The sequence below is a fragment of the Gymnodraco acuticeps genome, unplaced genomic scaffold, assembly GCF_902827175.1.
Source record: "Gymnodraco acuticeps unplaced genomic scaffold, fGymAcu1.1, whole genome shotgun sequence".
Taxonomy (NCBI): domain Eukaryota; kingdom Metazoa; phylum Chordata; class Actinopteri; order Perciformes; family Bathydraconidae; genus Gymnodraco; species Gymnodraco acuticeps.
Window position 1 is genome coordinate 1,400,358 of NW_022991187.1, and position 230,177 is coordinate 1,630,534.

Here is a 230,177-nt window from a genome sequence, read left to right on the forward strand (position 1 = left end):
GGATGGCTTAGAGTAGACGACAGAGTACAGCTACTTGCAATGGGCCTGGTCTACAAGATCCACTACACCTCTATGGTACCCATGTACATGTCAAAATTCTTCCCAAAGGTCAAGGAATACCATGATCATAACACCAGAGGGAGCTCCACAAATCATGTGAAACCCAGATTTGGCACAAAAAAGGGGGAATACACGTTTCGCAATTATGCCACATCAAGGTGGAACGCTCTTCCCACAACTGTAAAGGAAAGTAAAACTATACTTACCTTCAAAACCCTCTCTTAAAGAGCACCTTCGGGGGAGAGCATTGCAAAACTGGCCCCGGTAATGGTACAAATCTCAACCTGTCGTTCAATGGACAGCTTCCCCCCCCCCCCATCTATGTATATACTCGCATTTTAGACTCTGTTACTAACTGTATATCTGTAGACTTGGTATGTCTTAAATGTCCGGTTAGGATGTATTAGAACGAAATCTAAAATGAAAATTGTAAACAAGCAATCTGTATGTAAAAAAACCACCTGTATGTAAATTGTAAATAAGCCATCTGTATGTCAAATATGTCTTATATGTCTATATGTCTTAAATGACATGATGAATTGGAAATGGGAGACCCTGATGTAAACAAGACGAAAGTCTTTCTCTGGTCTGCATCCCCTTAACAATTGTATGTTTTGAGCTGTACTGTACTGTACCCAATATACAAGCTGTTAATAAACTTTTCAATCAATCAATCAATCCGCGGAGGAGCCGTGGAGGAACCATCAGTGTATCCTCGGTTATAGCTCCTCCAGAGAGCCTCCTCGACGCTCGATGCTCGGTCCTCGAAGTGCATTTAGAGAAATTAGATGTCCTTCAACATGGCGCGCTGAAATTCATTTCCGGGTCACTACCGGAGGACCGAGGAGTCGAGGAGGGGGATTTGATGAAATGAGAAAGGGCCAAGGAAACCTGAAACTCTGGATCCACCGGTTCAGCAACAACAAATCTGTTGTTGCTGAACCGGTGGATCCAGTTCCTCTTCTGATTCCTTTTGAACAACCTTCAGATTATTCCACTAGGTCAAAAAAATTCAGGCTACAAGTAATCTGGTTACAGCTACATCTTTTCATGCCTTGTGACCAATTTTGTATTTGATTTGAACACATGTCCTCAAGATTATTATTATTATTATTATGACAACTGGTAGGAAGTGAAATGATCCTTTTTGTACATGTATATTTCATATTTACTTTATATACCAGCACGTATCTCTATATTAATGTTTCACAACAATGAATGTTTGCTGATTGAAGCCAGTTGACTTGTATTTGTGTTTGTGAATCTTCTTTTTGTGAATTAGATTTAACTTAAGTCAGGGGTGTCAAACTCAAATACACAGTGGGCCAACGTTAAAAAATGGGTACTAGTCGAGGGCCGGACTGGTTCAATGTTTATTGCAAAACTTATTGAAATTAATTTATTGCACATATTAAACCTGGAACTAACAAAGCTTAAATGATTGCCTATAAAACAACATTAAACATTAAATAATCAGTTGCATTCATTTCTTATGGCTCTATCTGCAGCTTTTCCGGAGTCATTTCTTATGATCACATTTTTCCACAGGCCAACAACAGCTTCAACAAAACTATTTCCCTCAAAGAAAAAACAAACACTCCCTGTTGTCTCCAGAAACAAAGTGCAGAAGGAAACATCCATTAAACTCAGTTTGCTCTGTGATGCTAGTTCAAGCAGATACTTGGCATCTCATCTTGGGTGCAAGGTCATCAATGTTTGGGCTCAGGCTCTGAGCTGAGGAGACCCTCAGGATGGAGTGAAGGTGTGCGTGCAATATACCGGCGGGCCAGATCTAATAGTAATTAGAAATTATCCTGCGGGCCGAAGTTAAATCCACCAAGGGCCTGATTTCGGTCCACATGGACTAACTACTTGAGTTTGACACATGTATCTTAATGGCTGCATTATTTAGGTTTATTCTAATAGCACCAAAACACCACAAAAGAACAAGTACCTATTCCTAGTTATAAAAGCAGCAATAATTCAACTGATTACAAGGACTTTATTAAGAGATGTTAACTTAATGAAGTTGAACTGTAAGGATATAGTACATTTAATTGGAAGTGGATATATGGCTTAGAAAAACATACATTAGAAATCTGGTATATATATCTTTGATAAAAGAGGGGAAATTATGCAACCCACAACATTACTCATGATTCTCCGTTTGGATATGGCAATTACTTATCCAAATATATATTGATCTAATAATGGTAGTTTTTTTGTTGTGTATGCCCGGTGACAATATCCAAATCCAGATGTAAGATGGCTGATATTTTCCTATTGTATTTACAACCTATTGTGCTGAGTTGACCTGAAGTCATACAGGTAAAGCGAGCACTAATACAGAAATGATTCACTAATGCTCCACCACATAACAGTTGTGTGATTATTGCCACCTCCAGGTTGGTTGCTGATATGATTTTATTTTACTGGTGGTGTCAGTGTTTGACCTGATCAGCAGATGGCAGTATTGATATTCAGTGCAATTGAAGAAAACCTGGCAAAAGCACATCATGAGACCAGACTACTTTATGTGCATGTGATTGTGAGGGGTTTGCAAGAACTATAATCAACCTATTGTACAATTATACAACACGTTTAAGCATATACAACTGCATTTCTTCTCGAGGAAGAAAAAAACCCATTTCCTATTAACATAAAGTCACTCAACTGTACAGACAGGCACCATGAGAATAATGTAGAAATATAATATGGATTACAATTGATGGTATGCTTTAGGGACGAGATAATGATCAACATGTTAATTGGAGGTGTTTTACATCTCAGCTGGGCGTGGAGGACCTGTGGGTTCTTGAAATGAATATGTCTTAATTGTGGCAGGTTGCTTGACATTTGAAAAGTCCGATGATCCCTTTCATTCTTGACAACCATTTGCATTTCCATCTTTAAGGTCAAATGGATATGAATAATACATTAAGGAGGTTCTTAAGCTCACAGCCAGCTATACCTATCCACAAAGGCACCAGCTGAGTGTTGCTAAGCTCAGTGAATGCTACAGAAACAATCAATTAATACCACTTTGGGAAACCACATGTGAAGCAATCAAAGCATCCTGGCATTAATGGCAATATAAGGTCATGATTCAATGGAAGCTATAGGAACAGTCTTTTCTAATTAGTTTGATCAAGTCTATCACTCTCAGCTAGTTTTTATTGTGTGAATCAGACTAAACGGGGCAATCGAGTGTGTGTTTCTAGGTTTTCATTATCAAAAGTGTTCAAAACATTTTGTAGATTTTTCTCAAATGAAAGTTCTCTGTGCAATATTACTACGCATGTGAACTATCAAAGGGTTAACCTGGAATAAATTCAAGATCAAAGGAAGGCCCAAAAAAAGAACCTTGGCAGGAGATTGGAAGAATTTAATGAGCAAAAATTAACATGTATTAAATCTGACCTCGTGCTTACATGGCAGATGTTGAGTGGAGCAGCAACCAGATACGTTAATAGGCGTGTTACATTTTGAGGGGAGCCTGGGAACTGCCTATGCTTTCAACAAAACATATATTACATATTTCATATATCAAATTGTGCTAAGATCATCATGTTTTAACAAATGTCATGATATTTATTTCAATAAAGAAGATTTTAAGGGGAGGGAATTGTATTACATAGAGAAAAGATTCCTCCTATATTCAGCACATTTGAAGTCATTCACTTGGGGGCTGAGTTTCATAATAAGGCTACTGTCTTAGGGGAATAGCATGGGATAGTATAGCCTTGAGGAGACAGATTTGCTGGCTGTTTTGACAACTCATTACCTGTAATTTCAGTGACGGATCGGTGGAGTGGCTCAGACTAGGCATCCGTGGCACCAGAGAAGCTGTGTGGTTTGTGCTTGGAATGATGTAAGATACAACGGCAAATAAGCAAAGATTTATTATGGCTAATGATTGCTTAAAAACAGAGCCGGGGAGACTTGACAGTTTGGTGCCACTTTACCAAGAGTGGTGGAGTTGGGGCAGAAACGGAAACACATCCTTATTTCACCTTTCTGTACTTCCAGAAGAGTGTTTATTAGAGAGATAACTCTGTCTAATGACACTCACGATTCATTCTGACACACAATTTAACAGTACATTGATGATAAATACTATCTAATAAATGCATATCAGTAAAATACTTCATTTAATTTGTCAATACTAAGATAATAACTGTGGCATTTAAGTTTATTAATTAACCCAGAGTGCTCTTTTGGTACAGTTTGCCTCATAGTGCTGTCTAATATCTGGAAATGCATTGTTAAAAAGTAAAGTTTCCCTGTACTGTAGATCTCCCTGTGCGTAAGTTCTTGGTTACGTTTCTAAGTTTGTAGAAAAGGAAAGGTGCGGGGGGTTGTATCAGTTGGGCTTGTCCATGCCTGCCCCCCCCCCCCACGCCATAATTGGTCCATCCCTGGCACTACTCCTCATCTCTAAAGCCACCAAAAACTGTAACCTACCTTGTGTATTTTTCACTAATTGAATCGCCTAATGAGGTCCCCAGGGCTCCATGCCATTACCTCTGAGTTAATTAAAGCCTAAGCAGTATGCCAAACGGTGAATAAAGATGCAGTGAAAGTGCAAGAGGGTTCTCTGGGATGGGATGGGGCTGACCTGCTTTTCTGTCATTGTTGTGGGACGTTATATTCCAAGAAGGAGCAGATGTCTATTATTTTTTTATTTGTATTTATTTTAGGCATCACATTTTGTTACCCTGGTTCAGGCACTTATTTTCCAGTGTGGTTAGCCTAATTCTGCTTTATTAAACATTAAACTCACTGCCACCATCAGCAAGGATTTTATGAAGATGTACAACTAAAGCAGATCGCAGAAGACTACAAAATGGCAGGTGTGTTATGGATTTCTATTCAATTAGGCGTGGCTGTAATACAATTATACTGCTCATTAAATGTACATTTGTAACACCTACAAAACACAGTTATCGACGTGTTATGGACTGTGGTCACTCGTGTGGGAATATTAATCCAAACCACATAACCTTGTTAAATGACAAAAACACGGGCTGATAGAACGTGAAAAGACAAAAAGAGACATTTCATTTAAGAAACAATTTCAAATGTTTATTTAACACATGTCAAAGAAGGGGCACACACTCGTGAATTGAAAAGGGTGGGGGGGGGGGGGGGGGGCTGCAATTATTGGCCAGTACTATGTCTTAAACTCAATACTAACATTAATCAGGTTTTGGCTAAAAAGCAAACATGTTTTTTGTTTCTTTTTTTTGTTTTTATAAAGAAACATTATGTACATTGGTTCTTTTATACAAGAGGTTCATTGGATAAATGCATCAAAAAAGAAACCAGTTCTGCAGTAAACTTTACAAAAAATACATTTCATTTTTCATTGAGAGATGTAGAAAAGGAGCCGGTCAAATATTGACCAATAATATTTCTTCCTTTTCATTATTTAGAAAAAAAGCTGTTCTAATAACTATTTTTTAAAGAAAAGCAATATACAGCACAATAAATGGGGTAAAAATGGCGTTTGTGCAGATTTAATTATTGTGTTTGGTAACCAGGGAGAGGGGCTGCGATTGAAACAAGGCATGATGGGAGTGAAGGGCCGCCTGATGGTAAGGGGAAGGAGGGGAAAGCATGGAGTGGTGCAGGGAGGCGAAGGGGATTGGCCGACTCAGGATGGGTGTCGAATGGCTACCATGGATGGAGAGGTGAGAATGGGAAGAGGAGGAGGAGGAAGAGGAGGAGGAGGAAGAGGAGGAGGAGGAGGAAGAAGATCCAGAAGCTTTCCCGGCGAGAGAGTAGTGGTGGTGCATGCGTCCTTCTGGTTTGGTGGTGAGCGATAGCGGCTGGGCCTGCTCGGAGTGAGTGGCAGCGGGGGCCGCGGGGGAGGCGAGGGACGCGGAGGGCGTGGCGGGGGAGTCCAGCATGCTGCTGTGGGACGAGGCCGGGCTGTCACACATCTTCTCCGACGGCAGGTACTGCACGCACTGCTTCTTGCTTCTAATGGAGAAGTCTGAGGGGGGAAACAAAGGAGGAAGAAGTTGAATTATGGATCTGCTGCTGGCTTCAGAATCTGGTTCATGTCCCTTAATGCCGCCCGTGACAGAAGTGATCATCCAAACAGTGACGACGATGGCAGTGGAAGTTGTGAAACATGGCGAATCAACTCCAAAACACATTGCAACAGGGAGAGTGGAACATGATGTTAAAGATATTCAGATGGTATGCATTAGTTATGCAAAAAAAAAAGAAGGAATGTGACACACAAAATGTGCACCCAAAAGTATAAAGCTTTCTTATTTTGGTTACAGCAGACATACCTGCCGCTACTAGCACTGAACCTCATAAGCTGCTTGTCGAAGTATAGAGGCAGAGAGAGAAGTTAGTAAGTGTTAGTGAAGAAGGAATCCATGCAGAAAAAGGAAGATAATAAATAATATAATATCGTAGTATAGTCGCATGTTGCCCTTGCTGTTTCTACAGTTATTAATACTCATTCCAGATAACTCAAACCAAATAAAGGCAATCAGGAAGAAAGGCCCCTTACCTTCTGGTTTCGAGTCGGGTTTGTTATCTCTCTTCCTCTTTTTCCGCTTTCCCTGCACATATGAAACAATGCCGTTAAAAAGCTGTTTTTCATAGTGAAAGTAAAACCATCTAAACAACATTAATTTATAACATCAAGAGTGTGTAATTAACTAATATAGACAAATGTGACTTTGGAAAATCATGTTTAACAACTTTCTTTACTCATTAATTGAATATCTTGTCATGGAAATATGCTACTCACGTAATTGTCTCGTGCTGACCACCCGGGGTAGAGCTGGGAGTGAAGCTGCCTCTCTTTCCTGGCCAGCTCGTAGTATTTGGCTTGCTCCTCTCTTGACAGGGAATGCCACTGTGGACAAAGAAAAAAGACATCAAAGGACTGCTAAACACCCACACACACTGTTATGAATTCACGTGCACATCTGTGTCCGCGCTACTTACCCGTCTTCCGAGGATCTGGTTGATGGCAGCGCTCTCTTTCAGAGTGCACTCGGCCACCACTTTGGCTCTCATCTCCTTCATATACAGCATGAAAGCATTCAGAGGTTTCTTGATATGAGGCCTCTTGTCCTCTTCTTTCTTGGAAGGAACGGGGGATTTCCTGCTAATACGAAATATAAAAAAAACATGCCGTTAATAAACTGTAAATGATGCAGATGTGCTGGTCAATTAGAGAAGACAGGGGAGGCTAATGTGCTGTAATGAAAGCAAGTTTTAATGCAGTTAAAAGATTATTTTAAGTGTTCTTACGCATGCATCGAGGGACTCATGTCATGGGGCTCCTGTTTGATTCCCGAAGAGACGATGGCCGGATGGGGGATGCCGGTCTGATGGAGGCCGTGTGGAGGCGGAGACACCATGTGAGGCGAGAACCGGCTGGACACCAAGCTGTGAGGGCGACAGGAGGAGACATTTTAACAGTCGAGTTTAACAGCTAACCTCTGTTAACCTGACGGGAAAGGGTAACCCTAACTTGGCACATAACCGCCCTGCTTTACCCTCTGGGGGGAAATTCAACTTCTATGTGTGTCTAGACTAAATCCATACACACAATGAGTTACATGCTTCCTTTTTGTTCAAATAAAGACTTCTTCAAAAGCCCCATTTATTCAGCGATGGCTGGAGAAATGTGGAGTGTGTTGTAACCATGGTGACTGCATGGCCGTGACACCTGAAACCACTTTCCTCTGACAGCCATTCACACAGAACACCTTAACAAAAGTGTCTCTCTTTTATTTCCAATTGTTAATACAATGGAGCATTGTAATGAACAGGGGGGAATTAAGCTCCATATCCTTCTATCACACATTCGAGGTTCTGCAAGATTGTAAAATTCCTCTGTTGTAATTCTTTTAACGTGGCACACAGGCTGTCATGAGAAACAAAGCACAGTGTGGCCTTGTACACGCAGTCCGTCAATTTTTACCTCCTGATACTCTCTGTATGGACTAACCCAGGGATAACTTTTACTCAGAGGTTTTTCTAACCGTCAACAACCGTAAAACAACATTTGAGGCGAGGTTGCTCACACAGAAACATGGTTCAAAGCTTGTTTTGGCTCCTTATTTAATATTTATCTGATCTGACTGAATCTAAAATCTCACCTTAGGTACAAAAAACGTGTGTAAATATATGAAGTCGACTTATATATCAAGAAATTATATTTTGCTTTATTTTCCATCTTTTTAACTGTTTAATAATTGATGTTGTATAAACAAGGAGGGGCCAAATCATTCCCCAGTTAATAAACCAATACCGACTAAATCTGTAAACATCCACTTAGTCCCTGATGAGCTTCTCCATACGGCTCCCAGTGATGGCATGCAGTCAAGATCCACATTTGAACATAATGCTCCTATTAGCATTAATGTACTGCGGTTTGTTGTTGCCAATATTTTATTCTTACTGGCTGTTCTTTTACTCCATAATCACAGTTTAAAGGTGATATCTTCTTGAACAAACAGTGGAAACAGCTTATAGTCCTTCTAGTTATGGCAATAAACCCCTTGGATCTACTGTATCAACAAACTGCTGTATAGATAAAACAGCTTTTAATTACAAATCATGTTAAAAAACATTTGCTTATAGTATTTAAGTGCTATGCTTCAATGTTCATTTACCTTAAAATATATGGAAAATGCATTCTACATTTTATTTTTAGGGCATTCTTAGTGCATTTCTAAATATTTAGTAGGCCTAAACAGCCATTCTTTTGTAAACAGCACAATACTGTTTTAGGCTAAAAGCTTATTATAATTTGATCTACAGTGAACTAGGTTATATATACAGTTCTGTATTGTATCATTGTGTTTCTAATATTAAACAACACGGTAGATAAAATTGAAGAGTTGTTAGAAAAATCTATCAGTCAAATTCAGTTAATAGGCTTTTTTCTAATTGTTCAGAAAATGTGTTTGTAAAATCAACAGTTATCAATTTGACCCTGACAGACATGAATAAGGTATTTCCACCGTAGTGCCAAAAATAAAACCTTTTTGAAATCATGTTTATGTTAACATTTGATGGATTAGTGCAATATTTTGCAGGTACGAAATATTACGCCTAGAGTGGAGTAAAAATTCTTATAACGTGTGTTGTGATTGTTGTGAGTCCGTCTCAGGACGAGCTACACATCCTATTGATCACAGAGACCCTGCTGAATATTTCATCTCATACTCACACCGGAAGGCTCACTACAAATCTTCCCAATTTAAAAAAAGGGTCAGAGAGTGTAGTCTGATTGGACACGTAGGTTCAGATCAGCTTTGATTTGTCGTTATCGATTCTCAGCCCTTTCATCTCGGCAGTGTGTGTGTGTGTGTGTGTGTGTTTTCAGAACATTGGCCTGACCACAGAAGTTTAGCTCGGAGAGAAAAGACAGGAGGAGGAGTGCTGAATGCCAATAGTGCCTTCACACTGTTTAAGAAGCTGTAGTTGACACCACTGCCTGTGCGAAAAAGCCTTTTTCAAAACTATACGCCTGCTTAAAAAAAAGTCTAAAAATGGAAGTATAAAAGTGCACACCAGCCATTTCTTTCACCTAACCTTTGAAATGGCTGCCAGGGTAAATGTGATTACAACATGTCACAGAAGCAGCAGATATTAGATGTCCCCCTTAGGGAGGGTGGGGGTGTTGCCGAACATGATCCGCTCACCTGGACATGGATGCATTCATTGCTAGCGCTGGGTAGGGGTGACGGAATCCCCCCGGAGGGATGGAGTACATGGGCTGGCCCTGCCTGAGAGACAGAGGGAGACAGAGGGAGAGAAAGGTGTGTGGTGGTTCAAACTAAGCAGCACTAATCCTCTACTCATCAACTCAAAGCTCCTGCTTGTGGAACAGCACCGTTGCAATTGATTACGAGAGCCGTGACAAAACCCATACATATTCATAAATTCCTCATGTTGAAAAGTATTATTGTTCTGGTGTGATGCACCTGCACAGGCATAACAACTGGACATCCACTTAAACAAAGATTTCAAGAAATGTTTTAAAACTTTTTTTACTTAACTCCCCACAAGCAGTCAGCCACACAGTGAATTAGCTAACATCAATACTCTATGCCAGGGGTGCCCAACCTGTTTTGAACCGAGAGCTACTTTTAAAGTTGCCAGTCTGCCGAGATCTACCAGTCCAAATAGAGAGGCGTAGCCATTACTGACAACCAGGTAAATACACACTTCTACTTGAATAAAACTGACCTTTGTACGATTAATACTTCATAAAATACTGCAGATCCTTTATCTTACCTCTTTCTAATCTACACACATACAAGTATTTAACTGAAGTTACACAACAGTGTTGTTGATACAGAGTTGGAGTTTATTCACACGTCACTACAGTGGGTAATGTTTTCAAGAAACATTGAACAGTGCTGCCACATATGACACGGGAAAAAAGAAAAGTCTCTGAACCCTTTCTTTGCCATTATATAAAAATAGTGTTGCTACAAAAGTATAAATTAGGCTTACTAATAAGACAACTCAGATCTGAAGCTACACAGGAATCTGCTGCCAAAGTGCAATAAAAAAGACAACATAAATCAAATCAAACCCTTTTTTTGTTGCATTTTAGTAGAGTATACAAATAAATGCCTTTAAAATAGGATGCAAGCAACACTAGTTTCTTAACCTGAATTGATAATAGACTATAATCAATTTAAACAGAACAGATCTTAATGTTTGCATTCTTATACCATTTTGTACAATAATTATAATGAATAAGTTCGAACAAACTAAAACTTACAGCTGATTAATAACGGTATCTAACGTGAGTTTTTATTGTTGAAAAGCTATACTGTTATTTTTACTGTCCCCCAAATAGACTCCTGCATTTACTTGTTTCCTTACAACAATCTCTGCAACATTTAGCTTATTGTATTTATTGAATGACATATATATAGTTTAATTTATCTGCATTACTTGCACATTTCTTCTTGCACTATTTTATTGTTTTTTAAATTGTTTATGGTCTTAAGTATATTTTGTGGCATTGTTGGAGGAGCCTGGGACTAAAACGTTGCATTGCCATGACTACACTGTAGCTACTGTGCTTATGACAATAAAAACCTTATTAAGACCTAATATCTGCTGTGATTTCTAATTAATAAAAAAATAATTTAGCAGAGTGGACGGCTGACAATAATAAAAGTGACTTACTGTGGCATGAGCCAGCCCAGAGGGTGTGCGATGGTCCCCACCGCCCCAGGAGAAAGGGGGTAGTACGGGGAGAGCTCTGACGGGTGAGGTGTCCGAGGAATACCTGCCAAAAACGGAAGAAAGACACTTTTAAAATGTAGCACATACCTGCTGAGATGACATGACATTTACATAAGGCAAGTATGTATAACAAGATTTAACATCTCTGTAATATTTTCTATCTAAATAAACTTGCCTTGCCTATGATTGCCACTAAACTTTTGATACTCCACACAAGATATTCAGAGTACAGTAGCTATGGTCTAATAGTTGCAACATTTCCAAATCGGAAAAAAAGTAATTTCCAGATGTTTCTTTCCCAAAATGTTTCCGTTTTGAAACTTCTTGACCCTGCTGTGTTCATTTAAACACATGAGAATGTCTGCTTCTTGGTTTCTGTGGATGTTGCAATATTTAGTGAAAACTGTCACTTATAATATTGATCATAACTGTCACGGATTGAAACCAACTAAAGCATTTGTTTTACACCCAGCTGTCAAGATCGCTGACCATTTTGTTTAATGTAATATCACTTTTAGATACACGGTGAAGTAAATCAATGCCTATCCTTGAGACCTTACCTGTCTTTGGGTCGAGGATCTCTGGGGAGAGGTGTGAGGGCGGCGTGCCGGGGGAGAAGTGTTCATTGCTGTAGGTGATGAGGGGCGTCAGGGGGTGGACATGGTGGGCGTGCTGCACCACTGGGACTTTATTGGACTGTTGATGGAGAAAGAAAAAACAGACACGTAGAAGTTATAAGCAAGAAGTAGCCAATGTTCAAGTGTCTAACCCAAAACATTCAAATAAAAGCTTCTCTTCTTGTGGCTGTAACAAGCATTCAACTATCCTAAAGTGTGAACCGCACATTATTTCTGTTGCCCATTGTTGGAAGGAAATGCACGGTGAAAATAGGCCATCATGTGTTAATGCCGTCTACGGTAAACATCACATCAGTCTGAGCGTGTGACCAGCCCTGTGATGCAATCTGGACCAGCACCAAGGAACACTAAAAAGCCCTGCAGACGCATGCCAAGACCATTACGGTTGTTTAGCCGAGGAGAGAACTGTTTGTTCAGTCCAACAAGAACAACAACGGTGCTACTGGTTCCAAAAGTCAAAACAGCCACAAACAAAAACAATCAGTGTGAGGCAAACTGAATACCCATAAACAAGTGGGGACATACTCTCTGTCTGACGGATGATGGAAAGAAGCAGACGCCCATGGGTGGGTATAAGAAAAACATTTGAAGTTCTGTAAGATAACTAGCGAAGAACAGAAGGCTTTTCACATGCAGTGTGGAGATATTTCAGCAACACTCTCAGAGATGGGAGCGAAAACAGCTACGACGAGTCTGATGAAGACAATAATAATAACCAGCGTCTCTACTTTCATTAGGCAGCGCGCAGCACCGCAGTCATTTCCCCTGGCTGCCTGGCTGAATAGAACACTTGTTGGCTCAACTTGTCACATGGGAGGGTCAAGGGGTGGAGGGGGGAAAGGGGGGAGAAAGGAGTCTTGTTCCTCCTGGCTAACCTTTCTTCAATATCCCTCCCCACCCCCCTCTCAACCTCTCCAACGTGGTCTGCTGGGGAACAAGGTTTGCATTGAGACTTCTGTACACTCTCTTGCTTCACGCTGCTTAGAATTGTTCCAAATCTTTGCTTTTTTACGGCCACTTTTTTCTAAGTATGGTCCAACCCTTTCCTCCTTTTAAATCTTAAGCAAATTGGTTTCTCCAATGTGTAAAGCAGGCTTTGATTCTGGTAATGCCAGACGGGGTGAGAAAAATATTTACCGGTGTTAAACATGTCTATATCAAGATCAATTTGCTTCTTTTTTTTTGGTTCTTCCAGACTTAAGATAACACAAGGTGAATGCATATGATGATGCGCAGTGAACACAATTGCATAAACACAGTAAAAGGCTTTGATGAAGCTTCATGGCAGAAGTAGCGTTGACCTGCTGGGTTGAAATCCCCGGTCCCACATGTCATGTATATTTGAGTTGTGCTTTGTTGTTCTACTTAATGTACAATACGCCTGCATTTTCCCTATATTGTGAGGGCTGTTTGAGACCTCTAGACCTAGGTGCCAACACATTTTGGGAAGCACTTCAGTGAGAATTTGAAATGATGCATATTAATTATTCATATCCTGGAATACACCAATCGTGTGCTCTACACATCATTTCTAAGTTTGAAGGCAATAGTTTCAACTCCAGGCTGTCTTTCTGTTAAGCACGGCCGACAGAAATGTGGAGACAAATGAAGTATGCAGGTTGCACATATGCAAAACTATTCCGACCCGTATACTACCTGCCAGACTGTCTCTCCAAGGAATAAAGATGGCTACTTCATCCAGCAAATTCCTCTTTTTATATAGGAACATATGTAAATGTGATCAATCAAAATCAGCATCAGTTTTTAAACTGTATTACTTTATCACGTTCTCCAGAGCCCTGAGATGCGTTTTTTTTTAATTGAAAAACAACACTAGTCGTGCAAACATAAATTAAACTAAACACTTAAATATCAATGCCTTCTTTCACTTGCTCTATGTGTAGAGGTTATATTCCTCTAGACCATAAGAGCTTCATATACGTCTGGTTTCATAATCCACGAGCAAAGTGTAATAGGGAAACCACAAGGAACCTGAGCCATGTTTTAAATATAAACAACATCTACGTGATAGGACAGATAAAGGGCAACCTGGAACCAGATGGTATCTACATCAACAGACAGAAATCATGCTCTTTACATAGACGTGCTTGTTACAAACAGGCCTGCAGTGGAGCATACCTCTCAGATAGCAAGTAAAAACACCCCAGACTGGTCTAGGAGCAGATTGGAAATAGTAACAGGGCGGTTTAAAAGGAAAAGAAAACAGCGTAAAGTTGCTGAGAGAAAAGATGTCTGTCTCTTAAGAGGGTTTGAGACTAAAAAGACCGAGGTGGCAGTGCCTCGCCTGGTTGTCCAACTTGGAACGGCGCTAAGAAAAGCACAGTCCTTGGTCAATGTGGGTGGAGGGGTGGATTTCATTCAAGCAAACATGTTTTTGGATTCTGCACATCTGAATTGAATTACTAGGCAAACAGCCGATGGGGAAGAGAGCTTAGAACAAACTGAATAACCCTGCAGCTTTGTGTGTCTTTATGCTCGGTGATTCTGGGTGGGAGGCTCAGAGGCCTTTCAAAACTCCAGGAAAGACAGGGTGAAAAGAATGCCTGGCATGCTGAGAAATCCAAGCCTTGTTTGTCAACGCCAACAGGAAGCGGACGTGAGAGGGGACTGACCGTGTCGTATGTCTTTAAAATCAACCACTCCAAAACTATGCCATTCATCACAGACAACGTGTGCTTTGCGTCTGGTCGTCGCCTCTGAAAGGGTCAATGGGATTTATATTCTTGCTTAAAATAATAGAGGGCGGGGCGGCGTCATGTTACTGCAGGGAATAACCCCAGAGGTAATTAAATTAATTCAGAAGGCTCTTAAAATCAGCACAGACATAATGGACACAAACATGGACCGGGATAAATATTTGTTAACTGACATACAGTACATCAATTTTATCCTCTGGTAAATCTGCCACTAATAAACGGCATCTTGTGAAATGTAATGAATTCACTCTGCGATGCTAAATCTCTCCGCTTTAGAGTTTGACTAGAAATCAAAGCACTGGTTCCTTATTTCATTTCTGAAGAGGATCTCGTCTCTGCAGTGGCCCAGCAGGGCTGCAGACCTCAGATCAGTATTCAGTGCAGTCCTCCCAAAGCCTTTGATTTCATGATGGATCCCGGTTGTTCACTGCCTAATGCAAAACGAGACTCTCACCGGACTCCCAGTCGAAGGTCTGTTGAAGGAATATGGGTCGAAAAGCAAGTGTATGTATCTCTTTGGGGGAGAAAAAACCCCCGGCACATTCCCAGTTAATATCTCTACTTAAAGTGTCACATCGCCCTGAGAGTGTTGGATTGCCGCAGACACATGCAGCAAGACAAAAGGCATCTCAGGAATGCTGTTGCTCGAGACCTTACCACTTCAATTCACTTAAACTATTCGTGGACTAACTAGCTGAAAGGACGTGTCCCTCGATACCTTGATTATGCTAGATGCTAATACCATATTGAGACAAAGAGAGGGATTCTTGTGTCTCTGTCAAGTGAAGATTAGCCCAAATGTGATGCCAGATAACCCTGGTCAGTTCCACCTCATTACAGAGTCACAGCTCCTCCTAACTCAGAATAACAGTACAAGTCAGTGTACTCTGTAATGACACAGAGAATAGGTATTATGGACAAATTACTGCAAGTGACTGGATAACCTCAATGAGAGCAGTATGCAGCCTTGACATCATTATTAGGAGAGTGTTAATGACTCTGAACTGGTGCGTTGTGGAGTATGAGTCACACATGATTCAGACAGCAGCCCCTCCTCCTGCTTCCCCTCCTTTTCCTATTATCTCCTTTCCTTTCCTCTCCTCTTCTTCCCTTTCCTCTTCCTCTCCTCTACTCGGTCACTACTGATGGGCTGACATGTTCCCCATACTGCATCACCTGGCCCTGCAGCGCCTTTGATGTATTATTCATGATGAGGCAGCCCTCTGAACACAGGGGTCTATATGGGGGTTTTGGGGTGCTCATGTGTGTGTGCATGCGTGTGTATGTATGATGGGTGTGGTGCATTCACTTCCCAGTCCTCCCACCCCACCACCACCACCCCTATTACTACCAAAAGCAATACCAACTGAATGCTAAACAAACCTGTCTGTTGAATAATTGAGGATCTCAGGCCAGAGTAGGCTCTGATTAGCATACAGGCCTCATGGACCCAATCTGCACAGTGACAGGATGCTCTTTCCCTGGACTTTGGGATCCAACCGATTTCTATTAATCATCTTCTTATCTCGTTCCAACTTACCAGAATTAGAAGAAAGCGATCCCCATTCACCGAAAACAATGACATTGATCACTGTGAAGACATGTAGGAGTGATGTGATTCAAAAGTCTAAATATCAATATTGTGTTCATGCGTAGGCTTGCCGGTGGATTATTTATTAATCTGCAGAGGCTCTTGACTGAACATGCCTCTCCACTAACACACTGTAGCCTTATCAGTACACCAACATTATGCATATTTGACACGCATATAAGATGTACAAGCAGATTTGGACAGATACTCCAAACTGTGCCAGTCCGTCAAAAAAGCAAAACAACGATGTGAGATTTAACACATGCTTGCAGAATGACTGCAGGAGCACAGGTCTGCTTCAGGAGTCCCTGCTGGTGTCTCCTCTCTCTGGCTCCTCTTGGCCCTGGGCAGTAATCCCTGGCCCCCCGCGAGTGCCCATCCGCTCCCCCTACTCTCATTAGTGCAGTGTTGGGGCCTGGGGAGCCTGCAGGCCTGGGGAGCCAGCCTGCTTCTCCCCTCCCACTCTGCCTCCCTCTCTCCCCCGCTGGAGTAATGAGCACATAATCAGCCTGGCTCCCTGTCAGCAGCAGCGCAGCAGAGGGGCAATGGGCTCCTGGCCCAGAGTGGGGGGCACGGCCACAGCGGGGCGGTTCTCTCTCTGTGCTCTGCGCCCGGAGTACAGCGCGCCCGGTGTTACAGATTCCCACTAATCAAGTGACCCTGGAGTCTCAGGTCAGCAGATCAAGCGACTTCCTCTTTTAGTTCACACACTGAAAGTCGTTACACTTTCAGTGAACTTCCCCACCTTTTATACCCCTTTCAAAATGTCTTATGATTTCTAATACAATAAGGCTATTGATTATTATTTTTCTGCCAATGTAAGTGTTTTATATAAGATGATTGCCCTCGAACGGCCTAGTTATGAGAACTGTGTTCAATTGCACTCAATACTCAAAATAAACAGCATTAAAGTAAAACTAAAATACAAAGCAACCGATAAGCATGCAATGTAGACGTTTTTTGTGCAGCTATAAAAGCATTTAAATAACATTTGATTACAAAGGGTAGATGAACAAACATACCAAGCTTAAGGGAAGTACATATTTAAGCACACTAAAGTTAAGGCTACTTATTATTCTGAAAATGTGAGTAAGATTTCTGCCAGAACACAGTTGGATCCCTCACATTTCTTCTACAATGTTTCTCTCTGTATAGGCTCTTCTGGTTTAATGACGTTCGAAGAGATGAAGGCCAAACAGAATAAGAAAGAGGAAAGAAAAGCACAAACACTGAGCCACATGAAAAGTAGCAGGAACCACCGAAGGACAGAACAGAAACATCCAAGCAGGGAACTCGACCTCTGTCGATCTGCTTTCATTTCCTTTTTTTTCAACTGCTTTTATCCTACTTATTGTTATGACTTTTTCTCTTGTGTTCCTACTTTTTAGATTCAAAGATTTCATTATGATACACATTGTCTTAACTAACTAGAATGAGTGTGCTGCAACAAAACACACAGTTTATTTTCCCACAGAAGAAGCCAAAGGGTCACAGAGAGGTCAGTATTTATTCTAATAAAATATATTTAATTGGTTTCTATTGAGACTCAAGTTAGTCCTGGATTCCCATGAGCAAACTTTGTCCCTTTCACAACAATTTCCCATTGACTGCGCTCAATGAGGACTTTGTCATGTGCATCGCTGCGATTATGGGATCCAGCGAATCAACCACAAACTCAGCAAGCGCGTCTAGCCGGGATATGTCAGGTCAGGAGGCTGAGTCACAACGGCTGTATTTGCTGAAGCTGTGTGACAGCGTGTTCTTGCTCCATGCTCGGATTAACATGACTTCCCGAACCTGAAAAACGCCCCGATACAATCAAGCAGGTGAGATGCCAGATAGATGTCCATGTTATCTAATGTTTTCAATCCCAAACACACATCCCTCAGCGAAGCCACAAACCAAACAGGTCTGCTGAGGCCCCGCATTGTCTAACCCGGGTGAGACACCATGATGACTAGTTCACACCTGAGTGGGAAAGATCAAGAATGGCAAGGAGGTTCGAACTTGAGAGATTTATTGCGGAGACGGAGTTATTGTGGTAAAGACAGACAGGCTGATCAGCAGTTTGCCTGCGGGTACTGTAGGGGCTTTTTTTTTTGGGGGGGGGGGGGGGGGGGGGGAGGCACTGTACATGGATGGATGGGAACCAGTAGATTTACATAACTTAATTATTGGGAATAACCACATTATGGTTATAGATTGATTAAAGCATTTATATGGCTGGCAGTAAACTAGTTCCACACACAAGTTGTTATGATTAGATTAATGTCCTGAAGCCCGGAGGAAACAATTTGTTAGTGCCACAAAACAAGGCAGAGGTCTTGTTGGGAAACTGGTGTTCACACTGTCGTTCGGTGTGTGAATTTGTGATTTGAAATTCCTCTTTTAACCAGCCATGTTGCTCATTTGTCAAATACATGTTTTCACAATTTCAAAACAATCATTTTTTGACTCGATGAAGTCATAATCAAAGTTTAGTTTAGTTTTTAATGGAATTGTAACTACTTACAAGATGCCCTGGTGTTGGAGAACGGGAATCTTTTAGTCCTGAGCCAGGGACGTCCAAAATAGGCCATTTCATCTGCAGGTACTGTGGGCGAGAGAAATAAAGAAGAATTAGGCAACAGAAACTTGACACACTGCAGGTTAAAACAGTCACCAAAATATTAAATACAGAAGATTAAACCAAATGCATTAAAATACACTTGATAAAGAGACCAAGTGAGCAAAATCTAAGGCTCTGTTTTGCACAAAAACAACAACTCTAATATTTACTGTTACTAGACTGTAGGGATTGAAGCGTGCAAAAGTGGGATGAATGATGTGAGATATCCCTCAGACACCTGTAGCAGACCCACATGGTGGCTGGAGTCAGACAGGGAGTTCTGGCACGGGGGAGAGCAGGGAGAGCGATGTGAACACAACGGACTGGTGGAGGACTGTGAAATTGCCGTTTGTCAAGGAAAAACAAGAGGCCAGCTGTGGGCGCCCGTCGCTGAGCGGGTGGGAACAGACAGCTGGAAGGAAGCCCCGTTTACAGAGCAGCAAAGAGGTTGAGCTGCGGACTCGGAGCTAACTCCATTGGTTTGGCCTTTTGACCCCAGACATAGTCCCACCCTCATTATCTTTCACACATGTATCAAAGTTATCATAAAGGGTCCGTGTGTCTTTGCTCTCCCTCGTTTAGTCTCACATGTCTTAAAGATTTCCTGCACTATTTAACCGCTGCCCGTCCCTTCGCCGCTCTGCCACAGAATGCTGTGTGTACTCAGAGAGGTTTGTGTGATTTACGGCTTCATGCAACAAGCTGTACATTTTTTTTGTCCTCCAGCTATGGAGATAGCATGAAGCCAGAGCTCCAAAAGCACGGCTCAAACATCTGGTTTATGGATCAGTTTAAATACCGGACGCAGAGGCTTGTCATGCATGTGGATTTTTCTCTCCGGTACAATTTCAAATTAATTATAATGGTTTTATAGGACAGGTTATGTTTTGCTCGTCCAGGCCCATGTTGTGTGAGACGAATGAATCATAGTTCATTAATCGGGATGGCTAGTAGCATATAATGGTTTATAAACTCTATCATTAAGCGGTGGTTTCACAATAGCCCCATGCAGCTGTTATTCATTTACAATGTATACTGTTGTTTTTATTTACAAAGCGTTGCGCTCATGAATTCCTATGCACAAACAGTTTGACGTCCACCCATAGCAAACATGTGACAAATGGATAAGACAAGAAATAGTGTCTGACACTTTCAAATAATGACTGACAACAGCAGTTCAAGAATATATGCAAAGCTTTGTCCCCGTGCTGCAGGATGAATGATGACAAACAAGCAAACTGGAGGAGTCATGCATTCAGGTTCTGATTTTAAAACTTCATTCATCACTCAGGGTTTGTAAGGAGGAAGGAAGCTTGGATGGCTGTGGGTTAAAAATGGAAAAGACATTATAGCAGGAGGGGGAAAGGGAGAGGAGGGAAAAAAAAAACATTTTCAGGAATGAGTTTGTCGGAGCAGGCAGAGGGTATTGTTTCCTGACAGCTGGGGTCCAACAGAGCACCGAGGCAGGGGGAAGGGGACCCTTTTTCCCTTCCAAAAGGGGGGAAATTCTTGGAGTTGACATCAGCTCTCTTCATTTTCACTATACTGCTCAGGGCTGAATCGTAGGTTCCAACTAATGGGCCCAAGCCCATACAACTGTCAGGAGGCAGTTGCTTTTAGAGGCTGCTAGCTCCCTATTGAAACTTTACTCTGCTGTGTGCATGGCGCCTAATGAATGCTGCTCTCTGGAGAGAAAATCCAAAACAATGCAGTTTTCTCTGTCTAATCTATGTCAATCATGAGTCCTTCCACAAATGAAACGAGCGCTATTGTGAGCGTTTGGTCTTGCCCAGCCGTGCCCACCCCGGCTCTCCCACCCAATCCATCCCTTATTTGACAGCTTCTGCCAGGACTGAGGAACATGCCCCCAGGCACGTTTTTTCCGAGCGCCTACTTTTCTTTTAATTGCCAGCGTGCCCCTATGGAGCAACTGTTCACACAGTCCCTGAAACATCCAGTCAGGTAATGCCAGTCGCACACTGTCACATTAGCTCCAGTCCAGACTACAGCAGCACTCACTAACACATGAGAGGCAGAGAGGAAGAGGAGAGAGGGAGGAGGGAGGGAGGGTGTTTGAGTTGTTTCAGGAAACAAAAGGCGAGGAATTGTGGGTCGTGCTGCTCAGCAAAAACTTTCTCAGTGTTTTAGTGAGAAGAGAAAAAAAAGGGAAGTGTAAGAAAAAAGTTAGGACAGCTGAATGAGAGACAGCACTACAAATTAATGTTTAAAATAGTTATGGCATGTCTTAAGTGGTATTTAATGTTTGAAAAAGTTTGAAAAAGTTAATATCAATGTTACTGCAGGATATTTAGTGACTCTTTATACATGCCCTTATTTTACTAGAAACAAATACAGACATATGGTCGGGGCCCATAGCAATGCCTGTTTCAGCATGGGACCTGGAAGCCTGGTAAATCGACTCGGACAGACTACTGAAGGAAATGTGTATCTAAAGAGAAGTTTAGATGATCCATTTTCATAACTCTCTAATTGTCTTCCAGCCTTCCCTGTTGCCTCCAACACTCAGAATAGACTTCAGTAGAATGTGCTACTTTTACAGGACCCAGATGCGACAAAGGTGGCAGTGATGCCACTGAAATTTTCCAAAAAGCTACAGTGGAGCCCTTTGGTTTTCTGAACAGAGAGAACGCAACATATGCTCAGGGGCATATGGCCTGCCAGAGCTGGGTTCTAATTGTTACATCGCTCTCACAGAGCGAAGGAAAACACAGCCAAGAGTCTTTGTCATCTCTGAAGTGTGTGGTGCCATACTGCAGGCCAACATCAGAGCACGGAGAAGAGACAGATGTCTGGACATTTGCTGTCAAACTAAGTCACACACTTTGCCAAAAACCCTGAAAAAAAATCCCCAACTTTTCTAGCTACTGTCTGGCGACTTCAGGGCCGCATTGAGAAGTCGCCGTGACGGTCAAAAAGTAAAGTACAAAATAATATAAATGAGGACAAAATGTGAAAAATTACACATAAAACATTTATTAAGTGCAAAAACAGCTGATTATATGTGTAATAATTTACTATCTAAAACAGATTATATGTTATTATGTCTAATGCTGAATTACATTAACTCAACAATGCAAGAGCAAACAATTAGAGCAAGTCAAACAACAAACAAAAGAGTAAATATGTATAAAGTGGCAGCTCAGACGCTTGTGAAATGGCTCAGCCTTGTGTTGAATAGCAGAGCAGCAGGAATGCCACCGTGGATCGCTCCAGCAGATAATGTCAATCACCTACTGTGTGGAGAACCCCTCCCCATTGTTTTCTTTTACCCCCCAACAGAAAACAAATGGGCCGCACAGCTTGCTGTTTGGCTGAGGTGTTAATTACCGTCCCCTGCCCATATGAACAGCAACTTCAGACAATGGCCCTGTCAGGCCCCCTACACTCAGGCCCTCCCTGGTTTGCTCTGCTGAGATCACCTGCTCATGCGGGGCCATTGACACCTCAACTTGATCTATGCATGAAACACAATTAAAGCTTTTGCAACAAAGACAATGTGATAAGTAGCCCCGCCTTGTCTCAGAGTTTGCATTAAGGCTCTTTGTTTACCAACATTAGAGGCAATTACAGTGACAATTCTTAAGCAAACCTCGGCAGCCTTTGTGCTAATTACTGTGTAATTGATGGGGAAACGACAAGCAGTTTAGCTGGTCAGACCCACAATGCACTACTGGGCCACTGCAAATTTTTCTGAATGGGGACCATGTCCTATTATCTGGTCCGCTATGAAGTAAGCAGATTAGTCAGGGAGGAAGTTATTAATTAAAGCTATCTCAAAAGAACTTAGCAAGAGACCGAAACAAGAAATATATTTTGGAGATAGTGGAATATGTGAAGAAATGTGTATTTTTCTTAAAAAAAAAACATCTTGCCTCATGCTGCAATTAGAGGCTGTACAAAAACAAAACCTAAGAACCACATTTTGTCCATGTTTCTGCTCACCACTTGAGTTACATATACAGCCAGTCTCTTTACATTATATTAACCGTGAGAAGCCTGCAGTGGAGATAGCACGGCTAATGGCTACCACATTTGAAGTGTCCATTAGCCCTTAGAGGAATGAAGTTAAGTGACTATGACAGGGGCACTCCCTCAGTTTGCCGGGCCTCCATTGTGACCCGGTTGGTCGTCCTGCACTCTTATTCACAGCCAGCAAAAAAAACTGGGTCAAAGGTCAGATGTCCAGAGTGCCGTGGTTTCTATGGCAACGTGGCCTATTAAGGCCAGGCTCATTGGCCTCTTAACATGCTCTTGTACACAAAAGAACTATTAGTGCAAAGAGGGAGAGAGGAGAGGGGAGGCCGCTCAGGGGAGGTCCTGAAAACACGGCCACAAGGTTTTTCCAAGATTTCAAGATGGTTACACTCTGCCTGCCGCTCCGTTTACGTCTATATGTAACACAAATTGAATTTCAGCATGTAATAAGTTTAGAGGACCGTAAGTAATAAATGTTGATGTGGGAAATGTAATCAAAAAAACAAGCTTTAAATAAAGTTGTTTAAATCCGGAAAATAATTCCCAAAATTCAGCATGTATAAAGCCAATGGTGTCACGTGACTTCCCTATGCGTACAAGGCCAAGCTGGCCAGCAAACTTGGTTTATTTGAAAAGTCCTGGGAGTGAATTTACTGCTGTTTCAGTAATAAACCGGCATTAACAAAATACAAGGCCAAGATAAACCCCCTTAAAGAGTGTCTTTAACATTCTGTCCCTGTGAGTGAGCTGCGACTTCAGCAGGACTTTGCATTTTTGCAACTCAAGCAATTATTTCTATCAGGGTTTATTTTGTTCTTCCCTTTGCATGACATGATCCTGAGTTATTGCTTTCTCTATATCCACAGCTTTAGAGCTCATACAGTATGAGTCCGTCAAATAAAGCCGCTGTTGTTCTTATTCTGTCCCATTGACACTCAGGTACGGATGCAGTTCAGTCTGACTCAGGTTACATTTAGGAATAAGTGAGTAATTCTGTTAAAGAGCACTACTGCAGGTCACATAAAACCCACTGTATAATTAGACACACCAGAAAATAATTATGCATCTGGTAAGAGCAAGGCCGTCTCATAAAGACAGAGGAGGGTGCGGGGATATTCAAGTCAATTATGTGCAGTCAGTTATGTGGTTTCCCGTATACCTGGGAGATCTGCTTCCAATTGTCACACACTGCTCCGCTTATAATGTCAGTGTGATCTGGTGTCAGGATGGACTACACCTCAAATTTCATAGATGCCGTCCTTTTCCGTCTCCTGTGGCATTGTTTGTCCAGTCGCACAGGAACACAACTTCTTTTATTGTTTGGGGAGTAGCCTCGTTTCATTGAATTTCACAGCAGTAAACGTCCATATAATTAACTCCAGAACACGAGGTGGTTACTAGTGGTTTGCTGGATGTTTACAGTAAAGCTCGACTTAGAAATCAAATGTGTGTGTGTGTTCGGGTGGAGGTGTGTGTGTGTGTGCATCGAAGTCTACGCCAATGACACACAAGTGAGACCTGAATTTTTCGTTTATGACCGAACACAAATTGACTGGAGACAGCATGGGTTACCAATATAATACAGTGTTTCCTGCCAAGGCATTTAGGAGGCAATAATCCAGCATGTACCCCTCACACTGAACAGGGTAAATACCACAGCGCTATAATCACTCCTAACTCTCTGCTAAGACATAGAAATAATCTTTTTCTCTTCTTTTTCCAGAAACTGCGGATAAATTGCTGTCCTGGCTCCAAGATGGTGGAATGAGCTCCCCATTGACATCAGGACGGCAGATAGCTTGCACATCTTCCGGCGCAAACTGAAAACTCATCTCTTTCGACTCCACTTCGAGCGTTAGAACTATTAACGAAGCACTTTTATACTAATAAAGGACTGGCTTATCTATAGCCAGTTGAGTAGCACTTGAAATGTTTGGCTCTATGAAACCTGATGTACTTATATGATTCTGTTTTCTTCAAGTTTGTGTCTTCCTGGTCGAATGTACTTATTGTAAGTCGCTTTGGATAAAAGCGTCAGCTAAATGCAATGTAATGTAATAAATATTGACACCGTCGAAATAGTAAATATGTGTAAGTCTGCTAAAAGTGTGTCTAGAAGTTTTTTTTTCTTTTAATGACAAGGGTACAGAGGGTGAGTGTTTCTTTTTTTACTCTTAAGAGCAGCGGAGAGAGGCATCTTGAAGGGGAAAAGTCAGTTTTGTAAGACTGAGGTGGGCATAAGTGGGTGTAGTGGAGAAGGCAAGAGGGAGGGAAAAAAGGGCCTAAATTAAACACATTTGTTTCTGCTCTCACATACCACAAGTCTTATGAAAACAGAGGGCTGATTGTGTTCGCTCTGCTAGTCCACCCCCCACCTCCTCCTCTCCCTCTCTCTCTCTTCACCACCACCCAACACCCCTTCCCCTGCAGCAGCCTCCCCTCCCCCCCACACACAGCTGCCTGCAGATGCCTCCTGTGTTTGCTCTCCGAGTGCCGGGCGCGATTCTCCAGACTCCTGGGCCCTGCCTCATCTCACTTTTTACTATCTGACATCCCTATCACCCCACTGCTAACTCCACTCACTCCACTCTCCGTCTCCTCTCCACCCACCCCGACACCAAGCCCCCCCCCCCACCCCCCACCACCAACCCCCGCTCTGTCTTACTCAAACACACACTCACATGCCTCAGGTATGTTTCGACACTCGGCCCTGTCGCAGGGAAACAGAGACTTACTGTTGGGAGTTAAAATTAAATTCCTGTGCATTTTGAAAAATGAACACGTTTAAATTGATTCAACTGGGTTATAAGCTACAAATGTCTCTACTCTGCTATTTCTAAGAGACTAAATACAATTTAAATGTTCTATTTGGGGAATAATAATCTCATATCAAATGTGAGCCATGGTCTGTAACACAGCATCTAATTGAATGAGAAAATATTAGCAAAAGTAGTTTTGAGCTTCCAGTGTGCCACAAATCGCAGAACATACTACCATGACATTCCCCAGGATTAGTTATGCGTATTGTCAGCAGACAGCACGGAGGTCTGGCACGTCGCCAACACATTTTTATACCTTAAAACATTTGTAAAAGTCATTCGTCTGCAATCTACTGGCACACTGAGCGTCGTGATATTAAGTGATAAATCATGATCCAGCCATTTGTTTGGCTGTCCATTTAATTCACATTCAATTTTAGAGATGTTCTTACATGTCTGAAACTTAGCCAATTATATATCTTCTGTATGTATAGGTTTAAGAAAAGCCTTTAGAGGAGTCACAAGGCGGGAAGAGGTTGGGTCATAAGGTCCCCCACCTCTTCAGGGTTCATCAGGTCTCTAGAAAGCAAAACAATGGAGTAGAAACAAGGGAAACCCAAGATATGTAATTTATTTTGGCATTGTCTATGGAATAAATAACTTTTTTACATCCTTGAAGACAGATGTTTTATAGGAGCTAACATTTAAACATGAGCTGTTCCTGTTTTATAAGTTGCAGAAAAATGTCTTCATAACATTAACCAGACTACTGTGAACTCAAGGCTGGACATGCTATTTAAAAACAATATATACAGCTGCTGCTATCTTTCAGTTTCTATAGAATCTAATGAAAACGGCAAGGTGATTACGATCAGGGGCTGCTGTAAATATCAAATTCCCTGGGACAGACTTTAGGAGAGGCCCCTTACAATTACACAGTATTCAGGAATGCAGCGCATGAACCACAGCAACATGGAGCTGAAGACAAAATGCTCACATCCAGATTTGGACGTTGAGCTCACACCACGTGACAGAAGAGGTTTGCGAACGGTGTTAAAAAAAAGTAGTAAAGTTTATCTTTCACGAAGAGCTGTTTCTGCGACCCCCCCATCTATGCCACAATGCAACAAACCTCCACTCAATCCAAACTGCACACTTCTGCAAACAATTAGCGTTAACCCAAGAACTGTAAGCTGCTCAGAGAGGGAAAAAGAGAAAGAGAACGAAGGGGGAGTGACTGGAGAAAGAGGGGTGCTTGTGCACAATTACAGCAGGGATTTATGGCCTGAGAAACAATTTATAAATCACAGCGCCTGAGCTAATGTGCTCCAGATTGTTCTCCATGCAGCTGCAATTTTGGTCTGCGTGAAACGGCATAATAAACCTGGCTGGAGGACATGTTTGGGTGGTGGGGCCGGGAGAAAAGTTGAGTTTGTGGGTGGGGGCTGATGCAGGCGGAGACGTGGGCTTGCAAACTTTCTAAGGTGTTTGGAACAAAGAAACTTTTTTTTCCATGTGAGATTTTGCTGAGGTGCATTTTTGACAGAGAAAGCGTGAATAGAAGCTGGCATCCCAGAAAAATACATTCTCAAGTTGTGCAAAAAATACCAATTTAATGATGGTTATAATGTGCTTACACAGTAGCTGTACACTAAATGGTACACAAGTATTCCAAAAGTGAATAATTACACAAGTTTCCACGAGAAACAATGAAAGTCAAGCCGTACATTTAGGACAGTTTTAAGACTTCATTGTGAAACTGAACTATAACCCTGTAATTAGACTTTCAACATAAGTTAAAATTAATTTTAGGTTATAATAGGAAAAGACAAATGTTGCAAGCTGATCCCTTCATTGTGGCTGTAGGCTGGTGTGGAAGAAGGGATCGGATGTGTGGAGGGGAAACCTGGGCTTTTGTGGCCACTCAGCCAACTGGCCCTGAACCTTGACCTCTAACCCTTCACCCTGGGGGGCAAACAAAGCTCTGAGTGACATCTGAAACTAGACACTCTGTGGGGAGAGAGTGTCTGGACAGGACTCAAATAACCCCATTAACTCCGCAGAAAAGATTTATGGCTTTTTATTCTACCCCTGCAAAGAAATTACGACGAGTTGTGCAGATCCGTCAAAAAGAATCAAGCAATTAGAAGTGTGCACCGAGTCTCGTCTTGTTTACTCGCCAACGTCACCATCTTGCACGAAGATAAGCAGAAAAAGTTCCATAATTAACGAGTGGAGTTGTGATTAGCGGTGATACACACATATGCCAGCAGTTAAGTCTGTATCCAAATAAATTCTGCTTAATACGAACATCATGAGGCTAATCTTCCTGCGGGTTTAAGAGAGTCACTGATGCATATTCCCAGCAGCTCCGATGGATTCCATACAATGGATTACGCAAACAGCTCTGGCATTAGTGTACTGTAAACAAAAACAGAAGAGAGGAAAGTTGATGGTAAAAATGCGCAGAGGTGAATGCGAACCTCCGTCGCCAGAATGCTGAAAGCCACTGTAGTATTTAAATCAGGCGAGGAGGGAGGAAGACTGGGCCAAGCATTCTGTAGCTCAGCTGTGAGGCTCTAAGCCGTTGCCCTAGGGTCTTTGTCCTGCCTTTCAGGGCAAGTCTGAGGTAGTCAAAGACCCTATTCATGGCCGGCGCTCCCCCTGCCAACACACCCATACAGCCCCAGTCAAGTCAGCCGAGAGCTATAGAGCCTTCCCATTTCACACGAGAATCAGACCTGCCCCTAAAGCCTGCTTCAGGGATTTCCAATAGCCAGCCCCTCCAACCCATGTACAAATCAAACAAAAGGGCTCCTTGGCCTACTCCATGTCATATAGGGCTGATTAGATCTTTTTTTCCTAATGTAGCTACTCTACGTTAGAAGCAAATAAGTCCGTCACATTTGTAGGGATTTGGTGCACAGCCATGTTAATGGATGAGGGATTATGTCAGCGGATGCCGTCCAGCGCTTCTACGTCCATCATCCCATCTAGATTCACCTCCTGCTCATACGCATTTTAATGGAAAAACTTGAGTATGTCAAGTGATAAAATCTCAGAACAAAGACATCTAATCATGCTGATCATCTGAAGCAGGGGGAATCCCTCAACTCTACACAGGGTCTTGTGTCTGAGAAGCACAAGGTCCTCGACAACAGCCATTACTCATAACTAATCAACATTTCATTACCTCATAAATTGAAATTGAGCAGATAAGGTCAGGAGAAAGTGCTATTCTGTGGCCAAAGTAAAACATATCAGAAGCTTCTGCTGTTTATTCTAACAGGATCCACAAGTCTGGTTTCAGATAAGGAGGCTACACATTTGAAATGAAAGTGCCTTTGACTTCGGCTTTAATTTAATTTATTGCTCCGCAGAACATTGTGACTTCTTAACAAGTACAATTGGTTTATGAGGGTAACTGGGGGAAGCAAGGGGCACCCGAAGGTCACGTTCTTATCAATAAGGACGAGGAGCAGGCTGATCTAATGGGGAAATTGTGCTTATGATATTTCACAAACAATTACAGGCAATTACCCGTAACCTTAAGTTAACTTAAACGGATAAAAAAACAGACTCATGACTAAATCAAATAGGTCATACAGTAGCAATGCCATAGTTATTTTACGTATAAACAAATTCATCATAATGTTGCCACCAATATGGCTGTTTAGTAGAAAATGTAGTTAAAATCTATACTTTATGTATGCTATTATGCTTTCATGTGGAGAGTAAACATTTACACACTAGACAAAGACAAAATTAGTTATGTACTATAAACATATTTTAGCTATTTAAAAACTAGGTTAATATTTCCCCATTGCATTTAAGACAAAGAAAGCTGAAGTAACTGCATAGTAGCATGTGTCAGGGCATATAAATGTATTAAACATGGAAAAAAATCCCTGTGGCTCTGTTTAAGATTTATGTAGTTAAACATACGATCCATTACATTCTCTGCTTGTGTTTTTAGAGCCGGAGCTAAATTCAAATTACAGATGGCACTTAGGCCTCATCGGTTACATCACCAGTTACAGCTGTGAATTTATAGCATAATGTACGTTTTGATTTTTCCATGGGTATCAAGTATAAGATAGATACTGCCCCATAAAATAAATAAAGGAGGAACGTGTCAGGGAAGTTATCATCTGACTAACTTTGGGGTTTCCCATAATAACCATAAACTGGTTATAGTTAAGTATGTTGCATGTGTACGCAGGTGCAATGGGTTGACATGCGTTCGTCAGGGGATGTGAGCCGCAGCGGTTATCCTAACTCGCTCCACCATTACAGGACAACCTCAGTGGGAAGCAGCCAAACTGATTTATAACTTCAACCAGGAGAACAGCTGCTCAGCTTGCTGTCAACTAACTCAGTCTGGACGGATATCCATCCACTTCTTAATTTAGTATGACCACTGCAACCTCCCAGATACTACGCAAGACATGGCCTTTACCAGGGAGAACATGCTCAATGTGAACTGAAGCAAAGTCTGATACAGATCTTAGTATTACTGATGCAACATGTGCCTGATGTGATACTTCTCCTGCTGTTTGCTGATTGGCCTGTGACTGTAAGTGAAAGGTAGAGCATTGTGGCCCATGGTGAAGAAACTCTGTGGGAGACAGAATCCCTCAGATAAGTGAGTGCCTCTGGGTCTGGAAGCCGGCCCACCTCGGGATAACAGGCAAGAAGAAATGCAGGACCCGTATCTGCCCCAGTTTACGCTCCCACCACCACCACCACCACCACATCTCATCAACAATCTCTCGCTCCCTCTCTCCTGATGCCTGCAGAGCCTAAACTGAAAACAGCTGCTTGGAATACCAGACTGATGAAATCCTGTTTAGGGCTTTTTCTTTCTCTTCCTGCTGTACAATCACGTTTTATTAGAATGGAGTGAAGCGTTTAAGGTACAATTAAAGAGGGAACACATTTCTTTATGTGAGCTAAACAGTCGTGGGGATATATAGGTATGAGAGGGCTACATTTGGGACAGTCCAACAACAGAGGATAGTTTCGTATAAAAACTAAATGGCCTGTTATCACTTCATCTTAAATGGTTTATTATGCACATAAGAGACAAGTTGATTTTTGGTCTAAAACTATTTGCTTATTAATCAATTGTAGCATTATTTTTGACAGAAATGTCCCCAAATCACTACTTTAATCCTCTTTATTTTGAGAATTAGTTTTTTGAATGGCCGTTGTGCAATATTATCTGGAATTTGCAGCTCAAACTATTACATAATTAATCAACTAACAATGTCAAAAAAGAGAAAGAGTAACCATAAAGCAAGAAGAAGCTGCAAAGATCTCATTTATGGATACAAATGACTGATTATCAGAAATAGTTTCAGGACCAACAGGTTCAGGACTGTCAGTCTTTGGGAGTGAGTCTGACTAACCTCCTGGTAAATCCAGCCCCCCCCCTGCTCCAGGTTAAGACCACAGAACAGACATGACTAAGCTGGTATTCACATGACACATGATACGTGTTTCCACCGCCCACACCTCACTCTCGCAGAGCTTCAATTCGTGCCAACAAATATATACCTTTCTGATAATGAGCAGATGTGGAGGACTGGAGATAGCAAGCGTCGTCTTTCCATCGCTTCCACTCATCTGTCATCTCTCATAACGGTTAAACCCTGCAGTGACAGTAAGGGCGGACTGGATAATATCCTGACATTAGAATCCCATACTGAAGAGGCAATATGTTTTCAATCGAGAAATACGTTTTTAATTGAAGATCTGTTTTGAAGCGTATTGAGACCCCGAGAATCTCCATTCAAGGCTTGTCCTACCGAAAGATTTACACCCCTGATGTAGACATGTTTTAGTTTATTGAAAGAAGAGTTTTGTTGTTGTTCGTACAACATATCTTAAACTCCTTCAATGCCAGAGGGAAAAGCAGAGTTTTTGGAGTGAGCTCAGGTGCATTAGTGATCTTCACCTTTGGCCAAATGTATCTCAACTCAAACACAAGTTTGAATTTTCCCAGGCAAAAGCAATGTACCAAACAGCGCAGAAACTCTGGCCAAACACAGCGGATGAGAAAAACACATTAATTGATAAAAACACATTTGCACACATATTCGTCTTGGCACATCAAAGGGATTCATTGATGTCACTGAACATGGGGGAGTCTGCGGCTGGAGAGGGGAGATGTTGGTTATCCTTTCCTCAAAGGGTGCTGAGATGCTCCTGATGGGCCACGCGCGCGAGAAGCCAGAGAGCGCTATAAACAGAATTTCTAATGTCAAGCGGGCGGGTGGGTTTAGGTAGTGAACTAGCAGAGAACGGGGTAAAGGGAGGAATTGACGCCAGCTCAGGCTTTCCACAGAGACCAAAGAGGGAAGGATACAGACCAGGACTGACACCATTTCATACACTTCCACTCAACATAGCCTACAACAGACTATGCAGATTTGTTCTTGGTTGTCCCTTTCGTACACATCACGGCACAATGTATAACCAACTTAAATGGCCTTCTTTAAATGTAAGAAGACACACGCATTGGCTTCAGCTGATATTTAAATGCATTTATCTTAACTATCCCCCTTATTTAAAGCAGTATTTCGTACCCTACTCACCAATTCATCAAGTTAGACATTCTGTTCAGATTTATTTCTCTGTCCCCTCTGCAAAAAAATGTATTGGCAGAAGAGCGTTCATGTTTAAAGCCCCAACAGACTGGAATACTTTACCTGCTGCTATTAGATCTGTTGCATCATTGGGTATATTTAAACATGCATTGTTATCTCACTTTCAACTGGTCTGTACTTGTTATAACTGATATTGATGAAACTGATTTGCTCGACTGTCTCAAATTGTAATGATTGTATGCATTGCTTGAATTGTACTTAACAGACTGTATGTGTCTTGTCTTGTGTGTCATGTTTTGCATTTTGTCTTTTTGTTTATGTATGTCTGTAAGTTGTTGCTATTGTCGGGACCCCCTTGAAAACGTGATGGTGCATCTCAAGGGGTTTATCCCAATGAATAACATTTCTATATATATATGCTAGGAAGTCAACGTGAGCACGCTCTGAAAATGAACTGCATGTTCCTGTAAGACTGCATGAGAAAGTGTATGCGAAGCTACTGAAGCTAATAACATTATATTAGGATGTGACATCCACTGACTTTAATAGTCTTTGGGTGATTTTTACACGTAACGGCAGATAAAGAGGCTCCTTTCTAATCCCCACTTTAAACAGCGTTGCTTTGTGTCGCACTAATTAAACCTGACCTTGATTACCCTTACGTAACATAAAAAGTAATTTGCTGAGACACACAGTTGTGGAAATACGCAACCATTGCAACTGTTATCAATTAAAATGCTTCTATTTTTTTAAAGTGCAAATATCAATCCAAACAACGCCCTTCCTCTCAAACTAAATCATGATTAATATAATATTTCAAAACCGTTTTTTCCCTAATTTAATTTCCTTAACCCCAATACTGAGTTCATCATCGAAATGAATCACTCCAGGCGAGGGCTCTCAGCCAGCGATGGCATTTCTGCGGTTGCTCGGGATCTGTTTTTAATTGAACAGTGCCACTAAATTGATGTAGATGTGTTTGCCTTTGAAGGAAAACTCTTCTAAAAACTATAGACCTAGTCAAAAATGTTTAGCTCTGTTGACACAGTGCTTGGCTGAAAAAATATTTGCGCCCTAACGTTCAGGAATACAACTCTGAGGGTTGTCAGACTGTGAGCCCTGCACACTGTTCCCTCTGTTGCAAAGTATCCACACAGCCTCACCTGCACCCCCCCTCCACCCCCGACACTCAAACTCAAACACACACACACACACACACACACACACACACAGACGGGCAGCACGCATGGTTGCATGTGTGCAGACTCTCACACTCACTCACACACACAAACACATGGTGAGCGAAATGCCAAGTGAGCCACCTGATGAAAAGACACCTCCACACAAACAGCCTTTGCTTATGCAGGGAGAGGCCCTTTATTCAGCGGGACAATGTCTGTGTTGACTTTTCTTTGTCTGCACATTTTTAAGCACCAAAAAGCAGCAGAAAGAATGGAAAAAAAGAAGTCAGAGAGGCATGCAATCGTGGCCAGCGACATGTTCAGACTTATACAAGCTCTCCATTCATATGTCAATCTCAAAACATTTTCTACTCCACAATCATGCTCTGGAGTCCCACTGCGTATATTTGATGAAGATATATTCGAGTGGCTAACCTCGCTCTCGCATACGTGCAAACCTCTCACACACAAGAGGCATTTCACTCTTTAGTGATGATGATGATATACTCGCTGAGTTATCTAAAAGTGCTGATGAAGCGGGCAAGAGGTGGCGTCAAGCCGAGTGTGTGCTCACCAATTAAATCTGGCACTAGTCTGTCACTACGGGAACAATGAGGCGATAATCACATAAATTAATTAACAATACGCTTGATTTGTCAGGGAAGATAAAACTTGGTCTAGCCCCGCACACCACAGCAGGAAGAAGTCTGGAGGAACATCTCTGCAAACATAAAACCTCCTCCTCAGCTCTCAGTGGATTACAGCAGAATGTCAGCTCCGAGCAGGCTTTAAATCAGTTATGTTGGTCCTCAGGGGAACTCTGTGCTGATCCCATGTAGGCCTGTCTCTCATTGCTCATGCTAGGGTTGCCACATCCAAATGTAAAAGCCTGGGCCTCAAATCCTTCATCACGTTGCACATTTCAGGCTGAAATCACAGCATGAGGACTCTTGAGCAACACCTCTTAACTATAATTGAGCCGTGTGTCTTCTAAGTGCTGATATGTGAGGAGTATACATATATGTGGCTTCAGATGGCTTTATTATTACACAAAATTACTAAGATGCCAGACCAGAAAGGGGAATTGTAAATGGATACATGCAGGAAATGTAAAAAAAAAAAGCTAGCCTCTAACAAACGCTTCTATCAGTTATTCCAGAGAATAATTACAAAGCTATGAAACTTGACCCCGGATATGAAAGCAGTGGATTTCATCAGAATGGCATTAATCACATGATCTATTTGAAAGCCATAACTTTATTGTGTCTCGTGCAGCACGACCACATTGCACACTACACTTATAAAACTAATCCATCAGTGCAGGGCTTTCCAAGACACACAAGCTATAATAAACTTGGAATGTTTTTGAGAGGTGACAACAAAAATGTGCTTACACTGCGGGCACAATTTAATCTCACAACCCAATCAGCTCTTTCCCACAGGGTGATGATGCGTGATAAATGTCCAGTTCAGTAGTTAAACTAAGTTATTTGCCAGACATTGCTGCGATCCACAGGTAAATATCATTTGACTGTATTGAACTTCATCCACAGGTGTAAATAAACCAAAACCCAGAATGCGAGCCTAAATAGGTGCTATGTCAAACCCCTCATCCATCAAACTCACTGCGTTCCCACTAAGCCATGAGCAACATGGAGGACCTTAAGACGTCTGCTAAGTATGCCAGCCATTGTCTGCAAGCATGTTTTCTGCCACGCTGATGATTGACACAGTCAGCTCACCCTGTCCCATTGACCTCATTCTATTCTTTTCCTAATATGGGGGATTATACCTCTGCATTTTAAATCGTCTCCAATTATTCGCTACTTTGCCTCAAGTAACAAGAACAACGGTTTTTAATTTTCAACTTTGCTTTGCTGGACAAAAACACAAGGGGGTGAAATGCTTTCATACGAGAGACCCACAAGTGACAAAACAAAGAAGAGGCTAGATAATAGGCTGCTAGAAATTCTGTGAGGCTCTTTCCTTGATTCTATAAAGACATCTAGCAAAGCTTCCTGCTAAGAAAAGGCACTATATATTATAATGTGCTAAATATGATTACATTTACAAAGTCTGGCATCCAAAAGCAACGAGATATGCAATCTCCACAGTGGTATGTATCACCTAGTGTGAGCAGAGTAGCCATTTAGTTAATGAGCCCCAATGGGGACCTCCAATGAAGCCATCAAGACTGCTCAGAATAACAATGGTCAACTAACGCCTTTCTAATTGAATGGAAGGTAGAGGGAGGCGAGGGGAGAGGGCCAAAAACAGTGAAAAGGAGACAGAAAAAAGGGGGGTTGTGGGGTGGGGGTCGTCTTTTCAGTCAGATGCCTGCCAGGCTTTAACGAAAGTACTTGTTTTTTGGGGGGATGTGACATGGATTGGGGGATGGACAAGCTCGGAGGAACACAGCTCTCCAGCAGGGATTATTACAAGGAAGTTTGCATAGTTCAATTGTATTTAGTGCGTTAGCAATCCAAATATTGTTGGTTAAAATGCTTTAAATCATGCATGTTTGTTGGTAATCAGTATTCATTATGAATACTATAACACGCATTTTAATCTAATGCGGGATTTCTTATTATGAACTTTCTAATGTGACTTCATTAATCACATTTGTAGTGTTACCAACTGGTTAAGGCTTATTGTAACGTCATCATGCTTCACTAACCTGTTGTTAAGGCATGTTTAATATGTGATTTTTATGGCTATGCAGAAAAAAACCGATGCAACACTAATCCTTGAAGTGGTTAAAAGCCCCTTTAGAGATTTGTGTACAACTGATGTGATGCAACAAGTGAATCATAGTGCATCAACAACAGGTACTTAAGAAACTGTCAACCTTATCTAGACTTTTAAAAGTCTCCAGACAACTGCTGTCACAGACACTGCACTGACATGTGTGTCAAAGCATAGTATTACACTGTTGTGACAGTAAAATATGTCTCCAGGAACCACTTTTTGTATTCTTGCACAAGAAGGTGTGCAAAAATGTATGGTTAAAAAGGACTATCACTCACTTTCCTGCAAACTTAAGCAACCCTTTCCGTACTAACAGGAAAAAGGCAAAACAATATAGTGGCTAACTTAATAATATCCTGTTATTCTAAAATATAAAAAATATTTTGGCTTTTCACTACAAAATGTAAGAGATGGTAGCACAAAACATAGCTCAAGCAAAGCAAGGTCACTTTTGAGAATATAATCAAGATGCAGCATGGGTGTTTCAGGGTATTTTCGACAATGAGTAGCTATACATTTTATAAAAAGAAAAAAGAATGAGTCATGTGTCTGAACTTTGAGACGAATGAGAAGTTGTCAAATGCGAGGGCTGGGTGGCAGGGAGAAATGTATATCCCCAAAAAAAGAACAAAGAAGTAGTTAGTACTCCTTGAGAGGCCACTCGGAGGGAATATGGCGGTCTGGCAGTGCACAAGGAACTTTTACGCACGGCCAGAAGTTTTAGCAGAGTGCAATTTGAGCGAGGAAAGAGTGAATTATCCACGGGGACACTTACTGTTCTTGCACTCGGAGACAGTGCACCGTTGGATAGGTATGGGTTGGAGAGGTCTGGGATCATGAGAAACGGGTAGCCAGGATAGTGAGGACTCTTAAAAAAGCCACCATCTTGCTGCCTCCTCAGTGCTGCAGGGGGAGAGAAGTGTTAGTTATTAAATAAAACGACCACACAACTGATAAGATATAGCAAAACAATGAGTGTGTTTCATTTTTTACCTTCACTGAAGTAGTCTCTTGCTTTCTCATAACTTTCTAAGTCGGGTCTGGTTTGGGGGCGCCTCTCTGCTTGCTGACAAGGGAAAACAAAAACACACTGAGGGGAAGAAACTATTGAAACTTTCAACAGCATAAACTCTTATTTCTCTTCATGCTGAGCAGATGAGAAGTATTACATGTGCAGTTTCCTTACCTCTGAGTCTGACGAGCTGCTGTTGTTTTCCGACTCGTTCACTAAGGAGGATTTCAGATCATCCAAATCCCTTTCCGCTGACACATTTTCGGATATCTTTTCCTCCTGCTCCCCTTCGTCTTTAAAAGAAATCATCTCATCATTGGCCCCCAAATCATCCCCACCACCTCCGTTTAGCTGTGGCATTTTTGCAGAATAGATTGTATCGAGGATAGGGGGGGGGGAAACAATAACAATTGACTGTTTTTGTGTGTCGGATCAGTCCAAACTGGAGTAGTAAACTAACTACAAGAAACTGTTCATGTTTCAAACGCCCCTTCTCAACCACTGAACGTGCTCCCGTGGTCCATGACGAGCCTGGCGATAATAATCCACAGTAAAAGTTACGACGGGGATGAAACAAATATCGATGCGCGTTTGGCGTCAACGGCCGGATGCGCAGCAACTTGGCAAAGTTTGGTCTCCTTCGCAGCTTGTGGACAACTTGTGGCCCCTGAGTGTCTCCGTGTTGTGCTGCAGAGGAATGGGACTCTCTCCTCCTACAGAGACCGGGGACAACATAAACTACAGTCCGACCGAGAAGGCTTACACAAGAGCAAGAAACACGTCCGATTTCATCTCCTAATATCCATGTGTGAGAAAACAATGGCTGGAGTAAAACAAAAAAAAACAACAGAAAAAACACGAGACCGTCAGGCTGCAGTTTTCTTCACTTCTCTCTCGCTTGTTTCTCTCCACGATTCGCTGGTGTATCTAACAAAGTTGGCAAAAAGAGGAATAAAACCCGATGATAAAAGTGTGTAACGAAAAATGTTCAGCTGGACGTAGTCGCCCTTTCCCTCCACATTGCTGCCGGGGAATGCGCCCTGAAAACTACTTGGTTGTTCAAGTGGAAGAAAAAGCGCAGCCCGTCCGTAGGGGAGGAGTTAGCTCTGAAAACCGACACTTCATTCAGCTCCGTGTGGATCAGCTATTCTTCAGCCTGCACACCAACGCACAGCCGCACACAGCAGGGAAATTAGGGTATTTTAACAGAATAATGGAGGGAAAAAATGTAGAGGAAGCGCAATCAAATAAATGTATGCACGTTTTTTTTAGTTTTTTAAAAAATCATAATAATACAAATTGTTAGGCAACAATAATAATAATAATGATATGATTTGAATAATAATAATACATGAATTAAACATATTATACATAATATTTATTTGAAATACTTTATTATTGTATACGTAATACAATTGAGATTTTCGTTAGAACATATTATTTATTTATTTTATACATTTTTCTTTCAATATAACACAAAAGAGTGGACAGATTTAGATTAAAATCCATTCACATATCCTGTTCTACTGCAGGATTTACAGGTAGAATATGACATGCCCCTTTAAGTTGTCGCATTTTATCAGAGAAGAACAAGACAGTACAGAGCAGCAGGGGATGTGTTTTGTTGTGTTTTATTTTTAATCAGCCATTGTTGTCAGAATAAAAGCCACTATAGTTAAAGTATCTTGAGCGAAGTCTATCACCAGCTGATACCTCCAGTATTGTCAGGCGAGAGACCACACTGCCTCCATCTGTGTGAAAATGACAGACCTGGATTTAGTGAGAAAGTCATAATTACACCCTGCCATGTAAATTGCACGTCTGCATGTCCTGAAACAATAGGCTGGGAATGACAAAGCACAGTAACACCTGGGATAAGCTGGGCGTATTATGGCACAAATGTAGGCATGACAGAGTGAGGCAACATGCAGGCCTCCTGTGACAAGAGTACAAGACCAGCCTCACTTCTCTCTCTCTTTCTCTATACTGAATACATGGCCCCATTGTTGATTTAAGGAAGAGGATTGGAGGCCCGGTGTGCAGGCAGCCGTCCTGGAAGAAGGGGGGAAGTGGTTGCAACTTTTCTTCATTTCAGTGGAGCAACCTACACATAAATGTTAATCACGACTGTTTTCTCGCAAAGTTTTAAAGTTGGGTGTTGGACATACATTAGCAGCAACTTTTGTGTCCCTGAAGCTCTTTTAGAACATTTTCTTACCTCACCTGTCTCAGTCCGAATCCAACAGACCTCAGACTTCTCTTTACTTCTGATGCAATCCGACAGGCTTCCCCCATTTGAGAAAAGAAGTCATTGATGTTGTCGACTGCGTGTCAGCAAGCTGAGGGTTGACTGACAATTCAGCAGTGTCTCCACGGGCCTCATTAGATCCACACTCCTACTGGCTGATGGTGTGTGCGTGCACGTCAGTGTGTGTATTTGTATTCAGTTAAAAGTAGTTGCATGCTGCATCTTCTATGTATTTCATGCGGGGTGGTTATGGATGGTGGGTTTATTGTACACAGTGATAGACAGGTTTGCACTTGCCAGCACACACAGGTGAATATTTGCCCTCAGGGCTACATATCATTGTTTTTCCGGGCTACAGTATGCAGAGAATGTGAGAGAATACATTCTCCAAATGGTGATCAGACAAGATGTTCATCCAAATTCATGATGCAACCCTTTTGTACTGAGCCACAACATATTGTGCATTTTCTCTGCACAAAATAGAGAAAATACTTTTTATTTTCCCCCGAAACGTATCACATGTCAGAGATGTAATGGACTGTGCGTGTCCCAGCAGGTATAATTACATTTATTCAGTTCTCCTGCAGCATAGCCTTATGAATGATTAATATAGAAATCAAATATTAAAACAAGTCAACACAGAAAAAAAAAATAATGACATGCAACAGCAGTCGCTGAACAGAAATATCTCTTAAAAACTGACACTTCTCACACACGCACAAGTTTCAGCAGTGTGCTATTAAGCACCATTGGCATGCAGTAAGTAGACTGTTGTTCTCAGTAAGCTGTAACAGCACACTGAGATATAACACTTCTGTGATAAATGTAAAAAAAAAAATCCAGTGTATCTGAAATGTTTTATTCCAAAGTGAGAAAGCCACCATTTTCAAAAACAAAAGGATGCCTATTGTTACAAAATGGATTCAGGCGTGAAAATAAAGCCCATTAATTATTTGCTTGTAGTTGTGCTTAGAAAACATAATTACATTTGATTGAATTATACGTTCCAGGTGTCTTTCTTGTTGATTTATTCATCAAAGCAGCTTCACTTTTTAGAAATTCTGACAATTAAGTATTTGATGAAAATGAATTTCTTCATACCTGCAACACAGGATGTAATCTCCTCTTTCATCTCCTTTAAATGTTCCTACGTATCGCTCCTTTCTCTCAACGACTGCCTTGTTGAAGAGGGATTAGTTTTAACGGGTAGTTGATGAGGGGTCAGGAGAGATGCGAACAGCCACAATCTTAGCCTGGGGGCAGATCGACTGGTGGCCAGAAAATATATTCAGTGGGTGCTGTCCCTGCATCTGCCTTACTTTGAAGTTGCTCTCTCAACTCTGGCTTGTCGTACGTGACAGTGTGTTCAACCCCCTCCTCACTAAAGAGAGTGCAAAAAAAGCACTCGTGTGTGTGTGTGTCGATACCCATGTATGTGTTTCCACGTGTGGTGTGTGCGTTAGTGTGGTGTTATGTGCATGAATGTGTGTGTTGGAGAGACAGTGAGAGAGGAGAGAGAGATGCTGTGTGCCAATCCATACTCGCTTTGGAGAATTCAAGGTCATTCTTTCATGTGTTGCCAACCATCGGTCAATCAGTTTCCAATCAAATTGGTGCTTAAATCAGCAGTAATTCCCATCTCCTCATCACGTTTTTTTTGCCTCACTTTCCAGAGGCGTTGAAGTATTTCCCTTGTCTTCTCTCTGATCTGCTGCAGTGTGTCCAACATGTCTTCCAGGGCCAAACGCGCCCTGTCAAGCTCTCTAATAATACCAGTTAAAGTGTGCCGCAGACATGTCAGATCACACAATGTGCTACTGCTGCTTCCATCCATCTCACTTCAGGAGGTTTAGGTCTCACTTGATTGTCTTTGAAGCGTACCCAAGTCATGTTCTTTCATTAATCCAAAGAGCCCTCCACAACCTCTCCATTTGTGCTTTTGTACAGCTTGATGAGATGGAGATGGAGTAAAAATTGTCACAATTATACGAGATGTGGCCTCATATCTTTGCATGTATTGTGGTCTATTGATAAGATGCGTCATTTACCACATGTGGTTTTTTTAATGACGGTTTTAATGTTTTCAAACCATTGCCATTGACGTTGTATCATCCCCAAAAAGCTATATATATGTTTTAAACCAGGCCCTATTTTTTGTGTGCATTTAAATGGTCTGTAACATAGTGACATCACTGTAACACTCGGAATTCTATTGGCTAGCGCTCTAACATATTTTACATGGCTAAGGGGCGGGATATCGCTAGGCAGTCACAACACAACACAATTGGCCGGCCAGCTAACCAATCAGAGCAGACTGGGCTCTGGTTTCAGACAGAGGGTGAAAAGAGGTGCTGTATGAGAAAAATAAAGAGCTTTTTGAACATTAAAGCATGGAGACATGTAGCAGAAGAGACACATAATACAAATACGAACATGAAAATTAGCATAATAGAGCCTCCTTAAACAATTCCAAACATTGACCCCCCATCAACTTTGGCCACACTTTCTTTCAGAAATCGCAGAAAGGATCAACAGATTTAAAAGACCAAGAACTGTATTTGCACATGTCTTTTGCATCACCACTGTGCCATATTAGCTCACCTCACAGTCATCACACTAAGTCTGGATGGGAGTGCCTCATGCAATCATGGATCTCACAAAAATAACCTCATATCCGTTTGAATCCACAGGTCTCCCTTCCAGGCTGGTATGGGCGTATATGGCATTTAAGACTGTGTGAGGATATGATTAGATGACAGGTTTTACTGCCTGAAGGGTGTAACTAAAACACTAAACTGTGTCCAGAAGAGAAAATAAAAGACTTTATCGCAAACTTTTATTCCTTGCCTTTCTCATTCTTTCTGGCATTTTGTTGCATCTTTTCCAAAAGGCTCCTGAAAGTGATTGGTTGCAGACTGAATTAACACATTTCTGTCCTAAACCTGAACTTAAGAAAAGAAAATTAATAAGTGAATACATTAATATTACCTTACCAAAACGAATCAATGTGACTGGTGCATGTGCGTCATTATAGAACCTAAAAGACATCAAACAGGTCAGAATCCTACAGCACGGATTTACATGGTTGCTAAGAAGTGCTCACTCATGCCTCGACTGAAATACATGTTCATGTTTTTCTGTATTGCAGAGGATGCTTTTAAGGAGCATTATTTCTGTGAACTTCAAAGCCTGCCAAAAGCACTCTCCTTTTGGAGTGTGCAGCAGCTTGAATATGTACTTATATTTTCCAAATGGACAGGAAGAGGCCCTCACTGGTATTGAGGTAATTCATTGTGGCGCTAGTTTTTCAATGTAACTCGGTTTACAGCCGAAAAATACAGCCCGTATTAAGGTACTATTAGTCTTTTACAAGCGCTAATTTGTTCACACTTTAATTTCCCATCATTTCAGAATACAAGGGGACAAAAATACTCTTGTTTTATATATTTGTCTATATGGAAATCTGTCTTTTATGGTTTAAGGGAAAAAACAAGCATAGCCAACAGGTCCACAGTATTTACTATGCACAGCTCTGTGGTTGCAATAATCATCCATAAAGCCTGAGTCACACTCTATCCAGATGCTGCATTCAGGCTATCTACTATCGCCTGGTTTTATTGATCCTGTTAACGTTATCTCTGGTAGGGTCAGGGTGTTCAACTGTCTGTGTTTTCTCAGCTGAGGACGCATTGCAACGCTCCTCGGAGGATTGGAGATTCTTTCCTGTGATGTAAAACCCTGCACAAGTGAGAGGCTGTTGACTTTATTTAATATGTTCGCCAGATTTTTATTTTATGAGCATTACGCAAATGAAATGGTTTGCATTATGCGTGAACCATACGTTCCGGAGAGGCATGCACGGCTGCAGACAGCTGGAAGTAACTCGAGCCCCTCGGTCACTTATCAGCGCTGGCATCCCTGCCATTTCCCATAGACATCTTCAGGCCAGAAGAATCCAGCCATTGTTTTCATCTCTGTGGGCCCTGTGTTAACTCAGCAGTGCCTCGCTGATTGTTGCAGAGATATTAAAGAAAATGGTAGATTTGTCTTTGTCCATATAACCCTGTCTTGTGACATCCCAGCTTCATGTGTGTGTGAGTGTGTGTGTCGAGGGGGTTCTACTTGATGCCGTTGCAGAGAGCAGCTGCACCTGCCCTGTATGTCAACAACAGGGTCTGGAGCAGACACTCAAGAAGAGAGGTGGCTTTCACACCACTGGCCTCACTGAAGCTGCTTACTTTCCAAAGACAACAATGACCACGCTGCTCTGCTGCGCCACGGAGCTTTTAGGCTCTATAGGCTTGGCGCCTGGTCTGTGTGGCCTCCAGATTATCTCCCGACTGAGCTCTCTACATACAAGCTTATTGGACTTCCTCATGTCCCCTTGTTTTTTTGGCTCTAAAGTTTCCAGGATGCTTTTTGACTGTCTGTTTTACACATAGAGACAGGATCCCCCGTGGGGGTTGTTAGGATGTTACAGGGGGGTAGTAAAGAGGTCAGGGAGAAACTGTCAATCTATTTCCTTTCGCTGGCCTTGGGAAACTGCACCACAAGTCTTCTGCATATTTTTAGCGTCCTTGCATGGTTTTTGTCTGTTTGTCTCCACAGGAGAAGATAAAGTTATTTCCAGTCCATGAGGACTTTTGTTTTTCACATGGAATACTTATTATTAGTGTTGTCTTTGTGGCTTCTTTGTTTTTTACACTCTATCAAGTTAGAGAATGACCATGTCCAGCACACAGTCAGAATAATGCACAGGGTCTAGAAACCCTCAACCTTATGTGTTGGTGCGTAAATCTTTCTTCCATAGTATTCCGGCACAGTCCCTGCTGGATGTTGCCTTATAGTGTAAGTGTACAGTGTATAATCACAAAAGGCGGGGTTGCTGTGGAGTAAAATAAAGCTTATGTGTATTACATTTCTCAAAGCTACCAAACTGTATACAACATTTTCTAAAACAAGAACTAATAAGGACACTGAGATCTGCCGTGTGACACATCTGGGGTGATATGGGTTCAAATATCAGAACAGATAACTTGTAATGTTTGTGTAAATATGGGACACAGATGGGCTCTTGTTTCCAAGCTGTAAGATAGTAAAGGCTTTCTTTAAAAAGTAGAGATATTTCAGAGCGTCAAATATGTGGCGTGGTAAAATGATCTGCTGGGAGTGTACTCTTTACAGGGAACTGAGTCATGTTGATCAGACACATCCAGACTCTAAGCACTGAAATGGAAATGATTGTAGATAACTGTAGAAAATAAATTCAACAGACACGGCACGAGATGGCTCGGATTATGTGCAGCTCATTCTCTTCTTCTCTCCAAGGTTAGGGCAGAGCAGTTGTGCTCATTTACATGCAGACATTATTTACAGAGAAACACATGAACTGTGCCAAAGCCCAGGAAATATTACGCACAGACATGTTTTACCTGCAGCACCACATTTCTTCCAGTCTTATCTCTACGTGCATCAACACCTCTAGTTTTCTTCTCTGTAGCGCATTCGTTCTTGTGGGAATAAGTTGCTGCTCATGTGCGGTTGTTAAAATAGATGTTTGTTTAATAACTGTAGCCTTTTTTTAAACCACTGTACATGTTGTACTGTAGAGTTTACATTGTCTTTTAACCACCTAGTTTATTATCATTCTCCGTGCTCTGGCGACAGTCTCTATTTGTGTTGTCACTTGAGCGCTACGACATCATACAGTAGGCGTTGTGAGTACAGTGCGTCTTTTCAAATAGACTTTGGTGAGAACAGAGAATATACCTCTGAAAAAAAAGAGCTATTGTAAAACAAAATCACCCGAGTGAATAAAACCACCTTGAAGATATTACATGTAAACAGAAAGCGTGTTGGACCACATTAAGATTATCTTAACCAGACTGACACTCTTGCTTTCTAATTCAACAATGCAATTATCGCTTAGTGAATGGAAGATACATGCCAACGAAAATAAGTCATTTCTGTTTTGCTTCGGCCCACCTCTCAGTAATGCTGGACTCTGCAGCTGTGGAAAACAAACAGTACACTGCAGCTGGGCTCCTCTAGACTGAGAAAGGGGAATTTTAATCCCATTTTTTTCCCTCTTTGGCACCAGTTAGATTTATTTGGTCATAAAGAAAAGGAAAGCACCCCGCCATCTGAGAAGCATTGGGAAGTGAGAACGCAAATTATGCCAGAACCCCAGTTGCAGACTTAGAAACACAACAGGCCAGGAAATGAATCCCCAATAGGTCAAAGTGCTCAAAGCGCAGAGGAGTCCAATTAAGTCTGATAGCGACACATTTTCTGAGATAAACCTGGACAGCTTGGATTAGCCAGTTATACTTACATACAGACTAAATATGCTGCAGTGCAGATTGGTGCCGTGATATCATTCATTGTTTAATCACCATGAGGCACATACAGCTAAAGGCTAACCTACACATGTCTCTCATCCATTCCCAGCAGCGTGGTCTGAAAACAAACTATGGGGAAAGCCTCAAATCATTTCCAGCTGTCACGTCCTCTACAGTACGACTCTTAACCTGATATGACAGGGCACGGCGAGGTGAGGGTCAAGCCTCGAGGAAGACTCATAACATGTAACCCAAGCTACGAGCATTATATTCATGATTGCCGTGGTTGAAAAATGAAGATGGCCAAGTGCTGCACCTTTTGCCGCTCATGTTACTTTTATTAACTTCTCATTTTACGTCAGGCACATGTCTTCATACGTACAAGAACAATGAAACAACACAGTCATACAGTGGGGGAGTGTTGACTCAAATACTTTTACAATAGTAGGAACTTTACCAACTTTTTTTGACTAAGTACTGTACTCATTCATTTGACATGTTGTTGACAATTTTAGTTACATATTAGTTTGCTGAATAACATTTTACTTTTCTTTCTGTCCTTTTTATGTTCAAAAACGAATGGGACAGGGCACACGAAAGAATACAATAACACAATAATAATCAAACAAACAGAGAAAAAAATTAAGAAAAGAGTGATCAAATTAACTGATTATATAGATTATAATTGACTGATACATTTAAGTCAGAGGATCAATATATCAATACTTGAACAACGACCACGCACGCACGCACGCACACACACATACACACACACACACACACACACACACACACACACACACACACACACACACACACACACACACACACACACACACACACACACACACACACACACACACACACACACACACATACCATGTATACATCACTCAGGGGACATTACATTGACTTACATGCATTTCCTGGAGATTTATCCTAACCTTATCCATAACCAACACATGCCTAACCCTTAACCTAACCCTAATCCTAAACCTAACCAAGTCTTCACCCTAAAATGAATGATTCCCCTTATGGGGACCTCCAATTTGTCCCCATAAGGGAAGCCAGTCCCCACACGTGACTATGTAAACAGATTTAGGTCCCCACAAGTATAGTAATGCTAGACCACACATACACACACACACACACACACACACACACACACACACACACACACACACACACACACACACACACACACACACACACACACACACACACACACACACACACACACACGCATACACACATACACACATACACACATAGATGAAGCGCTGTGGCCAGACCCAGATAGGTGGATGCAGCCTGAGTATTTTTCTTTACTTGGTAAAGATTACTTACAGTTTTTATCGATTGCTAACACACTAAAATTCTACATAAAGCACAATTATTTTAACTGACACTCAAAGAGCAAAACATCGGCTCAAATCTCAAAAACTCTAAACACGTTTTCAGCTTTTCACACAATTTGCAAATCAACATGGCACTTGTTGCAAACCACTGCACACGTTTCTCCACGTAAAACAAAGGAATCTGACATAAAGTCACATGTTAGCAGGTTTAAAACACTGATATTCAAAATGCCTCACACATTGACCAATGATCAAGAAACACGTTCCACCTGACCAAACACCTGGTAGCATCATTGTTGGCTCATCAATCAGGATGTTGGCACTATAAAAAGACCACAGGTGAGTACTTTCTTACAGCAACAATGGAAGCCAACATGGAAGCATGAGCAAGAGGAAGAGGAGGAGGAAGAGCTGGGCTGAGAGTGAGAGGAGGAAGAATGAGAGGTAGAGCTGGAGGGAGAGGACGTGGACAAAGAAGAATACTCTCATGATATCTCAGTGCTTATATCTGTTGTGTGAAACGTATTTACTTCATTACTGTAATTGAATTGTTAGCATGTTACATACTATAACTGTTAAAACATCCTGCACAATGTACTGTGGTAAACTTACTTTTATGCAACTCAGACACTGACCAAGCACTATGTCTTTGTTGTTTATCTGAAGGACTGAGAAACAAAGAGGTGGAAGGCTAAGGGTTTTCAATGAGGCAGGAAGCAGCAGTTACAAACTGGGTTTTGGCAAACAATGCCATCACACTTAGAGAGATCCGAAGCATAATAACTATGGGCTGAGATCGATGCATGTTGCACAATGTTATTTTTGAATAAAATGTGATTTCTTTCAACAACTCATTTGTATTTCTTCATTTACTGTATTTCTGTAAACTCAAGCAGTCTTTCTCTGCAGAAACCTCTATGTACAGAGCACAGCCCATAACAGATGAAAGTGCTTTAGATGATGCTCAGCAGTGTGCAGCTGGGTGGTCAAACCATCTAGTATTATGAATGAAGTGTGTTATATTTGGTGCAAAAGTTTGCATTTGCTAAGTGTTTATGTAGTTTTGAGGGCAGTTTTTCATTTAGCAGGAGAAATGAGGTGTATTGCACTTTGGGTGTGTGGTTTTGTGAATTGTGTTTAGTGTTCTCAGAAAATGAGCAATTAAAAAAAAAGAAGTGTGTTAGCAATCGAGAGAAACTGTAACAGAGGCGTCATTTTGGTTTACACAACTGTATATGTGTTGGGCATGAATGTAGCACCTTTTTTCTTTTGGAGAAAACTAAAAGTACAACAACAGTATACTTGAGTTTCTGCACATATTTTTGAAGACTTGAACAATCTTTATATGCAGAATTCTCTTACAGTTTTTTTCAGTTGCTAACACACAACACCTCGCATAATTATTTAAACTCACACTCAAAGAACAAAACCTCAGCTCAAATCTCCAAAACTCTAAACACATTTTCAGCTCTGCTCCCAATTTGCAATTCAACTTGGCACTTTTTGCAAAACACTGCACACGGTTCTCTACGTTTTTTTAAATTGCTTAAAAGAAACGTGTTTTAGCAATTGGAAAAAACTGTATTAGATGTAATTAACATATACAACACAAGTTCCCAACACTACATTACAGAAAAGCAAAAGAGTGAATAGATAGATAGACTTCAATAGATATCAAAGTTCTCTCTCTTTAAGCTCTGTTTTCTCTACCAACTCCTGAGGAAAATGCTTTTAGCTACAACATGTTCTAGTACGTTTACCAGGTCATCGCTAACTGCATGTTTCGGCTGTTTGGTGCAGAGAGGTTAATGAACAGTGAGGTTTAAGAGCTTTTTCTCTGAAAACAACTGAGTGCTGTGGCCAGAACCAAACCTAAATGAGAGTGATGACAGTGAACTCAAAGCAGTAATGTTGTTTGCAATAGTTTCTGGAAATAATGAGAAGTTATAACCTTTGAATGGTTGAAACAGTAGAAATGTCAGTATGTTTATCATATCCTTTGATTGCACTATAAATTAAATGTGATATAGTGCATATAAGGGACAAATACAGACAGGAAGAAACACAGCCTTTTTTTAAATGCAAGGCAACAAGCATCTGGAATATTGTTCAAAGATCCAGTTAACTCAGCGTGTCCTCCTGAATGTCCTGAGAAAAGCATGTCTATCATCCCTTTCCTCCGGTACACTGAGGCACAGGACAGCCCGCAGGCCCTAAGCTTTTGGTTTAGGTTCAATAACAAAAATGAGAGTATTGCTCAAAAGCTTTAATTAATTACATTCATGGGGAAACATTGCTTGGATGCAGTTTCACAAAAGAGCACATACAGATACATACCTCAAAGTGTGCTGTCAGTTTGTTTGTATTCTCAAGAGAGGCGCACAAAGTTTCCATTGTGGCAACACTGCTTAACTATCATAATTAGCCACTGTTATGAGGCGACATATTTAATCAGGCTGCAATAACAGCATTTATGTGGCTGTTTACAGGGCGACTGTGGCTGCGAGGGAGTGCGGTCGTCTTTCAACCAGAAGGTTGTGGGTTCGATCCCAGCCCATGCAGTCAACATGTCGATGTATCCTTGGGCAATATACTTAACCCTGAGTTGTTCCCGATGGCCAACGGTGTGTGAATGTGTATGCATGTTAGTTCCTAGAGTAACATACACTGCTCTCTATAAATGGGTGTAAATGGGTGAATGACATGTAGTATGTAAAGCGCTTTGAGGGGTCTTAAAGACTGGATAAAGCGCTATATAAGTACAGTCCATTTATCTGTTTAAAATGTCACAGCAATCAGAAGCATGTATCTGCTCCAGAGTCATTGTTTAAGCTCTGTCTGTGGTTAGAGAATAACATTTGTGTGGTGAAAACGGTACAATACAACCACTCCTTTCTTGGCTGTTTTTTCTTTCTTTAATGATATGCCTTACTCTCTGTTAGCTACTTAGATTGAATTTCCCAATTTTGTGTGGGAAAGCTTGTGGACTCTATGAAAGATTTGCAAAGAGCGCAAGTGACAGAGCTCTATGAAAAACGTACTCAGGATGTTTAAAATGAAATAGTCAGTCCGAGCATTGTCCTGATTCCATTTCCTGAAACTCTTAATAATGACTGGGAGTTCGAATGAAAGACTTTGTGACAAGAGAGGAGAAAAAAGAAGCAATTTTAATGTTTTGTTTTTTAAGGGTTGCGTGCATAGAGAGAGGGGGGGGTGGTTCTTTATCATGCCTCGCTATCCAACCTCTTACCTCCCCTTTTGGGCCTTTAGGAGCATCCTGTGACCCCCCGACCCCCTGGACAATAGAGGCCAGGACGTTTCCCAGTGAGCAGCGATGGAGCCAACAACAGGAACATGAGGGGTGCTCCTGGGAAACAAACTGTTTATTGTGCAGCAGGATGGACAGCCCCCCCATGTCCCAGTCACTTACGTTCACACACAAATACAGACACTTACCACACACCTCTGCACATTAAAACCCCCTCATACAACAGGTGGCTGCTTAAATACCTCAGCAGCAACAGCTTTATTCAAAACTGCTGAAGAGATGGTGTGTGTGTGGTCAGCTGTAACAAAAGTACCAAGATAACGTCACAAATATATTTCCCTTTGACGAAAATATGACTAAAATGTGACCAAAAGGATACTTTACTCTCGTTGTCCCAGGATTCTTTTTTTAAACTCTTGCTTTCTCTTTTCTTGCGGTGCTGGCTCAGGCTGCAGAAGATACGTTTATATTTAGTCTGACTTTCTATTTGATAACAGTCCCAAGCCATTTGTTGGTGCTGCCACTGCCTGTCTGTTTCAGAGGAAATCCCTTCTTTGTCTCTCAAGGAAGCTCAGCAAACTCGGAAAACCTGAATTTGTCATCAGAGCTCAAACAGCTGGAAGACATTTGATTACGGAGAGTCACCGCTAAACGTATTAATCAACACTGCAGACTAGTTATTACCTGTCCTATAGGCTCTGGAGACCTCTCATTGCAGCACAGTAAAACAGTTTCAAGAGCTGTCAATCACCGTGCCAAAACTGTGGTGCAACCCAGAGACACAGGGGACTCTGGGGACGGCGCTTTAAGTGCTTAACCCCAAAGGATTACTGGCGCTTTATGACTATATGTGTGGTTCGCGTCTGTGCTCCACATGATGCACATCTGATAAGGGTGGATCAGAGGTGATGGGGACTGGATCTGATCTCATACTTTCTGCACTCTCTGGAGACACATTATATCCTGATAATCAGAGAAGAATTAAAAAGATAACCCTTAAATCTTTTTAGTAATGATCCAGAGGATGGACCCATAAGTCATGCTTGCTGTTGTAACAAAAACAATGATTCATTTAATTCGATTTTTCAATCCAAATTTGGAAAATAAAGATTATTTTTACATAAAATGCAGTTTGAAGTTGTGGATTTTCCATTTTGTGATACCTTTTTTGTTATTGTTGTTATTTAAGAAGAAAATCTAACACATTTTACTTTATATTTCTACAATGGCTGAATTTACTTTCCAAATTAAGATGTTACATGTCAAATCTAAATCGAATTAATTGGTTTTCTGAAAAGGACCTCTCGTACGTCGATATTACTTTTTATTTGTTGTTAGTCCAAAAACTGTTATTCAGAAAACAACTCAGCCTGTCACTTTTAACAGGTCTGGCCAGTGTGAGAACACTAAAATGAAGTATTATTTTTATGCTCGGACCTCTGCTTGTAAATAAAACATCCTGTAACCACTATGCAATTAGGCCAATAAAACCTGCGGAGAACTCTACAGCCACAGTTAAAGCACATAATACCATTTAATAAGCACATCCTTGAAGCTATAAATGTTTATATGATTGCATCATTTAAACATTTTAAGCCAATAAAAACATAGCAGTCATGTATAAGCTTGTTTTAAAGTCCACAAAACAAAAAGAAGACGAGGGAAAGCTAAAACTCTAATATTGATACACATAAATGCAAAAGTAAGATTTGAGGGGAAAGCCAGAGATTTGTTTTAGGTCAAAGGCCACCTTAACACTGACAAGCGGAATCAAATCACAACGAAGGAAATGAGCCATGAAACAGTGATTGCTCCACACATAATGACCCTTTTTTCCAGTTACCCAGCTCAAGAATTATTTGATTGTGCAGAGTGCTGACTTCACTGCAAACATGAGCACTGCTTGCATATTGCCTGAGTGTATAATCAAATCAAGACCCTTGATACAAGGAGTGAACAAATATCTCTTAGTTTGTGGGAACAATGGATCTTTGTTCCATAAGAGAGCCCTCAGAAAGCTAATACACTGACCGAAGGTAGAACACCTCTGGGGGACTGAGCCCAGCTTGTGCTCGGCATTAATTGGTTGTGCTTTTATTGGATAATTCAGACATTAGCGAGATTCATTTAAGCTAATTTTGAAAATGACAGTGAGCATATGTGCTTTGTCATCCCAACCATGGGAAAAATGCCATGGAGAGGAATATACTCGAGCTCAGAGGCAGCTTTAGCATAATTGGCTAAATAAGTGGAATGCTTTCTGTTATACAATGGAACTAATGATGATTCATGTGACCAAAAAGACAGATCACTGGAGTCTGTTGAGTCCATGGTTTCAAATAACAGCACTAAAGGCTATATTCCTCATGAGACAGGTCAACTAAGCTCCAACCCCCACCCATATCATCTCAGCCCTGACACGCTCACACCTTGGCTCATACATCAATCTGGAACATGGGGCACTAGTCCTGTAACTAAAAACTCATCTTATAGGTGGGAAATTCCCCATACAGATCAGTGATATGTTGCCTTATAGAAACCACAAGATGTCTTGCTTATTGCTGTGAAGGAACAGAGGTGGGAAGTAACTAAGTACATTTACTAAAGTACTGTCATTTAGTGAAAGTTAGAGTTACTAGTACTTGAATTTTGTATTTCCATTTTATGCTACTCTATACTTCTACTCCATTACATTTAAAAGGGTAATAATATAATTGTTCTCCACTTCATTTACAACTTTAGCTACTTTTAACAAAACGCAACTCTAAAAATCTGACTAAAGGACTTACTCCTTAAGTCACAAAAGAGTCAAATTATTTAAATATTTGACAAAAAGTTATTCAGAACTTTGTTTGTCTACAGTCAAATGCTACATGGTGCAAGAAGAATATCTAGAAATGTCACATTTATAAATATAATTATATACACACACAAAGACAATTTTTTCTGCACATGATTACTTTTTATACGTTATGTACATTTTTGCTGAGAGTATTTTTACTTAAGTAAGAGTTTGAATGCTGGACTTTAACTTGTAATGAAGTATTTTGACATAAATGTATTGGTACTTTTACCAAAGTAAAGCATCTGAATACTTCTTCCCCCTCTGTGAACGATTAAAGGTAGCATCACCCGTTACTGTGGAGGTCTCACAATTTGTCCACTATAAAATCCTTGTAGGTTTTAAAGTACACAGTAGCAAGCAAACCAATGTGATTTGAGATTTCAGAGGAAGCTACAGTAGGATGACTGTGGGAGGCTTTGTGAACCGAGGCTTCAAGCCAACAAAGTGTGGGCTTGACTGTGTCTGAAAACCTCATGCTGATAAATGGCCTCTCCAAGTAGACAAACTCCGAACACAAGGCCCCTGCTGCACAAGAACCAAACTGCTACCTCTGCTGCTGAATCTGATTACAGGCAGGCCCCGAGGACAGGCAGGTCATTGAGAGCACAGAGATGAGCAAACAATAAGATATTATCTGAAGGAATCTTCAGCTTTCCAAAGGAAAATGGTCCCTCTCAGTGTCACATTGACGATAGGATCCTCAACCTGACACTGAATCAGCCATTTAAGAAGAATGAACACTGCGGTCCATTCATACATACTCACTAAAATAATGAGAGCTCTTTTTTCACTCTTGTTTAAGACATATAAAGGGAAGCTCATGAGGCTTTGCAAGACAAGGCTGTGCAGAAACCGGAGCACGCAGCTGACTCAGATGAATATGCCTTTACAATGATTGGGTATTGAATGAACAATTCTATAGTCTTGTTTTTCTTTATTCCTATGTACTCGTAAATAATACATCTGTTTGGCTGTATTGTACTTTGCAGCTCCATTGTCCTGCACTTTTGCACTTGAGCAAATTAATTTACAGACACACTTTTTAAATGAATTAATTTATTCTGAGCCTGCAGCATTTATTTTGATAAATGACACTATAGATCTTGCTAACGCGTTTTCAGGTCAAAGCTGTATATAATCCATTTAATTCTGCCCCTTTCTTTCTTGTGTGTTTTTGCTCTTTTCAAATAGTGACATCTTGTGGACACCTGGCCTCAGTTATTGTGTCTTACACAAAGTCATACATTGTAGTAGGCTATTTGTTTGAAACAATGTATGACCCTGTTGTTACAACACCGAATTCATTTATTTAGTATTAGTGCCGTGATGTTGATGATACAGATAGTGATTACATTAGTGATTTTTGAATGTATTTATAATGAATAACTTTTGATATAAGAAAGCACGTTATAAAGTGGCAAACAGAAAGCATCTAATTGGTGGACACAGCCAAAACATAGGAAGAAATCTGAAAACATATGGAGAACTCTGGAGTTTTGTTTCATAGCATTAGTAATGCTAAACAGTCATTTTAATCAAAAAGTGGTCACATGCAGTTGTTTTGTAAAAAGATTGATCATTGTAATGATCTGCCCTAATCATTAAAAGTGATATATATTTGATTTTGAGAAGTGGACCGTGTCCAAGCTGTCATCAATTTAAATTAAATTGTATTTCGACGAACAGAACAGAAGTGTCAATTCAGGATTTGTACGACAAGTCTCGCGATATTACAAAAAAACGGTTTGCCATGCACCGGGAGGAGCAACGAGATCAGAGAAGAGACAGCTAAATATCTCGGTTGCTCTGTGGCAAGCGAACGAAAGATCAATATTTAACCCACAATTTGTCGCTTTGGTTGAACTGCAAACCCCAAACCCCAAACCTGCTTTAAATAAGACGTGATTTCCTGATAAACATTAAGTGAGATTGGGAAGTACGCGGCCACGGAAGCCAAATTGTATGTGTGAAGTGCTAGCTGTTAGCTGACAGGCTACAAAGCTTTAGCCATTGATTCAATGGCGTTGAAACGAATTCAGAAGGTGAGTGTATTTTTTTGAAAATGCTAACAGTACTTTACATTATTTTCTGACCGTGTGACCCTTTGTTCCTATCGTAGCAGTGTACAGCATTATATTTAATATATCCTTAGCATGACTCGCTTGTTTTTGTGCTCCATGTTAAAATAATGTACGGACAAAGACTAACCACTGGTGGCCCTGTTGGTGCATTGCTACGTTACCGTTAGCTATCGATAACAACCCAAACAGCGTCATTATTCTGACAGCTACGTCGTGTTTGTGTTTATTTGTAATTCATTCCTTGGAACATTATTAATACTTCAGTATATGTATTATACAGAATAGGTTGTAAGCGTTATCTGATACGCCAAACAAGTTGTTTCGCAATGCAGATTTAGGCTAGCAGCAAGCTAACTGTTCTCTGGTTTGATTGATTGATTGAGGTGTAACGTTACAGGGTTTGGTTTTAAATTATTAACCTGACAGTGTCTTTATCTTTGTGGTTGCTCACTAATGGTACGGCTAGTGGTGTGTTTAGTAGCTTTATGACAGATGCGTTCATGTTGCCAAAATTGAACCCTAGTGTCACTGTTTCCATATATGGAGTGGCAAATGGGCCATTGGAGCAGGCCGCGGTGTGTATTTATATAACTGAATAGATAGGGTTCATTTTAAGAGATACACAAAGCCCGTTAAATAACAGGCTTAATTTATGTTTAACCATCTGTTGTTTTTCTCCCCGTGCTGTCGTTTGGTGAATAGTATGATGTGGCGTTTGGCAAAAGAGCTCGTTGTTGATATAATAAGTGGAATTTAACATACACGTGTATGCCTTAGCCTTGTTTATTTTATTAGGAACATTTTTGTTTCGTTTCTATTGTTACTTTTGTATATAACCTTCCGGTGTAAATGTAACTGATGTTTATACTTTATGTCATCTGTACTTAAACCACATGGCAACAGCCCAAATACTAGTTTTTCCAGTAATACAACATGTCTAGAAATTGGGTTCCAACACCAGAAAGGTTAAGTTGGCTTTCCAGTTTCCACAGACATGAGTCTCCCAGCATACATAAATGTAAAGCAACCACTCCATGCAACCACCATTTTAAGATGTATGTGATTTCTTTGCAAAAAGCATAGTTGTTGTACCAGACTGCAAATGAACAGTAAATTCACAATTGTATTATATGTGATTGTGTTGCCTTCAGGAGCTGTCTGACCTGCAGAGGGACCCGCCTGCACAATGCTCCGCTGGACCAGTTGGAGAGGATTGTAAGTAGTTAGGAGATTGCTGCATCAGTATGATCCTGAACATAATATGACCTCATTGTTGGAGAATGTGATTCTGTGTCAGGAATTTGCTTACAGATGTATGTTCTAAGTGCTTTATCTATTTTTTCTCCAGTATTTCATTGGCAGGCAACAATAATGGGTCCCGTAAGTGAAACCGATTCTTGACCAAATTCTAATTTGATTGAAATATCAAAAACATTGTTGTCAACTTACTTGATTTGTTTCTATTTTTACTTCTATAGAGTGACAGTCCATATCAAAGCGGAGTGTTTTTCCTCACCATTCACTTCCCAACAGATTACCCCTTCAAACCACCCAAAGTGAGTCGTGAAAAAAAAAAATGAACTCACTTATTATTCATTAATATTACTGTGGTAAAGGTTATGGGCTTAACTGGAAAATAACATTATTTTTCCATTTTCTCCTAGGTTGCATTCACAACTAAAATTTACCATCCCAATATCAACAGCAATGGAAGTATTTGTCTGGATATACTGAGATCACAATGGTCACCTGCACTTACAGTTTCAAAAGGTACGTGATATGTATTAGAACAGTGGTTCTCAAATGGGGGTACGCGGACCCCTAGGGGTACGTTGGAGTACTGCAGGGGGTACGGGAGATTTATTTTATGTGAATGAAAAAATAAAACATAACTAATGCATTTACACAAACTACTAATAGTAGATTAACTACTTTATTCAAAAGTGTACAGTAATTCTGGATAATAAAATGGGAAAAGTAAACGGGGTGCTCTCTTTTCCTCTTCCTCTCCTGACAGCCCGTCAGTCTCGTGCAGCTCGTTGAACCTGTAATAAGTGACCCGACAGTAAATAATAAACATATTTATAAATAGTTTAGCTAGTTCCAGAGTAGATAAACTAGCTAAGTGCTCGGCTCAACGGTCCGTCACAGCGGACGGAGCTGTGATCATGCAGAGCTGCGTGTTCTCCGTCAGCAGCAGCTGATCTGATATCTGATCTCTCTCTCGCGTCCGGTTAGACTTCACTCGCGTTTATGTCCAAATCTATCAGATCTAGCTAGTTCTAGTTAATTATGACTGCCTGCTTATCAAAGGACCTAAACAATAAGCGTTGCTTGGCAACGGCGTGTGGCCGCAAAGTATAGGCAGCATTATGCATAATGTTTTTATGAGGAGTCAAAATCCCATGCTCATAAAATGCTCATATATTTTTCTCTTCATTCCCCACGCCCCAAAATAAATAGATATACCAATTTTTGAAAAAGTAAGGAAGTTTGAGCAGTGTGGGTTTTATATTAACAGAGTTGCACATATTTCAAAACGCGAAGTGTAATAACTGCAGGTGCCTCCCTGTCAGAATGACAAAGATCCTCAGTGAAGCACGAGCCCATGTTTCACTACATTGTAAGTACAACTTATTAAAAAGATCAGTTCAATGCAACTAATGTCGTCTCATGATGTTAAAATTGGTTTGCCATGAATTTAGTGATGGATTGTAAACATTTGAAATGTAGCATTTAAGTGTTTCTCAGTTACAATGTTGTTTTAATAAATCAGACACTGATGGTGCAGCGCTGTACTGTACCTCTTTATATAGGCATGTTTTCCTTAACAAATAGTTTTTGCGCTGATCAGGGGGTACTTGGCTGAATTTCTTTTTCAAAGGGGGTACATTATTGAAAAAAGTTTGAGAACCACTGTCTTAGAACATTGTTAAATGCAGCTTAAAAGTGGGGTAGGTAAGTTTCAGAAACCGGCTCGAGATACACTTTTTGTTATATTCCATGGAATGCTCTTAACATCCCGATAGCAATGAATATCTTAAGTGCTTCGACAAAAAATCCATAAAAAAATGTCATCTGTGGAAGCAGTAATTGGATTGTCGCCCTGTCTGTCAGCCTTCCATCTCGTGCACGCACAAATATATCTCGTGCCCTCATTGGGCGTGCCGTCATTGGGCGTGCATTGCAGCAGTACTTCAATGACTCGCCAGCAACAGGCGGCCACTTTCACCAGTCTGCTGACGTCATGTGCGCGTCCATGTGTGTTGGAGGAGGTGCTCTGTAAGGAAGTCTGAAGGAAGGGGCGGATTCTTTTCGGCTGTGGACTTTCAAATTTTAGTGCACTCGAGCCGGTTTCTGAAACTTACCTACCCCACCTTTAATATGATGCAAACTGTATATGATGTTAATAGCCAATCCTGGGTTTTTCAAGTCAAAATGTCCATTTGAAGAAGGGTCTATAGAGGATGTTGAAGTTTCCACATCATTAAGCCAAGAGGCAATAATTGGCAAACATATAGCCTTTTAATTTAAAGAAATACAAAAACACACATTTGAGTTCTTACACAGATTCAGGGAGAATAGCTGCAAATACACCACTGCAATGTCATGAGACAAGTGGAATCCTAATGATGAAACTTGAATAACAAGATGTCATTTTTTCAAATTGTATTTCTAGGTACAATCATACCCTAGGTAGATCCTCTTCTAGACTTCCAAGTGTCACTAACTTTGATTAACTTTCTTTATACTCTGACTGTGTTTTCTCTTATGCCCCAGTGCCAAAATGCTGTTCATGTATATTTCCAAAAATGTAATTTGTTGCAACATCCCTAAGAGCACTGACTTTTAATAACATTCTTTACTCTGTTTGCTGCTTTTCCTATTCATCATAACAGGTTTTTATCATGTGCATCTGGGGATTTGGATACATCTTATTTGAAAATGTTCAAGGCCAGTCTATAACCGTGAAGCTCAAGTTTCACAAGTGTTTAAAATGTCAAATCGGGTCAATGACTATAAGTGGCAATTTATAAATGTAACATGAGACCGTCAGGGCAAATAAAGCCATGTCTAAAATGAGGTTCTGCTATTTGGTCATGTATATATTAATATATAGGCTCGACTGTGGGGATTATGTAAAGAAACACTGCTCAACTACTTAGTGCCTTAGCCAATAAATCCCCAGTTTTTGTTAGTCATCTAATTTCTCCCTTATCCATTCTTCCACAGTATTATTGTCTATCTGCTCTCTTCTCTGTGATCCAAACCCTGACGACCCACTGGTGCCAGAGATCGCCCATACATACAAGGCTGACAGGGAAAAGTGAGTGTAAAACATTGATCAGATTTACTCAGTCGTACTACTGTTTGGAGATAAATCCTTCAGTTTTTATGTTCACCTGAAACCTCTTACAAACGTTGCCTTTGTCTTACAGGTACAACAAATCAGCGAGAGAATGGACACATAAGTACGCAATGTGAGAAGGCCAGGGAGATCAAAATACAAATGAGAACAAAATAAACACGTTTGATTTGTAACTTGAGGCAAATGAGCGACAGAGGGGGAAAAAAACTAAACTAGACAACATCTTTTGGAGGAGGAAGCGATACAATGAGGTACAGTGCCACCTGGCTTTCCATGTGCTGAGCTGCTACCATGTGCTGTCCTTCATGACTTGTATGGATCTGCTGAGCAGGACCTGACAGGCTCCTTAAAGCACTCCCATATGGAATACCGGAAATACTCTTCACAGTCCATACCGCCACACTCAGACTTTAAACTGTTACTCCTGCTTTTGTGATTATCACCTTCATCTTTGCTATTCATTCGCATCATTTTCACCCTCAATGAGTCATATCATTATGCTACTCGGAAAGCAAACGTTTATTTCGGAGATTGGCTCTCCCTTTATTTCAGAGGTACTTGTCTATGTCCCACTGGATGTCTTGTTATTACTGTGTTTCCGTGTATTTAGTGGCCTTTCTGTGTTTTTATTTTCGGTTTATGTGCAATTGAGGCAGAATGTTCCCTGTTCAACACGAAGTGGTGCAGTGCCATTACCAGCAGTCGATCTGTTGGCACATGCTGTCTCTACCCCCAAACAATGTGAAAGGTGTAAAGAAGGATCAGTCTCTTATCACTCACTGCATTTAAATAGCGACAGTACTTAAGTGCGTTTGAGGACATTGGAGAGCTGCTGTTAACAGCCAGCTGGCCCTTGCCTCACTTCAGTGGTGCTCCATAGGGCAAATGTCTACCTCCATTTTTCTCACACATGCTGTCATTGCACTTATATTCCATATAAGTAACCACCCATGGCTGGTGTCCATAGTGCAGAAAATACTACTGTTTGACTTATTACTTGTTGTGTAGCTATGAACATGGCTACTCTTTGGCATCTAGCTGAATGTGTGCCACCACCTCAGTGCAGTTACTCAGGTATCTAATCAAAACATCAGCCTTCACATGCAGTGACCCATGGTGAGAAAAATGAGCAGGCTTCTTAAAAATTGTACTGACATTAGTTCAATGTTTTGTTCACAAAAAAGGAAAACATACACACTTCCTAAAGAGGCAACATGATCAAAGACAGATCAGCACTCCTGAAGTTCTTCATAGTGTGTACACACAAATAAGCTGTCCTCGAAGTACTGTCATTTAGTCACAGAGCGATTTTTATTTTATCATCTCTCAAGTTCTTTGCATTACCATCTCCATTTATTTTTGAATAACACTCGGATGTGAAGAGCTTTTACATGCTACTGTTCTTCTAAAATGAAATGGCCTTTTGCTACAGCCTGTGTCACTCATTCAAAATGGGAACTCAAACAGACTTGACATTTTCAAAACATGGTAATATCGAGTCATGTGAATCGTGTTACTTGAGGGGAATTAATACAGTTGCCATGAGAATTTCATCTGCTTTACATATCAAGTGATGTGAAGTTTGTCATCATTTCTTTATGTTCATATTCGGGTCTGCAAAGGTTTGTTTTGGGATTAATCATCCACACTGACAGTAAAACAGTTTGTCTCTGTGATACATTTGTGACCTCTTTTATTGTATTGAAAGCTTTAGTGAAAGGCATTTTATTTTTCATTCATGTCACCAGAATTTAACAAGATCGTGATGTGTCATTATGTAATATTGGTTTAAATATAATCCATTGTAACTGTTGGATAAAGTAGTAAAGAAATGCTATGATATTTTTCTTTCTTTTCAACATGGCTCATAATGTGCTGATGCTGCCAACATAAAGGGAATTATTTGACATAACGGGGAATAAATTTAGCTTTTTAGGCATTATCGAGTGTGTTTATCCAGAAAGGCCAATACTAAAGCATGGACATTTGAAAGGCTTTGATTGTAGAATTACCCCATGGTTTAGGCGCCAAATATAGATTTTCATGAATGTTTGCTGATGTTGAGAAAATGGTCAAAACAAGTTGTCCTTAAATACAGTAAACACTAATATGTTTTGAAAACCCTCTGATGCAGTGATAGTCTTTTGCTGTCAGTCCACAATTGAAAATGACTTGATTATAGTACTACTTTGTCTGTGTTGTTTGTTCATTTGGCTATTTATTTATTTGAAAGCAGAGTATCTTCCAACTTTATGATTGAATGCAGCTTCAATTCATCCTGTGAGTGGCGTGACATTAACTCCTTCTGTCCAGTGTGCTCAATAGAGTTTATATAGGCAGCTTGGCATGCTTTGCACTCTGGAGAACCTTCTCACAGCCATTTGCCAGATATCAGGGATTTCGTTACGATTCATCTGCCTAACACCTCTGACTAAAATTTTAGCCTTAACACTCATTTTGTAGATATATAGAGAGAACATTGTCATAATCTGTACATTTGCTATCAGGGCTCTTTTCCCCCAAATGGGCGATGCGGTTCATCAGTAGACATGGAAACTTGCTTGAACACTACCAATGTTTTTGTTTTTGAAATTTCATCCTGGCTTTTTCTGAATGCAGGACCAGTCTTCATGCATCTTAAAATTTGGAATATGTGTGCTTGAAATGCCACCATGATTGTCCACTTGCCCTCACATAGCCTACACAAGATAACTATTGATCTTGTCATAACATATGAATAAAGCTCATCTTGGTTTACCGTTGTCTGCAGTAACTTTTTTGTCTTCACGATGTCTAACAAAGCAGTATGCCATGAGCCAGAACCCTGTGTCCATTGATGGTATGAAATGAGGAGCAAATGCTTCTAAATAAACCGAATTACTGTTTATACATTATAAGCAGAGAAAGTTGTGTAAAGGTTGTATTTGTATTATTAGTTTATTGAACAGGGACAGTCCACATACATATAAACTGCTGTTGATGCACCGTGGACAGGTGTTGCAAAGTCACCATGAAAATAAATGATTATATTTAAAAAAATAACAAATTAATAAAATAAATTGAAACATGCAAAGATAGAGATTCAATACAGGACATGCCAATTAAAACAGTATATAGCGAGCCATGGCGTCACTTTGTTAGAAAAAGTGGCATAATTTTATCAGCATAGCATAAAACAAAATATGTACCTTTATGCACAGAACGAGCACACAGGGATGGAGGTCAGAACATGACATAAGTAAAAAAACAAAAAATGCTTAAATACAGGAATAAATAAAGGAATTCATACAATAAAAAATAAATGTATAACTAAAAAGATTAAAGTTCAGAATAAAACAGAACACGCATTATTACATGTCTTTAATGTATTTCTACATTTATTTTCATTTTAATGTATATATTTATTTATTTCTGTATCTGTGTAAACCTTTATATATACAGTCTATGGTGTAAACCCATAATATACGTAGAACCCCAGGCGGTAAAATGATCGCGAGAGATGTCCAGGATGCAAAGGGTAAGTGGATGATTAGAGTCAGAGGGTTGGTGGTTTGATTCCCAGCATGGCAAAGGGACTTTTGCTATGCTGGAAGAAAATGTCTCCCTTTCTTAAAGCAGCGTCCGCAGCGCAATGACAGTTGAGAGCAACTCTTTACCTAACTTACAAAAAATGCTGTAAACGCCGTTTACCTGTGAAACTAGGTCTAGGGTGCATTTCATTCATAAAAACCTCATGCGAGGTTAGTGCGGTGCTTACAACACAATCTCTGCGCAGGACTATTTTGTATTCGATCAAACATCCTGAATTAGGGAATTTTCTAAATTTCAATAACTATTGGCAATTTGAATTAAATATATTTAAACCCAATATTAGAATAATAAAAAACGCAAACTATCTCCGCCTTTTCGGTGTGTCACGCTATTTAAATGCAGTGCACCGTGGCTGTGGTTAGCTGCTATCTGACCTAGCTTCCTGCCCAGCTGAAAGTCAGCATCACGCCGCTCCTCCCAATAGGAAGGGCGCATCCCGGATAGATAGCTAGCTGGCTAGCTGTACTAAACACAACGATGGCAGTTAACCTCAGCAAAAACGGCACTGCATTAACAGCTGCATTTAAGGAAGTGGTGGACGAAAAATCCAGTACGAACTGGTAAGTAGCAGCATTAAAAAAACAAAACTACAACATTTGCACATTGTAGGAGGCATTTTGTTAGCTTCAGTTTTGGCTAGCATTGTCGTCAAGTAAGTTAAGGTATCCTTACGTTGGATAAACTTAATACGGGACTAAATGTTACTTTGTTAATAACAGGAGGCTTCTACGTATTACATTTAGCGATAAAGTTGAATTAAGTAAGATTTTATTTTCTCACATTTGCCATTACGACGTATGTTAACGTAGCTAACTGAATAGCTAGTAACATTGTTAATAAGCTTGGTACACTGAAAACCGACAGGCTAAACACTACATTATTTGCATGTGATTTATTATCATACTTTGATACAATTGGATCGTACAATTAAATGAACAGGTTGATAGCTATCTCGCCCACTTCCTGGTGAGATATCAGAAGTTAAATCCAGGAACTTCCTCTTTGATGCAGTAAATGTATTTGCCTTTAGGCTGAGTTTAACCTGTTGATGACAGCTTCTGTGTTTAATGATGACCTGAATTAATTAATCTCGCGGAGAAATTGCCCAGGGATCCCGGCAGGCTCCATATTTAGTCAAAAACGTGTCTGTTAAATGTGTGCCACTTTTCACTCAGCCACCGCCTAACACCACAACTTGCTTTGGGGGTTTTCTGAAATGATGCTGACAGGAAAAGCAGCCATCAATCATCGAGTAGTTTCAGTGTGAGCCACTTCCACTTACCTAGCTCTATGTTTGCGTTATACTCTTCTGATCTGAAATACAAACACTTGCAAGGCCACTGAACATGAATGAACATGCATTGGTTCTGGTTTGCATTGTTATTACAAGAACTCTGGGGATAATCATGTTGAACACAATAAAGCACATGGCTAATAAAAGCGAATATCATGAGTGGAGTTTGTGTATAAGAACAAGCCAAATGATGATTTGTCTGTGAGCATCAATGGTTTTCTATTAAATGGCTTAACATCTTCACTGCAGTACCAAGTCATATCTGTGTGACATCAGATAGCAGCTGTAACCAATGATAAAATGCATCATTGATACATAATGGGTTAAACTTCTGATAGTAAATGATCATGAATAAACATATCCCAAGGCTCGTTATTTAATGACTTGCTTTGTTCAGCCAACAATCCAACACATATTTAGTTTAGCATCATTTACAACACAGGAAAGCATTGCCACAAGTCACTCTGGTAAGTGTTTGTCTCCTTAATATTTAGATGAATATGATTTATGTAGCATTTCCCTAATATTAACTCCAATACAGAAATGAAATGGTTGATATTCTGGGCTCCCTCAATAAAAACATCCTCCCCTCTGAACCTTGGAGTGACCTTCAATATCGCTTTTAAATGTGATAAGCAGGTCAGCACCGTAGTCAAATCCTGCTTTTTTTAAATGAGACTATTGGCCAAAACCAAGTCGTTTTTATCTTTTAAAGACCTAGAAAGGGTTATTAATGCCTTTGTTACCTCAAGACTGGATTATTGCAACGCCCTATACGTGGGTATGGACCAGGCGTTAATTAGACGCCTGCAGCTAGTCCAAAACGCAGCTGCGTGTCTTCTCACTGGCCACAAAAAGCGTCACCGCATCACCCCAATTCTGGCTTCCAATTCGGTTCCGAATTGATTTTAAAATCCTTTTATTTGTTTTTAAAGCACTAAATGGGCTGGCTCCTGCCTATATAGCCAAACTCCTCCATCGCTACACCCCAGCCAGAGCTTTAAGGTCTGCTGACCAGCTATTGCTGATCGTGCCCAAGACCAGGCTCAAAACCCGAGGGCACCGAGCCTTCGCAGCAGCTGGCCCCAGGCTCTGGAACACTCTGCCCCTCCATGCGAGGTCGGCCCAGACCCTAGGGGTTTTTAAATCCTCACTATAGACTCACTTATTCTCCCTGGCCTTCTAGTCAGAGCTGAGCACGACTCATGACATTTCCCTGTGTTTGATTTTTATATTTGCTGTTGTAATTTATTGTCTTCTGTTTGCGATTGTAGTAATGTTATTTATTTTATTTGCATGGACAGCACTTTGGCTCGACCACAAATCGTTTTAAAAATGTGCTATATAAATAAAACCTGATTTGATTTGATTAAACATGGGAAATGTTCTTTTAGAAAAAGGGCTCAGTATAAACTAGGTATCCATTTGTGAAGTGCTGCTGATCCTTTTTGTTTCACATTTAGTATCGAGGAAACGTCAGTGAAATCTTATCTGGTGCCGGAACACACATCCTGTCAGGATTACTGACATGGCTGATGTTAAATGGGATTTAAACGGCAGCTACATAGTATTTACACGAACACCCTACTTCTGTAAATGTACCCTGTTGGAAAGAGGCTTAAGAGTGATCAAAACAATCCAGTGTTTTGAATGAAATGGTGCACAACATCAGCCTGTGGAACAAACTGTGTTCTGCCTGCCTGTGTGATCTGTTCATCTGGTATTTTAATATCCTTAATCCGGTGTTTTCCACAGGGCCTTGTTCACCTACGAGGGAAACAGTAATGATATCCGCCTGGCAGAGAAAGGAGGTGAGTAACCGAGCTGAAATAGTTATCACGGTTTTATTATCTCAACATGGTAATATGTGTGCCGGAATTTCGTTGTCAGCGTACAGCTGGAATATCTGCACAAAAGGAGTGCTTGCCTCTGCTTTCTCACCCAGACATTTGTAAGAGGAAAAATGTCCACAGTTACAAAACCAACCACAGTAACCACAATGTTTATGCTTCAGATGGAGGACTGGAGGAGTTGGTTGAGGAGTTGAACAGTGGAAAAATTATGTACGCTTTCTGCCGGGTCCAGGATCCAAATTCTGGCCTCCCTAAATATGTCCTCATCAACTGGGGTGTGTGTTACACTTAACTATCCTGTATTTGTTTGTCCTCCTTTTTAAGTGGCCATCCCTTAACTTGTAGAGTATCTCTTTATGTTTCAGACTGGGGAAGGAGTAAAGGACGCCAGGAAAGGGCAATGTGCACATCATGTCAGCTCCATGGCTACTTTCCTCAGGGTAAAACTCTACACATTTGACTCAAATCTAGTTTTAATATGCATTTGAATGTCTACTTCTGTCTGTTTATGTTTGCGGAGGTTATTTTTTATTCTAAATGGCATGTTGTTGATGCGTTTTAAGCTGGACTTTAAAACAGAAACGCTATGAGAATGTTGCACAGCTTACTGTAAAAATAAACAGCTTTTCTGTGAGTTATATCAAACCAGCATACAGTGCATGTAAACAAACCATTGTGTGGTGCATGCATAGACCAAGATAACAATTGTAGGTGTTTCCCCCGTGAATTTAACTTGTATTCCCTGCTGCTTCAGGGAGCCCATGTAACTATAAATGCCAGAGCAGAGGATGACGTGGAGCCCGAGGTGATCATGGAAAAGGTGGCCAAAGCTTCAGGAGCGAACTACAGCTTCCACAAAGAAGCCCCCAGCCGCTTCCAGGACAGCGGTCCTCAGGGTCCCGTGGTATGCAGCGCATGCATTTCCTGCCTTGTGCCCTTCGGTTTGCTTTTGTTCCACGCTAGAAAGATAAGCAAAGGGCTAGATCTTAACTAGGCTTCATCATCTAAAAGAAAGGGTTACTCTTTGTTTTGCCATTCATACATGCTTCAAAATAAAACATTTGGAAATGGCTGGCCAATAAGGAAGGCCACAATACAATGAATGTAGTGTATCATGCTTTGGTTCAGAGCAAGCAACCATTGGTTTGTATTTGATAGTCATTAAAAGATCAAAATATTAGATAGTTACAAAATGATAATGAAATGTATTTTCCTTCTTGTAGGGCTCAGTGTACCAGAAGACCAACGCCATGTCTGAAATTAAAAGGACCAACAAAGACAACTTCTGGGCTCAGACAGAGGTAAGCTGCTGCTGCTGCTTCTGACTAAAACATCATGAGTGTCAGAGTACCTCAATCATCTTTAAAAAATGACTCTCGAAGAAATGTGTTCTTTTAATGTAAGATGCTTTGGATTCATTGACTCCAAAACCACTCTTGAAATTGCAGAATCTGCAAAAGTGCAGGAGTTTTTAAGACATTTGACACATATTTTCATTTTTCTTAAAAGCCTTCAAAAAATACAAGGCATGCATCGTATTCTTAGTCAGCGAAGGCATTGTTGTAACCTTTTCCTTTGTCTGCAGTTTTGGCTCATCCCCTTACCTGTCACAGATAGAAAGTGGTGCTCATTGCCTTGCACTTTCACTTGGATAAACTATTCTGAAATCAAGCTTTTCAGTGGCTGTAAGGCAAATGACCGAGTTCATCGCTGACCTTGTTGGTCCGTTTGGTTTTTAGAAAGACGAGGAGAAACGACGCAAGGAGGAGCGAGCCAAAGCAGACGATGAGCGCCAGCACCTGGAGAAAGAGAGGAAGGACCGAGAGGCCAAAGAGGCAGGGCAGAGGGAGAAGAGGGACAAGGAGAAGGCGTCTCAAATCGACGAACAAAAGTAGGTATCAGCCGATGGAAATACACAAGGCCAGTTTAATGTAGCACATATTGAAGGGTTGGCATTACCAGTGGTCGACAAAGTAAAAGTACCAATACCACAATGTAGAAATACTTACAATTTAAAGTCCTTCTTTCAAAATGTTGCTTGCGTTAAAGAATAAAAGTTAGCATCAACATGTACTTGTGGTACAAAGAGTATGGTTACTCATTCAGCACTGGCTTATGTCAAAAAGATATATATTATAGTACTGTAATATTTTTGTTGATGTGTTCAACACTTTCCTGTTGCAGCAAAACAAATGTATCTTAACCTCTTAATAGTAGTACATAATACATGTAAATAACTATTTATCTCTGAATTATAAGTAGCAGGAAATGGGCTTGCTCAGGTGAATTAAAAGTACTTCAACATTGTACTTAGCTAGAGCACATTTAAGTTCATGTTCTTAGTTACTGTCCACCACTGCAAATGGCGTGTATATATATTTAATATTTGTTCTTATTTGTTCGACAGGAAGTACCAGCAGAAGCAGGATTCAACCACTAAAGAGCAGGAGAAACAACGCTATGTGAGTGAAGGACAAAATGTCGCTCTGAGTTAATGTGTTTCAACTGCAAGGAAGTGTCAATGTGGACTGGTGTGAAATGAACTTTCCTATATAGCGTTTCTATGATCATGCATGTAGTTAGAACCGTTTTGGTCGTGCACACATTTCATTTAGTTAGAAAGGTAGATGATGTCAGCAGTGTCAACATTGGTATCGACATCATCAGGAGGAGGAGAACCAGGCAGCCCAGACGAAGGGAATCAAGAGAGGTGAATCTGTGGAAAAGGCCAACGTGAGTTCCCCTTCCTGAAAGTGCTCTCTTCTGGCCAAACTACTTCCTGTTCTCTCGCTTATCTCAAAACAAGTTCTAGTGTCTTCGAAGCTCAACGTAACACACCTTCCATTTTCCAGCCTTTACTGCATGGTGTCTCCTTTCTCTGTGATCACTAACGGAAAAAGACATCTGTCTGTTGTGTCCTTTTTTTCTCGGCAACACTTCCCACTACATTATTAATAACCCGAGGCTCTCTAATTCTTATTGTTCCTATTGTGGCTTCTTTTTTTCCCAGGAGGCGGCTTCTCTCATCTCTCAGCGCGCTTCAAACCCAAGAGAGATGTTCAAGCAGAGAGAGAGAGGAATAACTCCCAGTGACTCTGACGTCCCCTCTGTTCCCCCCGTCAGCCCCCAGCCAGGTACCAACCTCTACATATAATCTGTTAGCTTTAAATGTCTCAGCCCTTCCTGCCATGAACAGGGTTTCTGCTAGAGGAGATTTCCGCCCCATGCTGTCTTTTTCATAGCTCTAACTTTCCTTCAGACTTCTTTTTTGTGTCATACTTAACGCAGTGCCTCCATCATGTGGCGTCTTCTCTTCCTCTGCTTAACCGGTCTGCACTTTTTCCCTCTCGTCCATTTCTTTTTGGACTTTTTGGTGGCTCCGTATGTGTCTCTGCTTAGGGCGTCTGCAAAGCCCTTTCCTGGCTAAGCCGGGGTATGAAGCTGAACGAGCCGAATCCCCTCAGCGCCAAGCTTCTCCTCTGCCAGCCGGCTCCGCCTCTCCTGTCCGTGCCACAGGTGTGAGCTTAGACACACACACACACACACACACACACACACACACACACACACACACACACACACACACACACACACACACACACACACACACACACACCAGGGTTTTTGCTAGGATTTTTTTTCTCGCCGGTCAAATGTCCGGACAGAATTTATTTTACCGGACAAATTTGAAAGTTACCGGTCATGTTTTAATAATAAGAATTGTGTCGCAGAGTTTCCGTCAGCAGGTAATTACAGGACTCTGAGCGGATATGCTGATTTTTAAAACTCAGTTCATGGGGCTCATTTTTATATTGCTTCAGTTTATAATCGTAACAGATCGAAAGTTCAGATTAATTTTTCAATAAATGATTCCACAAACAACACAATTATTACATTCAAACAAACTACTTGTAGTAGATGAAGTACATTATTCAAAAGTTTACATTAACTTTGGATAATAACACGGGAGAAACGGAGCCTCTCTTTTTCCTCTCTCCTGACAGCCCGTCAGTTTCTCATGCAGCGCGCTAAACAGTGGGCGGGGCTTCAGGTGATCATGCAGAGCTGCGTGTCTCCATCAGACTCAGCAGCTGATCTGATCTCTCTCTCGGGTCCGGTTACACTTCACTCGCGTTTATGTCCATATCGATCAGATCCAGCTCTCCTGATCGGCCTTTATAGAGAGCACCGATCAATCTGAGCATCCCTAATTATTACCAGACATTTTGACCGGCAGGTTTTGAATTTACCGGTTTTTATTAAATTGTACCAGCTAAGAACCAGTAATTACCGGCTAACGGAAACCCTGACACACACACCTACACGCAGTTATACAAGTGGAAAGAATGCATACACAACATATTGGGTGGCATTCTCATACTTCACTAAATGCCTCATTTCTCATCGTTTCTGTGTCTGATCATCTTCATAATCCTTGTAATCACAAACATCATGAGTCATGCTTCCATTCAACACACTTTGTTTCCCTAAGATATCAGATTATGTGTTACTCCTCAAGTCTCTCTGTGAGTTGGGCGGGGCTCTCCTGCCTGTGTGGACCTGTGAGTGTGTTCCCTGTGTACATGCATGTCTGTGCTTGTGTTTTGGGTGATAAGAGCCTGATGTGGATGACGGACAGTCCAGGTGTGAGTATGAGGAGCATGTGGAACAGCAGGAGGAGCAGGAGGAGGCCCCTCTGCCGCAGGAGCAGGTTGAAGGTGGGGCTCATTTCACATCACACCACCCTCACTGTTAAGCATCAGCATTGCAACCCTCCCATCTGCATCGCATGAAACATTTTGTATGTTATACACATAATGTTCCCTTCACCTGACCTGTCAGGATCAGCTGCTGCTGCTGCCCCCTGCTGGTTATTAGACAGCACTGACCGTAATGTCTCTTTTCAGAGGAGGCACCAGCTGCCCACATCCAGGTGGCTCCTAAAGAGCCTGCTCAGGTGATTGTTTACTCACCTTTTAACAGGAAATGCAATGTTTTCTTCCTTCATATCAATAATTCTGAAATGCATCTTTATTCCAGCCCGAGGTGGAGGAGAACAACGTCGAGGAGTTGACTCCTGATGAGACGCCGGACAAAGGCGCCTGTGCCAGAGCCCTGTATGATTACCAGGCTGGTGAGCTTTCTTTGTATACTACCCCGTAACAACAATCAATCAACATTGTTTTGGCAGTTAACCTTTTTAGAAATAAATGTTGTGGTCAAAAGACTCTCGCTTGCTGCCCACAAAGGGAGGCTGGCACCTGTGTTATGGCTGCGGCCTAACAGCTGATTTACATAACCACAATAACACAAAATAAAATTCAGATCTCACTCTATTATTGTGACCTACTTGAATACATTTAAGTCTGGTGATGATGAAGATGATACCAGAGAAAAATGCGGCAGCCGAATTAAGGCTTTTTTTCCCCCAGAAGATTTTTATTTTGAGGCTGATGATAACATCTGACGACAACCATAAAAAAGAGAAATCACCTTTTGGCATAGCCGTTAATAAAATGCCACATTTCTGTACATTTTCTTTGGACTTCAAGACGACAGAATAGCTTATTTTAAACGTTTAAAATTAAGCTGGTGAAAACTATCGATTGGGACCGAAATGATAGTGTATTCCAGTGACTGCTATATATGTCAACTATTATTACGTTTGCATTGTGGGAATGATAGTCTAATAATCGTTAAAATGTGAATATCATGAAGTATCTTTCCTGCCATTGATGAGAATCTGCTCTTCTCCTCCAGCTGACGACACAGAGATCTCGTTCGATCCCGACGATATCCTCACCGGCATCGAGATGATAGACGAGGGCTGGTGGCGGGGCTACAGCCCAAACGGCCATTTTGGAATGTTCCCAGCCAATTATGTGGAGATGATGTAGCCCCGCCCCCAACCCCACCTCAGCATCATCGCACTGGCAGCTCCCGGAGAACCTCTGCAGGAAAACAACACGCTGCACACTCTCCTCCCATTGAGCTGATCAGGATGAAAACGGAGCGTCGTGGACCAATGAAACGTGATCGTGGGCCAGAAGCTTTCTAAATCCCTCCTCTTTTCAAGAAAGCAATTCCATTTAATTGTTGATGTTGTGAGCGACTGATGGCATAGTTTAGGGATTTGCGAAGACCAATACTCCCTCCCTATCCACCCTAAATTCCATTTCCTTTCCTTTAAATGTGATGCAGTACATTAACAGCCTTTTGTTAAGTCTTAAATTTAGCACTTGTCGTTCACATTCCTTACAAAGTGACTTCAGTTTCTTTTCAGGTATACTTTTTTCGTTACTTGTAGCAAATGCTTCTGTGCATTTCAAGAAAAATAAAGATGGCGGTACCAGCTGCAGTGTAATTTTTTGCCTTGTTTTTTGCCTTTCTTTACCAGCAGACTGAACTTTTTTTTTTCGTGATTTATCCTGTGTGAATTTCAAACCATGTTTTAGTACTGGTCTCACTGTGTTTGAAGTGAATATTTAAAAATAGAACAAAAAGAAATCCCGATGTTTGCTGTGCTCTGGATGGATTTAGTTGGGAATGCATAAAACGGTTCAGTTCCCTTTAACTGTGAGTGTATAACGGTTGTTTCCATTTCATGTCCGTCTTCATCTGAACCAGAGTATTTCAACATATTTAACGTTTCAGGGACAAGCTGAAGAGAAGAGATCATGCGTCACCATTATTTTACTTTGTTTAGATCTCGCTGGTCTGAGGTTGAGTGCATAACAGAGATATTGTTATGGTGCCATAATGACGGGAAAGTAACATTTTAATTGAAATCGTGCGAGTTCCCTGTTTTGTCATGGAATACACAAGTGGCCCTTTGAAACTTTGAGGGAAAACAATTATTGATAAACAAAAGGGCATCATGTATCCATTATTGTTTCAGAGTATATTGTAATGCAAAGACATTCTTCATAATAAAATAAATAATCAAAACCACGATTTTGTTTTTTCTCAGATCATTGCAGTGCATACATTTCATCAAACCTTGACAGAACAGCAGGGATTTTCTTAGGTTTAACAGGAACTCAGATGTATACACAGATTCACTATGAGCTCTTCAATCAGTTTCCTGGAATTAAACAGCTGGGGAATTCACCGCTAATGCATAGGTTTCATTTTCACACCATCATCTGATTTCACCTCACCCACGTCCTGCAGGTTCATCTCTGTTCGCTTGAATTACGAGAGATGTGTCCTACTCATTTAAAGTGATTAAATATATGACAAACCTGCATTTTTAATACTTTGTTTTGAAATGTTCTTTTAGTTACAATAAAGCAAAGACATACACAATATACAGTAAGTGTGTCCCCGAAACCTTTACATGGCGTACAAGAGAAAAAAAAGAAGAAAACAATAGTTAATTTTAATATATCTTTAAACAATTTGGAGATCTGTTACTCGCTTGCTTTGTTACATTATTACATTACATGTTACTTGTTAGACGCTTTTATCCAAAGCGACTTACATACTCAATACAGTAAAGTACAGGAGTAATTTGGGGTGAAGTGTCTTGCCCAGGGACACAACGACATGCTGACTGCAGTGGGGTTTGAACCTGTGACCTGTGATCCGAACACCTACGCACAAGCCACTGCGCCACACGCCTCCACCTTTTTCCCATCACAAATATATTTTCTGGGGTTTTTGTTTACTTACACATTTTGAATGTGCAAATCAAACATGCCTGCAGAATAAAGCTCCCTAAGAAACACACTTTGAAGTCGTAGGCATTCAGTAAAGTTTCTGTAAAGCCTTGTATTAAATTGTCATCTTTACATAATTTATTATAGTGCACTTTCAATACTTCCAGAATATTAGTTTCAGCTTGTATGAAATTGTGTTTTTAAATGTAATTTAATATTAGCTTGTCACTAAATGAATCAACTTATTATCTGTATTTAGTTTCAGAGTAATTTCCTTTTCCACCTACACTATCTAGAAACGGGTATTACATAGCTTTCCCTTTTTAACACCTTTAACGCTCAATCAAATGGTTGCAGATGTACTTCTGTTAGTGTATTTGTATCCCTAAAACAAAAACAACTCTGGAATTCTGGAAAACTTTGTTCAAGTTATGACAGTCTCTCACCATGACTTCAATCTGACTCCAGTTACAGATTGTTCCCAGGATAGTGACTGAAAATTCACAATATTTTCTATAATCTACATCGCACTGCCCTCATCTCAACCTTATGTCGGTGAAAGTCTGAAATGAATAGCTGGGGATTTCTCGATCTCACAACTGATGTTTTTGCTCAACGGCTCTCCACATTTGTTATCGCTTGCAGGGGATAGAAGAGATCAAAGCTCGGCAAAATATATTGTCACAATTAAGTGGAATCAAAAGGAATTTCCTATTTAGCTCATTGTACAACTATGAATATATGTAATTCAACAAGTTCAAATAGAACAAGGCAAGGCAAGTTTATTTATATAGCACATTTCAACACAAGGCAATTCAAAGTGCTTTACAGAAGTGAAAGACATTAAGAGCATTAAGAAACATATCATGAAATGACATTTAAAAACACTAATTTCAAAGAAAAGATACATGAATTAAAGTTACAGTGCAGTGTGAGATACACACATCTGAAATCTTTAGCTCTGACACAATCATTGCTAACTTTTTAGCAGAAATAGTTTTCTATCACCTCCCTTTCGTTCTACTTTCTTGTTTAACTTGTCCTTTAGTTATTTTAAATGTGTCATGCTAAATGAACCCCCCTTTGGAAAATTCAAATCTGACCCCATGGTATATCTTTTAGTTTTCGCCGAAACTATTCCTCAGAACACACACATTATCTTTGCAAGTTTGTCTGCATTCCTCATGAAGTTCACTGTTTTCACATTTAAGAAATGAATCCGAAGTGTTAGATTAGATTAACATATTGTGTTACCTAGATTAGATGATTCATTTCTATATTTTACATATATAATTGTGTTTATATGCTGTTTGAACACAACAGTTTTGCAGAGATTCTTGTTACTCATCTCAAAAAGGAAAAACATAACTTTTTTCGTATCAATCAAAACAAAAAAAATCCCTCCTGAGGTTTGAACATTTTGTAGATATTCGGTTATTTTGACATTTAAATGTTAATCATTTTTTAAATGTCATAGTCTATCCGCAACAGATGGGGGAATAGGGCATCCCCCTTTTAGTTCAAAAACAAGGGGAGGAAATGGGGATAGTGTCGAGCGCAGCTTTATCAACCGTCTGTGTTTTTATCACCGGAGATCTGGGTCATTTCACTGTAAAAGGAAGATAAGGGGAGAATACAGATAGGGTTAAGTGTGACTGCACGAGAACATAAAAGGATGTGAAATGATAGATCTAATATCTTCTTGGATAACATATGAAATTTGTAGGAAAGTAACTTGATATTCTCCCTATGACCATAAAGAACATTAAGTCTTGAAACAACTCCCTCTGACTCATAACTGTAAGAGGAATAGGTGGTGACCGTTTATTACAATTTCCACTCATTTCTAGTACTTCTGCATTTTGCTGGCATTTTATTTTTAACCAATATTTTTTCATGCAATGACCATTAGGAAGCATTTTAAAGAAGTAGTGCTTCACCTCTTCCTTAAATGTAAGGTTTAATTCCTTGCAGCTATCAGCCGGTTTCAAACCTTTTACTTATTCGACTCATTTACCTACATGTGTTTACTCTAGATATCAGCTGTAATGAGTCAAACATCTGCCATTAAAGCATGGAAACGTGTCACAGTAGAGGCACAACATACTAATGTAAACCTGGAAAGTACCATTATAGGGTCTCTTTAAAACTCGTGCCGTTACAACAGCAGATTTTTTCTATTTTACTTACTTACCTTACTTTTGGTTTTGGGTTTAAAGCTTTCATTTAATTGTTTATTTGAATGTCATGATACCCGCAAAAATGCAATATACACTAGAGCCGTTAACTCATTCAAACCAGTTAGTTATAAAAGTTAGTTTTATTATAAGGGCTGAAACTGTTGCCCCCAAAATATAACTCCCATATATGTGTTTTTGAGCAAACACTTGCTTTGTTGGTTTTTCTTTTTTAAACTTAAAGGTCCCATGTCATGCTTTTCTGGTTATTACCCGTCCCCTTGTGTGTTATGAAGGTTTTTATGCATGTAAACGGTCTGCAGAGTCACAAACCCTCAAAGTACACCCTGTAGCGAGTAAAACTCTAACACAGAAAAGACCTGTCTATGCTGCCCCAAAATGCCTCGTTGGGGATTTCTCTTTTTCCATTGTTTACTTCTTGGGTATAGTGACGTATTTCGGGTATAGTGACGTAACGTAACGTAACATTTAGACCAATCTGCGGGGCCGTTACGTCCGCGGAGCCGTTACGTTTGGACCAATCCGCGGACTTCCTCACACCCACAGGCCGTTTCTCAATCTCGAGGATACTGGCTTCCAAGCCAATATTTCATGGAGCTCCAACAAGCCGTTTAGGACAGAGAGTGAATACACATGCTATACAGAGATGCTGTATGAGAAACCAATGTGAGTTTGGAAAATTGCACAATATAAATGTATTTTAGTAGACCTCAACAATGGAATTATGATCAGTAGAAATGGCCATGTCATGGGACCTTTAATTCAAATTCACAAACAGGTTCCTTTTAGTGCTTACTCATTGTGATACTTCATACTTTGTGTTGTGCTTCTTAGAAATATTTCCTTTAAACACTTTATCAAACAGAAAATGATTATTCATTAGCCAGCTCCAATATGCTTAATCAGCAATGATATGAACTGATAACAGCCGTGCACAGCCGGGCTTCCTTCATTTGACAACATTTTGGAAATGTTATTGTACTAAACCTTTAAAGGGAAACAGTTAAATGTTGGTTTCACTTCCCCAAAGTGAGCTATTTTGGTGAATTTGAGTCTATACACTGAAGGTGACCAGACTACAATCATTGGTTAATAAACTGTATTTATCATATCATGGAAGCTGTATGGAAGGAATGTGTTTGTATTCTTTACATACTTGTGTGCACAATACATTTTTTTTAAACATAAGTTTCATCATCTTCATGTTTATTTTTCAGGAACTGGATAATGAACTACAAAGTGAATATTGCATCAGAAACAATGTCAGCCTATGATATCAGATAATGTGAGATGTGAATAACAAAAGAAAGGACTCAGTTTCCCAGACTCATTTGCTGCGGTGCGAGCAGAACAACCAATGAAACTGTTGCGTGGAGACAGCTTCCTGTTTGGTGGTGTGAAGTTGAAGAGAGCCCTGCATGAATTACTGTTACTAAACACTGTCAGACAGAGAGCAGCAGACCACTTCTGGAAATGGGTGAGAAGAGCTTTTAACTTTATTGAAGAAAAAATACTCTTATTTACTGTTGTATGTAATTGTATGTATTGAATATTGTGGTATATACTGCATGTATAGACACTTAAATTGTTACTAATGTAGTTTATACGATATTCTGAAACTGTCTGTTTTTGCAAAATGAAGGCAAATATATTAATAATCAAGAAAACAAACTAAATTGATTTACAAAACCATAATGCTTTAGGAATTTATAATAAACTGCAAGTGCTAAAATGATTTCATCACAATATCCTGCCTGAGATCACATGATAAATGGCTAATGGATTGTTATTTGACAACAAAACAAACGGATAAAAGGAACCATCACTTGTTTGAATGCTCTTGGGTAAATAATACAGTTTGTCAAAAATATTTGTTCAACACACGGGAAATGGAGAAGTAAGAGGCTACTGAAAGCAGAATTAAAGGTTCAAGCCACAGCACAGGAAACAAGCGATCTCAAAAGAGAAGCATATTGGTTTTTGCACACAAGTTATATCAGTGTGGGTGGAGGGCGGCGAGGTTCAGAAAAAACGTCATTCTCAGAATCACATTGTATTCCCAGGGCTTGTAATTTGAATATCCTTTCCTCATTTCTCACAAAATGCATTAGTGTGCTCCTCAATGTTGACACATGCATTAGACACGAGATTGAGTAGTACAATATTGCTCAATATCTCATATTCTAATACTAGAAACATAACAAGTGCAGTGTTGTTTATATAAAGCCCATCTGTCCACGTGTTACCTATAAACAAGGAATGATAAGTAGTAATGCTTTAGGCTAAGAACATTGCAGTTTATTTTCTTAGATCACCTCGAATATCATAGTGTATGTGTTCTGATATCATACAGTGCAGCATACAAGTGGTTATGTTCACGAGCAGGAAGTGGTTTTGTAACCTGTGGTTTTTTATATCAAACTCAGTTGACAATAAACTCATCAGATTTCTATTTGCTGTGTTTATCTGTCATCCGACCATCAAGCAAATTACGCAAATAACGACCCAATCCCCAGCAGTGATGAGTTTCTGCTTTAATGTATTCCTCTGAAAGATATCTTTAAACCTGTTTTGCATTCAAGACTAACAATATTTCTTGTAATGAAGAAGTGCTTGCTTCCTCGACTGAGGTTCTTTGAATTCAGATGCACACTACTCTCAGTAACTGTCTTGTCTTGCTGTGTTTCTCATGAAGCTCAAGAGGATCAGAGTGAGACGTCACAACAAACAGCCTCCAGTGACGAAGACAAAGGGCCGGAGACGCAGGTGATAACCTCAAAAGTCAGTTGGCCGTCTGGCAGCAGTTTGGGCAATTTCCATCAGTTACAGTTAATCAGTGACTACAGACATGACTCCTCACAGAGAGCCATGCTTTTTGCTTTCATTTCCCTTTTTCCTGGTGAATTTGACACGTTGGCTCATTTTGTTTTAATAGTGTGTACAGTCGTTTCATCTTGATGGCTGATTGTGAAATGACTAACAAGGAATGAGTGTTACTTCTCTGTATCTTGAGAGGGTCACAGATCGCACGCACATCTCACCCCATCAGACACACCACAATATTTTCATTGCACATACAGAAACTGAGGAGCTTTTCGCAAGACGCTGTTCTGGTAACTGAATCAAGAAGTTACAATATGAGAGGCAGAAATTCGCTCATGAAATTTCCAGAGCTGATGCTAGATGAAAGCGCGGTGGTTTCTGTGGTGACCTCTGGCCCGCAGATAGCATCAATCCAGCACGCCACTGACAATCATTGTGAGAATCACATATCCACACACTGACATCAACATCACCCACACGGCTTTCCAAAAAAATGAAACTAGAGGAAATCAAGAGAAGGTCTCACAATGATATTCGGTGTATATAGAGCAGTGCTGGAAAATAATGAAGTACTTAACTAACGTTTTTAGGTACTTTTACTTGAGTATAACCTGAGTATTTGCATTTAATGCATTTTATACTTCTACTTCTACTTCTAATGTAATCTTCCATCCACTAAATGTATCTACTGCTAATACAGATTCAGATTATTAGGTAATACAAAAGATAAATAAACTTTGACAAATATAGGCTAAGATATCCTAATTCAATAAGCTTCATGTTCACTACAGTAGCTGTGGTGTAATCAATGTAATGTAACTAAGTAAATGATCTATTGTATTTAAGTAACACATTGAGGTAATAGTACTTTACGTAAGTCTTTCTACATACTTTATACTTTTACACCCCTACACTTTGTAGACAATGTTATACGACATTTATTTTATATAGTTTAGTTACTAGTTACATTCCATATTTATGTTATAAATACTAATACGACACACATTATAATGTATCATTATAGGTAAAGCTAGTAGTGTGTAGATAATTAAATTTACTATGTGCAACACTGCAGTGATGATTAATGCATCAATCATTTTAGTGAAATAATTAAAAAAAGATCTGGTGCTTAAATGGCTATTTTGCATAATGAGTACTTTTACTTTTGGAACTTGAAGTATTTTTAAATACTGATACTTTTTTACTTTTACTTCAGTACAATGTTGAATGCAGGACTCTCACTTGTATATGAGTATTTTGTACAGGGTATTGCTGATACTTTTACTCATACTTACTAATAATCTTCTTCAACCTCTGAATTGAATATGATTCTGAAATGGGCCTTAACGCATAACACATACTTTTATTCTTTGGGAAATTTTGGTATATTTGAATGCCGAAACTTTGTTTAATTTGACTATAGTAAGATATTCAATGCAGGGCTTGCCAGTATTGCTGCTTTTGACTTTTTCTGCCACCTCTGATATAGTGAAATGTGCAAAGGGGAACAGTGTAATGTCTGAGTGCACACATTTCCTGTTGGCAATCGATCCAAGCAACATTTAGCATTTTAAATAAATGCATCCCATTCTTTAGATTTTAGATGCAGCTGCAAACTGAATTTCTTGCCATGTTAATCAGCCTTACAGTTCTGAAAATGAAGACAATTTTAAGTGGTGTGAAATTGAAACATCCCCTTTCAGATGACTCAGAATAGCATCAGAGAAGCTGTTAGCTGGGAGGAGCGGTGGGGATCTGCTGAACTGTGACTCAGTCGGTGCTGCTTGGTTAGAGGCCTCCACCTTCACTATTACTCACTCTAGAGGCCTACTTCTCGGAACCAGGAACCACATAGAGGAACTTTATTCAATATGAAACCACGTCGAGCTGTTTTGTTTTACAATGACTGCGACTGAAATAAAGCAGCTCTGGCCTGTGCTGATTCAAAGTAAACATATTGACACTGTCCATTGTGGTCTCTATTGACAAGCTATCACAATTCAGATTACAGAGTGGGCAGTTGTGCTCATAAAGACAGTTTAACAATATAGTTGCATTTATAAACAACCGCCAATTATTTCGAGCACTTACTGTATGTTGCACATTCAAAAGTCATTTTGAGAGATAAATTAAATGCACAATCACAAAATCTAACTTTTAAAGTCGTGCAACAAGTCTTCGTTCTTTTGTACTTCTTGAAACGTTTCTATCTGATGACTTTGTTTCTGCATGTCTTCACTGTTTCATTTCTCCTTTCTTGCAAACCACAAATAGTGACATTGTCAATTTCTTGTACTGCAGTTCCAAGTAGTCTGGGTTATAACGCTTGAAACATTTACATGTTCTCAGTATATTTAAATTGTCTTCAAAGTAACTGACCCTATTTCTGCAGAACAACAGCAAACATGCAACTAGTTCTTTCTTAGAAAATGACAAAGCAGCCTTAAAGTCTAGCTTCACAGTCAAAGTCTCACTTCTGATTTTGTAACAACACTTTAATGTCTTTAAAATCCTTCTTTTGGCTTATATTTGTTTTTCAAAGTGACATTTGCGATACCAGAGACTGACAACTCTAGACCAAAAACCCCAAGTCTGCTGCTTTCTCTCCAGACAGGATGTTTAGCGGTTATCTATTGAAAGTAGCGGTAAAACCTGCTCTCTGATTTAGATGTTTCCTATAAGACATTTGCATCCCATACGTGTGGCTTATTTCCCATCCATGACAATACCTTCAACTGTAAAACTGGTTTCTATTTCGGTGCAGTGGACTGTGTTACCACTTGATTTTCATACGGCATCTGTTTTCTCCTCGCCAGGCTTCTCCCCCAGTCATCGAGATTCAAGACTCAATGACTGAATGTGAGGAAGAAGCGAGGCCCGGTAAAGTGCAGATGGAGGAGAAGGCGTTTGTATCCAGTCTGCACTCCTTCATGAAGGACAGAGGGACTCCCATCGAAAGGATCCCACATCTGGGCTTCAAACAGAGTGAGTTCATTGGGGCGGGTCCTGCTGTTGAAGGAAAGACAATATTAACTTGGTATTTGATTGAAATTAATACTGTTTGTTTCCCCCAGTTAATCTCTGGAGGATCCACAATGCTGTGGAGAAACTTGGGGGCTACGATTCAGTAAGGATGTTTTACTCTTCTGTGGAATATTACTGTAATTACTGGCTGCTACATCATTCTTCTGGTTGTAACACCACTGTGCAACACATACGTTTTACAATGAATTGATGTTGTCACTGACTGCTTTTTTATTTACTTGTATACAGTGGTTGAAAGTAACTAAGTACATGTACTCAAGTATTGTACTCAAGTACCTTTTTGACATATTTGTACTTTGGAGTATTTCCATTTAATGCTACTTTATTCTGCTACATTTCAGAGGCAAATATCCTACTTTTTACTCCACTACATTTACTTAAACACTCACAGTTACTTTTTATTAACATGATATGCTGCTGATATGGTATAATGCAGTACTGTATACTAATCTACACAGTATTTCAAATGTGGTCCACCTTGACCAACTACAAGACTGTAATGATCTTAGATCTATAAAAACAGTCAACGTCAAAGTCAGCTTTATTGTCAAAATTACTACATGTGTTGTACATCCAGAAATCTTGAGATACCGTTTCCCGCAGTCCCACAGTGTGACATATATACAGGATAATAAAATAAACATAATAACAATACAATACTGTGATAAGATCAATTCCGCACAACGAGTACATCACTGTTGATACCTAAAGTATCTGTACTTTATATTATTCTGTAACGGGTCATTGTGCAGAATGAGTACTTTTACTTAAGTAAAATTTGGACTTTTACGTGTAGTCGAATATTTTAAGTCCAATAGTATTTGTACTTTTACTTAGTTAAAGGATCTGAGTACTTCTTCCAACACTTCATTTATATGCTCACTTTCATAATGCTACCATGGATGTGTAATTATTTTAATTAATGTGTTCTTGCCTCTTTATTTAATATATTAGCGTACACATTATATTTTTGCCTCTGATCCTCAACCTCCCTTTCCCTGTAATGTAGTAAATGTCCCGGCTGTGGAACCCATACATCATTTCTGATTCTTATCTTAGTTCATAGTCCTTTGAGTGTTGTGTGTTTGAGTCTACACGTAAGTGGAACATTACAAATATAGGTCAGGTGCAAGGTTTCAACCACAGTGGAGGACATGTAGCTCTCGCTGCTCTGTTGTCTTTGATGTTGACAGTGTGGGACCTTATAGTCTATGTGTCAGGGTGTTTGTTAAAATGGCATTACGGGTGGGATTGAGGCCCCAAACAGAGTTGACCCCTCACCACCAACATCTCCGCTGCCAATATAACACAATATAAGCCACCCACACATTGTGTACACTTTAAAAATGAAAGTGTCTTTGAAAAACAGCAGACATGGCATTTTAAATGTTAACCAGCCACCTCCCTTCCTCAAAATGGTTTTAAAACTAGAATTGAAAGCAGACCCTGGTCAAAGCACATGACACATCTGGGAAAGGAAAGCACACAATCACAGGGAGAAATAAGAAATAATATTCCCTGTTTATTATTTATCGTAATCATTCATCAAAACTACATTAAGAGCTGCTTTTAGAGTGTGGTTAATGTTGTGTGTTTTATATTTTAAGTTTGAGCTCTTCTGCGCCCCCTAGTGGCAGGAGGAAACTAAGCAGCCCTTTAGTTTAAACATGAGAAGACCACTGGGAAAATAAACCTTTATGTATCCTAACATAAGACAGTTTCTTCACACTTATTTAAATAGATTTTTTCCACCTTTTGTTGTCCAACAGGTGACAGCTCGACGTCTTTGGAAGAAAGTGTATGATGACCTGGGAGGAAGTCCAGGAAGCACCAGCGCTGCTACATGCACTCGCAGACACTACGAGAAGTGAGGGAGATTCTGTTTCTACCTTACCTGTCGTTACATCACAATAAAACTGAATTTCTAATCAGATATGTGTTTCTTTAGGTTGGTGTTGCCTTTTGAGAGACACATAAAAGGAGAGGCGGACCGACCTCTGCCTCCAAGCAAACCGCGGAAGCCATATAAGAGAAATTCGGATGGCAAGGTCACGAAGGTTGAGAAAAAGAGTAAACGGACTGAGTCGGAAAGAGACATGGATTCAGAGATGGAGGTAACATGTTATAACTATTCAAATGCATCATTAAAGGTCACCTATTATGCAAAATCCACTTTTTCATGTATTTTATACATCAACGTGTGTCCCCTCTGTGTAAAGAGATTCTGAAAGTTTCAGGAAAAAAGATTCTCTCTTTTTGTCCTGATCCATTTATATAAAAACCAGTCTGAAAATGAGCTGATCAGATTTTGGCCACTTTATGATGTCATAACGATTTTTTTGTTCACAAGGTAATTTCAGCCATTTCGATTGTGACACGCTCAGCAGCCGATTGATGCGCTGCAGAGGTTATGAGTATGCGCGGTCCTGCGGGGGAGAGGTCTGAGGATTTAAACAACTAAATTATTATTATTTTAATATATTTATTATGCAACACCCGCGACCCGACCCACATCATCTTTGTTTTACCCAGAACCGAACCCGGAAAACAGCGTTTGAAAAAATACCACCCGCAAATCACTTTAGTACCCGCGGGTACCAGACCCGATGCAGGACTAAATCTAAACTAACAGACAGAGAATCAGCACTTTTGAAACAGGGCTGAAACAGAGGGGATTATGGGATGCTGCAATGATCTGTTTGGTGTTTGGAGCCAAACACTTCAAAGATATGTTTTGTATATATCTGAGACCTATAATATATTGATGAAAAAGAGTATAATAGGAGACCTTTAACAGAAAGAAATATAGCCTTTTTGCATATAAAGTGTCCTAAAACATAATTTGTATCGCTTTGTAGGTTCTCACCCAAAGAAGTCCAGAGGCCTCCAGCCAAAGTGAAGCAGTGCTGCCTCCTCTCTGGACCTCCACCTCTGATAGACACCACCCAGACTGCTCTCCACCAAACAGAGCCACCACCAGCCTTTGCTCTCCTATCTATACCCACCTTGTCCAGGTCCCTCCATCCGGACCCTGGACCTCTCAAATCCCCTCAGCTGCCGGAGAGGTGATCTCACCCCTGGAGAAAAAGAAGCGTATGGCTCAGGCGAGTCTTAACCGGCCCTTGAGTCCTCAGAGAGAGGATAAAGAAAGGCCCTCCGTCATCCACTGCTCCCAGTCTCCAGCCAGGGCTTCTTCTTCAGGCCGTAACTGCAACTCCTCTGACAGCTCCCCGCTTCCTTCATCTCCTTCATCTTCACGCAGCACTTCCCCTCTCTCTGTTTCCTCAGAGGACGGTTCTGAAGGAAGTAAAGAAAAACCTACATCAAGCTCTGAACTACCCAAAAATGGTGTAAAAAATACCCCCTGTGGTCAGGAGGCTGTGAGCTGTAGTCAGAAATCAAAAGATCCTGCAGGACAGAATAAAGACATCACACTCCAATCTGCAGACTATATCACAGCCCAGATTAAAGACTGGATGCCAATCCACAAAGGGAGTGTCAAATACTCGCATCCTTTGCACTCATCCCCCTCTTTCATGGTGAGATCTGACTGGGCTCCAGCGTCTACCTCTAGTTTTACCAAAGTTGTTCCAAAATCTTTGCAGCTTTTGCGGCCCGCTCCTATTCGGCCGAGTTATAAAATGCAGCAGGACAACTCTGTGACCTGTCTGAAGAAGAACAACACGGCACCGTGGCTTTATCAGACAGAGAAGAGGGAGAAATCCAGGACAATGCTGCAAAAAGTTCCCCCCACTCAGCAGAGTCCGGCCCACCCCCACTCCAGCCTGCCTATGTCCTACGTTCTGTCCAGAGACCCTCGGCTCCAGCCTGTGTTACATCCGGCATTTCTCCAACACAGAATGAGACTACCTCCCTCTCAGATAATGTACCGACACGTCCCGATGAGTCCTGCTCACTCAGCTCTCATTAGGTCTGCTGTTTACCCGTATCCCTACTCCATCCCTCTGTTAAATCCCCAAACTGGATATACCCTACCTGCCATGCATCAAATGTACCCTCACAAGCTTTGATTACATTTTGTATTTTAACATCATATTTGAATTAAAATAACTTTAAAGTTCATCTTTACATTGAGGAAAGCAGCCATTGGTCCACTTTCTGTTGCTTTAATTTCGGTGACGGCTGAAGCTTGTAACACCCACATATTTAAGTTATGTGGCTTCACCAGTTACCGTCATTAACCGTGTGTCTGTGTTGACCTTCTGTGACCTGAACCAAACTACACTGAAGGGAAATGAAGATATAGATATACAGTATTTATAGGATCACAGGTTGAATCATCCAAATGCATCACGCGGGTGTATCATTTATAAACTCAAAGCAGAACTGTGCAAATGTGTTATTGTTTTTATAGCAGTAATTACATTAAATCATGACAACATTATGACATTGATAACCTGTAACATTTCCATTTGTTGAGTGAAAAACTCTTTGTATATTTTACTCTAAAACAGGTACATAAGGAGATGAACAAACAACATTTTTGACAAGTTGTCGCACATTGGATTTTCAATACTTTGTGTTAAATAACTTTCTCACTGTACTGTATTGTGAAGTTAGTCGAACATTATGACACTGTGTAAATACTGTATGTACCATGGATCAGCGTTTAATATTTTTTAAAGATATTATACGAAGATCTTGTTGTCGTTCATAGATTATTGTTTTTTTTTGTAACTAAATTATAGAAAATAAATAAAAAAATACATCAAAATAAAAAAATGACCACTTGTTTGTATTTAGAAAGATACTGAAAAAAATATCATATACTATTTCACAATAAGTGCCATCATTTTTAATAGACAACTTTTCTTTAATTATTAAAGATTTTTCTAAATCAACTTGTCCACCATTTCATTTTTTTTATATTGCTTACATGCGTTAGTGACATCATTATTGTATGGTTTTATATGTTTTTTGATCAGTTAATAAGTGAATAGCAGAATAAACTAGAGAATGCAATTCCTGAAGAAATTGCTAGCGGGAATGCTTTATGCTGAAAAGCTGACACTATGCTGAAATGTAATGTGTAAGAAGAAAGTGAAGAATTTAGATTGAAATGATACATGAACACTGAGGGCTTGAATGTGTGAGAAAAGAAAGTAAAAATGCTTGGAAAAGCAGCAGAATATTTGAACTGCAAACTTTTGAACTAACTTGATGGCGAAGGATCTGTCGCCATGCCAACGGCATTTGATGACATCCCATAATACGCTTAGATGCGTTGATGGCTGCATCGTTACCAAACCTGTGAAGTTTTGGGCCGTTTGGAGCATTTTCACTGAAGTTATGAGAAAACCGTGTTTCATGGCGAGCATTGTGTTGCCATGACAACGACATTTGAATAAATCTCAAAACTGTCCCGTATATGTCTTCACGGCTGGACTGTTAGCACACATGTGGAGTTTGAGCACTTTTTGAACATTTTCATAGGAGTTATAGCGACATCGTCTTTTATGGCGAGTGATGCGATTCCATGGAAACAGCATATGATGAAACCCCATAATTGATGTAGAGGTGTTGAAGGCTGGACCGTTAACCATTATCTGAAGTGTGGTGCTGTTTTGACCCTTTTCATAGGCGTTACAACAACATCGTGTTTTATGGCGAGGGATGCGTTTCCATGGAAACGGCATATGGTGAGATGTCAGATTTGACGTAGAGCTGTTGAGGCATGGAGAGGTGATATACAGGTGAAGATTGTGGGACGACCGGACCATGTCCATTGGAGCTACAGCAACATCGTGTTTTATGGCGAGGGATGCGTTTCCATGGCAACAGCCTTTGGTGAGATCTCAGATTTAGCGTAAAGCTGTTGAGGCATGGACCGGTGATATACAAGCCAAGTTTGGGGGACGATCAGACCGTGTCCATTGGAGTTACAGCAACATCGTGTTTTATGGCGAGTTTCCATAGAAACGGCATATGATAACACCCCATAATTGACGTAGAGCTGTTGAGGGCAGGACCATTAACCATTATCTGAAGTCTGCTGCTCTGAGCATGTCAGTTGGAGTTATGACATCATCGTGTTCCATGACACAGGTGTTTATATTTGATCTAACGACGTGTGCAGAGATCAAAGGTTTCCATGGTGATGTGCAGTAATCAGTGAGAGGAGAGCATTTTCATTGTTCTGAATGAGAGATAAACCTCTTACATGTGAACGTTTTGTTGAAGAACCGTAACAGATTTCTGTGAAATTTCAAAACGTGAAGCATGTCAAGGAAGTTGAGTATCTGAAGTGCAATTTTTGTGTACTTTCGGGTTAATAATGTGGCCTTTTTGGCAGTTTAACTAAAGGTGTGCGGCTGCTGCTGTGAGGAAATATCATCCTGAAATTACAATGGGCTTTAATGGAGACATGGAATAATAAAGAATTGTGTGCGTAGCATAACAGATAGTTGAATGCTGTGTTAACACTTGGCGCTGTAAAAAGCACGACCAATCATCTGAGCCGGCCCGGCTAAAATAACTGGATAGCCTACCTGCCTGTCAACCTTCCATCTGTGCACAAACTTATTGGTCATGTGCGCGTTCGTGTGTGTTGGAGGAGGGGCTCTTTAAGGAAGTCTGAAGGGGCAGATTTTGTTCGGCTGCGTACTTTCCAATTCTAGCGCACTCGAGCTGGTTTCTCTTCTTACCTACCCTACCTTTAATGAGTCATAATATAATGAAAAAAATAGATAATACTGGCCAGTATTTTCATGTTTCTCCCTATCCACAGCTACTCAAACAAAAATAAAAACGAACTTTTTCTGAATTAAAGGTGGGGTAGGTACGTTTGAGAAACCGGCTCGAGATACACTTTTTGTTATATTCCATGGAATGCTCTTAACATCCCGATAGCATTGAATATCTTAAGTGCAAAAAATCTGTGGAAGCCGCAGTACTGTAAAAAGTACAACCAATCATTTTAGCCGGCCCGGCTAAAATAACTGGATGGCCTACCTGTATGGGGGTTAGTCCCTATCTTTATTCAAGAGCGTGGTATTTAAATTTGAGAGCATACTTTATGTATTTATTTCCCTCAAACCCTGTCCTCACACTCAAATAGTGCCTGCTTGCACTTAGATCAGGGGTGCCCAACCTTTTTTGAACCGAGAGCTACTTTTAAAGTTGCCAGTCTGCCGAGATCTACCAGTCCAAATAGAGAGGACATTACTGACAGCCTACTACCAGGTAAATACACACTTCTACTTGTATAAAACTGACCTTTCTACGATTAATACTTCATAAAATACTGCAGATCCTTTATTTTACCTCTTTCTAATCTGCACACATACAAGTATTTAACTGAAGTTACACAACAGTGTTGTTGATACAGAGTTGGAGTTTATTCACACGTCACACTACAGTGGGTAATGTTTTCAAGAAACATTGAACAGTGCTGCCACATATGACACAGGAAAAAAAAGGAAAGACTCTGAACCCTTTCTTTGCCATTATATAAAAATAGTGTTGCTACAAAAGTATAAATTAGGCTTACTAATAAGACAACTCAGATCTGAAGCTACACAGGAATCTGCTGCCAAAGTGCAATAAAAAAGACAACATTAATAGAATCAAACCCTTTTTTGTTGCATTTTAGTAGATTATAAAAAGAAATGCCTTTAAAATAGGATGCAAGCAACACTAGTTTCTTAACCTGGATTGATAATAGACTATAATCAATTTAAGTTTGCATTCTTATACCATATTGTACAATAATTATAATGAATAAGTTCAATCAAACTTACAGCTGATTAATAACGGTATCTAACTTGAGTTTTTATCATATCAAAAACCTGTTGAAATGTTACTGTTATTTTTATTACGCATCGGCAGCCTCCAGGAATGCTTCTTTCCAGTAGCGTGGGGTGGGGAAAAATGTAGGGGAAGCCAATGTTTTTGGGTCGGGGGGGGGGGGGGGGGGGGGGGTGGTCAATAACGTAACCAGATGAGTGATTACAGCGCCCGGTAACATTTTACACACATTTGTATCATACAGATGCAGGACTTGTACACGCCTGTTATCTAAGCGACAGGTCCGCATGCACTCTCCAGCTGAAACTCTCTCGTCTTATTAATTTAAGCATTTTCTTATTAATTTAAGCATTTTCTTATTAATTTATGCCAACCTCCCCCCACCAATGCAATACCAGCCGCTCAATGCGCAGTGCAGATTCGGTAATTAATAAATAAGAAGCATTCATTCACAAACTAAATCAGGAGACCTTTAAAGTTTTACGTTCACATCAAAGTATCAGTATGCGTTGTGTTGATAATGGACGAGACCCGCCGAGTCAGCGTAAAGTTGAGACGATCTCTGTTTAATGTCTGAATCTGATAACAGATAAAATGATCAGTCTTACATACATTTCCCTCAGTGACTCCTCTCATTGCTTGGAACGTTTACAAAAAGGGAAGAGGAAACGTGAGGGACACAATATATACAAAAAGTAAAATCACAAAGAAAGGAAATTAAAGTCCTCACAACAATAAACTCCTGAGCACAGCTCTCCGACCTTGCCAGGTATTTAACATTCAATAAAATGAAGAACACAGAATACAATAATATAAAACACAGAATGTGTGTGATTATACAAAATTAAATTAAATAAACCCCACTGCATATTTACATCTGTTACACTAACACACACTGCAAGTGCAGCAACAGTCCTCGTCTCTGTAATTAGTTCAGTCCGTAGTCCAAAAGTAACACAAAAATATAAACAATCTCATCTATTCAGGTGATCGGGCCCTATATGGCATGCTATCTGCGGTGCTGATTTTCGGATAGCAGCACCCTGTGCTAATTAAACAACTGCAATAAAACAACTACTTCAGACTGAACACCTGCAGCTAAATCCAGGCAAGCAATGCACAATAACCAACAGAACCACATCAGAAATGGCACACAGCTACACGGGCAGTTCAGGCAACAGGTATGCACAGAGAGAAAGGGGTGTGCATTTCACTCTCCCTATTTGAAGAGGAAGGCCATTCTCCTGTCTTTCATGGTAGCGAAGTGGTCAATAACAATGTCATAGAACTTCCCAGCGGCCTTTAGGTCCTCCACAACAACAGAGTCAATGGATATTGTGGCTAGGTTGACAAGTCTGTCCTGTCCACACGTGTTCCTCAGATACGTTTTGATCCTTTTTAGACAGGAAAAGGAGCGCTCTGCTGATGTGCTGGTGGCTGGTATCGTGAGCATGAGCTGGAGCAGCTTGTAGACCTCGGAGAGTGTGCCCTGTAGGTCATCCTCAATAAGAAGCTGTATCAGCTCTCCTGGTGGCTTGTGAAACAACCTGTTGTTGTACAGCGTGTGCAGCTCATTCCTTAACTTCTGCTCATCAAAGAATGGATACGTGTTGATCAGCTGAGCCAGCTCACTGCTGGGAAATGCATCAGGGTTGCAGAACGATGTGAATGATGTGTGTTCCAGTATCCGAAAAAAGTGCAGGTGCTCCATATCTGCAAATCTTTGGGTCATGTGCAACACTATGCCGTCAACAATCTGGAAGTAAAGACGCCGGAAAGACACAACCGTTTCCTCGTCTCCTTCTTGGTGCTGGTTAAACCCTTGCTCCAGGTCGTCCCAGCCGCGGCGACGTCGTTTACGTCGGGGCACAGGATCGCCGACTGCTTTGACCGTGTCATCGTAAATGCGACTGAATGTCTCATCTGTTCTTGTGGCTTTGAGAGCGCTGAGAGTGCTCATGATCCGATCCTGGCATTTTTTTATGTCCGCCGTCTTGCTTTGCAGAACCTGGAAGAGTGGTTCTGTGAGGCCGAAAATGGACTGAAAGACCCCGAGCAGGAAGGTGAAGTCAAAATCCTCAAGTTTTTGCTTCAAGGAAGCACTCTGTGCAATGGTCTCTTTGTCCCATCCCGGCTCTGTCATTATCCTGTCAAAAGCGATACAGAGCGACCCGCGTCCTTCATGGATGGCGTGTACTGCGCGGCTTTTAAAATTCCACCTCACAGCAGAACCCCCTGGTACACGCACAGCTCGATCAACTTCAGACAGTAGTGCTGATCTCTTACATGAACGTGAGAAAAAATTGTGGAAGGCATCGAGATTGGCAAAAAACAGTTTGGCTGCTTGGATGTTGTTTGTGCCTTGTGCTAAAACCAAATTTAATTTGTGAGCATAGCAGTGGATGAATAGCGCATTGGGGCAGTGTGCTTTCACTAAAGCCTGAACGCCACCGTGCTGTCCACTCATGCAGCTTGCTCCGTCATAAGTCTGACAAATCAGTTTGTTTGTTGGGCTGTAGTTCCCGATGGCTCTCATGACAACTGATGTTACAGCTTTTGCATCTCTTTCTAAGCTGACATCAAAAAAGCCGAGGAAACGTTCACACACACTGCCTTTTTCATTCACATATCTGATTATGATAGTGAGTTGGCACTTATTGGAGATGTCTGATGTGTCATCCACTTGTACAGCAATGAAAGGAGAAATGTGTATTTCTTTATCAGTCTCATCCTGGATACAACGAGCTATGCTCTCAATTATGTCATTTTGTATGGTGTTTGACATACCACTGAAGACTGTTGACGATCCCAAGTGCTCCGCGAGTGCAGTGTCAAACTCTGCAAATGCACGTACCAGCTCTACAAAATTGCCCCTGTTAGAGCTGCCAGCGGCCTCATTGTGTCCCCTGAATGCTTGCTCTTGGCGTGCAAGGTACAGGGCAGCAATGATGAGTTTCCTCAGAATATCCCGGTTCTTTTTTACTTGTTCGTTGTGCTTCTTTGTGCTAATGGTTCTTGCTACATCCAGAGCCTCGTCAATCCTGACGCGTCTAAAAAGCTTTAATTTCACAGCACAATCTATATGATTTTTAGATTTACCGTGCCTCTCAATTGCCCGTGACAGGTTGGCAAGGTCGATGAATCCTGAAGTTGCCCAAGGATTGTTCAGGGAGCACGAACCCTTGTCAAAAAGAAGACATGGCCAGCAAAATAGACGCTGAAGTTTAGCGCTTCCAGTTAGCCACTCCGTGCGGACATAATTGTCCTCATTGAACGTCCGATTAGATCCCTTATTCCTCTGTGTACACAGCTCGAGTGTGGGCGTTGTCCTGCCATCTGCTTTAATTTTTAGTTGCTGCTGTAGCGGAAGTTTAGTGAAGTTATGCTTAATTAAGTACGCCAAATCTCCTCCCTCCATAATGCTTCATTTGCTTGATCATTTCTAACGGCGGTGATGACAGTTACAGTATTCAAATTGATGTTGATGTGATTGGATGGCAGTGTCCAATCAAATCGCCAGCCGCCAGCCGCCCCTGAAGGGAAGCTAGAGGCGGCTGGCTTCCCCTGGCATGGCCCTGACCAATCACAGGTTGGCAGGGGCATCACGTGGGCCTCATCTGATTGGTTAATCCCTCAATTTTTTTTCACCAAGGGAAGCTAGATTCTGCTGGCCTCCTCTCGCAACAGTGAATGCAATCTACTGTTTCACCATGACATCTAGAGGGGCGCTGTTTCACTCTTTGTAAAATACTCAATGAGAATGGGGGAGAGACGGTCCGGCAGGAACACACAGGAAAGTAGAATTACAGAAACAAAACAAAGTGTTTTTATTTATTTATTTAAGTTATAACTACAATCCGAAAAAACAGGGGAAGCCTGGCTTCCCTTGGCCTCCGGGAGAAAACGCCACTGCTTCTTTCACAACTTCACCGTCTTTGAAAGACTTCATGTGTTTCGCAAGAACGTGACTGACCCGATAAGATGCTCTGGTAGCAGCCTTGCTCTTGTTGTTGGGCCTGGTGAAAATGGACTGCTGTGCATTTAGCTGTCCTTTCAGGCCCCTCACCTTTTGGAGCGTAGGGCAGAATTAGGAGGGAATTCCGTCTCGTAGCGTTTGTGCACTGTTTTGAAATGCCGCTCCTAAATTACCCTTCTTCGATAAAGCCACGCTCGCATTGCAGATGAGACAGATGGACTTTGAATTGGAATAGATAGAAAAATAATCATCCTCCCACTCGGAGTGAAAATTATATATGTTTTGCTTCTGCCATAATTGCGGTCTTGTGTGTGTGCGGACTGTCACTCCTGTTGACACGGACAACGTTAGCGAACTAGTGCACTGCCAGTGCTCACTGCTCACCAGCCACGCCCCGACAAATGGGGTCACGCCGGCCAATCACACAGCTTTGATGCGTTCAAGTGCATTATTCTGGCACAGGAAGATTATGTTACAGGAGATTAACGATAAAACAGAATATTGTTGTTCTATTTTTAGACACATCTCGCGATCGACTGGGAATCTTCGCGATCGACTGGTTGGGCACCCCTGACTTAGATGTACTCTGCTTGTGCTCAAACTATACGCTTGCAATCAGATATATTGCTGCTTACAGATTTGTTCTGCTCTCAGATTTATTCTGTGCGCGCTCGAAATTTTTGTGCAACAATCCTGTCAAAATCCCTCAACCATCCTTGCGGGTGCGTTCGCTTTACTTATTACAGCGTCCCGTAAGGGCGGTTACTCTTTGGTTTATTAAGGTTACTCTTTGGTTTATAAACTCCCGCCCTCCACGGCTTTATAACATAACATGTACTTCACTTCGCTGTACAACTTTTTTTTTGTGGGGGGGGGGGGGTAAGCACAGTTAGTATATGTTTATAAAACAGACAAGTCAAATCAAGCAATCTGATGTTTCTTAGCCGTGATATAATGACCGTATATCCCGGGTATAATTCTAGTTACTTTTCACAAATCAGTATCCCTCCGCGTCTGAGAACCGTTACATCTGTTACATTACGTCCGTTATGAAACTAACTTGATTGATTGATTGATTGAAAAGTTTATTAACAGCTTGTATATTGGGTACAGTACAGTACAGCTCAAAACATACAATTGTTAAGGGGATGCAGACCAGAGAAAGACTTTCGTCTTGTTTACATCAGGGTCCCCCATTTCCAATTCATCATGTCATTTAAGACATATAAGACATATTTGACATACAGATGGCTTATTTACAATTTACATACAGGTGGTTTTTTTACATACAGATTGCTTGTTTACAATTTTCATTTTAGATTTCGTTCTAATACATCCTAACCGGACATTTAAGACATACCAAGTCTACAGATATACAGTTAGTAACAGAGTCTAAAATGCGAGTATATACATAGATGGGGGGGGGGGGAAGCTGTCCATTGAACGACAGGTTGAGATTTGTACCATTACCGGGGCCAGTTTTGCAATGCTCTCCCCCGAAGGTGCTCTTTAAGAGAGGTTTTGAAGGTAAGTATAGTTTTACTTTCCTTTACAGTTGTGGGAAGAGCGTTCCACCTTGATGTGGCATAATTGCGAAACGTGTATTCCCCCTTTTTTGTGCCAAATCTGGGTTTCACATGATTTGTGGAGCTCCCTCTGGTGTTATGATCATGGTATTCCTTGACCTTTGGGAAGAATTTTGACATGTACATGGGTACCATAGAGGTGTAGTGGATCTTGTAGACCAGTCCCATTGCAAGTAGCTGTACTCTGTCGTCTACTCTAAGCCATCCTAGGTTGTCAAAGTGGGCAGAGGTGAGGTGGGTTCTAGATGAAAGGTCAAGCAGTAGTCTGACCAGTTTATTTTGCGATGTTTGAAGTTTTATTTTTAGCGCCTTGGAGGTGCTATGGTACCATGACGTGCAAGCATAGTCATAGTACCCTTGAATGAGTGCTCCTGCCAGAGTTTTCAGGGTGTTTTTGTTTACCAGAGAGGAGATCCGGTATAGGAATCTAGTTCTTTGATTGACTTTTTTTATTACATTGGATGCCATTTTGTCACAGGAGAGGTTTGCCTCAAGAATAGATCCTAGGTATGTAATTTCCTTCTTACTTGTGACAATAATGTCGCCCACTGCAACTGAGAAGTCGTCGGATTTGCTGAGATTATGTTTCGAACCGAAGAGAATGGACTCTGTTTTACCCAGGTGTAATGATAATTTATTATCGGCGAGCCAGGTGCAGATTCTGCCGAGCTCGGAGCTGAGGGTTTTTTCAACCTGCAACCTGTTCCTGTCAGAGACCAGCAGGGCTGAGTCGTCCGCGAACAGGAACAAGTTGCAGTCACATGCTGATGACATGTCATTTACATAAATTAGGAACAGTAACGGACCTAACATGCTTCCTTGTGGAACACCACAGCTCACTGGGAGGGGGGGGGGGGGGGGGGGGGGGACAGAGTACCGTTTACCTCCACCATCTGTTCTCTCCCCTCCAGGTAGGATTGCATCCAGCTCACCGATAGTTTATCAAAACCAATTGCTTTTAGCTTGTCAATCAGAATGGGGTGATGGACAGTGTCGAAAGCCTTTTGTAGGTCCAGCATCACCATGCCGCAGTACTTGCCCTCGTCCACCTCTTGTTTGATGTGGTCGCTCAAATAAAGAAGGCATGTGTCAGTGGAGTGGGATGTTCTAAAGCCAGATTGAAATTCATAGATTAGTTTCTTTTCCGCGAGGTACTTTTCGACCTGTTCATATACTATTTTTTCCATGACTTTCGAGATGGAGGTAAGTATAGAAACAGGGCGGTAGTTGCCTGGGTCCAATTTGCTGCCCTTTTTGTGCAGGGGGGTTACTCTTGCAATTTTGAAGTCTTTGGGTACTTTTCCCTGTTTTATGGAGAGGTTAATTATGTGAGCTATGACTGGTGAGATGGCGGTTGCTGTGTGTCTGAGGAATTTGGAGGGGATATTGTCGTGGCCAGTGGCCTTGTTAGGTTGGAGGGCGCTCAGTTTAATGAGTACCTCTGCTGGTGTTACCCTTGCTAGACTGAAATCATCTTTGCGTACCCCTAGGTTTTTGTAGTAGGTCATGATGTGATCTACTCCAAAAAGCCCTGAGTGGGAGGGTAATTTATTTACAAGAGTTGTGGCTATGTTTGTGAAAAAAATGTTCAAGTACTTGGCCACATCCAGTTTGTCTGTGATGAGCCTGTTATCTGTCTTTATGTTTAAGTTAGAAAATCTCGTTTTGAGTTTTTTACTGCAGCCAAGCTGGTTATTGAGTAATTTCCAAAGTTCACGGGGTTTATTTTTGTTTTCCTCAGTTTTGACATTGATGAAATTCTTTTTGGCAGTTTTGATCATGGAGCTTACGTCATTTCTTAGTCTGTTTCTTTCAATTTTTAGTTCAGTCACGTGGGCCTGGAGTTCACTGCTCGTGCTTTTGGAAAGCATTGACTGACTTTTATGAAACTCAGAGTATTTTTTGTCTCTGGTTTTCATGGCGGTCAGTATGCCGGAGTGCATCCACGGCTCAGCGCGATTTTTTACCCTGGTTGTTCTTAGGGGGGCCAAATAATTGAGTATTGCAGAGAATTTGTTTTTGAAACCAAGCCATGTTTCTTCAACTTGTGTACCACTGAGCTCATCTGACCAGTCCAGGCTCTCCAGTTCTAGGTTAAAGGCCTCGCTAGAGTAGTTTTTGAGGTCTCTAGATATGACTGTTTTGTGACAGCCGGCCCTTTGTTTTAGCTTTTTGCGGGTACAGAATATCATATAATGATCACTTAACCCGCATGCTATAACCCCTTTACTGGAGATCCTGGACTTGTCAGAGGTCAGAATGAGATCAATGGTAGTTTAGCTAACTAGGCTAACTAACAAAGCTTAAGATGGAAACATTTAAGGTTAACTTCGACCTCCGGGGTGGCCTTACTATGGAGGAGTGGATTGAGAAGTGCCTATCTCCAGAAAAAAAAGCACCTAAACGACGTCTAATATGTTCTCTAGCTGTTATTGTTGTTGCATAGCAACCACCTCCTCGCACTATATTTTGTGCAAGCAACGGAGGGACTATTTTATTTTGAACATCATTATTTAATAATTAAAACTATTTAAATTGGAATGTGTATTTTTCTTTCACATTGCCAGCCACACGTGGTAACCGTTTTATAAATGCAATAGCTCACTTCAGGCCGTGATATACGAATATCTATACAATATGGGGTTGTCGACACTCCGCTTCGCGTCGGGCCGAACCAAGCCGTAGCACAACAGTGCTGGAGCAGAACAACAGTCTGGAGGAAGAAGTAGGCCGGTCGGAAAATTCACTAGCAATCCCCCCTCCCCCCGTTGACAATTTACTAGCGATAACGAGGGCCGGTCGAGATTCCCGGGCTGATTTTTAGTCCCAGTACGCCACTGAACGTAGCTATTATGTAAGGTGCTGGTATATATATACTAACTGTGCTTCCCCACCCCCAAAAAAAAGTTGTAAATCAAACAAGTGAAGTACATGCTATGTTATAAAGCCGTGGAGGGGGGGAGTTTATAAACCAAAGAGTAACCGCCCTTACGGGACGCTGTAATAGGTCAAGCGAACGCACCCGCAAGGACACCTGGCCTCCTATTGGTTGAGGGATTTTGACAGGATTGTTGCACAAAAGTTTCGAGCGCGCACAGAATAAATCTGAGAGCAGAACAAATCTGTAAACAGCAATATATCTGAGTGCAAGCGTACAGTTTGAGCACAAGCAGAGCACATCTAAGTGCAAGCAGGCACTATTTGAGTGCGAGGACAGGGTTTGAGGGAAATAAATACATAAAGTATGCTCTCAAATTTAAATACCACGCTCTTGAATAAAGATAGGGAATAACCCCCATAGACCTGCCTGTCAGCCTTCCATCTGTGCACAAATTTATCTCGTGCCCTCATTGGTCATGTGCGCGTTCGTGTGTGTTGGAGGAGGGGCTCTGTAAGGAAGTGGCAGATTTCTTCCGGCTGTGTATTTTCAAATGCTCGCGCACTCGAGCTGGTTTCTCCAAAATTACCTACCCCACCTTTAAGTGATTATTGTGTCTGTTTATCTGCTTTATAAAAGGACTGCGTCTGTACAGGATTTTGTGTGACCTGGATTAAACCCTGCAGGATGTACAGCAGCACAGATAAACCCAGAGGCTACAAAGAGAAATCATTTGCAGTACTAAACGTTACATTGCTTGTACAACGGATGGAAGATCATTAGTGGCGAAGAAAAGCGCGGAATTCTGAGGCAAGAGCAATGAGGAGGAAAGAGAAAGAGGAAATCAGACAAATTAGATGATGCTGCAGGCCACAATGTGGTCTGAAACAAGGCAGCTGGAACAAACCAAGCAGATAATGCATCCCTTTTAAATCGACACGATAGCTGATAGAGATGGACATGGGTGAAAGAGAGACACAATTGTCAAGATGAGACATGCATGTTGTGACTTTTGGGATCTCTGTGGGAAATGGGAAGTTACAGGATTGACTGCAGAAATATTTAGGTTTTTATTTGTGTGTGAATAAACTCATGTTATGCTTTGTATATATCCTATGCTGTCATTGCCTGCAGCTATAGATCTGTCTTGTCAATATAATTTTCTGTACATGTTACCATCATTTCACAAAACAGAGTAGGTCATTTTTATTATTTATTTGAGCAATATTGGTGCTTCTTGTGTTGATAACGCTTGGTGTTCAGCTCCCTGAGTTCAGACTGTCAGGAAGCATTGCTCCGCGACAGTGTTATAATTCCCTCTATTAGGGTTGGCAAAGCAGAAGTTCACACGAACAAAGTTAGGACATATATACTTAATGTCTATAAACGAAATTATTTTATTGTGTAACCTGTTTATTTGTGTTCAAACGACATACAGCCTGTGTCACACATTGCCTTACAGTCCTACCGTAGGGGAAATAACAACACCATAATCTCGCGAGAACAGGCGTAGTGGCGCGAATAAAGAAGAGCTTCTCCAGTAAATACACGCTGCTGTGTAGCCTGTGTTAGCCTTTTAGTAACTTTTTTTCTAAGCTGTTCTGTTTGATTCTGTGTACAATTCAGTGTAAGAGCTTCACATACTGTTAGCTTTTCGGTTAAGCTTAGTACTTTGTCTGTTTGCTTCGTAAAGGAAAACTATGTCGGACGCTTTGTCTGATGACGGGAGCGTGAACCAGGATGACAGTCAGGAGGATGTTATGACCCCGGCGGAGCTCATAGCCAAACTGGAAGAAGTGAGTTGATTTAACGCACTTAACATTTACTGTCACAGGAATTGCCATATACTTCCTATAATGTGTTTAACAAAATATACTCCTCCTGTTTAGACAGTATCCTCAAGTACCAGAGTGTAAGAAATACTCAGTTACAAGTAAAAGTCCTGCAATCAAATGTTACTCAAGTAAACATAGAAAAATAATTAGCATCAGAATGTACTTAAAGTACCAACAGTAAAAGTACTCACTATGCAGATTGGCCCATTTCAGAATAATGATGTTATATGTTGTCTTTCTGATGTATTAATGTGTTTATTGACGCTGGTAAAGGAGCTGCTCATTTAATGACTGTGTATACTGCAGGGTAGCTTTTGAATGTTGAACCAGGTGTAACTAAAATCATATTTATATTTCACATCATTAATCCAAATCTGCAAAGTGACTAAAGGTATTAAATACATGTAGTGGAGTAAAAGTACAACGTATCCAACAATTAAAACACTCAAGTAAAGTGCTAGTAAGGCAAGGCAAGTGTATTCACATAGCACATTTCGACACAAGGCAATTCAAAGTGCTTTACAAAAATGAAAGACATTAAGAAACATGTTGTGAAATTACATTTTTAAAAACACTCATTTAAAAGCAACAATATGAAATGGCATTTAAAAACACTCATTTAAAAGCAAAGATACATGAATAGAAGTTGCAGTGCAGTGTGAGATACACACATCTGAAATGTTTAGGTACCTCAAAATTGTACCTAAGTACTCGAGTAAATGTACTTAGTTACTGTACACCTCTGCTCACAGCTGTTCTCTCCTTCTCGCTCTCAGGCTTGGCTGAATGAGAAGTTTTCCCCGGAGCTGCAGGAGAACAAATCTGAGGTGGTGGAGTGTGTGATGGAGCAGCTCACTCACATGGTAAACTACACAGGGAATACCTCCACACATCCATGTGTCATTTCTCAATTACAGAAAGACTCATGAGTCTACATACATTTTCTAAATGTCACAAAACCAGTGACTCCAAATCAATAGAGCATTGTAATACTACATTGGAAAAATTGAGATTTGTCAATAATGTCTGTACTTGTTCAGTGACGTAATAAACAAATGTCTGACCTTTCCAACAGGAAGAAAACTTGCAGCGGGTGAAGAAGGGAGATGCAAAGGCCAGCATCCATCGCATGGAAATAGACCGGATTCGCTTTGTGCTCAGCAGCTACCTGCGCTCCCGTCTGCAGAAGGTCAGTAAGATCAACACTACGGCGTTAGAAATAAAGCTCTCTTTCCACCTACTGCCTTTTGACAAAATTACCTGATCTTTATAAAACGGACAAGTCAAATCAAGCAATCTGATTGGTTCTTAGCCGTGATATAATGAGCGTATATCACGGGTAGAATTGTAGTTACTTTTCACAAGTCAGTATCCTTCCGCGTCTGAGAAACCGCTACAACCGTTACAGCTGTTACATTACGTCCGTTACGAAACTAACTAACTAACTAACAAAGTTTAAGATGGAAACATTTAAGCTTAACTTCGACCTCCGGGGTGGCTTTACTATAGAGGAGTGGATTAAGCAGTGCCTATCTCCAGAAGAAAAAGCACCTAAACGACGACATGCAGAGCTACGTGGAGAGCAGGTAGACCAACTGGAAAAGTACCACCATTCAAAAGCTTTCTGATGCGGGTCTTGAAACAAAGCAAATAAACTATGACCGTTAGTGGCCACAGGTGCGAAAGCTCTCTCCAAGCAACAGCCTAGAACAACCTCAACCTGGACAGTTTTTCAGTGGGTGCACAATAAACGGCAACATACACATTAATGTAAATGAATAGCCAAATAATCGATCAACGCTCTCTGTCTAATATGTTCGCTAGCTGTTAGTGTTGTTGCATAGCAACCACCTCGCACTATTCAATTAGTGTGTATTTTTCTTTCATATTGCCACACTTGGTAACCGTTCTATAAAAGCAATAGCTTAATTGTACAACTTATGTCTAGATTGAAAAGTTCTTCCCTCATGTCCTGGAGAAAGAAAAGTCACGAGGGGAGGGGGATCCATCTCTACTTTCACCTGAGGAGTTTGCTTTTGCCAAAGAGTGAGTATAATAGAGTTATAATGTGCATACAGCTGTTTCTGTGACATTGAGGTGTAATAACACACATTCATCTGGCTTGCAGGTACTATGCCAACACAGAAACCTACATGAAGGCTGTAGCTTTGAAGCGCATGCCCCCCAACCTGCAGACCATGGACATGCTCAAAGCAGGTAAAACCTCTTTTGTATTCTCTATCTTTTCACCTGACACGCTCTATTTATATTTGTTCACTCTTGGATGTCTCATGCCTGAAATACTGCCATTAGCATTCAGTGGCAGTTGGTGGCATTTGCTCTTGACATTTTCACTGCCCCTCACAATAAACCCTGTGTGTTGTTCCAGTGCCTGAGCCCTGCCTGGACTCCTTTGTGTTTCTACGAGTCAAGGAGAGACAGGAAAACATCTTGGTCGAGCCCGAAACAGACGATCAGAGGTAAGTTTTAATTGTTGGTACAAACACTGATGGCAGTTTTCTAGGGTTGCATGAATTGGACAAAAACACTAATTATCATTATTTTGACTGCAATTGCTATATGATTCACGACAGTAGAGGGAATGAGTATTTTTGTATCATTAGCCACATTATCATTGAAAAATATGTTTAAAATATATTTACATTCTTAAAGAGGACTTATTTTGCTACCTTTCAAGTTCGTATTGTATGTAGTGTCTCTACTGTGACATGTCTCCGTGCTTTAATGTTCAAAAAGCTCTTTATTTCTCATACTGCCTGTGCTGCAGCACCTCTTTTCACCCTCTGTCTGAAACCAGAGCCCAGTCTGCTCTGATTGGTTAGCTGGCCGGCTCTGTTGTGATTGGTCAACCGCTTAGAGATGTCCCGCCCCTCACGCACAATGTGTTGGAGCGCTATCCAATAGAAGTGCGAGTGTTATATAGTGATGTTGTCATTATGTTATGAAAAAAAAAAAGAGTACAATTGAAGAATTTCAGGCCGAGGGGGAGTGTGTGGGAGAGAAACTCCCTCTGGAGGGAAATTTGGGATTTCAGCCTTTGCAGACCATTTACATGCACTAAAACCTATATTAAACACGACAGTAAAGAGAAAACTAAAAGTCAAAATAGGGCCTCCAAACAAGGATTTTTTTATTAAAGGGCCCATGTCATGCTTTTCTGGTTATTACCCATCCCCTTAGGCGCATTCACACCGCAGTACTTTTCCCACAAAGGTTCATGTGAACTTAGTTCATGAGAACTCTTTAGTTCTCATGAACTAAGTACAGATCGCGTTCACACGGGAATAAGTCCCTTAGGCAAGGATTAGGCAAATGAAGCCGCTGACGTCACTTCTTCTTCTGTTTTGGGTTTACTGGCAGGCCGCAAACCACTTCACGGCATATACTGCCGCCCAAAGTCCCCGGCCGGAAGTCCCCGGAGTTGGGGACTGGCTTCAGTAGAAGCTGCTGGGAGTCCCAGCAGCTTCTACTGAAGCCTTCCGAGTAAATCGCCAGAACGCCGACATCTCCACCGCTCCCATGTTTTATTTTGTGTTGCCATAAGTTAGTCTCTCTGCGTTTCTGCGCTATGCTAATGCTAATAATGCTAATGCGAGGATAATAAAATGGCGGCTTCACAAAACTTTTTGGGAGTTTTACGGGGCGTGGTTTGCAATCCGCCCAGCCAATCAGACATAGGAACCTTTTTCTCCCACGAAAGTCCCTGCTCTCTAGCAGGGACTGAAAAGGGGGTGAAAAGGTTCTCATGTACTAATTTTAGTTCCGGCTCTTTTTGGTGTGAACGCAACATTTCGGAACTATATTGGAACTAAATTGGGAAAAGTACTGCGGTGTGAACGCGCCTATTGTGTGTTATGAAGGTCTTTTCTGCATGTAAACGGTCTGCAGAGTCGCAAACCCTCAAAGTACACCCTGTAGCGACTACATCTCTAACACAGCCTCGTTGGAGATTTTTCTTTTTCTTCCTGGGTACAGTGACGTGACCATACCGAAATGGACCCATTGGTCCAAATGGACCAATCCGTGGAGCTCCTCACACACACACACACACACTCGAAACTGTGACGCGATGGGGGGGGGGTGCTAGTGGAGCCTCGCAGTGGCGAAACTGTGGCGCGCTTACACTGTAGGTGCGACGCGTTTGGGGGTGCGAGTGCTAGTGGAGCCTCGCAGATCGGGGTGCGAGTGCTAGTGGAGCCTCGCAGATGGGGGTGCTGCAGCCCCCTCAGCACCCCCCCCTTCCTGCGTCCATGGTGCTCAGGCTGAGTTCAGGCTGAGTTTCGCAATGTCTCGCAGACCCCATGCAGCAACCAGGAAATGACACCAGTAATAGAGCTCACACTGTCCGCTCCTCACAGCAGCGAGCCGCGCAACGTCGTGCCAACACGGCACCCAGATCCCACGCAGCACTCTCATCTGTTTGTCATTACTGGTGTCATTTTCTGGTTGCTAACGCCATTGTAACACATAATCACTGATGTTCCGCTGTAACGGTGGTGGACTCATCAGAACAGAGTGGGCGAGCTGACCAATCAGAGCACAGTGGGCTCACAGGGAGGGGGCGGAGGCAGGAGCTCCAACAAGCCGTTTAGGACAGAGAGTGAATACACATACTATACAGAGATGCTGTATGAGAAACCAATGTGAGTTTGGAAAATTGCACAATATAAATGTATTCTAGTAGACCTCAGCAATGGAATCATGATCAGTAGAAATGGCCATGACATGGGACCTTTAAATCTGTTCAGCACTGTTTTTAGGTCTCTGTCTGAGTTCACATATTTTGCCTTTTCGAAATATTGCGCTTTCTGCATTTGGATATTACACATTGCAATTTCAATAGACTTCGGATTAATTTTGCAGTGTCCACTATTCACATTCAGTACTGTTTGATTTTTCTGCGTAAATAACTGATTTATCTCTACTCTGTCTCTTCTATCAGAGAGTACGTTGTAGATCTCGAAGAGGGCTCTCAGCATCTAATGCGGTATCGAACTATAGCACCACTTGTCTCGACTGGAGCCGTGCAGTTAATTTAAAATGGAGGTAAGTAACAATGAGTTGCTGTGTTTTACTCAACGCTGCCCTCACACCCTCTAGTACTGACATCTGCTAATTAATTTCTGCAGATCTTACATAAGCGACGAAGTTGCAGCTACATCTGGGCTTATTTTTAGCTCGCCCTGTTTTTTCTTTGTTTGTAGCTTTCATTGTCTCTTGGCAACTGATTATGAAAGAAATGTGAAAGAAAAAGTCCAAGATAGATTTACAATAAGGCACACTTGTCAAGTTTCTGAACTACACTTCACATTTGATACCATTAAAACACTGTCACTTTTCTTTTTTGCAGGTTGCTGCTTGTGTGGATGCTTTTGGTTCCAGTTGGTCAGAAAGAAAGCTATTTTTGTAACAGCAATGATGTGAAAGGAGCACATTAACTTGGAGAGATTACATCGGGAACTGCAGCCATCTCTCTCTCACTGTTGTCAGGATTAAGGACTTACTTGTGGGACTCAAACACAGACATTTGTGGCACCATGTCCCCAAGACACCTGGGAAGAAACACCTGACATAAGGCCATTGCTGGTGTTAAAGTGCTTGCTGATGTATGATGCCTGTTCGCCAGAGCAGCGTTTGCAGTGTGTGGTGTTATTTTTGTACTTTTTTTAATCATGTCACAACAAGTTTGGTTACATAACTGTAATGTATTCTGCTGTGTTGGTGTTTGTGAGGCTGGTTAAGATGATCTAATGCTAATTCATTCTGTTGACTCACATCATTGGACTTTTACAAGATGCACCCAAAGGTGACATTTTCATCAGTTCGCTTGGTGCACAGTGCGTACCAACACAAAGTGCATGTACAAATGTGTGTATGTGTGGTAGATCATTTGTTTTAATGACATATACGCTTAAATTAACATACATTACTGTCACTTTAAATAATAGAAATCCTGTTAAAGTTCAGATAACGTCTGTGTCTCTTCTCACCTTGGCTTCCACTTTCAGAAGTGTATATTATATGTTTTTAACTCCCCCCTGCTTCACAAAGTTCTTCTGACTGCATGTTTTAGTTTTACCCTAAAGGGGTGTGTGGAACATCGTTCTCTGAGACATAATTGCTATAATAACATTGTTATATAACGGTCTCAAAGGGAGCAATCAGTGCTTATTGTTTGCCGTCACACACATTGCTCAGTTTTTGGAACTAATAAGGGACTGCGGGAGAGCGATGCTGCAAAACTGAGCCACGTGTCAAATTATTGTTAAACTGCACCGCCAATCTAATTAGAAACCTAGTGCTCAGGGTGATTGTGAGGTTAGGAGAAATGCACTGGGAGTGTCTTCTAGATTTAACCAGGAAGAAAAGCAGAGAACATGAAAGCATTCATAGAAAAAGCATTCATAGAAAAATGTTTGAAAATGAAAGAAGGGTTATTTAAGACCTTGAAAACGTTGATTCAAAAAATAAACAAAAATGTGTAAATTACTTTTTTTTTCATTATTCTTTTACCTGATAAATAATCAAAGAAATCAAATAGATTCCCTTTGTTCTCAGTACAACAGACACCACAGGACTGCGTTTGTTTCCAAGTAACCTGCCCAAAGGAGCCATTGATAATATATTTGATATCTGTTGATTTTCATATTTCATATTATTTATGCCTCCTCTGTAAGCAATTTTATAGAGTAGTAAATTATGTTGTTGATTTGCTTCTAAGCAAATGTTCTCAAGTAGCCAGTGATGCACTGGATATGTCAATCAACATTTTTGTCAATGTCAACATTTATTGGAGGGCACTTTCAAGGACAGGCTCAATCTTCTGGAGGTCTACTTGTTGGGTGCTGATGCAGAGGTCATCTGCATAGATGAAACGTTGGCATTCTGGGGTAATGGCTGGTCGTTTGTGTATATGTTGAACAGGAGGGGGGCTAGTACCCTACCTTGTGGGAGGCCGTTCTTTTGGGCTTTCCACTTGCTCCTCTGGTCATTTAACTGGACGTAGAAGCGCCTGTTGTTGAGGAGGCTTTTGATGACTTGACACAGATTCAGGTCACCAGTCATGTCCAGTAGTTTCCTGTACGGTGTTGGACAGTGTCATAGACAGCAGAAAGATCTATGAATGCTGCTCCAGTTATTTGTTTTCCTTCAAACCCATCCTCAATGTGTTGGGTGAGGTTGAGTAGCTGTCCAGCACAGGAGCGGCCAGGACGGAAACCAGCTTGGTCTTTAGTCAGCTTGGTGTCTATGAGTGGCATGAGGCGTTGGAGTAGCAGCCTCTCGTAGAGCTTGTAAGTGATGCAGAGGACGGAAATGGGTCGGTAGTTCTTTGGGGATCATGGGTCTTTGCCGGGTGTATGTGATTTAATGATAAGCAAGGGCAAAAGCTACTTTTTTATGGTAGTCTGAATGTGACCGGTATAACCCTCTGTAACACATCCCTCAGTCAACAACATGTTTGCAAGTTTCATGACAAAATACATCTCAAAACGTCTGGGACCACTGTGTGCGGCACAAATATGTTTCATGTTGGGTAATGTGGACACTAGCTTCCTCACTTTAGTGACTTGCATACTCAGCCGTTCTGTAACCCCGTCACACAGACAACGATACCTTCAGGACTGCCTTCCAGCAGAGAATTTGGCTTGAGACCTGGGTGTCCACTGACAGGTCTGAGAATAAACCAGGGATGACTGGAATACTTTCCATAGTGTAGAGGAGAGTTATATTCAGGATACTCTGACTGTGTTAGCTGGACAACACCGTCATGATGTGATAAAACAAAGACATCGGTCTACAGTAACATGTGTCTGTCAAATTAGAACTAGGGTGGCACTAGCACAAGTTAAACATAAGGGATGTTGCTGTAAAGGATCTGGAATGGGTTTTATAGGCGGGTTTGAAACATTACAGAAAACCAGATAGCACTTCTGATTGGTCAGGAGAGTAGAGAGGGTGGTGCCTACAGCATGACATCCTAACTGAGGTGGTATAAAAACGGTCCTGCACGATTCTACTGCAGAGGGATGAAACACTGCAGGCAACTTGCTGCTCGTGGGAGTTTGTAAGTACGTATTGAGACATATTTGAGCATGTTTTTGAGATTATAATTTCAGAATTCCACACAAATAGAGGTCTTTAATATTTGTACATAAATGCTGCATTGATCTATATACTGGCATTAAACGTTTTTTTTCTGTTTTCTAGAACTACAACCAAACATTGATAACATTTCCATTCTTCAAGATCACACTATCAATATTGAGATGTCCAGTGCAACGTAAGCAAACTAAGTGACTCGTTATGCTGTTGCTTTGGGCTGCAAAACAGCGGGGAATATAATGTCATATCATCTTGATCTTGGGTTGCATGTCATTACTACAACTCCATGATATTTAGACGTTTATTAAGACTTCCATGGCCACCGTTTTTAATGAAATCCCTTTGTCTCTAGTGTTCTGCCAGGGGTCAGCCTGGAGTCAATGGCCCAGTCAGCTGGACTTGCAGAGATTGCGGTCAGACTGTGCTTGAACCAACGTAAACAACTTTGTCCTCATGTTTGGGTTCCCATCCTGAAGCCTCAGCGCCCGTGCATCCGGCTTAAAGTGTCTGATCAGCTTTCCTCTGAAATCTTTAGACAAGCCTATCTGACCCACCTCTTCCCATCCTTCTTGGAGGACTTTGATGAAGATGATGATCTTTTATTCCCAGTGAAGAACAAACGTGTGATTTTCGCTGACTCACGGGGAATGTCTTTGACAGCCGTGAGAGAATTTTCTGATGAAGAGGAGCAGTCTGACATTAACCTGCTGCCGTCGCTGCAGGATTTGGGGAGCATGATGGAGGATGGCTACAGCTGCACAGTCAGCACCTGCTGCCCAGGAACAAGCCTCAAACTGGGCTTCCCGCAGCCTTCTGCAGATTTCCAGGCCTTTCGTGCAAAGCTAGCCGAGAGCATGGTGACCCTGGAGAACTGCAGCGTTAATGAACAGGCGCTCCACGGGACGGTGCGCGTCAGGAACATCAGCTTCCAGAAGGAGGTTCGTGTTCGCATCACCTTTGACTCGTGGCAGAGCTACAGAGACGTGCCCTGTGCTTACCTGCCGAAACGCTTCGGGGGCCCTCAGACAGACATCTTTGAATTTGACATTGCCATCCCTAAAGTTCTGGATGCCAAACGGAGGATTGAGTTCTGTCTGAGTTATTCTCCCGGTGGGCAGAGCGAGCCGTTTTGGGACAACAACAACGGACAGAATTACAGCGTGGTCCTGTGCGTCAGCTCACATCTCTGCTGCGGGAAGAATCTGAGTGAAAGGGCATGACGTGCTTAAAATAGATATTATCCCTTTTTGTTGTCAGACATAAAGCATCAGTCCTGGGTAAAGATGAGCTTATATATATTTTTTATTACATTTGAATTAATTTTCAGAAATGTTTAGACATCTTAGTTAGTGCTTTGTATAAAACTCTTTGAAACAGGTCTTTGCATTCGATTTTCTTTCACATTCACTTTCAATGGTTAAGCTTTTTATTTTTCAGTGCGCGCTCTCTTGACATGCCCTACATTCTGACCACTTACCATGCGTACTGTTGTGCACCAGGGACGGGATCCCGTTCACTTTGGACATTTTCTGGGATTGCCATGTAGGTCAGATATTACTGGGCAGGGCCAAACAGAAACCCCATGGCAGGATGGGAGCTAATCTTAGCTCAGCCCTGTTTACAGAGCAGAGGGTTGCTATCAGAGACTGATCCCAGGGAACTATGTGATACCATCTTCCCCAATACCATCCTCCTAAAATCCCAGCACACTGCTTTCATTGTCACATTGCACCATATTCTTTCATAGTAAACTTTGTGTAACATTTAGACACTGAGTTACAATTAACAAATCATAACTCTACAACAGTGGTTCAAGTATTTGCAAGGGATGCTGACAACTGGAATTAAAGCTACAATGTAGGAATAATATTAGACATTTAGCAATAAGTCATTTTTTCTTTAGACAAAGAACATCTGGCAATGACTTATAGAGTATTGTATGAGGTAAATATTGCAAAAAGATTTGTTATACCCTAATATTCTTCAGTTCTGTAATGTTTTAGTGTAAGGGCATGCTTTTAGATTTTGTACTGTTTAAATTCGGATAAAACAGGAAATAACATCAAACTAGAAGTACAGAGAAACAAAACATAAAATCCAACACATCTTGATGAAAACATTTAAATTAAAAAGAAGAAAAATATATTAATAAAATGCCACAGAGACAAGGGAGAGCACAGATAACTTTGATCAAATAAGCAGAACTGATACTTTCCAGCATCATTCCTCAAGCTGTTTTCCACTCATCCGTTAATGGACTATATTTCCAGCTGTGATCATGATTAAGTTCTGCAAATCACATTGTAAAAATCTTCTATTTAATACTCACTATTCTATACCAGGCGGGGGGAAGAGGGGCAGTAGCATGCACGCACCCCGAGAGGTGGGCTGTTTCCACTGTGTTCTGACCTACACTTGATGCTTTCACCGTTTTTTGTCTGGTGCAACACTGTGTCTTTCAATCTTGTAGTTTCACACACTCCCAGCTCTCAGCGCCCCACACTGATGTTGCACACTTTGCAGCTCGGGTCTTTCTTGGCGTTGGCTGTGGTCAGACTCATGAGCTGGTGGTGCCCTCGGATCTGCTCCACGTGGCCCTGATCCAAAGACACTGGCTCAGTGAAAATCACCTCCAGGATGACGTCGATGGCGTGGCAGAACAAAGGCTCCTCCCCCGGCCTCTGAGGGGCAGTGTATGTCAGGAAGGGGTTGGAGGCCAAGTCCAGCATGGGGAGGCGGGAGCGACAGAAAGTATCGCCCTCCGAGCCAACAGGGGCCAGCACCAGCACTACGTAGTGGTAGGCTGTGTACATACAGTAGAAGTCTGCAAAGTACAGGGAGATGTTGGGGTTAAGCAGGTGTCCCGCTGGGATCAGGAAACGCTGCGGGCCGTACGGGGAGTCTTTGGGAGGGAGGCCCGTATCAAACTCTGTGCTGCAGCTGAAAAAGACTCCATGCAGTTTTCCATTGACAGGAGATCCATGACTTCCACTGATGTCTTTCAGGGCGGGACGCATCAGGCCTCCACATTCCCCTCTAAGCAAAGATATGAAAAATAAAGGGGGATTATACTTCACATTTTGGGTAAAACACTTTCTTGCTGTGGGGGTTAAAGAGAAAATGTATACCATTGTTATCCATGTGTGCTAAATGTTTAGTTACAGCAAGCAACCAGTTAGCTTAGCACAACAATTCGGAAACAAATATAACAATATCCAATCAATCAATATATCTTACAGCTAACATCGAGATACACTTGCAAGAACAGGTAGATCTTGAAAAAATCATCGTTTCTCAGATGCTGTTGCCACTAAAAATGTCTGAGCTTGTTTGTCTGATAACTTAGGGTTCAGACATCTGATGACGGAAAGACTTCACCTAGTTCAAAGATATGTAGTTAAAACAAGCAAGATGTAGAAAGGTTATGGATAATGTTGCCCAACACTCATGCGCAAATGGATTACATTGGCTTTAGAGGTGACCAAATGAAATGAACAATTACCTTGTTGTTTATACCTTCAAGTTTGAATAGGTGGCTTCTCTTTACCATTGGACAGATATATTTTCCCTTGTTTTCATTCTTAAGCTTGATAACAAACTACATGCATTAGCTTCTTATTTACTGTACAGAGGCATGAGAGCGGGTTTAATTGCTGCTGGAATTGCTTTGCGGTAATTAGGAGATAAGAAAGCACTGACCTGACAAAGTCGAAGTATTCTGGATGCTGGTTGCGATAAAACACAGAAAACTTCAACAGCCGTCCTGCAGAGCCCTTGGCCTTGTCGAGCAGCTGCTGCAGGTGCTCCATGGCGTAGTCTGCAAAGTGGATGGAAAGGAGGAGTTAAAGGTCCCCTATTATACTGTACTATCAATATATTATAGCTCTCATATATATACAAAACATGTCTCTGAAATGTTTGCCTCGAAACACCAAACAGATCATGCATTGCAGCATCCCATAATCCCCTCTGTTTCAGCCCTGTTTCAAAAGTGCTGATTCTCTGTCTGTTACTTTAGATGAAAATAAGGAGCCACTCCCCACGCCCCTCTGAGAGATATTTGGTTAAAAAGAAAACTGGTGCTTTAGGAGGAGATTCAGGTGATAAGGTGGGGGGGGGGGGGGTTACCTTGGTTGGTGATTGGCTAACGGCCCGTCTACACAGCAGCGTTAAAAAAATCTTCCAACGCCTCCAACGCTTCTCTGCCCATTCACTTTGAATGGGGTGACGTCACTTTGCCTCACTTTTCACCAAACTGCATTGCGGGGAAGCAAAGCGAAGATTTCCAGGATTTTCAGGATTCAAAAGTTGAGCAATGTTCAACTTTTGAAGCTGAGGTGGAAGCGTCAGCCAATCAAATCCCGTTTATGCAAATCTGACAGTACAAGCGCTAGCCAATCAAACCGCGTGCAAGCTGGGAGAGACATACCACAGTTCATTTCCTCATAATCCAAACGAGAAATTACGGTAGCAAATCACCCGGTTCTTTACGACCAGTAACTATTTACCGGGATACAAACCGGAGGAACCAGGCATGGAGGGAGGTGGCAGAGACAGTGGGTGAAACTGGTGGGTTTTCGCCTGTTTGGGGAGTTTATATATATATATATATATTGCTCGCATAAAAACATGGGACTTTCGGAAACAGTTCTGAATTGGTTTGAATCCTACTTAAAGGACAGAAACAACTTTGTTTCTATAGGTAAACACATCTGAGTTGACAAATATGACATGTGGGGTTCCTCAAGGCTCCATCTTGGGGCCTCTTCTCTTTAACATCTACATGCTACCACTGGCTCAGATAATGAAGAACAACAAAATAAGTTACCATAGCTATGCAGATGACACACACATTTACGTGACAATTTCACCAGGAGACTATGCTCCAATTCAAACACTGAGTAAGTGCATTGAACAAATCAATGACTGGATGTGTCAGAACTTTCTCCAATTAAACAAAGATAAAACTGAGGTAATGGTTTTTGGAGCCAAGTCAGAACGTATAAAAGTTAGCACTGAGCTTCAGTGTGCAATGTTCAAAACAACAGATAAAGCCAGAAATCTAGGTGTAGTCATGGACTCTGACCTGAGTTTCAACAGTCACATTAAAACTGTTACTAAATCAGCCTACTATCACCTAAAGAATATATCTAGGATTAAAAGACTAATGTCACAGCAGGATTTGGAAAAACTTGTCCATGCTTTTATCTTCAGTAGACTCGACTACTGCAATGGTGTCTTCACAGGTCTCACTAAAAAATCTATTAGAAAGCTGCAGCTAATTCAGAACGCTGCTGCTCGAGTCCTCACTAACACTAAGAAAGTGGATCACATCACTCCTGTTCTGAAGTCTTTACACTGGCTTCCTGTGTGTCAAAGAATAGATTTCAAAATACTGCTGCTGGTTTATAAAGCACTGAATGGTTTAGGCCCAAAATACATTTCTGACCTCCTGCTAAATTATGAACCATCCAGATCTCTCAGGTCTTCAGGGACTGGTCAGCTTTCTGTCCCCAGAGTCAGAACTAAACATGGTAAAGCAGCGTTCAGTTATTATGCTCCAAATATCTGGAACAAACTCCCAGAAACCTGCAGGTCCGCTACAACTCTGACTACTTTTAAATCCAGGCTGAAGACTTTTCTTTTTGTCGCTGCTTTTAATTGAACTATTCATATCTTAGACTGCACTGTAACTTTTATCCATGTACTTTTTTATTTTAATGTTTAATTGACTGCCATGTATTTTTTTCTTTTAATGTTTATTATATTAGCTTTTCTTTTTAATGACTGATTTTAAATGCCATTTTCTTAATCTCTTTCATTTTTTGTAAAGCACTTTGAATTGCCTTGTGTTGAAAAGTGCTATATAAATAAACTTGCCTTGCCTTGCCTTGCCTTGCATAAAATCCCCGGGGTTTTTTGCTTTGTATATCGGGGGCGGGAGATTCATGTGATTGGTTGTTGGTCCCGTTGCTCACAAAAAATCCCCAAGCTTTCAGACACGCCTACCTCCAAGATTTTCAAGATTTTTTCAAAGCTGCTGTGTGGACGGGCCTTAATGGTTACCAAGCCAAAAAATCGTTATGACATCATAAAGTGGCCAAAATCTGATCAGCTCATTTTCAGACAGGTTTTTTATATAAATGTATTCTGCCCTCGCAAGAATACTTTTCGGATTGCAGGCTTGGCAGATAGCTTAACACGGAAAAGTATTCTTGCGAGGGCAGAATAGTAAAAAGACACCCACGCCTGTAGGATTTGCCACAGAAGATGGGATACCAGTAGACACAACCGCATTCTTCTGTCATCAAAGCTACAGTCTACATGATGGCAGACAACAATGATGAGTGGGAAACACGATCACAATGCTCCAACACCTCACGTTCAAGCCGCACAGGCCCGGACTGGCCATCGGGAGGACCGGGAGGTTTCCCGATGGCCAGGCCTGCTAAGTGGCCTGCTGGCTTGAGGATTTTTTTTTTCATGTAGGCCTATGTATTGTGAACGCAACGCTGCGCAAATGTGGGTCTGACTCTGCCTCACAGAGGGTGACTGGCTGTTTACATGATGTGGCCTGCCGACATGGCCACTTTCATACAGATCATACTAATGCCCTTGATTGGTCTCTGTGTGTCATTCAAGCTCGGGAGGGTGTGTTAAGTGTGGCACGAGCGAGTGAGATAAAGCGCGCGCACCGGTTACGTGTATTGTTGTTGTTAGCATCTGGTGCTAGCTAGCTGCGCTAACGGATATAAGGAGCTTTTTCAACAACAAGGTGGAGGAGAGTCCTCTCCTGTCAGACTGAGAGGCTGATAACTACAGCTCAGGTGAGGTAAAGGACTCTGAGTGTTTAGATAGTTAACTTAGTCTAAGTACTCAGTGGGTCTCAAACGGTTTGGTCACCATTTATGTATGCTCTTCTTGGCGTTATGTATAACGCCAAGAAGAGTAGCATCATGATTGTGCGAAGTAAAGAGGATAAAAAGGCTGTATTTCCTAATTGTATTCTCAGTAGCAACATTCTACTTGTGTGCAGTGAGATGAAGTACCAACCTTGGTCATTATATTTCTGATGATCTCACAGATGACAAAGACATCCATAGACAACGCTGCAAACTGTATGCACAGGCAAACATATTAATGCGGAAGTTTCACAAGTGCTCTGTAGATGTCAAGGTATCACTTTTTAAAGCTTTCTGTTGTACACGGCTCACCTGTGGAGTAACTACAAGGCTAGAAGCATGCAAAAACTAAAAGTTGCATACAATGATGGTTTACGGTTGCTGCTGAGGGTACCAAGATGGCACAGTGCCAGCCAGCTGTTTGTTAACTTGGGGGTACCTACTTGTCAAGCCCTTTTAAGAAAGTTAATGTACAAATGCATGTGTCGCCTCGGACAATCATGTTATCTCGATTTTAATTAACCCTGTGAAGAGTTCTACCCGGTTCTCTTCCATGATTTGGAGACATTGGCGCAACAGCCTCTACAGACAGTGAGCATACGTGGCTAGCTGTGATTGGACTGATTTTAGGTTTTTATCTGTTTGTTTTTATCTGTTTTGTGTTTAGCTTTTTATCTTATTTATTGATGTGTGTTTTGTCTTTTCGTATGTGATATGGACCTTGAGTCTGGAATAAAGATTGGAAATTATGTAAACACATATTTCCATTTGAGGGGGAAGTGATTAGTAAAATAAGCGTGAATAATAATTTAAAAAAACGTTAACTAGGTAAAAAAAGGTAAGATAAACTATTAAAACTTGTTGAGAGCTAAAACTAGTCTTTGCTTCTGCCTCAAAGAGGAGCAGGGGGAGAGGAGGGAGACAGGTGAGGCTGATTCAGGAGCACAGACACACTCACAACTATAAATGAACCAAAAATAAATAAATAAACAACTTTCAATGTTTTTTCATATTGGATATGGTATGTTATTGGTTATGGCCATGTTTTTATGATTTTATGATTATTTAAATGTATACAGTTATGTTTCATATGGGTGTCTCTTTATTTCCCCCTCAAAGTGCACCAGATTGATGCATTTAAGTCCAACATTTAAAAAAAAAAAAATCCTACCTGCCCCCGGACCCCCCTATAGGATTTGAGGTCCACCCCCACTTAAAATATGTTCACATAGGTTCCTAAATAGATTTGCACATTTTTTTTAAATAGTAACCCATGTCCATATGTTTATTTTTGGGTAGTAGATTTGGGGCTATCACTATGGGCAGCAACGCTGTAAAAGTTGACAAATAAATCCAGCAAAATGGCACAAAAAACTGGTAGTGGCCTGGCTGGGTGTCTAATTCCCGGCCTGACTTATTGTCCCAGTCCGGCCCTGAAGCCGCATGTCCTCAGTCAACACCATGGCAGCTAGAGCTCATGCAAAAGCAGAGGCTGCACGTGTCCAGGCCTCTTTTGCACAAAGAGAAGCTGACATGATTAAAGCACAGGCATCTATTGATGCTGAAGCTACAAGAAAGAAAGCGGAGCTTAAAGCTAGTCTCAACACATTGCGGCTAGAAAATGCTGCTGCAGTTGCCATCGCTGAAGCTGACGTTCTCGAAGCAGCTGCTGAGGATGCATATGGAGATTCAGATCGTGCAAGCCTAAAGAGTGCGTACACTGAGTGGTACAAGGGGAATCCAGCACCTGACTCTCACCAAGACTCAAAGCCGCAACAACCCATACCCACACCGGGGCGCCAGCACGCAATGGACGACGGTGAGGAAGCTAAAGGCTACATGGGAAGAGGTGCTGTACAGCCACGTGGGGTCATTGAAGGTGGATTTCCTAAACTACCTGCTCAACATGCACACAATCAGGAGCGAGATGCCAGCCAGATAAATAGCCCTGCTGAAGGTCCATCCAGAAACATCTACAGTCATCATGAGCAGTCACACGCAGCAAGACCATCCAGTCATGTTCAGCAACCTGCTCAGCCACATGCAGATGTTTCACCCAGAGCCAATGAGTCTCATTCATCAGCTACAGCAGATTTGGCCAAGTATTTAATACGTCGGGAAATGGTTAGCTCCGGGCTATTGGAGTTTGATGACCAGCCGGAAAACGATTGGGCCTGGAAAGCATCATTCCTCAGTTCCACAGAGGGCTTGAACCTGTCATCAAGAGAAGAGCTGACCTCCTGTGTAAATGGCTTGGACCGAAATCCTTTGAACATGCAAAGAGAATCAGATCGGTTCACATCCATAATGCGGAAGCAGGTGTCAATATGCTATGGCAAAGGTTGGAAGATTGTTATGGGTCACCTGAAGCAATAGAAAATGCACTCCTTAAAAAAGTTGATGATTTCCCAAAAATCAACAACAGAGAAAATCAAAAGTTAAGGGAGCTGGGAGACATTCTTCTGGAGCTTGAAGCTGCCAAGACAGATGGATTTCTATCTGGTCTGAGCTACCTAGACACATCCCGTGGCATCACTCCCATCGTCCAAAAGCTGCCATATTCCCTGCATGGCAAGTGGGTCTCTCTAGCATCACGTTACAAAGAAACACACAGAGTATCGTATCCACCATTCTTCATCTTTGCAAAGTATGTTTGTGACCAGGCCAAGATACTCAATGATCCAAGCTTTGCCCAGCTCACAGGTGGTCCGAGTATAAGCAAGATTGAGGAGCCTTTCAAACCCAACATGAGAACGCCACTCTCTGTAAGGAGGACAGAGGTCTCAGCAAACTTTGATAACAGCTATGAAAGCTCAGCAGCAAAAAGAGCTGTCGACCCAGATAAGCAATGTCCACTCCACCACAAACCACACCCTCTCAGGAATTGCCGTGGTTTCAGGTATACATCTCTGGATGAGAGAAAAGCCTATCTTAAGGATTCAAACATTTGCTTTAGGTGCTGTGCATCAACCAGCCATCAAATCAAAGACTGTGACAAAAAGGTTCAGTGCAGAGAGTGCAACAGTGACCGCCACCCTACTGCACTACATCCAGGACCGGCTCCATGGACAACAGGGGCCGCCGTAACCTCAAGATATCAAGGCGGGGAGCAAGACGAATCTTCTCCTTTCGCTGTCACGTCAAAATGCACTGACATCTGTGGGACTGAAGTAAAGCCAAGATCATGCACCAAGATTTGTTTAGTGAGAGTGTATCCAGCAGGCCAGAGAGAGAGAGCTGTCAAAATGTATGTTGTCCTAGATGAGCAGGGCAATAAGTCCTTGGCAAAAACAAAGTTTTTTGAACTCTTTGATGTTAATCATGACACAGCATCCTATACACTGAATACATGTTCAGGAGTCTTTGAAACCTCAGGGCGACGAGCAAACAATTACATAATGGAGGCATTGGATGGCAAAACGTGTATTTCACTTCCCACTCTAATCGAATGTGATATGGTCCCAGATGACAAATCTGAAATTCCCACGCCTGAGATCGCAAAACACTACACACATCTCAACCGGGTTGAGGACAAGATCCCTGCACTAGATTCTACGGCAGACATTCTCATACTGCTTGGCCGAGATATACCACAGGCACATAAAGTTCGGGAGCTGTGCAATGGACCCCACAACGCCCCATATGCTCAACGCCTCGACCTAGGTTGGGTGATCATAGGAGAAGTCTGTCTTGGAAAAACCCACAAACTAGACAGCGTCAATGTCTTCAGGACAAACGTGCTGAGTAATGGACGTACATCTCTTTTTGACCCTTGCATTAACAATCTGCACATCAAAGAGCGAGTGGACACAACTCTCCAACACCCTGTCCTGCCGGGGGTCCTGCCAACCCTATGTCCTGTTCCGTCGGGGGTCCTGCAAACTCCTGTCCCGTCGGGGGTCCTGCCTACACATGTCCCTCCGACACGGGTTACTGTCCCGCCGACTCCTGTCCCACCGACAACGGTTATGGTCACGCCTACTCCGAAACCTGTCCCGTCCGGGGTCTTACCGTCTCCCGATCCCAGTACTCCTGCACCTCCGGCGATCCAGCGGACTCTGGAGGGGTCCCATCGCGGCCTACGCCACCCTCCTGCCCGTCCTCCGGAACTGTCCCGTCGCCGCCTTCCTGCCCGTCCTCCAGAGCTGTCCCACATTGGCGACAAGAATACCTTGCAACACTACAACCAAGAAGAAAATGGCAAGCAGATAAGCCTATCTTTGCAAATCGGAGACGTTGTGCTTCTGAAGGACGGACAGGTCAAAAGGAACGAATAGCCTACTAGACTTATAGTAAATACCTTTCCTGGTCAAGACAACAGGGTCCGTAAAGTGGAAGTACGGGTGATTAAAGAAGGTTCTCCCAGGGTGTATTCAAGACCAGTCTCTGAAGTTGTTCTCCTTCTCAAAGGGACTTAGTGGTACATTATACCAAGCGGGGAGTGTGCTGCCCCTTTAAGAGGGTCTGCAAAGGGTTTTGGGTTTTGCACTGGGTGTCCATAAATGCTTGCCGTAGTTTCCTGTTTCTGTCTGTCTATGGAGCACATGGGTTGTTTCCATGGATGTATAATAAGAACTGGATACAGCGTGGGAGGCGGGGCCTCATTCATTCCTATGAGAGTTGCTCATTAGCGCATGATGATAAAATGGCCCAACTTTTGAGAGAGTGAAACGTCACAGATTACCCGGCATGCCTGAGAAGTACCCGTATGTGCACTCATAGAGCATGCGCAACTTTAACCAAAATGCGCGTTCACATCAAGCACGTCAATTTGCGTACACGTAACAGCACCGTGCGTTCATGACAGCATGGTAATGGTGTATGGTAATAATTGTTATTATGATGGATTTGATATTAACGAGGCGGCAGTTAGCAGCTAGCGGCTAGCTAGTAATTATGCTAATGTGAACATCAATCGTTATGTACTTATATTACGCTGTAACAGGATTTAGTGATATCCAACAGAGCTTCATTTAGCATGAAAGAATTATTGCACTGTATATATATATATAGTGCAATAAGCTTCTTAGTGCAATAATAAACTACAGGGACGTTAATCTAACGTCGGTAATATTAACTTTATTATAACATCTACGGTACAAGATTTACATCATACAGCCCATGTAGTATAATATTTTACAAATGATAAATTAGTTTACAGCAAACATGTGCAATATATCCATTATTACAGCTCCGTGGGATGGCAGTAAGGCGATATGGGTCCGTTCTTATTGTGCATCCATGGGTAAAGATAAACGCATGTAGTGCTGAACACGTAACATGAACGTGCCGGGCGGTGCGGTCCCGTGGGTTAGATGCGCGTTCATAATGCAGAGGGAAATAACTCTCAGAATAACGTTATTAGCACATTTTTACAACTTGAGGAACAAAGTTTTTATAAGGGCTATACAAGTGTTCATACTGGGTTGTTTATTTTGTTTAAAAAAAATTATCCAACGAGTTACAGACCACTCTTTCCCAATGTAAGTCAATGGGAAAAAGTGTTTCCGGGCCCAGCAACCTAAAGGAGGTGTAGTACCGCCGTTTGACCAGCACGAATATTCTCATCAGACTCCAGCGCACTTCCTGGGGGCTTGGTTGTTTCCTGCCAACAAAATCCTTGCTCAAATCCTAGGGTCTTTATGTCTGTAAGTACCATTCCATATATTGTCCGTGTATACTTAGTTGCACATTTGAATTGATTATATGCAAACATGAAGAACAATGAATGATGCTAAACTTGTTAGCCTGTGAACAGCAGTGGAAATGTTTGTAGCATTTATGCTAACAGGTACTCTGTTGTTTGGAATGTTTGTTTTAGTCTAGTTTCTTTGTTTATTTAGTGTTTAATGTGACAACGTCTCATGACTTTGGGTTTGTTTTTATTTCAGTTTTACAAAAATGGAAATGAAAAATGGAAAGGAAAATGGAACTTAATCAGTAAACATCCAAAACTGAGCTGCTGTCTCCTGGGTGTTTATTTCCGTGTTAAGCTATCTGCCAAGCCTGCAATCCGAAAAGTATTCTTGCGAGGGCAGAATAAAATGGATCAGGACAAAAAGAGAGAGAATCTTTGTTCCTGAAACTTTCAGAGTCTCTTTACACAGAGGGGACACATGCTGATGTAGAAGAGACATGAATGAATGAATTTTGCATAATAGGTGACCGTTAAGTAAAATGCTAATGACCTTCAATGCCTCCCATACTCTTTATAGTACATGTTACTATAGCTGTCAGATTTAGTTTGTCATACCCCCGGTGCAGAACTCCACCACCTGGCTCCACTCGGACACCAGGTAGTCACCGTCCGCCTGTCGGACAGCAGTTTGGACAGCAACACAGTACTCTGTCCGCGGGCTGAGGAACCAGTGCCCCCTCACTGCCATGGGGAGGGGCACGGCCTTGGCCACCAGCTTGGTTGGCACATCCTGGAGGACAAAACAGGGAGGGAGTCGACATCAGAGACAGGATGCAAGGCTAGAACAGGTTGTTGTGTGTTTCATTTACATATCAAACAAAACAATGTAAATGCAATTGTTAGGTGAGCCATTCCCCTACATAAACTTTGCCTTATTAGCAGGATTTTCACCTTCAAGCACAAGCTGCTGTAACTAGGAGACATCTCATCAAATCGACAGCTTTGTTTTGTCCAAGGCCAATAGCTAATTACTGAATGCTCAGAGGCCCATATATCCATGGCAACATCTCTGATGCAAGTTTGTTTGTTTCAGTTTGTGTATCGGAGAGAGAGCTTATCCTGCAGACAGGAACAACTCACACTCGTACCCCTGCCTTGACTTCATAAAAGCACTTTTTTAAAGACGATTGATTTGCCAGCTGCAAGAAATGGGTCAGAATTACAGTCAGCAGTGTGTATCTTAAACAAAGAGAGATTATGAAGGGCTTCCGCTAGAGGAGTTATATTTAGACACAGGATTGTGTGAAAAAAAAGGTCAAATCTTTCCTACAGCAATATTTAATATAGAGAGATAGAGCTTTGTGAGGCTGTATACTAATTGCTAACATCAAAATGCTAACATGCTCACAATGGAAATGTTAAGATGCTTACTATAGTAGGTCTAATGTTTACAGTTTTCATCACCTTAGCTTAGCAAGTTAGCATGCTTATATTTGCTAATTACCAACCAACTCACAGTACAGTTGAAGCTAATGTGCTATTAGTTCTGCAGGTAGGAAACACTAATATTGATCATGGCACACATTTAAAAGTCAACAGATTAACCAAATATTCTGGGAAACACAGTGTCTTTACAACATTGCATCAAATAGTTTGAGATATTTTATGTGGACCAAAGTTATGGACCAAGTACCCAACCAACAAACAGAACACATTTGCTTAAAATTACATTTTTAACATGTGCAAATCCCATGAAAATATATGTTTTAGGCCTATGTTAGAGATGTGGGGAAGAATAGCACTGAATGCTGAACTAATTGAATTCACTGCTGGAAGTGAACAGACAAATATACAAATATGTTTGTAAAGAGACAAGCCATTACATTGTTGCCTCATGTCTGCGGTGCTTTTTTAGCATGAAAACTGTTCGGTGCTGGAGAGGAATTTGTCAGTTTTTGTCCACTTTAAAAGGAAGCAATGTGAGTCATTGGCCCGAAGCTGTTGACTGCACTTTTCTTTTTTTTCCCGTCTGTATTGGAACTGGAAGTGACTCAAAGTGCGCAAGTGCTGTTTTCTGTGTTCACACTAATGCAGAATATCGTAAGCCAGTTAGACCCATCTGTTAACCCAGCTAGACCTCTACAAAATGGACATTTGGACCAAAGGGCATACAGTGAGCCTTCAAGGAAGCCTTCTGTCACCAATCCTATACAAATGGATTAATGTGAATCTGAAATATGAATGTACACAGCTTAGCAGGACACACATTGATTGGATTGACATGAAAAGGACGGAGGAAGGTACATAAGGTCAGACCCTGTGTTTGAAGCGGTTGGGGTCCCGGCTCTCTTTGCGGCTGAGGTCGATGAAGAAGTGTGTGGACCTGGCACTGTCCTCGGGGGTTATGTCCCACATGATGCGGAAGGAGTCACAGGTCACCTCACAAATCTGGATATTGCAGGGGGTTGCGAGAGGAGCGTCCATTTTTGTTATCTGCCATTAAAACCAGAGAGATAAAAAGGACCAGAGGATAATCACTGTAATACCCGTGCTGGAGAACATCTGCTTAAAGAGATTAAAACACATGACTTAGAGTTACAAACTGGACATTGTACAACAGTTAAGAAACACCACATCTGAATTTCCCTCTGACAGAATCCAATTAACCTTTCATTTAGGGATCTGTGTCTTGATTATTTATTCACTGTCCTGCTCTTTTCTCCCTCCTCCTTTCCCCTTCTCCTCGCCCTCAACTGACATTTCCCATTATTACACAACTCGATACACTTGATTGACTGGCCTCTGCTTTCCCCTGTGCGTTTCACAATCCATCTACAGCAGTCTCCGAGCAACCAGGCGTCCTCAGCCTCCCTCAATCTTCTCCTGTGATTCTCAGGGAAGGGGGTCACATACAAAAACACTGCAGCACCTGTCAGCTACAATTTAAACTGAGGGTCACTTTTTAAACACTTATGCCTCCTGGCTGAAGTGCACTCCCCCAAAACAGCTGAGTGAAGTGAACTCCTTGCAGCTCGAGGGAAATCTACCAGCTTTTATAATGTTATGGCAGAAACAGGGGAGGCTTAAGTAGGGAACAGCAGCAGGTGATTTATGATCATATTTCCTTTAGTTGCCCATCAGTGTTGCGATCCAGGCTGCTGCACATAGCCTTGAGTGAGTCTCACACTGGGTGCAAATGGTTGGTCGGCCTGTGTGTGCCTGCGTTTGATTAGCTGTCACCATCCCTCTCATAAACTGGAGTTAAATCTCTGCAACATGTGCACAATGGTCATTTTCTCTTGCCCTTAGCCTTAGTACACATTCCTTCCTGCGTAGTTTGCTTGTAATTTGCATCCATCTTAAATGTGTTATCATAAGCTCCTCCTAGCTGACTACTAGTAGTAAAAGACTCTCCAGCATTTCACAACCAGCGTAGCTCATTGTTGTTATCTTCCTGAGCATATGCTAAATCACAAATGTGCCTAAAAATAACCCTTTGTAAAAAAAAATCTTTGTGTTGCCTGCCGCTGTGTCATTGTCTGACTTTGAGGTCTTCTAAGGTGTTTGATGGACAGGCTGCAGGAGCTCATTAAAGCCTGTGAACTGTGAAATGTGTGCAGCAGCTCGTTCACACAGGGACCAGAGCAGAGAGCAGTGGCATCACGCATGTGTGTTTTCACGCGTTAGCTTTCCAGCTGCTGTTCTCGTTTCTAACCACGGTGTATTTTCCACAGAACTGGGGCAAGATGAGATTCTAGGACAAGTCATCAAAGCCCCCATGTCTCTGTATGTGTGCCACTTTTACATCCAACACATGTGCACACAGTTCAAACGCAGGTTTCCATATCATTCACACACAATCCCATTACCCTGATTTATAAATCAGCCAGTATAAACACTTGTGAGCCAATTATCTCTGCTGCAGCTCTGATTGCTGTGTTCGTTTGGGCTGTTAGAGCTCAGTCAGAACCTCACACTCGCTGAAAACTAGTTGTTATCTCTTTGAGACATGCAGCCTCATGAAAGAAGCTGCTGCATTCATGCACAGTGAGCAGGGCACCGAACGCTTCAAAGTCATTTATTTTTCTCCAAGGAGTTATTTACTCATTTAGATGGGAGAAAGGAAGAGCTCAATTTTCTCTAGTTATTAACTAAAGGGGGTGAAATGGAAACTACAGAGAATGAAACACTGAGCAATATGATGTGAAGTTAATTAAGAAAGCTTTCAAACTCAGATATTGTGTGACTAATACAATTTAAGGCGCTGTACCCCCCCCCCCCCCCCTTGCACAATTAAACCAAGCATTAACATTTAAAAATGACACGACTCAGTCAATGCTGCTGCTTGAAATATCCACACAGCCTTGTATGAGATGGGGTGTAACAAATGTACAACGTTCACAATAAATGTCATTAAAGAAAAGCATGTGTGCATTAATGGATATAAAACTCTAACACCACAACCACTGCATTCTTCTGACTTAATGTCTATTATCCCTGAGTGATGCACAAATGAACTACTGATGTACACAACTTCATGGGAGTATAGCATAATAGATCTATTTTGAGAGCACTACACGCATCTATATGTAGACTGATTTAGAGGAATTCCTTACTTGTATGAGGCTCAAATTAGTGATGGGAGAAGATTACAGCCAGGCAGAAATCTATCTTCTTTTCTTCTTGCCTCCTCTGCTGCAGTCGATGCATAGATCTCCCAGGAAAACTGATTAGGAGGTGAAACGAACACACTAGCTTCTCTCTCAGCCTGTTTCCCTCTCCTCTGTCACACACAAACACTCTAACCTCCTCCCCTCCCCACCTCTCTCTCTCACTCCCCCTCCTCCCGGTCTCGTTTTCGCTCTGGGCTATTGAGGATGATGTTTACTTGGTTCCTATTTGCAGCCACACCGGATGAATTAAAGCCTAAGCGAAGCAATAGATGAGAGTTTTCCAACTGGAGTGTGACCACAGTGAGACACTCAGTCGACCTTGTCAGCATCGTGCCAGTCAGACACAACACATCAGTCTGCAGTAAGCCAGCCTTGAGGCTCAAAATACACACACACACACACACACACACACACACACACACACACACACACACACACACACACACACACACACACACACACACACACACACACACACACACACAACAAATAGTGAGTTCTGTTCACATGTGGCTGAAATTGTTTTATAAATGAGCCCCTTTTTTTGCCTTATACATTTTTTTTTAATATTGCATGCTCACAGGATATCGTGCTCATTCACTTGTATGTGTTATTGTTGTCGTTTTTGTTATACATTTACTGTTATTTATGACAAAAAAACAACAGTATAAATAGTTTCTGGTTGGTCTGGATCAACAGGACAATTTAAGACGTATGCAGAATCATGACAAACATATTTCACTATTTTATGACATAAATAACACTTTTAATTGAGAATAAAACATGCACATGAACACACACACACACACACACACACACACACACACACACACACACACACACACACACACACACACACACACACACACACACACACTCACACTTGCATAAATGTCACTTCTCAGATATGGGGACAGTTTTGACAGAAAAAAAACATGAACCAATTTTTTACACGCTCCAATGGCTATTGCGTGTTTGAAAGAGATTATGCTGAGTGATGTCCTGCAGGAAATTACATAGTGCTCCAGAAAGATCTCTAAAAATGTACGCGTGCCAACTGTTATGCCATATGGACTAACTCCACAGTCTCCCCCATCACATCCGGAGGCAAGGGATGCCACTGTGTAAATCCAGAGTAAGCAGATTTCCTTTCATTTTCAGTGGGATGTTTTCGTACCGATTCAACCTCATGGGGACAACTTCATTTAGGATTTCAGAAGAGATTAGACCCTTTCCAGATTACTGTATAATCTGCTGTTAAAACAATGGATATGGGGATAGAATAAAGACAGATAGCAAAGGGATAATCTGAAGGTGAGTGGAGTCCATTCACAAACACATCATATTTGTTTTGACAAGGATGTATTGCCATAATTCCACGGGCTGTGTGTGATATTGAAAAGCTTCATTTAGTCCCAGCCAGCCGCAGAAAAGCAATACCCTCCGAGTGTAATTAAAGTGCAATCTACCATCATTAGTCAAGCCATGACAGTCTGCCTGTGTCCAAACGACCCTCTCAGCTCCAGAGGTGCATGGGGATAGGCAGTTTGCAAGGGCAGGGTTCGCTGTGCGTCTGATGGAGAGAGAGTATGGCTCCATTTACATTTGTGTCCTTAAAAGACACAAAGCCCCAATGGGCCCATGCATTATCAGCACGGTTGGAGTGGATGTCTGGTCAGGAGTGCCAAAATAGTCAGAGGCAGCCCGGAGCAAGGATTTATTTCTCATTGTTGTTCATCAGCGGGACACAATACTAGAACAACTTCCACTTTACAGAAGATTAAGCATCATATTTGCACCAAGTTATGCACAAATAAAACCAGTTACATAATGCTGACTTGATGTTTACGGACATAACATGATTTATTTTCCTTGGATGAGCCCCTATGGTAAACATTAACAAAAGTAATTTACAATTATAACATTTTTCACGGAAGTTACACATTAATAATTTTACATAAATGTGGGCTTGTTGTTGTAGAAGACAATTATCTTTTTAAACATATATTTGATCCCAACCTGAATGGTGTTTTTTAACCTTTAAAAACATGTATAGTAGGCTATTTTAAAAGACAGAGCCGTTATTTAATCATTTGTGTAAATTGCTAAAATTACTAAAACAAAGCTGTACTCTCGAGTGCTGGAGATCACCACAAATAAGACTTTAGAAACAGATAAAGTAAAAACAGTTAATAATAAAGAATACTCTGCTCATTCATAGCAAAACTGCAAGACTATCACATATATCTCTTTAAACACAAATATGGCAACCGCATGTTATGAGATAGAGATAGATAGAATCGGAGGGACGAAACCCTCTTTAATGGTCACACATGCAGAGCACACAGCACACACAGTGACATTTGGCCTCTGCATTAACCCATCCTAGTAGTAGGAGCAGTGGGCAGCTATTGTACAGCGCCCTGATCTTATTAAGCCTACTGTATATTATTATTCATTGGCACTGTGTTCTCCTTTTGCATATTTAGGATAATAACTGTACCATATACTATCATTAAAAAACAACAACGGTTTTAAATGTGTTATGTTGCATTTGATTTGACCTCGCAAGCCTTTAGCTTTTGTTCAAATCATATCAAGTATTTAACTTTGCATTTATCATTAAAAATCCTTTGTCCAGTATCTTGAATAGTGAGCTGTGCCACAGCCTACACTTTTAGATTTAGTAAATTAGTTGCACGTTTTACAATGACTGTCTGTGCATATTATTGATGTACTATAAACGCATAATACATATGTATAAGCTATATAAAGTCAATCCAAAGACAAGATCATTCTTAAAATGATCCCTACGACGATTTAATTCCGATGTAATGCGTATTTGCGGTGTTTCTGCGCAGGACTGATCCACGTGCACTCACTCAGTGACGACACTGCGGAAGTGTCATGGCGCCGTGCGTCGGTCATGCATTGTCAGTAGCAACACTAGCACCAAACAACTCTTATTGCTTCTCCTCCTAAAGTCTGGACTTGAACATATAAAAAGGACATTGGAGGAACCATAGCGTAAGTATCTGGAGAAGCAGTGTGTGTCCAGAGCTATTATTGACAGCGTTTAGGGGCACTAACATCCACTGTATGCCTGTATTCGTGTTTTAATTTGGCCACGTGTTGCTGATTTTCTTGCCGTTGACGCAATAACATTACATATTTCGAGCTACAGTCGTGATCTAATAAAAGGCTGTCATTGTTTGTGCACTTAAAATGTATGTCAGTTGTTTGTGTCACTAAATTCAAAGCGCTGTTGTGCTGAAAGAGCAGTGGCCCATTTTCTTTAAATAATTGGTGTCCCCATTCAGAAACACTGCTTAATTTAAATACTGTACAAAAGATAAAATAATGAACCCGAAAAGATCAATTTGACATCATATGTAGGTTATTTGAGTATAGCACTGTTAAGTCAATCTTATCTATGCTCTAAAGATTAACTTGATTAATTGTGTGTCAGTGACTGTTTAAAGGCATTCTTCTTTAAAAAAATCAATAATAACAAAGACAAAAATAAATAAAAAAGAATTCCATAACACGTTAGGTTATACACTTCAATGCAATCTATTCTGCAGTATAATTCTACCAGTTCATAAACATTACATTACACTTCATGGTATTTGGCTGACACCTTTATCAAAAGCAAATTAAATACACTACTATACAGTAAAGATGCCTACAGGAGCAATTAGGGGTTAAGTATCATGCCCATGGGCACGATTCTACTACTAGAGCTGCACACGTTTGAAAACTATGATTTATTGCGACTATTTTGACTGATATTGTGATATGATTAGTGATATAAGAGGGAACTTCTAGGAATTCATAATATACATTTAAAATTTGACCAAATATTGAGCTTACTGCAATTTTGATATTTGTTGAGAAAATACTGAATGTACTCTTCCAATCAGAGTAGCACATGATAACAAAGGCCCTACGTAGCTGTGTACATGCCAGGATGTATGATGAACCTAGAAGAGCGTCAGGACTGTTGAGGCATGATAGCTATGTGAAAACGATTAACATGATGATTCAGTCTCATACATGACACGCATGATCATTTCTGACATGGGTCTTAGCTAACCTGAACAAAACATTGAATACTGCTTTCAATCGGTATTCCTCCATCTTGTCACTGTGTAACACCCTCTCTTGTATATCAGCATGTGAAGGACACTTTTCGGGAAACTAGTAGTACCAAATGCTCTGTATGTGATGACCACTTCCATTCTTTCAAGGATAATAACATATATCCTGATATTGAAGCTCAAGCCGGTGACGAGTGATATTTTTCTAACAATATTGCACTTCTCCATATTGCGATGACATTTTGATTAATTGTGCAGCTCTACTATTCACAAGTTAACATTCATTGTTGTACAAATATGTTAATCTTTATGCCACATGTCTCTAGTTTAGGATGGCAGAGTCAGGCTCAGGTAACCCCAGTGGTCAACGTGTGCCAGCGACCCCCGCAGGGAGCGCCACGGGACTCCTGATGGGCCGCCGCACCCCCGCCGCCCTCTCTGCTGGCCGCCTCCCCTCAATGCGCTCCAGAGACCTCACCCTGGGGGGAGTGAAGAAGGTAATGCCCTCGCCTCACTGTTAGAGATTATTCGGCCTTCAGGTTCTTGCTCCTTGTTCCAATACTGATGTACGTTTTTCTTTTACATTTTTAGAAAACCTTTGCACCCAACATTATTGGCCGGAAAGCAAAAGAAGAGTAAGTTCTCAACGGACCTCAGTGGATACATTAAAGGTCACCTATTATGCAAAATCCACTTTTTCATGTATGTTATACATAAACATGTGTCCCCTCTTCTCCATGTCTCTTCTACATCAACGTGTGTCCCCTCTGTGTAAAGAGATTCTGAAAGTTTCAGGAAAAAATATTCTCTCTTTTTGTCCTGATCCATTTCTATAAAAACCTGTCTGAAAATGAGCTGATCAGATTTTGGCCACTTGATGATGTCATAACGATTTGTTGGCTTGTATGACCATTAGCCAATCACCAACGAAGGTAACCCCCCCCCCTTATCACCTGAATCTCTTCCTAGAGCACCATTGTGTTCTTTGTAACCAAATCTCTCTCAGAGGGGCGTGGGGAGGGGCTCCTCATTTTCATCTAAAGTAACAGACAGAGAATCAGCACTTTTGAAACAGGGCTGAAACAGAGGGGATTATGGGTAATGCTGCAATGATCTGTTTGGTGTTTGGAGCCAAACACTTCAGAGACCTGTTTGTATATATCTGAGAGCTATAATATATTGATGAAAGACAGTATAATAGGGGACCTTTAAACAAAACAAAAAAAAGTATATGGATTCAGCCGTCTGTTTGAAGGTTTGCCAATTACTGTTATGTTGTGTTTTTGACAGAACAAAAGATGAAGGCGGGCGGGGGAGAGACAGGAAGGATGCGGGTCGCGGTCGGGGTCCGAGAGACAGAGGCAGGGGCCGAGGTCGCCCAGAAGTCATCCAGTCCCACTCGATCTTTGAGCAGGGGCCTGCAGAGATGATGATGAGAAAGAAAAGTAGGAGCTCAGCTGCACTGCCCCTCACTCTGTACTACTTTTCCTTTACCAATGTACATAGTCTTTAAAACCCATGTTTATGATGTCTGGCTTTCCTGTATCTCACACACAGGTGGCTATGAAAATGAGAGAGAGGCTCCCACCGTTGGACCTTCACCCATCATCAATATTAAAAAAGAGAAGAGAGAGACGGAGGAAGAGACCAAAGAAATTCTGGCCAAGTTGGAGAGAGATACAGTAAGTCCTTGGTTGTCCTAATCTTTATTAAGTAGCTTTTATTTAATATTTTACTTCAATTTTTCCTTTTCGAATGCATTTTTCAGTTTATAGACGACCCCTTCCTGAGGAGTGAGCAGAGGAGCTGCCCTGTCCAGCTTCCCCTCGCTGTTTCTGGATGGGGATTCACGGAGGAATTTACTAAATCTCCCGTTAAAATTGAGAAGGAGGAGGATGATGATGATGAACCCATGGAACATGCAGTTGAAGGTAACACGATACACCTCAAAATTATTGTATCTACGCCACAGTTTCCATGGTTTGTGAAAGCAGGAAATACAAAACAAGCTTGTTGTCCACATAGCTGCTCTCTCAAATGACGCTTTATCTCCTCTTCAGTGAAACAGGAGCCGGCGGAAACCGAAATAAAGAAATCAGAATCAATGTTCAGGCCCCCTCCTCTCCCTGAGCCGGAGTTTCTTCCCGACCTGCTTCATAAATGGAGTTTGGGAAAAGGAGAGGAGCTGTTCTTCATGCAGATGCCCGACACGCTGCCCGGCCAGCCGCCGACCTTGGAGCACAGACCGGTGAAAACTGAGGTGCAGTCGGAGGACGGGCAGTCTGTGCTTCTGAAAACAGAGTCTCAGGTACATATAGTTGTCGTCTACGTGTTGAATACATGATGGTGTGGAGAACATGTGTTCAGATGATATTTCTTTATGTTGAACAGGAGGAGGAAGCTGAAGAAAACAACTGTAATCTGAAAGACCTGCGGGAGGGTCTCGTGGGAAAGATGCTGGTGAGGAAGTCCGGCCGGGTCCAGCTCATTCTGGGACATGTGACTCTGGATGTGTCGCTAGGAACATCCTGCTCTTTCCTTCAGGTATGATATTAGTATTCAAAATGTTACATAAATACAATTCAAAAAACGCATTGATAGTACAAAAAGCAACATCACTTCCCGCACAACGGCCCATGCATTATTATGTTTAATGTTGCGCCTGGAAAAAATATTTCCCAACTGCAATAGCTACTTTTTTATTTACTATAAATACTGGGGATGTTGGGGTTCAATAAACTTTCATTGTAATCAACAAATATACATGCTAAATGATTTGTTATATTTTCTACTATTAATCTGAATCTGTTGAGCATCTCAAACTGTCAGGTGGAGTAAAATGTACAATATTATTTATATATTCTATAAAGTAGCAAGAAATGGAAATATTTAAGTAGAGTGCTTGAGTAAACTTACTGTCCACCACCGGTATTGGTGTCTCTTTCTGTTTGTTTTCATACTGAATCTGTTATTTATAAAGCACAGCTCTGTTTGTATTCCAGTGTCTTTACACACCACTGTTATTATTTTCTCATAGGGTAAATGTTTATTCTGACATTCCTTTCTCTTCTTTTTTCCCCTCAGGAGCTGGTCTCTATTCGCTCAGAGGGAAGAACGGGTGACCTGACTATATTAGGGAATGTCAAACACAAAATGGTTTGTTCCCCAGACTTTGAGTCTCTGCTGGAGAGCCGTGCTTGATGCACGTCACTGAGCCCTCTGGATGCACTCGTGGTGGGTTGTGATGTTGACAAGACGTTCACGTTTGATCCTTTGCAAACTGACATCAAATACAAGCAGTGTGGTCATTTATTGCGCTTCTGTGTTTTCAGACTGGCTAACATAATATTGAAATACACTATATATATGAAACGTATGAAGTTTTTGTGGAAAAGGCGTATAAATGCAAGGTCAAAGGTTTAATGGTCTGCCAAATGTCAGCACTGTTTTCATTTCTTTATATCTGAGAATACTTGAGAAGACTGTACATGGATGTAAATGTGTGAATAAAAAAAAGTATTTGTTAATCCAGTATGTTTGTGTGAAATTGCTTTAAATTCACCCACGTTTTCCTCTTTCGCAGATGTATTTTTGGTTTAATTACTTAGGTTTGAGATGGAGAAATAGACAACTGCCGAGAACAAGAAAAACTAAATTGAACAAATACAGATAAAGAATATTAAGGACTATTAATATAGGTGTATATAAAAAGCAGTCTTGCACGTCTTTTTACAAGTCAAGTTTTCAGGGTTTTGTTTATTTGTAAACTGAAAATAGCAGAAATAAATAATCCATTGCACAAAAGCTTTTAACAATGTTAGCTGTGTTTTCAACTTATTTGTTTTCATTTAAATGCATCTGTTGAAAGATGCTGTTTAAACCTATGGCTACCAAAAAAATAATGCAAAGATTTGATTAATATATCGACTGTATGGGCTGATAATGATGTGTCTATAAACTGTATATCAGGAATCAGAAACAGGTTTATTACCACGTAGGTTGACGAGGAATTGTACTTGGTGTCGTGGTGCATACATAAAAGTAAAACAAAAATTAAAAAACACAAAGCGATCTATTTTAAGAACACTATAAAATAAATAAGAAAACATAGTAAAATAAAGCAGTATTTTCATTACATATGCATAAACTGTATTTGTGCAGTCCATTGGGCAATCTTTTAACAATATTTGCAGCGTTTTAACTTTCAAATGTATTTTTTGTTTAATTTGAATGCATATATTGCAGCTCAGTAAATTACTCTCCGCAAATGTACATCATCAAAACATAGCTCTTCAGCGCCACTAGTGGCCATTCATTGTATAAACATAATTAAGAATGTGGGCGCAGTAGCGTGTTGTGTCCAGCAGGGATCGCAGGGGTTGCTCAGCAGAGGGATGGTGCTAAACCATAGACTGTGTGCTAAACACGTAACGGCTCTGAGCCGCCCGTTGTCTACCCGTGTTGTTCTCCGGGGCCCGGGCGGAGTTTGGCTTCAGTCCTCAAGACAAAGACCAGTTTGAGTTACTGACCGGTGGACGCTTACTGTACGGATACAATATATGACGAAGGGTAAGTTAACTACTAACTCTACTAAAGTATATGCTTGTAAACTGTCGGTAGGGATAGTAACCTGTAACGTACCTAAGTTATGCTCATAACAAAAAGATTGGCTCAGCATTTCATGCGGACCAAGCTAGCTTTACGGAGCACGCCAGGAGACAACATGGAGCACAACCTTTAGCTTGGAGGCTACCAGCTAATTTTACTAATTGAATCATCCGTGGGAGTACATAGCATTTGATTATGAAGACCCACCACTAGATAAGGTTGTGTGAATTACATGTGTGGGGGCTTTTAATGATCCTAGAAAGCGTTAACCGTTAACTGTTGGTAGCATGAATGTATAAAGAGAGAGCGTTGGAGGCGGCGGGACCCCGTTCGTTCCTATGAGAGTGGCTCGGTGGAGCATGATGCTCAAAAGTACCCGTATGTGGGCCCATAGAGCATGCGCATTTGAGTTTGCCTTAAGCCCCGCCTCCGATCTTCATCTCTCGGCTCAGTCAAATTAATGGAGAGAGAAAATAACTCTGAATTCAGCTTTTAGCGCATTTTTCAAATGTAAGACCCTCTTGATTTAAACAAGGTCTATACGTCTATACAGCAGTTATTTAGCTACATTAAAAAAAAAATGACGTCACTAAAGTTGTAGTACCACAGTCTGGCCACTACGGCCATTCCAAAAATCTGCTTCAACGGGCGGTTCACTTCCTGGGGGCTAGGATGATGCTAGCTAACCCAGTGGATGTTAGCATCACCATAGGAGATAGGGACAGAGGGCCTCTAACGTTATATCTGCATTGTGGCTGATAACAGTAATGTAAGCCGAAAAGCAATAGTGTCCAGTTATCAACACATTCCCAGGGTTAGTGAAAGCGTTTCTTTCCAGATTAGCTGGGGGCTTGCACTAACTGTGGACACCTCATACAGATGATATTGATGATTCCTTCTTGCATTATTTTATTACAAGATATGTTGATATATTGTGAGATGGATCATTCTGACCGTTTGTTTACTTCTTCTCAGGTCTGTTTGCTGCAAAGCCTCAGGATCTGCACCATACAAGGGAACCACCTGCTGTGCCCAGTTGCTTTATTGTTTACATTTCTGTCCCCAGCGGGGAGGCTTTGCTCCAATAGCAAACAACATCTGCAGACAGGACCTGCCCTTATTTAATCTCAGCTGCTCTTGCAAACATTTGCCTGGAATTTCAAAAGAGTTTCAAAACCAATTGGTGGTGAAATAATGATATTCATTGCCCATGAAGGCGACAGCAGGATGGTCACTTGTACTTTTGTTGGTTCTCTCTTCAGTATCAGGAACTCCATCCCGTAGTTATCTTGATGAAGTCCTTTTTCTGACAAAAGATAAAGGCCACTTGGGGCCGGGACGTTTATTGCTACACCTCCTCTGCCCCCTGATATTAACTATTTGATAGACTTCATCGGCCTCCTGACTTCAAGATGGAGCTCTTCTTCAACCCTTTTGACAATTTGGTGTGTATCCTGCTGGGCATCTCCCTCACCGTGTGGTTCACCCTGCTGCTGGTCTTCATCATCGTGCCTGCCATCTTTGGGGTGTCCTTTGGCATCCGGCGTCTTTACATGAAAACGTTATTAAAGCTCTTTGAGGTAAGCGCTTTTTTATCTTAAGGTGTGTTTTCCTCCACACAGTCATAATGATGCTTTGTCTTCTGCCCCTCCTACACCCTTTAACTCAACAAACCATAGTTTGTCACAGTTGGCTTCAGAGACAGGCTCTATTTGCGTTCACTGTACATTTTGTCCAACCTTTTAATCAATATTTAAACAGTTGTGTTTGCTTCTGGATTTTATACATGTGCTTGTCTGATATGTTCATCTCAGGACATTGGTCAGAAGCAGACTTTATGCTCGTCTTTGCATCCATTGTATTCAAAATCTGCTGCAGATTAGCATCACAGAGGCATTCCTCCCTTGTTATATAACCGGAGAACTCAGTCGTACAGACCTTGTCAGTAACTGTTGTCTGTGACACGGCTCCAACAGCCTGGGGTATTGCTTACTGCTATGAGGTTTTCACTTTCGCAAATTGAGGTTGAATCACCAGTGACGGTAGTAATGCATCAGCTTTATTGTGCAAATGAGAAGCTCTTATGTCCAGATAATTGTATTTACAAGTTTACGGTTTTGTTGCCATATTGACTTCAGCAGACACAGTTATCCAGTTGTCCTCCTTCTGCTATCTCTGGTGTAGTTTCACTAGTAAAGCTGTCATCACGCTCCAACATGTACCACTGAGAGCAGGGCTTTGGAAAGAAATGGTCCAGTGGGAGATGTGAGAGACAATCTTAGCTCATGATTCCTGCTGCAACCATGACATTTAGAGAAAGGGTCAAAGGACAGATTTAGTGCAATATAAAACTGACACGACACCACTATGTTTTCTGGTTAGTACAATTTGCCAATGTGTCAGTGCTTGCTAAGGTATCCATTTCAGACGAGACATACTATGGCAATGTTGTAACAGGCTGCTAGAAGATAGTTTGTGTCGCTGTTAGCCTATCAGTGTGACAAGTATCAAATCAAGTTTTATTTATATAGCACATTTATAAACAATTTTTGGTCGAGCCAAAGTGCTGTACATATAATAAAAATAGCCTACAGTAGAGACACTTTACAGAAAATACAACAGCACAGATTGTTCAGAATATCAGTATGAGAAAAACGACACCCTCTGTCCTTAGACCCTCTGTCCTTAGACCCTCACATCGTACAAGGAAACACTTCCAGAGAAAACCCACAGTTTAAAGGGAACATGGGAGAAACTTCAGGGAGAGCAACAGAGGAGGGATCCCTCTCCCAGGACGGACAGACGTGCAATAGATGCCGTGTGTAAATCGAAGAGATAATACATTTTACAGCATATAGACCGAATGTTAGGAAATGCACGTGTCTGTAATAAGAAGATGAATCCACGAGGATGTCCGCTACAATCCTGTGGAAGCCATCAGGGAAGCAGCATGACGAGACCCAAGGCAGGACCGCAGAGACAGGTTCAGCCACGACCCGAAACGTCCACGACTTAATCCAGAACTCAGGATAGAGGATCCAAGACACAGGACTACAGCAAGAGGATCAGTATCACTATTTCCTGCTCACTGAAGTTACTTCATCTTACACTTGTGATATGGATATGTGGATAGAATGTTGTCTTTCACATGCAGCTCTGAAGCCACATTTTTCTGTCACTATTTCCTAACCAGCTCTCTGTGCTCCTTCTCTCTCAAGCCAAATAATCTTTACTGTCAACTGAAGCATAGACTCAGTATTACATCTTGTCACAACACGATTTAAAGGTAGCTGAACAAAAGGGAAAAGAATGTGAATGCCTATTCTATCGGAGTAATTATTGCCACCTGAGTAATCAATCATTTGCATAACACTGCTTTGGGCTAAAAGTCTTCAGGATTCAAAAAGTCCACTTCTTCTCACACTCTAAATCTCTCTTCTTAAGTTGGTAATTATCATGTACCTCAGACACATTATCCTAGAAACAACTATTTCAGTTTGACCAAAGTTGATGCAAAGTAAATAGAAATATGCAAAAATTGTAAAAAATATGCCTATTTTGCAACATGGCTTTTTCAAGCTGTCTCTCAAAATTCTTTAAATGTTTACAGACTCTTGCTACTTCTAGTGTTTCTGGCAAATATGCCTGCTTACCACGACTGCATTTGAATATACTAGCATTGATGCAGCCTTGTTGAACTGTTGCCCAATGTTTGGTGCAGACAGACCTTTGATTTATCATGTGCTGTGGTATGAACTGTGAAACACATCTCTCACCTCCCAGTCCATACATTCCTGATCTTTCCTGCTTGTATGGCAGCTAGAACACTGTGTCCTTTTCCTGCCTCTCAGTGCACACTACCGGTTTATTGGTGTACCGATTGAAGAATAAGAAGTGGTAAAGTTACTGTCTAACAGCACTGTGGTCACAGATCAGCATGCATAGTGTTGGCCCAGGGTTAGGTCAACTTCTGTAAATGTGGAATCTTGTTTCCTCCAGTTTCGCACCCTGATGGTTACTGACATTAACAAATACACAGATAATAGAGAGATAACCATTAGAAACTTGAGCAGGAAGCAGCTGTGTCTGATTCAAAAGAATAATTTGTGTCGCAGTTATTTGAATGCTCACATTCAGATATAACAATTGCTTGTTAATAGTGGCAGCTGGTTGCTACAATACGTGTTGCTTGCTGGCTCGCCTACCTTTTCTAAATGTTTTTATGAGAGCATGTTGTTGCTGAAACCAAATGCTATATTTCTTGTGTTTTTACTCACCCTTTTGTTCTTTCTTTATAGTGGGCCACACTTAGGATAGAGAGAGGAGCGAAAGAAAATAATCACCACTTGCACAAACCCTACTCAAATGGTAAGATGTGTTTTCAGTATGCATGTTGAAGAGATTTGTATGTTTTAGAGACTGGGTATGGCTGACATCCTTTCTCTCTCTGGACTTTCAGCTATCATTGCCAAGGAGCCCACCTCCTTCGAGGAGGAGATTAAGGAGATCAGGAGGAGCGGCAGCAACAAGGACCTGGACTCAGCCTCCGAGTTTGAGATGTCTGACATTTTCTACTTTACCCGGAGAGGGGTGGCGAGCATCATGGACGATGAGGTGACGAAGCGGTTCTCTGCTGAGGAGTTGGAGTCCTGGAACCTGCTGACTCGCAGCAACAACAACTTCCACTACATCAGCCTGAGGCTCACCGTGCTGTGGGGGCTGGGCCTGGTGATCCGCTACAGCTTCCTGCTGCCTCTCAGGTAGAGCAGGACACAACACATGGAGGCAGTGTTTTTAGAAGAATAGCCCTTACCACACATGTGTTTAAGGAAAAGTGAACACATACAGACAGGGCCTGCAACGGATATACAATACAATTAAACATCATTTGATACAAAAGGCCATTGTTTGGTATATTTATCAAATGTAACAATATTATTCCAGTTGCATCAAATACAAACCAACACAGTGAGATGGTGTGACTCTACTAAAATATAAGCCTGGGAGGTATTATCACCATAAAAGCCAGTCCGGCCACAGAGTTAAAGACTGGAGGCAATCCCAGCATGCATTACACCATAAGCTCTGTCAAAGGACCAATACATTTACAAAAGATCAATGGATTTGGGCAGACTGCATGGGGTTTTCAGACTGCTCCATAACACACATGTAATTAAGTGTTGGCACACGCAGAGAGTTAAGGAGGGAGATCCTCAGTCAGGGTCAGCTTATCCACTCACAGGGACAGTGTCTCAGTCCTAAGCCTGGCTGGCTCACTTCCAGTTGCCAGTGGGGAGACGAATCAGGCCACCGCTGCACAGACAGACACCATTCTAGTCTGCCATCCACTTAATAGATTCTCTCATTCAGTTCTTGTCTAGTTAAATAGCGACCTGCTTTACTCACTAGCTTCATGCCTTCATCTCTCTAGTGTTTGTTTAATCCTCGACCAATTTAATCAGCACCATTTCCAACCCTGCATGACCGGTTCATCCAGATTATTGCGACCTGTTAGCCAATTTAATCATCGCCTGCAGGGCCACTGACAGTGTGGGACACAGTGTGAATCTTTAAATTGAGGACCCTGTAGCCCTGGATAGCGTTACTCATGACCTTTACATGTCATCTGAGCGGTAACTCAGGGGAAGGTTGTAGCACAGGAGGAACCTTTTTAGGGTTTAGGATCATGTTCTTGCCTTTTTAACTCTATTCAAATACTAATTCGTTTTAAAAATGTTAAACCAAAAAGGGGAATCCTTCCTCCTGAGGTTGCTTGTTGAAGGTTTCCCTGCTGTAAGATTCTGTCTATCTTTCAGGGTAACTCTTGCCTTCACTGGTGTAGGCCTCCTTGTGTTCCTCACCTGTGTTATCGGGCTGCTGCCCAATGGAAGGTAAGTCAAGCTGGTCTTTTGATCAAATAAAGAGATTTTTGGTTTTGAAACACAATGAACATCATGCTGTATCTTATTCTTGCAGGTTGAAAAACTTTCTGAGTGAGAAAGTCCATCTGATGTGCTACAGAATATGTGTCAGAGCTCTGACTGCCATCATAACCTACCATGACAGGTAAGAGAACAACACAACTTTGTTTTTACACCTCTTTAAGTTATGTGACTATTACTTGTTTGACTCATGATGGAACAGTATTTTAACACGGCAGAAGTGAACTACGTGGCTAAAAGTTTACAGTCTGATAAGATAAGGATGTGAAAAGGGGGAACTGAAGCACATGCGGGAGTTATTCGGTCTTTAATAGGCTCTGAGAGACTGCATGCAAACACACGAGACATTTCGACACCCAAGGTTATTAAATTAGGTCAGATGCTATATGTGCGGTAATTATGTCAACAGAAATAATGAGAGCTGAACAATGATCAGTGAAAGAGTCATAGCAGCCTGACCTGTTTCCAAAAACCATAAAATGGAGGTTGGGAAACACCTGTTTTATTTTTTTAGAAAGCTCTACTCATTTACAAAATATTTTAAATCCACACAGTGTAGCATGCAGTTAGGTTTTTCTCTTTATACGGATGTTTGCAACGTTCCTGCAATACCCATTTCTAACTGTTGGCTCCTTATCATCCCCACGAGCTGTTTTTGCCACCAGTTAGGTCCATCTTTACTATTAGGGTCAGCATGTTGGGGGCTGCTGCTAGTGGATAGGCTTAAGGTTTACTCACTAACTTCTCAACTTCCTGGTCGATTTCTCAACTTCTGTTCTATTTTTGTATTCTCTCACTTGACGGCCCAATCAAGTTCTCCCTGAAATGACTATAGATGTGATATATTATTTAGTTCCTTTTACTTTAAGGTGCTTTAAGCAATTCTAATCCAATACCATTTTGATCCAAATCTGTGAATATCTCCTCATGGTCTGCTAGCTGTCCGCTGAAAGTAACCTTGGTGTTCATACACTGCACTGGCTCTTGAAAGGCAAACCTTGATGCAGGAAGGGAGGATCTGTGTTGGTCTTTAAACATCACTGATCTTTCCAGAATCACGGCCCTACCTTAAATAACTCATTCATGTAGCTACATATCTAACATGGTTATGGCTTTGCAAAAAAGTCAAATTCAAAAGTGTAGCAGTTGGATATTGACTTAAATAAATGACGTTTGTGACAAAACTCTGTTCTGATGTTCACTTGTTCATTGTAGGGTTAGGTTAGAACACAGATTGACAGCTTGATGTTAAAGGAAATGTTTTGTTAACAAAGTTTTATGCAAGGTAACACTCATTTCAAGAGAATGCATGTTGCAACTGATGGCTTTCCAAAGGCCTTGACATCCAAGCAGCTTCCTTCTGAAAAAGCACAATATAAAAACTCCAAACCACTCAAATGCAGCTCGTCTTTGCCACATGGTCCCACTACTCTTTTCAAACGCGTGACAGGGGTCTACGTCAGGTTACATAATGACAGATGAGTTATCTCTGGAGAGCAGAGATGGGGTGTGTTAGCACTCACCGTACGAGCACCCAGAGTGTGAATATGAAGGGGAGCCGCCTCAGGCTACACTCGGACGGTCTACTGACATTGACTTGAGCCTAAGTGAAGCACAAAGCCCTGTGGATACATCTTTCTCACACCAAAGCCTAGGCACACTTTGTTAACATCAAACATGAGGAGCTGCTGAATTCACACAGATAATTTGCAATGACATCCTTAACTATCAAGAATGCATCCAAATGTGGGCACTGGTGGATATTGGTAGGAAACATTTTCTTCTAAATGAGGCTTTCATTATTTAGATAGGGCAGAGTAAGAGTCTAAGAGGAACATGAAGAGGCTTTTATAAAGAGGAGGAGCACATGCAACAGGATATGGAGGAGGAAGTTGATGCTTTAAGTGTTTGCCAACTGTAGTCTCTTACAGCTGAATTGTCATTTGAGTACTTGGTTTCAGAAATTGCTCATGGTTTTGCTGATTATTTGATCATATCTTAAGATGCCGGGCACATTACAAGTGGTTTCTTATTTTAAATTGCACTACAATGACTTGGCTTGCACGGAGAAGTAACTGACCGATCAGAACATGATGAAATATGATCATTTATATCTTTACATTCAAAGGTGAAAAACACATTGAAATACAAACTCCTTAAATGGCACTTAAACATAACAAAATCTCTTTAACTTATGTTTGTTGAGATATTTTTATTCCATCACCGACTTAAAGGTGGGTTAGGTAATTCACTTCAGAAACACTTTTTGTTATATTCCATGGAATGCTCTTAACATCCCGATAGCAATGAATACATGAAATGCTTTGACAAAAAATCCATAAAATATTTCATCTCTGGAAGCCGTGGCGCTGTAAAAAGCACGTCCAATCATTTGAGCCGGCCCGGCTAAAGTAACTGGACGGCCTACCTGCCTGTCAGCCTTCCATCTGTGCACAAACTTATCTCGTGCCCTCATTGGTCATGTGCGTGTTCGTGTGTATTGGAGGAGGGGCTCTGTAAGGAAGTCTGAAGGAAGGGGCAGATTTGTTTCGGCTGCGTACTTTCAAATTCTAGCGCACTCCAGCTGGTTTCTCCGTTCTTACCTACCTGCCTTTAAGTATTTGGGCTTGCAACATATTTTTGGCCAGAAATAATGAAATCTCTGAATATAAAGCAGGTTTCGGAAAGGACAACTTGCTTTCTTAAATAATTGTCAGTATCTGTTCTGAGCCCACAGGCTGTTGAGCTTTAGAGTATTTACTAATTATTTGACTCCTTAGTGTAGTATTTATGTTGTTAATCCTCGACTCGAATGTACTGCGAAATTGCAATGAACTGAGATTTTGAACTGATTCTAATTGTCATTAAGATGAGTAACTCATTAGGCATGCGATTAATTTATGAAGTAATATAAAAGTAATTGGTTGATGTCTAGCAATGCATTATCAATAGCTTAATCAAATGATTTAATTTGATAAAACATCAAGAGTCTTTCTTACATAAAAAGTATTTTATTATAAGGCTACATTTGTCTACCATGATAGTGAGTCTTCTTAAGTCACTTGTGAGGAAATGTGAGTTATTCATACATCAAACAGATCACCAAGACAGCCTTCTTCCACCTCAAAAACATCGCCCGTCTACGACCGTCCCTCTCCCCCACTCCCGCAGAAACCCTCATCCACGCTTTCATCACCTGGTGACTGTGGCTGCGAGGGAGTGCGGTCGTCTTTCAACCAGAAGGTTGTGGGTTCGATCCCAGCCCATGCAGTCAACATGTCGATGTATCCTTGGGCGAGATACTTAACCCTGAGTTGCTCCCGATGGCATGTGAATGTTAGGTCCTAGAGCAAGTGGTACTGCTCCGTATGAATGGGTGAATGACATGTAGTATGTAAAGCGCTTTGAGGGGTCGTAAAGACTGGATAAAGCGCTATATAAGTACAGTCCATTTCAATTCAATTCAATTCAAAACCTTTATTTATCCAGGTAAAATCCCATTGAGATCAATGATCTCTTTTTCAAGGGAGACCTGCAGCAGTAGGTTCCACAAGAAGACATAAACAACAGAACAACAAAAGGACATCATACAGCAAAATGTACAGGGATTACAATTTACATATTTAACCACAAGTACAGGTACCAACAGCATCTGATTTTGTAGCATCCAACCGAGCTTTAAAAACATGTAGTGGTACTAGCTTGGTAATTTTCCATTCTTTTTGCAGACTGTTCCATGTTAGTGGAGCTGCACATCTAAAAGCTTTCTTCCCTAAGACAGTCCTAGCACTTGGCACATTTAATAAAACCACAGCATGCAATCTCAGGCAATAAGTACTTTCAATTCGCAGAGAGATCAGGGAGCAGATATAAGATGGTAGTTTATCCAACATGGCTTTGTAAATGAAAAAGTACCAGTGACTGAGCCTCCGTACAGTAAGTGATGGCATAACCGCCTTGGTATACAGGGTACAGTGATGCGTAAGTGCTTTACAATTTGTCAAAAATCTCAGTGCACTGTGATACGCAGCATCTAACTTGCTCAGGTAATTGGCAGGTGCATTCATATATAATAAATCACCATAATCCAGCACAGGTAAAAAGGTCACAGTGACTAGCCTTTTCCTGGCCTCAAGCGAGAAACAGGACTTATTTCTGTAAAAGAAACCTAGTCTAACCCTCAGCTTTTTAAGCAGGTTATTTACATGACATTTAAAAGTGAGACAGTCATCAAGCCAGATACCCAAGTATTTGTAACAGGTAACCACTTCAAGTTGTATTTCTTGCGTAGTTACAATATCCAAAGCAGTCTCTGGTGTATTTTTAGCTTTAGCTTTAGAAAAGAGCATTACCTTGGTTTTATCCACATTTAAAAGAAGCTTAAGCTCAGAGAGCTGAGTCTGAATAATGTTAAAAACAGCCTGTAATTTAACAACAGCCTCGTTAATCGAGGGACCTGCACAGTACATAACGGTATCGTCCGCATACAAATGTAAGGTTGCTCCTTCGACATTTTCACCTAAACTATTAATATAGATAGAGAATAATAGCGGACCTAAAACTGAACCTTGTGGTACACCATTAGTGATGTTTAACCACTCAGAAGACAGCCCATCAAACTGAACACATTGGGATCTTTCAGAGAGGTAGTTTACAAACCACCCTACTGCATGGCTGGACATGCCTATACTGACCAGCCTTTGCTGCAAAATGCAATGATCGACAGTATCAAAAGCTTTGGATCGGTCAACAAATTTACCATTTATCACCTCCCGTCTGGACTATTGCAACAGCCTCCTCTACGGTTCACCTGCAAAAATCCTCAACAAACTCAATACATCCAGAACTCAGCCGTCCGTCTACTCACCCACACCCGAATCCGTGAACACACCACCCCCGTCCTCATCAAGCTCACTGGCTCCCCATCCCCCAGAGAATCCAGTACAAAATCCTCCTGATGACGTACAAAGCCCTCCATAGCCTGGCCCCATCCTACCTGACTGACCTCCTCCACAGACACACTCGCTCTGCTGCTGCCAACCTCCTGCCCCCCCCCACCCGGACCAACCTCAATTCCTGGGGCGGCAGAGCCTTCTCCGTTGCTGCACCCACCCTCTGGAACTCACTACCCCAATCCATCAGAGATTCTTCCTCCCTCACAGCATTCAAAACATCACTCAAAACCCACCTGTTCAACACTGCATTCAACCACTGACCCCCCCCCCCCTATTTTCTGTTTTGTTTATCTCTTTTTGTATTTTTTATTGTTGTTTTATTCTCTGTCAAAGCGTCTTTGAGTGTCTAGAAAAGCGCTATGCAAGTATCACGTATTATTATTATTATTCAGAGAAGAAAAATGATTAGGGTTTTTATCAAGAGTAGCTATAAACCCCTATATTGCCTCAACCCGAGGTCTGTTGTAACGCGTATCGCTCTCTACTCAAGGGCTACAAATACACAAGTTTCAGAGAAAGCATAGCTCTCTCTTTCTCTATTTAAGATCTCTATCTTTGGTATGTGCAGTCTGTGGGTTCACGACCTGCGTGCTCTGGGTGTCAAATCTTCAAACATAACCACCACGAGTTGCTTTGTTTCTCCCAACAAGACTGTGAGAATCTGGTCAAAAGCTTACCCACTTTTTATACCGGGCGTGTTTTTGCCTCTTGATTGCATTGCTTTGTTCGTTGTCATATTGTTCATTGTATAGACGCTTGCTTTTTAGTTCTTGATATTGAATCCTCCAGGAAGTGCCTTCGTAATACCTCGCTTGACAGTGTTCCTTCCTTTTTACAGTGAGAATAAACCCAAGAAGGGAGGCATCTGTGTCGCCAACCACACCTCACCCATTGATGTCATCATCCTGGCCAGCGATGGTTGCTATGCCATGGTAATAATACTGATGATTAGCAGGAAGCTAGAAACACGTTGACACTGGTCCCTGTTTCCACTGCAGCTGTTTGTCTGTAGAAATCAAATTACATCTGTGTTTGTTTTGTGTCGTCAGGTTGGTCAGATTCACGGCGGCTTGATGGGGGTTATTCAGAGATCTATGGTCAAGGCCTGCCCGCACATTTGGTTCGAACGCTCAGAAGTGAAAGACCGACATCTAGTGGCCAAAAGGTAACAGTTCACCCCTTATTTTCACGTCATGTTTTGTCATTGTACAGCTTTTCTTCCTTCAGTGAGATGCTTCTTGGCATTCAGCTAGAGTTGTTGTGTACACAATTGTACATTTTAATATTGAATTTGACTGTCAATCTTAGTTTTTTTTGTCAATTCAAATGTTGTCTGTCTCAAAATGACTTATTAACCTTCATACTTTTTATATTACAGATTGAGTGACCATTTGGAAGTTAAAACTAAACTTCCAATTCTCATTTTCCCAGAAGGTGAGTTAGTTCAATGATTTTGTACGGATGATAAAACCTCATAATCACACTATTGTCATCTTGTTTTACTATAAAGAGTCTTAATTGAACTTCTCTAAATCCTTTGAATCCCCAGGGACCTGCATCAACAACACGTCAGTTATGATGTTTAAGAAAGGCAGCTTTGAAATTGGTGGCACTGTCTACCCTGTAGCCATTAAGGTATGGCGTTTTCCTTTCTATTTTACAAGGTGTTATTTGTACCTGTCTTATTTTAACCACGTACATTTTTCTGTTTGTTTCAAATACTACATGTATTGAGTTTACATTGTGCTGTGTTTGATGCTTACAGTACGACCCTCGATTTGGAGACGCCTTCTGGAACAGCAGCAAGTTTGGTATGGTCAGCTACCTGTTGCGTATGATGAGCAGCTGGGCCATCGTCTGCAGTGTGTGGTACCTCCCCCCCATGTCCAGAGAGGTGAGACTTCCTGGTTAACTGAAAGCTTCCCAACAGATTCATTTTTCTAAAGTGGCGAGAGCAAAGCTTATCAATTTGGTGCATTCAACAATAATTCAATGAGTATTGCTTTTATTTTTTTATTTAGTGATGTAGGAGTTAACAAGACAAGTGCATACAAGTACAGTGTCACAGCTACACAGAAGACAGTAAGGTGCATTTACAAGTAAAGACAAAGGACAAAATATACATGGAGAGAAAAAATAACCGGTGTCTGTGTGCACGTTTGAGGGATTAGACAAAAAGAGAGTAATAAATGACACATTTATGATTTAAAATGATATGAGTAACAATATAATAGTCATGTGTCCTGGGGGGGGGGGGGAATGTAAATAGTAGCATGACCTTAAAGAAGTAGAAAGGGGTGGTGGCTGATATCGGAATGAGGCTTACATATGAGTTCCAGATTGCATCAATATCAGTGTTTTTTTTTTTTTATGCCGGCAGATAATTTTTCCATTGAGTACTGCTTTAATAACTGAGAGTAGAGATGTTGTTTCTCATTTGTTTTGACCACTTGTTTTCCTGTGTTATTTATGTCACTTTTCTCCAACAGGAGGATGAGGATGCTGTTCAGTTTGCCAACCGTGTAAAGGCAGCTATCGCCAGGCAAGGAGGACTGGTAGACCTCCTGTGGTGAGACCCATTCACTTCAGTGCTCTCCACTGCTTTCTCCCTCTAACCTAATGACTGACAAGGGATTATAAACATATCCTTAACACATGTGTCAACCCAGACTGCTGTGGTTTAACGACAGCTTGAAGTGACGTTGTAGGAAAAACACAGGTGTGATCAATTCTATTAATAACTACTATTATACAGGAGATCCAGTCAAGGGGTTCTGTTATGTATTGTCGCTTATTTATCAGGATCTACACAGTGCAGGGTAAAGGCTAAAAAAAAAGGGTAGGCTCATAAATTAAATTAAATGGCAAGCACACTTATTAATACAATTATAAACATATATGCGAGAGACAAATAAGTAAACCATGGTAGAACAAAAATAAATGCACAAAATATGCAAGATCTATTTGACTGTACATCGTTTTTGACTTTTATCTTTTGAAAGATGGTTGCTCGAGTAGTTCCTCTGAAGTTTCAACAGGACAGTGAGAAAAGTTTTGTAACTTATCGTTCCTTTCCTTTGGCAACAATTTCTAAGAAAATGTACGCAACCATCGTTTTGCAATCATTCTAAGATGACTTGCTACGGGTCAATGATTTATCAAAGTATAGTAATAACACTTCACAATATTTTAACTCAGTCCAATATTCTTATATGTTGTCCACATCACTGACACATGTGGTCAAATCTAATAGATATAGTTAAAATATAACATACCATTTTTACATTTGACAGTTTGGCATTTCAATCTCAGCTGTTTCCAGTAATAGGAATTATGGCTGCCTTCCTCTCCAGTCTTCGCTTTTGTTTCACCTAATACATTCCTACTAGGGATGCACGATATTGGTTTTTTGAAACCGATACCGATAACTTCCTGCTTCTCAAGACCGATACCGATAACCGATAATAATATAATATATATATATATATATATATATATATATTAAATGTACCTGTCGTTTTTGCACACCTGGTGGTAAAAAAAAGACTAGTAGTGAGCAAATGACATGAGCATTACTACTATGAACAAAACAAAGCCAAGAACAGTTTTGACTCTTCAAAGTGACCATATTTATTTTCTCAAATAAACTTCTTGCCTTTTTCAAAAGCCTCGTCGATAGGTAAAAGCCCCGGTGCCTTTGCAGCTGGCTTTGGATTCGCCGCTAGTTTAGCAGCGCAGGCGTCTTCGTACGCTTTTAACACACCATCGTAGCGATGGCGATGTTTCAGGTGACTAATCAGGTTGGAAGTATTATAGCTCGTTGCCTTTTTCCCTCCTCGTGGAACTTCTGCATTTGTTAATACAAATAGCAAGCGAACTATCTAACTCTGAAACTTTGAAATAGTCCCATACTACCGACGACATGTTTGTTTACTGTCCTTGCTTCACGGCCGCACACCATTTACGTCACAGCCAGGCATGAGTTAGTTAGGGAGCGCTGGATTTGTGAAAAACTCCCCTCTATCTAAACCACTAATTAATACCACAGTACTGGCAAAACGGGAGGATCCGAGTGAAAAACAAGCGCCCCTCATCCCAATCCACCCACACCGCAGTATGTTTTTCTTTTTTTTTTACCCAAAAAATATATTGTATATTATCGGGGCTATTAATACTTTTATCGGGTTTATCGGGATGACGTCATAAGTCCTAATATCGGACCGATAATTATCGTGCACCACTAATTCCTACCATCGTTAGCATTGTCAGTCACACTGAAAATGCAAAAGGGATTATGCTGTTCAGTTTATTACATCAGAAGCACTGTAACAAATCACCATGAGCGGAGTTGGGTGTAACAATATTACTTTTGTCGGTAACGGAGTAGTGTAACGCGTTACTTTTATAATTCAGTAATCACACTGCAGTTACTAACATTGCCCCGCCACGCGTTACTTCGTTACTTTTATAAAATAATCACACTCACTGACAGACAAGAGGGGTTTCCGCCGCAGGTTTATATACATGTAGGCCTATGTAATCTGCGCGATTTGCGGGACCACATCTCCACGTGCAGTGCTGCATAAACATGGCTGAGTCTTTTCATCTGTAAACTCCCTCATCGGGGCCGCTCGCTCTCTTTTGTTGATCGCCCTCTCACGGGTGAACAGTTCAATGTCCCGCTTCATTGTAGGAATTCTGCCATGTCTCTACCACTTTAGTTTGATCATCTCTGTTACTAAGTTATGGAATACTAAATAAATAAGTAATTAGATAACTTACCGTTATGCGCTCATAAAGAATGATAAGGATAATGCGTCTTGAACTGGTTTCATTAATTAGTGTCTTGACGTTTCACAGACTGTTAGCTTGTTGTGTGGCTGGTAGCCTATTTTAGAGCATATAAAAAGAAAGACTTGTGTTATGTCTTCCTTAATGCAATAGTAATTGGGGGGCAAGTGGAGTCTCGCAGAGGCAAAACTGTGGCGCGCCGCAGTCTGCGTGATCTGCCTGTAGGGAGGGGCGGGCCGGCCCTGCGAGTAACGAGTAAAGTAACTAGTTACTTTATGTAGAGAGTAACGAAGTAGTGTAATATATTACTTTTTAAAAAAGTAATATGTAATATATTACTTTTTTTTAGTAACGACCCCATCTCTGACCATGAGGATACATTTAACATGTCTTCAACAAAATGTGGACAAAACCTTTGAAAATAGGAAATGCTACAAAGTTCGTGTTAAGTTAAAGACTGTCAAACTGTATTGTAATGAAACTGATAGGAGTTTCAGTTGTTCATGTCAACTCGGTGTATAGACAAATCATATCAAGTATTTTGTAGCAACGTGAATACGACGTGTGTTATGGAAGCTATTTAGACCAAATCTGCTACAGAATATTAGTGAATTGCATTTTGTACACTTAATACCACAATATAAACATTACACAACATTGCTATATAACATGTGCAATATTATTATTATGAATAATGTTCTATAAATAACGTGCAATCTACCACAACGTGTTTTGCACTACTAAATACTGTCAAACTCAAGGCCCGGGGGCCAATTCAGGCCCTTGGTGGATTTAATTTCGGCCCGCAGGATAATTTCTAATTACTATTAGATCTGGCCCGCCGGTATATTGCACGCACACCTTCACTCAACCCTGAGGGTCTCCTCCGCTCAGAGCCTGAGCCCAAACATTGATGACCTTGCACCCAAGATGAGACGCCAAGTATCTGCTTGAACTAGCATCACAGAGCAGCACACTGAGTTTAATGGATGTTTCCTTCTGCACTTTGTTTCTCACGACAACAGGGCATGTTTGGTTTTCTCTTTGAGGGAAATAGTTTTTTTAAAGCTGTTGTTGGCCTGTGGAAAAATGTGATCATAAGAAATGACTCCGGAAAAGCTGCAGATAGAGCCATAAGAAATTAATGCAACTGATTATTTAATGTTTAATGTTGTTTTTATAGGCAATAATTTAAGCTTTGTTAGTTCCAGGTTTAATATGTGCAATAAGTTCATTTCAATAAGTTTTGCAATAAACAATGAACCAGTCCCTCGACTTGTAACCATTTTTTTTTTTTTTGGCCCACTGTGTATTTGAGTTTGACACCCCTGCTGTAGATATTGAATTGCTCTTTTTACTGCACTGTTAGTGTAGTTTTATTATTATTATGCTCCTGTGTTTATTGTATTCTTGTAACTCTGGCACAACAATTTCCTTCGTGATATATAAAGTCCTATCTTATCTTAAACATGGTGACTCATTTGAAACTCTCTTGCAGGGATGGAGGCTTGAAACGAGGCAAGGTAAAAGAAACCTTTAAGGAGGAGCAGCAGAAGCTGTACAGTAAGATGCTGGTGGGGACCCAGGAGGACCGCAGCCGCTCCTGAAGGACCTCTGGAGGAGGACTGGCTCACTTCGGCTCCTCTGACTAACTCTGCAGTCAGCAAGGCTCCTCGCTACTGGAGCTCTTGGACTGGAAAATTCCCTCTCTGATGTCAACAGTACTCCATTTGGCTTCCTCGGTCACTGCCTCAGACGGGCGTGTTCAGTCTGCGTCGCTCTTACGGGTCACTCCGAGTCCGCTGCCCTCCGTTGGAATAGCTTGACTGAAGCCTCGCTTGCATTAGAATGAAATTAAGGTGCGAACACAAAAGAAGCGTTGTCTTCCACGTTGACAGTCTTTTGAGGGAAAACTTGTCTTTTTTATCTTTAACTGAGTTCCTGTCCTTTGTTTGGTAGTGTCAACATTTTAATTTTACCGTCATGTTCGTCCCACACTGTGTTAACGTTACAGAGCTCATCACACCTGGGACATAGAAGAGAGTTACTGTCTAGTCTGTTCTGACGCTAAAACCTGTGACTGAGTTTGGGTTTCGCATGACCGGCTGTGCCCGTGATTTAGGGCATAATGCCAGCTTTTGTTACATTTCAAATATTTGTATGGGCTTTTTCCAAGAGAGAATAACTTGGGTTTTAAGCTCTGTGTTTTACATTAAGACTTGTATCAACACATGTGGTCACTATATGAGTTACATTGCAGATAAGCTCTTGGTATGTTATCTGTTTCTGTGTTTCTTCCATGGAATGTGTAAATGATCACATTATGAAATGGAAATTGATTATCTACAGTTACTCGGATGAAGGCTCATGGATTAAGGGAGATTTTTCCAAATGTTCTCGGGCAAAATGCAGCATACCTAACTGGAGAAAAAAGTTTTATAGTCAATCCATTGTCTCTTTAAGGAACATTGCACACAAGTATGTAGGATGATTCACAATTTGTCTCTTGACTAAAAACACATTAATACACTTCCTAACAGGCATCATGTTCTACCGTAGCTTCCTGCTTGTGCAGTGGCCATCTTGCCTAATTTATTTTAAGTGAACACTAAAAGTTATTGTCTTTATTTTCTCCCACATCAGTGGTCTTTCTCCTGTTTGGCAGCCTCTGCGGAGAGTGCAGCTGTAGTTTGGACTCCCTGTACGGCTCCATGTGAGGGACTCGGGGACCTGGGGGGTTTCTCCCTGAGGCCCCGGTCCCTTTTGTTTACTGTGATCAGGAACAGTTCTCTAGTGTTAAATCTGTTCATCAAATAAATGTGCAAGAATGTGTCTCTACCTTTTGACTTCAGGGGTTTTTGTGCTTTTCACACTGTTGGTGTTATCATCCTCCGATGCACAAAGGGCTCTGAACATACAGAAGCAAAGGAAACCAGAAGTCTCATGCCATGGCAGCAGATATGTGTACAATATAGATTGTTTTAAGGAAATGCATGTCTGTGGTTTCTACAATCAAAAAAAACAAAACACCTAAGCATTACAAATTTAAATTGGACAATAACAATGCTGCAGGGTGAGCTAAATATTTGCAAGTTAAGTTCAATGAATAGCTAATTGCACAAAATTATAATTATATGACATTAGAAGTTTCCATTGTATACTTTATAACTCGTGGTGTAGGTTATTTTTCTTTCACCAGCAAGTCTTTGCAAAATCAAAGGATTTATTTGCTATTTTTAGAATTTGATGTTTTTGCTCCAAAACAAAATTGTCTGCGGCGGCTCGTCTGTGCTAGTCTATGCAAGCCACGACTGATAACATTTCCTGTCTTACTTTTTGTCCAGTAGGCACCAAGCTGCTATAACACAGCCTGGCATGCAGACTGGGCTTTTATAATGAGTATTTATTCCCTCGCGTACATTGTACTCAGGTTCCAGTCTAAATAGTATCCCTTTCCCTGTATGTATGCTGTTGGTTCTTTTGCAGCTGCTTCATCTAAAACCCAGGCCTCTCCTGGCTGCAATAAACCACCTCAGTCCTTTCAGAGAGGTTTCCCCCTTTAACTCGCTTTGTTTCCAAACCGGTGATGGACGTGGCAGCATTCTTTTACATCCCTGTTGCAATAGTTTCAAATGGATGTGTTGAAGTTGGGGAATAAAGCGCACAGTGCTCAGGGGAGGAGTGAGAGGAAGCAGGAAACTCAAAAGCTTGGCTGTGACCACCATGCCATGGTTGATCAGCTCCATTACAGCACTATAGAGCCAGAGTTTGGCCCCTAGCAGTCTTTGCTTTACCCCCAGACTGCTGGGTGGCACTGATCCATCGACTCCAAAATAAGACGATTACAGATCTACGCTGCACTGGGTAGAGAAGTAGTCTGTAGCTGTGTTGTAAAATATTGTGGTTACTTTGTGGTGATGACTGGAAGCTGTAGGAGGCTGGCAGTTCTAGATAAATGACTATCCTGTAGGTCTTGCACTTAAAAACAAAACAAGTCACACTGATATGCTAGTTTACGCAAGAAGAGCATCGAATGGGCCGTGCCGCTGTTGCAATGTTTTTGAAGATGACAAGGCAAAGTCACAAATAAAGATGTTAATATTTTTATAATTATGAGGTTTGGTGGATAGGAATTTAATGCAAACTTGACTCAGTGTGAGGACTTTCATTGAAAGACTACGTTTAACAGGAAAAAAGACGAACTTCCTGTTGAGACTTCATAGAATGAGCCTGTGGTATGTTGAGTGGTGAGTTGAGTAATTTCGTTTTCATGTCTGTGTTGAGTTGTACATCATAGGCTTTGGTGGAGAGTAACATTTGAGTAGCCTATTTACATTTTCAGCTACTTCACTTGTACTTCACTACTTTTCAGAAGTAAAGTGTCTGATCCACTTCATTTATTTGGCATCTTTACTGACCATTCAGAATGATAATACAAATATATATAAATGATTAAATGAACCCGTGGTGAAATTCACTAGCTACCCAACAGTGTGTATAGTACAAGATTAACCTCTCTTTTACCAGCTGTAATATACAGGTTACAGGTTATAATTGAAGTAGAATATAATACAATATAAATGAATGCTGTGATATTAGTTATGTTAAGCTAAGTAGATCATTTGAAACACAGGCCAACATACAAGTTTGTAGGCCTATGCCAAAAAAAAAGTCATATAAAACCATTCTCTGATATGGTCTGTTGGCAGCATGTGAATACTAACAAACTACATTTTGAGACCATATACTTTTATAAATAGAACCTTGAATGCAGGACTTTCACTTGTAAAAGTAAAGCACTACACTTTGGTATTTATACTTTTACTTAAGTAAACCACCTAAATACCTCCACCTCTGATTGTAGGCTACAATTGGGTATTTTACTACATCTACCAAGTCATTATTGTAGTAGAATACTAGTTTCTATAGCATCTCATTGTGGGATTTTACACAATCGTATCAGTTGTTGTAGAATAAATCAATAGGGGTTTATGTTGACACAATTGGTTACGTTGAGTAGATCGTTTGGAATAAAGACCAACACACACGTTTCATGGTAATCAATAAACTTGGGATAATCTTCAGAGGGATTTATACTTTGAAGCAGAGCTAAGGGGTTATAAAACTAATAGGAAGACTATAATGGACTATGTAAAAGAAAGGGGCGGAGCACCGTATAAGCAGCGCTGCCTGCCTGTCTGCTCTGCCCGGTTATCTGAGGGTTGTGAAGGCGGCAGCAGATGCGTCTCCATGCTGCTTTAAGTCCGCTAAGAAGCCACTAGTCCAATTAACTGAGGGGTGGCGGACATAAACGCATGCAGGCTATTCAACTCTCCAACGACGATGGATATGAGCGCCTCTCCGGCACATGACGACTTGAAACGACTGACTGCCATAACAAAACAAGTTGGACCAGAAACGACTCAGTATTTTCAGTGATGTACTTTGAGCGGTGGTAGTCTCGGTTTCTGGGCTCAAACATTAAGCCTTTATAAGCTCCTGCAGAGTTGTGTTGTAAGGCCTGCGTCACACGGAGTTTCCTCGCTGTTTGTGGAGCAGTCTCGGTAACATGGAAACATACGCTGATGTGCTGCTTGTCACCGCAAATGTCGGCTCACTCTTTGACAATGTAAGTATAATAACAATTAAACCACGCTAAAGTCCTGTCAGAGGATTATACTTGATGCTGATAGTGGAATAATGAGGAAACAGGAGTAAAGTTTTACATTTAAGGCTCACCTTACATTTTCGGTATAAGGATGTAACAGGTCTTCATGACGCGTTACTTAATCCAACACATAGCCTGTTTTATACTGTGAAGTACTCAGCCGTGTTTATCTTCTCTGGCTGTCACTAACATGTGCGCAATATCCCCTGTGGTTACTTCAATAAAAGCCACAACAGTTGTCTATGGTTAATATTAAACGTGGGATGTGAAAGTTTCATGCTTCATGTTTTCAGCCCTCATGTGACCTTCTCCTTGTTGTTGCATTGCAATCTGTGATCACTCTGCAGGGCAAGCCATGAAAAACAGATGACAATATTCACCTAATGTTTGACCTTGGAAAAAAATGAAACCAAGCCTATGTAACGTGTTTACAATCATTGCCTAATTTCAGGGTTATAAAGGCCTCTTGTACATACTGAATATCATGTATTTTGATGCCTGTAGGTATGACAATAAGTGTAATAATTCAAAACCAGGGGTCACATTTCATAGTATGAAAAACAACCTTGCATGTTGATGATCTAATTCCTCAATCAATTATGTTTTACAATATTTATTTCTTCATTCTGAGACATGTTTTTTGTTTTTTGTCAGTGTGGCTGCTGCATATCTTGGCTAGGACATTTTTGGGTTAAATACAAGTTTAACCCACGCAAAATCCAACCTGTCATTTTGCTGATACAGACCTAAAATGTGGGCCTAATCGGAGTTCACATAACTTGGTCTTTTGTTCCCCCAATCATCCCTAAAATGATCATGCCATTCAGTGTTTTAGGTTTGTGCCCCAAAGCAGTTGTTATCCAGATATTCTAAAATGGTACGCTTTTATTAAACCCCCCCTTCTATATTTATATTAAAATGTAGTCCTCTGTTGACCCTTCTCCATATTCATCATGGCCCTTTACAACTGTATTACTGTATGTGCAGTTAATCGCTGTTGAAAACCACTGCTTATGACGTTCATTCAGGAAGAGTCTGTGTTACTCAACAGTTAGTTTCCTTATCATACTGTTTGGCTTTTACATCATCGGCTCCAGCGTTATCACTATATTTTCTATATATCTTGCATACTTATTTAAACTATAGTTCATAGTCTAGTCTTGACTGTTTGTATCTTTACCTATCTAGACGACTTTTCCGAATGTATCTTCACTCTTGGTGGATTCAGTTTGGGCCTTTGTCAGCCCAGACATCACTTTTGGACTCTGCAGGGAGGAGGGCTCGTACACTCATGGAAATTTGGCTCAGGACCATGTTTCCGGTTGCCAAATCTGTCTCTAATGAAAACACGTTATATGCTATTGTGGGAGATATGTAAACAGATGAATATCTCCCCCAGGGGACTTGCGCTTTTTCTACTGGTTTAGGCCCCCGTATTTCCATAAACACTCCTAAACGTTCACCAAGCCTTCGGGATAAGAGCAAGACCTTAAGCACATCACAGGATAAATCCCCCTGCTTTACTGGAGCCGTGTGTCCCGTCAGAGTTAAGCCAGTGGGACAGACAACTATTTATTTATGTAGCCCCTTTCATACAAACACGCAAGCCAAAGGGTTTGAATAACAATAATCAAGAAAAACAATAAAATGTAATCAATCAGAAATACAAAAACAATAAATGGATAGAACATATCTAACGAAAACAATTATGAAAAGATTTAAATGTAAGGCGTAATCAGTACCCCAAATGAAAGCCAGGTTAAATACTTTTCCCTGTAAAAGTATAGAAAGTGCTTGTATTTCTAATATCCATAGACAGTGAATTTCAAGGTTTAGTGGCATAAACACAGAAAGCACTCCTTGGTACTTTTGTTGGACAGATAAGGAACATTAAAAAGCAAATTGGTGGAGGCCATCAGTGATCTGGCTGGAGCATACAATTAGAAAACATCTCAGATGGTTTACTTCTACTCTGTGCTACCAGCAACATTGCAATGGCCCACCAAAGCAGTATCCTGGAGATTTAACCTATTGTTCCTTGCGAGCTTGATTAATGACTGTATAGACTCAGCTGCAGTGAAAAGACGTTATTTAAACAAAATCTCGCTGTATACATACCAATGGTGTCAGACAAGTTATATAATGTAACAGGAGATCAGTTGTTGGAACATTTTCTATTGCCAAAGACACATTTCGTCCATGTTTCGTTAACAAAGCATAAACTAAATCACCATGCTGGATTCATTAAGGCTAAAAGTCTTTTGGAGTAGAGTTGCTGTGGTTTCACATAAGGCTTCTCTCATTCAAAGAGCCCAGTCTCGCTGCCTGCCTCAGTGCTGCTAGTTTTACAAAGAGACATTACGATGTTCAGTTCTTTAAATTATTCACTTTCACCTCCTCCTTTTATTACTTTATACATAATCTTATCTTCAGTTAGGTCTGGGCAATATGGAGTATATCAAATGTGACAATATGTTTGACCTAAAACCACACTATGGATATTGTGTTGATATTGTAGGGGTGACTATTTATGCTTTCACAGGATATTTACAGAAGGAGAATTTATGAAAGTATTGTCAGTCATATGGATTTATTGACTAGGTATGTGATGGTAAATAATAGCACAGCTAATACAGTCTGGTTAATTCAGAACATAACATCACATTACTTTTGTGCAGCTTTGAAAACCAATAATTAAATCAGTCAAATGTTATTTATATCGCCCAATATCACAAATAATTGTTTCGGGGGCTTTACAACGTTACCAGCATACAACACTTGGACCCAAGTAACGTAGAAGGAAAACAATTCCCAAAGAAAGCCCACAATTAACGGGAAAAATAGAAGGAACTTCATGGAGAGCAACAGAGGAGCGATCCCTCTAAGGACAGAAAGACGTGTTAAAGATATCATGTGTATATATTAAAAAAGACTATAAAATTACAACATAGACAATCAAACTGAGAAAAATGATAATGTGAACGAATAAAATAAAGATGGATCCAGGAGGATATCAAAAATCTACCCGGTGCCGCCAAAAACAGCACTTAGATATCCAAAATCTAAGACAATATCTAGTCTTATATCCCAATATGTATCGACAGGCCTAATATTGAGTGTAAATGCTGTATGGACATCATCTCTAAAGCATATGTTACAGTTCTAGCTGAATGACTCATGGTCAGAGTTGTGTTTGTGTCCAGAGCGTGCTCTGCCATGCAAATCTGTTCTCTATGCAAAGCCATTTCTAAGCCAGTATGAATACACCTGGCGTCGCAGAAGGTTACACAATAAACTGGAAAAGTGGGTGTGTGGGAAAGGAAATATGATTATAGCACTCTATGAGCTTTTATTTGAACTTTTACTGGATTTGTTTTCAATTGAATGAATGCTTATGGTCCACAAAAACAGAAAAAGATAGAGGATTATCTGGGATGAGAATCTAGAAGCTTGCATGTAGGAGGAAATATTTCTCACACCCATTTGTACTTTCACAAATCAATTTAATAATTTCACAGCAAGGCAAAATGTTGCAGCTACAATACTGAACGGGCAATAGTCTGCTAAGTTAGCCCCTTCCCTGTTTGACAGAGCTCATTGTGTAAGATGTGTCCTTATTCATGTTTAATAATATACTCAGTATTGCCATGTAACATAAAACTCACCACCAGAGGCAGTTTGGACGGTTGCCAGATTACTACAGGTGCAGCTACACCTGTCTACTTCCTGGAAAACACATCCATTGGAAACGCAGGATGATATTTCCACACAATCTTTATTGTGTGTCTGTTTCCTTTAATGTCACTTCCTGAATTCCACTTTAACTGTTTGTCTGTTATCTGCTCCCATGTCCTTTAAAGGCCAGAAGCCAATACAATTAAAATAAAACAATTAGTGTTTCTTTATGTCCCATGTGAATGGAGTAATACTAAACTACCTCATTGTATGTGCTTAAAGTGAGCGTTAATAGTTAAAGCTTCTCTTATAAATGTTAATGTATTAAAGAATGTTAAATAAATGTGCATATTGTTAATAGAGTTGCTCAGATTGACAAACCCAATTATTGCATTTACTGTATACTGATGTCTCCAAAAAAAACAAGCAGGTTTAATATTTCATTTGAAACATTTTCTGAAAGACAGATTTCACGCTTTTGATGTTTTTCCTCTTTGTTTTATAGCTTGGTGAAATTCAAAATGAATGGTTGCGAGAATTGTATAAGGTAAGTTTGGGAAGCCTGGCTCTTGCATTTAAACATTTAGTATGTCCACCCATCACTGGTATTGTCTCGTATTTGTCTCTTACATTTTATGGACAGTCTTTTACATTCAAAATACAGATATGTTAGTGGAATATGGCATCATTACGTTTACAACACTCACACAACAGTTACCTATTAAACAGGAAATGTTTATTAGCACTGATAGCACATCCAGATTTGAAGTTCCACATGACCCCTAGAGGACAGTTCACTTCATCCTGTGATACGCAGTGTTGACCCCTTCCCTCTCCATGCTTCTGTAATGTAAAACCTGCAGACTAACACGTGTCTCTGTTTCAGACGATCCACAGCCACAAGCCGCAGTTCATCGCCCTGCACTTCCAGGAGGTGGGAGGGAAGGACTACATGGCCAACATGGGACACGCCGAGAACTTCTTTTGGTAGGACTAATGTGAATTAGTATTCACATCTTTGACTGAAGTAAACTTATATAACACAGTCAAAGATAATTGAAGTCCTGAACTCATAACCGTTTTTAAAGAGGCCTTATTATGCTTTTTGGGGTTGTCCCTTTCCTGTTGTGTGTTATATAGGTTTGTGTGCATGTAAATGGTCTGCAAGGGCTAAAATCCCAAAGTTCAACCCAGAGGGAGTTTCTATCCCATACTTTGTTTGTGCATAAATGTTCATAAAAAAGTAACTTATGCTGTCGGACAAATGTATTGGGGTTCAAAGTACAATATTTGTCTCTGGGATGGAAACCTTTCCAGCAAAGTCATGTTTTTCCACCATAAGGAAGAAAGTCGTTTGAATCATACGGCTGCCAGTACCAATTATTGTTGACGTATTCATTTCTACATTTATCAGTTCATCTTTTAGTCTGTTAAAAAACTGAAAAAAGGTTTCCCAAATCGATACCTCTGTTGTTCTTGGTCTGTTCCAGGATCATTGAATCGAGCGAGGAAATGAAAGACTATGACAGGGTCTGCATCTATGTTGACAACCAGTTCCAAACAGAAGACAGTTTCACGGTAAGAAAAACCCAATCTGTTCAGAGTAGTTCATACGGGCCGCCACATGATGGAGTCCTCCTCCATGTTAGTGGTTAGCGCTATGTGCAGCTGTTATGTTCTCTCTGACAAGCAGGAGCTGATTTCTGGTCATCACGTTAGGTGGAGAGGAGCATCGGAACATTTATTTGACCATATTACAACATTGAACAAGTGAACTTTAAAGGTCCCCTGTTATACTGTTTTTCATCAATATATTACAGCTCTCAGATATATACAAACATGTCTCTGAAGTGTTTGGCTCCAAACACCAAACAGATCATTGCAGCATTACCCATAATCCCCTCTGTTTCAGCCCTGTTTCAAAAGTGCTGATTCTCTGTCTGTTACTTTAGATGAAAATAAGTAGCCCCTCCCCACGCCCCTCTGAGAGACATTTGGTTACAAAGAACACAATGGTGCTCTAGGAGGAGATTCAGGTGATAAGGGGGGGGGGGGGGTTACCTTGGTTGCTGATTGGCTAACGGTTACACAAGCCAAACAATCGTGATGACATCATAAAGTGGCCAAAATCTGATCAGCTCATTTTCAGACAGGTTTTTATAGAAATGGATCAGGACAAAAAGAGAGAGAATCTTTGTTCCTGAAACTTTCAGAGTCTCTTTCCACAGAGGGGACACACGTTGATGTAGAAGAGACGATTTTGCATAAAGGTGACCTATAGGTAACCTTTAAGATTGATCAAGATGGATTGAATTTGAACATGGATTAATTATATTCTGTATGTATACTATTTGAGAAAGTAATTAGATCTATTATTTTTGCTGAAGAAAAGGGGATACATTTGAGTGACTTGTGATTATGTCTCAATCTTAAATCGGAACACAACTCATAAGTGGATATTTTTATAAAGTGAGAAGGCTTTGACAGGATGTTTTGATCCTGTTTCCCATTGCTGATGAAGACAAGCTACATACAGGGTTCTTACACCTTTTCCAAAGTCAAATTCAAGCACCTTTCAAGCATTTTCAAGGTGCATTTTCCAGCTTTTCAAGCATTTTACAGCTATTGTAAATTACATATTTATATACACATTATTTCCCTACCTCACATTAAATCAGATGATCTTTATGCTATAAACAACCAAATGTGTGTTTCGTGATAGCCTTCTACACGAGGATGAAAAATTAAAGAAAAGAAAACTAAGTTTAATATTTCAAAATGTGTGATCTGTCGTAGACTGGGCCTCCCATATAACCTGTCTGAGCCAATATAAAACAATCAGCCAAATAACTTTTCAATACATTATTGATTACTATTTTTGAGGTACTTTTAGGTTGGCAGTAAACAAAAGTCAGAGGTAAATGGTGTACTTTCACTCCTCTACATGTATTTAATACATTTAGTTACTTTATAGATGTGGATGAATGATGTGAAATATAATCAAGTGTTAAATCTTTAGTTCCACCTGGAGTAAATCCACCAGCTACCCTGCAGTATACAAAGTCCTTCAAACTAGCTGCACCTTTACCAGCTTTGAGAACACTTTAAGGATCAATCATTATAAAACATATCATATATTATTCTGAAATGGACCGATCTGCACAACGACTACTTTTACTGTCGCTACTTTAACTATATTTGGATGAGAATACTTTTCTACTTTCACTTGAGGAACATTTATTTGAATGCAGGACTTTTACTGTGACAGAGTATTCCTACACTCTGGTACTTCTACTTTTACTAAGTACACGATCTGAGTACTTATAACTTCACTACAAGATCTGAGTACTTATACTTTTACTCAAGTACAATATCTGAGTACTTATTCCACCTCTGGTAGCGTATTAGTCTGAATTGTAGCCACAAAATCACGCAGAGCTGCATAAAAATAGACTCACACTGGTAACAAGTGGAAAATAATATTTACAAATGTGTACAATGATTTGTAGGTAATGCTGACTACTCAAGACACCTGACTTCTTCAAAGGAAGACTGTGTTCATTCTACAATTACATGGGATTAAAGCAACATGTAGTTTTACTTGTATAATACTTCAATTGTATATAAAAGACAGTTTGTTTTCATCTGTTTTCAAATAAACAAAGTATTGGCTTTCAGAATATTAAACTTGTTTCAGCAAATTCAGATGATAAATACAACTTTGAAGCTTCGGCATAATTACAAGCAGAGAACGGACTAATGTAACATCACAGCAAGCATAACAACAGCCGGTGTTTCTTGTAAGTGTTTCCCCGGGAAACAAACGCAAAAATACACAAACACACTCTCGAGCTTCCCCCAGACCAGTAATACAAACGAAAATGTGTCTTCGGGTCAATGTGACTGATTTCGATAGAGCAAGTCACATTTGGTTTAGGCACGAAACATACTACCAGTAGAAATACATTGCTTTCAAAATCGCTCTGTGTCGAATCAATAGATTATATTTCGTGACTATAACACGAAATGCCGTGAGTGCTTCATCCTCTGAACACCACAGGATGGCGACTGTAACGCACATAACATAGGTTACGCTCCTCTGAAATGATTGTCCCCTGCAATTATTATTATCCCTCAATCGAGTTCGCTATTCAGCTCGCTAACGTTAGCTTAAACAAACGTAACATGCAAAGTTAGCCTAATCTAAAATGCTCTTCTACGGCGTACCTTTCATGTGGCTCGTCAGCGCAGACTCTCGCATCGATATTTTTGCAAACCTTACAGGAGGCTACTCGTGGGCTTGACCCTCGTCTTAGCCATGGCTTGTATTTGTCTTCTGCTAGCCAACGCTCGTTGAAACTGCAACCTCCTGGCACACAGTCATCTATCACTCTCATCAGAATGCCCAGGTCACACGTAACACAAACACTTGCAGGTCGCGCGCATAGCGCGGGAAGGCCGCAGAGGAGCTGTTTTATGTAGAAGCAAAGCAATTATTTTTCTTTTAATCTAAAAAGCGAACTATTCAGTCAGACAGCAATTTATTGTAAAAGTAAAGCATTTACATTTTCAAGCACTTTATCTCAATTTCAAGCACCATTCCCAAAATTCAAGCACTTTCCCAACCTTGAAAACACCACGTCAAATTTCAAGCATTTTCAAGGATTTCAAGCACCCGTACGAAACCCTGTACATAGTTCAAATGTTCCATTATCTGAAGGATCAGGTCCGACTCGTCGTACATTGTATTTTGTGTGTGAGTGTAAACAGGCTCCTCCTTGTTTGCATCTCATCACAAAACAGATCAGTGAAGCAATGCTAAGTTAAGGACCTACTGTATCGAACTTGAGCTGAGATTACAGGTAAAGATTGTATCAGTGTTTTTGTTTCAGAGGGGACCTTTGACCTAAAGGAAGCCTTTAAGACCAAGATGATTTAATACCAATCCCTTCTAATACCATCTCATTAGCCACAAATACAATGTGTACATGACCTTACTTTATAAGATGTCGAAATTATTAGTATTGTAAGGGAAACTTCTGCAGCAATAGAGAGTCAGGACATAGAGAGACACGAGGAGAGTTGGAGCTTTGATGTCAAACACTGATAGTTTATTACAAGTCAACGGCCGGAGAATTCATATCACAAGTCACAGCAGCAAAGATCAAATCAAGTTTTATTTATACAGCACATTTATAAACGATTTTTGGTCGAGCCAAAGTGCTGTACATATAATAAAAATAGCCTACAGTAGAGACACTTTACAGCAAATACAACAGCACAGATTGTTCAGAATATCAGTATGAGAAAAACGACACCCTCTGTCCTTAGACCCTCACATCGTACAAGGAAAAACTTCCAGAGAAAACCCACAGTTTAAAGGGAACATGGGAGAAACCTCAGGGAGAGCAACAGAGGAGGGATCCCTCTCCCAGGACGGACAGACGTGCAATAGATGCCGTGTGTAAATCGAAGAGATAATACATTTTACAGCATATAGACCGAATGTAGGAAATGCATGTGTCTGTAATAAGAAGATGAATCCACGAGGATGTCAGCTACAATCCTGTGGAAGCCATCAGGGAAGCAGCATGACGAGACCCCAGGCAGGACCACAGAGACAGGTTCAGCCACGACCCGAAGTCCACGACTTAATCCAGAACTCAGGATAGAGGATCCAAGACACAGGACTACAGCAAGAGGATCAGCCTCGACTCCGGATCCCGGCGTAGATATAGATACAAAACAAGAAAAAAGATTTGGCTGGGTTAATCGGAACAAGAGAATACACAGACACAGACAGAGAGGGAAAAGGTCATTGGATAAAAGTTATTCTTGATAACCCTCTAGAACAGGGGTCTCCAACACGTCGATGCCGCAGCTTTTCAGTAGCTCGCCGCTCGATTATCGATTATAGTGTAGTAACGTTGCTTCTTGATTTTTCGGCCGCGGCCGGACAATAAAGTGTTTTTATTTTAGAATTGTTTCTGTCACACACATATAAAATTGGTCCGTGACGCAGAGATCAAGGAGCAGATGTGACAGCGGCACAGCGACACCACACATGGAGCAGTCTGCTTTATCCAGCAGCACCAGTCCAGAACCAACGGCAGAATGACCCGCTCTGAATCAGTCCGGGTCGCTGCGGCTCAGAGACACACAGGGAGGGATTTGTGTTTTTGAAAAATACTCGTTATCGTCATGTCAGGTTTTTGTTGGATTCAATCAAGTCTTGGATTGCAGAGTATGAATGTCCTCTTGCTATTTTCAGTTGATAAATACGTGTGTAAAGTTTGTGAAGGCAGGAGGAAAGCTTCCGCAATCACCGTCTCCTCTCCGTTCATCCAAACCCCGCCCCCTCCTGAGAAATAACTAATATTAAGAGTGACAGGCTGATAGTGACCTGATAGAAACTTTATTAATCACTGATTGAGATGATGAAGCTAACTTAATCTCATACATTCATGGGATTTATGCAACAGTAAGACAGAGAATGTAAGTGTGCACCCACATGCACTATTTTTGTTTTTATAATGCTGTTGTAAATACTCCTGTTGTCTGCTGTGTTCAGACTTAAGTCATGTGTGTGATGCCTCATTCAGGACATTCAGTGTCCTTTTTTTAACAGCAGACCGTTGCTAGAAGCTGCAGCTAGACTGCAGAAGTATTAGTTTTTTGTTTTTGAGGATGGAAAAATGTCACACACAGATATAGGGAGGCTAGACCTATACAATTGATTAATTATGGTTTATAATTTAATGTCAAGACGAAGAAGAAGAACATATGGCTGCACTGTTCAGTGTCAATCCTGTGGAGATGGAGATCGAGGTTATAAATCTCCAAAATAATGTTCAGCTGAAGTCTCAGCAAAACATTTCTGGAGCCTTGTAGACCCAGAAAACTATAAGAACATTCACCAAGCAGCACTGAAAATGTCTGCTTTATTTGGCTCTACATCCCTTTGTGAAGCAGCTTTTTCTGGCATGAATGTCATCTAAATACAGAACAAGACCGACTGATGAACATGTAAATGGAGTGAACCTAAGTGGGTACACTCCAGCATACGGACTCCATGCAGCGCCAGTCATCTCACTAACTGTAAAAACGAGTGAATGCACTTATTTTACACATGCCATAAGATGCTTGTAAGGTGGTGATTAAGGCGATGTATTTATTATGTGGGCCATAATAAGAAGTGAAAACATTGTATTTTTCTCTTGGACATTTATGTGAATCTTCAGTGATGTACTTACTATGTTGTCCATATTAATATGTGAGAAATTGTCGTTTTCTTGGACCTTGATGTGAAGTTAAGATTTTAGATAAGCTTTAGGTATTGCAATTTCACACAAAAGTAGCTTAATTCAACTGATGAGTGCTATGTGAATAAATGTAAGCGATGCGATGCAAGTAGCTCTTGGCCACTTTCATTTTTTCAAAGTAGCTCTCAGGTGGAGAAAGGTTGGAGACCCCTGCTCTAGAAAGATCTCATGAACTTCCCCACTCAATCTATCAAGACCCGAGCAGTTCTATTAGATATAGGATAAGAAACAGAGAAAGGTTCTGACTGCACGGGTGGGTTGTCATGTCAATTCTGATCAGTCTATCTCTCGATAGACCTTTAACTAGTTTACAGAGAGTTAATGAGCATATTGAGGGAGGCGAAACATCTGTGGAGCTTAGAAAGCCAGCGTTCCCACAGTCGTAAACCATTTCGTGACCGAGAGTTGAACTGGTTTATCAAGATAGCTGGAGCCTCCCATTCCTTAAGAGAGATAACAGAGCCAGGGTTTGGTCGTAAACGTCAACAGCCAAGGTTACATATCTTAGGAGTAAGGAAGAATTATTCTTTGACACTTAGGAATAAGGAAGAATTATTCTCTAACAAGTATTAGTAGAAAAGTATAATTAGTGAGATTAAATTTCTATTCAGTGTGCTCATAACAACAGAAAATAAAAACTTTGATATTATGTCAACAAGTTTTTATTGAGAAGACTATGCTCGGATGTATTGATCAAACTAATAAGTCTGTCTAAGGTTTTAAATTTGTGATGAAGATAAGAGAACGAGGTGAAATGTCATCGATGGTATCGGGTCAGATTTGTCCTACTTTTTAAATGATGCGTGTGCTTGTGTGTGGGTAAACAGATTCCTCCTTGTTTTTGCATCATGTCACATCAAAGATAAAGATCATGTCAAACCTTTTTCGTGTCAGTGAGGACATGCATTCATTTTTAAAACGTTTCCGTGTTACCAAATGAACCTGGGGACCTTTTCCTATTTGTATTCATACAGCAGAAATGTTCAATAAGGAGTCCAGAAAATGTTTGTGGTGTTTCTAGACTACAGGAAGGCCTGTTGTGTTTCCTTTTGTGAAGACCTACGCTGCTGGTTCCTGGTTATGAATGAATCTATATCCATTAATCATGTGTCCTTGTTGTTAAAGTGTGTTTGTGTTTACTCGTCTGGGTTTCTCCTTCATCAAGGCTCACTGCACATCTCGGATATGAGCAAACCAGAGCCCTTTGTACTGTGAGGCAAATACATCTCAAAGATATGGCATGAAACAATGTGAAGTGGTTACACACAGACATAAGAGATGCACTTAAAGACAGTTTTGTTAAGTGACTGCCCCTACCTGCACGGATGAAGTGAGCCCTGGTCCGCTGCAGTGCATGCTGGGATGTTGTGAAAGCCATTTCCTGCTTCAAACTTCTTCTTTTTGTGACCTCAAACAGCACAAGCAAGTTCTCAGTCTTCTCTCTGGAATCAAACTGTTTTCAGAGTTTCTCCTTGTCAGCATTAGTTTGCCTGAAATTCTGCCCTGGTTGAAAAAGGGGCTGAGTATTTCTTAAACTATTAACCCTTACTCCTCCCATGTGATACCCCCACACTGGACGTCTGACAGTAGGGGTCAGCGGCTGCATCTGTAGACTGAAGGTGTGTGAAGTAAAAAGGCCAGGTGTGCGGGGGGGGGGGGACAGGCCAAAGTCAATACATTTAACTCTAGATTAAAATTATTGATCCCAGCCCATTTGTGCACGATAAATAAAGAGTGAGGGGGGAGTGGGAGACAGCTGGGACTAAGTTTCCCCACGTTGAGTGTTTGCACCCTCCACGTTTGCCCTGAGAGGGTTGCAGCCCCCCCCCACCTCTCCTGATGCCTCATTCTTCATTTCGGCGGTGCCCACCTGCCATTGATTTTCAATTTGTTTTCCCCCTGGCTGCGGATCATCAGTTCATAAGGCTGAGAGAGAGTTTGGGGGGTTCTCCTTTCAGATGGGCTGCGCAGCAGACTGGGGCCCGACCTTTGCATGCATTCAGCTACAATGGTTGTTTTGATAAAAAATCACTTGTAAGTCAATATTTTTTTATTAAACTGTGCACAACCTGATTTGATGAATGTGTGATGTGTGTGTGTGGTGTGTGTGTGTGTGTGTGTGGTGTGTGCTGTGTGTGTTGTGGTGGTGTGTGTGTTGTGTGGTGTGTGTGTGTGTGTGTGTGTGTGTGTGTGTGGTGTGTTGTGTGTGTGCTGTGTGTGTGTGTGTGTGCTGTGTGTGTGTGTGTGTGTGTGTGGCGTGTGTTGTGTGTGTGTGTGTGTGTGTGTGTGTGTGTGTGTGTGTGTGTGTGTGTGTGCTGTGTGTGGTTGTGTGTGTGTGTGTGTGTGTGGTGGTGTGTGTGTGTTGTGTGTGTGTTAGCATTACTATACTTGTGGGGATCTAAATCTGTTTACACAGTCACGTGTGGGGACTCGCCTCCCTCATGGGGACAAAATGGAGATCCCCATGAGGGGAATCATTAATTTTAGGGTGAAGACTTGGTTAGGGTTAGGCATGTGTTGGTTAAGGTTAGGATAAGTCTCCAGGAAATGCATGTAAGTCAATGTAATGTCCCCTGAAGTGATGTATACATGGTGTGTGTGTGTGAAAATGACCAAAACAACTTTTTTTTTTATTGAATATTCTTCATTCTGCTTTTCAAAAAGTTCTGTATTTGGAGTCTCAAAGTATTTATATTACAGGTTTATAGTAAAGAATGTATAATAAAAAATGTGCACAGTCATCATCAATTTGATGGATACAGTGATTCCTCTTTTATTTGCTCCATATAATTAAACACAATCAAAGCACAAACATAACACATAAAAAAACCAAGACAAGGCAAGCGGGGTTTTCTATATTAAGAAAAAAGGAAAATTCAGCAGGGAGTTTCCCGAGGCGTATTCAAGCTAAGGAAGGGAATTATATCACGTACACTTTTGCCAAATTTCTCAAATGTATTCTCCTTATGCCTCACAGAGAAGGGATTGTTTCCATGTAAATTATATAATATATAATCTCATACCAGTCAGTTTAAGTTAACAACCTTATCAGATTGTTCAAATAACAGCCCTAGTTTTGACAAGTTGCTCACTAATTGCCGCTCACTGGAGCCGATCACGGAGACACTTCCATTTTATTAAATGAGGAGGACTTGGCACCGAAGATAAATGATCTCTTCAGGGAGAGATCTCTCATGCTCTGGCTGGGTGTTTTTTAGGGGGGGGGGTTTGCACATCGGTCCGTCACGCCCCCGAGCCCTCGGAGCGCTGATTTTTCTTCGGCCCCCAGTCAGCGCTGGCAGACAGCAGGTCTACTGCTTAATACCTTTAAATTGTTTTAATTTTCTGTCTTTATTGATCTCTCAGGGCGTGATTAATCAGATCAGTGGAGCAGGCAGTTAGTACATTAAAAACGGTCAGCCTCACGTCACGGATGATTTGGTGCTAAAGTGTGTGTGTATGAGAGAGTGTGGGGGGGGGGGGGGGGGGGCAGTTTGTGGACGTGTTGTGCAGTTCACTTTCAACGTCTCTATTCTTTAAAGTTTCATGCGTCTTTGGGAGAGTAACAATATACTGTGTCGCAGTGGATGGTTCAATACGAGGCTCACATGATGGGGAAATGAACAATTCGATTCATCATCAGAGGTTGAGCTCAGATGATGATTTAGATGATGAGGTTTTACTGTCGATCGCTGATGTGAAGCCGCTGCTAATGGCCCAGACAGAGCTCAAATGTCCCATTTTAAAACTTTAAAAAAATGTTTTATCAAGTGCAGATGGGGGTGCAGTATTTAAATTGGCACATTTCCAGGCATGTTTGCAGAATTTAATATTTCAAAATGTAGCTTTTGGGGATTTTCTTTTGTTCTGTTGCAGTAGGTGTTTGACATGAAACATGTTATTTCCGTATACATTTCTTAAATTCCTATCACAACTTGATCATGTGTGTAAAGTTTATGATTAACCTAAAACCACTTTACTTATCATACAGACCTCATTACACTTGTGTTCCTTCTGTGTTTCTCTCCACAGGCTTTGGGCAGCATGTACTTCATCCACAAGACACTGAAAAACATCCAACAGTATGATTTTAATGGTAAAAAGTTTATATTGCTATTACTCTCCCCTGGAAAGAAAGATGATTTAAGCTCCCACCATAAAGCACTCCCTTATGTTTTGGTAATGGCTCATAATTGGCTCTTACTTCAAATAAACAGCAATAAAAATAAAGGGCAATATTGCATATGATTCAAATGATTATGGTCATCTTTTTAATATCAGGAGTTTCAGGACATTTCTCAAGTGTTTAACGACAGTTTGATCGCTAACTCCTCCTGGTCAGATATTTGCAAAGAACCTGCATTTAAAGTGGAGCTGTTATTTTCCTGCTGCATAGTCCAGTCACGTTAGGCGTGAAAAAGCTCCTCAGAAAAGCTTATGGAAGAACCATAAACATCCCGCAGCTGCCACTCGCTGTGTGGCCCAATCCGATTGTTGTCCACCAAACACAGTCTAATGGCCCGCTTATAGATCCCCTCATCACGTATGCCGCTCTGATGAGGTTAACACCAGTTTATTGATTGCCGTTTGCATGTTTTCTCACTCTTTTACATGTCACCCCTCTAACAGTTAAGGATTTCAAAGCAGTGTCGGGACAGAGCAAGCACGTGGGCTCTCTGGACGGGGTCAGCACAGTGGAGAAAAGAAAAATTCCCAAAGAATTTCTGGCCTGATGTGAGTATGTATGCATTAATGTGCATGCCTATATTTGTGTGTGTGTTGGTGTGGGGAGGGGTACGTGAGGGCCAAAGGGAGATGTCACGACAGATGAGTCTACTGGGGCTGCCGCTCTGACAGGGAGATGAGACAAATTATGTGGAAGAATCAATGATTATCAGTTTGGCCCTTCACAGACACGGCTCGCTGCTGCTTAGTGACTCACTCTCATTTGTCTCTGTTGCAGTTCAAGTGGTCCAGGAAGGGCTTCATGAGGACCCGCTGGATCATACACAACCAGTACGTACCCTGCACCAATCTCACCTCGATTAGAAAAAAACATAATCTGCCCCGGATTTATATCACTTTCACTTTTGGTTGTTTTTTTGACTGTTGTGAAATCCAGTTATGCCTGCCCTGATGCCAACTGGCATTCATGTAAGCTTTACAGGTTTGCTTTGCTCAAATAGCTTTGAAAACTAGTTTGTTAAATAAAGAGTAAGCTCCCAGTAACAACAAATACTAAAATAAACCAAAGTCTATTCGGTTTCCCTTTCTGTTCCACCTGAGTGTTAACAGAACTGCCAATCCTTTACCTGACTTTTGATATTGACAACACAATTCCACTGAACTCACACCTTACTTTGAGATGTACAAACTCTGCTTCTACAATACATTTTTTCAGAGCAACATTTTCAGTTTAATCAATAATACCAGAGCTTTTTAGCTTCTTAAAGGTTTGTTTGGTTGTACAACCACAATTTGAACTGAGATCTGAACACATACATGATCTCAGAGCTGCAGCAGGGGCTAATACTGTCTCCCATTACCTCTATCACTATATTACATTACATGTCACTTGTTAGACGCTTTTCTCCAAAGCGACTTACATACTCAGTACTGTGGACATTCCCCACAGGAGCAACTTGGGGTGAAGTGTCTCAGGGACACAACGACATGCTGACTGCAGTGGGGTTTGAACTGTATCTGCCTGTGTTGTCCCCTGTGGATTTATTAACTAAATATTTTGTTATTATTTATTCAGTTTGGCAAAGTAATTGTCCACTTGATCGAAACAGAGCCATGGTGTCCTGCTGCTAACCCACACAGGCTACATTTTACAGAACACAATTTTATATAATGACAGAAGCAAGGAATATATTTGTATAGTGTCTGTTCTGAAAACCATTGGAATTATGTAAATAAAAGCTAAATATAGCTCTGAAATGAACATGATGAATGGCCCCGTGCTGCTGCTACAGCTGCATGTGTTCTCTGGGAACAATAGACTCTATCTGCTCTGCTGAGTTGTCACCTGGGGGGGGGGAACAAAGGCAGGCCACAATCAGTGTGCAACAAGATCAGGCTGTAAGTCAACAAAGCTCTTTTGTTGGATGCAAATTAATTGTTTTGCAATGATTGCCAAAAAAAAAAAGGAGCGGACGTTTCAACAAAAGAAAAACGTGTTTGTAGACTCAGCATTAACATGAGAGCAGCAACTGATAAAAGAGCTACCCATGATGAGTGACACCCGTGCACACACACACACACCTTTCAGATGTCAGGTGTTATAAAATTGTTTCCTGTTTCCTCTCTCTGCCTATCACCATATTCTGTCTGTGTGTTTTACAGAGGTCTGGACCTGGTTAATGTCCACCTGTTCCACGATGCCTCCAACCTCATTGCCTGCAAATCCAGTCCCTCCATTTACTCGGCCAACCGCAAAAACGCTCTCAGATATGTCATCAACAGGTCGGATACCCAGGCGCAAATTATGCAATGGCTTTTCCCACCTGGCAAAACACTGTTCCTATAAAGTGACAAAAAAACCACCTACAAGACATTGTATTTACTGTTTTGTAACTGCTTTGTCTTTTATATATAGAAACACACACACTAATACACTTCTCACAATCAACTTTCCTTTTATCTTTCTTATTGTGCATTTTAAAATGATTTCGGTATATGTTTCATGAGCCCAGTGGGTTTTCTGCCTCCTTCTGCACTGTATATTGTTTGTTATCTGTTACTCCCTCTATGAAGGGAATGGGTTTTCCCACAGATTTGGCTAAGATCATCATGTAAACAAGATATTTCAGGAATGTACATGAACTCTGACCCTTGAATGCACTGTTCTGAAATGATTGCACACACAGCCAGGTTTTTTATGGATACATCTTTGTGATTCCTGGCTTCTATTTCCTTCCAGGATATCAGACAGCCGGTACACTCCTCTGCCTTTCTTCCTGTTTGGAGATTTTAACTTCCGTCTGGATGCACTTAGTCTGGTGCAGGTATGTGACAGCATTTCTCCTGAAGGAATTGAGGAAGTGCATCACTTTGGCCTTTTGACATAAACCCTTCCTTTGTGTTTCTGTGAGCAGTATCTTTCCACTTCAGCAGATGTGCAAACAGTGAAGAAGGACAGCAGTAACGAAGTAGAGAAGATCATCTGCGAAGAAAAAGACAACGACCACCAGGTGATTAATGCAGTTTTATCAAGAAAACAATATTGTTTTCTGTGCTTCCTTTCCTATACCTAGTTTTATTCCACCCACAGGTGCTGCTCCACATTGAGGACAAGCTGTTTGCCTACCTGCACCAGGCGGTTTTCAGGGAGGACAACGGCAGAGCGGTGAGAAATCTCTCAACGTTGACCCACACTGATCCGGTCAGCTGCCCCACAGTCTCAGACAAACTATGCTGTGACTCCGACCTACTCTACTACAGGCTGCTTAGCAACAATCTGACATGTCTTCACATATTTTAGATTAGACCCTATCAGCGGATACACAATCCTTAGAATGACATTACAGCAAATACACTAGCTGTGGATTAAACAGAAGTGCGATAACTGTGACAGTAAACTGGGTTTTCCGCACGCACTTAAGTCTTACTCACTCACGTCACACTTGATTTTAATGGGTTCCTGTCGAGCTAATCAGAAATGGCTTCTATCCCTCAGCTCTTGAAGTATGACAAAGAAGTCTCAGTCTTTCATGATGTTATTCGGGAAGAGGACATCGAGTTTCCACCCAGGTAACCCAGCTAAATGCTGCAGACATACAGTATAAAAACTCTAACATATGTTGTTATTCCCCTAAATTCACTGTGTGTGTGTGTGTGTGTGTGTGTGTGTGTGTGTGTGTGTGTGTGTGTGTGTGTGTGTGTGTGTGTGTGTGTGTGTGTGTGTGTGTGTGTGTGGTGTGTGTGGTGTGGTGTGATGTGTGTGTGTGTGTGTGTGTGTGTGTGTGGTGTGTGTGTGTGTGGTGTGTGTGTGTGTGGTGTGGTGTGTGTGTGTGTGTGTGTGTGTGTGTGTGTGTGTGTGTCTCCCTCCCAGCTACCCATACAGTGAAGAGTACACTAAACCGACCCGGTACATGAACACTCGCTGCCCGGCCTGGTGTGATCGCATCCTCCTGTCACACACTGCCCAGGAATTCATCCACAGGGTCAGTACATGCCAGACCCGGCACCAGAACAAATCTAAAGGGAGGGCATATGATTTTCATGGGAGGGCACACAAAACCGCCACGTGCTGCGGGCCTGCGGCACAATATATATCAAACAGCAAGGCCAACAGCAGTGCGCAAAGACGCACACTTATCGCAAACATACACAAATAAAGGGCAACATAGCAACCACTTTGAAACATTGTGTGCGTGGCAGCACAGACACTGGTAAATCACGAGCAAGGCACACTGGTTACGGATGGCAGCTTCCTCATCGCTGCACTCGGAGAGAAATAGTAGAGACGGAGACGATGAACTGTTTAGCCCGCCTTGGGCATGGTTAATTTTCCTATGCACTGCACTCGGACATGCTGTGGAGTGAATCGAGTCACCTCTGAGAGGGAGTTGGTTGACAGCTAAAAAAGCTATAATATCAACGACAGCTGACACGTAATAACGGCTCCGTGCAGCTGATCTGCACCAAAGTACTCATTTCCTTATTTGTTTCCTCGCGTATCTGTCTCTCTCTCCACACACTCTCACATAAAATGTGTTCTTTTGATGCTTTTTAAGTCTGTAATGCGTGTTTCCAGTCGCAAAAACCTTTGACAGTAAAAGCCGCACGTATTGACTTTAAACTGTCTACAGGGGAAACAAAAGGCTGCGTCTGCTTTTAACGGATCTTCAAGCCATGGTCTGTTGTGTACCATGCAGCGGCAAAAGTGCGCTTCTTTCCTGAAAACAATCTCCCTGGATAACGATCCAGTTTCACCTGCTTGGGTTTATTAACCCCAAGATCATCGCTAACTAAGCCCCGGGGTTTGCCGAGGTCAAGCTTGTGACATTAAGGCGTGCTGCTGCAACGGAAGGTGCAGGGTCGCCAGCAGCACCATCGGCTGCAGTTCTTTCATCGCTATTTCGTTTTAATAAATCCTTAGACATTTTAAGCCAATTTTTTATGTCCATTTTGTAATTCAAACAGAAATGGGAGTCTACAGAATGCACAATAAACAAATCCAGAATAGGCGGCAGAGTGTGACGCTGTGATTGGTCTAAATGGGGACGAATCACAAATCACAACACATGCATTTATTTGACGTAGCCTGCGATTTTTTTTTTTTAGTTCTGACATCACATACATCGTAGCATAAAAGTTCACAGTTTATTTATAAATAAAAAAATAAAATATATATATTTTTTAATTTTTATAAATAATAAAAAACGTGTTTATTGGGGGAGGGCAGGAATGTCAAATGGGAGGGCCTGGCCCTCCCTGGCCCTCCCACGGCGCCGGGCATGGTACATGCTACTATCATAAAGCTGATATTCTTAACCTTCTGCATTGTAGCTCTCCTGGCTACCCCACACCATGTACAGGATATATTCTTGGTATAAGTAAGGCTTATATATTATACACAATTTGATACAATATTGCAACTTTTTAATCGTTTCTTGTTCTCACGTTATACAGTGGCTTCTGGGCCGATATTCTCACATGGCTAGTGAGTTTATTACAAGAATAATGTCATTTATTGTAAAAGATAAGCGTTGACATGTTCGTATCTTCGAAAACCCTGCGCCTCTTAGTGATGCAATGTTTGTCAAGCTTTTCGCAGGCTACGCAATAATAACAGTGACAGATTTGGCACTCAAAATTGATAGTCATTTTCATGACGATGACTCCTGTATTTTAGACAATAAAAGACAAAAACAAGTCTCTTATTTTAGCTGGTGACCATCGATTGTGACCATTTGGCTGAATTTAGTGTCGCCAACAGACTATCACCTGCAAATAGCTAGCTAGCAAGCTAATTAAGCTAAAATTAGCTTTATGAGTTGGTTGAAAATTACCGTCAGGAGACTCACGACGCAGAGACTATAAAATGACCAGAGTGTCAATAAAATATATAATTTATGACCCACTCAAAGTGTGTGGTGCTATATGTATTTGCAGAGATCATGCACCCTATCTGCATGTTCTTATTTTGCTTAGTTTGGAATATTTGATGGGGTAAATCTCTATTAAAATGTATACTGGTTGCTTGACCGGAAGCTTGCATCCAAGAGGAAGCTATCATGTCTGACCAAGTGCTGAAAGGACTCAAATATAGTCAGGAGGAACCACAAACGAACAAAACCTCTGCTGTTGACTTTCATCTGAAGGCAACTGTGAAAAGTTCTTTAATCAACTACAACATACGAATCCTACTCATTCTGCCCTAAGTCACAGATGTAAGCTCCAGTGTTGAAGTCACATTTTATTTCCTTTATCACTAAAAGTTCATTCCTGTTTTTAGGGAGATGACGGAGACAAGAGCCTCGTTTACGACACAGTGGGTCCTAATGTCTGTATGGGAGACCATAAGGTAACAGTTTAAATAGCTTCTCCAGTATATTGTACTTTTTCTGTTCTACATGTGGAGTAACTCTGCTGTGTTCTTCTTGTAGCCGGTTTTCTTGTTCTTCTCACTGAAGACGAATGACCATTGACTGCGATCCTTCTCAATGGTAAGTGCCAGTGAGTGTGTTTCTATACTATACAGCATGTGGAGGTGTATGTAGGTCTATGTGGTGATTCCAGAGGGGGGGGATTCAGTGTGTGAGAGCGATCACAGTAATCTCGCTGCGCTCCCCAGAGGGCCGTAACCCAGTCTGGCCCACAGGAGTCGGGATATGAACTAAGATGAAGTGCCTGCGGGACACGAGCGCTGCTTTGTGTCCAGGCAGTCGGACCACAGGCCATCAGCACCTCTCACTGATCTATGTGTATTGAATCCTCTGCTGTGTCACTGTGGCCACACACTAAGTGCATCGCTGGCCCGCTTTTCATTAATTACCATCTGGATGGTCGGCTGGAGAGACATGCATTGTGCCGGACAGCGTATTGGCATTTTTACGGTCATGATTTTGTTTTGCTGCCGTTTAAATGTATTTATTTTAGGGATGGACTGCTTTTTCATGAGGATCCCTCTTCAGAAGGCTGCAAAATAATGAGTCCACGCAATGAAGCTGCAACCAGCGCGCATTATCTTTTGTGTTTGGGAGACAAGTTAATTCCAGTGAAACAAATTCTCTGTATTTCTCAGGCTACGTTTACCCAGTAAAGAGAGACATTACGGTGCATAACATGTTAAATGTTACATCTTGGATTTCAAATAAATTAAGAAGTTTCAGAATAACATCGTTTGTGATCACATGGGATTGGTACGCATCATTTCCACAGAAAGCTTTAAATACATTTTTCATTTGGGAATAACTTGGAATTACTAACAATAATTATATAATAAGTAAGAGTCTTATAATCATAATCAGCACGTTACTTTATCTCCTCCCACTTTATCCTTCACGTGCACTGTGATATAGGGAAAAAAGAATTTCCACATTATTTGGATAAAGTCCCATAACTGTGTGTGTGTGTGTGTGTGTGTGTGTGTGTGTGTGTGTGTGTGTGTGTGTGTGTGTGTGTGTGTGTGTGTGTGTGTGTGTGTGTGTGTGTGTGTGTGTGTGTGGTGTTGTGTGTGTGTGTGTGTGTGTGTGTGTGTGTGTGTGTGTGTGTGTGTGTGTGTGTGTGTGTGTGTGTGTGTGTGTGTGGGTGTGGGTGTGTGTGTGTGTGTCCTCTTTCCTCTCAGCTCTGCCACAGTATCAGTACAATGGTTACCAGCCACAAACACACTCACAGCCAGCAGCGGGTCTCAACTCTGAAATTCCCCGCTGTGAAAACCCCGTCGTCTCATCACTGGAGTCTCACTAAAGACTGTCTCACTGCCACATACTGTCGACCTCAGCTCCAGAGCCACAAGCCCTGATTAATCTGCAGCTGGGATGGATTTCTCATGCAGATTATCACCTCACTCTCTTGAATGCAAAGTGTCACAAAATATATTCCATGACGTGTTATTAAGCAGATGCTTTTATCCAAAGCGACTTGCATACTCTTCAACTTTGCAGTCATGCCTACAGGAGCACATTGGGGTTAGGTTTCTCGCCCAAGGACACTTCAGCATGTTGACTGCAGGTGTTGGGATCGAAACTCTGACCCTCTGATTTGTAGATTACCACATTAAGCCCCACTAAGCCCCTGCTTCCTCTGATGATGTAAAGACTGCAGTGTGTAATTGTTAACCAACTATTTACTGTACATGTATGTGTATGCAAACATTCCTCCTTATTTTAACAAAAAATGCCATTTTCTTACAGGCAGCGTCCGACAAACCCCAGCAAAGGCATCAGAGATGTTCCCATACCTCATTGGCCATTTAGCAGACAGGTCACTTTTTCAGGTCATGACTTTTTTAAATGAGTTGTTCATGTAGCTAATCAGAATCCAGTGTCAAGAAACAAATCATTTTGTAGCTAAACATTACACCAACATTATTATAAGGCTCTAATATTAGTATAACTTAATACATGTGGGTTCTTTTTTATCAAGATTTGGATCTGTATGCTTTTATTTTATGCCATTTCTAGATCACGTTTTCTTTTTAAATGTTATTTACTACATCTGTAAGTAGATTGTATCCCTCTTGTAGACACAGTTGAGGAATTCTGCTATGTCAGTTCACTGATGACGTGTTTGGTCTGATGCCCTTTTTAGATTAAACATAATCTATGAAGGTATCTTACATTGTATTCATTTTTCTTAGCTACTTTCTCACAGTGACTTTATTCATGTCACATACTGTATCTCTTAACTGAGTCACTTCCAGATCTGGTTTTGTGTTAAATCTAACAATGACACTTTCTAGGCATCAAGATTATGTTTTGAATGCAGGAGTAGGAGCTGAATTGATTACCACATCACAACAGTATGTGTTTCACCCTGTTGAATTTAAAGGTACATTATTCGTACCAATTAGATTTTAGCAATCCTCACTCAGAGAAGGTTTTGCTAATGCAGACATCTTCTCCTCCCTCTTCGGGTTGGCATCAAAATTATTCCATTGCCAAAACAATTATAATGTAGGCCTCCCATATTTACTCGCAAATGTTCCTAAAGATGCCCTATTATGCTTTTGGGGGTTTTCCCTCTCCTGTAGTGTGTTGTAGTTTTTGTGCATGTGTGGTAAATACTCTGTCAACTCTAAATCCCAAAGTTTCCCATAATAGGGCCCCTTTAAGGGTTGTGGATGCATCAATACCACAGATTCACTTGAACTTCACAAAATCCTGTATACATACAGTACATATTCACGCGTGCACCCACACACAACACAGAAGGCACTGTTTGCTTTTGGATTGATTTTGTTTAGTTGAATCATATAGTCTTAAACTGTAGCATCAGTGCTGTATAATATTGTTGATGTGTGAAATGCTAGAATGTTTGACCTGGTTTTAATAATGACTAATTGAATTTAAAATAAGTTTGCTGATTGTTACTTCCATCCATCTTCTTACACGTTGTCTGAAGCTAATCCCAGCTGACATGTATTTTATTGTGTGTTTTGTGATTCTTACACAGCTTGGTGAAACAATATATACGTCATTACTTGATCATATCAATGTTGGTCTGTCAGTCATGCTTGCACAGTGGGACTGAAGCCTTGCCTAACAAGATTAAGTTAATAATCAGTGATGCCAATGTTTGTGTAGATTCAAGAGTGTGTTGGTGACAATCTTGTAGCAGTTCACTGTTTTCATTAAAAGGCCAGTATTACCTTTAGATTAACTCTGGTAACACTACAGCATTGTCATATTTCACTTTTTCAATAAAATATTACCCTCATAAAGGCTGCATTGTGTTGTATTTGCTTTAAGAAACTGTACATGCAGCCATTGTTGCAACACATTTAGATTTTGATACAGTCATCGCTTAATCATTCATAATAGTCACACCTCTGCAGGAAATGCTGGTAAAGCACATTTGTGTTATTTTCCTGTTGAAGCTGATAAACCTGAATGGTTGGTGCTACCAGGAAAAGAGAAGTGGATCTTGACCTACATAAATACTACCATGTTATTATATTAAAACATTAACAAGTTAGTTACTTTGACGTTAAGAATTCAAATTCTCACAAATGTTCATTTTTATGTTGGTTGGATTAAAGAAATATCGACCATAGTAGTGCAAAACGCTTGCACAGAGCCTGCCCCAACTTCACTGTCTTTCTGTGTAATGCATTTATTTTCCAAAGTTCTATTACTTCGCAATGATGTGAGCTGCACTTATTTTTCAACGCAGGAAATATTGCATCTAAAACAGAGGAGGTAATACGCTTGCCCTCTAAAGCTGGAGTGGGTTGCCTTTTTAGGAGATTTAGTTTTGATTGAAAGTCTTCCAAGGGTCAACAAATCAAGATTCAAACCTTTTCTTTGGGTAATTTCACTAACCAGATCAGGTTTGAGGAATACACCTGACAATTCACAACAATAATACTTAATCGTTTTGAAATATTTATCACATCATAATGGCAATGGAGACTTTAGCAATATTTTACAGAATTTGCGATTGTATGATTCTGACGTTAGCAGAACTACATTAAATGTAACTAAACTATACAAATACCTAAAGAGGTTTGACTTATTTAAAGCTAATGTAGGCCTACTTTCAAGATTCTTGTTGCTCTTATTGTCACACACTTCGTATACAAGTGCCAGTTAAATGAAATGTAATGTCAGGAGAATTGTTTTTATATTTGATGCAGAATTGTGTTTGACAGAATACTTTGGACTGACATCTGAAACATGTGGAGGTTTAACGCGATGAGCTTTATTGTAAACGATGTCTGTTGGTATTGATTTGATGTTGTCGTGGGCTGTGGGGGTCATTGTCTTCAATTAAACCCTACCACACTGGTAAATCACACAATATTTGACCTTTGACCTCTGCACTTATTTTCAGTGTCAGCGTTTTTTTGCTTGCAGTTTCATTCTTACTGTCACCAACAGAATAAAATACTGGCATGATGAGCCTTATACTGTAAATGATTTATTGTGCATATATTTCAAAAACAAGTTAACAAAAAGGAAAAACAAAGATATAAACCTGCAGTGTTTTTTTACCAACTACAAGTCAACATTCAATTTAATAATTTAGATGATTACCTGTTATTCAGAGTGGTTAGGCATGTGGTACATTATACGGCATGTTCATTTAAACTTATTTAGTGCCTTTTTTCTTACTAAGTGCACATTTAAATGCAAACTCCCTACAAATAGTTGTACTAACATGACTTAACCTGCATACTATTTATTTTAAATTGAAGGACCAATGATATTTCTCACCTACACTTTTATTTTATTCGGCAGTGGCACTATTTGCTTTTGTAGTGTTTGCAGTGTCAACTGTTTAAAAAGAGAATACGTTAATAACTTCAGACTACTATTTCATTTTTTAAATTCCCAATACCAATAGCATCATGCAGTTTCTATAGTAAAATGTTCTTGTATTTTTACAAAAATGGAGTGGATAACATAATTCCCCCACACACCCGTGTAACATTAAACAGGCCAGAGATACAGTAACTTATAAAAGTAAACGTCTTTTAGATTCATTTCTGCAGCCTGTTGATTGACCCCAGTGATACTTTGTTGTTGTACCACATATGACCTCTTCTGAACATGCTTTTTTCATTTAAAACGAATAACTCTCATAACAGCATGCATGAGTGCTGTGCAGTGTGTGATTCGCCGGAAGTGGGTCAGATATGGTGCGGGCCGAGGCGCAGCACGGAGAAAGCTCTGTGGTGTTTGCGCAGCAGCAGGCGGATCTTATCGTCGTCAGAGTCCGGGTCCAGAGGCTTGTTGTACTCCTCGTCCTCCACCTCGTTCTCCGAGGCCTCCCCGCCGGTCCCCGCCAGGCCGGACTGCGTGGAGCTCGGCTCCGAGGCGCTCTTCTTCCGCCACTTGGTGCGTCGGTTCTGAAACCACACCTACACAGCAGGAGTCATCTGGTTTACACACATTTCATAGAAAGCCCAGATAATGATTATGCATTACCCAGTTGGTGAATAGGTGAGATGGTGAGATATAACTGTGACCTCATGATGATGCGATGCACCGATCAGGACAAGATGTTTTTCTCCACAAGTAGGTCAATAATACTCATATGAACACATCATTTTAAAAAAACGTTACCAATGAACTTCTGTTGCACTCTTCAAAACCAGACTTATTTCAAACAACAATGAAGGAGACGCTCAAATGTGGAGAAATTAAAGCAAACAGAAAAATATTAAATTATTCTGTCTAATACCGGGGTGCCCAACCTTTTTTGAACCGAGAGCTACTTTTAAAGTTGCCAGTCTGCCGAGATCTACCAGTCCAAATAGAGAGGACATTACTGACAGCCTACTACCAGGTAAATACACACTTCTACTTGTATAAAACTGACCTTTCTACGATTAATACTTCATAAAATACTGCAGATCCTTTATTTTACCTCTTTCTAATCTACACACATACAAGTATTTAACTAAACAGTGTTGTTGATACAGAGTTGGAGTTTATTCACACGTCACATATTACAGTGGGTAATGTTTTCAAGAAACATTGAACAGTGCTGCCACATATGACACAGGAAAAAAAGAAAAGACTCTGAACCCTTTCTTTGCCATTATATAAAAAATAGTGTTGCTACAAAAGTATAAATTAGGCTTACTAATAAGACAACTCAGATCTGAAGCTACACAGGAATCTGCTGCCAAAGTGCAATAAAAAAGACAAAATTAATAGAATCAAACCCTTTTTTGTTGCATTTTAGTAGAGTATAAAAAGAAATGCCTTTAAAATAGGATGCAAGCAACACTAGTTTCTTAACCTGAATTGATAATAGACTATAATCAATTTAAGTTTGCATTCTTATACCATTTTGTACAATAATTATAATGAATAAGTTCAAACAAACTCAAACTTACAGCTGATTAATAACGGTATCTAACTTGTGTTTTTATCATATCAAAAACCTGTTGAAATGCTACTGTTATTTTTATTACGCATCGGCAGCCTCCAGGAATGCTTCTTTCACAACTTCACCGTCTTTGAAAGACTTCATGTGTTTCGCAAGAACGTGACTGACACGATAAGATGCTCTGGTAGCAGCCTTGCTCTTGTTGTTGGGCCTGGTGAAAATGGACTGCTGTGCATTTAGCTGTCCTTTCAGGCCCCTCACCTTTTGGAGCGTAGGGCAGAATTAGGAGGGAATTCCGTCTCGCAGCGTTTGTGCACTGTTTTGAAATGCCGCTCCTAAATTACCCTTCTTCGATAAAGCCACGCTCGCATTGCAGATGAGACAGATGGACTTTGAATTGGAATAGATACAAAAATAATCATCCTCCCACTCGGAGTGAAAATTATATATGTTTTGCTTCTGCCATAATTGCGGTCTTGTGTGTGTGCGGACTGTCACTCCTGTTGACACGGACAACGTTAGCGAACTTTGCACTGCCCACTGCTCACCAGCCACGCCCCGACACATGGGGTCACGCCGGCCAATCACAAAGCTTTGATGCGTTCAAGTGCATTATTCTGGCACAGGAAGATTATGTTATAGGAGATTAACGATAAAACAGAATATTGTTGTTCTATTTTTAGACACATCTCGCGATCGACTGGGAATCTCCCCGCGATCGACCGGTCGATCACGATCGACTGGTTGGGCACCCCTGGTCTAATAGAAAGGCACCTCTTTCAAGAAGCTATATTATGGAATAGGTCAACTTTATTTCTATTGCACTTTTCAAAACAAGAGTTGGCGCCCATCAAATCACCATAAAGGTCACATATAGAGAAATAAGAGAAGGTATAACAAATAAAATCAGTAAAGTGTTGGAGTAAAATGTTTAAATTGTCAAGCACATATCACAAAAGCAACATTTAAAAAGCTTTACCTAATTAAATACATCAACTCATTTTCTACTGCACCCCTTATTAATATAAGAGCTACTTCACACACAAATCAAGGTAACGCTCAAATGTGGAAAAATGTAAGCAAATATAAAAAGAAAAACATAAATTATTGGACTTAAAGTGTTTAAATGCAAAGCACTTCACACAAAAGCATCATTCGACACGCTTTAGCTGACAAGGTAATTCAACTTGTTTGCTATTACACCTTTCAGAACAAGTGTTACCTCCCATGAAATAACCAGAAAGGTCATAGAGAAATACAAGTAAACAATTCAAATCAATGTTTCAATTGTACGGCACGTCACACAGAAACTTAAATTCAAATGCTTAAGCTAATGAAATAGGTCAACTGTATTTTGAGTTACTTCACCAGAAAGTTCATATAATAAAAAGGAAAAATATATACATTATTTGAGTGAAGTGTTTAAATTGCAAGGCACTTCACACAAAAGCACATTTCCAAAAGCTTTAGCTAATTAGGTAGATCAACGTTGTTTCCTAAAGAAACATAGAAAAGGTGAAAGAAAATGTATTAAAAAAGCTTCGGCTAAATGTTTTGTAATCTTTACCTTGACTTGTGACTCGGTCATTCCCAGAGAATAGGCCAGTCTGGCTCTCTCCGGCCCGGCCAGGTACTTGGTCTGCTCGAAGGTTTTCTCCAGGGCAAAAATCTGATGTCCACTAAACGTTGGTCTGGTGTGTTTCTTCCTGCCTGACATCTCCCCCAGATCACTACCTGCAAATATAAGGAGAACAAAGTATTTAGTAAAGAAACGCTGGATTGTTCTTACACTGAAACATATAAGTACAATTATATTCTATTGGTTTCTGCTGGAGGTTTGGGACAACAAACATTACGATTTTTACTATCACCCATCGTCAAAAAACATCGTCCACATATTATATGAGTGCCATTTTTTGAACATTTGATTTGATGTTACAACTGCCCCATACATTTATTCAGTGCCGCGTTGCCCGTGAGCAAAGCATCAGACCCGCACACTGCTCATTAAGCGCATAATAGAATAGCTGCCCACTGCTCCTAATACTAAGATGGGTTGAATGCAGAGTAACAATTTCACTGTGTGTGCTGCAAACTAAATCCTCCATTAACAATTACATGTATATCCATTCGAATTGTACACATTTAAAATATATTAAAATGAATAATATCTAATTCAATCAATGAATCTATTTGTCCTATTTTTGAATTTTACTGGCACCATTGTCTTGCAATATTATATTGTATACTTCTATTACTAATTGTATTTATTTGACATTACATTACATTGCATTTAGCTGACGCTTTTATCCAAAGCGACTTACAATAAGTGCATTCGACCAAGAAGATACAAACTTGAAGAAAACAGAATCATATAAGTACATCAGGTTTCATAGAGCCAAAACATTTCAAGTGCTACTCAACTGGCTTTAGTTAAGCCAGTCCTTTATTAGTATATAAGTGCTTTATTAGTATATAAATGCTTTGATAGTAAGTATATCGCTCTATTTTACGAGGTATTATTAGAGGAGCTTGGGACTTTAGATTTTCATTGCCTAAACTTAGCTGTAGCTTTTGTGCACATGACAATAAAGCCTCAAAAACTTTAATTTAATCTTAAATATGTTCAAGTATCTGTTTTAAAAAAACCCAAACAAAATGTTGGTTAAAACATCATGTATCTGAGTTTGTAAAGTTAGTTTATATTTTGAATCTCTTGTGATTTGTGATTTGGGTGAATTTGTCTTCTAAGGACGTTCTGGCATCTTTACGAGTCCTCCAGTGTCCTCAGAGACAAAAGAGTAACCATTACCCAAATGAAACCTAGTCTACTTTCATGCACCAGTTTAAATGACAATGTGATCCACATTTCTATCATTAGGGTTTCCCCCCTACTTTTCTTTGTATTTATTAAAAAAACACAAATATAGATTGTCCAAAGGATATTAAATCTAAATCTGAAACCTCATTATTCTGTTTATAATATTCACAGATTCTCTTATCTTCATCTTCCGGTTTCAATAAGTAATGGCAATAAACCACATCTTATCCTAGGTATGGATATGAATCATGAGTATTTTTTTATATATCATAATACTGTGTTGTAGGGTCTATGTTGGAAAAACAGTGTCCTCAGAGACTCATGGAGGTTGTAATGCTGCTGTTGACCCCCCCCCCCCCCATCAGCTGAAGGATGGAGACTCACTGTTGGTGCACGGCTGCCGCCCCCCCCTCCACTCACAGCCGCTCTCCGCCCAGCAGCTGCGACCCTTCATGGAGCATTCTGCGCCGGGCTTGGAGAACCCACCCAGGGGGGAGTTGTAGTCTCGGTTATAGTACATGGAGGTGCTGCTGACGGAGGGGTTGAACCCCCCCATGGTGGAGTATCCGGACAGCAGGGTGGTGGTCCCTGTGGCGCCCATCCCCATCATGGAGCTCCTCAGGATGTCGCTGATGGTGTGCGGCGTCCCCGGCTGCAGCTGGCTGTTCAGAGCCGGGTTGAGCTTGTAGAAAGAGTTGGGCACAGAGTACTGGCACACCGGGGCCTTGAGCTCAGAGGAGAACTGGTTCAGGCTGTTGTTGAACAGGAAAGACCCCTGGATGTTTGGATCCATGGGAGGTAGTGTAACTCTGACTCCAGTGACACATCCAATAAGGTCCAAGCAGGAATAGACCTCAGATAGGCCCACACAGAGTTCCTCACCCACAGGCGATGTCTTGGATCTGGGATCAAACCCACTTTCTTTCCAGATATTCGAATAACAAAGAGCGATTTTAAAGTTCCGGTGTTTACAAAAGTTCCTACCACATCAGAAAATGCAGATAAACTCTTCACCTCTTCTCAGCCACAGTGTGTTCTGTGATAATCCCATATCTAACGTCGCAGGCGAGCCCTCTGGATTCAGGTTGAGTTGTTCTGCTAAAGACGCATGCCTGCCACCGGCGCTCTCCTCAGAGGTCATAAATAAGCAGTATCTGGAAATGGAGTGGCACCTTGATAAAGATAGGCCATATTAGAATGCAGCCTGGGATTGGCCTGGGTCTCACAGCTTTAATGCCTCTCTATTGGCTCCTCGCTGAGAGCCAAGCCTTTTATTGGAAGGCAGCAGATTAATAGTGTTTTGAACAGGTGGAGAGGGAGCAAGTTGATTTTTTGATGGCCTGCCATGTCTGAAGTGGTGGAGCAGAGGCAGCTGAGCACCGAGTACACAGAGGAGGAGAAGAAGGGCTGATATGTGTCCCAGTTTATCAGTGGTGGGATGTGGTTTTAAAGCAAAATATGTGTTTTATTGTAAAAAAAAATACATTACCCAAAAACATAATCTACTTTCATGCACCAGTTTAAATGACAATGTGATCCACATTTCTATCATTAGGGTTTTTCCCCTACTTTTCTTTGTATTTATTCAAAAAACACAAATATCGATTGTCCAAAAGATATTTGAGATATTAAATCTAAATCTGGAACCTCATTATTCTGCTTATAATATTCACAGATTCTCTTATCTTCATCTTCCAGTTGGCAATATACCACATCTTATCCTTAGTATGAATATAATTTTGTATACATCATAATACTGTGTTGTAGGGTTTTATGTTAGAAAACTTAAAAATATCCCCCCATTTTATTGTTTTAATATTTTCTCTAGTGCAGTGTGAAGTCACCATCATGCAACAATACACTCAATATTCAACCAGCAAAAGTTTAATTTATCCAAAGTTGTATTAATGCTTATGAAGCTTTTTTAGGTCGACAATGTGACATTTTGGTGAATCTAATTTAAATGTAATTGTATTTTCCATTTTTTTTCTTAACCCTCAGATGCACAAGTTATTGGACCCTACAATTTCCCGTTAGAATAATATATTTTTATGCCATTTTTGTAATTTTGTATAAGAATCATCACTATTTAATTTCGTTCCACATAAGAATGATTTCATGTTTGAAATGTAAAAAAAAACAAAAAACGTTTTGAACATATTGATAATTGAAAAAGAAGAAAATTATGATGCGCGCACACACACACACACACACACACACACACACACACACACACACACACACACACACACACACACACACACACATACCATGTATACATCACTTCAGGGGACATTACATTGACTTACATGCATTTCCTGGAGACTTATCCTAACCTTAACCATAACCAACACATGCCTAACCATAACCAAGTCTTCACCCTAAAATTAATCATTCCCCTTATGGGGACCTCCATTTTGTCCCCATAAGGGCAGCGAGTCCCCACACATGACTGTGTAAACAGATTTAGGTCCCTACAAGTATAGTAATGCTAGGCCACACACACACACACACACACACACACACACACACACACACACACACACACACACACACACACACACACACACACACACACACACACACACACACACACCACACACACACACACACACACACACACACACACACACACACACACGGCCTACGCAGTAGAACTGCATGTCTAGAATCAAGCATTCTCTCTTCAAAACATCCAAAGCTTATTTGCAGTCACATTAAAACATGCCTGCAGCTGATCAGTCAGAATACCTAAAGCGTGTTTCTAGGTCATGGGATGCTGGGGGTTTTCGAGGAAGTCATGTGATAACTTGAAAAAAGTTAGTAACTTTCCGAGAGTGATGTAACTTTTGGTTTCCCGACATGGCTTCATTCTGTCACATGCTCCGGGCTGCCAACCAATGAGGTGTTGAGAAATTACGGAGTGTGTGTCCAGCAGAGGGCGACAGAACTCGACACACACTGGTGTGTCATTTGAGGTAATGTTCAGAGTAAGGATCATTGCACACACTCATGTCTGAAGTTCCCTCAATTCCAGTGGGCCAGACAGGGAAGTGACATCCAAAATGTTGCTGGTATTTGCCATGACTTAATCCACTGCACCTTGGACAATAACCACCAACAATGTGTTGGCTTATTGAAAGCATAATTGCAGGATTCTTGCTTTTTTAAATGTAAAAAAAATGATTAAAAAATGGTCCGTTTTAAGAGTTTCTATGTAAAAAGGTCATGTTGCATTCTATTTCCCAAACAAAACAGCTAAATGTAGTAAAATAGCAGCTAAGAATCCCATTTACAGTAAACACAAGACATGACAGGAAACTGGAACACGAGAGCTTGCTTGTTAAATACATGAGAAAGGTGCACAGGCAGAAATAAGAAGTTATTATAGTCTGCAACATTAAATAAAAAACAATTGCAATCGAAGGACACGATAGTAAGAAAGACCTGCAAGCTGTGCATTTCATATATATTGTAGTACAAAAGCACAATCACAAGACGATGAAAGAGAATTCAACTAATTCTGTTTGATTATTTAATGTCACCATAAAACAATATCACAGCATGATGACAGAGAATGAAACTGATACTCTTTTATAATCAGCCTAAATTACACAGTGAAGGACATAACATCAACAAAAAACTCCCTGCTATCAGCTGAAGGTAACTTTCCATGTTATGGTTCCTCCCTCAGACCTCCTGCTTTCAGTTTGATGAGGGCGGGATGTTAGTGTTTACATGCCCCACAGGCAGCATGCTTTAAAAGCAGGACAACACTGCACTTCATGACAAACGATCCAAGATACAGACAAGAGCACATGCACTCTACAGACCACAAGAACATAACCTCTGCCTCTTCAAGATGGTGAAGGACACTAGCAACAGGAACTCTGGTGAGATTTATTTTCGATTTGAACTTTTATCCATGTATTTTTTCTTTTAATGTTTATTATCTTTGCTTTTTAATGACTGATTTTAAATGTCCTTTTCTTAATGTCTTTCATTTTTTGTAAAGCACTTTGAATTGCCTTGTGTTGAAAGGTGCTATAAATAAACTTGCCTTGCCTTCAATCTTTGCAGAGACATTCATATGGAATTTATTCTGTCAATAATAACCATCTCAATTTCTCATTAAAAATAACTAATAATTTGGGCTTCCTGTAGTAGTCCAAATTATTAGTTATTCTTTTTAGTTAAATCTTTTTTGGTGAAATATTATTTTGCTGTATGTCAAAATGATCTTTAGTTACATTTGGTTCGCCAACATTAATATAGTTTAATGTTTTTATTTAACCTAGTACTCATACTGAAATAAGAAAATATAAATGATATCAACATTTTCAAATTCAATCATTTTAGAGACATTTATTTTCACTTTTCATGTTGGAGCAAAAGTACATTTTGTGTAAAAAGTAAGAAAATAAATGCATTTCAAATTTTAATTAAAACGTATTATTGTCGACAAAAAAAGGTTAGTAAATTAAACATTCCTAGTATGAATTAAGTATTATTAGCCTCTTAAATTAATATAGACATCATCCATACATCTTTTTGTAGGAGATGCTGCAAGCCACTAATCTGGTCATTCCGAAACTAAAGACCTGATAATGTTGAATACAAAATAGAAGCCAGGTCTTTATGATAGCGGCTGTAGAAAGGGATGATTAGCAGCTGAGATAGAGGCTTTTATGATGAAGGAGTTAATCCTTGCCAAAAGCATTTACTGGAAACGTTCAGCTTGTCACTGAAATGCTTTACATACAGCTCGTGGTTTCTCAATGCTTCATTTGGGTAGAGTCTCATCAGTTTCTGCAAGCCGTCCTTTGACAAATGGACACATCTTGTGAATGGACTCAGGGTTCACTTGGATGATTAATCCTCTGCTCCTCCAAAGTCAAATCACATTTGCTGGTTTCAGTATTACTCGTTTTCTGGTGAATATTCTGTTAACCCTAATCAAAATCCACTCAACCTAGCAGTAAAGGTTAAAGATTAAGTAGCATCCGGTTATAAATGTTAGATAAATTGCCCTTCATAAAGACATTATTTTGTTACAGGGCATACACAGCAACATCATATAAAACTATGATGAATTACAATCAACAAATCAGATGAAATTAAGACATCAAATAAATATTTCTGCACACATTGGCAGTGCAGAAATCTTCTCAGCTTGTTGTTGTCTCTGTGACGCACTTTCATAACGATTCCTAACTTTATTATTATAATTTTTTTCCAGATCACAGCCCTCACAGGTGCTGCTGGTCCTGCCTCGGCCCGCTCAGCTTCCACTATCAGGCGGTGGGAGACATGGTGCGTCTGAGTCGGGGGGGCCTCCTGGCGGAGAGGAGGGAAAACACCTTCAAGAACGGCCTGGTGTTCAGCAGCCGCCCGCTGAAGGTCCAGGAGAGGATCCGCCTGCGGGTGGAGAAGGACTCCTTCAACTGGAACGGAGGTCTGCGTCTGGGCTTCACCACGGTGCATCCCATGACAAGATCTCTGCCCCTGCCCATCATGGCCATCCCCAACCTCACGGAGACCCCGGGGCACTGGGCAGCTCCTATGCACGAGTCCTTCTGCCAGGCAGGCGTCGAGCTGGAGTTCTGGGTCTCTGCTAGAGGCAACATGTACATCAGCGGAAACAACGGCAGGGAGCAAAAGCTGCTGTCAGGAGTGGATCTCAGCCGGCCGCTGTGGGCCATGATAGACATCTACGGACAGACGTGCTCCATCTCCCTCCTGGGTATGTTTACTATCATAACAACATGCTCGCTGTTTGCCTTCTTCCTGCTTATTTACAGTAGCCACATACAAAATAATTGTTCTATTGTTAGAACATATTTTAATACTTCTACTTCTTGCTGCAGGCTCAGAGAAAAGGGAGTTTTTTCACACCAGACGCTCCTGTCCTGCACCTGAATGCCTCACTTCAACTGAGGTTGACAACCACTGCAGTTTGATGACTGATTCTTCAAGTCTGGATGGAAACAGCGATGAATACATCTCCTGTCTTGAAGGCCCAGAAGGTAAGAAAGAGTCCTTCAAACCCACATTTGATTTCAGTGTATTGCACATTTTGACCAGAGAGAACCTGTATATGTAGATTTGTAATCATGGTTCCCAGTGACGTGCGATGAGGTTCATGGCTGGTGAGACACTGACGGCCCGTCTACACTACAGGCGTCAAAAAATGCTTTCAACGCTTCGCCCATTCATTTGAATGGGGTGACGTAGGATATTTTCAAACTTCGCCGAACTGCATTGTGGGTAGCATGGCAAGGCGTTGCAAGCATCGCGAGCGTGTATCGGCGTCAAAAGTTGAACAATGTTCAACTTTTGAGGCTCGATGCTTGTTCGAAGCTGGCGTCAGCCAATCAAATCCCGTTTTTGCAATTCCCGCCAGTACAAGCGCTAGCCAATCAAACCGCGTGCAAGCTGGGAGAGCCAGACCGCAGTTCATTTCCTCATATTCCAAACGAGAAATTACGGTAGCAAATCACCCGGTTCTTTCCGACCAGAACTATTTACCGGGATACAAACCGGAGGAACCAGGCATGGAGGGAGGTGGCAGAGATAGTGGGTGAAACTGGTAGGTTTTCGCCTGTTTGGGGATTTTATATCCAGTTTACTTCATTTTAACATTGCTATTGCTTTGTATGTCGGGGGCGGGAGATTCATGTGATTGGTTGTTGGTCGCGTTGCTCGCAAAAATTGTTATGCCTGTAGTGTAGACGGGCCGTAACTCTTTCAGAGTAAGATTTACAAATATTATATTTTGACCCTAATCGAAATATTCGGTTATTTTCAAAAGCTTTTTTAGTCTGATGCTTCAATTCATTTTAAACAGACCGTTCAACAAAAGTATAGGCCTACCTACAATTTAAATATTGGGTTGTTCTTTCTTAGTAAGATTCCATTTGCATTACAATTGTGGTCTTACCTTGACTTGAAGATGAAGTCCATGCTATCCTTCTGGACAACAATCTCTATTACTTTTTTGTAAAAGTCCTCCTTATCTTCCTGTAGTTTCAAAAGTCTAGTTTGTTGTTTGCGTCTACCGTCTCTGCATAGAATAACAGTAGCAACAAGAACCTGTGGGCTCACTTGCGCCCCCTTCAGTGCGGCAGAGGTTATGGCTGCCTCCCCTGGTGCTTTTTTCATTGCCGTTGTATGATGAGACCAGCGAGCCTAAATATCATATATACGTGAAATAAGTTATTTAGAGACTATGGATGGCGAGGATAAATGTAATAAAGGGATCTACAAACATTACATTGGTGACATACAGTGAGATGGTGCAGGCATGCGCTTAGGGCCCGCTTTCCAGCCAGTTTCTGTGGGGTGACGCATTCTGAGGTGAGGCAGATCTCATCTGTGCCGCGGGCCCGTCTACACTACAGGCATCGAAAAATGCTTTCAACACTTCGCCCATTCACTTGAATGGGGTGACGTAGTTGATTTTGAATCTTCGCCGAACTGCATTGTGGGGAGCGGAGCGTGGCTTTGCAAGCATCGCGAGCATCAAAAGTTGAGCAATGTTCAACTTTTGAGGCTCGATGCTTGGCATCAGCCAATCAAATCCCGTTTATGCAAATCCCGCCAGTACAAGCGCTAGCCAATCAAACCGCGTGCAAGCAGACCGCAGTTCATTTCCTCATATTCCAAACGAGAAATTACGGTAGCAAATCACCCGGTTCTTTACGACCAGAACTATTTACCGGGATACAAACCGGAGGAACCAGGCATGGAGGGAGGTGGCAGAGACAGTGGGTGAAACTGGTAGGTTTTCGTCTGTTTGGGGATTTTATATCCAGTTTACTTAGTTTTAACATTTCTATTGCTTTGTATGTCGGGGGCGGGAGATTCATGTGATTGGTTGTTGGTCGCCTTGGGCGCGAGAAATCGCCAAGCCTCCCGTCTACGGTCTACGGTCCACTACGGCTTGAGCGCGCTCACAAAATAAGTGCCCGCGCTAAATTAGTGCCCGCGCTCCAGCCAATTACTGTGGGCTTACGAGAGGCAGAGCTCGTCCCTGCCTCACTTCTCATCGCTACCCGTAGTTGTAGCGGAGCTCAGCAAATTAGCTGATTTTGACTATAAAAAGCGATTGGAATCATACATAAATCACATTTACAACACAGATCAGTGGAGACATTTTATTATTATTACTATTTAGTTTTTCTTCAGTTGTTTTTCCGTTACATTGGAGTATGCACGTCGCTGATGGTTCCTCTGTTTTGATCACAGATGGAGACGCATCGTGCTGCGTTGTGTGCATGGAGACACAGGCCAGCATCACTCTGCCTTGTGGCCACCGGTGTTTATGCAACCACTGCGCCTCCAAAGTCTTGAAGCTGTTTGGCACCTGCCCGCTGTGCCGACAGAACATCAGAGCTCCATCGGGGAACGGGAGGAGAGCCTCCGTCCGTGCCTGAGCTCCACCAGACAGGACTCACCCAACATAAGCTGCGGAGAGACTGTGACAATGACAACACTTAGAATAGCCCATACTAAATGTTAGAATGTGCTAGTACCAGCAGACTACAAATGGTTCAGAACACTTCAAAAGAGATGTCAACTTAAACTACTAAAATCAGTAAATTGTTGTGTTAAAAGTTTAAAAGAAATCCGTAAAAACGTTTATGATGATGATTTCATGCGTTACATTTTATGAAAGGGATATTTGAAAATTGCACTTTGATTGTGATTTGTAAAGAAGCAAGAAGCCATTTGATTAAGACGAGCCTAATTTTGTTTGCAAGCCCAGCCCGATGTGTAATGTCATTTACACTCACTGTATATATAAAATCCCTAATTTTGTAAATATGAAATCAATTTATTGTTGTACAGTTATTTTGTTCTTTTATTTATTGTTGAATTGCCAAAAAATGGATGTAAAAATAAACATTACATAAATCTTAAAAATGAACTTTTCTGTTCTTATTTGTGTGTGTGTGTGTGTGTGTGTGTGTGTGTGTGTGTGTGTGAGTGTGTGTGTGTGTGTGTGTGTGTGTGTGTGTGTGTGTGTGTGATGATATACTTCATGGAAACATGATCTCACTCTGAGGCATGAAAGGATTGAGGTTGAGACTCCCTGTTTCTGGCTTCTCTCATATTTTGAGATTAAACCTTCACTCTTTTGGGATAACATGTTGATGTAAAACTGTTCTTGGTTTACACACAAATACTAGAATATTGTGTAGTTTTGGGAAAGTTTGATTTAATATTTGGCAGCACCTTTTTATAAATATTATTGTTATGTTAAGCCGTTCAGGTTTGATCCTAAAGTGTTTAATGTGTGGCCTTGGAATAAAAGTGAAATCCCCCTTCTTCATCCTGAAATAACATGAGGCCATTTAGGGACAGCCAAAATTAGTTGTGGGTAAAACACTGACTTATTATCAACCTTTAAGTTGATATGACAAATGTGTTGCGTATTTAAACACCCAGCAGTTAGAGCAACACAAACAATGATTTTGTGATGTGGAAAGCATGTGGCGCAGTGGACTAGTGCGTTGGTGTTCGGATCAGCATGTCGTTGTGTCCCTGAGACACTTCACCCCAACCCCTGTGGGGATTGTCCACAGTATTGAGTATGTAAGTCGCTTTGGAGAAAAGCGTCTAACATGTAATGTATAAACATTTTGTGTCTTGTACCTTTTTAGTTATTTATTACTCAATGAGACTAATTCCATTTAATCAAGGGATCATGGAGATAAGAGGTTGTTGAAAGATAGGCATATCATTCATGTCGCAGATAATTATGTTCATGCACATGCACACCACAGACCACTGGTGAGACTGAATCTACAGTTATTCATAATTGTTAAGTCTGCACCAGGAGCCATTACAAAGATATATTTAATGAATCCTCAAAACTACTGTATCCTAACATGCTATACTGTTTACACAATAATTATCGACCCACCCATTCATTTTTGTCCTCTGTGGAGCACATTGGGGTTTGGTCCATTACTTTGAGGTTATACATGCCACAGCATTAAGTCCAATTGTACTCCACAGAGGACATCCTGGGCTTTTCAAACATATGACATATGTGGGGGTGTGGCTTTGAAAAAGATAATGTCATTGTATTTCAAAATGGCGTCCATCAACACAAGCACTATTTATAGAAAGAGAAATGGTAAGTTTGTAATTTTGTAATTACCAGTGTTGTGAGTTCAATATAATTAATTATAGTAAGGGAACATCTTAGGAGTTAGTGTAGTGAGTTTTCAGAGCAGTGTAATACTTATCTGACCTAAAAATAAATGTTTTTATGAATGTCCTCTGAGGAGGACGTGGGGATTTGCTAACTTTTTATTTCCCCCATTTTACACAACACAATGGAGTCCACTATGGGCCCAAACTAACACAGGTTTCTGTAGGGTTCATGGCAGACGGATGCAGTGGGAAAACATACATCAAGTGCCTCAAGTGTCAGATGTATCTCTGCATTTCAAAAAAGGATGAAGTACTACAAATGAGGGCTCAGTATGTGTTCCATTGAGTTGTTGTGCTCTAATGTTGTCTAAATGTACTTGTATGTTAATATTGTTTGTATACTATGCTTCGCATTACTAACACCCAATGTCCTCTACAAAGAACACACAATATAACAACAATACAAATACATATTTTTAGTTTTTGTTAGTCATTATGTTTATACCACCCTAAAGACTTGTGTGATAAAAAAAGGACATGTGAAACCTTTTTCTTTCTGGGTCTCAGGAGGATAACTTGATACTGTAGCTTCAGAGAGTTCCTGTAATTTAAGAGTTTCGTTATGACTTACAGGAATAGAATCTGATTACTGCAGCAAAGCAAATGATTAACACATCTGGTTAAATCACAGCCCAATAAATGTCACGGTGTGGTATTTTAAAAAGCGTTCATCCCCTGTCTTGTTTTAATTTATGTGTGCTTTGTGTGAACTCCTGCTCCAAACCATTCCATAACACCCCCCCACAGATTGTTATGCACATACTTCTCAGAGTTGTTCTGACCTTGAGTTGTTTCAAATGTAGGCAAGGCAAGTTTATTTATATAGCACCTTTCAACACAAGGCAATTCAAAGTGCTTTACAAAAAATGAAAGACATTAAGAAAATGGCATTTAAAATCAGTCATTAAAAAGAAAAGATAATAAAATAAACATTAAAAGAAAAAATACATGGATAAAAGTTACAGTGCAGTCTAAGATATGAATAGTTCAATTAAAAGCAGCGGCAAAAAGAAAAGTCTTTAGTCTGGATTTATGAGTAGTCAGAGTTGCAGCGGACCTGCAGGATGTAGATTTCCTCTCAAATTATACCCTCCCTCTCTGTCTATGAACAATGTTTGTAATTTCCTAGCAAGTAGATTATTTCTTGCTCTGTACATGATTTGTACAGTTTTCAATGTAACCAGATCAGTAAACTTCAGTGTGTGTGACGTCAAGAATAATGAATGAGTGTGTTCAAGATATCCAACAATATTGATTATTCTCTACCACTTTACAATAAGACTACCCTTATAAAGGATTCACAAAGGGTTTAAAATTAGGTTATGAATTAGGTTGTAAACACTTTATTAATCCTTAAGAACCATTTATAAACCAGTTCTAACATAGTTTTCATACATCAACACAGGCTCACTATTTGGCAAGATGACTAAGCCTTATATTGGCTACTTAGCGAGAATCAACTCAGTGAACAACAGATACCAAGGATGCTGGCTGATGAAGAAATCATCAATATGGGCAATATGAGTATATCATGGTCTGTAGTCCAGAATGTGTCTTGCTTTCCCCAATCTTTCAATAGTCTTAGTTTTGCTTTTACATGATTGATATGAGGTTTCCAGCTCATTTTGTGGTCTCAAACCACACCAAGGAACTTATTTACATATACTCTTTCTATGTTTATGTTGTCTAGTATTAATTGCACCTGAGGATTTGTTTTATGTTTTCCAAATAGCATAATCTTTGTTTTGCTTATATTTAATGATCATTTGTTCTTATCAAACCAAAGTTTTACTCGAATCATTTCTGCTGTTATTACCCCTATTAGCTGTTTCAAATTACGATACGATATTACTTTATTTGTCAGATCAAGTCTGAAATTTGACTTGCGTCACAGCAGCTCCATGTCCAACACCAACAGACAAATATCCAGACACAAATACATGAAACACAAACAACAAATATTTAACATAACAGCCCAATCAGTGAGAGAAAAGCTGCTCAAAGAGCCTTCAGCTGCATTTGATCTGATTCAGCTCTGTGTTTACTGTGAGGATTGACTGGAGAACAAAGGATGCTTCAGTCTGACTTTATTGAACCGTGGGACCCTGTATCTCCGATCAGATGGTAGCAGTTCATATTCACTGTTCAGAACATGGTTTGGGTCAGAGATGATGTGTTGGACAGCCTCACTAGGTTGTTATATAGGCTGAGTCATAGAGTCTCTGACAGGGTTGATCAACAATCTTTGAGCAGATTTTTAACAGGTGGAGCCATTTTGATTTTAAAGCTGCTGACAAACACTTGTACCAGGTAGTATTGCAGTACTGAAGAATGGACATGATCACAGATGTAAAGAACAACAGAAGAATTTCTCTGCTCGCCCCAAAAGACCTAAGTTCAGAGTTGTTTCTGCCTTGCTTGACCTTTTCCAGCTCTGTTTCTACCTGGACAATTTACAAAAAGGACTTTCCTTTAAAGTTACTTTGGTGTCCTCCCTGCTCTGCTTCCAGCGTGACAATGAAGGCAAGTAGTGAAAGACAAGCAGATGGTTCTCCCTTTGAGTGAATCAGTTTCAAGATTCCAGGCTTGGGAAGTAATGGATTACATGTAACGGGATTACGTAATCACGATACAAAAACGGTTGCTTTATTCCCTTTTATAATTGCATAAAAAAACATGTAATCAGATTATTGTAGCTGTTCTACATTAGGCATTACTAGCAGGATAACAATGTTTTAAGCAAATTATGTTTGACTGTACTGTTCTGTAGGATAATACTTTAAGTGTGAGTACGCCTACTGTCATGCGAGCATAATATGGTGAAAACAATCAGTCTAAATTAACAATCGGGACGGAAATGTTCGGATTTCCAAAGGGAGGTTCTGTGAATAAATTAAAAATCAAGAACTATTCATATCTTAGACTGCACTGTAACTTTGATCTTTTAATGTTTATTTTATTAGCTTTTCTTTTTAATGACTGATTTTAAATGCCATTTTCATAATGTCTTTCATTTTTTGTTTTTCTTTTAATGTTTCTTTTATTATCTTTTACTGTTTTTAAATGCCTTTGTCTGAATGTCTTTCATTTTTGTAAAGCACCTTGAATTGCCTGGTGCTGAAAGGTGCTATATAAATAAACCTTGCCTGAACTGTCTTTTGAGAGGCAGGTTTTATACTAAATCCCTTTCCTGTTACATAATACACTTCAGTAAAAAGTGTATCACATGTATTTTCTCTTGTATGTATTTCCTAAAGTTACTGAAAGTAATCAGGTTACTTTATCTTTATATTGTGATGCTCAGATTAAGTTACTGATTGCATTATTTCACAGGTGAATGGTCATTGTTACTGATTTCATTTTTAAAGTGACCTTTCCAACCCTCCATTTACGTATCCATTCAAACGTTCAGACTTTGCTCTTCAGTCGTTCACCAACACTACTGCAGTTCATTGGACCCCCTATCAAAATGATAACATCATGTTGGAGTTTGACCTGCGAAGACCCCTTCCTACAATTCACCTATCAAATAACTTAATTTACTTCCACCACATTTTTCTGTTGTCAGTCCTCCAATGTCCCATTTTATGAATCCTTTATTTCATCTATTATGTTGTGCTGCTGTACACTGTCGACATTTGAAGGCGGACACTAGTGACCACTGACGTTAGACTTCTATCCTACTTGTATTTTGTACACCTTTCCTCCCCCTTTTTTATATATATGTCTATTGATTTCATGCATTGTAAAATTATTTTCTGCAAAAACCATATTGGGACCAAATAAGGTTGAAAAAGATGAACAATTTTCTATTGAAATGTCTTCATGTGTCAATAGTTCATGCTGTCTGATGTGCTGCATGGAGGTTAAAAAACACTGATGTTGGCACTGAAATGTGTTGTTACATCATGCAGATTCTTTTGCAGATTTAATCTTCAAGAAAGGATTTAGGATTGAACACAAACACATTCTTAATCATGTTTGTTCCCCTGTGTGTGCGTGTGTGTGTGTGTGTGTGTGTGTGTGTGTGTGTGTGTGTATGTGTGTGTGCGCGTGTGTGTGTGCGGACCTCCATAGTCTCCAAACCTGCCTGAGTCTCCGAACAATAAATAATTTAAACATCTTAAGTCATTGCCTGCGCCTGGGTCCTGTTTAAAACGAAATCCTAAACCACACAAACTCAGCCACCTGCCACGTGACACAACAGACCTTTAGATATTTTGGGTTAATTTCTGTATTCTGTATTCTGTATATTGCATGTGTTTACAAACTCTTGTTCTTCTCATTCAAAAATAGTAAATAGATATATGACAAAGTGATTTGTATTTATCTTTGTCGCTAAACATACTCAAGTATTGAAGCCTTTATGAAACAAAAGCACCCCCTTGTCTAAAGGCCTCATTCATAGAGAATTATAACTTGAATATACTGTTAACTTCCTCCAAAATGTGGAAGCTAATGGTTTCGACATTATCTCTATAGTCCAAAGCTCCAAAGCGAAATACACCTTGCAAAGGCTCTTGATAACGTCAATTTTAGGTCATTTAATCAATTTCTAAATAGCATATTTGACTGTACTGTAAAGCAATATTCAAACCCTTACCAATATATCGTCTGCATTATTATTATTATTATAATATCTTTTAAACTTTATCTATTTTTTGTTTTTGTTTTTGGGTTGACTTGGGAAAGGGGGTAGGGATTTTATTTTGAAGGTCACCTATTATGCAAAATCCACTTGTTCATGTCTTTACTACATAACCCTGTGTCCCCTCTGTGTGAAGAGATTTTGAAAGTTTCAGGAAAAAAGATTCTCTCTCTTTTTGTCCTGATCCATTTCTATAAAAACCTGTCTGAAAATGAGCTGATCAGATTTTGGCCACTTTATGATGTCATTTTGGCTTGTGTAACCATTAGCCAATCACCAACCAAGGTAACCCCCCCCCCCACCCCCTTATCACCTGAATCTCCTTCTAGAGCACCATTATGTTCTTTGTAACCAAATCTCTCTCAGAGGGGCGTGGGGAGGGGCTCCTTATTTTCATCTAAAGTAACAGACAGAGAATCAGCACTTTGGAAACAGGGCTGAAACAGAGGGGATTATGGGATGCTGCAATGATCTGTTTGGTGTTTCGAGCCAAACACTTCAGGACATGTTTGTATATATCTGGGACCTATAATAAATTGATGAAAAACAGTATAATAGGGGACCTTTAAAGACTGTAAGGGGAATCAAGAGCCCTTTGACATTAGTTGATGAATGTCATAATATGTGTGGAAAAACAAAAATGACTTGTTTGTTTAGAAAAAGGGACGCCTCTGGGCTTGCTTCAGGGCAGGAGAACACGCACCAAGATGTCGTTTGAAAAATGCTTTAATTGGTTTAGTCAGTGCATATAAAAGTTAGAAGATATCAGAAAACTGAGATCACATGTGTTTTATTCTTTAAATAGACATTAGGTTGCTAGACTTAATTACAGAGGCCAAATTACATCAGCAAATCACTAAATCAACTAACGGATCAATAAATATTCCTCCGGTCTGTTCTGTGGGAGAGAAGGTCAGCAGAAATTATGTCAACATTAGGACTAATCCTTTCTACAAAACAACTTGTCGAATATCTTTTTCCTAATTAAGATTGGGATTCTCTAAGGCATAAACAAATGAACGAGTCCCCCTCTGAACCATCATTGTATACCTTCAGTATTAAAAAAATATAAACGCCAGATGCTTTATGGCCGAGGACATCCCAATCAGTCACAATCAATGGCAGCATTATGTAAGAGACAACCAGCTGTAGATAGAAAGATTAGGTGACAAACTGTTGTGACATGAGCACTTTCTCTTGAGGAAGTAGATACAGGTATTCCCACGAAACAGACAGACAGACAAGATCAACATTTCAGAACCCATGTGTTACGTAACCATATTTAAACTGACATCTAAATATCCATCTATTCTTAAAATAAGTAAGAGTCAGGTCTATGGTCAAGAGCAAAAAAAGAGCAAAAATAGTAGTACTATAACTAAATGTTTTTTAAAAAATGTATTAGAAAATAAAGAGAAAAATAATTATACAAAAACGTTGTGGTAATTTAAAGTGAGCACATTTTAAGAGAGGTGGCAGAATTGTGCAAAAATATACAGAGATTTGCAGGGTTTACAGCCGGGGTGTCAAACTCAAATACACAGTGGGCCAACATTTAAAAATGGGTACTAGTCGAGGGACTGGTTCAATGTTTATTGCAAAACTTATTGAAATGAACTTATTGCACATATTAAACCTGGAACTAACAAAGCTTAAATTATTGCCTATAAAAACATTAAACATGAAATAATCAGTTGCATTCATTTCTTATGGCTCTATCTGCAGCTTTTCCGAGTCATTTCTTATGATTACATTTTTCCACAGGCCAACAACAGCTTCAACAAAACTATTTCCCTCAAAGAACAAAACAAACACTCCCTGTTGTCACAAGAAACAAAGTGCAGAAGGAAACATCCATTAAACTCAGGTTGCTGCTCTGTGATGCTAGTTCAAGCAGATACTTGGCATCTCATCTTGGGTGCAAGTTCATCAATGTTTGGGCTCAGGCTCTGAGCTGAGGAAACCCTCTGGATTGAGTGAAGGTGTGCGTGCAATATACCGGCGGGCCAGATCTAATAGTAATTAAAAATTATCCTGTGGGCCGAAATTAAATCCACCAAGGGCCTGATTTGGCCCCCGGGCCTTGAGTTTGACACATGTGCTTTAGAGTATTAAAACGAACAAGATGTGCATTAATATATGCACTAAAACACAATATATTTCCACTGTTATGTATTCATGCACTGCTGTGACACTAAGATGCACTACACTGTTTAAATATGAAATATTTATATGAAACTGTTTCTTAACCTGATTTACGCTACCTATAAAGATTGTTAAATTTGAACTTAAATAATCACATATCTAATTGATTGTTTTGTGATATTTAGTGTTTTCATTCTATTTCTACAGGTTAATGGTGTTATGTTTGTGATTTTGGCGACACCTGTCTGTATTCATGGTGACATACAAACGCACACAGTTCCTTTTGGTCCCACTAAGAGGCAGTGCTGCACTGCTTAACATCTGCTGGACAAAGCCTGTGAAAGGGAAATAAGTTCGGCACATTGCATCTCTTTCACAGACATAACAGTCATTTGTTGCAGGGAATCTATCATAATTTTAACATACAAACAATTACAGCATCACAACTCCAATTACCAACATTACAAATATATTTTTAAGACTTTTTTGGGAGTGAAAATTGCAAAGGCTTATTGTTCCTTTCCACATTTGTTCTAGGTTGTTGCTCATCTGGACTGTGATTCCACTGAGAGTAATCTGAGGTGTCAGGGTGGAGGGTGAGGTGGTCATCTCCACATGAAGATGGACTGCAGAGAAGGAGAGAGTTGTGACCTTTGGTTGCTGATCCTCCAGCCAACCTGTTCAATATTTATCTTGGATGGCAGAGCTGAGGCTTCTGCTTCAGGAATCCAGCAGGCGTCTGCAGAGTAATATCTCCGGATTGAGGGAAAAACATGGGAGTGTGGATCACTGATAAAGCTCCCCGCTTAACGGAAGCTTTACACTTTCTCCTTAGTTACAGAAACACAGCTGAAGTTCTGCTGGGACTGAGGCTTTAAAACGGAAAGCAGTAGCTACTACTTCTCTTGGCTCTGCTGCAAGGCTTTCCTCATACTGGGTGAGTATGGTGCTGGAAGAAAACATGGAAACACTGAGACTTTTGAACTGTGTGTGTGTGTGTGTGTGTGTGTGTGTGTGTGTGTGTGTGTGTGTGTGTGTGTGTGTGTGTGTGTGTGCGTGTGTTTGTGTGTGTGTGTGTGTGTGTGTGTGTGTGTGTGTGTGTGTGTGTGTGTGGGCATGCATCTGTACTCAGAAAAAGTTGTTCTTGAATGTAAAGATGGACTTTGCAAAGTGACAGGTGAGCAATAAAGCCACCTGGATCTCATAGAAAGCCCTCCAGACTATTTGTGCCTGATGTGCTTGAGATAAAAAACAGTGAATAGATAGTGCTGTTATGGCATGTCTGTTATTCAGGTCTTTGAGATGAAATTGCCTCTTATTCCCTCACACGTGAAACACTGGAGGGAGGTGCCACTGCGCCTGTATGGGAATCTCTATTATTTCCAGCTGTGGATGGAAACTATTACTGAAGGGCCTTCTCCCTGGTGAGCTTTAAAGTGCACGCACGCACGCACACACACACACACACACACACACACACACACACACACACACACACACACACACACACACACACACACACACACACACACACACACACACACACACACACACACACACACACACACACACACACACACACACACACACACACACACACACACACACACACACACACACACACACACACACACAGAAACTTGGGAACATAAGCCACACACACACACCTACGGACCCTCAGTCAAACATTCAGACCCACGCTGAATCATTCACCGAAGATAAAAGACACCCTGTTGGCCCGAGAAAGAAAAGAAAGAAAGAGGGAGGGAGAGGGAGAGGAGAACAGCAGCGGTCCCTCCTTCCTCTTCATTCACTTCCTTTGCACTGAGGAGATCTCACTGCTCAGCCTGCACCCTCTTGTAAGTATTGCACCACTTATTTTACAACACAGACAACTTTTTCCAGCTTGCCATGAGTTTCATTTTGGTGTTTCCATGTATTTTCAATGACTATTGATTTGGAAGGAAGCTACATCTGGCACAGATTTGAGCATCATGTTGTCATCATTCAGGTCATCATTTGAAACCTCTGAGACAAACAAGATAAGGGCTGTTTATTATCTGTGCTTTCATCGTTATTGCTGTTTCTTTTTGAATTTTCAGGATGTTGTTATGTAACAGTTGTGGATTTACTTGTCAGACTTTACTGTGTCTCATGCCAATCTTTTACTTCAAAATGTGCTTCATGTTGTGGCTTCAGAGGTTTGAATGTTTTCCAGTAAGAAATGCACTTTTTATCACCAAACTTTTCTAAATAAGAACAGCAGTTACCATGAGGATTTATGACTATATCAGGCATTGTTAGCTGACGTTGTGACCTAAAGTCCCCATGCAAGGCTCAGACCAAAACATGCTAAAATAAACCATGATTCTTGTGTTTGTTCCCAGAAACATTCCTAAAGTGTTACCTCAACCTGTGGTATGAATGACACTGTATGACGTCCAGACCTACTTATCTGTCTTCATGGTTATGGTGTTGTTTGTTTAAAAGTCGGCTCATCCATCTCCAGCTTCATTTAATCCTGATTTCTACAGACTTGTTGTCTCTTGTTTTCTCACAGCAAAGGAAAAAAGCCTAGGGGCTATACTGTAGTCGCCAAATGATGTAGCTTTTGGGTAACAGATTTATGTCATGGTTAATTCACTCGCAGGAATCTTTTTTAATGAGCTCCTCTTGTGAAATACTGGCACATACCGCTCAGTGTGAACGGACAGTGTTTGCCATACATCATACCTCTCTCCTCCTGATCTGACAATGTGTCGCTGCAATAAAAAAGGGAGCTGGCATTGGTGAAGCCTTGTGTTTGTTTAGTGAAGAGACAGACAAAGCGAACAAGGATCCAGTGTGTGGAGAGGTGTCAGGGTCCAGGCCAAAGTTTCAATCTCCTCTTGCGTGATTACCTCATTTAGCTGCAGAGTGACAGGGTGTCAGATGTGGTCACAGCGGGGTGAAAGTCTGCTCCTGCGGGACACAGATTATCAGGGGAGCCTCATAACCTGCACTTCCCAGCGTGGCCCTCAGGTTCAGCGGCTCAACTGTTGGCAAAAACAACCTTGTCCAGGCTGTAAATGGATATCTGCCCCGAGTTACGCTCCACCAAGCCAGACCACTGAATTATTCAAAAAGAGTGGAGTCCTTCCATTTCAAGCTGTAACTGCACATATTCAGACATAGATAGCCTATTCCATGTCCTGTCAGTTTATAACTGCAACCCAAAGTGCATGAGTATAACAGCTGATTGCATTTGTTAGCATGTGACTGCTCACCTTGTCTACCTGCTGGTGATTCAGCAACAAAACAAGCCTGTCAGCACTTTAGATTTCAGGTCTGTATTGGCCAGCAATGCAGGCTAACTTGAAATCCTGGTTTTATTTGGGCAAGTATTATTTGCAAGAGGAGGATTAGAGACATGAGCTCCATCTCTCTTTGACTGCTTTTGGCATGCTGCTGGAATTTGAATGCTGACTGACATATCTGTGCAGATACAGTACTGCTACTCCTGATTTGAATAGTTTGAACATCCTTCAGTCTCTGCTATAATTCCTTTAACAGCATTGCTTGTGTTTGTGTGAGAAAGTCAGCAGGACTCAGCGGTGTACTATGTGGTCTGGAGTTATGACTCTGAAACACTTTCAGAGCTACTGGAACAGAAAGAGCTCCTATTCTCTACTTGTAGCCTTCACATAAACACCCACACACAAAAGCAAAAAGGAGGAGAAATTAAGTCATGAGGGGGTGTCATGGAGTCATTGGGCAGTGTCTGGGCGGTGTCTGGGCGGTGGAGGTGATTAACTATTTGCATTCCCCTTTGGTTAACCCTGTGAAATATCACCTCATCACAACAATAGGGCTGCTTCACCCCCGAGCTGACAAGGCAAGAGCAGAGGGTGCTTTTTCAACGAGGGCCGAAAGTGGGTTGCTATGGCAATGCTTGTCAACCGGGAAGTCCTGCACGGAGGAAGGCAGGGCGGAGAGTAAGAGAGAGAGAAAGGGAGAGATTGTGTGTCCTGGAGAGTCTCAGTTAGAGAGCAGCGTGGGTTACGAGCAACACTGACAGAAAGAGGTGTGAGTTCATTTGTTGGAGCCACTTTAAGGTGAGTACACTTGGTATGTTTAAATATTAGGGACTGATCTTAAACATTGACACTGTAGAAACTAATTTGTGTTTGGCTTGTGTTTTTTTTTCTGAATAAATGTTGGGTAACCTGTCTGACGGCTCAGGGCTGCTCCACAGGATTAGTGCTGCAGACCTGCCCACAAGTACATTGTCTGATTCTGCCGTGCACCTGAAAACAAGTTGACCCATGTTTTGATGTTGAAATCTGTGGAGGCAAGATCTTGTGTGAGTTACATAGTGAGAGAGGGCACTGAGGGCACCTTGTTACCTAACATGTGATCCCTGCGCGCACCTGCCTGCAGAGAGTCTGACTTTATTTTCCCATCCTGCTGCAGATTTCAACGCTAATGGCCTGAAATCAGGACCATCCAGTCATCACTGGTGGCTCCCCTTACTGTCAGGGTGATTTCCACAGCCGGCTCTGATTCCCTTTGTAATATTACTGAGAGTCCAGCTGCCAGACCTCATATCCACAGGCTGCACTCAGCTTTGAAGATGCAAAATGACAGGCATGAGGATTTGTGAGATTTTGAGTGATTTGAGTTTGTATTTTCTCATGCTCTGTCTGACACATTGCATTATGGTTTTACTCTAACAGATCCACCCTAATAAGGACTGATCCTGGATGATTAGAAGTGTGTTTGTTGTAAAGACAGGTTTGATAAACTTCAGCTCAGCGTTGGGTTATTCTCCCAGAGAGAGGCTTTGATTTATTCTCCTCCTGGGAACACATTGCCTCTCCATTGACAAGAAACACTGACTCCTCCTGTTGCTCTGACTGGAGGAGCACCATACAAGGAGGTGACATACTTCCCTACTGATAAATGTGTGTATCCCCCCAATAACTGCAAATCATAAACTAGCAGCTCCAGAACCTTGTATGGGCCGCACATCTGCTTCGCTCGCAGGGCAGCATGGTTGCGTGATCAAACCTCACAGGACCTCTAACGTCTCTCACATAACTACAGAGTGACTCATTTAATGTGTTTAGAAATAAATACCCCCTGTATTTATTCAGCAAATGTGCTCGTGATTACCTTCTTACCACTTATTAAGGCAGGATTTATCCGTGTTTTATGACCCTGTTACGCAACTTTTAAGGCTACGGTGATAATTTGTCTGTGCAAATGCTTAAAAAGACTTTACCCTTCAGTCTGTCGTGTTGTTCAATCAGGAAATACACACTTTATCAGAAGATCAGACTGTGTATATGCTTTTTGAAGATTGTAGACAAGTGTTTAATGTCAAATGCAATGCAGGTCAGTGCTCTCCCAAACAACATGACCACCTTATGCAAATATTGAGCTTGTATTTTGGCCCGTGTCCTTAATTTGTGTCAGCAGGACTTAGATCCGTTCTTCTGCAGTAGTTCCCACCTTATAAAGTCAATCATTAACTCAGCACTTCTCCTCACCCTGCACACGGAAGCAGAGAACAACACTTGTGCTGATAAATGGAGATGTGACAGTTTTATTTGGTTTATTTAAGTCTCAGGACTCTCTGTCATTGTCCCAGCTCATTACTGACACATTCTCCGAGGGCACTGATGATGTATGGACATCATGATTCTCCCTATGACCGCAAATCACTACTTTACTAATAGTCCACCAACAAATCACAAAAGGGTCAACAGTGTGTCAGGTTTTCATGAGGGTGTGTGTGGTCACCTTGGCAGCCCTGTTCTTAGAGAGAACAATGCGAGGAGCTCTGCATGTGGAGGAGAATGAGGTCATCGTAGGTCAGGGGCTTCTCAGTAAGACCCAGTCACATCATCCTAAGGAAGGAAAAACAGACTTTTGATGAGTAATGAGAGTTGAGAAATAGTGACCTCATAGCTAGCTCATTTGCTATCACCGTAGAGTGAATGGTTTTGTCTTTTCTCACATTTTGAAGGTTTGCAAATTTGCTGTTTCCATTGCATACAGGTTGTTGCTATTCCGGTCCATGGAAACCTCCCTTTGTGATTCAGAGGAATCACAGGGGTGTGGTGAAGTTCACTGACCTTTTAGCTGCTGAGTAGGGCTGCTCTGGCTCAGCAACTTCAGATAATAGTCTGGTTCCTCATCCGCTCCTTTGGGTCAGAAAAGGATACAAAAAAAACCTTGTGCTTCACTAACTAAACTTTTTTCCTTTTTTTTCAAGTTTATCACAACACAATTTTTGGATTTCATGACGGAGCTGTTAGAATTCTGTTTCTTGAATCAGCTTGACATCCGGCCCTGTGCTTCTTTCGAGACCGGATGTGTTACCCTGGGGACAGATGCAGATATTTTCATACTTAGATCCCCTGATTCTCTCTTTGGATGTCCTCAGTTACCCTGTGAGGGACTAACTTTACTTTAGGGACCATTTACTTGTTCACTTACAACATTCCCTGCAACATTTAGCTTATTGTATTTTCTCTGACATGTATTTAGTTGACTTCATCTCCATTACTTACTTTTATTATTCTCTGTTTCTACTTGCACTAATTTATTGTTTTTTAAAATTTGTTTTATTGTTTTAGGTCTTATGTTTCATTGTTGGAGGAGCCTGGGACTTAAGGTTTTCATTGCCATAACTACCTGTAGCTACTGTACATATGACAACAAAGCCTTTGAGATTCAAACATGGCTAGAATGCAGCATCAGAATCACTGCAGTAAGATGGAAATATAAAACGCAGGCATCATCTCATCCTCTGCTGAGGCCTTTTATGGCTCCTTCCATCCTAAACTGATCCTGTGGTGATAATGAACCTCTCACCTAGCAGGGGTTTAGCTAATACGTCGGGCTATAAAGTTCATACATTTCAAACAGATAGCATCAACAACACTCTCACACAGTTTCTGAGCCCTGTCTCCATGCGAAAGCTTAGCAACCTCCGCTGTTGAGTCTCGGTAATTACGTAAAAATGCACTGGGCGTCCGGAGCCACCCCAGGGAGAGCCAGACTTCTGGACAGGGATTTTCTTGCTAGATATCATCACTGATTTGTCCTTATTAGGTAGGATCCTGTTTGGTGCTCTTGAAGGGGGAATGCATGCACCACTGAGACATAGAGCAATGTTATGACATGAGTTTACATCAGGATGCGGCATCGGTGATACATTTCTGGCTGCTGAGTGGAGGGAGTTCCATGTCAATGTTTAAAAAATCAGTTTAAAGGACAAACAAAGAGTGCTCCATGACTCTAGAAAAATATTAAGACTCACATCAGTTGTTCTTTACATAACACACACGATCAACTCAGTCCCTCTTGGAAATAAAAAACAGGGGTTTCAGCAGTTGTCAGATTTTTGGTGTCACAGAGTTGCTTTCACTGCAGGCATTCCTTTCAATAAATGTAATACATTGCAGTGCGTATCAAAAGGGAATTTCCTCAATTTTACACTTATTGAATTAATACCCAGTAGGAATATTTGGCCTCAGAGAACAATAGTCAATTGTCTTCTATTGCTTCTGGAGAGAGCTTTTTAAAGTAAAAGTAAAAAAAGGGTCAGTCATGCCTTTTATCTTGGCTTGTTCCTGAAACTTGAAATGGTTAACAGAAGGCAGAAAATATAGGAATTGAGAAAGTAAGCTATTAGGTTGCATTTTAGTATTGGACACATTAATAGGGACTCAAAGTCAGAACATCCCATTCCCTACATGTTATAAAAGTCCCATTATTTGTTGGATTGCACCTTTTTGAATATACATTTTATTAATATCATTTTTCATATGTTTTCGAGTTACCAATCCTAGTTTGAAATGAATGGGTATGAAAAAAGCTGCTATATTTAAAAAGAAGGAACTCCTTTGTTTGCTTTTAAGAATTCCTGTTTTAAAGAGGCCTGTGTGGAGACATACTCATAAAAAGAAGTCAAATAGTTCCTCGTCTAGGTTTTTGTTCATTAATGCGATGGGGCCTTTTAAGTGAATAACAACCTCCTGAGGAGATATCCGGACTTATAAGAACCAGCAGGTAATACACATTGGAAATGAGATTACATTAAGCCATCATTTGTTAATGTGGCTTATTTGCAATGTAGTCTATTGTCAGACGGATAATCAGCAGGCTGTGATTGCTGTGGGCGATGATAGGTAATCTGTCAAGCCTGAGCAGTAATGGTATTGTAGCAGGCACAATCCTCCGGTCCCCATATTTCTCCTGTTATGTAAGGCAGTTTATTAGGAGATGATGACTCACATGGAGTGACATCGTTGTCTGGAAAGAGGAGGATTGATTCTACCAGTGCATGCTCTCTGTGCTGTGTCCTAACCCTGTGCACAGAGACACAGTTAATATAGGCTTCTTGGAATTGGCCACAATAATTATAGACCCTAATGCACAGTTGCAAATGCCACATGGAGAACTCATTAGTGCAAATTGGGTTGGGCAGCTCTCAGCATGTAGTACTAGTAGCCACACTTGATAATTCACTTCTTGCCAAGCTGCATAACCATAGCTTGCACCATACTGTTTCATTACAATCTGTTGTTTTTCTCCCAAGATAAGATACATTATATCCACACAGTGCACAAAGACTTAACCACTTAACCTTGGTTTTACAGTGCAGGGTTACAGGGGCTGAATGGCGTTTGTGGTTTCTATGCCTGCAAAGTTATTATTGGCCATTTAGCCACTGTAGATGAGAGGTGCCTGCCGCACACAGGAGCGGAAATGGCCTCCCCCTCATCCTCCCCGTGCCTTTGAAGTTGAAACAGCAGCCCCTAATCTGTTTTCTGGGGTGCAATTGATTAGGAGCTTCGCCTTCAGTAGCAGACCCTCTCCATCATTCAGTCCAGCTTATTATGGCATTGAGTGGGAAAGTGAAGCAGGCTTGTGAGTCACACTCGTTTTTTGGGTGGGTTTTTCCTTAGTACCAGGGGAAAGTGACGCCAACTTTCCGTCTTCTGAATACTGGTGGGCTGGGATAATGGAACAGTTGTGTCTGGATACAACATGTGATTTATGACTGAGAGGCTTTGTGGAAACCCACACAATAATGACTCAAAGGGTTAAAAAAGGGCATGCTGAAAGATTCAGAATAAATATGTAAGATATACATTGGAAATCTGCAAAGACAATGTAACCAATCTACAACTCTCATTCAACAATGCCCTTATCTACACACAATTACACAAAGAGCTTCACATAAAACTGTATTTATGTCTGTGCTCTCCTCTTTAAGACTGTGTGATAATATGACGTGTGCATTTCCATGAAACATCAGGATAGAGAAACATTTGAAAATGTGGTGACTGATTGTTACAAGATTCAAAACAGATTACTTTTGTGTTTGAATCTAATTAAATGTAAAATCTGCCACAAAGAAAATTAAAAACAAAAACCTTATCATCATGTTCGGACAATACTCTTATCTTAAAGGGCCTGTACATTTCCCTTTTTATAAAACACAGTTTATTTTCATGATGATTATTGCAACTCTTCTAGAAACTTTGTACAATTGAAAAGAAAAAAGTGCAAGTTCATAAATAAATAGTGTGTATTTTCTCATGTCTTTGCAGATTATTTTGATGCTGGGCACAAGCATTTCATCTCTGTCACACAAGGACCAAAACTGATCACATGCAGTCTCAGGTAATACTCTTTAATTACTCTAAATGTTGACTTTCCCATTATCGCATATTACACATCCCATATCAATTAAACACATTCCATTGTCTTGAATAGGCACATTTAACCCCTCAAAATCCAGGAGAGCCACTCATGAGTGTCACAAAGGTTAGCCCAGGGTCAACACAACATGCCTTTAATGCAGATAGCAGTTCTCCACGAGGCTCAGAGGCTTTCCCATGACCCCTGGGAGGACCACGGCACCTGATTCAAATACATACCGTGACAATAGGAGAGCTAGACTACCCATCATGGACGGGGGGAGTAAAAAGATCACTATGGAGACCGCTGCTAGCACGGCGGGACTTTGAGGTTGACATCGGCGGCCCCCTTACCAACCTCCCTGCCCCCTGGCCTGCTGAATAGGGAGTTAATGGGCTCATAATGGTCCTCTCCTGTTTCAGTGCCCCCACTCTGCACCTTGAATGAGGCCTTTCTGCAGTTGTGGCTAGAGAGATGATGAAGTTGGTGGAACACCACTTCCCACTGGTCCTGCTTTAAATAAATTAGGGGCCTTTTCATCAGCGGGTCCCCCGCTGAGGCCAGTTTTTCTCTGGAGAATAGCTGGGACGCTAACAAGTTCACATGACCTCCCGTAGAGAGTGGTGTTTACCCGGCCGACAGGAGCACATGACAGGAGCAGAGTTCACACATTGTTTTTGTTCATCCATATTTCTCATTTCCTCTATGTTTAGCAACGTGTGGAGGTGGTCGGTGATCCAAACGGCTCCCGGGTCATCTTCTCCGGGGATGATGGCGTTTCCTCAGGCCAGCAGATCCTGACTTCTCCAGTGATGACCCATGAGGTGGTGGTCATCTCCCCTGGGCTCCCCACGCCTCCTCTGAGCCCTTTCCGCTCTATGGGGTTGTCATCTGGGGAGTTTAAGGTATGCACACAAGTTTCCTGGAGGCTGTGTTTAGTAACAATGGTTAGAGGTTGGAATTCAGTAAACAAGTGCTCCTCCCTGTGGAGAACTGATGCATGACAGCCATGGATATGTTTGGAAACCATTATTAAATGTCTTTAATTCTGCTCATCTCAAGGTGTCAGAAGTGAATGGAAATGGACTAACAAATCTCAGCTTTGGATCTTATTATGGTCCAAACCAAGGGCAAGGTAAGGTACAGTTTTTATAATCTGTGAATAACAAAAGTTAATTAAAGCGCTAAGGAAATGCATTTTTATTTTACATTTTAAATGTGTTAAGACTTTAACTAGAATTTAATGATTTCTTCATGTAAACATGAGGCTGGAAACCTTAACTTTTGATACAATGTTTGAAGAAATTGTTATTCTAATAGCTCTTGAAAATGTAAGTGTGGAAAGAGCAAGACATTTCGATTTGAATGCATAATCTTAATGAAATGTATAGGTGTTGAAGAAGTGTCAAAGCAGGGAAATTAAATGATGTGAGGAGTAGAAGATTGTCGAGTAGAAGAACAGGGAAAGGAGTTTAATATTTAAGTGTCATTTGGTTTGTTGTCCTGAAATGGATTTAGGTAAAGTGTGGAAGAAACAGCTCATGTGTAAGCCCCAGAAGTAAATTGTGTATAAACTATGAAAGCTTAGCCAATTTTTTGTGGTGGTGACCTGAGGCCTGAATGGATTTGACGGTCAGTCACAGCGTATTCATTTAAAAGAGTAAAGGGGTTAAAAGGAAGAGGTGTATTTAAAAATATCAGTTTACAAGTAACCACTTAAGAAACTTGCAGAGTAAGAGATTAAAACTGTCAAAGAGTAAACAACATGCAGTTAAAGTTTCAAAGGAAGTGTAAGAGGTACGCAATAATGTGGACTGCTTTTGTGTGATGTGTAAGAGTTTGAAAGTAGACTCGTGGCTGCATAACACACCTACATTCATCTGAAATGTATAATAAAGGGAACAAATATACTTATCTAAATGTGGTTTTGCAATATGATTCAGATGGACTGTCCAATGGCGTCCAAGGCCACACCACTTTACCACGCAGCAGGACTCCCACCAGAGAGGAGAGGCTTATCAAGTTCTCAGGAATTGGTCCAGTAGATGAAACTGGGATGCCCATTGCCTCCAGATCAGTAAGAACAAAATACATAATGTACTGTTTGGTTATCAAATATGTGTTCTAATACTTTTATTATTTTTCTGCCTACATTCTCAACAAACTGCATCTAGAAAAACTGTACATTTATGTTGATTTGACAGGTTTATGTTCTTGCTTCATCCATTGTTGCTGTTTTTCTCTAGCTCTAATTCCCCAGATGTGTTTACCTTCTGCACTCTACCTTTTATTCTCAAACCAGAGTGTGAACAAGCCCAGAGACTGGTACAAGAGCATGTTCAGACAGATTCACAAGAAGCCAGAGGGTAAGGACGCTCCTCCTCCTCTCTACTCAAACACAACACCACAGTGAATTCCTCTCTGTCAGTGTCAGGTATTATGGAGGGGATCCAGCAGACAAGCAGATTATTGGAGAGGCAAAATAAGACATGATCAAAGAGCACAAAAGTCTTATGTCATCTCTGTGTTTTGGTTGTGATAATAATCCAGTCACTTATCTAAACCCCAGGCTGTTCATTTGTCTCTATAATGTGTTGCGTAATAGAGACACATTCCCTGCTATTTGTGTGGTTAATGGCACCACATAGCATGCAGCACTGAGGTGGTTTGAGCCACTCTGGATTAGTTTTGTTTCAGCAGAAAATGTTAAGCTCTTTGCAAGTGATTTCTGTTTTGGACACACTTTTGGATTCCAAATGAGGGCTACTGCATCTCACTGAGGTGCTACCTATGATGTCTGGTAGAGCAAAGACATTCATTTCACAGCTATTTTAGTTTTTTATGAAGGCCTACAACAAATATGATCAACTTTTAATCATGGGGGAATCAGACAGTAGATTCAAGATTAAAAAGCTGCTTAAACAATAATACACCAGTAAAATATCTAATCATGTAATATTGATATTATACAACACTTTGAAAGGCGTCATTATGCATAATCAGTAACCTACTTTAACTTTGTAACTAAGTACATTTTGCTTAAATTACTGTATTTGTATTCATAATACTTTCACTAACATCACAATATACCACTTTTCACAATATCTAATATACTACACAGTGGTTTAAAATGTAGGTCTTACTATAAGACAAATCAATTGGTATTGCATGTGAGTAATTGGAAAAGAATGACATGTATTGATGATTTTTCTTACAAAGTAGCCTACTTCAGTGTTTGAGTCTAAAAAAAGTCTCTCTGTTGTACTTTTAGAACCTGAGATGGAAGATTCAGACCGATGGTCATCTGAACGTAAGTGAATCAACCAAAGTCCACATTGTTATCCTGCAAAGTTACATAACCACTTGTTTCTTACTTAAGACTGATCTTCTCTGATCACATGATCTGCAGGAATCCAGTTATCTGCCAACACCACAGAAGAAAGTAATGAAGCAGACAAGAATCTCTTCAGGCTAACACCTTATGGAGCCCTACCAGACTGGTGAGTTTATACTGGTTTGATGTGACTGCTTCAGGGTCACAGGGGGGATATTGCAGGGGTTCTGAAACGTTTGAAGTCCACTTAAGATGGTTAAAACATTTAATCTAAATGATGTGTTATGCCACTGTCAGCTGCCGCTGAGGATAGCTAGTTTAGCATATCCCAGCATGCACTGGAGAGAAAACAGGCAAGCTGCCAGTGTGTGTTGTCATATGGCATATTTAAGACAAATTAACAACCTCTCACTTTAACACCTGTGGGCAATTTAATAACGTTTATTTAATTAAAGTAAACCTGAGATGCTTTCAAACAGAGAGATAGATGGATCAGAAGATTGATACCACTCTTTACTCCAGGGGTCTCAAACTCAAGGCCCGGGGGCCAAATCCGGCCCGCGACTTCATTTTATGTGGCCCCGCAAGAGCTTACAAAGAATATAATACATTCATTATATGGTTACATGCCACTTTACAGAAGCGGGTTGCCCATAAACTACATGTCCCACGATGCATCTCGTTTTGTGACATGTGCACTGAAGAGATTTGCAATTATTTGCCCTGGACTTCTGCTTTCAGATGTAGTTAATTACTAAGTTATTATCCTATCCGATAATAATCCAATTTAGAGGCAATAATGTAATATAATACATTATTTTCATATATATATTATATATTTATACAGTTACAACCGGCCCTTTGAGTGCAACCTTTATGCGAATGTGGCCCGCGATGAAATTTAGTTTGACACCCCTGCTTTACTCTTTCTAACTTTGTCTAAATACAGTTACTGCCAGCAGCTATATTAGCCTAGCTTAGCACAAAGACTGAAACCATGAAGGAACAGCTAGTCTACCTTTGTGCAGTTATTTCTTGGAGTATCCTCTGGGAGCCTTTCTGTGACGAAATAAATTAAACTAATTAGATATATAACATTTTGATTTGTGTGTATAAGGGTTTCTAGTTGGTGCTTGTTCAGACAGGCTAGCATAACTGTCTCTCTGCTAGTTTCATATTTACCAGGCTACACTAATGGAGTCTACACTTAGAGTGGTATCTATATTTTCATTTAACTCTCAAGAGTGACTAAGCATATTAACCAATATGTCAAAGTACTTCTTAAAGCTCTTACTGAAGGTTAGCAATGTACCTTTGTTCAGACCTCAGACTAATACAGCTTGGGTTGAAAAAAACAAACATATGCTATAGGGTTAAACCTAATTCTGGAGATAACACCAAAGTTATTTTGCACGCACGCTGTTATACAAGAATTTAGAAAATGTGCATATTTACCTACTGAAGTAGAGGATATTTAACAGTATGCTTTTTGTGTTGCTGTTTTTGAATTCTTTTCAAATATGCATTAGATTACACATCAAAATGAATGCATTCCTCACATCAGATAAAGTCTTATGAATACCAACCCAAACTCAGACCAATAGCAGTGGAGGGAAAACGTGTGGGACAGACATGTTGGGATTTGTTTTTACAGGCATTCACAATGAAGCCGGGATTTACTTGTGTGTGTGTGTGTGTGTGTGTGTGTGTGTGTGTGTGTGTGTGTGTGTGTGTGTGTGTGTGTGTGTGTGTGTGTGTGTGTGTGTGTGTGTGTGTTGGGGTATTATGTTTCAGGAGCGAGGATGTAGATAAACTGTCAGACCCGGGAAAGCAGCCCGCTAAACCGAGGAGCATATTTGACTTCGAGCCTGGAAAGAGCAGCAACTCGGAAAGCCAAAACCAGGTAACAACCTCACATGCTTTCGTTTAAAAATAGGCTCTGATATGAATCTAGCAGAAAACTCCATTACATAGATGGATGGATAAATGTATCTAGCATTGTTGTTGGCTCTAATGGTTTTGAATTATTTGTTTAGTCTTAGCTGATTTCCCAGTGGGGAGGATCAGGAACAGGTTTCAGGATGGGCACCTTTTCTTTAAGGATTAGTCCTCATATTTCATCTTCTCACGCGAGGGAACTTGTGAATGTGGTCATTTCACAGCGTTACTGCCCCTTTCAACCAGATGTTCTCACTTTCTTTGATTCTGAGGATTAAACATGTATTCATGTAGCTTTCCAGACAAGAAAAGCCATGATCTAAGTGTTTATGTCTGTGTTCCTATCAGGTATTGTGCTGAAAGTCAGTGATCTAAGAGCTGCTGAAGCTGACACTTTGACTGATATTTATTTACCCCTGGGGTTGTAATTTATTGTCTTGTGTATTCTCCAGTGTCCAAGAGCTTTTGTAATTGAGTGTGCAGCCGTTTCTATTTGTCACCGTGTTTAAAAACCCCTGGTGAGTTACAGAGCGGTGTCTCTATGGTAGTTTTTTTTTTAATGGCTCTTGCAACAATGTCCCAGATCTGGTGCATATTGTGCCCAGTGGCCGCGCTTGTAAAAGAAAAGGAATCTTTGTTTCCACTCCTCCATGGGAGCGGAGGTGTCTTGTGATCCGCATTATGGTGTTAACCTCTTGTGGTGTATAATGCCTCACAGCATGGAGACTTATTTCATTTCCTCTTTATGACAGCGGCCTATGTTCGATCCCCTGGACGGCGTTTAGCAAACCAGTGCTCAGACCATATCAGGTGTTGAGCTGCTTCACACTGACATTACAGTCTGTGCATGTAGTGAGGACGGCTCCCAGCTGAGGGGAAGGCCTTGGCATTCACATGGACACCTTCAGCCAAGGTTTTCACAAAAAAAGACCTGGAAATGGAGCAAGGGGTTCCTAGTTCTCTCCAACAGAGCCTTTTAAAGTAATGTTTGATAGAATCAGCTGTTCTCTTTGTAAAGACAGATTGAGAGCGGGATATTTGAGCATTTTACCTCTTATACGATATTCAAGAGTTTAATCCAGCTACTGCATTGTCCAGATTACAGTCTAGTTGTCTTGAATTCTTCCACTAAAAGAGATGTGCTGATTTTCTCTTTGGGCAAACTCTTTTATGGGAAAGACCGCTCAGTTCCAAATCCTTTCTTGAATCCAAAACACATTGTCAGAATAGTAGTGAAAGGGTTTTCACATGGCTGGATACAATTCATAGTGGGCTCCAGGACAAACATGTGTTGTGGCTCCCTATTGAGAGCCATCCTACTGTTCATTGCAGTTACATTGTTCCCAAATCAAACCAATACTCCTTTCTGGAATAATATAACCTGACTCCAGGTTTTCTATGTAAAGTACATAAAAGCAATTTGATGAAACGCAACATAATTCATGAACATGGACCCGCAGCAACGTCCTAAAGCTAGATTTTACCCACATTTTTTTGGATGAAAGAATAACTTCTGTTTAATGTCGCTTTCTGCTTTCGTTAGGTTCATACATCCCAGAAGAAACAACCGGAGACACCGAATCCCCCTTCAGTTGAGGTGAGCTTCTTTGACAACATTTTAATTCCTGCATTCACTTTCTATCTTTGTACCACCACAAAAAGGGACACCATTAGCTCCATGTTGTTTTAGTATTCTGTATTTTAATGTTGCCATTCCAACTCCGTGGCTGCGTGGCTCAGGCCAGCCTGGTCTCCGAGCTGAGCCGCTTTGAGGCTGAGCTGGACTCGGAGATCCAGGGCCTGGAGAGGAGACTTTCCCAGAAGAAGCAGCGTCGAGGCCGGGGTGAGGTACTGAGCCCCCCTCCTGACTCTCTCTGCAGAAGCATCCCTCCCTCCAAATCTAGCAGAATCCTCACCTACCCTCACCCCCCCCCCCCCCAATTAAGGCTGCGAGACTCAGCGTCCCTCCCTGCTTTCTAGCTTGCTAGCCCTGTGTGTTGTTCCTCCTCCTGGATGACCGCCCTGGAATCACCTGCCTGTCTTGCTGTTGGACTGATGTGCTGTGTTAATCACCTGCCTGCAAATTTGGCTGCCAAAAAAATGAAGACATTTTGCAATCAATTACCTTTACATTCTTCCCGCAATGCTTGTTTTAGAGAGTGATCTGGATGCAACCCTGTCAAGAATGTTTTTTGATTTTCAAGCTGTTCCTGATTCTTGTGTGATTACATTTGCTTTATAGGCTGCGATTTGATTGAAATCACTGGCAGCTCAGACAGATCATGAATGGTGATGTTTTTTAGGCTGTGGAGGATAGGACCCAGGGGATTTCTTGCTCCTTTGGGAGTGGTCAGCACCTCTACTTTGTCTGAGTTGTTGTGAGATTTCCTCTGAGCTGTGAGACACAGCGGGCTGCAAGGGAACAAAGTTAACTTAATGTTCACTCTGCTTTCAGGAGGCCAGAGGCAAAGAGCTGGTAACTGAACCAAAGACTGGGACTCCAAACTACAGGTCAGTGACAACATAACTTAAGAAAACAACATACATATGATTACTTAAAGAGACATTCAGAAAGGTAAAATCGCATGTAAACTGACATTTGTATCATTTAAAAGGGCATTTTCCACAAAAGGTTTCATTTCAAGACTAAATAAAGGAGTTTTTTAATGCACATTAGTATCATTTTTCACTAGTTATCAGTTGTCAGTTTCATTTCTATACACCAAAGTGTAGAGTTGTTCTTACACACACCATTATACTGTTCAAATTAGATTCAGGGCTTTCAGTGTTTGTTGGCATAGTTGTACCTTTACTTAGTTTTGTACAAAGCCATGGCATTCCTGTATTTTTCTGTTTCTGTTATGCAAATTCCTCACAAACAAGTGGATTTTAGACTTTTGTAATCTCACTTGATCGATTGCACACAGTTTTAGTGATAGCTAAATGTAAATAATGATGGTATAGTAGGTTTTAAAGTGATGTTGCATATCATAATAGACGCACATGCAAGACAGGTCAATGTTAAGGCCTTAGTCAATCACTGACCAACAGACCTCCTCTGAGCCCAACACCCTCTTAATGCACTTTGACATTGTTTCCCTGAGTGGGAGTAACTTCCCGTTGCTTCCTGCCGTTTTAAGAAACAAATACCTGCAGTTAGCACAACCATTTATTCTTTGTACCTGTCCAGTTAGTTGATCAGGTGAATCTCTGTCCTGGATTCTGTTAGGAAGCTGTTGAATGTTAACAAGTTCACGTACAGTATTTGTTACTTCAAACAGCAGGCTGCATTCCACATTTCTCTCCATGTGCGTAATGCTCTCCTGGAGGATTCTCGCTCTTGTTTGCTAAGTTGAGTTCATGGGTTCTGACCTTTCCTGGTTTGGTTGGATAAGGTTTTTTTTTGTCCAACACCCAGTTGCTAAGGACATGCTATGTAGCTCATGGTGCCCAGCTGCAAATACTGGAATACAAAACAGTACTGTCTAGAAATATGTAAATGCATTCAGAGGCAGACAGGCAGGAAGCTTTGGGTTATGGATTTAATTGTTAACCTAGAAACAAAAGACACATCATTCTGATCATGAATGCAGTTGTGGGGGCTGTAAATGTGATTTAAACCCCAAACTTAATCTTAAACAGATTGAGGCACATAGTGTCGTCTGCTTGGCCTTCTAGCTGTCTGATTATTTGTCTCATCTCTGTCCAGTGTATGAAATCTAGCAGCTGCAGCCAGATGTGTTGTACAGTAATTCTGACACACACACACACACACACACACACACACACACACACACACACACACACACACACACACACACACACACACACACACACACACACACACACACACACACACATTCTCCCTGTAAAATTAGGCTATTTCCATTTGAATGTACTTTGATGTTATTAGACAACCTCCCCCCTGATTGGGAGACACATTGGCAGTAAAACAAACATAAAGGTTATACTTTCTTCTTTTTTTCCAGCAATTCATCAGCAGCGAAGCAGCCTGTCCATCGCTCTGTTGGCTCATCATTGACCTCTTCCCCCACACATGGTAAACATGGATTCTCTTTTGGGCTCAACACACAAATGCACACTATGATTTTCCCACCAACTTTCTTTAAACTGTCCATAAGTTGATCATCTTCTGTTTTTCCTCTTCGTTGATCTCACTTGAACCCACCCGTGTGCAGGCTGCTTATTTAATCAGGCATACGTTTGATGTAGGGTTTTCGTAATCTAATATATTTTGTAGGTCCCATGATTCTCTTTAATTGCCACTGTTGTCTTCTGCTCTGGTGTTTGGCTTTTCAGATGAGGCTGATGTGTGCACAGAAAAGCTTTTGCAGTTTTTTCCTTTAGAAACCGAAGGTGTAGATGGGCGGGGAGGAAGCCCGCGAAAATAGGAAGTGGAACTCGGAAGACCTGATTTAAGATTAGCTTTAAACAATTGTTTTTTTCTGGAAATGAGTCCAGATGGGGCCAGCCTGAACAGTTTCCAGGATCCTTGTTTTAAACCTATGGAGCTATTAGGGCTTTTCATAGCAGCACATCCAAAAACAACATTTGCTGAACAAAAGAGTGCCATTTAAGACTCCGTAAACACCGCTGTGCCTTTTACTTTGCTCTACAGTAGATCGCCTTTCTCCTGCAAATGAAACCATGGAGCTCCCGGCTAAGAAAGAGGAGAAAAAGGTATGTTTCTATGACTTTCTTGATACTTAAAAAGAATAACCAAAGTTGTGGCATTATGTTGTCAATCCTAAATTGTTCACATAATCACTGCACCTACAAATCTTGAATCCTGAATGATTTGTTTGTTTCTCCAGATGAAAGCAGCACGAGCCAAGTTCAGTTTCCAAGCTCAGTCACCGAAGTGAGTTACAGTGTGAGCGGATATAATAGACATTTCCTTTCTTGTACATATTGCAACATATTGTTCTCAAGAAAACATTGTGTAAAAGGATCTCAGATTTTAAACTCAAATACAAATCTATAGTGTCTTCTGAATGCACATTTTAACTTTTAACTCTTTAATCTAATTTATTTTCCTTATGCGTGTCTCTTTATTCTTTTTCCTTTCATCAGAGAGCTCATGCTGCAGAAAGGCGACATTGTTTACATCCACCGGCAGGTAGATGCCAACTGGTTTGAAGGAGAACATCATGGACGAGCGGGCATATTCCCCACATCTTATGTGGAGGTACATTTCTCTATGGGTCTCATTTGAACTATCTGTACTGTTGCTTTGTGCTGGTTATCTCAAACCATGTGATACTTTCTCAAAACTGGTTCCCTTGTCCTCCATAGATTCTGGCTCCTACGGAGAAGCCAACACCGATAAGGTCTCCCACTCTGCAGGTGTTGGACTACGGGGAAGCTGTGGCTCTGTTTAACTTCAACGCTGATCTACCTGTTGAACTTTCTTTCCGGAAAGTGAGTATCAAGTGTTGCTGGAACAGAGAGGAAATGTTTCTGTTGAATTATGTATTGGAACAAAATAATCTGTAGCACTAGTCAGTTTGTTGCATGAAATGTTATGAGCAATCAAATGCATTCAAATTTGTATTCGAGTTAGATGAGAATATTGTTACCACTCCCAATGGCTGTATGCTTAATGGAAAAGCTACCAGCTGCTGGTTAGCTTATCTTAGCATCAAGTGTGGAAACAGGAGGAAACAGCTGGCCTGGCTCTCTTACAAAATCCTCCTCCCTGTACATGGAAATTCACGAATCAACAAGTAATATTTTGTTTTTTAACTAGAACAAAAACTGTGAAAAAGTGTAAAAATGACTTGGGTTTTGCAGTACCAAGGTTTGCGTGTTACTCCCAAACAAAAATGTAATGATTTCTATCAATAGGCAATATATTGATATTACATTTCTGTGGATATTATATTTGTCTCTGTGTTTCTTCCTTAGGGCGAGGTGATCAATGTAACCAGGCGCGTTGACGATAAGTGGTTAGAAGGGAGGATCTCAGGGACCAACCGGAGCGGCATCTTCCCGTCCAACTATGTCCAGGTCAACAAGATGCCCCGCACCAGATTGTCTTCTGAAGACTTCCCAGCGGGGGGCCCCATGTCTCCCGGACCCCAGAGTCCAGGCCGTCCGCTGCACTCCCCCTGCCCGCGGTCACCCTTATCCCCTTTCACCCCCTCGTCCCTCAGCCCTAAACCCGGGAACTCCCCTCTGAATCCGTCTTCACCTGTTCCTTACAGCAGCCCAGCTTCACAATCACGCTCCCCCACTCAGACACCCGTATCCAAAGAAACAGCCAATCGATGGCCCTCAAAAACGGCTTCACCCACCAACCTGAACAACAACCACTGGGCTGGGACACAATCTGCTGTTTCCCACAGAGTAGGAGTAACCACAGCCAACACTCCCAGACACACTGACCCCCCACAGGTCTGCTCCACTGCCCTGCCTGAGAATCTCACTGCATGTCCACACCACTGTTTGTGTTGAAAGGGGTGTTGTTAATCATTCCTTTATTTCATAATGCCTGACATGATGTTTCTATTTCTTGCAGGGTGCGATACCAAACCAGACGGCTCGGTCACACGTTAACTCCCTGCCACAAGTGCCAAACAACCCTGATTCCACAGCGGTGCCACGACACCCGTACGTCATCATATTTTATTCGTCTATACGGTTGCAAAAGTGTTGCAGCTTTGGTGAAATTGTGGCTCAAACTATTTGTTTGTCTTTTTTTTCAATGGTATCTATTGTAGACATAAAGCTGTTTACAACTACAAACCACAGAATTCAGATGAGCTGGAGCTCAGAGAAGGAGACGTGGTGCAAGTGATGGAGAAATGTGACGATGGCTGGTTTGTAGGTAAGGACAAAGGAGATTAATACAAATAAAATCACAACAATTTCACAGTTTTCTATTACCTCAATTTAGATGTATATGTTGAAGCTATATATATATATAGAGAGAGAGCCTTCAGTATAGTTTTAACACCTTTACCTGAAGGATGAAACATCATTCTTTTAAAATGTATTCCCTTGTTTAGTGTTTTATCAGTCTGATGAAGGGACTGGCTAACAAGAAGTCACTCTGATAGGTGTCGCCATTGTTGTTGCTTTTTGCTATTAGGTGACTTGAAGGCCATGATTCATATATGTTTCATACACAAATCCAATCATTCAGGGGGCCTTTTATATTTTTATGTTTCTTGCAAATGTATTTAGGCGTAATTGTTACCACCTTGTAGACTTTACATGATATGGCATCAGTTAAGGTCAGTAAAGTTGTTTGATAAAGAATAAAATAATAGGATGTTACAGTACATTTCAAGTCTAAAGCCATTCATAAAACAAGTCAAACATAATAAAATGTTGTTAAGATTGTTTTAATTTCATGAATTCTTAGTGTTTCTGTTCAATTAGGATATGAAAACATACAGCTGTGTTAGCTCTCCCTCTAGTGGACATAATGAACCATTGCAGATGATAACGCAACAATGAACTATGCATTGTGAATTGTTTTAGTATATGTGCTTACAGTTGTTTGTCACCGTTGTTTGACCACAGTGTGTGCTCTGCTCTCTGTAGGTACGTCAGAACGGACTCGTGCTTTTGGGACTTTTCCCGGGAATTACGTGGCACCTCTTTGACCTCTGCAATTCCTGCTTGCCCACATCCACCTGGACTCATACGAGCCCGAACAAACACTCGCTAAAGCTCAGATCCTTCTCTGACACCCCAGCCTTTCTTCATTCCATTACACCCACCACCCTGCTAATCCCAGTTAAGTCCGACCTGCATGTTCCCTCTGTTGCCCAGAACAGAGGTGAAGGCAGGGACAACGAGTGGTTTCTCACCTCACCTCCCTGCATGAGTGCATGTGTGTGTGTGTGTGTGTTGTACTGAGACGTTGGGAGTGTTTTCACACGCAATACTTGAGAGGAAAGAATGAATGCTGATGATACTGTTTCAGATGCAAAGAATGGACTTTTTTGTTCCGCAACTATTTGCAGCTGCAGGACATTTGCATTCCTTCTCAGTGAACAGCACTGTTCCTTTTGAGATCCTCATAGTTTCTGTCACCACAGTGCCATCACAAACCACTGCTGAGCATTTATGAATTAATAAGGCACATTTTTCAGGATTTTAAATGGATTAATGTTTAATTCAATTACTTCCTCAGATTGTTTTTCAGATCTTTGAAAATACCCTGGGCATGTTTGAGGAAACAACAAGAACATCTGTAGAAATCTGCGTAATGTAACGTAATGGCTCGGACATATCAAGAGACAGCCTAATACAAGGCTATGCAAGAGTGGTTATAATAAATGTGTGAATTGGTTTAATAAGCAAGTTAATAATGAGGGAAATGTGGCTCTTTTGGATGTCCCTCCCAAGCCATAGAGAGTGATGCCAAATGTGAAAGTTAAGAGAGGTCATGTTCTGTGCTGGAAAGGAAGTTTCTTTACGATGAAATGTAAAACTTCTATAAATTGTACAAGATCCGCCTTGTTGCATAACCTATAGCTAAGTCTGGATAATACTTCCATATTAATGGTAAATTATCTTTTAATGTACATGTATTTGAAGCAAAGCTCTGCCAAATGTAACATTTCATGGCAATTCTCTTTTTAAATCGCCATTTAAAAATTCCCTGCTCACCTTATTTCTGCTACTGCTGCTTTTATCATGTGTATCTGCTTTCAGGGTTAACATTCTCACAGTATTTCCAAAATCACACGTGTTTTTAACAGTGCAACTTTTTAAAAGTGTGACCTTGAAAGCTAATTAAAAATTCTTATTATGAGGTCATTTTTCTATGATATATACATGATTTCACTGTATAAATTGAATCATATTAAGTATAGACACAGGAGATGATTGTACAGACTGTAACCTTTTATCAAATTGAAAGTATAATATATATTTGCTTATAAAACAATGTATCTCATTTGTATGGTACGCAATTTTTTAAAAGCAATTAAACATTACAGAGTGATACTGAGAGACCTCGTTTTCATGTGTTGATTTTGGTAAAGTCTGTTCATAAATGTTGATTCAACAAACACTTGTGTATGGAGCATTATCATACAGGTATTTGTACTGAATTTTGCAAATGTTTACCGATCAAATAACATGGACATAAACACAATACAATGGTAATACATTCACACAAAATACAATACATAAAACATGTTCTGATTGTATTTTATTATGAACATATTCAGATTTTTACAGTATCAACATAATCATTAAAGGTAGGGTAGGTAATTTTGCAGAAACCAGCTTGCTAGAATTTGAAAATATGCAGCCGGAAAAAATCTGCCACTTCCTTACAGACTTCCTTACAGAGCCCCTCCTCCAACACCCACGAACGCGCACAAGTTTGTGCACAGATGGAAGGCTGACAGGCAGGTAGGCCGGCTCAGATGATCGGTCGTGCTTTTTACAGCGCCACGGCTTCCACAGATTAAAATATATATATATATGTTTTATATATTTATTGTCAAAGCATTTAATGTATTCATTGCTATCAGGATGTTAAGAGCATTCCATGGAATATAACAAAAAGTGTTTCTGAAGTGAATTACATACCCCACCTTTAAATTGATAAGTGACCCCCTTTAGGTACATCTTTGAAATCTTGTATAGTTACGACATTCCTGGTATAAGAATATAACCTCTATGTTTACGGAGCTTATAATATTCCGTTTTTGGTATATGCATTTTTGGTTTTTGGATGTTTGGAAATGTGTAAATATTAGTCTATGTTTATTATTGAGGTCATTAAAGGGGGTCTACTGGACTACAAGAAACGTTGTACCTCCCTATTTAGACAAGAAGGGGACATAATATAAGAATCAGCTCTAAATACAATGGAGTCCAGAAAATCACCATCAATAGCTATGACCTCAGTGCTAATGCCTTTACAACGCCCACCCTTCAAAATGTTAAGTCCCGCCGGAAGACCCACCTATTTTCCCTCGCTTTCGAGTCAGTTTGAGCTGTTTTATCGATTGTTATGCTTTTATTATCTGTCCAAAGCCTTTATGTGCCTTTTATCTATTTTTGTAATATTATATTTTATTATAATGTTATGTTTGCTGTGAAGCAGTTCGGTAAACCCTCTGTTTTTAATATGTGCTATAGAAATAGATTGGATTATAACAGAGTTAAATAATCATACAATTATACAGCAGCAGACTAAATTGGACAAGACAAGAAATATGAAGAAAGTCTGATTGAATTTGATAAATCTCATTGGTCTGACATTTATTTTATCGTCCAATTCTTATTTTGATTTTAAGTGACTCATATTTTATAATCTACTTGTTCTGTACATTTATAACACAGAACACCTTTATGAAATTTACAAATGAAATAATAAAAACCAGAAATACTGGAAATAAAGTTTTTATTTTAGCTGATTTATTAAATAATAATAATAATAATAATAATAATAATAACTCTATAAATAAAGATGCTACAAAATCAGATGCTGTTGGTACCTGTACATGTGGTTAAATATGTAAATTGTAATCCCTGTACATTTTGCTGTATGATGTCTGTAGGAGCCAATTAAATGTGGGTATAAAGGTAGGAACCTATGTGTGTTGGTGAGAGGTTCCGCCGGAAGGCCCATACAGTTTTTGACCACACACGGAGAGCACACACGGAGAACACACTCACAAGGAGCACACACACAAGGAGCACGCACACACGGAGAACACGCACACAAACACAGGATTAAAAACAAAGCACAAGGTATTGTGTAAACCATAAATATCGTGTGGTGAATGAAACAAAGAAACCAGTAAAAAAGGGAAATAAATGGACTATTTCGAACTGGAAACGTTGGTTCTGACTTGTATTCGGCAGCAAACAAGGTGTGCGTCAATTACACCCACCAAGCGGATCCTCAGAGGCTTAAAGCGTTGGCTTAGCCTCTACAATGTCCTTTTGTTGTTCTGTTGTTTATGTTGTTATGTCTTCTTGTGGAACCTACTGCTGCAGGTCTCCCTTGAAAAAGAGATCATTGATCTCAATGGGATTTTACCTGGATAAATAAAGGTTTTGAATTTAATTGAATAGATAGAAATGTCCAGATGCGATTGAAAAGTGAGATAGTTTATTCCAAAAAAGGCAAAAATAAATAAACAAATTTGTCATATAAACTGATACTTCAATATTAAAGGCACAATAAAGAACCAAGCTGTGTGACGCTCCCAACCAGCAAGGTCTAAAAACTGTTTGCTTCAGTCAGCCACACCAGTAGGCTGCAGCACCTCGACATGCAGGAGTAACGCACTCAAATTAAATAATACATAATACACACCACAGAATCTCAGGCTATGTACTCTAAAAAGATAAAATAATATAAACTAAGGAAATGGCTCTATAGCGCCTTTCATCAACCCAAGGTCGCTTAACAAATAAACATATAAGGACAAGACATAAAACAGGTGGCAGAAATGGAAGTGTTACATTGCAGGGGGGGGGGTTAATTAATACAAGCTAGTATCAGAATCAGAATCAGGTTTATTGCCGCTTGCAAGGAATTTGCTTTGTCATGGTTCATAAATAAACACAGTAAGAGGGATTCAGTTATACAGAAGAAGCAAATATAGAACTACAAGAACGTTTAAAAAAACTATTATACCATTTTTAAATTAAAAGGATAAATCTGATCAAATGTTTACAAAAAGTTACTCTGGAAATGTGCACTATTTACATAATTTAAAATGACAGCTGTGTGTGTAAGGTAGGAGCATTGTGCTTAAA

The 230,177-nt window shown here is 40.8% G+C and overlaps 13 protein-coding genes across 27 annotated transcripts; 10 read left to right on the top strand and 3 right to left on the bottom strand.

The window, feature by feature from the left end:
* Positions 1 to 5,213: 5,213 nt before the first annotated feature.
* Positions 5,214 to 38,223, bottom strand: tcf7l1b (transcription factor 7 like 1b). Of its 2 annotated transcripts, none has more exons than XM_034238296.1 (12): positions 37,349 to 38,223; positions 37,156 to 37,228; positions 36,938 to 37,065; positions 18,772 to 18,852; positions 11,874 to 12,009; positions 11,254 to 11,356; positions 9,750 to 9,833; positions 7,345 to 7,482; positions 7,036 to 7,198; positions 6,836 to 6,943; positions 6,593 to 6,644; positions 5,214 to 6,058 (listed from the first exon to the last, which is right to left on the bottom strand). In XM_034238296.1, exons 1-12 carry the CDS (start codon positions 37,532 to 37,534, stop codon positions 5,580 to 5,582), a joined length of 1,731 nt encoding a protein of 576 aa, XP_034094187.1. In that variant the 5' UTR covers positions 37,535 to 38,223; the 3' UTR covers positions 5,214 to 5,579. The 2 variants fall into 2 exon arrangements, with proteins under 2 accessions (XP_034094187.1, XP_034094188.1); XM_034238297.1 differs by having other exon boundaries at positions 5,580 to 6,058; positions 7,036 to 7,195.
* Positions 38,224 to 54,979: 16,756 nt separating this feature from the next.
* Positions 54,980 to 62,446, top strand: ube2d4 (ubiquitin-conjugating enzyme E2D 4 (putative)). Its single transcript, XM_034238339.1, has 7 exons — positions 54,980 to 55,276; positions 56,467 to 56,530; positions 56,664 to 56,695; positions 56,794 to 56,871; positions 56,980 to 57,085; positions 59,549 to 59,642; positions 59,755 to 62,446. Exons 1-7 carry the CDS (start codon positions 55,253 to 55,255, stop codon positions 59,798 to 59,800), a joined length of 444 nt encoding a protein of 147 aa, XP_034094230.1. The 5' UTR covers positions 54,980 to 55,252; the 3' UTR covers positions 59,801 to 62,446.
* A 1,180-nt stretch (positions 62,447 to 63,626) lies between these two features.
* dbnlb (drebrin-like b) lies at positions 63,627 to 73,373 on the top strand. Of its 6 annotated transcripts, XM_034238390.1 has the most exons (15): positions 63,627 to 63,835; positions 66,325 to 66,380; positions 66,584 to 66,696; positions 66,788 to 66,862; positions 67,177 to 67,326; positions 67,646 to 67,723; positions 68,162 to 68,313; positions 68,830 to 68,884; positions 69,090 to 69,155; positions 69,433 to 69,556; positions 69,822 to 69,938; positions 71,039 to 71,140; positions 71,330 to 71,379; positions 71,463 to 71,556; positions 72,183 to 73,373. In XM_034238390.1, exons 1-15 carry the CDS (start codon positions 63,753 to 63,755, stop codon positions 72,317 to 72,319), a joined length of 1,452 nt encoding a protein of 483 aa, XP_034094281.1. In that variant the 5' UTR covers positions 63,627 to 63,752; the 3' UTR covers positions 72,320 to 73,373. The 6 variants fall into 6 exon arrangements, with proteins under 6 accessions (XP_034094281.1, XP_034094283.1, XP_034094285.1 ...); XM_034238392.1 differs by lacking the exon at positions 71,039 to 71,140; XM_034238394.1 differs by lacking the exon at positions 69,822 to 69,938.
* Positions 73,374 to 77,639: 4,266 nt separating this feature from the next.
* arid5a (AT rich interactive domain 5A (MRF1-like)) lies at positions 77,640 to 86,874 on the top strand. Of its 2 annotated transcripts, none has more exons than XM_034238171.1 (7): positions 77,640 to 77,758; positions 78,977 to 79,062; positions 81,921 to 82,089; positions 82,179 to 82,231; positions 83,919 to 84,016; positions 84,098 to 84,263; positions 85,008 to 86,874. In XM_034238171.1, the coding sequence occupies exons 1-7, from the start codon at positions 77,755 to 77,757 to the stop codon at positions 86,178 to 86,180; spliced, it is 1,749 nt and encodes a 582-aa protein (XP_034094062.1). In that variant the 5' UTR covers positions 77,640 to 77,754; the 3' UTR covers positions 86,181 to 86,874. The 2 variants fall into 2 exon arrangements, with proteins under 2 accessions (XP_034094062.1, XP_034094063.1); XM_034238172.1 differs by having other exon boundaries at positions 77,641 to 77,758; positions 78,977 to 79,047.
* A 12,018-nt stretch (positions 86,875 to 98,892) lies between these two features.
* Positions 98,893 to 106,701, top strand: gins4 (GINS complex subunit 4 (Sld5 homolog)). The gene is made up of 9 exons (XM_034238362.1): positions 98,893 to 99,166; positions 100,050 to 100,152; positions 100,968 to 101,054; positions 101,267 to 101,380; positions 102,140 to 102,237; positions 102,320 to 102,408; positions 102,581 to 102,671; positions 105,155 to 105,258; positions 105,563 to 106,701. Exons 2-8 carry the CDS (start codon positions 100,057 to 100,059, stop codon positions 105,249 to 105,251), a joined length of 672 nt encoding a protein of 223 aa, XP_034094253.1. The 5' UTR covers positions 98,893 to 99,166; positions 100,050 to 100,056; the 3' UTR covers positions 105,252 to 105,258; positions 105,563 to 106,701.
* Positions 106,702 to 107,416: 715 nt separating this feature from the next.
* On the top strand, positions 107,417 to 109,586 carry zgc:77112 (uncharacterized protein LOC406459 homolog). Of its 2 annotated transcripts, none has more exons than XM_034238360.1 (3): positions 107,417 to 108,281; positions 108,421 to 108,493; positions 108,668 to 109,586. In XM_034238360.1, exons 2-3 carry the CDS (start codon positions 108,480 to 108,482, stop codon positions 109,533 to 109,535), a joined length of 882 nt encoding a protein of 293 aa, XP_034094251.1. In that variant the 5' UTR covers positions 107,417 to 108,281; positions 108,421 to 108,479; the 3' UTR covers positions 109,536 to 109,586. The 2 variants fall into 2 exon arrangements, with proteins under 2 accessions (XP_034094251.1, XP_034094252.1); XM_034238361.1 differs by having other exon boundaries at positions 107,417 to 108,277.
* A 13-nt stretch (positions 109,587 to 109,599) lies between these two features.
* Positions 109,600 to 125,631, bottom strand: LOC117561105 (phytanoyl-CoA hydroxylase-interacting protein). 4 transcript variants are annotated; one of them, XM_034238355.1, is made up of 5 exons: positions 125,472 to 125,631; positions 123,172 to 123,348; positions 121,471 to 121,645; positions 112,015 to 112,132; positions 109,600 to 111,351 (listed from the first exon to the last, which is right to left on the bottom strand). In XM_034238355.1, exons 2-5 carry the CDS (start codon positions 123,337 to 123,339, stop codon positions 110,805 to 110,807), a joined length of 1,008 nt encoding a protein of 335 aa, XP_034094246.1. In that variant the 5' UTR covers positions 123,340 to 123,348; positions 125,472 to 125,631; the 3' UTR covers positions 109,600 to 110,804. The 4 variants fall into 4 exon arrangements, with proteins under 4 accessions (XP_034094246.1, XP_034094248.1, XP_034094249.1 ...); XM_034238357.1 differs by lacking the exons at positions 123,172 to 123,348; positions 125,472 to 125,631 and adding an exon at positions 119,229 to 119,397 and having other exon boundaries at positions 121,471 to 121,613; XM_034238358.1 differs by lacking the exons at positions 121,471 to 121,645; positions 123,172 to 123,348; positions 125,472 to 125,631 and adding exons at positions 119,229 to 119,397; positions 119,518 to 119,818.
* Positions 125,632 to 128,416: 2,785 nt separating this feature from the next.
* Positions 128,417 to 133,160, top strand: polr3d (polymerase (RNA) III (DNA directed) polypeptide D). The gene is made up of 9 exons (XM_034238372.1): positions 128,417 to 128,555; positions 129,955 to 130,125; positions 130,220 to 130,263; positions 130,919 to 131,073; positions 131,186 to 131,310; positions 131,397 to 131,559; positions 131,689 to 131,936; positions 132,020 to 132,172; positions 132,713 to 133,160. Exons 2-9 carry the CDS (start codon positions 129,961 to 129,963, stop codon positions 132,827 to 132,829), a joined length of 1,170 nt encoding a protein of 389 aa, XP_034094263.1. The 5' UTR covers positions 128,417 to 128,555; positions 129,955 to 129,960; the 3' UTR covers positions 132,830 to 133,160.
* Positions 133,161 to 134,009: 849 nt separating this feature from the next.
* On the top strand, positions 134,010 to 152,762 carry LOC117561001 (glycerol-3-phosphate acyltransferase 4-like). The gene is made up of 13 exons (XM_034238159.1): positions 134,010 to 134,197; positions 135,212 to 135,816; positions 138,535 to 138,604; positions 138,696 to 138,996; positions 140,053 to 140,127; positions 140,213 to 140,302; positions 145,972 to 146,065; positions 146,183 to 146,298; positions 146,512 to 146,567; positions 146,683 to 146,768; positions 146,899 to 147,027; positions 147,623 to 147,702; positions 151,423 to 152,762. Exons 2-13 carry the CDS (start codon positions 135,649 to 135,651, stop codon positions 151,529 to 151,531), a joined length of 1,374 nt encoding a protein of 457 aa, XP_034094050.1. The 5' UTR covers positions 134,010 to 134,197; positions 135,212 to 135,648; the 3' UTR covers positions 151,532 to 152,762.
* Positions 152,763 to 152,876: 114 nt separating this feature from the next.
* inpp5l (inositol polyphosphate-5-phosphatase L) lies at positions 152,877 to 180,483 on the top strand. The gene is given in 17 exon segments (XM_034238161.1): positions 152,877 to 155,553; positions 159,773 to 159,814; positions 160,154 to 160,254; positions 160,758 to 160,845; positions 170,622 to 170,685; positions 171,219 to 171,289; positions 171,291 to 171,323; positions 171,553 to 171,605; positions 172,938 to 173,057; positions 173,515 to 173,599; positions 173,690 to 173,785; positions 173,866 to 173,940; positions 174,271 to 174,344; positions 174,646 to 174,757; positions 177,055 to 177,123; positions 177,206 to 177,265; positions 178,387 to 180,483. Coding segments are annotated over 16 exon segments (1,185 nt in total). The 5' UTR covers positions 152,877 to 155,493; the 3' UTR covers positions 177,248 to 177,265; positions 178,387 to 180,483.
* A 1,325-nt stretch (positions 180,484 to 181,808) lies between these two features.
* nkx6.3 (NK6 homeobox 3) lies at positions 181,809 to 187,488 on the bottom strand. The gene is made up of 3 exons (XM_034238180.1): positions 186,808 to 187,488; positions 185,170 to 185,336; positions 181,809 to 182,625 (listed from the first exon to the last, which is right to left on the bottom strand). Exons 1-3 carry the CDS (start codon positions 187,214 to 187,216, stop codon positions 182,395 to 182,397), a joined length of 807 nt encoding a protein of 268 aa, XP_034094071.1. The 5' UTR covers positions 187,217 to 187,488; the 3' UTR covers positions 181,809 to 182,394.
* A 2,671-nt stretch (positions 187,489 to 190,159) lies between these two features.
* LOC117561013 (E3 ubiquitin-protein ligase NEURL3) lies at positions 190,160 to 195,254 on the top strand. The gene is made up of 4 exons (XM_034238179.1): positions 190,160 to 190,316; positions 191,663 to 192,166; positions 192,291 to 192,449; positions 194,671 to 195,254. Exons 1-4 carry the CDS (start codon positions 190,286 to 190,288, stop codon positions 194,856 to 194,858), a joined length of 882 nt encoding a protein of 293 aa, XP_034094070.1. The 5' UTR covers positions 190,160 to 190,285; the 3' UTR covers positions 194,859 to 195,254.
* Positions 195,255 to 205,108: 9,854 nt separating this feature from the next.
* Positions 205,109 to 227,461, top strand: sorbs3 (sorbin and SH3 domain containing 3). 4 transcript variants are annotated; one of them, XM_034238310.1, is made up of 21 exons: positions 205,109 to 205,299; positions 213,049 to 213,121; positions 213,853 to 214,044; positions 214,202 to 214,274; positions 215,083 to 215,216; positions 215,442 to 215,505; positions 216,411 to 216,449; positions 216,549 to 216,639; positions 218,268 to 218,376; positions 219,955 to 220,008; positions 220,152 to 220,259; positions 220,867 to 220,922; positions 222,401 to 222,471; positions 223,051 to 223,112; positions 223,247 to 223,293; positions 223,506 to 223,620; positions 223,728 to 223,853; positions 224,340 to 224,441; positions 224,953 to 225,044; positions 225,155 to 225,261; positions 225,984 to 227,461. In XM_034238310.1, the coding sequence occupies exons 2-21, from the start codon at positions 213,110 to 213,112 to the stop codon at positions 226,043 to 226,045; spliced, it is 1,716 nt and encodes a 571-aa protein (XP_034094201.1). In that variant the 5' UTR covers positions 205,109 to 205,299; positions 213,049 to 213,109; the 3' UTR covers positions 226,046 to 227,461. The 4 variants fall into 4 exon arrangements, with proteins under 4 accessions (XP_034094201.1, XP_034094197.1, XP_034094200.1 ...); XM_034238306.1 differs by having other exon boundaries at positions 205,110 to 205,299; positions 224,340 to 224,828; XM_034238308.1 differs by lacking the exon at positions 205,109 to 205,299 and adding an exon at positions 205,865 to 207,534 and having other exon boundaries at positions 224,340 to 224,828.
* Positions 227,462 to 230,177: the final 2,716 nt, after the last annotated feature.

Bases quoted from the DNA above. Each gene is read 5' to 3' on its own strand.
- LOC117561001 (XM_034238159.1), top strand. From the start codon at position 135,649: ATGGAGCTCTTCTTCAACCCTTTTGACAATTTGGTGTGTATCCTGCTG. The intron at 135,817-138,534 runs GTAAGCGCTTTT...CTTTCTTTATAG, and splicing joins CGTTATTAAAGCTCTTTGAG to TGGGCCACACTTAGGATAGA. The intron at 147,028-147,622 runs GTGAGACTTCCT...TTTCTCCAACAG, and splicing joins TCCCCCCCATGTCCAGAGAG to GAGGATGAGGATGCTGTTCA.
- dbnlb (XM_034238390.1), top strand. From the start codon at position 63,753: ATGGCAGTTAACCTCAGCAAAAACGGCACTGCATTAACAGCTGCATTT. The intron at 68,314-68,829 runs GTAGGTATCAGC...TTTGTTCGACAG, and splicing joins TCTCAAATCGACGAACAAAA to GAAGTACCAGCAGAAGCAGG. The intron at 71,380-71,462 runs GTGATTGTTTAC...TCTTTATTCCAG, and splicing joins CTCCTAAAGAGCCTGCTCAG to CCCGAGGTGGAGGAGAACAA.
- LOC117561013 (XM_034238179.1), top strand. From the start codon at position 190,286: ATGGTGAAGGACACTAGCAACAGGAACTCTG. The intron at 190,317-191,662 runs GTGAGATTTATT...ATTTTTTTCCAG, and splicing joins CACTAGCAACAGGAACTCTG to ATCACAGCCCTCACAGGTGC. The intron at 192,450-194,670 runs GTAAGAAAGAGT...TTTTGATCACAG, and splicing joins CTGTCTTGAAGGCCCAGAAG to ATGGAGACGCATCGTGCTGC.
- ube2d4 (XM_034238339.1), top strand. From the start codon at position 55,253: ATGGCGTTGAAACGAATTCAGAAG. The intron at 56,872-56,979 runs GTGAGTCGTGAA...ATTTTCTCCTAG, and splicing joins ACCCCTTCAAACCACCCAAA to GTTGCATTCACAACTAAAAT. The intron at 59,643-59,754 runs GTGAGTGTAAAA...TTTGTCTTACAG, and splicing joins TACAAGGCTGACAGGGAAAA to GTACAACAAATCAGCGAGAG.
- gins4 (XM_034238362.1), top strand. From the start codon at position 100,057: ATGTCGGACGCTTTGTCTGATGACGGGAGCGTGAACCAGGATGACAGT. The intron at 101,055-101,266 runs GTAAACTACACA...CCTTTCCAACAG, and splicing joins TGGAGCAGCTCACTCACATG to GAAGAAAACTTGCAGCGGGT. The intron at 102,409-102,580 runs GTAAAACCTCTT...GTGTTGTTCCAG, and splicing joins CATGGACATGCTCAAAGCAG to TGCCTGAGCCCTGCCTGGAC.
- arid5a (XM_034238171.1), top strand. The intron at 82,090-82,178 runs GTGAGTTCATTG...TGTTTCCCCCAG, and splicing joins ACATCTGGGCTTCAAACAGA to TTAATCTCTGGAGGATCCAC. The intron at 84,017-84,097 runs GTGAGGGAGATT...GTGTTTCTTTAG, and splicing joins ACTCGCAGACACTACGAGAA to GTTGGTGTTGCCTTTTGAGA.
- polr3d (XM_034238372.1), top strand. From the start codon at position 129,961: ATGGCAGAGTCAGGCTCAGGTAACCCCAGTGGTCAACGTGTGCCAGCG. The intron at 131,560-131,688 runs GTAACACGATAC...TCTCCTCTTCAG, and splicing joins CATGGAACATGCAGTTGAAG to TGAAACAGGAGCCGGCGGAA. The intron at 131,937-132,019 runs GTACATATAGTT...TATGTTGAACAG, and splicing joins TTCTGAAAACAGAGTCTCAG to GAGGAGGAAGCTGAAGAAAA.
- LOC117561105 (XM_034238355.1), bottom strand. From the start codon at position 123,339: ATGGACGCTCCTCTCGCAACCCCCTGCAATATCCAGATTTGTGAGGTG. The intron at 112,133-121,470 runs GTATGACAAACT...TCCACTTTGCAG, and splicing joins GGTGGAGTTCTGCACCGGGG to ACTACGCCATGGAGCACCTG. The intron at 111,352-112,014 runs GTCAGTGCTTTC...ATCTTTGCTTAG, and splicing joins GAATACTTCGACTTTGTCAG to AGGGGAATGTGGAGGCCTGA.
- nkx6.3 (XM_034238180.1), bottom strand. From the start codon at position 187,216: ATGGATCCAAACATCCAGGGGTCTTTCCTGTTCAACAACAGCCTGAAC. The intron at 185,337-186,807 runs GTGAGTCTCCAT...TTATATTTGCAG, and splicing joins GCGGCAGCCGTGCACCAACA to GTAGTGATCTGGGGGAGATG. The intron at 182,626-185,169 runs GTAAAGATTACA...CCTGCTGTGTAG, and splicing joins TGACCGAGTCACAAGTCAAG to GTGTGGTTTCAGAACCGACG.
- sorbs3 (XM_034238306.1), top strand. The intron at 214,275-215,082 runs GTAAGGTACAGT...AATATGATTCAG, and splicing joins TGGTCCAAACCAAGGGCAAG to ATGGACTGTCCAATGGCGTC. The intron at 223,113-223,246 runs GTATGTTTCTAT...TTGTTTCTCCAG, and splicing joins CTAAGAAAGAGGAGAAAAAG to ATGAAAGCAGCACGAGCCAA.
- tcf7l1b (XM_034238296.1), bottom strand. From the start codon at position 37,534: ATGCCACAGCTAAACGGAGGTGGTGGGGATGATTTGGGGGCCAATGAT. The intron at 37,066-37,155 runs GTAAAAAATGAA...CTCCCCCTGCAG, and splicing joins AAGAGACTACTTCAGTGAAG to CACTGAGGAGGCAGCAAGAT. The intron at 9,834-11,253 runs GTAAGTCACTTT...TCTGTCTCTCAG, and splicing joins CTGGGCTGGCTCATGCCACA to GCAGGGCCAGCCCATGTACT.